General features: G+C 41.3%; 20 protein-coding genes and 1 long non-coding RNA gene across 28 annotated transcripts; 20 read left to right on the top strand and 1 right to left on the bottom strand.

Annotated features, from left to right (window-relative positions):
* Positions 1–4,998: 4,998 nt before the first annotated feature.
* Positions 4,999–5,595, top strand: LOC122207085 (keratin-associated protein 4-11-like). Of its 2 annotated transcripts, XM_042916847.1 has the most exons (2): positions 4,999–5,117; positions 5,208–5,595. In XM_042916847.1, the coding sequence occupies exons 1-2, from the start codon at positions 4,999–5,001 to the stop codon at positions 5,593–5,595; spliced, it is 507 nt and encodes a 168-aa protein (XP_042772781.1). The 2 variants fall into 2 exon arrangements, with proteins under 2 accessions (XP_042772781.1, XP_042772779.1); XM_042916845.1 differs by having other exon boundaries at positions 4,999–5,595.
* A 5,773-nt stretch (positions 5,596–11,368) lies between these two features.
* Positions 11,369–11,920, top strand: LOC122207088 (keratin-associated protein 4-12-like). Of its 3 annotated transcripts, none has more exons than XM_042916853.1 (2): positions 11,369–11,487; positions 11,578–11,920. In XM_042916853.1, the coding sequence occupies exons 1-2, from the start codon at positions 11,369–11,371 to the stop codon at positions 11,918–11,920; spliced, it is 462 nt and encodes a 153-aa protein (XP_042772787.1). The 3 variants fall into 3 exon arrangements, with proteins under 3 accessions (XP_042772787.1, XP_042772786.1, XP_042772785.1); XM_042916852.1 differs by having other exon boundaries at positions 11,369–11,537; positions 11,613–11,920; XM_042916851.1 differs by having other exon boundaries at positions 11,369–11,920.
* Positions 11,921–19,417: 7,497 nt separating this feature from the next.
* Positions 19,418–19,948, top strand: LOC122207089 (keratin-associated protein 4-11-like). Its single transcript, XM_042916854.1, has one exon. It carries the CDS (start codon positions 19,418–19,420, stop codon positions 19,937–19,939), a length of 522 nt encoding a protein of 173 aa, XP_042772788.1. The 3' UTR covers positions 19,940–19,948.
* An 8,519-nt stretch (positions 19,949–28,467) lies between these two features.
* Positions 28,468–28,926, top strand: LOC122207096 (keratin-associated protein 2-3). Its single transcript, XM_042916862.1, has one exon. The coding sequence runs from the start codon at positions 28,540–28,542 to the stop codon at positions 28,924–28,926; it is 387 nt and encodes a 128-aa protein (XP_042772796.1). The 5' UTR covers positions 28,468–28,539.
* A 4,712-nt stretch (positions 28,927–33,638) lies between these two features.
* Positions 33,639–34,025, top strand: LOC122207097 (keratin-associated protein 2-3). Its single transcript, XM_042916864.1, has one exon. It carries the CDS (start codon positions 33,639–33,641, stop codon positions 34,023–34,025), a length of 387 nt encoding a protein of 128 aa, XP_042772798.1.
* A 4,457-nt stretch (positions 34,026–38,482) lies between these two features.
* Positions 38,483–38,944, top strand: LOC122207095 (keratin-associated protein 2-3-like). The gene has a single exon (XM_042916861.1). The coding sequence runs from the start codon at positions 38,555–38,557 to the stop codon at positions 38,942–38,944; it is 390 nt and encodes a 129-aa protein (XP_042772795.1). The 5' UTR covers positions 38,483–38,554.
* A 4,818-nt stretch (positions 38,945–43,762) lies between these two features.
* On the top strand, positions 43,763–48,559 carry LOC122207074 (keratin-associated protein 1-3-like). Of its 2 annotated transcripts, XM_042916827.1 has the most exons (3): positions 43,763–43,891; positions 43,976–44,061; positions 47,933–48,559. In XM_042916827.1, exons 1-3 carry the CDS (start codon positions 43,763–43,765, stop codon positions 48,489–48,491), a joined length of 774 nt encoding a protein of 257 aa, XP_042772761.1. In that variant the 3' UTR covers positions 48,492–48,559. The 2 variants fall into 2 exon arrangements, with proteins under 2 accessions (XP_042772761.1, XP_042772762.1); XM_042916828.1 differs by lacking the exons at positions 43,763–43,891; positions 43,976–44,061 and having other exon boundaries at positions 47,883–48,019; positions 48,086–48,559.
* A 5,327-nt stretch (positions 48,560–53,886) lies between these two features.
* Positions 53,887–54,345, top strand: LOC122207092 (keratin-associated protein 9-3-like). Its single transcript, XM_042916858.1, has one exon. It carries the CDS (start codon positions 53,887–53,889, stop codon positions 54,343–54,345), a length of 459 nt encoding a protein of 152 aa, XP_042772792.1.
* Positions 54,346–61,146: 6,801 nt separating this feature from the next.
* On the top strand, positions 61,147–61,665 carry LOC122205868 (keratin-associated protein 1-3-like). The gene has a single exon (XM_042914482.1). It carries the CDS (start codon positions 61,147–61,149, stop codon positions 61,663–61,665), a length of 519 nt encoding a protein of 172 aa, XP_042770416.1.
* Positions 61,666–64,082: 2,417 nt separating this feature from the next.
* Positions 64,083–64,571, top strand: LOC122207091 (keratin-associated protein 1-3-like). The gene has a single exon (XM_042916857.1). The coding sequence runs from the start codon at positions 64,083–64,085 to the stop codon at positions 64,569–64,571; it is 489 nt and encodes a 162-aa protein (XP_042772791.1).
* Positions 64,572–82,901: 18,330 nt separating this feature from the next.
* On the top strand, positions 82,902–83,295 carry LOC122207100 (keratin-associated protein 3-1). The gene has a single exon (XM_042916867.1). The coding sequence runs from the start codon at positions 82,950–82,952 to the stop codon at positions 83,241–83,243; it is 294 nt and encodes a 97-aa protein (XP_042772801.1). The 5' UTR covers positions 82,902–82,949; the 3' UTR covers positions 83,244–83,295.
* A 10,535-nt stretch (positions 83,296–93,830) lies between these two features.
* LOC122207099 (keratin-associated protein 3-3) lies at positions 93,831–94,198 on the top strand. Its single transcript, XM_042916866.1, has one exon. It carries the CDS (start codon positions 93,902–93,904, stop codon positions 94,196–94,198), a length of 297 nt encoding a protein of 98 aa, XP_042772800.1. The 5' UTR covers positions 93,831–93,901.
* A 10,712-nt stretch (positions 94,199–104,910) lies between these two features.
* On the top strand, positions 104,911–105,401 carry LOC122207098 (keratin-associated protein 3-3). The gene has a single exon (XM_042916865.1). The coding sequence runs from the start codon at positions 105,052–105,054 to the stop codon at positions 105,346–105,348; it is 297 nt and encodes a 98-aa protein (XP_042772799.1). The 5' UTR covers positions 104,911–105,051; the 3' UTR covers positions 105,349–105,401.
* A 10,542-nt stretch (positions 105,402–115,943) lies between these two features.
* Positions 115,944–265,832, bottom strand: LOC122205813. 4 transcript variants are annotated; one of them, XR_006196275.1, is made up of 8 exons: positions 265,746–265,832; positions 253,659–253,721; positions 247,572–247,610; positions 202,893–203,096; positions 198,152–198,283; positions 119,138–119,401; positions 118,056–118,299; positions 115,944–116,989 (listed from the first exon to the last, which is right to left on the bottom strand). It is a non-coding gene; the product is annotated as an uncharacterized LOC122205813 (long non-coding RNA). The 4 variants fall into 4 exon arrangements; XR_006196274.1 differs by lacking the exon at positions 115,944–116,989 and having other exon boundaries at positions 117,480–118,299; XR_006196276.1 differs by lacking the exons at positions 115,944–116,989; positions 198,152–198,283 and having other exon boundaries at positions 117,480–118,299.
* Positions 116,663–121,776, top strand: KRT40 (keratin 40). The gene is made up of 7 exons (XM_042914390.1): positions 116,663–117,109; positions 117,817–117,899; positions 118,164–118,320; positions 119,172–119,333; positions 119,413–119,538; positions 120,885–121,105; positions 121,630–121,776. The coding sequence occupies exons 1-7, from the start codon at positions 116,663–116,665 to the stop codon at positions 121,727–121,729; spliced, it is 1,296 nt and encodes a 431-aa protein (XP_042770324.1). The 3' UTR covers positions 121,730–121,776.
* On the top strand, positions 131,101–138,068 carry KRT39 (keratin 39). The gene is made up of 7 exons (XM_042914387.1): positions 131,101–131,523; positions 132,721–132,803; positions 133,491–133,647; positions 134,312–134,473; positions 134,585–134,710; positions 136,246–136,466; positions 137,816–138,068. The coding sequence occupies exons 1-7, from the start codon at positions 131,101–131,103 to the stop codon at positions 138,066–138,068; spliced, it is 1,425 nt and encodes a 474-aa protein (XP_042770321.1).
* On the top strand, positions 156,515–173,461 carry KRT23 (keratin 23). Its single transcript, XM_042914388.1, has 8 exons — positions 156,515–156,987; positions 163,726–163,808; positions 164,935–165,091; positions 166,152–166,313; positions 166,401–166,523; positions 169,472–169,692; positions 171,120–171,151; positions 172,558–173,461. Exons 1-8 carry the CDS (start codon positions 156,592–156,594, stop codon positions 172,644–172,646), a joined length of 1,263 nt encoding a protein of 420 aa, XP_042770322.1. The 5' UTR covers positions 156,515–156,591; the 3' UTR covers positions 172,647–173,461.
* On the top strand, positions 208,302–215,255 carry KRT20 (keratin 20). The gene is made up of 8 exons (XM_042914391.1): positions 208,302–208,706; positions 210,311–210,393; positions 211,679–211,835; positions 212,114–212,275; positions 212,411–212,536; positions 213,458–213,673; positions 214,476–214,521; positions 215,048–215,255. Exons 1-8 carry the CDS (start codon positions 208,302–208,304, stop codon positions 215,143–215,145), a joined length of 1,293 nt encoding a protein of 430 aa, XP_042770325.1. The 3' UTR covers positions 215,146–215,255.
* Positions 221,868–227,213, top strand: KRT12 (keratin 12). Its single transcript, XM_042914386.1, has 8 exons — positions 221,868–222,500; positions 222,885–222,967; positions 223,945–224,101; positions 224,984–225,145; positions 225,244–225,369; positions 225,511–225,731; positions 226,380–226,450; positions 226,996–227,213. Exons 1-8 carry the CDS (start codon positions 221,868–221,870, stop codon positions 227,085–227,087), a joined length of 1,545 nt encoding a protein of 514 aa, XP_042770320.1. The 3' UTR covers positions 227,088–227,213.
* On the top strand, positions 262,360–266,837 carry KRT10 (keratin 10). Its single transcript, XM_042914385.1, has 8 exons — positions 262,360–262,956; positions 263,785–263,867; positions 264,242–264,398; positions 264,499–264,660; positions 264,752–264,877; positions 265,225–265,442; positions 265,794–266,131; positions 266,465–266,837. The coding sequence occupies exons 1-8, from the start codon at positions 262,360–262,362 to the stop codon at positions 266,569–266,571; spliced, it is 1,788 nt and encodes a 595-aa protein (XP_042770319.1). The 3' UTR covers positions 266,572–266,837.
* An 8,765-nt stretch (positions 266,838–275,602) lies between these two features.
* On the top strand, positions 275,603–284,443 carry KRT28 (keratin 28). Its single transcript, XM_042915850.1, has 8 exons — positions 275,603–276,052; positions 276,953–277,035; positions 278,141–278,297; positions 279,061–279,222; positions 279,309–279,434; positions 282,392–282,609; positions 283,531–283,586; positions 284,113–284,443. Exons 1-8 carry the CDS (start codon positions 275,603–275,605, stop codon positions 284,253–284,255), a joined length of 1,395 nt encoding a protein of 464 aa, XP_042771784.1. The 3' UTR covers positions 284,256–284,443.
* The last annotated feature ends 3,392 nt before the right edge of the window (positions 284,444–287,835 follow it).

Raw genomic sequence — 287,835 nt, 5'->3', positions numbered from 1 at the left:
ACTTCTAGTATGTTCCATTACTGATTGTGCAAATTTTGGGTGCTCTGCCTAACTCAAGTACTTTCTCCTCCCTCTTTCCCTCCTCTTCCTTCCTTCCTCCTTTCCACTCTAAGCATAAAAACTCTCTTTTAGAAAATGAAGTATACCTTCTAAATCCAGATTTCTAGAAAATTATGAAGTCCATGGCAACTTTTCCATAAAAAATTTAAAATTTTTCATTAATAGTTGCTCACATTTAATATTTCTAGACTGAAACTCTGTATTTTCTTCAGTCTCATGAAAATTCTCATGTTATTGAAGTTTCTCATCTCCTTGATGATTTTTTTTTTCACTTTGGGCTTTTATCACCTTACCTGGTTTTACTTAAGAGAATATGCAGAGGCTATTTTCCCCAGCACCCAGACTCAGGTAAGAATCATCCTCCTTAGCTGAGATAATGTGTCACAATATACACAAAAATGTCTGTTTATGCCAATATAAGGGTCCATAACTTTTGGTTCGCAATCTGGGGTATAGTAAAAATATTTTAAATTCAAATTTTACATACACCAGTTTTATCTAGTAGCTGTGTTATATTTCCCAAAGCCTTAACAAGTATAATTAAGGGTTAATTATAATTTCTAAAATTAAAAAAAAAAGTTATAAGGTATAAGAGACAAACCAGATAGGAGTTGATATAAAATGGGGTTCACCCCAACACACATTGGGTATTTTGTTCTTAGTATATTACAGAAATGTCCTATAGATACTTTCAGCTTCACTTTTTCAACTTACTTTGAAATGTTACTATAGAATACAGCCCTGTCTGTTCACACAGTGAGTTAACCAATCTTTTATCCTCCTATATATTCCTCTTTGATAACTACTAATTATAGGATTCAGGCTCTGGTTTCAACATTACACTTTATTAGCTAGAGCTAAATCAAAGAATGTTTTATACTGCTTTTTTCAGTATTAAAGTATATGAGACTTATAATTTCCCATTTTTATAACAAGAACTGGGTCACAGCAGAAACAAGACAGCATTCTAAATCTGTGTAATAAAAAGAGTATTTACAAAAGTGTGGATAGAGTTCAGGGGAAGCAACAAGGAAAAGTTCAGTACCCAGGGCTCATAATAGCAAGGAGCAGGTGCCCTATGTCTTAAGAATATGTATGTGAGAATTTGGGTGAAGGAGTCAAAGGGCAGCATGCCAAACTTCTTAGGATTACTCATACAGGCACTCAGTGGACAGTGATTTCCATCAGGGAGAGTTACAATGCTCCTAGAGAACCAAAAGTGATACCAGAGATATTGTGGTAGAAAAACTCAAGATAGAAACAGTTGTGAATGGGAAAGTGTTACTGAGTGGTTATTCTGTGGTCCCACTGACTTTACCTGAACACAGAGTTGGGATGATCTTAAGTGAATGGAGCACGGACTAAGTCTGCCCTCCATCCAGTTTTATTTGGCCACGTTAAATACGTACCACTGGAATTGCTCAAGCCCTCCTAGGTAGCAAATCCTAAGCAATATAGAATTCCAGAAGAGCAACAAGAAATGACTGTTCTGATGAAGGAAACAGCTGAAGCAAGAGGGTTTGTTTGTTTGCTTGTGAGAGAGCTCACAAGCAGGGGAGGGACAGAGAGAGAGAGAGAGGGAGACAGAGGATCTGAAGCTGCAGCGACAGCAGAGAGCCCAATGCAGGGCTCAAATTCAGTAACCCTAAGATCATGACCTGAGCTGAAGTCAGACGCTCAACCAACTGAGCCACCCAGGCACCCCGAGCGAGAGTTTTAATTCTCACAAACACTGTTAACAGACCTGTCTGGCCAGTGTATGGGAAGACAGCTCCTGGAGGTTAACAGCAGACTCTTGGTGATTACACAGCATCTTCCTCTGATTGCTTCAGTTGTAACTAATATAAACAAACTTTACAGGAGGCAAAACAAGCCTATCAAGACTGGTAATACCATCCCAGACTTGGCTAATGCATTCTTTTCCACATCAGTTTCAAGGTTCTGCCAGGTGCAATTTACATTCTCATGGCAAGGCATCAAGTACGTATTTACTGTTTTGCTACACAAATGTTTGAGTTCACTAGCATATTGCCATAATCTAATGATGTTGGCTTGGACTTGATAACTATTAAGATCAAGTTAATACTTTGCATTGATAACTGTGGCATTCATGCATGAAAAAATCATCAGTGAGTTTGAAAAAGCAAGTCTAGGAATAGACCCAAATATGTAAGGAAATTTAGTATATGAAAAGTTGCCATTTTAAATCAGTAGGGGAAAAAATTATTACTTAGTAAGTGTGGCAGGTTATGGTCATATCAGATTATCAGATTTTAAAACATTTAAACCTCACATTTTATAGCTGCATAAATTTCTGATAAGAGTAAATATTTGAAAATAAAACATGAAACTCTGGACAAAAGAAATTATGAGATAATGTCTACACAATCAGAAAGGACTTTCAAAGTATGACACCAACCCAGAAGTCATAAAAGATTAATAAATTTGACTATATCAGAAGTAAATGTCTGTATGGCAAAAACCACATAAGCAAAGTCAAAGAAAAAAGACAAACTAGGAAAAATATTTGAAATTCACATCACATACAAAGGCTAATTTTTATAATATACAAAGAGTTCCTGTAAAAATCAATGTATAAAGGCTACACCCAGTAGAAGAACATGAATTACAGACAATATAGAAAATTTCTATAATTTTTTCTATATAATTTCTATAATTTTACCTTACAGAAAAGGCAATACCAATAGCCTTAAACATCTGAAGAGCTGCTCAATCTCACTTACAATAAGAAAAGTGCAAATTAAAATCACATATAGAGGGGCGCCTGGGTGGCTCAGTCGGTTAAGCGGCCGACTTCGGCTCAGGTCATGATCTCACGGTCCGTGAGTTCAAGCCCCGCGTCGGGCTCTGTGCTGACAGCTCAGAGCCCGGAGCCTGTTTCGGATTCTGTGTCTCCCTCTCTCTGACCCTCCCCCGTTCATGCTCTGTCTCTCTCTGTCTCAAAAATAAATAAACGTTAAAAAAAAAAATCACATATAGAGGGGGCCGGGTGGAGGATGGGCTGAATAAGTGATGGGTATTAAGGAGGGCACTTGTTGCGATGAGCACTGGGCATCATATGTAAGTGATGAATCACTAAATTCTACTCCTGAAACCAATATTACATTATATGTTAACTAACTAGAATTTAAATAAAAATTTGAAAAAGAAAAAAAAATCACCTACGTATCTCATATTGACCAAGATTGATGACAGATAAGATAGATAGGTAGGTAGGTAGATAGATAGATAGATAGATAGATAGATAGATAGATAGGTGTCTACATGCATAACTACACATCTCTGTACATGTATCTATGTACTTGTAGGTCCTGTGTATCACTGCATTAATAAAAATAGGGAAAGCCAAACATTCACACATTGCTGGTAGATGGGTACACTGGTATAATCCCTAAGGAAGTTGAAGTTGTCATTATCTAACAAACATTATAAACAAATGTATACTCTGATCCAGCTATTTTATTTCCAGAAGAGTTTATTCTATAGAAAACACTCACACATGTGAAATCATGTATGATCAGGCTTATTCGTTGCAGCATTGTAAGTAATCTCAAAAGACTAAAAGCAAAGTAAATATCCAACAGTGGGAGACTGACTCAATACATTACAGTACCTTCATAATCAGAATACGATGCTACTGTAAAAGAAAAAGAATGGCAAGCAGTGTATACGTTATCTGAATTCTTCATGTGAAAACCGCCAAGCAGGATGACCACGACTGATAGGCTACCATTTGTATAAATGAAAGAAATGGGTAAGTCTTCTTATTTGTTTCTTATGTGTTAAGCAATAAAAAAAGCTGGAAACTCTGGCTGCCTTCAAGGAGGGAACCTGTGAACTGTGAAGAAAGGTGGGAGGAATACATGTGGGAAAAAAAAAGAGATACTCGAAATGTGTAAATGAAATTTTAAAATACAAAAGATGCAAAATATAAAAACCTTTCTGCAGAGACTATTTTGTTTTTTCTTTTATTTTTAACTCTCCACTTCTTCCCTATCCAACAATGCTAAGCAACATTTCAACTTCTCCTGCACTCCTTCCAAAGATTGTTTCCTTTTCACGTCTTACCAATGTTGGTCTTGCCACAGCTCATATGGGGAGAGGGGTGGATATAGAGCGGCAACCCATGGCTCGGCTGGATGGGCATGACCAGAGGACTCATTCACCCAGTGGGAAGACTTGGGGAAAAGGTTTCGAGCCCCTTGGGGAAAATGGTGGGCTATGCTGTCAACAGATCAAAAACTATCAGCCCAGAGGACATTTCTGATCAACTCTGATCAACCCCACATGACTCTTTGCTATTTAAAAACCTGGAGTTGCTGCTAACTGTTTCACAGAACATCAGAGTGATGAGAACACAGCCTGGAATCCTGTAGGAATTTCGTTAACCCGATGACCACCCACAATAAACACGACAAATCAAAAGTTTCCTCATTTCTTACACTCAAAGAGAAGCTCACTTCCCTTCTTTGCTACCAGCATTCCATCTACTGAAACATTAATTTTCCACTAGAGATCATACTCCTTCAGAAGCTCTCCCACAATCATGTCAAGGTGAGTAACAGAGAAGTAACAGAGAACATAGGGACCCACCTGTGTCACATGATACCCAGAGATTAAAGTCTTGTGACACTGCAAACAAAGGAAGAAATAAGAAGTGATTCACATGAGAACTCAGGAACTTGAGAAAAGGGAAAGAACTATTTTCTCCATATTGGGAGTTTTTCCTAGAAAAATATAATGATCTAATTTACTAATTGCATTTGCAGTCATATAAACAATAAGAAGGAAATAGTCTTTTCCTAACCACAGAAGTACCTCAGGGGGGTATAAAAGGGGCCATGTGGCAAGGAGACTCCCAAACTCGAGATCCTCACTCTCTTGGAAACCCACCCAGAACCTCCACCCTCTGACACCATGGTCAACTCCTGTTGTGGCTCCGTCTGCTCTGACCAGGGCTGTGGCTCCAGCTGCTGCCAGCCTTGCTGCCGCCCCACCTGCTGCCAGACCACCTGCTGCAGGACCACCTGCTGCCGGCCCACTTGCTGTGTGTCCAGCTGCTGCCGCCCCTCCTGCTGTGGCTCCAGCTGCTGTGGCTCTAATTGCTGTGGCTCCAGCTGCTGCAGGCCCAGCTGCTGCATCTCTAGCTGCTGCCGCCCCACCTGCTGCCAGACCACCTGCTGCAGAACCACCTGCTGCCGCCCCAGCTGCTGTGTGTCCAGCTGCTGCCGCCCCAGCTGCTGTGGCTCCAGCTGCTGCGGCTCCAGCTGCTGTGGCTCCAGCTGCTGCCGCCCCTCCTGCTGCATTTCTAGCTGCTGCCGCCCCTCTTGCTGTGGTTCCAACTGCTGTGGCTCCAGCTGCTGTGGCTCCAGCTGCTGCCGCCCCTCCTGCTGCCCCTCCTGCTGCCTGCGCCCAGTCTGTGGCCGGGTCTCCTGCCACACCACTTGCTATCGCCCCACCTGTGTCATCTCCACCTGCCCCCGCCCCATGTGCTGTGCCTCCTCTTGCTGCTGAGCCCCCTTCTCTGTGACCACCATCTCTGCCTACCTCTGCCCCACAGATGTAGCCCCTCCTTTTCTGCTGCTAGGACACATGAAGTAGAAATGATGTTGCTCAACTGAATTGGGCCTTGATTCTACTGAAGAACCACGTCATGCTGTTGAAGAAGATGGATATGGCCCAGAGCACTTAAGCAATAACAGATTTTATCCTTCAGTTTGACAGTTGGTGACATTCTCATAACTTCCCTTTTCTGGGCCTTCTCTGTAACCTTATATATTTCTGTACCAAAATAAAGTTATACTTCCCTGCATTAACAATTCAGTGTGATTGATGCTCCTTTCAGATTTTGTCTTCAGCTCGTAGGCAAGTGTATTTGACCTACACCTACCTGCAGGATACACAACATGGTCCTGACACCTCTCAGTAAAAGTCAGGTTCCATTATTCACTCCCTGATTCTTTCTTACATGCTTCCTTATTTCCTAAGCAAATCACCTAACTATGAACCTGTCCTAGGAAAATAACAACATGAAAACCAGAAATTTGGAGGACTGTTAAGTACGTAAAAGTGAAAAGAACACAATACACGTTTCATGAATCACACCAGTCACTGTAGCTGTGCAACATGTTGTTTGGCACAGTATGCAAGTTTGTATGCAGACTTGCACTCGATGACACTGGTGTCATCCATGCAGCTAATCAAATGCACACTGACTTTGACTCGATTTGCAACAGGACCTCAGCCATTTCTCATTTTTCTATTGATAGACAAATTTCAGATCCTCATGCATTCAAAGGACAGGCAGGTAACTTAGATGAGTAAAGCACGCCCTTGATAAGATGATGTGTTTGGTGAAAACTGCGGCAAATTACAGACTGTATGACCACATAAGAAGGTATTCCTGAGTTCCTGTCAGTTGCTTCCATGGAGAAACAGGGGCCCAGTGCTTTCACTGAAAAGTGGGTCTGCTTTCCCTGACCCTTCCAAATGCCAATTTCTTCATTCACTCATCCAAATAGTATTTATCAAGCATTTATTACATGGGAGGCACTGCTAAAGATACTAGAGGGGCGCCTGGGTGGCTCAGTCGGTTAAGTGTCCAATTTCAGCTCAGGTCATGATCTCATGGTTTGTGAGTTCAAGTCCTCCATCAGGCTCTCTGTTGTCAGTGCAGAGCCTGCTTCAGAAACTCTGTCACCCCCTCTCTCTGCTCCTCCATCTTTCTCTCAAAAATAAAATATTTTTTTTAAAAAAAAGATACTAGAGTAATGTCAGAGACCAACACACAGAAAGCTCTCTATAGTAATGGAGCAGATATTCTAATAAAGTTGATGTATTTACTTTTAAATGTTTTTCTATACATTGCCCACTCAGGTTTCTACACAGTATCTTTTCTCTGTACTTTTATTTTTACAAATAAGACTGGGCTTCAAAGCCCCTCTTTAGATGAAAATATTTGTAATACAAATGGGAACATGATTCCCAAAAGGACAGTTTTACTAATGATGTACCCCACCCTTCAAACCTAGAGCCACACTAAAGCCGCCCAGTTAGGAGAGGAAGATAGAGGGACAGGTTCACGGATGAGGAACAGAATGGAGCTGATCATCAGTTACTCACTTGGGGTGGGAACTGATAGGAGGTTGGGCTCCCATACTACAACAACTCCTGAAACTAGTAAGTAAATTTGACGAGGACATAAGATTTCTATCAGTATAAATTAACTTTATTTTAGGGGTGCCTGGGTGGCTCAGTTGGTTAAGTGTCCAACTCTTGATTTTGGTTCAGGTCATGATCTCACAGTTTGTGATACTGAGCGCCACATCAGGCTCTGTGATAACAGCATAGGGCCTGCTTGTGATTCCCTCTCCTCTCCCTCTCTTTCTGCCTCTCCCCCACTTGCACACACACTCTCTCTCTTGCAAAAGTAAATAAACATTAAAAAATAATTTTATTTTGGGGTGCCTGCATGGCTCAGTCGGTTAAGCATCCGATTTTGGCTCAGCTCATGATCTCACAGTTCGTGAGTTGTTCAAGCCCCGCATCGGGCTCTGTGCTGACAGCTTGGAGCTTGGAGCCTGCTTTGGATTCTGTGTCTCCCTCTCTCTCTCTCTGCCCCTCCCCCACTCACACTCTGTCTCTCTCTCTCTCTCTCAAAAACTAAACATTAAAAAAAGATAGTAATTTTATTTCTTATTAATTGTATTTTATATACTATCAATTATTATGGAATTAAAATTAAATAAGAACAATTCAGTTTTCAAAAGTATCAACAACATAAGATGCTGAGACAAAAAAGTAACAAAAATATGGAAGAGTTCTGGAAGGAGTTTCCTCCTTCCAATCCAGGGACGTGACATATATCTCCATTTACCTAGACCTTCTCTAATTTCTCTTTGTAAAGTTACTCAGCTGTGGGAAGAGCTCTTCCATGTTTTTGTTACCAAAGACAGAGAACAAACAGGGTTGTCCGAGAGGAGGTGGGTTGGGGGATGGGCTAAATGGGTCATGGGCATCTGTTGGGAGGGCACTTGTTGTGATGAGCACTGGATGTTACACGTAAGTGATGAATCACTGGGTTCTCCTCCTGAAACCAATACTACACTGTATGTTATCAAACTTGAATTTAAATAAATAAATAATTGAATGAAATGAATTTTTTATTTATAAAAAATAAAGACAGCATCATTGAAATTAACAAGTCAATGGATGAATTAAATATATATTAAGCACAGCTGAAAAGGGGAAAAAATGTTGATTCTCCTGCAGTCGATCCAAAATTTCAATGCAATACCAATCAAAATTTCAGGAGACTTTTTAATAGATGCTTAGAAGCTGATTTTTAAAATTTATGTGGCAACATACAGAACCTAGAATTTCTAAAGCAATTTTGAAAAATGAAGATATAAAAGCTGCAATTTTAATACCAAACAAATTAGATTTATACCAAAAAGCATTAGAGGAGACAAAGTGGGATAACTTTACTATGGTAAAGGCTACAACGAAAATATAACTACAAAGCTAAATTTCAGAAACAGAAGGCAATGCCAGAGTAAAAAAGACACAGTCCAATCATCAAAGACTAACACACTGTGTACTTAAAGAGAGAACATGTGAAGAAAAATCAATCACAATGTGAAAATAACTATAGGTAATTAATAAGATAGATCTTACAGATATGCATCAAATTCACAACCCCCAAGATAAAAAAGACACTTCCTGTTTTCAAGTGCACAGTATTATTTTAATAGTGAAAGCCTGAAAACAACCCACATGCCCATCAATAAGGGACTGGCTAAATAAATCTTATTATGGCAACAGAATGGGATACTTTGTGGCTGAAAATGAAATGAAGACCATCAGAACGTACCTACTACTCTGAAATAATCTGAGATAAATTGTTAAGTGAAGCAAAAGCAAGCTGGAGCTAAGCCTATCAGTGTACAACCGTTTAAGAAACAAAGGAGATTCGGGGCGCCTGGGTGGCTCAGTTGGTTAAGCGTCCAACTTCGGCTCAGGTCATGATCTCACGGTTCGTGGGTTTGAGCCCTGCATCAGGCTCTGTGCTGACAGCTCAGAGCCTGGAGCCTGCTTCAGATTCTGTGTCTCCCTCTCTCTCTGCCCCCTTCCCCGTTCATGCTCTGTCTCCCTCTGTCTCAAAAATAACATTAAAAAAAGAAACAAAGGAGATACAACTATGCAAATGAAAACACACTTGCATTTAAAATAGCAATGAGAGGGAAAACCTTAGATTATAAAAATGATTCTCTAAGGGCGGGGGGGAGGAATAGAAATAAATAGCAGGACTTCCTTAAACATGCCTCACTTTGTAGAATTTATTTTGGTACCATAAATACTTTACAGAATTGCAAAACATTTCAATTTAAAAAGTGATTCCTAGAGATTTTTTTTTAAGCCACTGATGATGTGCTCTGCTCCATGCATGATGAAAAGAAACCTACGGTTCAAGTGTCCACCTCAGGTGTTTACCATCCAGCTGGAGACAGCTGGAGACTTACACATGTGCGAAGTTTGAGGGTTCCACAATGTGATAGCAAGCATAAAGGAGGAGCAGATGAAGTTTTAAAAAAATAAATGTCAAAGAAAACATAAGAGAGGAGGAGCCATCTGGGCTGGAACTTAGAGAACAAGAAATTGCTGAGTTGATAGGGGAGAATGAACTTCTAAGGAGGTGTAACAGCACAATCAAAGGTATGGAATTAGTACTGTTTACACTGTAACTTAATAACCTTAACACAAGTCTATGTGAACTCTTAGAGAATGATGAGTGCCTCGTGGGTTCTTGGAGAAGAAAAATCAACATAATAATTACAAAGCATTCAGCAGACCATCTGGCACACAGCAAACACTCACAAATAGTATCTCCCTGTAGTATCTCATTTTTCACTGTAAGTACGTGAATCCTAAATACATAATGATTGTTTTGGACACTAATTTCTTTGATGCTTTGAGTATTTGCATAAATCTTGCCTTTCAATATAGCGTATTTAAATGCCTGCAGGACAAACAAGCCTTATCTGTTTATATCCTCTTTAAGCAGAAAGACTTGAATTTGAATGTAATTCAATGAATGTAATGTAATGGGTTCTGCATTACATTGGAGTTTTTATTGAAAGAGCACAAGAAAAAGATGCTTTAAATAAAAACTCCAATGTAATGCAGAATCCATTGCATATGTTGGCCAATCAAAAGATAGCTCAAACCCCCTCACTTTTAGCATATGTGGAGAAGATTCCTGAAGGAAGAAGTTCATTTCTGAAAATGGTTCTTTCATCAAAAAGGAATGGGTGAAAGCTTAGTCTTGAGGTAGAATCATCACATGAGAATGGAATGTCTTTAGTGACACCCGGACTCTCCAATCAACCAGGAAACACAGTCCAGCCCTCCCCATCCATTGTACATAAGCATCTTCAGTGATGAGTCTTTCCTCCTATTTCCTTATCAATACTCCACCTGACAATGGCATGCATTTTCCCACTTTGACTGAAGAGAGAGAGAGAGAGAGAAAGACAGGACAGACAGAGAGACAGACTTGGCATTGTGATAGCCATCCTCAAAATAAGACATGGGAAAAAAAGAATTAAATCCATGAGCACATTTTGAAGATAGCTATCACAACGTCAAGTCTCTCCCCTCCCCACCCCGTCTTTTTTTTTTCTTTTTGTCAAAGTGGAAAAAATGCATGCCACTGTCAGGTGGAGTACTGGTAAGGAAATAGGAGGAAAAACTCATCATTGGGTGAAACAGGCCATGGCAATTAAGAGTGCACTTGTGATGAGTGCTGGGTGATGTACAGAACTGCTAAATCACTATATTGTACAACTGAAACTAATATGTTAACTATACTGGAATTAAAATAATAAAACAAAATATGACTGTGGAGTCACACATGAAAACAGGACACGGAAAAACTTAGTAACAGAATATCATATGAAAGTTCCAACTTCGAAGACACATTAGGAAAAAAAATGCAAAAGTGGTTTCATGTGGCTTAACAAGATTCAATGAATCACAACACTGCAGAAAAAGAGAAATGATGCTTTTCTTAGATATCAGCATATTTAACCTGATAAACATAATTATTAACTTAGTAATACTAATTGATTTCCTGGTAGGAAAAACAAGAGTGTTGCTCATGGTAATGTCAGCTACTCAGCAGGGTATAAAAGGGGACAGAGGTAAGGAGACATTCAAACTCAAGAAACCACCCTTGTGGAAACCCACTCATACCTACTAGTGAAACCCCAATCCTTCCTCTGACACCATGGTCAGCTCCTGTTGTGGCTCCGTCTGCTCTGACCAGGGCTGTGGCTCCAGCTGCTGCCAGCCTTGCTGCCGCCCCACCTGCTGCCAGACCACCTGCTGCAGGACCACCTGCTGCCGGCCCACTTGCTGTGTGTCCAGCTGCTGCCGCCCCTCCTGCTGTGGCTCCAGCTGCTGTGGCTCTAATTGCTGTGGCTCCAGCTGCTGCAGGCCCAGCTGCTGCATCTCTAGCTGCTGCCGCCCCTCCTGCTGCCAGACCACCTGCTGCCGCCCCAGCTGCTGTGGCTCCAGCTGCTGCGGCTCCAGCTGCTGTGGCTCCAGCTGCTGCCGCCCCTCCTGCTGCATTTCTAGCTGCTGCCGCCCCTCTTGCTGTGGTTCCAACTGCTGTGGCTCCAGCTGCTGTGGCTCCAGCTGCTGCCGCCCCTCCTGCTGCCCCTCCTGCTGCCTGCGCCCAGTCTGTGGCCGGGTCTCCTGCCACACCACTTGCTATCGCCCCACCTGTGTCATCTCCACCTGCCCCCGCCCCATGTGCTGTGCCTCCTCTTGCTGCTGAGCCCCCTTCTCTGTGACCACCATCTCCGCCTACCTCTGCCCCACAGATGTAGCCCCTCCTTTTCTGCTGACCATCAGAACACATGGGATGGGGCTGATGTTGCTCAACCGAGTTGGGTCTCATTATTCCAATGAGCCTACCACCATCCCACTGACTCTGTGAGCATATTCTAACCTCAGTCCAAATTCCGCTTCTGGATCTCCCCCTTTCATCCAAGTGTGAATTTTCTTATAACACACCAATTGTTGTAGTGACCACTTCTCCCTAAAATATCCTTAACTTTTGGGCACCAGCTCATCAAGCTCAGGGAGCTGAAGTCTGATTTCAGTATTTCTACATTATAGATTTTTATTGTCCAAAGGATTTAATTGTCCAAAGGATTCTCTTTTATAATTCTTATTCCCCCAATTTTCCTATGTTATAACTCTATGCCAAAATAAATCACCTCTTTCCTATATGAAAAATCAGTGTGATGGTACTCTTCTTTAAGATTTTCTATGCTCTCTGGACAACCATACGGTACATACACATGTAAGACATACAACATGGCTTTGTCAGTCTTACAATCTTACAAAGTCACAGCTTCAGTTTCACTGACAAATCTCTTCAGTTCTTAGATAAGACATATTCTTGGGAATTCTTGGATAAACATCAGAGAAAAACCTTTTTGGAAAACCTGTAGGCAATTAATGCTCCCTGGAACATCTTTTCCATATTATATATCTCTGAAAGCAGTTAATAGTAATTATAAGGAGAGTGAAGTTGAACGTAGCTGGGAGCAACTGACGATTTGGGAAAACATAATGAAAGGCTGAGGGTGATAAATCAGAGATTAAAGGACAGATGTAAAAGCCAGAAGTTTCATTGGCAGCATAGAGACTGACTCTCATCTCCTGCAGTTAGAGGGCAGATAAAGCTGAGGACCAAGGCTAGGACATCACCATAGGAAAAGCAGAGCTCCAGAGGTGGTTGTTCACTCAGTCTAGGCAGTACTGCTATGGCAGGGTCAGGGCCCTAATTGGGAGAGATGGGGACCCTGATATATGAGATGGGGACATCTGGATTGATGCATTTGAAGATCTTGAGTCCCCAAATTTCCCTGAACACTCTCGGCTTGGAGAGGTGATCCAATTTCCTTGTTGACATTTAGTGCCACCTCCATCTTGAAGATGATGCAGAAATTTCAGTCTTGGAAGACAGCACAAGCTCCTCTCACTACCTTCTCCCACCTCATTTTGTCACAGACCAATAACTACAGTTAAGTTACACAACACACCCAGACAATGGCCAAACCTGTTAATGGGAGACTTATATCCCAAAAGATCTGTAGGACCCAAAAACTGCTTCACAGATCGTGGTGTGCTTTTCAATCGGGAGGCACATATTGTCCAGTTGTCTCCTTTTTTTTTTTTTTTTTTGATATAAGCAGCTACTGATGATCATTGCCTAGGACCATTATTCATTAGGCATAGCAAAATCATGATACTGCAATTCTATTATTCCTCTGCCTGCCATTTATTAGCTGGGATAATTCCATAAAAATAAACTTCCCTCGTCAACATTTGGTAGTCCTAAGGAATAGTCTGGACAGGAGAGGCAAAATAAATGCTTGATTCTTTCCCTTTATTTCCCAGTTTCCATCCTCCAAGAGTGACCAAAGAGTTTTTTTTTATTGTTTTTTAAAATTTGCATTAACATGAACTCATGGATTTCAATAGACTTGATGGTGAATCAATCCATTCCGGTTTATATCCCTCTATTGATGCTCAAATAAACAACTTCGAGTTGGCCTCCAAGTCCTTTTGACATGAATCTAGTAGTCTTTGAAAATTCCTTGCTTTTTCATATAACAGGATATTGCAGACTTGTTTATGTATTTCCTTCCCCCAACTTCTAATCAGTCATTTCTCCAAGGATCTTCAGTTCCTTTTAGGTAGAAACAGTATTTGAGACCATAAATTGAAATATGTGATGTTCATTACTACTAAATCCCTAGAAAATATATATTTAAATGATACCCAGGTCTTTAGTTTCTACTGAGAACTACAGAGCTTTTACTTAAACTCATATATCTTACTTATAAATCTCATTTCTTCTATGCAAAAGTATCAGTTCTTAGTGACACCAATGTATTTACTCATTTTCTTTATTCTATGTTTGTCCAACAGTCTCAGAATAACATTACCAACACTATAGTTACTGAAATCAAACTTAAGACTTTTTCTGTTGTTTTATTTATTTTTGATCTTGGAATAATTGCTTTTTATGCCTGCATATACAGTTAGGGTCCTTTGCTATTGCCATGTTTTAATAATTTTGAGATTTAAAATTTTTAATTTTGTTTTAAAATTGTGTAAAATATTGACATGAGTCCAAAGTCAAACCTATAGAAAGAGTATATTCCAAAAATTTAGCTTCAATCCTCTGTTCTCCCACTTTATCTCCTCTACCTTCTCTGAGTCCACCTTAAAAAAAATTATGGTTGAGGGGTGCCTGGGTGGCTTAGTCAGTTAAGCGTCTGACTCTTGATCTTGGCTCAGGTCATGATCTCACAGTTTGTAAGTTTGAGCCCCACATCAGGCTCTGTGCTGCCAGTGCAGAGCCTGCTTGGGATTTTCTCTCTCTCCCTCTCTCTCTGTTCCTCCCCTGCTTCTGCTCTCCACCCCAACCCCTCTCTCTCAAAAAATAAACTTAAATTATGGTTGATACTTCCATTATTTTTTCTTTTCTTCTCAGCTTTATTAAGGTCCAACTGACATATTAAAATCGCATTTACTTTAAGTGTACAATTTGATGTTTTGATATATATTGCTGTAATCAACACCACCATCAAGATAATGAATATCTATCACCCTCTCTGCAATTCCTTCCCATACTCCACCCCTAGACAACTACAGATCCAATGTCACTACAAGTTTGTTTCCATTTTCTAGAGTTTCGTGGAATCCTACCATTGTGTACTCTATCTTGCCTGGCTTCTCACACAGCATAATTATATTGAAATTCATTTTGTTATGTGTATCACTAGTTCATTTCTTTTTATGACTGAGAGGTCTTTCCTTGTATGGAGACACCACATTTGTTTATCCATTCACCTGTGGACGGACAGTTGGGTTGTTCCCAGATTTTTTTTATCTTAAAAAATAAAGTCTCCATGAACATTTGTGAACAAACCTTTTAATGGACATATCATTTTAACTTTATTTTTTTAATTTTAATTCCAGTGCAGTTAATATGCAGTGTTATATTAGTTTCAAGTATACAATACAGTGATTCAACAGTTTCCACCAAGATAAGTATACTCTTAATCCCTGCACTATTTCACCCATCCCCACCCACCTCCCTTCTGTTCCCTATAATGAAGAGTCTGTTTTTTGGTTTGTCTCTTTTTATTTTCCCTTTGTTCATATGATTTTACTTCTCTCGGGTAAGTACTTTGAGGTGGAACAGCAAGGTCATATAGTAGGTGTATCTTTAACTCTTTGAAAAACTGTCAAACTGTTTTACAAAGTGACTGTGCCATTTTATATCCCTTCCTTGTGTGAGAATTCCAATGGCTTCATGCTATCACCAACAACTTGGTAAGGTCAGTCTTGTTAATGTCAACCATTCTAGAGTGTGTATGGTATTCTCACTGTAGTTTTAATGTGAACCTTCTTAATGATTACTCCTTTCATGGGTTAACTTTCCATCTACATATTTTCTTTGGTGAATGCCTATTCAAATATTTTGCCCATTTTTTTGTTGGGTTATCTTATCATTGAGTAGTAAGAGTTCTTTATATGTTCTATATACAAATCCTTTGTGGGATATATGCTTTGTTAAGTATTTTCTCCAGTGTGTGGCTTACCTTTTAATTTCCTAAATAGTATTTTTTTAAGTTTTTATTTTCATTCCAATTAGTTAACATACAGTGTTGTATTAATTTCAGGTGCACAATATACAATTCAGCAATTCCATACATCACCCTGTGCTCATCACAAGTGCACTCCTTATTTTGCCTATCTTCCCACCCCCCATCCCCTCTAGTAACTATCAGTTTATTCTCTATAGTTAAGAGTCTGTTTCTAGACTTGTCTCTTTTTTTTCCTTCTGCTTATTTGTTTTGTTTCTTAAGTTCCACATATGAGTGAAATCATATGGTATTTGTCTTTCTCTGACTGATTTATTTAGCTTAGCATAATACTCTCTACCTCCATCCTTGTCCTTGCAAATGGCAAGATTTCATCCCTTTTTATGGCTGAATAATATTCCATTATATATACATACCACATTAATATTAAAAAATGTAATATAAGCAAATACATTTTATTTTTTTAATTTTTTAATGTTTATTTATTGTTGAGAGATAGAGCACAAGCAGGGGAGGGGCAGAGAAAGGGAGACACAGAATCTGAAGCAGACTCTAGGCTCTGAACTGTCAGCACAGAGCCCAATGCGGGGCCTGAAACCCACAAACCACGAAATCATGACCTGAACCAAAGTCAGATGCTTAACTGACTGAGCCACCCAGCAGCCCCAGCAAATACATGTTCTATATGTGTTCTCTTATTTTTTTAGACACATTGTAGTGTCTACAGACACTGTAGACCCTTTTCTCCGTCTACTTTGTCATCTCAACAATATATCCTGCAGATTACTTCACAGTAGCATAGAGATATCCCTTATTCCTTTATACAGCTGAACAGTGCTCCATTATGGGGATACACCATAGCTTAATCACACTACCTACTGAAGGACACCCAGGTTGTGTCTAGTTCTTATTGTTGTTGTTTTGTTTTTACAAATAGCACTGCTATGAATAATCTTGCCTAACATCTTTTCATAGTTTTGCCAGAGTATGTTTTGAATAATTTATACAATTAGGATAACTGAGTCAAAGAATAATGCCACTAATTATCGCCAAATCTTACTAAAAAACGTATGAGCATGGCAATTTCCACATAATCTCTAGATACTTGAGAGTGTTGTCAATGTTTGAATTTTTGACACTCTCACAGGTGAGAAGTGGCATCCTGTATAACTTCATTTGTATTCTTAAGCATGAGACTGGACATCTTTTTATGATAAAGAAAGATCTTCATCTTATTTTTCCATCAGGTTTTTGCCTTTTCTCTAATCGAATTTTACAAGTACTTCATATAGTAAGGTCACTTACTCTGGTATAAATTACAAGTATTTTTTTCTCATTCAGTCATTTGTGTTTTGACTTTGTTTCTGGTAAGATTTTAAAATACATTTTCTTGTTTTTACAAATGATTATCTTTCCACTATTAGAACTTAATTATAAAATGTGTATACAACTGAAAAAATATTAAATTATGAGTCCTCTTTAACAATGAAGTCTCCTGTTACCTCTATGGCTCATTTTTGTTTTTGTTTGACTTACATATATAACACCCAGTGCTCATCCTAACAAGTGCCCTCCTCTATTGCCCATTTTGTAAGTGCTCCTGGTTGACTCTCTTTGAAATGCTATTGCATCACCATCTTGTTTACTGCTCCCACTGCCACCAACCTAGACAGGCATTCATCTCTCATCCCTATTGTGCAACCACCACTTGAACTTTCTTCCTGCTTCCCATCACTCTACCCACTCACTGCCAAATAATATTTTTAAAGCCTAGATATTTGCTCACACCTTTCTCCCAATAGTGTGATGATACAATATCTACTTACTTTGTAGAAATTCAGGAATATCTTTACATTCTCCTCATTGTAGCAGTATTCTTTTTCTTTACCTTCCTATACATACCATCCAAACAGTCATTTAGTCCATCAGTCAAAAATAAACCCCTGTTCAATCAGATCCCCACCGTCTGAATGCTCTTTTTTCTTTTCTCTATCCATCTAGATTATCTATAGCATGACAAAGGGTGAGTAAATGCCCTATGTTTTCAATTAACCCCACATTCACGCAACTAACATTCAGTGAGAGCAATTGCTAGGCACCATGTTTATGTATGTGAATAAGACATTCTCTGACATCATGGGGTATATAGAAGGATTGGGGGAAAAGAGATATAAACCAATTATGACAGAGTGTGATACCCTAGATCACAAGTATATTGGAGCAAAAGGGAATGAATGATTAGTTTTGAATGTGGTAGATGTCAAGAAAGATATTAGAGATGAGCTGGCATCTGGACTAGACATTTATGTATGAGCAAAAGTTTGCTTAAATGACAAGGGAGAAAGCACATTTACACAAATGAAACAGTATGAGAAATGACATGGGATTATTATTCCTCATACCTCTTTGTACATGCTAGAAGAGAACCATATTCCCTACTGACTGTATGATATCACTCTATCTAAACCTCAATTACTTCATGTCTAAAGAATTAAGAAAAATTGTGTTCACCTAGAGTCCTTGTGAAGTATAAACGAGAACAATTACACAAGACTCAGAAAATTCCTGACACATAGTAGGCACTCAAAAATAGTAACCATTAGTATTATCTCACATTTCATACGTGTACAAATTTAAATACATAATTTTTATTTATCATACAATGTTCTACATGCTTGCCAAACCCCTACATAATGTGTCTTGTCTGTCTCATTCAAGTGCCGATAGGACACAGATTAAAGCTTAACCCCTGAGATCTCATTTGTATCAAGAAAAACACCTCAAACATATTTCTGAGATAAAAAATCTCAGAATACAAGAAAATATTCAATTATACGTATTCTGTTGAGTATGCTTAGCCATCAAAATAAGAGGAAAAATACACCCTTATGATACCCTGTCTCTGAAGAACATGTCAATAATAATTTAATAATTTTTAAAAGGACCCGTTCATGCCAATGGATTTTTTACTATTTGTAAGTAGTGAAACACTGCATTAGAACTTTCAATTGAATAGATTCACTAAGATAAAAGAGATAGAAACGTTGTTAGGATCGTTTATACCTCAATGACTATCCATAAAATCCAAACGAATCAGTATTCCCCGCTGCACACTAGGGACTGTCTCCCCTCCTGGATGCCTCTTTCATGTTATTTTCCTACCAGCATTTCATATGACTTGTTGTTAACCTCTTTGACAGCAGATTTAGTCACCATAATATCCATTCTCAACATATCATCCTGGAGTTAAATACATAAATGAAGAATTAACACTTGTGACAATCAATGAAACAATGTCATGGGATAGGTCTGCTTTGGAAGACACATCAGACAAGGGAAGACATATGGGAGCTGATTCACTTGATTTTAACCAAATCAGATAGCTCACAATACAACAGGAGAAGGAAGTGGAGCCCTTTTCTATATATAGGAATATTCACCAGATAAATATAATTATCTAATTTACTAAAACTAACTGATTTTCTATTAGGATAAACAACAAGAAGAGTCCTGCACATGGTCATAGTAACCCTCAGCAGGGTATAAAAGGGGACAGAGGTAAGGAGACATTCAAACTCAAGAAACCACCCTTGTGGAAACCCACTCATACCTACTAGTGAAACCCCAATCCTTCCTCTGACACCATGGTCAGCTCCTGTTGTGGCTCCGTCTGCTCTGACCAGGGCTGTGGCTCCAGCTGCTGCCAGCCTTGCTGCCGCCCCACCTGCTGCCAGACCACCTGCTGCAGGACCACCTGCTGCCGGCCCACCTGCTGTGTGTCCAGCTGCTGCCGCCCCTCCTGCTGTGGCTCCAGCTGCTGTGGCTCCAGCTGCTGCCGCCCCTCCTGCTGCATTTCTAGCTGCTGCCGTCCCTCTTGCTGCCGCCCCAGCTGCTGTGGCTCCAGCTGCTGTGGCTCCAGCTGCTGTGGCTCCAGCTGCTGCCGCCCCTCCTGCTGCATTTCTAGCTGCTGCCGCCCCTCTTGCTGTGGTTCCAACTGCTGTGGCTCCAGCTGCTGTGGCTCCAGCTGCTGCCGCCCCTCCTGCTGCCCCTCCTGCTGCCTGCGCCCAGTCTGTGGCCGGGTCTCCTGCCACACCACTTGCTATCGCCCCACCTGTGTCATCTCCACCTGCCCCCGCCCCATGTGCTGTGCCTCCTCTTGCTGCTGAGCCCCCTGCCCTGTGACCACTATCTCCATTCACTTCTGCCCCCTCAGATATAGACTGTTTGGTGCTGTTGGACACATGGAATCTGACTGACATCATTCAACAGGTTGAGCCTCACCATTCTAATGAACCTACCAACCTGCCACTGGCTCTGCGAGCACATTCTGGTTCATGTTAAGCTCCTTCCATGACTATCTTTTCCTTTCAATATTGGCATCAAATATGGATATTAATATGTGATCCATCAGCTAAAAAAAAATCCCACTCCTCTAAATTTCTCATTCTTCCTTATCATTTTAGGGCTCTAGATTACCCTTCCTAACAAAGTGAATATTATCTGCAACCTTTGTGCAGTACTGATTTGACACCCTCTGACCTGGGGTTCAGTTATACCCTCAGACCTCGGGATCCAGTTATAGATTTTCTCACAGAGTAAATTTTTTTTTTATGTTTCGTTGCTTCTCTTCCTAATAAACTTTTCTACACATAAAAATTTTTTGGCATTGTTCCTTATTGTTTTCGTGATCATTTTACTTAGTATTAGGTAACTATATTTTACATGATGATACAGGAAGAACACTCATGTTGAAATCACTTTGAGAATAAGTGCTATATATACGAAATATAGATCATTTAAAATATTAGAACAAAAGTGGCACATGTGTACATGTATATGCACATGTATACATCTTAATATCCTAAATTAGGGCAGATTTCATTCATGTCTTTAGCTCTTATTTTTTAAATTTTAATTTGTTTTTTTATTGAGATATAATTGACATATAACATCATATTAGTTTCAGGTGTACACAATAATTCAATATTTGTGTACTATAAGAAATGATTGCCACAGTAAGTCTAGCTACAATCTGTCACTGTATAAAGGTACAAAATTTTTCTTCTTGTAACAAAAAATTTTAAGATTTACTCTCTTAGCAACTTTAAGGTGTGTGATACATTATTGACTATAGTCACCATCCTATACATTATATCCCCATGACATTTATTTTATAACTAGAAGTTTATACCTCTCGACCACTTTCACCCAGTTCACCCATCCCCTAACCCCACTCACCTCTGGCAACCACCAATCTGTTCTCTGTATCTATGAGTTTTGTTTTGTTCATTTGTTTTTCATTTGTTTATATTCTACATATAAGTGAAATCATTCAGTATCTGTTTTTGACTCATTTCACATAGCATAATACCCTCAAGACCCATCCATGTGGTTGCAAATGGCAAGATTTCATTCTTTTTTATGGCTGGGTAAAATTGTATTTATATATACATTTATATATACATTGTATATATACACCACATCTTCTTTACCCATTCATCCACTGATGGACACTTAGGTTGTTTCTGTATCTTGACTATTGTTTTTTTTTTTAATTTTTTTAATGTTTATTTATTTTTGACAGAGAGAGACAAAGCATGAGTGGGGAAGGGGCAGAAAGAGAGGGAGACACAGAATCTGAAGCAGGCTCCAGGCTCTGAGTTGTCAGCCCAGACCCCAACGCAGGGCTCGAACTCACAGACCGCAAGATCATGACCTGAGCCAAAGTCAGACACTCAACCGACTGAGTCACCCAGGCACTCCTGTATCTTGGCTATTGTAAATAATGCTGCAATGAACATAGAATTGAATATATCTTTTTCAATTAATGTCTTCATTTTCTTTGGATAAATACCCAGAAGTTGAATTGCTGGATCATATGGCAGTTGTATTTTTAATTTGTTGAGAAACCTCCATACTGTTTTCCAGAGAGACTGCACCAATTTACACGCCCACCAACAATGCACAGGGTTCCCTTTCTTGAAGCTGTGCTTTGGAATCACACATTGAGATTCTCACCTTCTATTACATCTCCATCCTACAACCCGCATCAATCAGTAAACCCAATGTGGAAAGAATGACAAATTTAAACATTAATAACATTTTTAAATGAAAAGCTTAATAAAATTACATCAACACAATATGAAATGTTTAATAAAATTAATTATATAAACACAACAAAGACAAAAAAAACTAATGAAATAGAAAAAGTCTGGTAAAACTGATCAAAGACCAAGAGAGAGAGAAAAAGGAGAATGTCTGAAAGACTGGCAGATAACATTATACTTGAAAAGGAGAATAATCAGCTTCCAAGAGAGTAGAAACTTTTAAAAACAATTAGAACATTATGTATAAGTTTAGGGGTCCCTGGGTGGCTCAGTCAGTTAAGCGTCCGACTTCAGCTCAGGTCATGATCTCACAGATCGTGAGTTCAAGCCCCGCATTGGGCTCTGTGCTTACAGCTCCGAGCCTGGAGCCTGCTTTCGATTCTGTCTCCCTCTTCCTGCCCCTCCCCCCGCTCATGCCCTATCTCTCTCTCTCTCTCTCTCTCTCTCTCTCTCTCTCTCAAAAATAATAAACACTAATAATTTTTTTTTAAAAAGAACATTATGCATAAGTTTATACCAATATGTTTGAAAATTATGATTGAATTGACTATGTCTAGAAAAATAGATATTAATTCCAGAAGATATACAAAATATAAATAAGCCAATAACCATTAAAGAAACTATACCTATGATCCAAAATCTATCCTCTACATATATTGATATTATAAATGCCAGACCCACGTTGGTTTACAAGTAAGTTTACTAAACCTTAAAGTTCTCTCCCATTCAAACTGGGAAAAAGAACAGAAGAAAAGGTCTACAGCCATACCACCTTAAATGTGCCCAAACTCATCTCATCTCAGAAGCTAAGCAGAGTCAGTCCTCATTGGTACTTGGATGGGAGAACAGAAGAAAGGAAAATGTTCCCAATTCATTTTAAGTATAACAGTAATATCAGACACAGACAAGAACAAAGTGATAAAGGAAAAATTACAGGCCTATGTTATTGAAGATCATAGATGCAAAAAGCCAGTAAATATTAGTAAGTGAAATTTAGCAATATATATAAAAGGAAAAACACATCACAACTAACTAGTTTGTCCTAGACATTCAAGAATGTTTCAAAATTAGAAAGTATTTAAATAAGCTTGTTGATACTAGTACATTAAAGGTAAAAAAAACAAAAAACAAAAAACAAAAACAAACAAAAAAAACCTTCAGGATTGTATCAATAGCTGTGGGAAAATAATTCAGTAATATATAACAACTATATTAGTCAGGGTTCTCCAGAGAAACAGAACCAGTGGGAGACTGATGTAGATATAGACACATGTTTATATACATAAATACGCACATGCACACACAAACATAAGAGAGAGAGAGGAGGGGGAGAGGAGGGATCATAGAATCTGAGATTATATAGAATTGCAGATTACAGAATCTGAGAAGTCCTAAAATCTGCAATTGACAAGCTGGAGACCCAGAAGTGCTGATAATGTAAATTCCAGTTCAAAAGCCAACAGACTCAAGACCCAAGAAGAGCCAATGTTTCAGTTCAACTCTGAAGTCAGGAAGACTGATGTCAAGGGAGTCAGAAGGAGGAGTTCTCTTTTAATCAAAGTTGAAGGGGAAGTCAGCCTTTTTTTTCTATTCAGATCTGTGAGGTCCACCCACACAGGAGAGGGTCATCTGCTTTATTCAGTCTACTAATTCAAAGGTTAATCTTACCCAGAAACAGTTTCACAGACACACCCAGAATGTTTGTCCAAATGTCTGAGCATACTATGGCCCAGTCAAGTTGACACATAAAATTGACCATCACAACAGCCATTTACTATTTAAAACACTCTAAGCAAAACAGGGCTAAAAGAGGACATTTTTATCCTGATGAATGCTATTTATCAAAACTTCATAGCAAAACATAATAGTTAACAAATTTTAGAAGTATTCCTAATAGAGTTTAAATAAGACGAGGATAACTGATACCACTCCTATCATTCATTGTTGTATTTGAGATCCTACTCAATTCAATCTGATTAAGAGAAAAAGCATTACAGAAAAAAAAACAAAAACAAAATTGTTGATACCTGTAGACAATACTGTTGTTAACATAGGAAATCCAAGAAAACCTACAAACTTGTGCTAAAAAGAGAGTTTAGAGAAGTCACTATATAGAGTATTGACAAACAAAAAACTCAATAACATTTTTATAACCTGCAAAGAGTCAATTAGTAATTCTAATTTAATAGAAATGAAGATTCCATTCACAAGAGCTACAAATATTATAAACTGTTTCAAAATAGGTCTAATAAAACAATGCAATACTTATGAAGAAAAGTTCAAAATATTCTTTGGAAATCTGTATATAAATAAAGAGTTAATGTCCGGTTTATTATTGGGAAGCGTTTTTTTCTTCAAGTTTTTATTTCAATTCCAATTATTTAACATACAGTGTAATATTAGTTTCAGGAGTAGAATTTAGTGATTAATCACTTCCATACATCACCCAGTGCTCATCACAAGTGCACTGCTTAATACCCATCACCCGTTTAACCCATCCTCTTCCCGCTTCCCTTCCAGCAACCCTCAGTTTGTCTTCTATAGTTGAGTCTGTTTTCTGGTTTGCCTCTCTTTTTCTTTCCTCCCTATGTTCATCTGTTTTGTTTCTTAAATTCTACATATGAGTGAAATCATACTGTTTTTGTCTTTCTCTGATTGACTTATTTCACTTAGCATAATACTCTCTAGCTCCATCCACATCATTGCAAATGGCAAGATTTCATTCTTTTTATGACTTAATAATATTCCATTGTATATACACACTACATCTTCTTTATCCATTGCTCTATCAGTGGATACTTGGGCTGCTTCTACATCTTGGCTATTGTAAATAATGCTGCTATAAACGTAGGGGTGCATGTACCCCTTTGAATTAGTGTTTTTGTAGTGCGATTGATGGATCATAGGGTAGTTCTATTTTTAACTTTTTGAGGAACCTCTACACTGTTTTCCACAGTGGCTGCACCAGTTTGCATTCCCACTAATAGTACATGAGGGTTCCTTTTTCTCCACATCCTCACCAATGCCATTTGTTTCTTGTGTTGTTGATTTCAGCCATTCCAGCAGGTGTGAGGTGATATCTCATTATAGTTTTGATTTGCATTTCCCTGATAGTAAGTGATGAACATTTTTTCATGTCTGTTGGCCATCTGTATGTCTTCTTTGGAGAAATGTCTGTTCATGCCTTCTGCCCATTTTTTAATTGGGTTATTTGCTTTTTGTGTGTTGAGTTTTATAAGGTATTTATATATTTTGGACACTAACCCTTTATCAGATATGTCACTTGCAAATATCTTCTCCCATTCTGTAGGTTGCCTTTTAGTTTTGTTGATTGTTTCCTTTGCTATGCAGAAGGTTTTTATTTTGATGTAGTCTCAATTGTTTGTTTTTCTTGTCTCAGGAAAATTTCTAGAAAGAAGTTGCTATGGCCGATGTCAAAGAAGTTACTGCCTGTGTTCTCTTCTATGATTTTTGATTCCAGGTCTCACTTTTAGGTCTTTAATCCATTCTGAATTTATTTTCATGTGTGGTGTAAGAAAAAAGTTCAGTTTCATTCTTTTCCATGTTGCTGTCCAGTTTTCCCAATACTGTTTGTTGAACAGACTGTCTTTTCCCCATTGGATATTCTTTCCTGCATTGTTGAAGATTAATTGACCATATCATTGTGGGTTTATTTCTGGATTTTCTATTCTGTTCTATTGACCTATGTGTCGATTTTTGTGCCAATACCATACCATTTTGATTATTACAGCTTTGCAATATAACTTGAAGTCCAGAATTGTGATGTCTCCAGCTTTGCTTTGCTTTTTCAAGATTGCTTTGGCTATTTGGGGTCTTTTGTGGTTACATACAAATTTTAAGATTGTTTGTTCTAGTTCTGTGAAAAATGCTGTTGGTATTTTGATAGGGATTGCATTAAATATGTAGATAAGGAGGTCTCTTTTTAAATCAATGAAATTTCCTGGTTGACCAGGAAGGGAAGAAGGAAGGGAAGTAAATTTACTCAAATGAATGGAAATGCAGTAACCATATCTAATTTGGCTTTCTACAATCTTTGTCCAAGCTTCACAACAAAGATTATTAAAATAATTTATTTACTACTCTGGAAGATTAGATCATTCTTCATTAATATTTACTCTCTTCCCCTTCCCACCCCTCTGGGAGAAGTATCCTCTCCCACTCTCGCACCCTGTGACTTGGAATTCACCATGTAACTTGCTTTGGCCAATGGGATGTTAGAGGACATGATCCAAGCAAAGACTTTAAATATGCCTGCATGACTGGATTGCTCCCTTGTGCTTCTGCCATTAGAAATAGGGTTGCCAATTAAAATACAAGACATCTGGGGCTCCTGGGTGGCTCAGTCGGTTAAGCGTCCGACTTCGGCTCAGGTCATGATCTCACGGTCTGTGAGGTTGAGCCCCACGTCAGGCTCTGTGCTGACAGCTCAGAGCCTGGAGCCTGTTTCAGATTCTGTGTCTCCCTCTCTCTCTGCCCCTCCCCTGTTCACACTCTGTCTCTCTCTGTCTCGAAAATAAATAAACGTTAAAAAAAAATTTTTTTTAATAAATAAATAAAATACAAGACACCTCATTAAATCAGAATTTCAGTTAAATAACAGTAAATTTTTAATGTAAGAATGCCCCATGCATACTCAGACATGCTTATACTAAAGATATATTTATTTATCTGAAATCCGATTTTAACCAGGCACCTGTATTTTTATTTGCTAAATCTGGCAACTCTAATTCAGAAGGAAGTCCCAAACCTACTCGCTGCCGGAGCCAAGACCAGCCGTAATCCACCAAAACCCAACTGACCTGCAGACATGTGACCAAGAAATAAATATTTGTTATTGTATGTTCTGAGAGCTTGTGGTCGCTTGTTATGCATCATAGCTGACTAATTCAACCATGATGGCAATGGGAAACTAGCTTGCATGGAATTCTAGCCACATTATCTCAATTACCTAATCTGCACACTAAAAATCAACTATTGTAAAAGGAGCCAAGAGGGAATCTTGGGATGAAGAGATATAGAGAATGAATTTCATCTAATTCAGCATTGATGATATCTTCCATGATATCACTGAAGCAAAAATAAAACTAATTCTCCCATGAAAACAACAAAAAGCCTCCCCCTTTAAACTCAAGATAGTAATTTTAGGACATTTGATTGGTGGTTTGCAAGTTCTTGGCCCTTTCTTTCATTTAGTGCTCAAAGAAAGTAAGTGGGGTTGACTGGACAGAATTCTTTTTCCCCCTCAAATCCAAAGGAAAAGTACAGTTCTACTCCATTAAGTAAGAATAAATTTATGGAATTCATCACAAAGGCTAAGGTATGGGGTGAAGTACAAATGAAAAACAATAAAAGGAATTAGGCAAGCACGTTATCTCACAGTGCCACAATGTATTACCAAAGGAAACTAGACTATACTTAGAACATCCTGGGAACAGGCAACCCTCACACTCCTTTCCACCAATAAGCCAAGCTCTGTTGATCAGTCCTCAGAGGAACCTCTGCACTGGTACAAAGATCTTACCCAGCATGCAAGTCCCAAGCCCCTTTCGAAGTATCTGTCATTGGGACAAGACATTTCCCTAATTCTCTTCCAGTATCACTTTTAACAATGCTTACTCACTTTAAAGACTTTTGATAAAAATGGGGTAGGGGGAATGCTTGAGATGTTCTCTCTCCTGTCTGAAGTCTATGGTCTACTGAACCTGATAAACATAATACTCATGGTAGAGGCTGCTTACTGAGGAATGAGGAGACCTAGACCCCATTGTGACTGCGTGAATCCACATGACCTCTCCTGTAAGATGAGGGGATAGGGCTATATATCCTCTATAGTCCCTTCCCAGAATCTACACATGCAATGATTAATTCTGAATAAATTACTACGAAGATAAAAATTGCAGTGGATCCTTGATGAAAATTTTACAGTCACAGTAGAAGTTGAGTTTGGTTTGGAAGGAAGATGAAGGCATTCCAAGAGAATAGGGAAACAACAACCAGGGCAGGACAGCCCAGATCCTACTGGGAAAGAGCAACCAAACCACGGGTCCAGGGTGCCATGTGGTTCCCCCCTCATCTGAAAACTACAAACCTGCCTCTCCCAGAGTTGTGGTGAGTCCACAGCTCACATGAATGGCCTACACAAGAGTGCTGCTATTAACCTGTTACGGTCAGGGGCATGAGTGAAAATAAGACAGGTCATGTTTGGGTGGTAATTGAGTCCTTGAAGTCCAGGAATAAAATGCTGACTTCAAGGCCAAAGGGCAGAGTAATTAGATACTAATCTCGTTTAGAAAACACATTCTTTTCTCTCTTATGAGTTAGGAATGTTTCAAAAGGAAATTCATCAGAATTGAATCCAATGTCTAGATTTGGTGAGAATAAACACTATGAGAAAACAAAGGAATGTTTGTGGTTGTGTACATGAATGTGTATACGGTGAAGTGTTAACAAACATGGTTTACTCAACGCTAAATCCTCACTTAATTGTCCAGAAGATTAACAAGAAATGACCTGTGTCATGGGGGTCATCAGCACCCGCTCAGGGTATATAAAGGCCCCAGAGCAGGAGGGAGGCATTCACACCTGACAACACCCGAATCCTCTCACCCCTCCGACCCAAACCAGCCCCAGACACCACCATGTCCGGCTCCTGCTGCGGCTCCACCTGCTCCTCCCTGGGCTGCGGGGGAGGCTGCTGCCAGCCCTGCTGCTGCCGCGACCCCTGCTGCTGCCGCCCCGTGAGCTGCCAGACCACCGTGTGCCGCCCCGTGACCTGCACCTGCCGCTGCACGCGCCCCATCTGCGAGCCCTGCCGCCGCCCCGTCTGCTGTGACCCCTGCTCCCTGCAGGAGGGCTGCTGCCGCCCCATCAGCTGCTGCCCCACGTCCTGCACGGCCGTGGTCTGCCGCCCCTGCTGCTGGGCCTCCACCTGCTGCCAGCCCATCTCTGTGCAGGCGCCCTGCTGCCGCCCCCCCTGCTGCCAGCCTGCCCCCTGCCGCACCACCTGCAGGACCTCCTGCTGCTAAGACCCCTACCATCCCTAAATAGCAACACACTGGAGCCTAAGCACCTATTCTGCATTTTAAGAAAGTGGAAAGAAAAGGAGATATTTTTTATAAGGTGACAATAGCCATTTTTACATCCTACCAGTTGGATACACAAGCAGATGTCCATCACCACCCTCAGCCAAATACCCAGGTGTCTCCATCAGCAGAAGACACCATGGATGGTAGATCTCTCTTAAAAGTCCTTGGAGTGGACTTTGCAAACCCATCCTGAACTCTGAAGGCTGCCCAAACCCTCCTCCTCATCCTTTGTAATGTGCTGCTCACTTATTTTCAATAAACTAATTTTTCCCATAAACCTCCCTGCTACCTGATTCATTCAGTAGTGCCTGTTTATTAGTGTACATAGCTGAGCAGACAAGGAATAGGAAGAAGGAAGGAAGGAGGACAAGGAAGAAGGAAGACAAGATGGAGAAGGTGAGGAAGACAGAAGAGAAAAGGGAGAGGTGCTAGGAATGGAGTTTTGGAAGGTGCTGCAGGATGGCCAGGCTACTCCTCAGACTGCTTATGTGGGTAGGAAATCTGTGCACACAAGGTTCTCCAGGGCCTGTCCTTTGCCCAGATGTCCATGTTCATGTCTTGACACCCCCCCACTAAGTTTCATTTCAAGTAGCACTGAACTCACAGTAACTGGCACATGCCAAGCAGTTCCCTATGTCTTTGCTTTTGTCATATTCTTGCATTTATCTGGAATATTTTTTTCATCTACTCCTACCCTCCACATTCTTCATCCACCAAACACTCAGTCATTTCCAAGATTCAGCTCAGTCTTCTCTAACAGTTCTGTCCTAACCCCTCTACCACATAAACACACCTGCACATATTCATGCACTCACAGGCATGCATGTCCGCATACACGTACGTACACACACACACACACACACACACACACACACACACACACACACAGGCTAGGTCAGGTGCCCCTAACATGTTCCAATAGCATCCGATATTCATCTCCCTCCCCACAAGGCATTGTATTGAGATGATCTATTTTTCTGCCTCCAACAAAGGGGACACAATTTATAATGGCTTCAGTACTGAGCTCAATGTTTAGAATATGGTTGGTACTTGATTTCTATTGAATCAAACAAAATTAGAAGGCAATTGTCTTTATGACAAGAACTCTAAAAGGTAGATATTTTACTTAAGGCAGAATCCTCAGCATCAGTATAACTTAACTTCTCTGACCTTCAGGTTTCTTCATCTGCCAAATGGGAAAGTTAATTCTCACCAATGTTGGTTGCTAGGAAAGTTAAATGACCTTATGTATGTAAAGTGACTGGCACACAGTATTTACCAAGCACCATTCACTGACAGTCCTTGTTACACATTGGAACATTACTGTATCAAACAGGCTCAAAAGATGTGCTATTTATGACATATTATGTCACTGAAAGTGGGAGAGGATTGAGGGGAAGGCTTCTTGTTTTTTCAAGATAGTCCACATCCATTGGCAGAAACAGATTTCCTAACATAACAAAGCACACTCCTAAGGTTTAGTAAGTATAACAAAGAAGGAAGAAAAAATCCATCAGCAGATTGAAGCTGTCTCCGAATGAAAGGGCTAATGCATAGGAGAGAGCCCTAGCTTACAGCATTTATGAATAAGGGCTTGGCATCAGGAGCAATGGAGCTAATACATGTATCTGATGGACTTTTCATTCCACCCTGAACCACCCAAAGAAGGCAAACAACTTAAGCTGTAAGATTACTTGGGTTAGTCTTCCCTGGCTTTAGGAAGATGGTATTTATTAGGCAGAAAAGATATGTATTTGTTAAATTCCAGAAAAAAAATTCCACCCGTTCCCTGATCATCTAGAATTTTTCCATCTAAAACATTCTCTCTTTTCAATGAATGATATCCATTTCTGTTGTCTTCCCCACTGTACAGGTTTTATGATAAACCTAGCCTATGAAGAACATCATGGACAGAAGACTCAGCCCCTTTTACAGCTGAGGAGACTGGCCCTGGCAGAGGACAAGTATTAGCTCTAAGCCCTCTTAGATCGGAATCCCTCTTTGTCTTCCCATCCTCCCCCTGCCCTCTCTCCCTCACTCTTTCCTATCCTCGTGTCTCTTACGATTGGAGGATATTTCAAAGGTCATTTTGCAGAACAGGGAACAGATATTCTGTTCTCAGAATTTTAAAATCTTCCTAACATCCAGTGGCCCCCAAACTAGCTCCTAACAACACAACCCATGAAACTATGAAGAAGAGGGTGTGTGGTTCACCATCAGAAAAGTCATCAGCATTGCATACTGTCAGTCCAACCACAAAATCCCACAAATTATCACCATTGTGATTAACATTTACTTACTCCCACCCTGGTGGTTATGCTCTCGAAGAACATCTGGAATTCAAATAACGGGACTAAAAAAGCCCATGTGACAAAGACTAGGGACAATCTGTTGTCCAAAAAGCTTAGGCCTATTAATGTGCAAAGGAGACCACACAGCATAGGACCAGAGGCATCCCATAAAACAGAGGAAAAGCTATTTTTATAGGATTTTGAAGAATGGTAGAGTTTAAGTAAAAACACAAGAATTCACATGAGGACTGGGCTGTCACAAGGACTTAAGTCCTCTTTCTTTGAAAACTACATAGTTAAGATAAATGAGGAATGTTGTTTCTGAAAACCTCTGATCTGAAACTCTGCCTCTGGGCTGGATATTGAAGCTGCTTCTCTGTGTTAAGGTGACTAAGATCTTGTCCAGGAAATAGTGGGATCTTCACTTCTTACTGATGTGGCTTCAAATAGCAAAGTTTCTGACAGTCTATGATTTCAGGACACAGAATTTCTTAGTATTCTTTCCTTTTTGTTAGTTAAGAAATGCAGTGAGTTTACAGACATATTTCTATTCCTGACAATTTAGTCACTGTATATATTCTAAGCCAAATAACAATACACTAAACCATAAATCAAGCAAGTTCCCATTATATTTCACTAGATGGGATAGAAGTTTTGATAACTACTACTACCTGTTCACTGGTTTGAAGTAAGAGTTGGGAAAGACTATGTCACTCATCAGTGTTTACACTCAAAGGAAGACCACAGTACTATCTATGCTTTGCTACTCTCTTATCTGTGTATCTTTAGAGAAATCATTTCACAAACCTGGCCTTCCAAAAACTTTGAAGGACCATGATGGGTCACAAACTCAAAGGCCTTCAAGGACCACAGCTAGGCAGACCAAGGAGTGTATTAAAAAATGATTATATCAGGGCACCTGTGGTTCAGTCAGTTGGGCATCCGACTTCAGCTCAGGTTCATGATCTCATGGTTCATGGATTTGAGCCCCACATCAGACTGTGGGCTGACAGCTCAGAGCTTGGAGCCTGCTTCAGATTCTGTGTCTCCCTCTCTCTGCCCCTCTCCCACTTGTGCTCTGTCTCTCTCTCAAAAAATGAATAAACATTTTTTAAAAATGTTTAAATAAACCACACTTTGGAGAACTTGGTCTGAGAGTCATCAGCAACCCTTGGATAGTGTCATCCTTTAACTACCTTCCAACTATAAATTATTTTCTATACCCCCATTTTTCTTAGCTGTGGCTGAAAAAGACAAGGTTATTTTATCAGCTACCAGTACATTTAATTCCCCTGTTTTTTTCTGAAGCCAATTTCACACTTCATAAGCAAACAAATCCTCGGCCAACAGACCAAAGTATCTACTACGAAAAGATAACTGGTTCCTTTATAAATATTTTCAACGTGTTTTGAAGAACTCAATACAAGTGCTTATGGTAACACCTAGAAAGAAAGAGCGATCCCAATTTCAATTTTATTTCTAAGACCATACTCAGGGAGGGGCATTCAAAATGCATAATATGAATAAAATCCTCACTTAATTTGAACTTTTTGTCCTATGAAAAGTCTTCTCCTTTGATTGCTTTATCTGCCTTTGTCTTACCCTCCTAAAATTTGTAATTACTGTGTGATAAGAATCTACTTGGAACTTAATCTTCTTCTTCCCTTTCCCTCTCCACTCATAAATAGTACTGTTTACATAGTAAGAGTCTTTAAAAGTGACTGATTTATAAGCCAAGTGAGTTACTAAACAATATCACGGCAGTGGCTCTGGTGATTATTTTCTTACAAGCGAAGTGAAGCACCGTGTTGTTTTCCAGAAGCACTGGACCATTCTTCCCATAGCACAATGAGTACACATCTCCTTTCATGAGTCATTTGGTGTTTTAGAAATTCTTGCTTCATCTCAAGGTCAATCAGAAACCAGGCCTGTGACCTCAGGAACACTACAGTCTTGCACTGAGTCATGGGTGGTGAACAAGACAAACAAGAGGAAAGTGTGATGGTGTCAACACTGGATTCTTCACACTTTCAACTTGTCACGTGGCATGGTCTGGAAGGTTTGGTTATTCCATGGGTAATTTTTTGGATGATATAATTCATCAAGTATTCATTTCAAGGAAGAAAGCAGACAGGTGGAAAGGAAAGCATCCTTCCATGATGGGAACTGCTGCCTCAGCAACTGAATCCACCAATCTAGAGATCAATGGGCAGCCACAACTCCAGGAAACGACCTGTGTCATGGAGGTCATCAGGACCCGCTCAGGGTATATAAAGGCCCCAGAGCAGGAGGGAGGCATTCACACCTGACAACACCCGAATCCTCTCACCCCCCCGACCCAAACCAGCCCCAGACACCACCATGTCCGGCTCCTGCTGCGGCTCCACCTGCTCCTCCCTGGGCTGCGGGGGAGGCTGCTGCCAGCCCTGCTGCTGCCGCGACCCCTGCTGCTGCCGCCCCGTGAGCTGCCAGACCACCGTGTGCCGCCCCGTGACCTGCACCTGCCGCTGCACGCGCCCCATCTGCGAGCCCTGCCGCCGCCCCGTCTGCTGTGACCCCTGCTCCCTGCAGGAGGGCTGCTGCCGCCCCATCAGCTGCTGCCCCACGTCCTGCACGGCCGTGGTCTGCCGCCCCTGCTGCTGGGCCTCCACCTGCTGCCAGCCCATCTCTGTGCAGGCGCCCTGCTGCCGCCCCCCCTGCTGCCAGCCTGCCCCCTGCCGCACCACCTGCAGGACCTCCTGCTGCTGAACCACCCATTGAGAAGCATTCCCAGGTGTTCAGAAACATGTGAACACTCTTTCCCACCCCAAGGGATCAGATGAGATACGTCCCTTGCAAACTACCTGCTCTTCAACAACTAACAACAGTAGCTGTCTATCCTTTTTCCCACATAATTACCCAGTTAATCCTGGCCCTCTTTGACAATCTTTAGAAACATCCCAGCTTTCCTCATTTGAATTCCTGGCCTGAAAGAAAATGAGTGAACAAAGATCAAAGTTCTTCTTGAATGAAGCTCTATTCCACTGACTCATCATCACATCTCTACTATTTCAAGATGGGATAATTTTCCAGGATATCATTACATTTGTGCTAGGGTTTCACATGGTAAAATAATAAAAATTTTATCTCTGGGAAGCAAACGTGTTTCTCTTTATTGTTTATTAATCTTCCAAAGCTTTTTTTAGCTTAAGGTATGGTATGCAGAATCAGAAGACCCAAAGGAAGAAGGATTTTTTCAAGGGCCTTTTTTTTTTTTTTTTTTTTTTTTTAGCTTTAGGAACAATTCAGGTGCAAGGTCTATAATTTTAATAGTAGTTCAAATAATACAGAATATCTCATGGGAGGCACCTTCATATCTGAAGTCACAGGTTTTGTGGTGATGCTGAGGAAATAAGACTACAGCGGTTTCTCTGATCATGAACTTGACCCATGAATCATCCCCATACATGTGATAAGGGGGAGGAAGCCTAAGTCAGAGCTATGTTTATACCCTGATTTAGGAAACTGTACCATGATTAATACTAGTTGGTACCTGGGAATGCTGAACCACTGAAGGCCTAGGCTGGAAGAACCACTCTCCCATCTTTCCCAAGGCTCCCCTCCAGCACCACTATGGTCAATTCTTTTTTTAAACGTTTACTTATTTATTTCAAGAAAGAGCTTGATGTGGGGCCTGATCTCACAAACCATGAGATCATGACCTGAGCCAAAATCAAGAGTCAGACACTTAACTGACTGAGCCACCCAGGTACCCCTGGCCAATTCTGATTATAATAAGGTCACTGCTGCTGGGAAGAGAAGGAGATATGTAGCTTAGCTGGAACAATTCTAAATTAGAACTCCAAATCACTTTACCATTAAAACAATGCCAATGTAGGGGCGCCTGGGTGGCTCAGTCGGTTAAGCGTCCGACTTCAGCTCAGGTCACGATCTCGCGGTCCGCGAGTTCGAGCCCCGCGTCGGGCTCTGGGCTGATGGCTCAGAGCCTGGAGCCTGCTTCCGATTCTGTGCCTCCCTCTCTCTCTGCCCCTGCCCCTGCCCCGTTCATGCTCTGTCTCTCTCTGTCTCAAAAATAAATAAACGTTAAAAAAAAAAAAAAAAATTAAAAAAAAAAAAAAAAAAAAAAACAAACAATGCCAATGTAGTTGAAAGATTAAACATTAATCCACACTGGATATGCTTTTGTTGTTGTTAAACACTTAGGCTGGTCGGTAAACCAACCACTAGTGTTTTTCTGAGAAATATACATTGAGTTCCCAGCATATAATCTAAAAGGGTTTTTGGAATGTGTTGCTTGTCTGCTTGGGCATATTTACCTGCCCAGAGAGAGGAGGCAAGCCAGGTAAGCTTTGTGAAGGCCTGGAACTTGACTGACTTTGTCCACCACTGGATTCCCACTGACCTGCCCCATATTTGGCATGCAGGATTTTAATCAAAATTTGCTGAATGACTGAATAAGTTCTACAGGGTTAGAGGAGAGAAAAACATCTTCATCCCTCATTGATTCTCTCCTCATGCTGGACTCGTGCATTCTTACAATAAAATAAATAAGCTTTCTCATGAAGGAAAGTACTTTTCTTGAAATACAGTAAAAATTTCTCAACAAGAGTCCCATTGTGTTCAAAACATCTGCATACACAATGGTTTTCACTTTAGTAAGGGTTTGATGGTTTACTGGTAGATGGGCTCACAAATCCAATTTATTTCTACATGTTCTTGAACACCATTTTTAAAAGTCTCTAACTACATTGTTTTCCTCCTCTCAGAATTTTCCTGGTTAGCCTTCTAGAAAATTCCTATTCTTATAATATATTCTCAGATGTGGAATGCTTTGTGTACTCCCAAGCTCCTCATTATTATGAGATTGTGTTTGTTTCCCCAGTAACTCCATGCCATGGTTAGCCACAGTGGCTGGTGAAGATCTGGGTAAGCCAGCAAGGGACTATGCAAGTAGAATGATCAAGAAGGAGGCTTGCACTACAGTCTTCAATCACAGATCTAGAACAGACTTAGTTGTAAAGCAAAAGGTCAGAACCAAGGAAATCCAAAGGCAGAGTCTATAAAATGGCCGTGTGACATGATTTTCCTACAGTCCTGAGAGTCACAACAACTGAGAATCACAACTGGCTCTGTAAGCAGGAATATGCTCAAGTGTAGTACATGGGGAAACAATGGAGCAAGACACTGGGATAAGACAACGTGGGCCTGGAGGTCACTTTGGCTGGGATCACTACCTGGGGGCTCTGTTATGCTGGCCGACCACAACCTTCATCCAGATGGTAGGGTAGGGACCAAGGGCAGGCTGCCCCCAAATGGGCCACTTTGGTGTAAACATTATTTTGAGTTAAATCCAATCAAAACCCAACAGATTCAAGAAACATTCTTTACCTCTCCCTCAACTACCTGTCTCTACCAAGAAGAAAGCTATTAACAAAGATTCCTCTTTATCTAAAAAACTTATCTGCATAATAGGGCAACCTTTGCTTTCTAAACATCTCCTCCCACCTTCCTGCTAATGGTCTTTCTCCCCTTTGTATCCTCAGACCCTCACCCCTCTCCTTAGCTCATATAAGTATCATGTTGCCTCACTATCTTTGAAATTTCCATAGCTATATGGATTCCCCATAAGTATTCTACTGAATTTTATTTTCTCCTGTTAATCTGTCTCCTGTCATTTTTTTTTCTTAGTCCAGGTAGAAGGACCTTAAAGGGTAGAGTAAATTCTTCTTTCTCAACAGTGGCTTTGTTCATAGTGCTCCATAACCACTCAATTATGTCCAACTTTGATGTTATCTCCTTATGGTATGTTTTGGAATTTTTAGAAGGCTCTTTGGGAGATAATTCTTTGAATTCCTGAGGATATTGGGAAGACACAGAGTCTTTTCAGATAACTCTAAAAATCAGCCATTTCACAAATACCATTTATTTTAAAAATAAATTCACTGTTAAAATTCCTAAATAAAACAGACATTCCTTAATGACAGGGAATATGGTAACCACAGTTCCATTCTTCAGCTCCTTGGGCTTACTAATAATGTTCCCACAGGTTGTTTTTGCAGTCAGTATTGGCTCCAACAGTAGTAGGTGTATGACCTTAGGCAAGTCACTTCTCTGATCCGTTATGTGTAAAATGAGGAATTCAACAATACCTATCTCATAGGATTATTGTGAAGAGTAAGTTAGTACATTTATTTCTTTTAGCAAAGTACTTAGATACTAGAACTCAATGATAGTGGTCATCATGAAGATTAAAAATGAAATTCATCATGGTTTAGAAAGCTTAACTCACAGTAACAGAGAGCAGAACAGTAGTTACCAGAGGCTGGTTTTATATTCTACATTTTGTACATAAGGAACCAGGTAAGTGACTTGCCTAAAGTCATATGCCTAATACTGTTGGAGCCAATACTAATGGGGTATGTGAGGGCAGAAGGAGATAATTAAGAAAAAAAAAAAAGAAAAGAAATTACAGTGGTGGTTGCCAGGGACTGAAAAGAAGGGTTCATGGGGAGTTGTGGTTTAATGGGCACAGAATTCAGTTTTGCAAGATGAAAAGAGTTCTAGAGATAGATGGTGCTGATGGTTCACAACAATATGAATGGACTTAATACCCTGACTGTACACTTAAAAATGATAAGATAGTAAATTTTACATTATATGTATTTTACCAAAATTTTAAAAATTGGAATAACAACCCACTGATAAGATGATAAGATGCATTCCTGTAGCTACAAAAAGTACACAGCAAAACTCTTCTTTTATTCACAGACCATGCCTTTGCAAATAGTCTCACACTACTTTTCTGAACTTGTTTTGTCCAGGAAGCTTAGTGGTAGAAATGGACACTCACAACTTGGGGAATTCACTTCCACTATCAGTAAGTGAACCTAAGGGCATGACAGCTATTCTGTGCTATCGAAACATCAATTGGCAAAACATCACTGAATTCTGAAGATAATTGGAAACTCTGAAGTTAGGGTCATTAAGTTCATATTTGAACCATAAATAGCAAAATATAATGGGTTTCCCTCAAATAAGGAAAGCAAATGGTCTTTCTTGAGTCCCTGAGCACCTAAAAAAAAATGTCTAGGGAGCTTACTAACTTACCAGTGCCATTTCAGAAAGAATAAACACAAATAAGGCAATCACCTGTGTCGTGGAGGTCATCAGGACCCGCTCAGGGTATATAAAGGCCCCAGAGCAGGAGGGAGGCATTCACACCTGACAACACCCGAATCCTCTCACCCCTCCGACCCAAACCAGCCCCAGACACCACCATGTCCGGCTCCTGCTGCGGCTCCACCTGCTCCTCCCTGGGCTGCGGGGGAGGCTGCTGCCAGCCCTGCTGCTGCCGCGACCCCTGCTGCTGCCGCCCCGTGAGCTGCCAGACCACCGTGTGCCGCCCCGTGACCTGCACCTGCCGCTGCACGCGCCCCATCTGCGAGCCCTGCCGCCGCCCCGTCTGCTGTGACCCCTGCTCCCTGCAGGAGGGCTGCTGCCGCCCCATCAGCTGCTGCCCCACGTCCTGCACGGCCGTGGTCTGCCGCCCCTGCTGCTGGGCCTCCACCTGCTGCCAGCCCATCTCTGTGCAGGCGCCCTGCTGCCGCCCCCCCTGCTGCCAGCCTGCCCCCTGCCGCACCACCTGCAGGACCTCTTGCTGCTACTAAGTGCATCATCACTAAGGGTCCCCAGTAGATGGTGTGGGGTCCATTCTGCTCTTAACTTCAAGACAGAACAACATGCCTTTTCCTGAGAAGCCCATTTCTCATCTCTTCAGTCTGGCTCAGAGTAGGCCTTGGAGCCCCCTTTTCAGACTGACTACCGAGGAAGAGTACCTTGCCCTCTCAGGACCCCAGTCTAACTCCTCAATTATGTCTTCTGTTTTCTAATAAACTTAGTATTTCCAGCATAGAAATCATGGTCTTTGTGATACTTCCTCCCAGTAGGTTCTCTCTGTTTTGTCCAGAGATATTCAAAGCAAGATGCAGAATGATCCTCTCAAATTGTTCTCTGAAATAACCTAACTCTGGGTAGTTTCCTTATTATCCTTGTAAGTGGCATTTATAAGGCATAGTTGCCAAGTGAGAAAAGTGGACATGGCTGTATCTTCATCACATGTGCTCACAATTCCAGACATGCCAAACATCTGAGAGATGTCCTTTAACAACACCCAGTGAGGAGGCTGCATCTGAGCTGACACACACATCCCTGGTCCAAGGGTTCATTCACTGACCTGACACCTGTTCTAAGCACAATTTAGGAAACTCAGTATGTTAGACGTGGAAATAACCTTAGGCAACATCTGGCCAAACCCATGTTTTTAAAGCTGAAGAGCAATGAGTAATGGACGATTAAATTAAGTTTCTTCCTAATATAGTTATAATCGCTGATGTTTAGAAAAGACCTAGGAGAATGCGAACCCCCTGACATTAAGCCCTTAAGTCAAACACTTCATCTTAATATGGTAGGAGACATGTTCTTCTGCCCAGAAGAACTCAGGTCTTCTCTGGCCAAGAGTAACTGCAGCTTCAGATAATGTGCTCCTTTCTATGCATTAAACATCTGGCAGTTATTTTGAATGTTATTTGCGGTGTCAACTCTTGTGGGTATTTAATCCACACTGGCTCTCAAGAGCTGATTACCTTTGTACTCAGCAACTGGGCAGTAATGGCATTTTCCAAGAAAATTAATCAATCACTGCCAATCTTCACATGTTTGTTGAACATCTATGACTAAGACACTGAGTGGAGACCATCCTGAGGAAACATGAAAGAATAAAAGAATAAAATATGCTTCAAAGAGGTTATAATCCATTTAGGGAGATAAGGTATAAATAAGAAAAAAAAAGTCAAACAGTACATAATATAAGCAACATAAATATAGAAGAAATGCCATAAGTAGTTAAAAGTAGTTTAAGATTATAAACTTACTAGGAAACATGCTGTAATCGTCTTGTCCCATATTTAAGTTAAAATTAAGCAAGTTGTAAAATATTAAACTATTTTGTGAGAAAAAATGTATTCTGCATGTCTATGTGTGCTTATGCCTAAAAAGTATTTAAAACATTATGTGGGAGTGCCTGGATGGCTCAGTTGGTTAAGTGACTGACGCTTGATTTTGGCTCAGGTTATGATCTCATGGCTCATGAGATCAAGCCCCGTGTCAGACTCTGCGCTGATAACACAGACCCTGCTTGGGATTCTCTCTCTCTCTGCCCCTCCCCCATTCATGTGTGCTTTTGCTCGCGCGCTCTCTCTCTCTCTCAAAATAAATAAACATTAAAAAAAAGAAATGTTTAGAGAAATTAGTCTTGTTAACTAAGTTGAGGTTTTATGTATCTCTCAAAGAGGCCCCCTTTGCACAAAATGTTATCATCATGAATACCCCAACAACATGAAAAGTTGACTGAGACAGTATGCCTTGAAAAGAGCTAAGCATAAGCAACGAAAGTAAAAATCAGCAAGTGGGACTACATTGAACTAACAAGCTTCTGCAGAGCAAAAGAAACAATGAACAAAATGAAAAGGCAAATGGGAGAAAGCATTTGCAAACCAAGTATATATCCAATAAGGGGTTAATATCCAGAATATGCAAGGAACTCCTATAACCCAATAATAAAAACAAAAACAGAAAGCAAAACAAACAAACAAAAACCAATTTGATTGAAAAATAGGCAGAAGACCTGAACAGACATTTTCCCAGAGAAAACATACAGATGGCCAACAGAGTGCTTGACATCAGTAATCATCAGGGAAATGCAAATCAAAACCACAATGAGGTATCACCTCAACCTGTTAGAATGGCTAATATCAAAAAGATAAGAGAGAACAAATACTGGTGAGGGAGAAAAGCGAACCCTGGTGCACTGTTGGTGAGAATATAGTTTGGCACAGCTACAGTGGAAAAGGGTACAGAGATTCCTCAAAGAATTAGAAATAGAACTGCCATATGACCCAGCAATCCCACTTCAGGGTATACATCCGAAGGACATAAATTCATGATCTCAAAGAGATATCTGCACTCCCATGTTCACTAAAGCATTAGTTCACAATAACCAGGGTATTAAAACAACCTAAATGTCCAATGACACATGAATGGATAAAAAAAAATGTGATTATATGTGTATACACACAGAGCATACATATATATGAATGATATAGATGATGCATGTGTGTATTCCAAGAGAAGTCTTGCAATAGTTGTGTTTTGCATATATTTATATAAATATATATGTAAATATATAAATATATAAGTATATAAATATATATGTAAATATATAAATATATATGTAGATATATATAAATATATATGTAAATATGTATATAAGTATATATAAATATATATAAATATATATATAAATATATATATAGTGAAGTATTACTCAACCATAAAAAAAGAATAAAACCTTGCCAATTCCAACAACACGGATGGACCTTGAGGAACTATACTGAGTGCAGTAAATCATAAAAACACAAATACTGCATGATGTCACTTATATTTGGAGTCAAAAATATTGAACTCATACAGAGTAGAAAAGTGGTTGTCAGGGGCTGAGAGGTAGGAGAAATGGGAAGATTTTGGTCAAAGGATATAAATCGTCCGTTATAAGATGAATAATTTCCAGGGATCTAATGTACAGCACGGAGACTACAGTTAATAATATATTGTATATTTGAAAGCTGCTAGGAGATGGGGCGCCTGGGTGGCTCAGTCGGTTAAGCGTCCGACTTCGGCTCAGGTCATGATCTCACGGTCTGTGAGTTCAAGCCCTGCGTTGGGCTCTGTGCTGGCAGCTCGGAGCTCGGAGCCTGGAGCCTGCTTCGGATTCTGTGTCTCCTGCTCTCTCTGACCCTCCCCCGTTCATTCTCTGTCTCTCTCTGTCTCAAAAAAAATAAACATTTAAAAAAAAATTTTTTTTTAATAAAAAAAAAAAAAGAAAAGCTGCTACGAGAGTAGGGCTCTAATGTTCTCACCATGAAAACAATAATAAGATGATAATTATGCAAGGTGGGAGAAGGATGTGTAGTCTTAACAGCAGCAAGCACTGTGCAATATATACATGCATCACGTCATCACAATGCACACTTGAAGCTTACGCTATGTTGTACGTCACTTTTATCTCAATGAAGCTGGGAAAAAGAACAATAAAAGGGCAGAATACACAAGTTTTTATCTAGGCTCTGGTTACTACTTTGAAAAAAATCATGTGTCCATGGACCAGAGAAAGAACGTGAAACATGAGAGAGTCGCATGTCCTCATGATGAGACTGTGCTTCATTTCTCCCTCCTCTGTTTCCCCGATTATGACTATATGTTCAGTCGGTTTACATTCCTTTTAAGGTTTTGAAATTATGTTCAAAATTCCACTTGGGGAGCTTTAGCTCCTGGGGCCTGAGGCACATTCTTCTGAACGATGGGAATGATCCTAAGTGACCCAAAACCCTATCTGGTGCATAGCAACAGGAGAAAAGCTGTAAAATAATGAGACTGTTCCCCCCATGCAATTCCCCAAACGCTTCTGGTAACCCTTCCCTAAGAAGCATGTCCCTCACATTTCCAGCAGTGCTGCCACCGAACAGCTGGGCAGCCTCCCACATACCTCCTCTGATCAATGTGTTGTGTATGTCTGCAATGCTGGTTGAAAACTTCCATCTTGTCACTTCTTAGTCACAGTACCCATGTCAAGGTATGTTAAGAAAAAACTTCCCATTATATGATTCCTTAGCTTACACACAAGAAAGGCAAATATAGAAAATGTCATGTGTCAGAGATGAAAAATCAATATGCTATGAGCAGAAGGCCCATAGCTGCTCAAAGCTGAGCTGAAGAAAAAAATGGAAGGCAGCCTTGGGTGTTTTATTCCAATACTTACTTGGTTTACAAAAATAACCTTTTATCTTTCCCATACAAATATCAGAGCTACAGTCTTATTCAAAGTACATGCATTCCATTGTATCAAGTGATATGTAAATAAAGTCCCAAGGAGTCCACATGTGAAGACATGTCTAACACCCGTCTGATTAACATGTAGGTTTCTCAGGGCATCTCCTAGGGGTCAAGGACAGGATCCACTCAGTGCTCTAGAAACCGCTGTATGTTTAATTTCTTTCATTTCTTTTAAAACTTGCGGTTCCTTTAGGACCATTTTGCCCAGGATTCATCAGGTGCTATCTACCCAAAATAAGCATCAAGAGTTGCTATCACCTCAAATGACTGAGTGCTTAGATTTTGATGATGAACAGCATGAATATATCCATATTTAGGAATGCAACAGAGTTCTTTAATGAGATCATGAGTATGTCACAAGCAATGCAATCATTAGTCAAAACAAAACTGTACTCAATTGGCCAAAAGATAAATGGGGGTGGGGGTCATCAGGACCCGGCCAGGGTATATAAAGGCCCCAGAGCAGGAGGGAGGCATTCACACCTGACAACACCCGAATCCTCTCACCCCCCCGACCCAAACCAGCCCCAGACACCACCATGTCCGGCTCCTGCTGCGGCTCCACCTGCTCCTCCCTGGGCTGCGGGGGAGGCTGCTGCCAGCCCTGCTGCTGCCGCGACCCCTGCTGCTGCCGCCCCGTGAGCTGCCAGACCACCGTGTGCCGCCCCGTGACCTGCACCTGCCGCTGCACGCGCCCCATCTGCGAGCCCTGCCGCCGCCCCGTCTGCTGTGACCCCTGCTCCCTGCAGGAGGGCTGCTGCCGCCCCATCAGCTGCTGCCCCACGTCCTGCACGGCCGTGGTCTGCCGCCCCTGCTGCTGGGCCTCCACCTGCTGCCAGCCCATCTCTGTGCAGGCGCCCTGCTGCCGCCCCCCCTGCTGCCAGCCTGCCCCCTGCCGCACCACCTGCAGGACCTCCTGCTGCTACTAAGTGCACGGTCTAGAACAAGCAATCAACCTTCTGAGTCATACTCCTTTCTCTACCTAAGAAACCTCCTGCCCTAAACCATCAAGACCCCAAGTCAACCAGGGTTTGAATGGAGATCCAGGCTTACCTATTAAGACTTGGGGTGTTCTCAAGTCTTTGTAACAGTATCAACTCCCTTCTTCCCACCTTAGATCTTAGGTCTTGTGGCATGTTTGTTTTCTAATAAACTTCTCTTCTTTGGCCTAGCAAACCCATATTTGGTTTTTCTTATTTATTCTAACGTTTTTCACTAATTTTAAATATAACGAAATGTACTGACTGCCTACCATCTGCAAGTCACAGACTGTATGGTATACAATAGAAATTAAAGTGAGTTAAAAATATTCCCTCTTCAAGAAACTTCTAGGGAGATAAATGAAATTCACGATAATGCACCTAAAAATTAGAAAATGAAAAAAGAAGTACAACATACTTCGGTGTGTCAAAATATCACTACTGACTGGGGAGAACAAGAAAGACCGAAAAGGAAGCTAGCATTTTACAGAAGTTAAGATTTCAGCATGCAGATCTAAAGGAAGATGTCATTTTCACTGGTAACAGTATGCACTAAGGTATAGAAAGAGGGCTTGTTCAGAGGATACTTTGGCTGGGAACACAGGATACATGTAGAATAACAGGGGAAGATAAATTTGGGGAGTGTGTGTGCTTTGAATAGTAACCAAAGTAGTATGCCCTTAATGCAGTAAATACTAAGGAGTTGTTGAAACCCTTGGGGCAACTGAATGACATGACAGGCATTGGGCATCAGGATGATTCCTATGGTAGTTGTTTATCAAAAAGGAAGGCCAAAGGCTAGACAATATAATGGCTATAAGAAACAAGTCAAGAGGCCACTGAACTGGTCCAAGTGATAGTACGAGCTGAACTAGGATGATAGCCACGGAATAAAGAAGACATAAAGAGTATGTCAGACATAGAAACCCAGAAGGCATATTACCTAATATGAATGTGGGAAACAAAAAACAATTAAGAATCAAATGTGTTATTGCAGCTCTAGGGAAAACTCCTCTGATCAGAAGACACTTAAAAGAATCTTAACATATTTATACTTATTTACTGTGTGTTTAAAGTTACTACTCCAGAGCATTTCTGCCTGTAGCTACTATTTCTATTCTTGGACTATTATAAAACATTTTTTGAAAAAGGAAACAAAGAGGGTTTTTTTTAAATGTTTATTTACTTATTTTGAGAGAGAGAGAGCACAGGCAAGGGGCAGAGATAGAAAGAGGGACAGAGAGAATCCCAAGTAGGATCCATGCTGTCAGCACAGAGCCCAATGTGGGGCTCAATTCCACAACCCTGAGAACATGACCCAACCTGAAATCGAGAGTCAAAAACTTAACCAATTGAGCCATCCAGGCACCCTGAGACAAAGAGTTTTAAGAATTAACTGCTCCTGGAAAATAGCATTGTATAAAATAAAGTAAAACAGCTATAACTGATGTAGGAAGGAGAGACAGGAGTTTTATACCCTGCTCTGCTGGCTGTGTACTGTCTGACTAAAGCAAGTCATTAAAATTTCCAAAAGGCAGCCACTCCTAGACTCAGTAGTATTCTAACATCAGCAAATGCTGAAAGGAAATAAAAACCAGTCTGGGGGCACCTGGGTGGCTCAGTTGGTTAAGCGTCCCACTCTCGATTTCAGCTCAGGTCATGATCTCACAGTTCATGAGATCAAGCCCCTCATTGGGCTCTGCACTCACAATGCAGAGCCTGCTGGGGATTCTCTTTCTCTTTCCCTCTGCCCCTCACCTGCTTGTGCTCATAGGCCTCTCCCTCTCTTTCTCTCTCAGAATAAACACTTTCAAAAAAGCAGTCTGTATTACAACATCAGTGTTCCAATTTAAAACTATGAGGATGGATGGTAATATATTTGACTCTTTTCCTTGATTCAGCCCCCCTATCAGTATTATAATGATTCATAAACTAGAGCAAGATATGAAGCAGACAGACTGAATCTGGCTTTCTGCACAACCCTTTAGTGCTCTGGGTAAAATATGATGACTTAATAAACATTTGCTATTTATAAAAACAATGATGTCAGTACCTATACAATTAAATGTTTGGACAGATGATTTACTAAGTTTTTGATCTCTGACATTTGAGGATTCCTTCAACCATTTTTCAACTTCATACCTACAGTCATGGTTATCACATGACATGAACATCTTTCTTGACACTGGCATGAATCACATTCTAAGGTAATTCTCTCGCTGTACAAACCAATACCTCCATCTCATAAAAAGCTAACTATGTGAGTGTTAGTTTTTATTCAAGATGTGATGTTTTTATTCAAGATTGGAAGGAAGGGACAAACCTACCACAAATAACAATAATAGGCTCTTTGGCCACCACTTTTTTTTTCATTCCCCCCATATAACCCTAAACAGCAAATGGAAAATGATATTCTTTATTTTGGCAACCACCAAAATTATTTCAAATTTGTTTTGCTGAAATTTATACCCAGTTCTCTGGCTGTGTACTGTGCAAATGGAGAAAGTCACTAACTTCTCCAAAATATAGCCATTCCTAGACTCAACAGTATTCTAACATCAACTCATGCTGAGGGGAAATTAAAAGTGGTCCATACCACACCATCAACCCATTTACACTTATACCTCAAGTGTAAAGTACACTTAATCTCTTTTCACTTATACCTATTGAATGATATTTGACCATCCATTTCCTACCCTGCCTTATAAACACTGTGATCCAGAAGAAGCATTTCTTAACTTCTACTTTTTCTCTTAGTGATTCCCCTTCATAAATTGGATTGTCATGCTCTTTGGTCTAACAGCCTTTCATAGGACACAGGGTGTAGTTACATGAAATGACATAAACTGAAAACAAATCCCACCTTTGAGAAATAAATACAGTCTAGATAATCCACAGACCAGTGATTTTTATCTTTCATAGAAAAATATAAATTACACTTAAAATTTTGTGGGATATTTTCCTAATGGCTGATTATCAATTTTAGCCCTTCTTTTAAATTCAGGCTAATAAAATATCCACAGTAAGATGCAATGGAACAGTTTTTGTTCTATGTATCCTCCTGAGTGGTGTTTTCTCAAGTATGAATGTGTGGAGTTCAGGAGAGATCACTGAAATTGGAGACCATTTTCTGGAAACTAAATGCGTTTCTATTAATGTGAAGTTTATCAGAGTTTCTATCTGCCTGATTATAGAGACTATAATCTTATTAATCATATATAATGGAAAATAGTCTTACATAAATAGCAGTCAATTGTTAACATTTTTTTCTGGAGACTTGAATTTTGGTAAATATGAGCCCCAAATTGTGTCATCTTATCAGTGAGAGTCACTTGGTCAGGTGATGTGACCATAAATGCAGAATGGAAGCTGAGACTTGAGGAAAAATTACAGCATTGCGTGGAAATGAAACAACAACATTTCTACCAAGGATGGACACGTTTAGTGAGTATTAGTTTAGCAATAAAGGAAAAACTAATTTGGGGATGTAGTTAAAATAACAGTATTTGAACAATCAAAGGGCTCTGGAAAAGCTTGTTTAAGGAGTAACAGGATAAAAATGCTGTCCATCACAAAACAGGAACTGGCCAAGGCCTATAAAAGGCCCAACGTGGAAGTGACCAGCAAAACACAAAAAACTTCTCTTAGCAACCCAACTCTCAGCCCCACTCCAGACACCATGGCCTGCTGCTCCACTAGCTTCTGTGGATTTCCCACCTGCTCCACCAGCGGGAACTGTGACTCCAGCTGCTGCCAGCCCAACTGCTGCCAGAACAGCTGCTGCCAGCCCAGCTGCTGCCAGACCAGCTGCTGCCAGCCCAGCTGCTGCCAGACCAGCTGCTGCCAGAACAGCTGCTGCCAGCCCAGCTGCTGCCAGAACAGCTGCTGCCAGCCCAGCTGCTGCCAGAACAGCTGCTGCCAGCCCAGCTGCTGCCAGCCCAGCTGCTGCCAGACCAGCTGCTGCCAGCCCAGCTGCTGCCAGAACAGCTGCTGCGGGACCGGCTGTGGCACTGGTGGCGGCCAGGAGGGTGGCTGCGGAGCCGTGAGCTGCCGCGTCAGGTGGTGCCGCCCTGACTGCCGCGTGGAGGACACCTGCCTGCCCCCCTGCTGTGTGGTGAGCTGCATACCCCCCACCTGCTGCCAGCTGCACCACGCCCAGGCCTCCTGCTGCCGCCCGTCCTACTGTGGACAGTCCTGCTGCCGCCCTGCCTGCTGCTGCTACTGCTGTCAGCCCAGCTGCTGCCAGCCCACCTGCTGTGAGCCCACCTCCTGCCAGTCAACCTGTTGAAAATCTCTTTCTAAAGGAATCCTAAGAAACTGGCACTTCAAAATGAGGCAATGTAGAGTCCCGATAAACTTCTGAGCTCCAATACCCATAACACAGCTTGCAAATGGCTACAAAATTTCCTAAGATGTAAATTAATTTATAATCGAAAACCAAAAATATTTCATAAACCTGGACATGAACAGAAGTCCTACAAGGTTAATAGGAATGTATAAAACTTTTACTATAAATACCACCTGAAATAGTTCAACAGCTCATTGGATTTGGGATTTAATAAAATTTTTATTCTTCAATGACAAAGTCATTGTTGGAGCTTTCTTTTCTTTGGAATTTGTTATTGATATTGGGGTATTTGGATTTTTCAAAATCTCAGTAACTGTGGTATGGCACTATGGTGTTTCTTTATTTTTCCCTTTTTTAAAGGTCTTTAAAAAATGGTTTTCCTTTGTTTTACCATTAAATGGTCCAATATTCTACAGCCAAAATCTATGGTAAAAGAAAATATCAGTATTAAGGAACTATTCTCCAAGGTCCTCACATGTGCAAATTGACAGGCTAGGTGTTCCAGAAGATCAATTTTACAAAAAGGAATTTTTATGTTATTTAGCTTCTTGAGATATTACCAAATTTATTCATTTCCTTCATATACAATTCTGTGTACAAGTCTTTCAACTCTCTGGGATATAAAAGGATAATACATAATTGGAAAGACAGGAAGCATAAGATTTCAAAGTACTAGCATAAGATATAAAGACATCTCAAGTTCTAATCTCCACTTTGTAACTAAGAACCCAAGCATTCTTATTTTTTTTAAGTTTATTTATTTATTTTGAGAGGGAGAGAGAGCGGGGGAGAGAGGAGAAAGAGAGAAAATCCCAAGCAGGCTCTATACTGTCAGTGCAGAACCCCATGTGGAGTTCAAACCCAGACACTATGAGAGCATGACATGAGCTGAAACCAAGAGTTGCAGGCTTAACCAACTGAGCCACTTAGGAGCCCCGGACCCATGGATTCTGGAGCAAGGCCCTTTCACCCGCCTGGGCACCAGGTTAGAAAAACTGGAAAACAAAAGAATTGACATTCATTGCTTACAGCATCCCTGCCAGGCACAGGATGGATTATTTCCTAAACAGGTGATGCACTGACAGTCTCTTCAGACGCCCAATGAGGAAAAATTATTCAATGGTCAAGTAATGTTGCATGCATTTGCACCATGTTGAAGGTTTATAAAACACATCAGAATATTAAAGAAAGCTCTATAACTATTACTCCCAAACTGATTTAGTTGGGGAATACTCCATTCATTACCAACTAGCATCCTGTAACACTAGTGTTCCTCAAAATATACTTTGGAAAATGATGAAAGGGAATTTCAACTGGTGCTTCTACAACATCTATACAATTCGTTCATGTACCGTGAACTAGAAAATAAATGTTCATCACAAGAATGGATTTAAACGAGCACGAGACTGGCATACACTGTGCCCATTCTTATTCTAATCTCCAGAGAAAGTTCTAGAATGAAGCAAGGATCAAATAAAAAAATACATAATAAGAACTTCCATTTTGATGGATAAAATCTTTGATTATAAAATCAAAGTGGTAAATCACTGGCTGGAGATAAAGGGGGAATGGGAAGTAATTACTAAAGATTATCAGGTGGTATTCTGGGTGATGAAAAAGGTTTTAAACTAGACAGAGGAATGGTAGCTGCATAACAAGGTGGATGCACTAAAGGCCACTCAACTGTACATTTTAAAATGGTTTAGTGTATGTTATGTGAATTTCACCTCGATTTAAAAAGTAAGTAAGTCAGGGGCACCTGGGTGGCTCAGTTGGCTCAGCATCCAACTTCGGCTCAGGTCATGATCTCATGGTTTGTGAGTTTGAGTCCCACGTTGGGCTCTCTGCTTCAGCATCCTCATGCCTGATTCAGATCCTCTGTCTCCCTCTCTCTCTGCCCCTCCCCTCCTCAAATATAAATAAACACTTAAAAAAAAGAAAAAGAAGTAAGTCAAAGGGATGGGGTCTTCACTAGCACAACCTTACCAGAATTAGAAAAAGGCATCACCTTTAGGTAGAAACAGTTTGAAGAATACACAGCTTACTGAGCCTACATCATCTTTATATGAAAAAGATTCTCCTTCTTCTGAGTGGACAGAGTCTCCCCCATCAGGGCACAACCCACACATTCATACACAATGTGTCTAAAACATGTTTAACACTCGATGTCCCTCAAATACCACTCTCTTGTCTTTCAATGGGTTAGGATGTACTTTTACTTAGAATGGCTTTATCTCAAAGCACCAAAAGAGCCAGGTTGGCATTCAGAAGAGAAAAAGATCTTATTACTTGATTTAGAGTAAAAAGTTGGGGATGTTCAACTGGTTCCTATATCAACCATGTCTTATCACTCAGGAATCTATGGCAGATGCAACTGAACTAGAGAACTAGTAAAATGGAGCTTAAGGAATTGAAAGAACCCCCAAACTTACAATAAGAAACCTAGTGGGGCACCTGGGTGGCTCAGTCGGTTAAGCGTCCGACTTCAGCTCAGGTCACAATCTCACGGTCCGTGAGTTCGAGCCCCACATCGGGCTCTGGGCTGATGGCTCAGAGCCTGGAGCCTGCTTCCGATTCTGTGTCTCCCTCTCTCTCTGCTCCTCCCCCATTCATGCTCTGTCTCTCTCTGTCTCAAAAAATAAATAAACGTCAAAAAAAAAATTTTTAAAAAGAAACCTAGAACCATGACACCCTAAAGAAAAATAACTCAATATATTAATATCTATAAACAGAAGGCAGACATTCAATAAGAGACAAACACATCCTTTCTTCTTATGATACTATTGGATCTGGACCCCATCGCTTAAATGAAGTAATGAAAACCAAAGAGAATAAGCCTTGTAATAAAATCATTTTAAATGTAAAGTTACTGGCATTCTTTTCTCCAAGAAGACAATAGATAGTGATTTCCAGCATTTAAACGGTCATAAAATCTACACAGGGAAATATCACAAATTGATTATAACTTGTTACTCTATTTGTATGAAAACCAATCAAGAAGAAATGGAGTAAATAATTTTATTTTCTTGATTTATTTAGGAGAGATAAGGGAATGTTCAGATTAGTCTGCGGCAAAAGAGGAAAATTCTCAAATTTTAAGTGTCATACTTTATGTCATGGTTAATTTTATGTATCAACTTGACTGGGCTAAGGGATCCCCAAACAGCTAGTAAAACATTATTCCTGGGTGTGTCTGTGAGGGTGTTCATGGAAGGAATTAGCATATGAGTCTGTAGAATGAGTAAATTAGATTGCCTTCACCAATGTGGATGGACATCATCGAAATCATTGAGACCCCAAATAGAACAGAAAGGGAGAGGAAGGGCGAATTGTTCTATGGCTTAAGTTGGGACAGCCATCTTCTCCTGCCCTCATACTTCAGTGCTCCTGGTGAGGGCCTCCACATTTGTGTGAGCCAATCCCTCACAATAAATCTCTTTCTATGGATATATATATATATATATATATATATATATATATATATATCCTACTGGTTCTGTTTCTCTGGAGAACTCTGCCTAAAAACACTTATTATTAGCAATTCTCTGAGGGCAGCTAAAGACCAGAAAAATGAAAATTGAGTTAAATTTTGCACCAAGGGAGATGGTGAAAACAGTGCCACAGCAGAAAAGCATAGAAATGGAGACCCAACAGATAACACTACCTATCCCTGGTGCCCTAGTCAGTAGGTATTTCAACACCTCAAATATCTGAATTTTTTGCAAGGGGAGATAAATGCTTTTAGTATCAAAGATACTGAATTTAGATATGAATTAAATAGCTCCTGAGATTATAATAGGGACAAATCTACATACTCCAAACATCCACAGTGGGAAAATTAGCTAATCGAAGAATCCATGATGTAGACTTGCTTAAGGAGAGGAAGCAAAAAAATCACATACCTTTGAATTCAAATTTGATGTGGGATTTGTAAATGCCTTCATTCTGATTTGGGAAGAATTATGGTCTAAACTCAAAACTGTCATTCCTGAAGAAGCAGAAACTAACACCTGGTATTCTGGTTCAAACTATGTAAGTGGCATTTTAACATCCATTTGCCTGTAACAGAGTCCATACTCAATGAAGGCCAGGTCACCTTTCATTGTACCTGTACAAAACCTTCATCTTCAACCTCATCTGCTGCCTCATTCAAACTATTTTATAGTTTGCTAATATCTACAGTAAACTGCATGCTGATCTAATGTACTATGGTATGTCACATGTTCCAGTGTTAATATACTGAGTGTGATTTTTATGCAGTTAAGGACACTTAGATCTATAGGACATCCTAATATCAAAGACTGAATGAAGTCACAAGTCAAGGAGGTCAACCATTTTAGCACACAAAATTTTCTTGAAGCTTGTTATGTAGTCAAAAAAATTTTTTTCAGAGAAGTTTCTAATAGTGTTATTATTCACCCTAAGCTCTGCATTTCTTCCCTTGAGTTGAAAAACAGTTAAGAGTGGGCAAATTTTTACATCTTTCCTTTACCCTTTGAGTTTCTCTGGAACAATTGCTGACATGGAAAACAGGGTATTGACTGTAGTGGTTGAAGAGTTTAGTTTGGAGTCAGATGGCATAGGTTCGAATTTCAGATTCACCACTTGTTGGTGTGAACCTGAGCAACAGATATAAATCTGCTTGAGGCTCAATTTCCTGACATAGACGATGGGAGATGTATAGGCGGAGTCCATAGGATTGCAGTAAAAATTAAATGAAATGATACGTGCAAAGTAGTCAGAACCACTTGGGCACATACGTGCTCCAGAATCTGTGATCAGTAACAATTCACCCACACTTCTCAGCCCCCCAAAAAGCACCCCTTTCTGGCCAGCTGGATCACTTTGCTTCACAGTCAAATTGAAGATGAGAAAGATAAAGGGGCAGCAGTTGACCCTGGAGACATGTTGCTGGGAATTAAACTGTCATGTGAGACCCAAGAGCTCCATTATCAGGGTCACCAATGAGTAATACTGACACTCTGTAAAGGTGAGGCATCAATTATTCTTAGGGCAATGAGCAAATTTTAACAAATATGGGGGATTATGGGTTATGTACCCAATGAACGCCAATGACTACCTGACTGTGGTAAAGAATCCTAACTGAAGACCAATAAAATGAACTTTTAAAGGCTTTCAGAGGTTGAACAAATAACTTGGGAATAGGGCAATTATTATTCAGAGACAGATTATTTATATACAAACAAGGAAGGCATTTTGAGAATTATGTAAATAATAGCTGGCCAAGGCCTATAAAAGGCCCAACGTGGAAGTGACCAGCAAAACACAAAAAACTTCTCTTAGCAACCCAACTCTCAGCCCAGCTCCTGACACCATGGCCTGCTGCTCCACTAGCTTCTGTGGATTTCCCACCTGCTCCACCAGCGGGAACTGTGGCTCCAGCTGCTGCCAGCCCAACTGCTGCCAGCCCAGCTGCTGCCAGCCCAGCTGCTGCCAGCCCAGCTGCTGCCAGACCAGCTGCTGCCAGCCCAGCTGCTGCCAGAACAGCTGCTGCGGGACCGGCTGTGGCACTGGTGGCGGCCAGGAGGGTGGCTGCGGAGCCGTGAGCTGCCGCGTCAGGTGGTGCCGCCCTGACTGCCGCGTGGAGGACACCTGCCTGCCCCCCTGCTGTGTGGTGAGCTGCATACCCCCCACCTGCTGCCAGCTGCACCACGCCCAGGCCTCCTGCTGCCGCCCGTCCTACTGTGGACAGTCCTGCTGCCGCCCTGCCTGCTGCTGCTACTGCTGTCAGCCCAGCTGCTGCCAGCCCACCTGCTGTGAGCCCACCTGTTAAAAGCAAGGTTGCTGATTTTCAACTTGAAGTTTCAACTTCCAAATCAATTCATGAGCTAATTATTTCCTCCACCACGCCTGGACCACTAACAAATTCCTGAACTGTTATTTGTTTTTTGTGGTGGGGGCTATTTAGGCCTCACAGATCTATCTGATTCCATTCAATTCTGGAAAGACTTTGATCTCTCCCAGTGAGGCCGCCAAAATACAAATTTGACTCAAGAAATGGGACAACCAATTTGCTTTCAGGACACATTTGAATCTACTCTCTGTGATTCTGCCACCAATGCTACGGAAGAACCATCTGTCCTCAGATATGTTCACCTCCTATACTCCACCATCCTGCAAACTGCACTTTTTATGAAAGGGGAATAATATACCAAGGTCTATTAAACTATATCTATTTGGTGCAGCAAATATCTCTTTTTTTCTTTATTGAGTTTATTCATGATATGTATTTCATAGAAAGTCACAAAAGATTTTAATCTGTTTTTGATATCCCACACTGCTTTTCTTATACCATGCTAGGAAATTTGATTACATCTACTAAAGGTTAATGCCATAAAAAGTACAGCAAAGGCAGTCATACAGGGCCTCAGAAGTGGCACAAGCTCTATTTCCATATCCTGACCTCACAAAGAGCTTTCACAACCAGAAAAGTATAGCAGTCAGGAACTCTGAATCCAAAGCCAGATATGATGTTTTTTTTTTTTTTCAAGTCTCTTAGAGGAATGCTCTTTCAGGCAATCTTCAAACCATGGTAACATATGCTAATATATTACACTCTTCCATTCACATGTAGTCTTGCCTAATAAAGCAAGAGAACCACACATTGGGAAAGCCTCTCTGAGGAAATTCGCTTTTGGTCAGATGGATAACTTTACTCTAATTTTCATCTGTTTCTAAACTGAAAGTGAGGATAATAACATATCTACTTTGGTTTAAAATTTTCACTTAGAAATACATTTATTATGCATACACATGCACTCATACATAATACACAATGGATGTATATATGTAACATACAGTGAATTTATACATATTTAAACACAAGCATCAGGAAATGTTTTATAAATCTTGGTAGTTTTTGGACAAGGCTCAGGATTAATTTGTGGTTTCTTGGACTTAGAACTGGAGGGAGCTGAAGATACTCCTTTTTATTAAAAATATTACTTGGGTTAAAATTATAATACTTTATTCATGCAAGGGTTAAAGAAAATCAAGAAATTAGAAAGCATGAATAAAGGATAACATGTAAGCAAGGAACCAATTTCCCTGATATATCTTCTAGAGACCTGATCCAACCCAGAAGACACCCTTGAATAGAATAGAAATGGCAACATGTTTTGTCCTCTTGCTCCTTCGATTTTAACTTCTGACCACTTTCAGGTATCACTACCTAAGAGCTCCTGCTGAGAAAAAAAGTATAAAATAAATGACATGTGACTTGGGTAAGATGCAAATTTGGCTGTTTATCAGTACCATACACAACCAATCATTCCTTCCTTCCTTTATTCGACAGCATTTCCTGAGTGCCTACGTTGAAGATGGTGCAGAAAGCACTACATAGGATTCCAAGGTGAATTAGACATGGTAGATCATACCCTTAGGGAATGAATGAGCCGGGAAAGCAATTCCACAATTTAAGCCCTGGAGGTGTCTGAAAGATCACCTCATTTTACAGATGAATAAACCAATGTTCAGAGAGAGTAAGTCACTTTTTTGAAGTTGCAGAATCACATAATGGCAGAACCAGTTTGAGAAGCTTATTTAGTTTAATTAGCTTAATTTAGTTCTCAGTTAAGGGCTCAGATTGCTGTATCATGTGACCCACCCATAATCACCAAAAGCTGGATTCCTTTAAATTCTCTTTAGCTTGAAATTCTATCATTTTTTTTAATTCAAAAGCACAAACTAAAAACAACTGAGGATATATCAATAGGGTATGATTGAATAAAGTGTGGTATGATCACACTCTGGAAAATTGCATAGCTATTTAAAAGAATGACTAATAGGTATGGGATAGGGCAAAAAATTAAATGACTTAGATAAAATGAATAAATTCCTAAAATCACATAACCTATCCAAACCAAATCATGAAGAAATAGAAAATCTGAACAGATCTATAACCAGCAAGGAGACTGAATTAGTAATAAAAAACCTCCCAACAAATAAAATCCCAGTACCAGACGCTTCACTGGTGAATTCTACCAAACATTTAAAGAAAAGTTAAAAACAATCATCCTCCAACTCTTCCAACAAATTAAAGGGAAAGGAATACTTCCAAACTTACTCTGTGAGTCTAGCATTACTCTGATACCAAAGCCAAAGACACTACAAGAAGAGAAAACTAGAGACCAATATCTGTGATGAATATTGATGCAAGATTCCTCAAATAGTATCAAACAGAATACAACAGCACATTAAAAGGATTATACACCGTGACCTAGTGGGATTTTATCCTAGAATGCAAGGATGGTTCAACATGCAAAAATCATTGAATGTAATACACTGCATAACAGAATAAAGAAGGGAAAACACATGGTTAATAGATGGAGAAAAAGAATTTGATGAAATTCAACACTCTTTCAACAAAAACAAAAATACTCAACAAACTAGGAATAAAAGGACACTATGTCAGCCTAATAAAAGCCATATATGAAAGCCCACGCTAACATAATACTCAGTGATAAAAGACTGAAAGCTTTTCTTCTAAGATCAGGAAAAAGAGAAGGGTGCCCACTTTTACCCATTCTATTTATCATAGTACTAAAAGTCCTAGCTAGAGAAATTAGACAAGAAAAAGAAATAAAAGGCATCCAAATAAAAAAGAAAAAAATAAAATTGTCTCTACTTGCAGATGACATGATATGATATATAGAAAATCCTAAAGACTCCACCTTACCCCCAAAAATACAATAAGAAAAAAACAGAACCAGTCAACAAAACCAGTACAGTTGGAGGTTGCAGGACACAAAATCAATACACCAAACCAGTTGCATTTCTACACACTAACAACAATCTACCACAAAGAGAAATTAAGAAAACAATCCCATTTACAGTAGCATCAAAAAGAATAAAATAGTTAGGAATAAATTTAACCAAGGAGATGAAAGATCTGTGTACCAAACACTAGAAGTCACTGATGAAAGAGTTAAAGAAGACACAAGTAAGTGGAAGGGTATTACATGCTCATGAATGAGGAGAATTAATACTGTTAAAATGCCCATACTACTCAAAGCAATCTACAGATTCAATGCAATCCTTATCAAGATTATTTTTCACAGAAAGAGGAAAAAAAAGGGGCGCCTGGGTGGCGCAGTCGGTTAAGCGTCCGACTTCAGCCAGGTCACGATCTCGCGGTCCGTGAGTTCGAGCCCCGCGTCAGGCTCTGGGCTGATGGCTCGGAGCCTGGAGCCTGTTTCCGATTCTGTGTCTCCCTCTCTCTCTGCCCCTCCCCCGTTCATGCTCTGTCTCTCTCTGTCCCAAAAATAAATAAAAAACGTTGAAAAAAAAAAAATTAAAAAAAAAAAAAAAAAAAAAAAAAAAGAAAGAGGAAAAAAAAAACTCCTAAAATTTGTGTGGAACCACAAAAGACTCAGAATAGCCAAATCAGGGGCGCCTGGGTGGCGCAGTCGATTAAGCGTCCGACTTCAGCCAGGTCGCGATCTCGCGGTCCATGAGTTCGAGCCCCGCGTCGGGCTCTGGGCTGATGGCTCAGAGCCTGGAGCCTGCTTCTGATTCTGTGCCTCCCTCTCTCTCTGACCCTCCCCCGTTCATGCTCTGTCTCTCTCTGTCCCAAAAATAAATAAAAAACGTTGAAAAAAAATTAAAAAAAAAAAAAAAAAAAAAAAAAAAAAAGAATAGCCAAATCAATCTTGAGAAAAAGGAACAAAGCTAGAGACAACACATTTCCTGATTTCAAACTATATTACAAAGCTATAGTAATCAAAACAGTATGGTACTGGCATAAAGGCAGTCATATGGACAAATGGAATATAAGAGACAGCCCAGAGAGAAACCTTTACAAATATGGTCAAATAATTTTCAATAAGGGTGTCAAGACCATTACATGGGAAGGGCAGTCTTTTCAAAACATGGTGCTTGGAAAATTGGGTATCCACATGCAAAAGAATGAAGGTAGATCCTTACATTATACCATATACAAAAATTAACTGAAGATGGATAAAAAAAAAAAAACAACCTAAAGTTAAGAACTAAAACTATAAAACTCTTAGAAGAAAACACAGGAGGAAAGCTTCATGACATTGAATTTGTCAGTGATTTCTTGGATATGACACAAAAAGCATACAAAAGTAAAAAAGTGGATAAACTGAACTACATCAAAATTAAAAACTTCTGTGCATTAAAGGATCAATGAACAAAATGAAAATTCAATCTATAGAAGGGGAGAAACATTTGCAAATCATATATCTAATAAGAAGCAAATTATCTAGACTATACGAAGAACTTCTACAACTCAAAAACAATTATAAATTGGGCAAGTACATGAATGGACATTTCTTCAAAGAAGATATACAAACGGGGGCACCTGGATGGCTCGGTGGGTTAAGCATCTGACTCCTGATTTTGGCTCAGGTCATGATCTCATGGTTTGTGAGTTTGAGCCCCGAGTCAGATTCTGCACTTACAGTGTGGAGCCTGCTTGGGATTCTCTCTCTCTCTCTCTCTCTCTCTCTCTCTCTCTCTCCCTCTCTCTCTCTCTCTATACCCCTCCCCCAATCACATACACACACACACACACACACTCTCTCTCTCTCTCTCAAAATAAATAACTAAACTTTAAAGAAAAAAAATTAAGTTAATCTTTAAAAAAAAAGATATACAAATGTCCAACAAGCATATGAAAGATGTTCCATCTCACTAATCATTACAAAAATACAAATCAAAACCACAAGGACATACCATGTCATACCCACTAGAATGTCTACTCTCAAAAAACCCAAAAAGTGTTGGCAAGGATGTGGAGAAATTGGAACCCTTGTGCACTGTTGGTAGAAATGTAAACTGGTGCAGCCACTATGGGAAACGGTATGGCAGGTACTCAAAAACCTAAAAATAGAACTACCATGTGATCCAGCAATTCCACTTCTAGGTATCTACCCAAAAGAAGTGAGAGTAGTATCTTGAAAAGATATTTCTACATCCGTGTTCATGGCAACATTAATCACAATAGCCAAAAGGTTGGAAGCAACCCAAGTGTTCACTGATGGACAAATACATAAACAAACTGTGGTGTGTACATACAACAGAATATTATTCAGCCTTAAAAAGGAAAAACATTCTGATACATTGATAGCATGGATGAATCTTGAAGACATTACGCTAAGTGAAATAAACCATGAATTAAAAAGACATAATGTATGATTCCACTTATATGAGGCATCTAGGTTGGTCAAATTCATCAATACAAAAAGTGGAAAGGTGGTTACAAAGGCTTAGGGAGGAGAGAATGGAAAAGTTGCTCTTTAATGGATATAGAGCTTCAGTTTTACAAGATAAGAATTCTGGAGATTGATTACACACCAGTGTGAATGCTCTTCACACTAGTGAACTGTGCACTTGAAAATGATTAAGATGGTAAATTTTATGTGTATTTTATTACAATTAAAAATTTTTAAAAATAAGTATGTATAGATTCCAACTTTTACTTTTTATTTATATTTTACTTTTACTTATGTATATGCTGGTTTATGTCTGCAAAAGCAGGAAGAAAGGTGTCAAAGAATATATACCAAATTGTTAATATTGATTATTTCTGAAGTGCTAGTTTTGGAGGGGATGGGTGTTTGGGGGAAAACAGGAAAATTATTAAATTTGTTTATATGTCTGTGTACTGTTTGACTTGTTAAAAGGTGTATTCATTACTAGCATATATTTTTCATTTAGTAGAGTCATAAAAACCATCTACCGGCAAAAGTCTTAACAGTTTCAGCTGTGGGGGCACCTGGGTGGCTCAGTCAGTTAGGTGTCCAACTTTGGCTCAGGTCATGATCTCACAGTCCGTGAGTTTGAGCCTCATGTTGGGCTCTGTGTTGACAGCTCAGAGCCTGGAGTCTGCTTCAGATTCTGTGTCTCCCTCTCTCTCTGCCACTCCCCTGCTCATGCTCTGTCTCTCTCTCAAAAATAAATAAAGATTAAAAAAAATTTAAAAAAAAACCAGTTTCAGTTGGGAATATGTACATGGTTGGTGGAAGGCAAAAATATTGGTTAGAGCTCTCAGTATCCTATAACTTGTACAAACAGATCCTAGAAAGGCATAGTTCTTTTGGATGTTGATTAATGTTTTGATGACTCTAATGTTAGTCATTCGAAATCTAAACAAATTTTCTTTTATGAAGTCCTGATCCTTAATTTAGTGACCACTTAGGAAGAAAATGCTCAGTTTAGATAAACTGTCTAAAGGTTAACAAAGGGCAGGTATGACGAAGCAAGCCAGGAGTGGCCCACGTCTAGTCTGTCATATGATTTGCATAAAGAGGTGTTGCTCTGATTGGCTTCCATAAAAAGCATTCACTTGATCCAGAGGGCAAAGAAGAAACAAAATAGGACTTAATTGAATAATCACCAAGCAGGCTATTGAAATGCTATTTATAACTTTCTAAACAACTCAGGTATCAGCCAATCAGAGACTGACTTTGCAAAGGGTATCAAGGAACGATGCGGAATGCTAGGACAATATGCAGCTCTAGGACAGATATAAAAGGCCAGAAGTAGAAGGTGCAGTCAAAACTCAAAAACTTCTCTTAGCAACCCAACTCTCAGCCCAGCTCCTGACACCATGGCCTGCTGCTCCACTAGCTTCTGTGGATTTCCCACCTGCTCCACCAGCGGGAACTGTGGCTCCAGCTGCTGCCAGCCCAACTGCTGCCAGCCCAGCTGCTGCCAGACCAGCTGCTGCCAGAACAGCTGCTGCCAGCCCAGCTGCTGCCAGAACAGCTGCTGCCAGCCCAGCTGCTGCCAGCCCAGCTGCTGCCAGCCCAGCTGCTGCCAGAACAGCTGCTGCGGGACCGGCTGTGGCACTGGTGGCGGCCAGGAGGGTGGCTGCGGAGCCGTGAGCTGCCGCGTCAGGTGGTGCCGCCCTGACTGCCGCGTGGAGGACACCTGCCTGCCCCCCTGCTGTGTGGTGAGCTGCATACCCCCCACCTGCTGCCAGCTGCACCACGCCCAGGCCTCCTGCTGCCGCCCGTCCTACTGTGGACAGTCCTGCTGCCGCCCTGCCTGCTGCTGCTACTGTTGCCAGCCCAGCTGCTGCCAGCCCACCTGCTGTGAGCCCACCTCCTGCCAGTCCACCTGTTAAAAGCAGGGTTGCTGATTAAGAATGAAAGGGGAAACTAAGCAAACCGCTCTGATCTCAGAAGAAGTGTTCAATTTTACTCCCATGCTAAGTACCATGATGTTTCTAAGCCGCTCAGAAATGAGTTTAGTCAGGACCCTCTTGGATGTGCTGAATTAGCACACTGAAAACATGTATCAATCAGAGTATCTAGATATCCTGCCTTGCTTGAGAAGGCTCCAGGGTCACTTCATTTCGGTGACATCTCTGGTCTCCTCCCTATCTCTTGATCCCCACATGTTTTAGACTGGCTTTCTCCTTGAATATCCCCTGTTAATTTCAAATAAAATGTTTAAATGTGTAAAGCAAACTGGGTTATTTTCTTTCTTCTACCTCTAAGCTTGTCCATCTTTAGCTGGAATTCAAGGAGAGTGGATTTGCATTTTTATAATAATCCTAAAGCATACACATGAGGTCTAAACCAGACAGGCTGAATACTAATTACACTATGCTTGAATCCATCAGTTAACAAAATGCTCCATGCATTAAATAATCTTTACAGTTATTCAAATAGTTAAATGCTCTAACCTGTAATAATTAGGTCTAAACCAGTAAAGCAACTTTTGGCTAAAATTTTCAGGTTGATCAAATCTATGGGATTTCTACCTACATGTAGCTCTACCATTTTAATCCCCCTCCAGTTTATATACTAGATGTTCTCCTTCATGTGTACCTAATATCTAGAGATTATATTACTTATTAAATAGATTGTAAAATATCTACCAGATACTATCTATTAAATACTGTTTTCCAAGAGCATTTAGGCTTAATTCCTATGTCTTAGGCTATTATATTCTTCCCCCTGGTCTCCAAATTGCCCTCCAAGTTTCAACTCCCAACACTTTACTGGAAGTACATACAAAGTGTATCTCTGACCTAAACAAGGATAGAACAAACAGCCTGGGAGATACCCCGTGAGTTCTACCAACATCGTTTGTCAGACACATGTATTAGAAATCTCAAACAACTATTTAGGTTGTACTTTGCAACCCAATTTGAAAGATGTTCTCTTGGAAACTTAAGACAAATCTAGAGCAAAAAAAAAAAAAAAAAAAACCTTTTAATTTTTTAACTCCTTATTAAGTATTTCAGTGCAATACAAAATACAATAGGACAAAATATAGGATACTTTAAGAAAAATATTTTCCAAGTTTTTTATAAGCTGCCAGCACTTACCTCTATCATTTAATTGGTAGCAATGATAGATCAAACACAAGATTATGCGTTTCAAGGAAGAATGTCCTTCAAAATGTCACAACTCCCAGATGTTTTTCCCTGAGACTTGGTTCAACTATGAAACACAGAAAAATATTTCAGCACTTCCTAATGTCTTTTGACAATAATAAGGACTCCTCCACGAGAGGCACTACAGCTTGAAAGTTCTATTAAATCATTTACAAGTGGTACATGCATCCATGAATCATGTCTTTTACTCCACCCATTCAAAATCAGACTTAGTAAGCATTTATTAAAGTCCTACCTGATGCTTAGTACTCTGCTATCTTTATATATACTACGTCACTTGTTCACAAGAAAAGATTTCTGGCCTAGAATATGAATAATAGTTACACATTTCAAATTGATTGAAATCAAAGGAACTATAGTAGTCATTGACTTTATGTTGGAGTAAATTAGTTTGAAGTTTTTTTAATGTTTATTTATTTGAGAGAGAGAGAGAGAGACAGAGAGAGAGAGCATGCACACACAAAAGCAAGAAGGGGCAGAGAGAGGGAGAGAGAGAGAATCCCAAGTAGGCTTCACACTGTCAGCGCAGAGCCCCAACATGGGGTTTGATTTCACGAATCGTGAGATCATGACCTGAATTGAAATCAAGAGTCGGATGCTTAACCAACTGAGCCACCCAGGTACCCCAGTAGGAAGCTTTGAATTATACACAAAGAGTACTCTTTTCAGTTCAGTGGATGTTCTGATATCCTAAATGCAAAAGAATTCAGTCTATATAGTCAGAAGAAAAAAATAATAGTTTAAACTAAGAGCACAATTATCTTAGAGATATGGACAAAACGTCACATGGAATAACCACCTCTACAAAATGAGGGCGTTGGCAAGGGCTAAAATGGAAGGACTCTTTGAACATGGAAAACCACAAATGTATTCCAAAGATTTGCAAAGGACCAACACAAGCAGTCCAAATGAAACTACAAAACAAACCAATTTCTAAACTGCTGCTCATAATAGGTCATAAGTATTTCAATGTAAGCCAATCAGAGGTCCAATGAGGAACAAATTTAAAACAAAAACAAGGAAGACATGTTAAAATTTTTATAAATAGAAGCTGGCTCATATATAAAAGGCCTGACATAGACCTTACCACCAAAACACCTCTAAGCAACCCAACTCTCAGCCCAGCTCCTGACACCATGGCCTGCTGCTCCACTAGCTTCTGTGGATTTCCCACCTGCTCCACCAGCGGGAACTGTGGCTCCAGCTGCTGCCAGCCCAACTGCTGCCAGAACAGCTGCTGCCAGCCCAGCTGCTGCCAGACTAGCTGCTGCCAGCCCAGCTGCTGCCAGCCCAGCTGCTGCCAGCCCAGCTGCTGCCAGCCCAGCTGCTGCCAGCCCAGCTGCTGCGGGACCGGCTGTGGCACTGGTGGCGGCCAGGAGGGTGGCTGCGGAGCCGTGAGCTGCCGCGTCAGGTGGTGCCGCCCTGACTGCCGCGTGGAGGACACCTGCCTGCCCCCCTGCTGTGTGGTGAGCTGCATACCCCCCACCTGCTGCCAGCTGCACCACGCCCAGGCCTCCTGCTGCCGCCCGTCCTACTGTGGACAGTCCTGCTGCCGCCCTGCCTGCTGCTGCTACTGCTGTCAGCCCAGCTGCTGCCAGCCCACCTGCTGTGAGCCCACCTGTTAAAAAGCCAGGTTGTTGATTTCCAGTTGCCCAGGACACAGTATCTCTGAACAGTGTATCTCGTCAACCACCCCTGGACCACCACAAGTTCTATGACTTCCATTTGGGTTTTTGTAATGGGGGCTGCCAAGTATATGGGCTCTACCTGATATCACTCTGCAATGAATACATTGATACTCCACTGAATACATTGATTCCCCACTACGGACACAGAAATGCTGCAAACATACCAGCTGATTATCAAAATGCTTTGGATATACTATTTCTGATTTTTCTTCAGGGTCTAAAATAACTGACATATTGTGGAATTAATCCTTTAGAACTACCCAGAAGTCTAATTCTTCCCTGCCTTATAATCTACTTTTTGCTACATTTAATAACATTTTTTCTAACATCAAAGACACCAGGGTACAGCCACGTGACTTTCCTCAGATGTCGCCAGAGAGAATGGAAGCCCTTCACCCAACATTCAGCTTCTAAGAAGTAGGCTAGACTTTTTCATATTTCAACATCTGATTTCATCCCTATTTTAGAGGGGGGGGGGATCATAAGGATCTTGCCTGTTGGCTATTTCATTTACATCTGTCATATAGTGTTTTCTGTCATTTCTTAATAAATATTATAACTGGGCAAACAAACCATAGTCTGTGTTTCTACTTGTAAATAAAATGTGATAATGTGTTAATGCCTCCTTCAAAGAAGTACATTTGTTTCTTTTTAAAAGAAACTGAAGTCATATAAAGTGTATGGAGGAACTATGGAGATCAGGAAGATAAAGACTTAATTCTTATCCCTGAGGACTTTACTATCCAGAAATAAAAAGTATATGTGTGAAAATAGCTACAAACAATATAACAAATAAACTGCATTCTCTTAGTAGTTGGTAGAAAAAAAAAAAAAAATCTCCCTGTCTTAGGGGGATGCTTTTGTGGCCAATAAGCCTTGGTAGTCCAACTTACAGTGGGTGCTGAGAAACAAGGATGTGAAATAATTACAAACGAGACAGAGAGAAGAATTCTTTTTTTATTCCAGAAAGGGAGTGAGGAGATGAAAGAACAGAGGAGAGACCCAGTAAGGAAGTCATGAGTATTACTCCATGTTTCATCCCCATTAAGTTACTAAACTCATACAATCCCTGTTACAGTAGGTCAACTTTCCTGTGAACACCAAGGAAAGAGCTGAGTTTTATGTCTGGGTTGACTCAAAGGAGTTGGAGACAACCCAGAACTCAGAGCAGGGGGACCTACAAGTAAGTAATACTCAGGAACTCTCAGAAATTTTGGAGAGGCTTTAGATGGCCACTGCTGTGGAAAGTAGTATCTTAGTTATGTAGACTACAAAGAAGAAGACAAAAGAGCCAGAAACAGGATTTCAAAAAGGAAAAGATCATTTGGGACCAGCAGGGACCATGTTGGGGGCAGCATCTGGGAAAGTTTCACAAGGGAGGTAATCTTTGAGGCCTTAAAGGTCATTCTAAATGGAAGGAAAAGAGTAAAAAAGGGTCCAATGTGCACGCCTATTAGAGTGGCTAAATCCAAAGCAATGACAATACCAAATGCTGGGAAATGTTAATGGAGCAACAAGAATTGTCACTGCTGGTGGGAAAGCTAAATGGTAGGGCCACTTTGAAAGACAGCTGGGCTATTTCTTACCAAGCTAAACATAGGCTTACCGTACAATTCACCAATCGTGTTCCCATGTATTTATCCAAAGATGAAAACTTATGTCCACACAAAAACCTGCACATCAATGTTTACAGCAGTTTTATTCCTAACTGCCAAAAACTGGAAGCAGCAAAGATATCCTTCAATAGGGGAATGGAAAAACAAACTATATTATATCTATACAATGGAATACTATCCTGTGATAAAAATAAATGATTTATCAAACCACAAAAAGACATGGAAGAATCTTAAATGCATATTACTAAATGAAAGAAGCCAATTTGAAAAGGCTACGTACTATATTATCCCAATTACATAACGTTCTAAAAAAGGCAAAACCATAGAGACATTACAATATTGCCAAAGTGTCTGACCTACTATGCCCCACAGATGCCTGTAGTGTGACACTAAAATAATAAGCTTATGAATTAAAAAAAATAAAAGTTATAGAGAGACACAAGACCAGCCTGTGAAATATAAGTAGAAGCCAGTTAAGGACTTTTGAGAAAGCTTTCTTTTATTGATAAAAGGGACACACACTGCTGGTGCTTCTACTTCCTCCTCACTGTGACTGTTCTTTTCACTTTAAATACAGACAGGATTCCTAGAGCTACAGAATCCCAAGAGAACTCAAGCAACACTGGTCCTGACACGGCCGAGTCTCTGAACCATTGCTAGCAGCTGTCTACCTATGAGAAGAATAAGTCCTTTGATCAAGCCATTATTTGTTGGCTTTTGCAAAACTGGAAACCGAGAATATTCCTAACCACTACACTATGCAATAGACTGCAGTGAGGTCTCAAAAATGGAAAACTTTCTATATATGACACCTAAGAGGATTGGAGATGTAGAAGCAGTTCAGTGACAGGAAAAGCACATGGACTGCAAATTCTAGAGCAAAAGTGGGGAGCATTTTTAATTGAGGTTCACTGACCATAACTATGAGTAGATGAATAACAAAAAGTAAAGAACAAAATCAGGCTGGCGGGAGTGTGGGGGGGGTGGTGGTGATTAATTACGGTAATAAATGATGGAGAAAAGAATGAAAAGGAAAGGAAAAGTACAAAATAGAAGAGAAAAGACAGAAGACACAATGAAACACAATGAAAAAGACTAGGGACAAGAGGCAGGAAAGAAAAGGGGGAAGAATGATGGGTAAGACACATAAAAGAGACGAGAACCAGTATGACCTCGTTTAGTACCACACACTGTGTCGCATGCTAATTATACTCCATGCATGCTTTATTTTTCATTTAACACTTACATTAATCCTTGAAATGGATATTGTTATCCTGGCTTATAGATGAGGAAAATAAGTCTAAATGAAGCTAAATGAAGGAATCTTAGGCTGTGCTCCACGCCCAGCACAGAGCCTGATGTGATCTCACAAACCAAGGAATCCTGACCAGAAGTAGCTTGCTTAAGTCACATATTCTTTTTTTTTTTTTTTAAGTTTAATCATTTATTTTGAGAGAGAGAGAAAGAGCGTTAGCATGAGTGGGGCAGAAAGAGAGGGAGAGGGAGAATCCCAAGCAGGCTCTGCACATTCAGCACAGAGCCTGATGCAGGGCTCCATCCCACAAACTGCAAGATCATGACCTGAACCAAAATCAAGAGCCAGACGCTTAACCAACTGAGCCACCCAAGTGTCCCTTAAGTCACATATTCTTGTAAGTAAACAAAAACAAAACAAAACAAACAAACAAACAAAATAAAACCCTGAAATCTGAACCCATCTGAGTCCAAAACTCATAGAGAATGAAATTAGTGAACTAGACATGAAGGAGGTGCAACAAGTTTCTGCAAGTTTAAAAATGGCTACTTTGGAAGCTGTGGAAGTCAGATTAAGTTCCTCTTTGTGTCAGGTGTTAGGTTACTGTCTTTCAGTCCACCTGGATAGTCCAGGACATTCTCCATATTTTAGAGTCAACTCATTAGTAACCGTAATTTATCTGCAAAGTCCCTTTGGTCCCCAAACATAATATATTCATGGACATGACGCCAGGGCTCAGAGGTCATGGGTCCCCAAATTCTGCCTACCACATGGATTATCAGACACTGTGTTGACACTAATTCCTGAAGACCCAAGATGTCACTCCAGTACACCAATGAAAGTGGTGGCTTATGGTGGCCCAGTCACAGCTGGCATTTTATCACACATTTGAATCACAGTGGACCCAGTAGATCCAGAGATCAATTCCCCAACTGGAATAATCTGTTTGACAACTGGCATAACCCCCACATTCACACTCTGGCTTAAGGAATAAAACTCCCATGGTAGGAAGAGCCAAGTAGAAGCCACTGGAAATTCCCCTCATTACAAGGGAAAAAAGATACTATATCCCTAGTGAATTGTGAAAATGAGTGCCATTTTCAAAGACTTGCACACAGCCTGGTGGTGATACCTAGCATCTCCCCACTTACTTCTTTGTTCTGCAGAAAAAGCAGAAAAATCTTAAGAGTATAACCAAGTAGGGGCGCCTGGGTGGCTCGGTCGGTTGAGCGTCCGACTTCGGCTCAGGTCATGATCTCACGGTCCGTGAGTTTGAGCCCCGCGTCGGGCTCTGTGCTGACCGCTCAGAGCCTGGAGCCTGTTTCCGATTCTGTGTCTCCCTCTCTCTGACCCTCCCCCGTTCATGCTCTGTCTCTCTCTGTCTCAAAAATAAATAAACGTTAAAAAAAAATTAAAAAAAAAAAAAAAAAAAGAGTATAACAAAGTAATTATCTACTATTATTTTGAAATAATTTTGGTAAATGGTCCCAATTGGAGCTGATGTTCCAGATGGAGCATATAGAGTATCTTTTTTCTTTTTTAAGAGAGAGAGAGAGAGAGAGAGAGAGAGAGAGAAAGAGAGAGAGCCCAAGCAAGCAAGGCAAGGACAAAGGGAGAAAGAATCTTAGGCTGGCTCCACGCCCAGCACAGAGCCTGATATGATCTCACAAACCAAGGAATCCTGACCACAGCTGAAATCAAGAGGCATGCTTAACAGACTGAGCCACCCAAGCTTCAAGGGATGGAGTGTCTTTAATGGAACAAAACAACATAGCCCCTGGCAACTGGAAGTATGCAGCTTTTGATATGAAAATACCTTTTTCTCCATATCAGTTTGCAAGGACAATCAGAAGTAGTTTGCTTTTAACTGGTATGACTAACAGTAACTTTACAAGTATTGCCTCTGGGCTGTGTCAACTCTCCTGCTTTCTGTCATAATACACTCAGAAGACATCTTAATCATCTTGACGTTCCACACATCATCATATCAATCCACTACACTGCTAATTGTTTCTGATGAATAGGAAGTAGCAAGTACTTTAGATGTCTTAGTAAACATATGTGAACCTCAGGGTAGGAGGTAAACCCCACAAAAATGAAGGAGGTCATCACCTCAGTGAAATTTCTTGGAGTCAAATTGTCTAGAACATGTTGAGATCTCCTTTCTAAGGCAAAAGAAAAATTGCTGTCCTTTAAACTATCTTCAGCTAGGAAAAGCACAACAGTTGGTGGGCTCCTTGAGGTTTTGAAGTCATCTATACTATATTTGTGTGCTACTATAACCCATCTACTGACAAACTGAAAAAGACAAGACCACTATGGATTCAAGACTTCTCAGACATGAAGATTTAAATCACCCCCACAAAGTAAAAAACCCCATCTGAGGTCCTGATTGAGCATAAAGAAAACATGAAATGGGTAGTGGAGGAAGTGAGTCATCAATATCAACTACAGCCTTGTAATCAATTGGAATAATTACAGAAATTGTGTATTTTCTTCCTTATTTATTTTCCTTCTCCTTTCTCCTTCCCTGGTTTAATGCCATATGCTGTACCCAGACTAAATAAACTTAAAATGAACCCAATTTCATTTAATATCCCATCAGTTCTGTGAAATAGTTATCTTAGTTTCGTGGAATGAGTAAATTAAATCTAAAAGAGGCTTTTTGGGGGGTGACAGTTCGTTTCATGGGGTCTGGAGCTAAAGGCCAAGAAAGAATTCTTGAAGATATCTTTGGTACAAAAAGGTGATTTTATTGAAGCATGGCAACAGGACCTGTGAGCAGGAAGAACTGCCCCAGAACCAAGAGAAGAGATTGTTTATATACTATGGGGTTAGGGGAGGTAAAGTCCAGGGGAAGTTTCTAGTGAGATTTTCATATGCTAAAGAAGACTCCCAGGATAGTGGAGGCCTAGCTATTGTCAAGCTAAGGTTGTTTTTCCCCTAGCAAAGCATTAGCATTAAGACAGTAGGGAGTTAGGGAGAAACGTTTTACTGTGCCAGCCTCAAGTATTTGTCAATGGGCTGCAGATTATAAGGAAATTGAGTTCTATCTGCCATTTCCTTCTGCCTTTGTTCCCACATCACAGTGGAGGGGTGATGGAGACTTAAGTCCTGCAAGACTATGATCTCTTATCAGTTAACCACCATTTGTTTTTCCCCTTTCCTTTGTTCTTGGGCAGCCAGGAATGCTGGAGGAATACCACACATATCCCATCTGTGGGGGGGGGGGGGGGGGGGGGCGGGGAACAGCGGTGTTTGTGGCCTGTCAGCTTGCCTTACACTCCCTCATCAAAACGAACAGGAATCAGGATCTCAAAGAGATACGGGCACTCCCGTGTTCACTACAGCATTATCCACAATAGTCAAGACATGGAAGCAAAACAAGGGTCCAACGATGGGTGATGGATAAAGAAAATGTGGTATTTACATACAATGAAATATTATTCAGCTTTAAGAAAGAAGGAATTCATGCTATTTACAACAATATAGATAAACCTGGAGGACATTATGCTAAAATAAATAGGCCATACACAGAACAAATCCTACATGACACCACTTATATGAGGAATCTAAAATAGTCAACTGATAGAAGCAGAGAGTAGAATGGTGGTTACCTGAGGCTGGGGGTGGGGGGGGGGGGGAAGGGATATAAGGACGTGATGGCCAAAGGGTACAAAGCTTCAATTATGCAAGATGAATAAGTCTTAGAGATATACTGTGTACCATGGTGTCTATAGTTAATACTGCATTGTATACTTAAAAATTTGCTAGAAAAATATGTATCAAGTGTTCCTATCACCAAAAAAAAAAAAAAAAAAAGGAGGAAACTTTTGGAGTTTATGGCATTGATTGTGGCAACTGTTTCATGCGTATATATACTTATCTCCAAACTCATCAAGTTATTTATATTAAATATGAACAGACTTTTGTATGTCAATCCTATCTCAATAGTTTTGTTTTGTTTGTTTTTTTTACAAATAAAGAAAGTTAACTTGCTTATAGTCACAGCTCATAAGAGTGACTCCAAAACTCATGAAGAGACAATGATATTAAGGAACTGGAAAGGATGTGGGGAGGAGCTGGTTTAAAGATGCCTGTTTGGGAAGCCGTGGGCTTTCAGAGTAAGCTCCTCTGGGCCAGGTTGTTAAGTTACTGTCCCAACTTCACGCCCTCCCTCCTGTGGCCAGCTTTGGGACCCTCTGCAAACCACTCTGTCTAGCTTTGCCACTAGGGGGTGACAAAGGAAAACTGCAAAGCTGAAGAGGAAGGAGGCACTGGCTCCTTCCTTCCATTTTGCTTCCTTCCACTTAATTGGGACTTCCTGTATGCCAGCACTTCCCAGGATCCTCTCCCAGTTAACACCTGCTCACTCCAGCAGCTGCAGATCCTTTCCAGAGACGCACCTAACTTCAGTGTGCAGCTTTCTCAACATGTGTAGAACCTGCTTTATTGCACACCCCACTCAGAGTCACCAGCCAGACAGTTTTCCTGCAACATCTGAGTTTGGGCTCTATAGGACAAACCCCTTCTCTAAATTTCTAAATGTTAATTCCCTCCCTCTTCCTTTGAAAGAAACTATCTTTCCCAGGGTTTTCTGCAGTTCCTACATATGTAGTATCTCAGTATCCCTTTTTACCCTGTTAGTTACCTATCAACTGAGTTTAAAATTCTCCATACAACATTCACTTGATTCACATAATGGGTATGGTTCTTCAAGGGCCTCTTACTGCTGTACTCTTATTGCCTTTAAAAATTCAGATTATTTACTGAACCATTTGTTCAGATTTCCACTTACCTTGGTTAATCATAGGAGCTGACTATAGGAAAAATTTAGTCTCTGAGCTTAGGAGGTGGCAGCCAGAGAATTACAACATTATAGGCCTGACAGAATCTGACTGAGGAACTAGAAAGATTACTCAGCACCGTTTAGGTCTGTAGTTAAGAAATCTGTATCATTTCTATTAAAAAGCTTCCATGCAAAGTGGGCTGTGCCTTGGGTACCTGACAGCAGATGGCCCTTTGTTAATTACTACTGACTTATTCCTAAAGCCATAACTCTGACTTGAGAAACCTGCTTTCCATCATGACTATTCTATTAAACGTTAATAGGCAAATTTAGTTTTAAAAGCCCAAGGATACAAAAGGATTTTGAGAAACTTCAAGGCAGAGAATGTTGAATCATCATTTCAATCGAAGCATGAAAGCCTTAGGTGAGACTGTGGATTTGAGAGTTAAGTAAAATTGTTCTTGTGAGGTTCAGAGAGACTAATCCAAAGCACCAAATATTTGTTCACATTGGGGCTATCCATTTCTAAGCACATTCCTTTTTCCTCTTCTTGATTCCTGCATTACAAATACATGACAGAGAAACAACTGATATACTGCATGACCCCAAAATAAAAAATTCTGGCTTTTACTAGGCTAATATTAAAAAATGTCAAGACTTTTGGTCTCTCAAAATTTCAATATGGTATGTATCTTAGGTGGAAGAGACAAACTAAATCTTTTCCCGAAAAGATGGGAGGAATCTTGATCTAAATGGAGGCAGAATTAAATAATATCAATATGATAGTATAAGATAGTATTCTTTGTTCAAATGAAGAGACCTGTAGACCTGGACAAAAAAGATCCTAGTAGATTTATAATATTGCAGGATGACTAAGTGAAGGAACTCGGGATTTTTTGAGCCACTGAGGTCATGAACCATGAGAGTTTGACAAGTCAAAATGACAGAGGTGTATCTAGAGTAATAGCCAAGAAGATCATGAAGCAGGAGGATTTCATGGTTCTCCCCCAGGAGGTGTGGTGGGGAGAATATAATGAATCCTAAAAATAGAATTCAGGAAACTCTGAGGTTATTATTTTGAAACTTCACCCCAACACCTACTGTTTTATTGAACAGACGAGACAAAAATGAGAGAGAAACACACAAAGGTTAGGCATAGAAATTAGTGTGGACCACGGACTGAGGCTGGAAGTAACACTTAACACTAAGCCAAAAAAGTATCTGGTTTCATTGCATTTGAGTATAGAACGTACAATTCAATCGCTCTAAAGATATTCTGAACTATAGGAAGAGACAGAGAGTAGGATGAGAAAAGGAATCAGAAGACCTAAGATGAAAACCCCAAATCTACCCACTTTTATCTTATCTTTCAAATGGGGGTTCTAATATCTCAGTGTCCCTGTATCAAGTATGTTTGTCAACAGCAATATACCTGGCATGTAAAAAAATAATAATAAACAATTTTTTTCTCTTTCTCCTCTGCATTCAATTGTACATCTTTAGAAACACAAAACCCTGTTGACTATTAAGAGGCTAATAATACCCAGATGCACAAGAATGGGAAATAAAGCTGAGAAAACTAGGAAGAGGGATGTCCAGGGTGATATTTGACTCCATTTGGGTAATTGGTCCTTTTTTATCCAACTCATCTGCACTCTAAAAAATCAGAATGCTCTTAATGTTTATGGGAATTTTTCCCCCACATGTGATGATCCTCCTTTCCTTTCTGTTCTTTTCTTTCTTCACATACTTTTTCCCTACTGATCAAGAAGCCAAATTCCCAGTGAGGAATGCTGACCAACTATGATCAATAAGCTGTCCTAGTACATCTTGATTCTCCAGCTAAAATTTCAAGCTGAATTTCAACATGAATTTCACATAAGCCATAGATATTAATAAGAAATGCAGAATGGAGAAATCCACATTGAAAGTGACAGAGATTGGTTTCAGTTCTCCTCTAAGTAATAAATCTTACTGAGGGTTTGTGGTGACTACCTCCACAAAATTGCAACATGGAAGAAGGTACTAGAGAAACAGACACTGCTTCCCAATAGCCTCACAGGGTTCTGGCAAAGCAAGGCTGAAAGCCACCAGTCCTTACTTTGTAAAGGTGGAGCCCCTATTGGTTGCAAAGGTATAGTGAAGCCTATGAACAGGCAGAAGACTTTTCAGACATCAAGAGCTATATGGAAAGCTATACTCCTGGATTTACCCCTAGTTCACTGCATTGCTAGATAAAAAGAACACCTATAAATGATGGAAAAGGAACTCCACCTTCCCTTAGCTTACTTAATAATAACTACCATTTACTTAGAACCATGTATTGAGCACTCGCTATGTTCCAGACACTGTGTTAAACATTTTTAACGTGTTAATTTATTCCTTAAACATTCTATCAATGTGGTATTTTACAGATGAGGGGATTAATGAAGTAATTTCTCTGCTTTAGAAAAACATACTGGTGGCTCTCAATGGTCTACCTACTCAAGTTCAAACTCCTCAGCCTGGGAGTTAAGACTCTCTGTCTAGCTTTTATCTCACATGTGTCTCTAGACACAGTACACTATTCACTGCTTCATAATGACAATTAGTTCTTTTCCACGTCTGTGCATTTATTGCAACTATTCACTAGGGCTGGAACGACTTTCCTACTCTGCCTTGTGTTCAAGTCCTGTGTACCCAACAAACCCCAGTAGAATCTAAAATACGTGAGGTGCACCTGGGTGGCTCAGTCAGTTGAGCGTCCAACTTTGGCTCAGGTCATGATCTCACAGCTCATGAGTTCGGGCCCTGCGTCGGACTCTGTGCTGACAGCTCAGACCCTAGAGCCTGCTTCGGATTCTGTGTCTCCCTCTCTCTCAAAAATAAATAAACATGAAAAAAAATTTTTTTAATTTAAAATACTTGAAAGTACACCTGTGTCCTGCCCATCCTTGAGTCCCCCAAATCTTCTAGCACAGTGCCAGGCAAACTGGAGGAGCTCAACAAAGATTGGCTGAAATAAACTAAATTGCATTATTTTCTCTTGAAAAACATAAAAATCAATAATGGAGAGATTGTGGATAAGTATACAGTGATTAAGAACACAGGCTCTGGAGCCAGACAGCCTTGCTTCAGATCCCAACTCCATTACTAACCCGCTGCTGACCTTGGGCAACTTGTTTATCCTCTCTATGCCTCAGTTTCCCTTATCTGTAAAACAAAGGATAACTTCAATACCAACCACATAGGGCTATTGTGAGAATTAAATGACATAGGGGCATCTGGGTGGCTCAGTCAGTTAAGCATCTGACTCTGAACCTCGGGTCAGGTCATGATCTCACAGTTCCTGGGATTGAACCCCGTGTCAGGCTCTGCACTGACAGCACAGAACCTGCTTGGGATCCTCTCTCTCCCTCTCTCTTCCCCTCCCCTGCTCAAACTCTCTGTTTCTGTCTCTCTGTCTCTCTCTCTCTCTCTCAAAATAAATAGATAAACATTAAAAAAAAAGAATTAAATAACATAGTGTACATAAAGCATAGAACCGTATCTGTTATACAGCAAATGCTATATAAGGGTTTGCTGCTATTATAAAATCAGCTGTATATTTAGTAAGTGAACAACTCAAAATATATTTTAAAGTCATCGTGTCAGTTAATATTTAAATACATAAACATTTATTTACCTTGATTTTAAAAAATGTCAACTACCTATAGGAACTCTCTAGAAATCCAGTAGCTATTTAATTCAATCCAGCAATCATATCTGTCTAACCAATGGACAAAAACATCTGATTCAAATTATAATTGTAAGATATAACTATTGTTAACAAGTAATTCCACAGAAGAAAACCCTAAGCTTACTGTAGAATAATTGTGGTTAACTATCTCAGGATTAGATTTCACACAGTAAACAGCTGTAAATTTTATTTTCCCAGTGCCTGGCATGTATTAGGCATCCAAATTTTACTGGACATCTATTTACCAACTGGGTTAGTTTTAGTGAACACATATATTTTATATCTTCCTTAACTGTGTGCAATTTCCTGTTACTATCCACACATTCTATAGCTCACAATAACACATGAGAATTAACCCCCCAAGAGAAACAGCCAACACTGCCAGCCCGCAGATGGGCTTGCGCATGCTGTGTTGCAGTATTGTGAGGCCTGCTCTGGCATGTTGCATTGGGATCAGACATGTCTGCATGAGACAGAGCGGAAGGGCTCATCCCCTTGAAGCCAGTATCAGCCGTATTTAAGTCACAAAACATTACTTCCATTTGAAAGAAACCCAATGTGAGAGTAATTTTCAGCACAGGCTAATAAAGCTGGCAAACGTCTGTCTTGGCTATACCCACACACTGGAAGATAACTGGGAAAGGCCCCCAAAGGCCACCGTTTAACCCAAACCCAGAATCCTTTGCCTGCTTGCTCAGCAAAGAGTAAAGGGTTAATGTCAATGGCAGTCCTGATGCCAGCCATTTTTTCTTCCAATCGATACCATAAAGGAGTTCCCCAGAAATTTAAAAGATCATGCAATTCAGAAAACAAAGACCAAATGTTTTTACTTACAGGCATTTTTATTAGGATGACAAACTGAAAAGCCTCCTATAGCCTGCTTTTGTGAAGGGTTGAAGCACTCCATCAGGCTTAAAGACAACCGAGTTGCTTGCGGCGAAGTGTGAAGCCTCCCGACACTGATGTTCCTGCTGACTAGGGAGGTGCCGTCATGGGAGGGTTTTCCCAACAGCACCCTAGAAATCCAGGCTGCTGGTAAGGCACACAGAGGTTCACAGCAAACTGTGATTAACACACATAAAAGCGAGCTTTCATCTCAGGCCAGGAACTTGGCAGTAAGCACATTCTGCGTCTACGTGTTGGAGCCTCCCTGTCTTCAGCCCTGCTTTCTCTCATGGGCTTTAGGCCGCTCACCCTGCAGGTCTCACGGTGACCTCATCATCCACTGCTTCCCACCATCCCAGATGGCAGCTATATGGCTCGGGTCTCCTCTCACCTCTGAGTAAATCTGAGACCTCAACGTGGTCCCTGACCTCTCTCTTCAGGCATCGTCTTGATCAGCATGACCTATCATCTCTCCTTTCAAAAATGTGTCCCAGACACTTCCACCTCTTTCCGGTTCATCAACCACTGGCCTCACTTTTCATCCTCTCGCCTGGACCACTGATTGCTCTGCCTGTTTCCACTTTGGCCTGGTTCCATTTCACTTTCCAGAGAACATAACACAGGTTATCCTCCCCCAACCCGCCACCACTGCAAAGCATCCAGTGCCTTCTCACTGCCTTTAGAATACAACCTAAATTCTGTTGAACAACCTACAAAGTCCTACTTGGTCCAGCACCTGACTACCTCTGCGACCTCATCTCCTTTCACGCTCCTCTTTCACCACACTCCAGCCACCTGGCAAGGGCTGTCGCCGACTGCCCTGACCAATGGAGGTGCACTCCCTGCTTCACCTCCCAACCACTCTCTATCACTTCACCCTGTTTTATTTTCTTCTGGCACTTGTCACTGCCACTCCTTTATCTTTTCAGTGTCTGTCCTCTCCTACTAGCACGCACACCTTGACAACAAGGACCTCATCTGACCTGTTAACTTCTATACGCAGAGCAACTAGCATGGTGCCGGGCATTCTGATGGACAAATTAACCAATTTTAAAAAATGAATGAACACAATTTACAGTTATGTAAAATTTAGTTCCAGAAAAATGTTGATTTTTATTAGTAGGTATGAGGAATAGCTGTTAGGCAAGCTGTCATTCACTAGCTGTATGACTTTAAATCATTATTTAATATCCTTACTCTCAGGGAACCTGGGTGGCTCAGTCATTTGGGCATCCAACTTCGGCTCAGGTCATGGTCTCACCGCTCTTGAGTTCAAGCCCTGCGCCGGGTTCTGTGCTGACAGCTCAGAGCCTGGAACCTGCTTTGGATTCTGTCTCCCTCTTTCTCTGCCCCTCTCCTGCTCATGCTCTATTTCTCTCAAAAGTAAATAAACATTAAAAAATATTTTAAAAAATATATCCTTTGGACTTCAAGCTGTATTACAAAGCTGTAATCATCAAGACAGTATGGTACTGGCACAAGAACAGACACGCAGATCAATGGAACAGAACAGAGAACCCAGAAATGGACCCACAAACATATGGCCAACTAATCTTTGACAAAGCAAAAAAGAATATTCAATGGAATAAAGACAATCTCTTCAGCAAGTGGTGCCGGGAAAACTGGACAGCGACATGCAGAAAAATGAACCTGGACCACTTTTCTACACCATACACAAAAATAAACCCAAAATGGATGAAAGACCTAAATGTAAGACAGGAAGCCATAAAAATCCTCAAGGAGAAAGCAGGCAAAAACGCCTTTGACCTTGGCCACAGCAACTTCTTACTCAACATGTCTTTGGAAGCAAGGGAAACAAAAGCAAAAATGAACTACTGGGATCTCATCGAAATAAACTTCTGCACAACGAAGGAAACAACCAGCAAAACTAAAAGGCAACCGACGGAATGGGAGAAGATATTTGCAAACGACAAATCAGATAAAGGGTTAGTATCCAAAATCTATAAAGAACTTATCAAACTCAACACCCATAAAACAAATAATCCAGTGAAGAAATGGGCAAAAGACATGAGTAGACACTCATCCAAAGACATCCAGATGGCCAACCGACACATGAAAAAATGCTCAACATCACTCATCATCTGGAAAATACAAATCAAAACCACCATGAGATACCACCTCACACCTATCAGAATGGCTAACACTAACAACTCGGGCAACAACAGATGTTGGTGAGGATGTGGAGAAAGAGGATCTCTTTTGCACTGCTGGTGGGAATGCAAACTGGTGCAGCCACTCTGGAAAACAGTATAGAGGTTCCTCAACAAATTAAAAATAGAACTATCCTATGACCCAGCAACTGCACTACTAGGTATTTATCCAAAGGATACAGGTATGCTGTTTCGAAGGGGCACATGCACCCCAATGTTTATAGCAGCACTATCAACAATAGCCAAAGTATGGAAAGAGCCCAAATGTCCATCAACAGATGAATGGATAAATAAGATGTGGTGTGTGTGTGTGTGTGTGTGTGTGTATATATATACATATGTGTTTATATATATGTATATATATGCACATATATGTGTATGCATATATATGTATATTTATATAATGGAGTATTACTCAGAAATCAAAAAGAATGAAATCTTGCCATTCACAACTATGTGGATGGAACTAGAGGATATTATGCTAAGCGAAAGAGAAAGACAAATATCGTATGACTTCACTCATCTGAGGACTTTAAGATACAAAACAGATGAACATAAGGGAAGGGAAGCAAAACTAATATAAAAACAGGGAGGGGGACAAAACATAAGGGACTCTTAAATAAGGAGAACAAACAGAGGGTTACTGGAGGGGTTGTGGGAGGGGCCATGGGCTAAATGGGTAAGAGGCATTAAGGAATCTACTCCTGAAATCATTGTTGCACTATATGCTAACTAACTTGGATATAAAATTAAAAAATAAATTAAATTTTAAAATATATGTATATATACATAAAAACAATATCCTTACTCTCAGTTTTGTTATCTGGGACCTGGGCATAGTGACAGTCCTGATCTTATAGGGTTGTAAGAAATAAGGAAGAAGATGTGCATAAAATACCCAGCGCTGTGCCTGGCACATGGTATATATTTAATAAATGCTACCTATTAGCAAAGGATAAGATAATATTCCGGACACCTTAACAACAAGACTATTAGAGGGGTGCCCTGGGTGGCTCAGTTGGTTAAGCATCCAACTCTTGATTTCAGCTCAGGTCAGGATCTCACGGTTTCTAAGTTCAAGTCCCACATCTGGCTCTGTGCTAACAGCACGGACCATGCTTGGGATTCCTTCTCCCACCTTCTCTCTCTGTTCCTCCCCTACTTGTGTGCTTTCTTTCTCTTTCTCTCTCTCTCTCAAAAAAGTAAATAAATAAACTTTAAAAAAAAAAAACAAGAATATTAGCTTTATTGTGGAAACTGGTATGCCACCAGTGGTTCCCAGGAAATTGAATGATGTGATGAGAAATCCCAGATATATCGCCTCTTCTCTATGATACCCTCTAAAACAGAAATCACACCCTCCTCAGCACCCCCACAGAACACCCAAATAGTTTCCCACCCACTGTCCCTGCCTTCAAATTATCTCCTTTCTACTGCTAGCATTTCAGTTAAGAAAATAGGTTCTAACATCAGCTCCCTTTTAATGGTCTCAAGACCTTCAATAATCTGATCCCATCCTCCCCACCAATCTCACACCAAGTCGTCTTAAGGGTTGTCTTCAACAACACCCTCCCTAGGAAGAAGGAATATGGTATAGTGGCTAAGAACACAGAATCTGGAGCCAGAATGCTTGGCTTTGCGAACCAGCTCCATTACTTACTCACTAGTTACTTAGCCTGTCTATGCCTCAGCCTCCTCATCTGTAAAATGGCAGGGATAGCAACCCTGCATACATCACAAGCTTGTGGTGAGAATTGTATAACACATATAAAGCACCCAGCACAAGGCCTAATACTTAGTAAGTGGTGATGCTGCTGAGCCTCCACTCAAAAACTAGTCCTCTTTCTAAATACAAATCCAATCATTTCACGTATCTGTTCCAAAACCTTTAATTAGTGTCCATTGCCAAGAAGATGAAGTTCAAAATCCTGAGTGTGGCATACTAAGTACAGTGCAAATTCTTCCTATTGTGGCTCTAACCCACCTGTTCCAACTTGTCTCCCACTCTTTTCCTCCACAGCCTCCAGTAAGAGGGTCTGGAGTCTGGGCTTTGTGATTCTCCCAATCGACACTTTTGCCATCCCATGAATGCATGGGATTCCATCCCATGAAATTTTATTTCCTTGCTTTGCTTGCTGAAATTCCCTTCATGTTCCTTTCTACCTGCTAAGCTCCTAATCATGTTTCGCTACCCATGCAATTGTTCCCTTTTCGTGAAGTACTTTCTGAATCTTCCAGATAAACCTACTTCTAAACTCCTACATCTCACCTAGAAAACCTGAATGTAAAACCCTGTGCTGTCTTTTGCCAGTTGACTTCGTGTCTCTTCTCTACAACCTCCTCAAGGGCAGGCACCTATTTACTTCTTTTTTGCATAATGTCTGACTTGCAGTAGGGATATAACCAATGAGAGTTTGACTGAACTAACAGAGATCTATGGAAGTAATGTGGACAACAGGCAAAATTCTAGCAGAGGGATCCCAAAGCACAAAATCATTCTAGTAGTGAGAAGGTGGCTAAAATGAAAGCAGTTTTAATGTTAAGCATCTTTTGAATCCATCAGCTTGTTGATTTTGGCTCCTGACTCCTTGATGTTGTATAATTTTCTACTTATTTTTTAGAGCCTGAGACATTTTATATGAAGATGGGTCAAGAAAATACATACATTCTTTAAGACTGTCAAAGTAAAGTATTTCCAAATGTTTACTAGTTTAATATTTTCCTACTCTAAAGCAATGCTAAAGCATCAGAGTAAGTTTTATGCCTTTATTTATTTAAATAATTCCATCATTAGGAGTTTAGTAGTTTAAACATAACTCAGAAATCTCCCCTAGTATGCTCCATAGAACGCTAATCTACAAAGCTAACCTGTGGAAACTAACAAACAAAATGACTCTACAGTCAAGTAAGTTTGGAGAAAAATACATGTTATATCTCTTTATTGGAAAGTCACAGAGCACTTCAGCATATTAAAGGTTCTGAAAGGTCCACCAACGAAGAATTCTATTTCCCAAATGTGTTTACCAGAGAACCTTTTAATGTTCCTTGGAATAGGTGTTCATGGAACTCATTCTGGGAAATACTGCACTGTTTGGTCTCTAAATGGCCCCATACAACTGTTCTTTAGGTCATGAGTAATCTTAATTCATAACATTGTTGGATGGAGTTTTAAAGGACATTTGTCACTATCACTGTGCAGGTCCTGACTCCCATTCGCCTGCCCCTAACAAGTTATCGTTCATTGCACACATGGAGGGAACAGAAAGCAAATGATTTTTACAGCTAAGAAAGTGTTTCATTACACACAATCAGAATCTCCTCTATAGATCCCATCCGTTCATCCTAATTCAGCTTCTTGGAGCCACAAAGAATAAATCTAAAATTTTTAGCACTTTTTCAGCCAGAAGACCTAAATTATCACATAGAATTTTTGGTTGCTAGTAGAATAGCAATCAAAATGCCTAGTTATCTCTTCATCTGAAAAGTAGACAAAAAAATGTGGGGATGATTTGCAGATACCTGGCATACCAGGCCGTCACTAATGACGGGTAATGATTAGAAGATAATGACTCGGCACCTTTGAAGACTGAAATGAAATGTCCTTAAGGTGACAAAGAGCCAACGTGAAGAGTCCTAATTTGACAACAAAACAATCTAATCCCCTTTTATGAGGTAAAGAGTGTGTCTTTGGTAATAAACACATAAGTAATTAGATGGTTTTAATGGAGATAGCTATAAACTGAAACATGGGGAAAAAAACTCCTGGTAATAGGCTGACGCCCTGGCGAGGTGGATATATAAGAGCCAGGGCAGAAGAGAGAAGCATCGAGACACCAACAGACTTCTCTTCTCAACCCAACAAAAACCCAACTCCTAACACCATGGCTTGCTGTGTCCCCTGCTGCTGCAGCGTCCCCACCGGCCCCGCCACCACCATCTGCTCCTCTGACAAATGCTGCCGGTGCGGAGTCTGCCTGCCCAGCACCTGCCCCCATGACATCAGCCTCCTTCAGCCCATCTGCTGTGACACCTGCCCCCCACCCTGTTGTGAGCCCGACACCTACGTGCCAACTTGCTGGCTGCTCAATTCTTGCCACCCAACTCCCGGAATGAGTGGGATCAACCTGACAACCTACGTTCAGCCTGGCTGTCAGAATCCCTGTGAGCCCTGCTAAGCTGCCGCGTCTCTGCACAGGTTCAGTGATGTGCTCGTCACCTGGTCTTCAACACCCGCTACCACCTACATCAGGCTCAATCAATCCCAAGTCCCTGGGCCATGTTTTCATGAATGTGCCCAACTTCTTAATCCTCTCCTCCTTTGAGTGAAGTTGGAGACCTTCTCCCTGTCTTTTAGGCTATTTCACTGCTCTTTGAGAAATAACCATTTTGACTATTCCTTAATAAACTTTATTCTGGCTTAGCAAATATGGCCTTGTGATGATTTACTCTCATGTTTCCTCTTAGGGGAAGTGGAATGCCTAGCTGAACCTGAACAGCAGATCAACATATCCACGATTTACACCAGCAGAAGGAGAGCACGTGTGGTAGAATCACTGAATAATTAGATACTGGCTCTTTGTGACACGCTGAAAAGTAAAAAATTCACTAGGTCATTTTACTCAATAGGTGTTTTTTGAAGACAAGCCACTCACTATACCAAGCCCTACACTGGAAACTGAAGATTAATGTAATATTTTTTAAATGTTTTATTTTAATTTCCATTGCCCCTGAAATTGATTTTTCTTTCTTCCTTAACTGACTAAACAAATTGGTCACTTTGCTGTCATGTAGAAATAATTCTGACTCCTTAACTCATCACTGGTGAAATTCTAAGCTCAACATGCAATGCAATCTGGGGAGGAATATATATTCATTTTGATATATGCTGTCTTCTAGAAAAATCAATTCTGAAAAAATACTAGAATTTATTGGTTATTGCTTGCTCCCTCAAGTGAGAATTGGTTTACATTAGTCAGAATTATCTTTAGAAGTTTATTAGCCTAAGTGACATATTATATCATGGCATTGAAATAAACTGAAAATATCAGGCTGAAGTGCAGTATTCTCCATCCACCAGAAATAGGCACACAATTCTGTTCCTCTTAGAACAAAACTTATATGATGACCATATCATGTATTAATTCATCTCCCTGTTGTCCTGGAAAAATCCAAGCACGTAAGGTTTTTACAGAAAGTACCCAAAGTGCAATCTCGTATATATTCTTGGACTTGCCTTGGGCCTTTGAGCCATTTACTTCCCTCTCTGCCTCAGTTTCCTTGTTGTCACAGCAGAAATAATACTCTTGTCCCTGTTTATGTCTCAGGATTGTTGTGAGAGTCAAATGACCTAACATGTCAACAGCTGCACTCTGGATGGTGAGAGATGCTCACCATTACTGCCACATGATGGTTTCCAGCTTTCTCACCAAAAGACATCCTTTTATTTCTTGAAAAACATTACTTTTCCCATGTAACTTTTTAACATAATAATTCATGTTTGTTCATAAATACATTTATACGCATCAGAGAGAATTTTAGGTTTAAAATAACCAAGTTACCTCTTTTTTAGTCAAAATCAAAGCTTAAGGTTTTTATACACGATTGTAAGGGATAAATATTTAGACTTAATTTTTAATACTGGAAATAACTGTGAGTGTCCTAGTACTACCACTGCGGATCTTCAGGCATTCAAAGACCCTTGGCACTAGTTAAAAAGCCCCAGATATAACCCAGGAGATGTGTGGCTCTGCACTTGAGCTGCCTCTGTGGCCCAGAGCCAGTCACTTGAGCTCTGTGGGTCTCAGGTCTTAAATCAGTAAAATGGGCTGGCTGACCAGACACACTCTAAAGACACTTCCAGCTTGTCTATGGTTCTAGGTTATCCAGAAGCGAGTAACAAGTACTCCATGCCACTAACCAACCCCATCCCACCTTACCACTTTTGCTGTTTTTACTCCTAAGAACTAACATTTGGTGAATATCTACTGGCCATTCTAATATGTGCTTCAAGCACACTATTTCATTCATTTCTAAGAAAAAACACTGACAGGTAGCTACCTTCATTGTCTCCACTTTACAGGAGAGAAAACAAACCGCGGAAGGGACTTACAAAAGTTGCACAAATAGTAAGTGACAGAGGGAGGGATTAAACCTGAAACTGCCCGAATCTAAAAGTCGCTTCTCTTCCCGCTACACCAAAGCACACACCTCCTTTGCAGACAGCAGTATGTCCAAGAGAAATATGATTGCATGTGGCTCCCTTTATCAGAAGAAAGTATATGCCTCTTAACAGTACACTGTCTACTATCTCTCTAAACTGTGTATTTGGTTGTGTGTAGTAACTCAGCTTTCTCTGGGGTGATTATAGTTGAAGACAAAATGAGTGTCTACAGTAAGTCTAGAAAAAACTGTTTATGTTTCTGAAGTGAAAACAAATCATCTTTTTTTAAGCCATACTTTAAATACTGATTAGCAACCTCAGCAGGTGGGGGGAAGGAGTATTGACTGGGTCATTAACCTTGCATTGAAATGCAGAACGTTTGGCAACATAACACATTTTCAGGTTTCAGTAACCTAGTTCATGGTGAAAACCTACCTGTAAAGTTAATAATTGTTCATCCTTGATAATAGAACCGAAAACCAAGTCATTTCATTTTTCTTTCAAATTGTTGCTGGCCTACAGGCCTTCCTTCCCATCCTCACTGACAGTAGCCTAATTTAGACACTGATCACCAGACCCCTGATCACAGCCTCCTAGTTAATCTTGGCTCAATAATCCTGTGCCTCTCCCTTCATCCAAACTATCCCTGTCAGACCAGGCTTCTATCTCTCTATAAATATTGGTTAAATTGAATTGCTCAAAACTCTGGGAAACTCAAGTTGTTTTTTGGTTGTTGTTGTTTTTTACTGAATCAAGGCTAAACTCTTCAGTGTGGCTGTCGAGACCCTCAATAACCTAATATAGTCTTTTCTACCAAATCTTACCTGCTACTAATCTTGGGACAATGTGAGGCCTCCACTCTCATCAGAGCAATGCCCCCTCTATGACAGTCAAGACAGGAGTCTCTGTAACCAGACTGTCTTGCTTTAAATCGTACCTCTATCACTTACTAGTTAAGTGTCCTTGGTCATGTCATCTAACTTCTCCCTGCCTCAGGCTCCTCAACCATCAAATAAGATTAAAACTAGCTCTGGGCCCCTGGGTGGCTCAGTTTGTTAGGCATCTGACTTCAGCTCAGGTCATGATCTGACAGTTTGCTGACAGCTCAGAGCCTGGAGCTTGCTTCGGATTCTGTGTCTCCCTCTTTCTCTGCCTCTCCCCCACTTGTGCTCTCTCTCTCTCAAAAATACATAAGATGTTGGGGCGCCTGGGTGGCTCAATCGGTTAAGCGTCTGACTTCAGCTCAGGTCACGATCTCGTGGTCCGTGAGTTCGAGCCCCGCATTGGGCTCTGGGCTGATGGCTCAGAGCCTGGAGCCTGCTTCTAATTCTGTGTCTTCCTCTCTCTCTGCCCCTCCCCTGTTCATGCTCTGTCTCTCTCTGTCTCAAAAATAAATAAATGTTGAAAAAAAATTAAAAAAAATAATTTAAAAAAATAAAAAATAAAAAAATACATAAGATGTAAAAAAAAAAAAATTCTTTTACTTAAAAAAAATAAAAAGATTAAAATTACCTCTTACCCTACCTAAGCAGTACAGTTCAGGTTGTGAAAAACTACAAAAGGCTGAGAGAAAACTGTCACCGGCCAGAGGGAACTAAGGGGGTGTGAAGACTAAATGTAATGTGGGATCTCAGACTGGATCCTGGAACAGAAAAAGGACGTTAGTGGAAAAAACACTAGTGATATCTGAATAATGTCTGAAATTTAATTAACAGCAAGTTACCAATGTTGGCTTCCTAGTTGTGACAAATGCACAATGATGTTGTAAAGATACTACCATTCAGGGAAATTGAGTGAGGGGTAGATAGGAATGCTGTACAGTCTTTGCAAACTTTCTGTGGATCTAAACTTATTCAAAAATAAAAAGCTAATTTCTAAAAAGTATGTACCAGAAACAGATCCATAAATACAGAGAAGTGGTGATTTCCAGAGCGGAGGGGGTGGGGGGTAGACAAAAGGGGTGAAGGGGGTGGGAGGTACAGGCTTCCGGTTCACATGGGGATGGGAGGTACAGCACAGGGAATATAGTCAATGGTGTTGTAATAGCGTTGTACGGTGACAAGTGGGGACTACACTGTGGTGAGCACAGCCTTAAGTACAGATTTGTCAAATCACTATGTTGTATGCCTGAAAACTAATGTAACACTATGTGTTACCTGTATTTTAATTTAAAAACAAGTTTTAAAAAAGTATACATCTCCTAAAACTGTAGGGAAGATTAAATTAATTAAAACACGTGCAGCCCTTAGAACAGTGTGTACCTACTGTCAACCTCTAGGAACATCTTTTTATACTCTGTGATACTGGGGTGAGGACTCTTACATCCCTCACCTGATTTTCTAGTAGATTCCACCAATAGAGGGCGCTGGAAGGAGCCTACAAGGCCTGAGGAAGAGAGGGTCTTGTGGCCCCAGCAACAGTCCTTTGTCGGCAGCTACAGTGGATTCTAGTCTCCAGCTTCTTTCCAGGCTCCAAAAACAGCATCATGGCACCTCCTCAGGAACACCAGCACCAGCGGGTGACTCCGGCCCCCCACCCACGAAGGCCCCCTGGGACCCCTCCTCTGAGCACCGGCTGGGCAACCCCTGGGGTCTGCACCCAGCTCTGCAGGCCCACTCTCCCACGCACCTGAGTCGTCACCCCCAACCTCTTCTCTCTGTTCCCAGGCCTAAAGGCTGGTAGCCTGTTTCTTGTGTTTGTTACCTCAGTTTTCCTTTTTGGCTTTTTCAGTCCTCCGATACCTATTTAACCAAGCCCCCGCCCTCAAATGCTCTCTGTTGAAACACTTTTTGTGAGGTTTTCTTGTTTGCTTGTTTTCCTGACAAAACTTGACACAGAAGCATTTTTATAAATGCTAGCTGTCATTGTTTTCCAACCTTTCTTCCTCAAACATTTCATTCTATGTGTTCCAGTCCCGAGACTCTCTTCCATGATCCAGGCCCCAGGGTTAGGCACTGCAGAAACCAAGAAAAATAAGACATTGCCTCTGCTTTGAAGGAGAGTACATTCTAGTTAAGAACCAACATGTGTACAAAAACTGCAGCCAAGTTTTATGGGTAGTGAAGGGGTGCAATCAAAGCACAAGAGGCGTGGCCAACCCTACCCGGGGCAGGGACAGAGCACAGGGCCAGAACAGTGCTACAGAAGTCACTGTTTTCCTTGCGCAAAGGCACTTACCTCTTTTCTAAGCTTTGTCTGGTCAAAACAATTTACTCCAAACCCTCCAGGCAGGCGTCTCTGATCACTAAGCCTCTACGCTGTATTTCCTCTTGTGGGCGTTCTAACAGCACCCAAGGGAGAAACTTCACTGATGAGAGAACTCTACCACGCCACACACAAGGCTGAATGATTTGCATAAGCAATTCTCATTTAATTTTTATTCAGTGCTTGCAATAAGACTACAGCAGGTGAATATTTCTGTGGTTGAAAACCGAAATTTGTGGTCGAAAACCAAAGCTCAAATCACTTGATCTAGGTCTCACAACATGTACCTTATAAGGGATTCAAACCTAACTCCAGAACTCCTCCCATTACTAGTCTTGTAATTTAATTGTACATCATTTAAATCATACGCAAAGGGATTTCTAACCTTTTCCATTAGACCAAGCACTCCTGGAGGACAGGCACCATGCCTTCTCTTTTTCTATCTCTACCACACTCTTTTTTTTTAATGTTTATTTATTTATTGAGAGAGAGAGAGCGAGGGAGGGGCAGAGAGACAGAGAGGGAGACACAGAATCCGAAGGAGGCTCTGGGCTCTGAGCTGTCAGCCCAGAGCCCGACGCGGGGCTTGAACCCACAGATTGTGATATCATGACCTGAGCTGAAGTCAGACACTCAACCAACTAAGCCACCCAGGCTCGACACTCTTCAGACTCTACCACACTCTTCAGACTATATTAGAGACTGAATAAATATTTGGCTTATAATGAATGGATTTGCTGACCAGTATCCTTTACTGTAGTTATGTACTAGCTTTGGCCATGACATGTTAACACTATCACTGAATTAAAGTGGAAGGAATTTTAAAAATGGTAAAAGGTGACTACTGAAAAATGAAATAGGCAGGTCAGCAGTTTGGTCATTCTGAAAAGAAAGAACTTTTCATGCTGTTTTGCAAAGAGATGCAAGCTCATTTTTCAGACCATACATAGTCTTATGAACCTATGTTTTAACATGTTCAGGCTTCTGGTTAAAAAAGCCAATGTCCTCTGTAAAACTGAGAGCTTATTTAAATGTTTATACATAATTGCATACATAGACAATGCAGCAGATCGGTACAGAAAACATCTAGCAGCCTCTGAACTTCCCAGTCAAGATCATGTTTTCTATCTTCGGTATTCATTTACATCTTCACATCCTCGAAAAGATAGCAAGGTGACTCTGGTAGGGAAAAAGTCCCACCACAGGTTTTGACTTCACAAATACATCCAGATCACACATTTTGAGAAGGATCATTTCTTACTTCTCAGAGAAATCACTCTTGATTCTTTACACTCAGCAGTGATCATTTGTAAGGACAAATTCTGGTCGGTAAAAAAGAGGAAATGCAGAAGAGACCCTGAAGTATTTACCAGTGATGGAGTTAAGTGGAGAGCCTATGCTGGTACCACTTTGAAACTGCAACAGAAAGCACGTTTGAATGTCGCAACACAACCAAATAAAACTGAAGGAGAGCTCCTCTCGCATCTGGTAAATAAGTCAGTGAGTTATTTGTATGGGCTTATACAAACAACAACAGGGAAACATTCTGGTGGACAGAAGCCGTGTTCCCTGAGGCTTCTGGTGGATATAAAAGACTCAGAGAAGACAGCTTTGTACAAGATCTTCCTTTGCACCAAAATGTCTGGCTGTGAGTCTTGTCTCCAAGGCTGCCGCAGCAGCGTCCCCACCAGCCCCGCCACCACCACCTGCTCCTCTGACAAATGCTGCGGAGTCGGCCTGCCCAGCACCTGCCCACACGCCATCAGCCTCCTTCAGCCCACCTGCTGTGACACCTGCCCCCCACCCTGCTGTGTGCCTGACTCCTACGTGCCATCATGTTGGCTGCTCAGCAGGGGCCACCCTGCTCCAAACCTGAGTGGGATCTCTGTCACAACCTGTGTCCAGCCCTGTGAGTGTGGAGCACCGCGCTGCTAGCCAAAGAGATTTCCAAGAGCCTGGCCACGTCACCCTGATGGACCATCACAGTCCTTAAGAGACGCTCAGCAAATGGTCTTTAATTAGAAGCTCTGGAAGAGGGTGGCTCTTGGTTGAGCTTCCAACTTCAGCTCAGGTCATGATCTCACAGTTCGTGAGTTCAAGCCCCACATCAGGCTCTGTGTTGACAGCTCGGAGCCTGGAGCCTGCTTCAGATTCTGTATCTCCCTCTCTTGCTGCTCCTCCCCCATTCACGCTGTCTCTCTCTGTCTCTCAAAAATAAATAAACATTAAAAAAAAAAAAAGAAGCAGCTCTGGAAGAAAATGTTCTGAGCCTGTGCCTTCAGCTTAGCAGAATCGTTCAATGTTCTGAATGATGGTTTCCAGTGAGAAGTTGAGTAAATGCTGTCATGGACCTCCTCACTTTAAAAATAAACAAACACCACTGTGCCCCAAACCATGTGCTGTCTCAGTGATATAATTGCCAAACAACTCTTGACACGTGTGCACATGATAAACCTATAAATATGTCCAGCAGAATTATACTAACTGATGACATCAACATAAATCTCATAGGCAAAAGAAGGCCTCACAAGGATATGTAAACACCTGACAAAAATTGCCTAAATAGTAAAATATATTAAGCTCTAAGCTTAAAGTCATTTTCAATTCCAAGGTCAGCACCTACTTTTAATTTTAATGTTTTCCCTGCCTCTTTAAGTAACTACCTCACACACCTTCTTTTGAAGATTCTGAGAGGCACACCCAGGTGGCTCAGTCGGTTAAGCATCTGACTTTTGATTTCAACTCAGGTCATGATCCCAGGGTTGTGGGATTGAGCCCTTCATCGGGCCCCATGCTCAGCATGGAGCTTGCTTAAGATTCTCTCTCTCTTGGGGCACCTGAGTGGCTCAGTTGGTTAAGCGTCAACTTCAGCTCAGGTCACGTTCTCATGGTTCGTGAGTTCCAGCCCTGCATCGGACTCTGTGCAGAGCCTGGAGCCTGCTTCAGGTTCTGTGTCTCCCCCTCTCTCTGCCCTCCCCCATTCACTTTCTGTCTCCCTCTCAAAATAAATAAACATTAAAAATTTAAAAAAAAAACCTCTCTCTCTGTCCCTCTGACCCTACCCCCAACGTGCACGTGCGTGAGCATTTTTTCTCTCTCTCTCTCTAAAAATAAAAATAAAAATTTTTTAAAAATAAAGATTCTGAGAAACATCAACATACTCACTGAAGAGACCCCAAAGACTGAGCTGAGCCACATTTTTTTCATTACTCGTTTAGGTGAAGCTCTGAATGTAAAACTGTTTCGACATCTGTAAAGCACTTCACAGATGAAATCGCTCTGCTTATGTCAATTGTTATTATAAGAGGTAATTCTAAAAATAAATACATAGGTTTTTTTTTTCCTTCTAATCTGTAATTTAACCCAATTCCATACACATTTATCAAGCGCCTACTGTGTTCCAGGCACTCACCTAGGTGTTTGACAGAGACTAAGAAGATGAAGACACAATCCCCACTTTTTCAGAGTTTGCACACTGGAGTGAGGAAGACAAATAATGATGAACCATAATACATAACAGACTGAAATGAGGTCTAAATGAAGAGATAGGAGACACACTTTGTGAAAGCAAAGGATGAAAACATCTAGAAGAACCACCTAAAGGTTCACGCGAAGGAGATACTGGAGTTGATGCTTGAGGAATGAGCAGGATTTGAGAAGTACAGAATCGGGGAAGGACACTGCAAGGAACAGTGTGGCCACACCCAGAGAGATGTAAAGTGCCTTGGAGGCGCTAACCTTCATTTTCACTTGATATGCTTTGTGATACATACCCATATTTAAGCAAAACCAAGCCAACTTCACTAACAGGTTCTTCTTCTCATAAAATGCATGAGGCTTATTTACCAATGACATTGAGTATTTCCCACTGATTTGCTTCAGCCAGGTTTCTTCTCTACTAAACAGGCCAAGTTGGTTTTCAGTCATGTCCCTTCAGAAACACCCCAGGAAAGAATCTGTCCTTCGTGTTTACTCAACAACAATTTGCCATCCAACGAATTACATAATTTAGATTCTACTGGCTGAATAGTTTTGTGCTGATCAAGGGGAAGGAAGTATGTGAAGATGCTGGAATCAGGATATTACACACTAGAGATAATTATTCAGTCCAACTTCCTCACCTGCCATCCTACAGTACAGCAGATCAAGGCCAACCGAGGTGAAGAATGTTGTATAAGGCATCCCTCAAAGGAATTTACAACCTAATTGAAGACCCAAGATATGAAAACAAATAATCATGCAGAGTAGGGAATAAATCAGTGAAAATAAGGACTCCTATAGTTCTAAACCACATCAGATCAGATACCCTCCCAGAACCCACTGTTGTTTTATAAATCTTATGACTTCTCCTTTTTGTTCTTGGTTCAACTTATTTTAAATGAAGCATTAGTTTGAAAATGAATGAAGATGAGGTGATTTCTTTTAATGGTACATTTAACAAAACTCAGCAGCTGAGGGGCGCCTGGGTGGCTCAGCTGGTTAAAAGGCTGACTTTGGCTCAGGTCATGATCTCAGGGTTCCTGAGTTTGAGCCCTGCATCAGACTCTGTGCTGACAGCTCAGAGCCTGGAGCCTGCTTCAGATGGGGTGTCTCCCTCTCTCTCTTCCCCTCCCCCACTCACATTCTGTCTGTCTGTCTGTCTCTCTCTCTCTCTAAAAAATAAATAAACATTAACAACTTTTTTAAAAAAAGCCAGCAGCTGGGTGGATCTTTCTTCCCAGTGAATTTACATTTTAACTCACTACAAGATTGGCATAGCTTTGAGAATAAAAACTGTTTTTTAAAAAAAACATAGAATAATACAACCTTTTAAGACTCATTATAGATTAAAAATAATGAAAAGGGGTTTCATCGTATTCCATTTTGGCTGTCACCCTGCTTGCTCAATAGAACCTGAATTCTATCCTCAATAAACAAGGTAACTATGTCTGAGATTCATATCGTCATATGCAACATTCATCTATAAGTGTCATGTCCTTGTTGACTTCACTGAGAAAATGGTCCAATTAACCATTTGAGTTGTATGTTCTGGTATTAGTAATTAAAAATTGTATGTTATGCATATTATTTTAAATTAAGGGGGAGAAAAACAAGGAAAAGAATACAGCCTCTGAAACTATAGCTGAATTCAGTCACTCAGACTGATTATCCATATTTCATGTAAGGTTTGGCATTCCAAGACCCTGTGAAGATAAAATGCAATCATCTTATGACAAAAGTGACAAGTCAATGAGTCAAAAACATGATGTATCTTAGTAAGGGCACGACTCTTAATGGACAAGTAAATACCAAACTGATTAGAGAATCTTAGTGAAGAGGGGTGGGATAAACAAAAACGACAGGAAGCCTTCTGGTTGGACCAACACCCACTGAGGACCATATATAAGAGCCCCAAAGCAAGAGGAGACATTTGTATCTCAGAAACCTCATCTTTCCAAGAAACCAAAAGCAAACCAGATTCCCAGCGCCATGGCTTGCTGTGTCCCCTGCTGCTGCAGCGTCCCCACCGGCCCCGCCACCACCATCTGCTCCTCTGACAGATGCTGCCGGTGCGGAGTCTGCCTGCCCAGCACCTGCCCACACACGACTTGGTTACTGGAGCCAACCTGCTGTGACAACTGCCCCCCACCCTGCCACATTCCCCAGCCCTGTGTGCCCACCTGCTTCCTGCTCAACTCCTGCCAGCCCACCCCGTGCCTGGAGACCATCAACCTCACAACCTATACCCAGCCCAGCTGTGAGCCCTGCATCTCAAGCTGCTGCTGAGCGATGGCTGCTTTGCTCTGTGCCTGACAATGAAGAACCCAGAAGCTGTCTACTCAATATTCATTTGCCTCAGTAGTTGATCATGATGTTGAGGCAGACCAGATGGCCCAGACATGGAAAACCTACCTTTGATTTTAATGGAAAGAAAATCAAGAAATTCTTTATGGTTATTTGCCTGAATAACCATTTGGTTCATTTGGGCAGGTGAACATCATCTATTATTGAAATTCTATTGAAATCTGTAAGAACCCAGACTATATTTTCTTGGTCATGTTGCTTCTTGGATCCCATTTCTTATAGTGGATATTTTCAGAGTAAAAAAAAAAATTCTTGATGGGCTTTCCAATAAACTTTATTTCTCTGGCAAGATATGTTGCTTGTTTATGTTAGAGTTTTTGGTATATTTCCTTAATTTAAAAAAAAAGAGGTAAAGATAAGATGATTATTTTATTTAACAAAAAAAAAACCAGAACAATCTTCTAAAAGAATGACTGGAACTAGCTAGCTTCTAGGCTGCTAACTTCAAACTGGTTAGCTTTTCCATTCTCCTCTTTTCCTCAGACAAATGCAATTTGAAGTGAGCCAACATTTACTTAACCTACATTTTGCTGAGGAAATCACATTATTAACTCACACAATCCTTAAAACATCGCTAATAGATGAGAAAAATGAAGCTGTAAGAGTTACTCAACATTCTCAAAGTTACTTAGTAAGAAAGCCAGAATTCAGCTCCTCGTATGTCTGATTTTAAAGCCCTATTCTTTCTGCCATATCACAGAGCCTCCAACTCTAAGGACCAGAAGCTGAACTGACAGTTATGGCCTCAACTTACAACATGCAAGAGAAATATAAAATGTAAGAATCTTTAGCAAAATCATCACATCCAATTTTACCAGAAAAGGATCTAGTGGCTCACAGATTAAAAGTGGCAGGTATTCAGTTCTAAGACCGAGTCACTTAGTAGGCCTATCAATTTCAACTTCATTTCCCTTAGAGAAAACTTAAGTGGTCAACTCCAGTAGCAGGGCACTAGGAATATATTTCTACTGGCCACCATCAACAGAATGCCAAAACTCTTTAGGAAATGGGCTGAGAACTGGAGCTAAAAACTTGATTAAACATGATTTAATCTATGACTTAACTATACTTCTTTTTACCAGCCTACTTCATTTTATCTTAAGCAGATTATCCTTTGCCCTGCCTTAGAAAGATAACACACATAGAATACATATACAACACATATTACGATGTATGTATGTATGATGCATGTATAATGTATATAAGTATCATTAATATATAAAGGCACAAGTCAAAATCTGAAAAGTACTGATCTAAAACTAAAAGAATATTTGTGAAAAAGAAAAAGGCAGGGAAGGGAAGCAGCAAGTGCCTATAAATATACAAGTTTCTAGGGGCACTGGGTGGCTCAGTCAGTTGAGCATCCAACTTCAGCTCAGGTCATGATCTCACAGTTTGTGGGTTTGAGCCCTGCATCCGGGTCCAGGCTGACAGTGTGGAGCCTGCTTGGGATTCTCTCTCTCCCTCTTCCTCTGCTCCTCCCCTGCTCATGCTCTCTCTCTCAAAAAATAAACAAACATTTAAAAAAACATTTTTAAATAAATAAACATGTTTCTAAATACCCTTAGTGTGTGTGTCAGTCCCTCAAGAATGAGATTGCTCACAGGATCTTATAGGCTCATCAGTGGTTTAAATGAACAGAATTTAGCAGCCATGGGGTACATGGGGCACAACCTAGAATACTGCCAACAAGTGATTTCGTTCATTCACTCATTCATTTGGCCAATATTTCATGAGTGCTTCCCTTGTGCCAGGCATCATACCCATGCTAAGGATGTAAAGATAAAAGAAATGTTATTACCTTGAGTGCTCTCAAGTTTCTCTCAGATCTGGTGAGGGAAACAGACAAGTTACTGTAATCACAATACATGTGGCCTACATATGGCGGATGGGTATATTTATGATGCCATGTGGTTCCTGCTGTGACTGAGATGTGAGCAGCACAGCATGCAAGCACACAGAAAGAGTAACTAAAACCCAGATTTGGTGATTCAGCGTCAGGGTGAGGGATAGTTATGGAAAGCCACCAAGCTATCCAGGCTAAGTGTTAAAAGATGACCAGGCAGGAGAGGTGGGGAGTGGCTGCTGCAGACAGAACAGCACCTTACTAACTCATCATGAATTGAAAGCACTGAAGATGGGGAGAAGAGGAGGAGAGGATGAGGAGAGAAGAAATACAAAGACTTCTGAGGTTGGGGCTCCTTAAGCAAAGGGTTTCAAGCCTGAAACCTCCAAGCAAAAAGTTCTGAAGCAAGAAACTAACAATCATATTTTGTTTCTTTTTATTATCAACCTTTAGTTTATGTCTTCACTATCACAGACAGCCCTGTAGGGGTCAAGGGCAAGCCACCCCAAAATGTGCCACTGAAAGGGCGGGCCTACGCCGGCCGACTCCATCTTGTTCTGTGTCCTTCACCTTGACCACACCTCCTCCCCTTGAGTAACCCCCCCCCACCTGCCTAACAGGACTCGGACCCTTCCCCAGGACCCTTCCCCAGCCAATCGGCTGAGGCCATAGCCATTACCTCACCAACTGCCCCTAGGCCCCAATAAAACCTTTGTCCTTTTGAAATTCGCTCTTTCCCTGGTATCTCACCGCTGCGTCGGTGCAGGTAGGGGATTGACCTCGAGCTAGCTCGAATAAAGTCTCTTTGCCTTTGCATCGGACTCGGCTCCCTAGTGGTCTTTGGGGATCACGAATTCTGGGCATAACATTTGGGGGCTCGTCCGGGATCCCCAAGACCCCTGAGGGACCCCCGACCCGGAGAGCCTGACTGGCCACGGTTAGTGTCTGTCCGTTTGTTCTGTCTTTTCTGTGTGAGCTCATTTCTGGAATTCTGGTAGTGCCCGACGTGGTCTAAGTGGACGCACTGGAGGACCACGGGCCGGGAGTTTCGGAAGACGTTCCGATTCTCCCTTCTAGAGGGACGTGGAATCCCCTCAAAGGTCTGAGACGAGGCGGGTTGCTCCCACTGGTCGGCGTGAGGCCGTCGTCTTTGGAGGGACGTGGAATCCCCTCATCGGTTTTGGAGGGACGTGGAATCCCCTCAAATGTCTAAGCTAGCTCTCAGTTTTGCTTCCATGGAGTTGGAAGACTTTCTAGGGGCCCTCTGTTTGTCTGTTTTTGTGTTTCTCTGTTTTGTTCTGTGGACTTACTGGACGGACGTTATGGGACAGACTCAGACTACTCCTCTAAGTATTATGATTGATCACTTTAAGGATGTGAGGGGAAGAGCTAACAACCTCAGTGTGGAAGTCCGAAAGGGTCGGTTGCAGTTTTTTTGTTCTAGCGAGTGGCCAACTTTCAATGTCGGATGGCCACCAGAGGGGACCTTCGACCTCCCTACCATCCACCGAGTCAGGAGTATCATCTCTCAGCCTAAGACGGGCCATCTTGATCAGCTCCCTTACATTATCACTTGGCAGGACCTTGTAGAAGACCCACCCTCTTGGCTTAAGCCCTTCCTAACCCTGCTCCCTCCGGAGCCAAAACCCATTCTTGCTTTGCAGGAGACAGAGAAGAGGAAAAGTCTTACCCAGCCTTCAGCACCCCTCTACCCTGTCCTACAGGGGGGTACTGAAGAAGAATTAATTTTTCCTCCCCCGTATAACCCCTCTAGGATGCCAGAAGAACACCATCCTCCCACTCCGGGGGAGGCAGACACTGTTCCGAGAGCGGGAGGCAGAAACGCTCCAGGGGCAAGCCCGCCCTTTACCAGACAAAGGGCTCAGAGGGAGCAATCCGCCTCCGCCACTGACTCCACTATTCTGCCCCTGCGAGCCACCGGACCCCCAGACGCAGAGGGGAATCAGCCCCATCACTATTGGCCTTTTGCCACTAGTGACCTCTACAATTGGAAAGCTCAGAATCCTAAGTTTTCCGAGAAACCGGCAGGGCTTATTGATTTATTAGACTCTGTTCTTTTTACCCATCAGCCCACATGGGATGATTGCCAGCAGCTTTTGCAGGTCCTGTTCACTACTGAAGAAAGAGAAAGAATCCTCAGTGGGGCCCGAAAACTAGTTCCGGGCGCAGACGGGAATCCCACCACCAACCAGGCTCAGATAGAGGCCTCCTTCCCCTTAACTCGGCCCCAGTGGGATTTCAACACGGCAGAAGGTAAGGAGAGGCTCCGGATCTACCGCCAGACTCTAATGGGGGGTCTCCGAATGGCTGCTAGAAAGCCAACCAATTTGGCCAAGGTAGGAAATGTACAACAGGGAAAAGATGAATCTCCGGCTGCCTTTTTAGAACGGACCATGGAGGCATTCCGTACCTATAGCCCCATGGATCCAGAGGCTCCGGAAAGCAAGGCAGCTGTTATCATGGCCTTTGTAAACCAATCGGCCATAGACATTAAGAGAAAATTACAAAAAATAGATAGACTAGGAGAAAAAAGTCTGCAGGACTTACTGGTGGTAGCCGAAAAGGTATATAATAACTGGAGCCTCCTGAGGACAAGCAGGCTCGCGCTATGGCGGCTGCCAGCAGTAAGCAGACTCGAGACCTTGCCAGAATACTACTAGCTACCACTGCTGACTTCCCCGAGGAACGAGACCGCCGTCTCCGGCAGCTGGCAGACGACGCAAGAAAAGGTAAAGGAACCACCAAGGGGGGGAAGCAGAGGCTGCAGAAGGATCAGTGTGCATACTGCAAGGAGATAGGGCATTGGGCCCGAGATTGTCCAAAAAGGGCCGGCGGGAAGGGAAGCAAGACTGATCGAGTAAAAGTCCTAGAGCTAGATGAACTAAGTGATTAGGGGAGTCGGGGTTCGGACCCTCTCCCCGAACCCAGGGTAACTCTTAAAGTGGAGGGGACCCCTGTTGACTTCCTTGTCGACACCGGAGCACAACATTCGGTCCTCTGTACCCCACAAGGAAAACTAGCCAACAAGAAGTCCTGGGTACAAGGGGCAACTGGTATAAGCCAGTATTCATGGACTACCCGAAGAACAGTAGATTTGGGAATGGGCCGGGTATCCCACTCCTTTATGGTAATACCAGAATGCCCCTACCCGCTGTTAGGACAGGACTTACTGACCAAGATTGGAGCTCAGATAACTTTCAGACAAGGGGGGCCTCAGGTCACCGATGGCAAGGGCCACCCCATCCAGGTCCTGACCATGAAACTGGAGGATGAATACCTCCTCCACCAGGAGGCGCTCCCGAGAGAGGATAATATAGACAGATGGCTACAAGAATTCCCCTCAGTTTGGGCAGAGACAGGGGGGATGGGACTAGCCGCTCATAGGACCCCAGTCCTGGTAGAGCTCAAGCCAGGAGAGAGTCCGGTAAGGATCAAACAATACCCCATGTCTCAGGAGGCCCGGAAGGGGATCCAGCCACACATCCGGAGACTACGAAGCCTAGGGGTACTAGTTCCTTGCCAGTCTGCCTGGAACATCCCCTTACTGCCGGTCAAAAAGCCTCACACAAATGACTACCGACCGGTACAAGACCTCCGGGAAGTAAATAAGAGGGTCGCGGACATACACCCAACTGTTCCCAACCCATATACTCTCTTGAGCTCCTTGGCGCCCTCCAGGGTCTGGTATACTGTACTAGATTTAAAGGACGCCTTCTTCAGTCTGCCGTTGGCACCCCAGAGCCAACCCTTGTTCGCCTTTGAGTGGCATGATCCGGAGGAGGGCTACAGTGGGCAACTCACCTGGACACGGCTACAGGGATTCAAAAATTCACCCACCATCTTCAACGAGGCACTACACGAGGACCTGGTATTTACAGACACCTTCTCTGGCTGGGTGGAGGCATACCCAACCAAGCATGAAACGGCTCAGACGGTGGCTAAGAAGCTACTAGAAGACATCTTACCCAGGTATGGTTTTCCTGCCATGGTAGGATCAGACAATGGACCAGCTTTTATCTCGCAGGTAACACAGGCAGTAGCCAAGGCGGTGGGGGCAAACTGGAAATTACATTGTGCTTATAGGCCCCAGAGCTCAGGACAGGTAAAAAGAATGAATAGAACCCTAAAAGAGACCCTTACCAAATTAACCATGGAGACTGGCGGGGACTGGGTGACTCTCCTACCGTACGCCCTTTACCGGGTTAGAAACACTCCTTACACTCTGGGTTTTACTCCCTACGAGATCATGTTTGGCAGGCCACCCCCTGTTATTCCCAGCCTTCGAGCTGAACTTCTTGCAGAGTTTAAAGATCAAGAACTTTTTCTTTCCTTGAGAGGGCTCCAGAGGGCGCACGAGGACATTTGGCCGCGCCTCTGTGCCATCTACGAGGCTGGCCCGACCCCGACACCTCATCAGTACAGGCCGGGAGACTGGGTCTACGTCAAGAGGCACCACCGAGAGACTCTCGAGCCGCGCTGGAAGGGACCCTACATCGTGGTGTTGACAACCCCCACCGCTCCCAAGGTAGACGGCATCGCGACCTGGGTCCATCACACCCACGCTCAGCCAGCAGACCCCTCCTCGATCCGGAAGGACGTTGTCACGCGATGGGCCATCAGTCGGGACCAACACAACCCACTCAAGCTCAAGCTATAGCGCATTCGACCTACCTAATATTGGTAACTCTGTTAACTCTGCTTGTCATTGCTCATGCTGCCGGGAGTCCCCACGCCCCCCAAAACATCACCTGGCAGATCACAGACACCAGCTCGGGGACAATACTTAATCAGACGTCCCAGAGCCACCCCAGGGACACTTGGTTCCCAGAACTTTGCGTAAACCTCCAAACTCTGTTCCCCTTGTCACCATAAATGCAGCCGGTCCCATGATTGGGTCCCTAAGCTACATGACAAGGGGGGAATGAAAGGGCAGGCCTATGCCAGCTGACTCCATCTTGTTCTGTGTCCTTCACCTTGACCACACCTCCTCCCCTTGAGTAACCCCCCCCCACCTGCCTAACAGGACTCGGACCCTTCCCCAGGACCCTTCCCCAGCCAATCGGCTGAGGCCATAGCCATTACCTCACCAACTGCCCCTAGGCCCCAATAAAACCTTTGTCCTTTTGAAATTCACTCTCTTTCCCTGGTATCTCACCGCTGCGTCAGTGCAGGTAGGGGATTGAGCTCGAGCTAGCTCGAATAAAGTCTCTTTGCCTTTGCATCGGACTCGGCTCCCTAGTGGTCTTTGGGGATCACGAATTCTGGGCATAACACCACCTTGGCATACTGATTATTGTAACTAAAAATTACTTAAGAAACAGCCTATGCAAGCACATTCAGACCCTCCTCTGTCCATGAGAAAGCAGGGAATAAATTTCTCATGGGAAAGGTACCCTCCCTGCACAATGAGGTAAAGAGACATCCTTATTATCACCAGAGAGGAAATTTAGAGCTGAGAAGGCTGTATAAAGAAACCTTGCTACCTTTTACTAATTTACTACCACAGCCCTAAGTCTGTTTACAATTCCTTACTATTTGAAGCTCCCAAAGTTAAGTTTTCTTTGACCTATCAATTCCTCATATATTGTCTCTTTGTCTAAAAAGTATAAAAACTGCTTGCCTTGTCATTTCTTTAGGTCTCAATTCCATTATTGGGCTTCTGTGTGCACATAATAAACTTTGGTGTTTTTTCCTGTTAATCTGTCTCATGTAACTCTAATTCTTCGGTCAGTTGAAGGACCGTCAAGGGTAGAAAAATTTTTCCTTCCCCACACCCCCTATGATTATAGACGGTATAATTAAAACTGGGCAAGTGTGTGTGTGTGTGTATGTGTGTAGACTTTCAGCAATTTGAAAATCTATCTAATCAAGAATAACCATGTTTTTCCTGCATTCGCTCAAAGGAAAAGGGTACCCTTTATTTCTAAAAATAGAATGTTTAGTATCTCTGACACATACTAAACTTAAACCACAAAAAAGGTAGCTCAATCTCAATTAAGTCCTATATTTAGTCTTTTAACAAGTCAGTCACCAGACCGTCTAAGGCAAATTAGCTCACCTCTCTAGGATTCACAGTCATAATTTACAAATAAAGGATAGTTATTCCCAGGTCACTTAGACCATTGGCAAAGAAAAGAAATTTTATTAAAGTACTATACGTCTTTTCAATAAAAGAGATGAGTTTATCATAAACTTTTTATTTTATAAGTTTCTAATCTATAACTTTAAATCTTATTTATAATTATGGAAACGTAACATTCTACACAGAACAGTACCAATTTCTTTATCATCATAAGCTTGACTTAAAGTAGTATTGCATTCTAAGTAAGACAACACTCTTCTTTTTGCCATGAACTTCTGTGAGAAACTGCAAACCTCTCTGCAATGTTTTTCTTAAAACGTCAAAATAATTTCCTTTTGCTTATAATTTTTATGATTTTAGAGCCCTTCCTATCATAACATACAATAACAGTAGCTTATAATAATATATTCACAATAAGCCTTCCATCAGACTCCTAGTTCCATGAGACCAAGAATGATGTCTATTTTGTTCACTCTCTTATATCCAACATTTACCACAGTGTTTGGCACATGGGAACTGCTGGATATATGTTTATTAAATTATTTTTAAAATACTGAAAATATAAGGGTGCCGGGGTGGCTCAGTTGGTTAAGGACCCAATTCTTGGTTTCGCTCAGGTCATGACCTCATGGCTTGTGAGATCAAGCCCCACATCGGGCTCTGCACTGACAGTGTGGAGCCTGCTTGGGATTCTCTCTCTCCCTCTGTCTCTGCCCCTCCCTAGCACACATGCTCTAAATAAATAAATAAATAAATAAATAAACTTTAAAAAAAAGTTTTAAAACAAAATTTTAAAAATACTGAAAATATAAATCAGTCCTCAGTAAAAGAGTGAGAAATCTGGCAGGTATTCACTCAAAGATAAATCTGGGTGAAGTCCAGGGATACCAAAAGAGATTGCAAATCCTTTCTTCCAAGCAGAGCCATAGAGAACTTTGTTAAAATTTGAAGTTTATTAATTTCTATCCCAGCTGTTTTCTCTAACTGTAGGTGTGAACCTTCAGATAAATGTTTGCTACTTCCTGTAAGGTTGCTCTTTTACTTTTCTGCAGCTATTTTTTTTCTTCTTTAGACTGCTTCTTTCCCCTATTCCTTACCTTGAGTTTGTCTGATCTGCAACTTACTTGGATAATGATGATAATAATTTATCTCTGTATAGCACTTTATGATTGTCTATGGACAAAAATCTTCTGAATGGAAGAATATAGATATTATGATCCTTACTTTGAAGAGGAGAAAGACAAGGTTTTAAAAAAATGAATGATCTGGCATAACAAGGAAGGCAATGAGAAGGACTGGATCCAGTAAAGAGCTATTCTGACTCCTAATGTGGTCCACAGTTGTTAACTATTGCCACAATTATCATCTTGAAAATAACCCAAATGATTAATAATGTAAAAATTTTAAGTAACTTTGAAGTATAATTATATAATGAATGCTAGGAAATATTAAAAATAACATTATCGGGCACCTGGCTGGCTCAGTCGGTTAAGCATCCAACTTCAGCTCAAGTCACGATCTCACAGTTTATGAGTTCGAGCCCCGCATTGGGCTCTGTGCTGACAGTTCAGAGCCTGGAGCCTGCTTCAGATTCTGTGTCCCTCTCTCGCTCTGCCCCTCCCTCGCTCATGCTCTGTCTCTCTCTCTCTCTCTCTCTCTTTAAGAATAAACATTAAAAAAAATTTGAAATAACATTATCAAATATATTTAAGAATACAAGATAATGAAAATATGTATGTTTAAGAAAAAAGGCAAGTTATAGAACCATAGGTAAAATGATTCCAGTACTAAAGTGATAAATGTACTAAAAAAAATGACTAGGGGCGCCTGGGTGGCTCAGTCAGTTAAGCGTCCGACTTCAGCTCAGGTCATGATCTCACAGTCCGTGAGTTTGAGCCCCACGTCCAGCTCTGTGCTGACAGCTCAGAGCCTGGAGCCTGCTTCAGATTCTGTGTCTCCCTCTCTCTCTGCCCCTCCCCTGCTCATGCTCTGTCTCTCTCTGTCTCAAAAACAAATAAAAACATTTAAAAAAATGACTAGAGGGATATACACAAGTATGAATACAGAATTTCTCTTGATGATAAGATTATGAGTGACTTTTCTTTATACTTTACTATTCTGTCCAAATTTTTAAATAAATATAAAATATGTATAGTCAAAAATGAAATAATAGGTGTTTTTTAAAAGTCTGCCCATATTTCTCAATAGCATATTTCTTCATATTAATGTAAGTTTGATCTTCAAAAGTCCCAAAACTTAACTAACACAATGTTATGTGCTAGTTACATCTCAACAAAAAATTATGTAATTTTTTTAAAAGTCCCAAAGCAAAAAAAAAAAAAAAGTTACTAAACTTAAGTTCAACTTTTTAAAACATCATCAGAACAACTGATACAGATAAAGGTAAAGAGAATGAACACTAGACTAGCACCAGAGATAAGACCTACATACTACAGGTGTAGTATCACGCAATATTTCCCAGCAAGGCCGGTGTCAGAATTATAATAGCAGAAGTTTTTGGTGACACGTCATAAAGCTTGTGTTCCAGTCACAAATAGCAAGAGTAATCAGTGCCGATTTAGCAAGGAACTCAAATAAATGTTAATTAGGAGAATACAGACTCTTTACAAGCATCTAAATGTCAAACCAATCAAAGGATAATGGGTACACTAATATAAACAAGAACCAGGAAAGAAGCCTTCTGGTTGGACCAACACCCACTGGGAAGGGTATATAAGGGCCTCAAAGAAAGGAGAGACAGTCACAACTCAGAAGTTTCATCTATAGTTACAACCAAATCAATTAAAAACACAGATTCCCAGCGCCATGGCTTGCTGTGTCCCCTGCTGCTGCAGCGTCCCCACCGGCCCCGCCACCACCATCTGCTCCTCTGACAGATGCTGCCGGTGCGGAGTCTGCCTGCCCAGCACCTGCCCACACACGACTTGGTTACTGGAGCCAACCTGCTGTGACAACTGCCCCCCACCCTGCCACATTCCCCAGCCCTGTGTGCCCACCTGCTTCCTGCTCAACTCCTGCCAGCCCACCCCGTGCCTGGAGACCATCAACCTCACAACCTATACCCAGCCCAGCTGTGAGCCCTGCATCTCAAGCTGCTGCTGAGCGATGGCTGCTTTGCTCCATGCCTGATGCTGAAAGAGTCAACCCAGAAGCTTTCGTGTTCACCTGTCTCGTTACCTGCAACTAACTGACTCTGCTTTCCAAGTTGGAACAAGGATGATGTTATCACTGACAACTCTCCCTCAAAAAGAAATCAAGAGACTTTTGATGGCCATATGGTAGATATCAGTGACCCAGGGCAATGTGAACAGGTGGATGCTACAGGTTTCCCAAAGTTTTTCATCTCCTCCATACTAAAGTTTCTCTTTCTTTGGGTGCTTCGGGAATTCTGTTTCCAGTGCTGGGTGGTATCTTTCTCGAAACGGAGGAGCTTCTTCATGATCACACTAATAAATTTTACATCTCTGGCATAGCACAAATGTCTACAATTACTTTTGTTTATTCTTATTAATTCATTAATGTACTTCTTAACTCCAAAAGTCAGCATTTTAAGAAAAACTAAGAACAATCTGCAAAATTAAACATGGTGACAGTACAAATATTTCTTGCTTTCATTGTTCTTGTTGTTTTAAAAAAACTAAATGGCCTCACATACGCAATGGTCCCCCATATCAGCACACTTGCAAATAGACTTTCCCTGACTTGTCCTCCCCAAAAATGGTTTAAGGTATATTGGGAAATACTGAACATGATATGAAGATATAACATATCAACTCCAGGGGACCTGATCTGTTTATGTTAAAAAAAATTAGTAACCTCATAATGTCATTATTCATTCAGTAAACATCTTTAAATACCTAATGATGTGCCTTGGATTTTATTGTCCCTGCTCAAAATGAGCAGACTGCCTAGTAGGTCAAGCACATGCAAACACAATACCCATTCATTCCTTCATGCAATTAACAATTATTAATTGAAGCAAGGCACTGTATTGTAATAAAAATATTAAGTGCTCTATTAGTAGTGTTAGTAAAGTGCTGTGATACCATAAAATTGAGAACAATTAAGAAATTAAGATTGCTGCCATGGTCACAAACAGGAAAAAGACATAGTCAAAGACAAACTGAAGCGGGTGGTCAAAGGGATATGGAAGACAAGAGGCTGTCAGAGAGATTAGGCAGTGGCATTATGTCACGATCTGAGCATGGGAACAGAGAAGGAAGAGAGAATTTGAAAAGGAAATACTATATTCTGCTCTAGATATGTCAAGTTTGAGTCCCAGGTGGCATATCTAACTAGAGTTTAGATGGCTGGAATTTGTACAACAGTGTTCTAGAGAGGAAGAATATATATAAGGGAAGGTGCAGAAGTCTATGTAAAAGTTATCAAGTACTTGCAGAGAGCTTGGTTGAATGCATACAGGATGAAATTTCATGAGGCTAACAGAGTGGCTGCTGGGGGATAAAAAGCTGAATGGAGATACCAAAATTCAGTCAATTCTAACAGACACTGAAATTCCAGTACACCTAGAGATGACAAAGCTCTCCGAGTACCTCTGGCACTCAACTGATGTTCCAGAAGGACACACCAAAAGAGTAAAAAGTACAACCTTGAGTAAAGAACACACCAAATCATACTTTCTCTCAAAAAGTCTAAAACCAAGGCTTAGAGGATTAAGAGGATCTTCCAGTGATTTAACTTCCTGTCAGAACAAAACTCAACACTCAGCACTCTACAACATATCAAGACTTCCTAAAATACATCATCCAGAATGAACAACATACAATTAAAAATTGTCAGACACGTGAAGAAACAGGAAAACGTCATCCATAATAAAGAGAAAAAGCAGCCAATAAAAACAGGTCCATAGATAACACAGATGTTAGAATCCGCAGACAAAAATTTTATAACAGTTATTATAAGTATTTTCATGGACATAGGGAAAGATGAACACAATGTGAAAGGAAAAAAGTGAAGAAGATGGGGCGCCCGGGTGGCTCAGTCGGTTAGTCATGTGACTTCAGTTCAGGTCATGATCTCAAAATTTGTGAGTTCGAGCCCCACATCAGGCTCTGTGCTGACAGCTCAGAGCCTGCAGCCTGTTTCAGATTCTGTGTCTTCCTCTCTCTCTGCTCATCCTGCACTTGCTCTCTCTCTCTCGCTCTCTCTCTCAAAAATAAACAAACATTAAAAAAACTTTTAAGTGAACAAGATGAAGAAACTCAACAGAAAAGCAAATTTTTAATTTTTATTTAATAATAACAAACTAAATTTTAATTTTAATGATTTAAATTACAGAGATGCAAATAAAAATTCTAGAACTACAGAGTACCATCTGAAATAAAGAATTCAATAGATGGGCTTAATATCAGATTGGAAACTGCCAACTAGAAGTGAGGTCAGTGCATTAAGATAACTTAAAATAATGTTAAAATAGATCAAAATTATCAACACTAAAACAGAGAAAAAAAGGGATTGAAAAAAAAAATGAACAGAACCTGAGCAGCCTCCTGTTGGACAGTACCAAGTGACCCAACAATTATGAAACAGAAGTTCCACAGTGATAGGAAACTGAGGTAGAAAACTGGGATAGACAAAGGCTGAAAACTGTCTGAATTTAGTGATATATTTTATTAACCTACAAATCCCAAGCAGGTAACACAACCTACATACATACATACATACATACATACACACACACACACACACACACACACACCACCTAGATATATCATAATCAAACTGATGTAATAAAAAAGATTAATAGGGCAGCACCTGGGTGGCTCAGTCGGATAAGCCTCCAACTCTTGATCTCAGCTCAGGTCATGATCTCCTGGTTTGTGGGATGGAGCCCTGCCGTCAGGCTCTGTGCTCACAGCCCAGGCTCACAGGCTGTGAGCACAGAGCCTGCTTGGGATTCTCTCTCTTTCTCTCTCTCTCTCTCTCTCTCGACAAATAAATTAACTTAAAAAAAAATCAAATAGAATATCTTAAAAGAAATGAGAGTAAATACACATTCAACAGAGGACGGCAAAGAGAAAAAGACTGTCAGACTTCTATTCAGATAAAATGGACGTCAGAGGACAATCAAATCTCATTTTCAACGTCCTGGAAATTAAAAAAAAAAAAAAAAAGTAACCCAGAGTTCTATAGTTTGCAAAAACCACCTTCAAAATTGAAGGAAAATGAAAACACTTTTGGATAAACAACGTTGATTAAAAAGTGTCATACGAAAGTTCACTTTCAAGCTTTGGTTCAAGATGGTGGCTGAGGGGCGCCTGGGTGGCTCAGTCAGTTAAGCGACAGAGTCTGGATTTCCGCTCAGGTCGTGACCTCACAGTCCTGGTATGGAGCCCCACGTCAGGCTCTGTGCAGGGCATTGAGCCTGCCCGGGGTTCTCCCTCTCTCTCCCCCCTGCCCCTCCCTTGCTCCTGCATGGTCTTGCTCGCTCTCTCTCAATAAAAACAAACAAACAAAACAAAACACAACAAAGAAACAAACAAACAAAAAAACCCAGATGGTGACTGGGCAGCTCCCGAACTCCCCTCCACCCACAGAAAACCGGCCTACAGCGACATTCAGAATAACTTCTTACAAAAACCTGAAGGTGAGACACAAGGCCACCGAGGCAGGTAGGAGAGGCGGGGACACAACCTTGCCATCAACGCCAGCCTGGGAGCCACCGGCAACCAGGCGGGAACTCAAAACCCGGAGCCTCTGCCTCAGTAGTGGCGCGCTCCACCCCCACCTCACGCATCCCAGTGTTCCGACACGCGCTTGAACGACGAAGCCTGCAAAACACCGAATCTCGAAAACCAACGGCGCTGACACAGTGCTCAAACTTCAAACGAAGGGGGCTCACCTTCTTACAGTGAAGCGTGGGCGGCGGAGGGGCAGGCACGAGGACCTGCCACACACACCCAACACCCTTGCGGGGCGGCACCGAGCCGAAGCTGCTGGCGCCATCTTGGCGCTCTCCTCCGCGCATGCTCCAGAGCAGGAGCATCTCCCCAAAGGGAGCCTTTACACTGACCTGGTGCCTGGGTTTTTGCAGCCGCTGCCCTCTAGAGGACGCCTTTTGATCGCCTGGTTCTGGAGGCCAGGGGAATTTGTGTTCCTGGTCCCGTGGGAGTGTAATAATCCGTGTCACCCAGGAAGGAGCTCAGACCTCTGTCTGGCACCCCGATTTTTGTGACTGCTACCAGAGGACACCTGGTGTAGCCAGTGCGGCTAACGCTCATGTGTCCCACGGGGCTGTAAACAAAGCAGAAAGAGTTCATACCCAGGAGCTTGGTCTTTCTGTGAAGAGGCCTAATAGCTGATCATCATGGCTGTGCCTGAGGCTTCTAATGAAATGCACACCTGTGATCCTGTCTAGACGCCTCAGAGGGTGGGCACTGTCTTCACCCTCACCCTCTGCTGCACTTCAGAGCACCAATGTCTCCTGAAAGGGAACACGTCTGGAGCCCTGGTTTTTGCCTGGTGCCTTCCTGTTTCTGTAGCTGCTGTCCAAGGGACATCCTTTGATTGCCCGGCTGTGGGGGAGGTGTTGGGTTCCTGCATCCCACATGACTGTGGCAGCTGGGGAGATGTTGCTTAGCAGGTTGCCACCCCAAGGGCACTGCGTAGACAATGCACACCCCCAAGTCTTTCTGTGAAGAGGAGGCTGCTTGCTTATCCTGGAGCGTCAGCCTGAGGGCAAGGCTCCAGGCTGGTCACACATTTAGTGCTGAGCAGCTCTCAAGGAATATAGCCTATGAACACCATCTTGGTGTTTCCCTCTGTCTTGCTTTGGCTTAGTGGTATGACCCAGAAAAGGGTTTATACACTCATCTGTAGCCCCTATTTTTGTGACCGCTACCCAGAGGAAACATCCAGATCACCTGGCTTTGGTGGGCAGAGGGGCTTATGCTTACAGTCCCATAGGACTGTATTTATTTGCATACTTTAAAGAGCTAATGCCTAAGAGTCTGGTTCCAGTCAGCCTGAATCTAGATGCTAAGGCCCTCCCCTTTGGGGCACTGACAGGTCTTGGCACATCCTCAACTGCTGGGAGCTATTAAAAATATAATAGGCTACTTGGACAAGCACAGAGGTTGGAGACACAATCGAGAGCCCGGGCAGGGCTGAACAACAGGGTCCAGCTCCTACATGAGGCCACTCCTTCAAGACTGGGAGAAGTGATTCTTTCGTCTACTGTATAGAAACCAACACAGAGAGTTGAGCAAGATGAAGAAACAGAGGAATACCTTCCAAATGAAAGAATAAGATAAAACAAAGTGGATTAAAGACTGGAACATAAGATCTGAAACCACAAAACTCCTAGAAGAAGACATAGGCAGTAAGCTCCTGGATATAGGTCTTGACTATGATTTCTTTTAAATCTGATCCCCACAGCAAAAGGAACAAAAGCAAACAAGTGGGACCACATCAAACCAAAAAGCTTCTGCACAGCAAAGGAAATCAGCAACAAAATGAAAGGGCAATCTACTGAATGGGAGACAATATTTACAAATCATATATCTGATAAGGGCAAATGTCCAAAATGTATAAAGAATTCATACAGCTCAATGGCAAAGACACAATCCAATTTAAAAAAAAAACGGGCAGAATATCTGAATAGATATTTTTCCAAAGAAGACATACAAAAGGACAATAGGTACATGAAAAGATGTTTACATCATTAATCATCTGGGAGATGCAAATCAATACCACAATGAGATGCCATCTCACATCAATCAAAATGGCAGGTATCAAAAAGATAAGAAATAACAAGTGGTGGTAAGATGTGGAGAAAAGGGAACCCTCATGCACTTTTGATGAGAATGTAAAATGGTGTAAATTGGAAAACACTGTGGAAGTTCCCCCCAAAAAATTAAAAATAGAACTATCAGCAATTCCACTTCTGTGTATTTGTCTGAAGAAAATGAAAACATCAACTCAAAAAGATATATGCACTCCCATGTTAATTGCAGCGTTATTTACAATAGCCAAGAAATAGAAACAACCTATATATATGGCATATTATTCAGCCATAAGAAAAGAATGAAATCTTCCCATTGTAGTAACATGGATGAACTTCGAGGACATTACGCTAAGTAAAAAAAAATCAGATGGAGAAAGACAAATACCATATGATCTGTCATATGTGGAATCAAAAACAAATAAATAAATAAAACCAAGTTCATAGTTATGGAGAACAGATTCGTTCCCAAAGGTAGGGAGGTGGGAAGTAGAAAAAAATGGGTGAACTGTTTTGTTTTGGTTCTTTAGTTTAAATAAATTGAACTTTAAAAATAAATAAATCGGGGTGCCTGGTGTCTCAGTCAGTTAAGCGTCTGACTCTTGATTTCGGCTCCGGTTGTGATCTCACAGTTGTGAGATCAAGCCCTGTGTTGGATTCCACACTGAGCATGGAGCCTGCTTGGGATTCTCTCTCTCTCTCTCTCTCTCTCTCTCTCTCTCTCTCTCTCTCCCTCTCTCCCCCCTCCCTTTCCCCTGCTGTGTTCTCTCTCTAAAATAAAAAAATTAAATTAAATTAAATTAAATAATAAACCACTTTATAATATAAACAAAAATACTAAGTAAATACATTTTGAAGCTCTACTTCTATTCCATGACACAATGATTCTCCTAAATATTTACCCAAAAGAAATGAAATATATATCCACAAAAATATATATACAAGAATATCTATGGGAGTTTTATTCATGACAGCCCCAAGTAAGAAATACTCCAAATTTTTGTCCAAAGGAGAAAGGACACATTGCAGCATATTCATACAATGAAATACTCCTCAGCAACTTTAAAAAAATAAAATACTGTACTTCTGGTACACGTGACAACAGGGATGAAATAAAAACTATGATGTTGAGCCAAAGAAACCAGATACAAAAAGAATGCACCCTGTGATTTTACTTATGAAACCCACGAATAGTGAATACCAATCTCTGGTAAAAGGAATCAGAGCGTTGTTTCCCTTTGGGAGGTGGGCACTGAGTGAAAAATGACACACGGAAACATTCTGGTATCCTGGAAATGTCAGATATCTTGACTGGGGTGAGGGTTACATAGGTACATGTGTTTGCCAAAACTGCATTTCAATATATATAAATTTCATCTCAACTGAAAAAAATTTGGAGGAACAAAAAGAATAGGTACTTAACAATTATGGAGTTATTGGGGACCAAGATGGATCAGCTGGAGACCTTACACTGCCATTAAATTTTACTACTTTTATAAAGTGAAAGATATGCAGGTTGTTTATGCCTTGACAATTCCATGTAGAAGTGACACGTTACAGGAGTGCCTGGGTGGCTCAGTCGGTTGGGTGTCCGACTTCGGCTCAGGTCATGATCTCACAGTCGGTGAGTTCGAGCCCCGCGTTAGGCTCTGTGCTGACAGCTCAGAGCCTGGAGCCTGCTTCGGATTCTGTGTCTCCCTCTTTCTGCCCCTCCCCTGCTCATGCTCTGTCTCTCTTTGTCTCAAAAATAGATAAAAACATTAAAAAAAAAAAAAAAAAAAAGAAGTGACGGGTTACTATTTTTCCCTACAGCAAGGACTAAGACTCAAAGGAGTTACAGGTCTAGATGAAGACAATACAGCTAGTTAGTAACAACACTGGAACTGGAATAAAATGTAACCATTATGACCACCAGGACATTGCTCTTTGTCCTCTGCTAACCTTCCTTGCCCTTTAGCTTTCAATTCTTTTGTAAGCAATTATGTGTCAAAACAGAAACCTCTACTGAGCCAAAGGCTTATATTTTTAGCAAACATTTACTGAAGGCCTATTATATTATGTCCCAAGTGCTGAGGATAAGAAGAAGACAAATAAGATATACCTATCTTAAAAGAGACATTTTCTGGGGTGCCTGGATGGCTCAGTCAGTTGAGCATCTGACTTCGGCTCAGGTCATGATCTCACGGTGTTCTGTGGGTTCAAGCCCCAGGTTGGGCTTTGTGCTGACAGCTTCGGATTCTCCGTCTCCCTCTCTCTCTATTCCTCCCCCACTAGTGCTTGCTCTCTCTCTCTCTCTCTCTCCCTCTCTCTCTCTCTCTCTCTACAAAATAAAATAAACATTAAAAAATATATATTCAAAAAAGAGACATTTTCCAAAAAGGGAAAAAAGACCAAGAAACATAAAGATACTGAAACCTTTAAAAGGGATGTAACACATGTGACAGTGGAGGTATGTGCAAATGCTGTGGGAAAAGCCCCATCTCAACATGAGGCAGTTGAGTGGCACTTCATCTGTCTTAACATGTGGGTTTGTGGGGGGCGGGGTACAGAAGAACAGTAGACCAAGGAAACACCACCTACAAAGCTTGAAGGAAGGTTGCAGTTTGGGGTTTGTGAGACAAATTATCAGGAAATTAGCCTAGAAGGGCAAATTGGCACCAGAGTGAAAGGGGTCGTATTTGTCAAGGCAGGAAGTTTGGATTTCAGAGGTGGAGACCGACAAAAAAATAGATCTGTATTTTACATCAGCAAGTGTGGCAGCAGTTAAGTGGATGTTCTGAGGTAAGGTCATATTACAAGAAGAAACAATGATGCCATTGTATCATGACCTTTAATGGCATCTGTTTATTTTTCTCTATTCCCAATGTTCCCTTCTTTTGAGGATGATATGCCATAAAAATGAATTCTGGGCAATTTCAATATTCTAAGATGGGAACTAAGGCTATTGATTGTCATACAACAGTATCTAATTAATCAAGCCCCAAATAAATAGTCCTGCATGTTTGTGCTCTCTCTCTCTCTCTCTGTCTCTCTCTCTCTCTGTCTCTCTCTCTCTTTCTCTGTCTCTGTCTCTCTCTCTCTCTCTCTATATATATATATATCCCATAACCAGATATCAACATTTTACAAATAGAAACTAGGTCAATATAAACTTATTTTTACTTGCAGTTACTTTATTTTTTCAAGTTTATTTGAGAGAGAGAGAGACAGAGAGAGAGAGAGAGAGAGAGAGAGAGAGCATGAGCAGGGGAGGGGCAGAGAAAGACGCAGAGAGTGAGAATCCCAAGCAGGTTCTGTGTGGTCAGCACAGAGCCCGATGTGGGGCTCAAACTCATGAACCGTGAAATCATGACCTGAGCTGAAATCAAGAGTTGGACACTTAACCAGCTGAGCCACCCAGGGCACCCCCCTGCAGTTACTTTAAAAGAAAGGCACATTGCTGCATTTTAATTAACTGAAACCAATGACAGACAACCAAGACATGGGTTCTCTTCAAAGACATTTTTCCTTTGACTCATTAGGTTACTGTGGAAATCAGAATTTTCCTTCAGAGATCTGTATTTTTCAAATATGTTTTTGAATCCCTGCTCATGTCCTCTGCAGAACAGCATCATCATGCCATCAGCACTCTAAGAACGTTTAGCATTAAGTGTTGAAATGTAAAGAGAATCCCTAAAATCAAACCCAACTCTGCTCAATGAATAATAAACCCTAACAGTCCATGACCATATCACCTTGAAGGTGTCCCATCTTATCTGATCTCAGAAGCTAAGCAAGGTCGTGACTGGTTAGTACTTCGATGGGAGAATAATATATCCTAAGACACTATTTAAATCCATCTATTTAAGATCTCTTGGTTTGTTTTTGGTTTTGGTCTTTCCATTATCAGCTACCTAGTGTTCACAGTTAGAAAAAAAAATTAAGTTTATTTTGGATCATGAAAATTTTCACTTTGTCAGGATAGTGGGGTTTTTTCCTATAAAAATCTTAACGATTCTGGAGGCAATTTGCTCTGCACACCTTTGAAAATGAAATAAATGCCACAATTACGCCAAGCAAAGTGAAGATTATGCTCCGTAACGGAGATGAAATTCAAGACAGAATCCAAAAAATCTCAAACCCCTATCCATTCGGTATTGCAGCAGGGGTTTCACCCAATGGAACCACTGATCTGGAACTCACATTATAAAATTTTATTCCTCAGTTCCAGTATTTTAAATTTTTATGAAATTGTGACCTTAAAAAATAAGTAAACAAGGGGCGCCTGGGTGGCTCAGTTGGCTAAGTGACTGACTTTGGCTCATGTCATGATCTCGAGACTCATGAGTTGGAGCCCTGTGTTGGGTTCTGTGCTGACAGCTCAGAGCCTGGAACCTGCTTCAGATTCTGTGTCTCCCTCGCTCTCTCTGCCCCTCCCCCACTCATACTCTGTCTCTGTCTCTCAGAAATAAATAAAAGTTAAAAACTAAAAAAAAAAAAAAAAAGGAAATAAGAGAAAACAGATTCCATCTCAGAAGTAAACCTTCTGTAGCTCCCTTGCCCCTATTCTGAAGTGTAACCAATGAGGGTTTAGTTTCCTAAGAGATTAAAAGATTGTAACTTAGAGATTTTATTTCACTCTTATTATAGATACAGGTAAAAAAAAAGTATATCTCTCATCTAAAAATGAGTCATAGGAGGGACACCTGGGTGGCTCAGTCAGTTGGGCGTCCGACTTCGGCTCAGGTTATGATCTCGAGACTCGTGAGTTTGAGCCCCACATCGGGCTCTGTTGACAGCTCAGAGCCTAGAGTCTGCTTCCAATTCTGTGTCTCCTTCCCTCTCCCCCTCCCCCACTCACATTCTGTCTCTCTCTCTCAAAAATAAATATTTAAAAATTTTTTTAAATAAATAAAAATTAGGCATAGGAAATGTGGAGAAAGCAAGGAAATTTCCAGAAATCATAGATCACAACTCCAGATCTTCATAACCAATTTGTCTTTTGGCCTGGAGGGCACAGATCGTACCCATCTGTTACATAAAGTGACTTTTCAATGTGTACACAGGTAGACATGGTTCACACACACACACACACACACACACACTTTAAACCCAGTACACACCTCACCCCTCCACCATCTGAGCACAGCAAGGCCATAAAAAGCGTTGAAAAGACTGCTAACTACAGGGAACATTTTTATGATGGTGGCACAAACAAATAAATGGCATTTAATGAGATGTAATATGAATTTTAAGAGGATACATAAACAATTTCCAGTGCCCAGGATCAAAATGTGTGGGAATATTGTTTTCGTTATTTGTAATGAGTTGTACCTATAATTACCGAGGGGCCACATTTTCTCCATCTTTCCAAAGTCTGCCAAATGGACAGCGCTTCCTAAGAAGATTTTATTCTGGACCAAGCATTTTATCCTATTGGCATATGGAAACAGTGTCCTTTTTTAGTAACCTGAAGTTATGCCTCTTTTATGAAGCATAAAACTCTTCCTCAGCAAACAAACAACCCTGATGAGTGTTCATATGACAACTGCCACCAACAGTGATAAAGAAAACATCCGGTCTGTTCCATAAATACCCATTTGGGGGACTGTATAAAAGTCTCAGGAGGGAAGGAGACCTCGGCAGCCAGTCAGCCGGAGTTTTGCAACTAGTCTCGGTTCTTCGCTCGATAGGATGACTTCGGACTGCTCCCCTACGTGCTGCTCCTCTGAATCCTGTGCCACAGCTTCCGACTGTGTGTTCGCTTCACCCTGTTCCATGGAAACCACTCACCTCCCCAGCGCCCAAGCCACCTCCAGAGGTCAGACCCCTAGCTTCCTTTCTGGGTCTCGCTTGGCAACCGGCTGTGTCACACCGTGCTACTTGGCTGGGAATGGTCACATTCCGTGCTTGGTAGGGAGCGGTGCTTGGTGTGAGGATGGGATGTTCAACAGCAACGAGAAGGAGACGATGCAGTTCCTGAACGACAGACTCGCCAACTACCTGGAGAAGGTGCGAGGCCTGGAGGAGATGAACGCGGAGCTGGAGTGCAGGATCCGAGAACAGTGTGAAGGGGAGGTCCCCCTGGTGTGCCCCGATTACCAGTCTTACTTCGACACCATTGAAGATCTCCAGCAAAAGGTCTGGTGTCTCATTGCCCTAATGTTCCACCCTTCCAATCTGGGATTCGCTCCATCTTTATACTAAAAGAGGCTGTTCTATGGAAGTCCCCCCAGGGAAAGGGGACTTTTCAGGAGGTAATGTGACCCAGAGGAAAGGGTGGTGGGCCGAAATCAGGAAACGTCAGCATTAGCCCTGGGGATGCCAGTAATCCCTGACGGCCATAATAAGCTCTCTCATGTCCAGACTTTTACCTTCATCGTCCAGAGAGTAAGGAAAAACTGTGTTACACCCAAAGTTAATTCTGTATGCAACACTGGATGTTTATATTTATATTTTAACATAGATATTGAAATGTCATCATTTTAATCACATAATTTCACCCTAGGAATCATTTTCTTACAGATGAATTTTTATTTTCATGGAGTGGGGATAGAGTCATAATACAAACCACTTATGGAGAAAAATCAGAGTTCAACTGTCAAGGAATATTGCAAAATGTCTTAGGCCATTGAAAAACTAACCTTTTTTATCTATTTCTTTTATAAATTGGTCCTGCTTGTCTCTTCATGAAGTGACATGGCTAATAAGAGAAGTAGGCTGAAAGCTATTTTATACTTTCTTATAAAGACTTTTAAAAGATAAATAATGGCATAGTTGTTAAATGAATAGATATTTAGGTTTCTTTCAAAGGGCCATCTATTACATATAACGACCTTCCTTCCCAGATCTTGTGCACAAAGGCAGAGAATTCTAGACTTGCTGTTCAGCTTGACAACTGCAAACTGGCTGCCGATGACTTTAGGTCAAAGTAAGTTGAATGAACTTGAGAGTAACTTATGACTGCCTCTCTCTCACTCTCTCTCTCGCTCTCTCTGTCTCTCACACACACACATGTGCGTGTGCACACACCACAAATATTCTCTCTATAAGCTTTTTTAAAGCTAAGAATGCTCACAAAACTCACATTTATTATTTGGGATGTGGCTTCCTTGAGTCCTCTTGTCACCCCCCAGCATCCCCAGCACTGTCTCCAGCCAAGTAAGCATTGGCTGTATCTCTTTTGCCGTGAAAGGTACGAGTCTGAACTGTCTCTTCGCCAGCTGCTGGAGACGGACATTGGTGGCCTGCGTGGGATCCTGGGTGAGTTGACTCTGTGCAAAGCTGATCTGGAGGCCCACGTGGAGTCTCTGAAGGACGATCTCCTTTGCCTTAAGAAAAACCACGAAGAGGTGAGGAAAGTGGCAAAAATGCTGAACAAATGTAGAAGGGACAAAGTCAGACTGATACAGTCCGTGCTGTGTACCTAAATCGAACTTGGGCAGATACCGCTCATGCTGGAACAAAAGTACTCAGGGCACTAATGCTGTTGGGCCTGATCATGGCAGCATGTCATGTCTCTGGATGTACATGTGAAATGGCCCTGGCCAGTGCCACATGGATGAACCAAACTGGCCACCTGTCATTGCTGTCTGGAGGGGGTAACTCCCACAAACAGCCTTCCTTGGAGGATTTATGGCTCACCTAACTCTAACCTATAAGGTTTGAAAATCTGGATTATCGATAAACACAGGGTGTGAAGGCCATTTCAAAAAGGGGATAACATCTTATGCAATATTTGGGCCAAATTTTTAAAATATTCTGTACCTATAAACTTTTTAAAATCATAAAATATGAAGTATCTGATTATCTCACATCAATGAGGCTAAAAGGTGAAAAGCTGAAAGATGTAATATAGTATATTTCCCCTTTGAGCATTGGTTGATGATAATAATAGCATTTATTGAGACCTTCCTATGTGCCAAGGGCTTTCATAAGTGCTTTCTATAAACATTAACTTGTATCTCTCACAATAAGTCTCTGGGAAAGGTAAAATTATTATACCCATTTGCAGATGCAGACACTGAGCTACGAAAAGAGATTGCAACCCAAGCAACTGAATCTAAATCCCTCTAGATTTTTTACACTTTTACTCACTTATCCCCCAAAACAGAAATACGACGCCCTTGGGATGTCAAAGTGAATCCCCCTCCCCCCCCCCCCACCCACCCTGTCACACTCTTGACTCCATTCCCCCATTCAGGAGGTCAACTTGCTTCGCGGACAGCTGGGTGACCGACTCAGCGTGGAGCTGGACACTGCCCCCACCGTCGACCTCAACAGGGTCCTGGATGAGATGCGCTGTCAGTATGAAACGGTGCTCGCCAACAACCGCAGAGACGTGGAAGAATGGTTCGCTGTTCAGGTCAGTTCCTGGAGCAGGAAGGTGACAGGCTTCCAGATGTCTGTCTTACTTGGGTCCTCTGATCACACCTGTGTTTCAGACAGAGGAGCTGAATCAGCAGCAGCTGTGCAGCACGGAGCAGCTGCAGGACTGCCAGACAGAGATCCTGGAACTGAAACGCACAGCCAACGCTCTGGAAATTGAGCTCCAAGCACAGCAAAGCCTGGTATGCCACTCACATACTGAGGAGTCAGGCCCCGAGATGCCATCCCCTCTTCCAAACCCTGAGGAGAGAGCCCCACAGTTCATGTGGCAGAAAGTCTCCATTTCCAACGTGCAAGGAGTATATTTCCTTGCCTTTCCTAAATACCGCTGTTTACCGAGCTAGAGGCAGAAGCGATAGGTCAACAGCTTGTACTGTCCCAACGGGATGCCCTGACCGTCCCTTCTGGGCTTGAGTGTGATCCTGCAGCACCTTCCAGAGACAGGGAGAGAGGGGAAGAGCAGGAGCAGAATGAGAACAGAACCTCTGAGCCAAAGGCACTCGAGCATTCCAGTGGGTTTTGAAGCTCTTTTTTTTTTTAATCTTTTTTTAATGTTTATTTATTTCTGAGACAGAGAGAGACAGAGAACGAGTGGGGGAGGGGCAGAGAGAGAGGGAGACACAGAATCGGAAGCAGGCTCCAGGCTCTGAGCTGTCAGCACAGAGCCCGATGTGGGGCTCGAATTCACAAACCGTGAGATTGTGACCTGAGCCGAAGTCGGTCACTCAACCGACTGAGCCACCCAGGCGCCCCTGAAGCTCTTTTGATTCGGGCCAGGTTTCCAAGCTCACCATCATAGAAAACAATGGTATTCAAACTCTGCATTCTACCACTATCCTAAACTTTCCCAGGATCCACATCTCAACTGGACCCTTCACTGAACCCCTCCCCCCGACCCCCACCAAGCAACGAGGATACCGTGCACTGAAGATAACACTAGCCAGTTCCAGTCAAACACCCCTGTCCATGCCACGTTAGGCCCTATGGAGACTAGGTGAATGACAGCTGTGCATTCATCTTGCGAGAGCCTTACTTTATGGGATAAATCCCTTTACTAAGCCCGTTATACAGATGAGGAAGACTGAGATTCAGATTAAGTTGCAGGGATCATGCGGTTTTTAAGAGGCAAAAGTGGAAGCTGGATCCAGCTGGTTCAACCCCAGAGCCTCTTAACTCTCACTGTATGGCTCCTCCTGCCTCAAGTCGATACCCAACTTCAGTATACTGAAGGTTGCAGCGGGCTTGGTGGTGTTAGTAATAACTCTTACCTAGCTTTTAAAGTTGTTTTTTTTTTTCAGGAACTCTTCAAAATCCTTTACACATATCACTCATTTAATCCTCACAACCCTCCTAGGAGATAGGTACTTTGCATTGCCCACTTGTTATAGAATAAAACTAAGGCTCAGAGAAGCTAAGTAATTTTCAGAATGTCACTAGGCTACACTAGGGTAGAGCAAGGCTTTGGAAACAGGCACTCTGATCCCAGGGATTATGTTATACAGCCCTCCTGAGGACACTTCTTCTGCAGACAGAATCTCTGGAATGCACTGTGGCGGAGACTGAGGACCAGTACAGCGCGCAGCTGGCCCAGATGCAGTGCCTGATCGATAACGTGGAGAACCAGCTGGCGGAGATCCGGGCTGACCTGGAGCGGCAGAACCAGGAGTACGAGGTGTTGCTGGACACAAAGGCCCGGCTGGAGGGCGAGATCGACACGTACCGGGGTCTCCTTGAGAGTGAGGACAGCAGGCAAGTTCCACACGTGTATTCTCAAAATCCCCCAAGTCACAAAGAGGCTCTTGTAGGAGAATCCTGTTTCCCCAAGATCTGTCCAAGGTCAAACCTCTCTAATGTGTTAAAGGATCTCCTTATAAGAGTAAAAAACAAACAAACAAAAAAAAAAAAAACAAAAAAACAACCATGACTGAGGCTAATCACACGATATTAGAAGTGTTCACAAAGTATTCTAAGTTCTAAAGCAGAATTAAGTATCACACATAAAATTCCATGCTGGAGATCTCCCTTGGCTCCTGCCTCCCACCAAATGCATAAGAGGACATTTGCAAAGTGAAGTAAATACATATGGTTGTATTGAGCTGGCACCGCTGCAATGGGCATGAAGCGACAATGCTGGGTCCAGGCATAAAATAGGCTTAAGTCAAATGTTATTCTGCAAAGAGCGTTCAAAGAGTGGCAGATTTGGGCACGATCTTTTCTGAGTTGAAATGTTATCCGGCTTTCCCCTGTTGAACTTAGTTCAAATTTCTCCACAGGCTTCCCTGTCACCCATGTTCTACCACAAGCACGTCAGACAACACTTGTGAGCCATACTCCACGTATGTGATATGCACGCTCGAAAACTGCTGTGTGTGAATGCTAAACCCCCAGCGCGGCGGATGGAGGCTTCAAAGCCAGCAGTGTCCTGGAAAGGAGATGGGGGCTTCAGTCAGAGACATCCAAACTTGAAAGTCAAGAAGGGTTTTCCATCCTGGGGAGCCTGGGTGGCTCAGTCGGTTGAGTGTCCCACTCTTGGTTTTGGCTCAGGTCATGATCCCAGGGTCGTGGGATTGAGCCCAAGTCAATCTCTCTGCACTGAGCGTGGAGCCTGCTTGAGATTCTCTCTCTCTCCCTCTGCCCCTCTTCCCCTCTTGCTAATACTCTCTCTCTCTCTCTCTCTCTCTCTCAAATAAAATTTTAAAAAAGGGTTTCTATCCTGAACTTGTCCTCTAAACATCCTCAGTACATTTCTGCTTTATCATTTCCTCTCCTGCCAGCTTATTTGTGATATTCTAGGAGTCTATAAAGCTTTCTTGCTAATCTCCAAATAAAATGTGTTTCATTTTTTTTAGCATGGTAAATATAAACTTTGTGGCTTATTACTGCACATGTAATAACCATGTGATGCCAAGGTAATTGCCTAAACCCATGCCGACAGTTTGATTTTGCACAAACCAAAGCTGAAAATAGTTTTTTAACTCCTCAAATACAAACAGATTAACTAATCAATGCAAAATGTCATATATCTTGGAAGACAGTTGGAAATTTAGGAATAAATTTTATTTTATTTGTAATTACAAAAGTTGAAGATTCCATTTTTTTTTTTCAATTTGGCACACAAAAGGGGAAAAAAATCAGTTATAATTCCACACCCGAAATATCCATTCTCAGTATTTTGGGAACTTACAGTTTTCTTTCTTACAATAGGTTTTTCCATATAGTGGTAATCATATTTACATATGCACATAGTTGAGTAACGTATTTTTTTACTATGTCATGTAAGCATTTTCAATCCTAATAAACATATAAGATTGTCTTGTGACCATTATGTTAGCAGCTGCATAAAATACCATAAGGTACATAGGTCTGTTATTGAACACTGGGGTATAAGAATAATTATTCACAGGGGTGCCTGGGTGGCTCAGTCGGTGGAGCGTCCGACTTCGGCTCAGGTCATGATCTCACTGTTCATGAGTTCGAGCCCCGCGTCAGGCTCTGTGCTGACAGCTCAGATCCTGGAGCCTGCTTCGGATTCTGTGTCTCCCTTTCTTTCTGCTCCTCCCCTTCTTGCACTCTGTCTCTCTCTCTCTCAAAAATAAATAAACATTAAAATTAAAAAAAAAAAAGAAGAATTATTCACATACATTTAAAAAGCAAAACAGAGGGGCGCCCGGATGGCTCAGTACAGCTCAGAGCCTAGAGCCTGCTTCAGATTCTGTGTCTCCTTCTCTTCCTGCCCCTACCCCACTTGCGCGTGCTCTCTCTCTCTCTCTCTCTCTCTCTCTCTCAAAGATAAATAAACATTAAAAAAATTTTTTTAGTAAATAAATAAAAAAGCAAAACAGAGAACTCCACTTCCAGAAGATGAAATAGATGTACATTTCCTTGTTCCTCTTCCTAAGTTTGGCTAAAAACCCTAGAAATTACACATAAAACAAATACAGCATGAAGGAGATCTTTATGGTGCATATCTTGAGTTGTGTATCATGAATGCTGAGGTAGTTACATGAATCTACATATGTGAAAGAAATATACACATCATATACACACACATACATTGTGTATATATATATATACATATACATATATCATACACACACACATACATTGTGTATATGTATATGTATATGTATATATATATACACATTGTATCCATGTCATATATATATATATATATATATATATATATATATATATATATACATACACACACATTGTATCCATGTCAACTTCTTGACTTTACAATTGCTGAGAAAGATATAACCACTATAACCACAGGAGAAAGCTAGATACATGGGACCTCTCTGCACCATCTTTGCAACTTCCTATGGGTCTGTAATTGTTTCAAAATGCAAATGTTCTTTTAAAAAACACATAGTAGCTTTTAACCCAGAAGTTTCCACCGTATCAATCTCTGCCATCCACCCAACCTCAGACTTTCCCACGGTTTCTTCTCTGCCTTGGTCAAGATTATGGCAAAGCAAATATTCAGCATCTGTAATAATTCCCAATGAGCTATATCCAATTTTCTCTCAGAAAAATGCACGTGACTACCTTCTCTCGATCTATAACATTTTGTATGGATTCACTAATCTATTTTTATTTTCTGAGTTAAAAATATTTCCAGTTTGGCTTAATGCAAAATCAAAGTGGAACTGAAGTAGGAAAATATCCTTAAGATAGAATAACCGCTTTGGGGACTCTCATGTTACTTTTAGCCTTTCATAACTGTTTTTAGTTTTGGCATAGTATTGCACTAAATATTATGTTAAAGACATAGGCTAATTCTAGATCTGACCTCTTCTTGGGTTAGCCTGCCTGTTCTAAATGGTGTTAGGGTGGGAGGACTCCAGCTTCTTTTTTTTTTTTTTTTTTTTTTTTTTTACCATAGTACACTTTCACTGGCCAAATGGTCTTTCCTTTCTACTTCCCAACAATGATAAAAACTTCTAAAATCCTAGGGGCATTAAATTATGTCTACTTTGCAGTAGTGTAATAGATTTATATTTGCATGGCAAAAAATATATGTTTAAATCTGGTTATTGGAAAAGTATAGACCAAAATTATCATTGATACAAATCTGGATCACTGTGCGCTCTATAGTTAACCAAACACCCCACAACAAAGTAATTGCTAATGATGATGATAAATAGACACATTAAGAGTGAATTATGCACAAAGAGCAAAGATTTCCATCACTGAAAACTGTGACATCCCAAAACAGCCCTCAGAAGCCTTCCTCTAGGGGCACCTCAGTGGCTCAGTCTGTTAAGCATCTGACTCCTGGTTTCAGTTCAGGTCATAACATAATCTCATGGTTTCATGAGTTTGAGCCCGGAGGCAGGCTCTGCGCTGACAGCGCAGAGCCTGCTTGGGATTCTCGGTCTCCCTCCCTCCCTGCCCCTCCCCCACTCATGCTGTCTCTGTGTCTCTCAGGATAAATGAACTTAAAAAAAAGCCTTCCTCCAAACTGTAGGAATTCCATCTTTTTCCATGTGGGCATATGCAGTAGGCATTCCCCTGGGTTGTCAAACACTGAAAAATGGCCACTGTACTTTTGGATAAAACAGTAAGGCCTTTCTCGGTAAAATCTAGTAGAATCCTAATTTTAGTTAATAATGCAACATCTTCATAGCTTTAATAATGCACTAAATAAGATGCCTGTATTTTTAGCACCTAGTGTTGCATAAAAAGTAAAATCTAAAATATAACGTATCATGGGGTGCCTGGGTGGCTCAGTCGGTTAAGCGTCTGACTTCAGCTCAGGTTATGATCTCGTTTGTGAGCTTGAGCCCCGAATCGTGCTCTGTGCTGACAGCTCAGAGCCTGGAGTCTGTTTCAAATTCTGTGTCTCCCTCTCTCTCTGCCCCTCCCCCATTCATGTACTGTCTTTCTCTCTCTCTCAAAAATAAACATTAAAAAATATTTTTTAAATAATAAAAATATAAAATAAAATATAATGCATCAGTCATCTGTAAGAACCAGCACAAAACTTTGCATTCTAGGTTCTGAGTACAGCCCACCATGAGGACACTCAGGCAAAACAATGGCCTCAAAATTTGCCTGCTCTAAATGCAAGAAGCATTCATGACTTGAGGACACAGGCTCCTCATTGTATCTATTTAGTATTTACAATTCATGGGTTCCTTGCTGGCCCCACAGAGGCCATATTCCCTCCCTATATCTCAGCTACTTATCTCAGGCTGGACCTAAAGCCCACCCTTCCTCTCCCCTGCACTGCCCCTTTCCCAGAAGGCTCCAGCCAGGACAATGCTGTGAAGGGAACTCCTCTCTATCACTCTCAGACTTGCTCTTCCAGCATCTGGAACATGCTGCCTCCCCGGTCTCTTGAACTAAAGATTAAAGCCCTGGTTACACCTTTCCTAACTGCAAGGGGACAGGAAAGAGTAAGCTTCCCATGTGCCCCCAAGGAGAGGAGAATCAAATATGGGTGAGCCCTGGATTCTCTCCCAGAGCAGCCTTGAAACACCTAGATGGAGAAAAATGGAGGGAACCTCAACAATAAATACGCCCTGGAGAAACAAAGCAAGGAGAGCTTGGAGCATGGCAAGGAATACAGTTTGGTTAGAGTGTATGCAGGGGGTACGGGAGTCATGGGATGTGAAGTACAGTCAGCTGGATCAAGACTATGGTAAGTCTTGATTGCCTGGCAATGAAGAATTTGTACTTTGCTCTTAGGAAGCGCTGGGTATTTCTGCACCGGAAAATGGTGTTATGTTAAGGCAGACAAAGAGGGTCTTCAAGATAGGCTACGTCATATCATGCTTATAGGTTAGCCAGATTTCGCAAAGTCAACAAATGAGCTGGTGGTAGCAAAATGATGGTAACAGATAGATACCCACTGCTGTCTCAAAAAAATGGGTAATGAAGGAAAGACACTGCCTTCAAAGCCAAAGTGGCTACATAGCTAGGAGTTAGACAATATTAAGATCTGTAACAAACATGCTTACAGGGAAAGGTAAATTGGTCAAGTAGTAAAGAAGATGTGCAAGATGCAAGAAAAGGGTACATAATTGATGAAATGTGGTCCTGAAGGAAACAAAGAGAAATCAGCTCCAGAGCACAAATAAAGCAGTCAGCCATGTAACGAAGGAAAATCACTGCTTGAGATACACAAGAAGAGAAGTGATAAGATGGAGAAAAGAGTACAAAAACAAAGATATAACAAAAATAGTTGTCTAACTCTTTTTTTAAAAAAAATTAATGTTTATTTATCTATCTTGAGAGAGAGAGAGAGAGAGCATGTGCGAACAGGGGAGGGGCAAAGAGAGAGGGAGGGAGAGAAAGAATCCCAAACAAGCTCTGGGCTGCCCGTGAAGAGCCCGACTGGGGGCTCGAACTCACAAACGGTGAGATTATGACCTGAGCCGAAATCAAGAGTCAACGCTTAGCCGACTGAGCCACCCAGGTGCCCCATGTCAAACTCTTCTTCTGATTCTGAAAGTGATACAGCCAATTTGTGGGATGTGTACAAACACATAAAGAAGAAAATAACTCTCATCAATAATTATAAAATGCAAAGAAGTCCACTCTTAACATTTAGATATCTTTCCTTCCAGTCCTTTTTACATGTTTTTTAAAATTATTACTATTTCAAATGCTGCTATTTTGTGAAGCAAAATTTGTCCATTTTTTTGTGGTTTCTTTATTTTGAGTCACCGTTATAAAGGCCCTCCTCCACTCTTCATTTGTAAAAGAATTCTCTTATGCTTTCTCTTAGCACATTTATGACTTCCATTTTTCACAAGTGAAATTACAAATGACCCATTTGTAATTCAAGTACATGAATAAAGTAGAAAGCATTCATAGAGCTACACAGCTCTATCAAATCTTAACTTTCTATGTTAACCACACTTCACTGGGATTTCATTTTCATACAAGAAAACGTATCAATGGTGGAAAGCATGTAGTTCCATGAAACTTGAAAACCATACACAGTCATGTAATCATCCAGATCGAGACATAGACTAGAACATCGAGATGTGAAATATCGACCTTGAGAGTTCCTTCATGCTCCTTCCCAGTCAGCTCACCTCCCTCATGAGGAGACAACCACTATTCTGATACCTGACACTGTAGAAGAGTTTGGCCTGTTCTTAAAGTTAATATAAATGTAATCATACTGTTTGTGCCCTTTTGTGCCTAAATTCTTCAGGTTGATACATATATTTTTAATGTTTATTATTTTTGAGAGAGAGAGAGCGCAGAAGAGAGAGAGAGAGAGAGAGAGAGAGAGAGAGAGAGAGAACGAGTGGGGGAGGGGCAGAGAGAGAGGGAGACACAGAATCTGAAGCACGCTCCCTGCTGACAGCTCAGAGCCTGACACGGGGCTCAAACCCATGAACCACGAGATCATGACCTGAGCTGAAGTCAGACACTTAACCAACTGAGCCACCCAGACGACCCAGGTTGACATGTTTTTGAAGTTCATCCATGTCATTGTGAATACCAATAGTTCATTCTTTTTGTTGTCAAGTTACTAACCTATTCTATGAATATACCACAGTCTGTTGATCCATTGTGTTGTTTGTGAACATTTGGCTTGTTTCCATTTTGGTGCCATTAAGAATAAAACTGCTAGAAGCATTTTTATGCAAGTCTTTTTGTGTACATATGCACTCATTTCTCTCGGGCATAGAACTAGTCATGATACTGCTGTGTCAAAAGGAAGGTCCTTTATATCCCAAGTGGATATTTTCACCCAGCCAGTGGCTTGCCCTTTCTCTTTCTTAGTGGTATATTTTGGTCAGTAAAAGACTTTAACTATGATGAAGTCAAATTCATTGTTTTATGTTTAGTGCTCTCCACGTGCTAGAAGTCTTTGTCTGAACAAGGTTATGAAGATCTTCTTCCATGTTGCCTTCTAAAAGTTCCATACCTGTAACCTTCACATTTAATTATTTAATCCATCTTGAATTAATTTTTATATAGAGTGTGAGGTAAAGCTCAAGATGTATCGATCTCTGCTGTATGCAATTATCTAATTGATCGGCAACATTTATTGAAAAGGCTATCCTTTTCTCATGGACTTACTTCGGAAACATTGTCAAAAATCAAGTGACCATATGTATGTGAGACTATTTCTAGAATCTTTATTCTATTTCACTGATCCACTTGCCAACCCTTATGCCAATATCACACTGTCTGATTACAGTAGCAGTATAGTAACTTGTATGAATTTATACTCACACCAGCAATAAATGAGAGGCTGTATACAGTACATTTGTTACCAAACTGTGATTTTTTCTTTCAGTATGATAGGGAGAAAGATAAAATAAAATCTCAGTGTAGTTTAAATTTACATTTCTTCTTTATGAGTGACATTGAGCATTTTTTCTAAGGTTCTTTGTAAATTAAGTGCCTGTTGTATTTTCTTTCTGGTCACTGTCTATGGCGTTATTGCAAATATACCTTCCCAGTTTGTCATCTGTCTTCCAATTTTATAGGTTGTGTTTTGTACCAATGTAAAAGTTATCTGATGTTGTCAGATTTATAAGTTTTTATGGTTTCTTTATTTCGGTCATTATTAGAAAGGCCTTCTGTCTTCAACTTTATAAAAAGAATTCTCATATTTTTAGCACAATTATGATTTCATTTTTCACATTTGAATCTTTGATCAATTTGCAATATGTCTTACTAGGAAGGATGAGTCATTATCCCAACATTTCCTGCCCTGCCTTCTACCTCAAGTGATACAGAATTGTCCCCAAACTACATATGATAGTCTATCTTTCCCCCACTAGTTTTAAATGTCACATTTATCATACACTAAATTCCAGTCTGTTTGGAAGTCTATTTTAGACCTCTTATTCTATTCTATTGATCTGTCTGACTATTCATGCATCAATACTATAGTATTTTGATTAGTGAGTCTTTAAAATAGGAAGAACTAGTCTCTCTGGGGCTTCCTCTTATAGAAGTTTCCTGGCTATTCAAATTTGATTAACTTTTCTCATAAAACTTCAGAATTATCTTGCCTGGTTAAAAAAAATCACATTTTTGAGATTGGGAGGATCTCAATAAGTTTAGTGGGATCTAAGTTAAATTAATGTGGAGATAATTGACATTTTTATAGTGATGGATATAGTATTTCAGTCCAAGAACATGATTTTTCTTTCCATTTATTCTAGTTTTCTGTCCTTCAATGTATTTTAATATTTTATTCATGTAGTCTACCTTTCTAACTAAATTTATTCCTGTGAGTTTTATATTTGGTGGCACTATTGTAAATTAATGTTTTTTCCTTACCTTATGTGATATGCAGAATAATGCGGCCCCAAAGATGTTCATATCCTAACCCTCAACTCTTGAATATGTTAGGCTACATGACAAAGGGGAAGTAAGGCCACTAAGCAGCTGACCTTAAAATAGGAAGATTATCCTAGATGATATGAGTGGGCCCAATATAATCACAAGGGCCTTAAGGGTGGAAGAGGGAAGCAGAAGAGTCAGTGTCAGAGTGACGCCGCATGAGAAAGACTCCCCACTGCTGGCTTTGAAGACAGAAAGAGACCAGGAGCTAAGGAGCCTGTGCAGCCTCTAGAAGCTAGAAAAGGCAAGATAATTGTTCCCTCCTAGAGCCTCCATAAAGGAACAGGAACAAATAAGTTTCTTTCTTTTTTTAAATTTTTATTTGAGAGAGAGAGAGAGCATGAGCAGGAGAGAGGGGAAAGAGGAGGACAGAGAGAGAGAGAGAGAGGGAGAGAGAGAGAGAGGGAGAGAGAAAGAAAATCCTAACCCTGATGCAGGGCTCAATCCCACGACTCTGGGATCATCACCTGAGCCTAAATCAAGAGAGTTGGACGCTCAACCAAATGAGCCACCTAGGCACCCCAAAAATAACTTTCTTAAGAAAACACTGAGAAAGTATTCCTGAGAATGAAAAACACACACCTTTCAACAGATCATGTTTAAACAGCAAATATAAACCAACCCCAAGACAAATTGTTAGCTAATGTAATTCCACAAGCAAACACTGAGCACAAAAAAATGTCATAAAACGTGGGTTTTGGAAAACCAAAAGGTAACCAGCTTCTTTTTCAGGAAATTTATTGTTAGCAATCCAACCCTACCTGGCAAGCTGAAACAGGAATCTAGCAATCATCTTTAAAAAGGGTCTTATTTAAAACTCACATTTTAACCCATACTCACAACGTCTGAACAATGAAAATGGAAAATCAGTTGGGCAGAACAAAATAAAATACTGATTTCTGAGTTCACCAATAATTATTAGATATTAATAGTTTCCCTTTTCTAGAGAAGAAAGGAAAAGAAGGATGAACTCATTCCTGATCAAGCTTTAGGCCAGGTGGAGAGGTCAACAAGGATTTAATGAACTTCATATACTCACACTTGCTTAATAATGGATGCTGGTAGAACTGTGATGGCATTTCCTTTTGAAGATTTCATGTGAAGCTCTGTATCCAATGACAGGTAGTGGTTGTGATGGGTAATAACTTAGTAACAGCCTAAATGCACATTTTTATGAGACAAGTAACTCTTCTCAGGCAAGTAAAAAGCAGACTAATGAGATGTTCCTATGGGATTTGATATAAACAGTAGAAAGGAAAACATCCTTCCAGCCATGACCCCACCTACAGCAAAGGCTATATAAGCACTTCAAAGAGGAAATAGTCAAGGAGCTTGGAATTCAGACTTAGTCGAGGTTGCTTGAGCTTTCGATCTGGACCACAGATTTTGAAATAAACCAAAACTGGGTACACACCATGGATACCAAAGGCTGTACAACAACTATTTCTTCTTCCACGCCACACCAAAGATGCTCTAGGATTACAAATTTTAGGACCATCTTTCCCAACACCAGCTGCCAATATGGTGGTCTCAAAGCCAACAGCTGCCACCCTACTCCTTGCTTTTATCTCACACCCATCTGCTTGATTAACAACTTCGGTGCCTGTTCCCCTCTGGATGACTGCGACTGGTGTGGTGAAGGTATCAACAGTAAAGAGAAAGAGACCATGCAAATTTTGAACGAGCGCCTTGCTAACTACCTGGAGAAGGTGCGGATCTTGGAACAAGAGAACACTGAACTGGAGTGCAAAATCCAGAAGGAGTGTAACAAAGAGCTTTGTGTCGTATGTCCTGACTACAGGTCCTACTACGCTACCATTGAGGAGCTCCAGCAGAAGGTAAGATTCTTAGGAATGTGTATAATCAAGTTGTGTAATGACACTCTCCAAGCAATAGCCATGTGCTAAACCTTAATATTTGTAGTTCATTTTATGTTGGAAAAAAAAATATTTTGTAGAATAAGAAAATCTCTTGAATGAAATTGTCATCTGGAGGCAATATTCAGAGTTGTATACTTACTCATCTTCCAGAGATAGGTTCTGCTGTTATAACCAGATAGCTTCGGTCCCAAATGTGTTAACAACCTATTGCTGCCATTTCTTTCCTTTCTTTCTTTCTTTCTTTCTTTCTTTCTTTCTTTCTTTCTTTCTTTCTTTCTTTTCTTTCTTTCTCTTTCTTTCTCTTTTTCTTTGTCTTTTTTAACTTTTTAATGTTTATTTATTTCTGAGAGAGAGATAGACAGAGTGTAAGCAGGGGAGGGGCAGAGAGAGAGAGGGAGACACAGAATCCGAAGCAGGCTCCAGGCTCTGAGCTGTCAGCACAGAACCCAACGTGGGGCTCAAACCCATGAACCGCGAGATCATCACCTGAGCCGAAGTCGGATGCTTAACCGACTGAGCCACCCAGGCGCCCCAATTGCTGCCATTTCTTTAACAAAAATTAGAAACAAAAACAGGGACCTGAGAAAAAGTATTTTGTTTTAAGAAGTGCCTAAACAGTTTACTTTTTATCCAGTGTGCTACCATTACCACTCTTTTCCCCTCTTGTGCTCATTTCATCACCTCCAAATTGTTTCCACGGTTTCTTGCAACATCAAACCTGTTTCCTGATTAGAGTGATGTACTGCAGCTACACATGCCAGATTTACTCCACTTTATTTGTTCAAAAAGTGTTTACTGAGCACCCCCAACAAACACCAGACATTGCTCTGGGCTCTGGGAAAATAACAGTGAGCTAAAAAGTCCTTGCCTGCATGGTGGCTACATTCCAGAGGACGCAAATTGAGGATGGATTTTATATTTTGGCAGGAAAACATATGCAAGGTTTTTATTGGAGTAGTTTCTGCTGATTTTTTAGGAAAATAACAAAAAAAATCTGACCTTCCAAAGCCCCCCACCCAAAGCTTCCTAAGCATAGCAATGGAAAGCCTAACGGCCCCCACCCCCACCCCCTTAATCGCCACACACACAAGCCCTTGGTTTTTAAAGAAGATCCTGGTGTTTGTCTCATTTGTGTGTACAATTTCTTAATTCTAGATCTTGTGTACCAAGGCTGAGAATTCCAGACTGGTCTCACAAATTGACAACACCAAACTGGCTGCTGATGACTTGAGAGCCAAGTAAGCCCATCCAGCACTGTCATTCACGACAGAATTTACCCTGCATCTGATGCGACACACTCCCAAGAAGCGTATCCCCAAATCTGCTAACCTTCCTGCCCCATACCATGTCAGCACCAGCCCAGAAAAGACCTTCATATCCAGTAAATGACAAAGATTAATAACCACTCACATGTATACACTACCTGTAGTTTATGAACCCATCTGACTACCTGCACAGTAATTCAGGAAAACAGGTAGGGCTGCTAATATGCAATCACCTTGTTTAAAGGTGATTGATTGATTTCCATAGGAAATCAATTCCCAGAAAACTGTGGTTGCATGGGGCTCTGTTATACCCAAAGACATACACCTAGGGCAAGACACAGCTAAAATGTTGGACGCAAGTTTTCTAATTCGTAATCCATTGCACTCTCCAATTCTCCTGCATTGCCTCCAGGGGCAGGAGGAGGAAAAATTCCCTCATCTCAAAGAACAGCAATGTGGCCTCACGCTGGCAAAGCGATTAAGGGAACAGTGGTTAAGCCGTGATGTTTATCAAATGGTCTCACCTCTAAAGAGAATCAAGCCCACAACAGAAATATAATAAATGAGAGGCCCAAAGGAAAATGTGGAAGGGACTTCTGCTTGGCTCGATTTACACCATCTGCATTTTAATGCCTTTCTTTTTGTGTCTCATTTTTGCAGGTACGAAGCTGAGGTGTCCCTACGCCAGGGAGTGGAGGCAGATGCCAACGGCCTACAGCGGATCCTGAATGCCCTGAGCCTCGCCAAGGCTGACCTGGAGGCACGAGTCCAGTCTCTGAAGGAAGAGCTCCTCAGCCTTAAAAACAACCATGAAGAGGTAAGAGAAAAACCAAGAGAGTCATTACAAGCTAAGCCTCTAAAAATAGCATCCATTCCTTTGAGTTGAACTTGACAAAAGGTGTCCCCAAAGAGTAGATACTATTCTGTTTTTCAGCCCAAGAATATCTACTGCCACTACCATTGGTCCAATGGGTTTCCAATCCACTGCCTAGAACACAATCTGAAGCCTCCACTCCCCCCTCCAGATCTTCCAGACAAGGGAGCAACCCAATTTAGGGGGGAAAACCCCCCGCAGGTTTCCCATCTTTTTGTAGGCATCCCTGCACTGATTTCTGCCTCTATTGCTGTAAGTCCCTATTGGCAAAAGCCCATATTGGCATCATAGAGACTCTGGTCTCTTATTATAAACTCCACCTCCATGCTGCTTCACCATTACCCATCCTGGGAAATGATCTAAATTCCTTAAGACTCTGATCTTGCTAATTAATTCCTTCTAATGTTCCACATACTTGAACACAGAGTCACATTTGAAATAGTCTTAGGTTATTTTATAGCCTCTCAATAGTACCTATAAATCATCTATTCCTTTATTGTGAGCTACATTCAGATACCATTAAGCTAAATTATTGCTGTTAGACAAACAAGAACACAAGGGTGTCACATGGTCACCAAGTGACTTCACATTCTTTTTCTTTCCATAGGACATCAATTCCTTACAGAGCCAGCTTGGGGACAGACTCAACATTGAAGTGACCGCTGCCCCTTCTGTCGATCTAAACCGGGTTCTACAAGAAATGAGATGTCAGTATGAGTCCATCATGGAGACAAACCGCAGAGAAGTGGAACAGTGGTTCAACACACAGGTGAGGAGGGTAGAAAAGTCAAAACCGAATAGCTGACCCTGCATTTCCAGGCACCCTTCCATCAAAGTCATGTTTCCTTCATAATATGCATGGTCTTTGACTGTGTTTCAGATGGAGGGGCTGAACCAGCAGGTGGTGACCAGCTCTCAACAGCAGCAGTTCTGCCTGAAGGACATCACTGAGCTGAGACGCACCATGAATGCTCTAGAGATTGAACTGCAGGCCCAGCACCGAATGGTACCCAGGAAACTGACCAAGCCTAACACAGCAGTGATGGCAATCGCCCCTGACACCTGCATGTTGCAATGTTTCCCAAATTGTGTCCCTCAGAACAAAGGTTCCTCTGTTTGTTAAAGAGTCTATGGCCAAGAAAGGGCTTGTGGTCAGATAAGCCTGGGAAATGCTGGAGTAAACAAAGGTTAAACAGGGTAACTTCCTGCAGACCTTTAATAAGCTAATATACACTATGGATCTCCAAGGAGATACATGGCATTCAGCATTCCAAAACTTAATTGACTGTGGACCCCCTTTTTTAAGAGCATCTCATGGCAATAAGGATCCATGGAGTACACTTTGGGAAACACTACAAGAGCATTGTATTACATGCAAAACATTTTTCTAAACTATCAAATTTATAAAATAGTCTTATAAGGGAGGTGGCATAATTATTAAGCCAATTTTATAGATAAGGCTCAGGGAGATAAACTGATTTTCCCATGCCAAATCCAAGGTGAGTGCCACCTTGCCTATTTTAGGAATGGAGACACTGAGATCCTGAGGCATTAAGTAACTTGTTAAAAGTCACAAAAGAGATGAGCCTGAGCCAGAATTCAGTTCCAGAGCTGGAACCACTTCTGCTTCCATTGTACTGCCTCTGTGAAGTAGGGAATTATTTAAATGCTCTGATGTGAAGGGTATTTGGAAGACCTTGCCCCAAAGCTAGATTTGTCACCAGCTAGTCATGTGACCATGGGCAATTCACTTAACCTCTTGAACCTGTTTTCTCATCTCTGAAAACTGGGAAAACCATGTAAATAACAGGTTATTCTAACCTAAAATTGCATTATCCATGGACTTACAGGATGATGGATCAGGAAAGAATTGTAATCACCAAAGTTTCAACTCTCATGTTTTACATATAAAGGAAGGGATCCAGTGAGGGAATTGTTTTGTGGGTTTTTTTTTAATGTTAATTTTGAGAGAGAGCACAAGCAAGAGAGGGGCAAAGAGAGAGGGAGAAAGTGAATCCCATGCAGGCTCCACGCTCAGCGTGGGACATGATGCCGGGCTCCATCCCAGGGCCATGAGATCATGACCTGAGCTGAAATCAAGAAGCAGGCACTTAATCAATTGAGCCACCCAGGTGCCCTGCAAGTGAAGGAATTGTTCATGGCTTAATGCTGCTAACTTCTTCTTTAAGGTAAAAATATTCTCAGAATGAAGTGCCACGGTAACAGGTTTTTAAAGCTGGACGTTTTTGTTTGTTGGTTTGTCTCATAGGTAGGAGAGTGTCGTATGATAGGTGATTAAGAAAAAGAAAGAGAAGTGAGTACTTTAAGGAAAGCAAAAATCAATAAAGAGGATAAAAGGAAGCAAGCTTTAGCAGAGTAGATCATTTTGATTTGGGATTTCTTTGGTTAAGAAGTAATAAGAGGGCTTGGAGATTCATTAGTACCTGTCACAAAAAAAATTTTTTTTAAATGATACAGTTCACAAGAGACCAGGCTCCAATGAATCATCATTACAAATCTTAATTTCTTCCTCCATGGTAGAGAGATTCCCAGGAATGCATCCTGGCGGAGACAGAGGCCCGCTACACGGCCTTACTGGCCCAGATCCAGTGTCTGATTGATAATATGGAGGCTCAGCTGGCAGAGATCAGGTGCGCCCTAGAAAGACAGAACCAAGAATATGAGATTCTGCTGGATGTCAAGTCCCAGCTGGAGTGTGAGATTGCCACATACCGCAGCCTTCTGGAGAGTTCGGATGTCGAGTAAGTAAAATAAAAACAACTATGAGAAAATATGCTGACACACATGTGTGTACTGCCTCTAGGCAATAGGGGGCATGTGCTTTGATCTTCTTGCCAGTGGTGGGAACTTTAGGTACATGATCTCAAGCTGTGCTGTTTGGAGACCTACAATTGTAACCTAGTCCAAATTTGTGGTCTTAGCTGAGCGGAGTCATTTTGAAGAGCCAGCGCACCAGGTTAATTCCTTGTATGTTGGGTTTTAAAAAGTACAAGGGAAAACAATGGTTTCCCCAAACATTCAAACATTCCTGGTGACTTACAGATTTTCCCCCACTAGATGAACTTTCATGAAATTGAGTAGGGCGACCCTGCTCCTTTTGGAGGAACATTCTGTTCAGGCTGAAATGCCCATCTCCAGCCTCTTGTCCTTGATGCCAAGAGCAGCATGTAGATGTGTGTATTTCAGCATCTTTTTTTTTTTTTAATGGAAATTGTAATGTTTTTCAATGATAAGCTAACCAACCCATAAGGGATGGGCCTAGAGCACAAGCTCTTTGAAGCAACTCAGTCCACACTAATGCCCCAGATGCAGACTTAGTTAGAACCGTTACGGAGACTTCCTTCCCCCAAATAATCAGTGGACGCTGCTCACAGAGTTCTTATAACTGGCATGTCCACATGACACTAGCACAATGTTAACAAAAGCTAGTCCCTCTGAGGAGCTCCGACGTACCAAAGTGCCTGGAATCATCCAAAAGAGATGATGCTTCTTAAAAAGAGTTCTGTTAACTGGTCCCCATTCCAATTGTGTAAAATTTCATTTAAATACACCCAGAAGGCACCTAGAAGCTGCCCAATAAAGCATGAAAGACTCTTCCATAGATGGGTTTCAGGCCATCTGATAAGAAAAACACCTGATTAACTTTCTTTCTTCAGATAATAAGCCTCTCAACCTGTCCCTTATCACTGTTATCCTGTCAATCCTGTAAGCGCAGCTCCCATTATACCCGTTCTGGATGAAAAACTAAAGCTCAGGAGGGTTCCTTGACTTATCTTAGGTCACCAGCTGGTAAATGACAAGCTAGATTGCACCCGGGTCTTGAACCCCTGGAGTGGTGTTCTTCCACAGTGCTGTGGTATTGTCCACAATGGCAGCTTACAGAATCTAACGCTTCTAAGCCTAAGATGCTGCTTTACCATGCATCTGGTCTGATTCTTTTTCTTCCACCAATGATAGAACAAAACGAACAAATAAGCATTTGGAAATACTTGTTTTGAGTGACACCATGTTGAAACATTACCCACCGCTGTTGTTCTCCACAACCATCCTTACCTTCCCTCAATCACAGGCAAAATTCTGTTTCTTCTAGGCTTCCCTGTAACCCGTGTGTCACCACATGTGAGCCTTCCAGTAAGGCCAGCGCCATGGAATGCACAGCCCCGGCTTACAATACATCATCCTCAGCCTCCCTCGGATCACATGAGCTCTGCTGTACCTGCAGAGTACTGCCCCAAATACTGGTTAAAATCTGCACCATCACGCAGGAGATTAGGGATGGCAAAGTCATTTCTTCTCACGAGCACGTGCAGCCTTGCTTCATCCCCAGAATTGCCAAAGCCTAACAACCCAAGGTGATGAAAATGACCCTCATTCATGAAAGAGAGGCCAATACTTGCTCCTACCAAAAAGGCTTAAAAAGTCCCCAGTCCCTTAAGGTACTTAGTTTCTTAATAACAAACACAGTGGGCCCGCCTTGCTAGACAGAGTATCTTTTATTCTGACCCTTTCCTAAGCCTCTGCAATGTCAATGCCTGTCTCTCAGAGAAACGGGTAATGTGCATCCAAAGCAATGTCAACATGATAATCTGTGTCATTTCTTTGGAAGCACATTACCCATTTCTCTGAGAGACAGGCATTGGTTTATAAGTGCCCAGGAAGGTGCCCTACATTACTTGACTCCACAGGTGATGGGCAGATTTCTCTTTTGTTTACTCAGGTCTTGTTTACTTACATTCCTCATTAGAGCCAGTCAGACAAGTTCTAGGATTGTTTCGGCCATGAAGGTGAAAAGCTGTGAACTTCCCTTCTAAAATCCTTCCTTGGCCAAAGAAAGAACCCTTATATGGGAACAGCCTGAATGGGGGAAAGATCTTTAGTGTTCAGTTTCCTTGAATAGATAGATAGTCGTGAGTCCAAATCCTGTTGAACTCTGCTGTTATCCCTGCTCGCATACTTCAGTTCCACAAGGTGTTTTTGAAGATGTCTGTGTTCTCCAAAACTTTGTAACCATTAGGCTTCTCCAAATATTTTCATCAAGATTCAGGAAGGGTTGTGGAGAGTGAATCTAGAGCATTTTGAAGGAATAACGTGGATCCTTTCATTAAATGTTTGCTATTTCTCTTTCCATTCTTTAGGGAATGGGAGTTGGTTCCGACTGTTTAACAAGGGACAGGGAGCTGGAACTCTCCCATCATAACCCTGTTCTTGCCTCTCCCTGTGACTGGTGCTCATGAAAAAATAGCTTAGATTCCTCCTGCAATCCATCCATCAAAGAGAAGTGGACTTAATACCACCAACTTTGCACAATAACTTTGATTATTGAATGATTGCTGCTTGCAAGGACAACACAGTGAGAAGATACCATTTATGTACCCGCCATTACCAAAACTTATCACAGGAGGTCCCAGAGGGTTTCAGTCCATCCCTACAAAAATTATTCGATGTTTCCAGAAGATTTAGTAAATAACGACAAACCAAATACAGAATGTGGAGTCAAAAGACCTGACATCCTAAACTTGCCACTTAAGACCCAGGGCAAAGCATCTAACCTCTTTCAAATTTAATTTCCTTATTTGTTAAAGGAGGACCATGGCTACTTGACAGGTTTGTAGCGTAGATCAAAGGAAATTGTTTATGGCATGCTACTTGGTACACTGAAGAGCACTAAGCAAATGTTATTTTTATATAAGCTTTGCTTTGAACTACAGCCCTAGACTTAATTGTGTCATTATCGCACGTCAAAATTCTTTCCCTGTCAATTTAGTGATCCAGTCATGATTTTGTAATTTTAATAGTGCTCAGCTTTCAGGGATTAAAAAAAAAAAAAAAAAAAAAAAAAAAGAACAGAACAAAGTCTTCCTGTGATCAAGCCTGCAATTCTACGGCATAAATCATTTTTGAAGTCTTAGGGTTTGTATCAGATATCACTTGATGGCTGGCGCCCACGACAAAGACAAAAGTATTGTTTAACTCTGGGCTCAGCAGTCACTTCCTCCAGACAAGTAGCAACTTACACTAAGCGAGTGGAATGCAGAACTCCCAGTGATCTCTTTCCCATCAATAACTTCCCTCTCATCTGAACGCCCAGATTACCCCTGGTAGCACTTCACTGCATTCCATCTCAGACTGCAGGAGGGAAATGTGGGACGAGCATGGGGCTTGGACTCCGAAGACCTAGGAGAGAGTCTCACCCCAGTCTATGTGTATGACCTTGAGTAAAAGGGCCAGAACAACTTGGGCCCTGCAGTGCTAGAAGGACTAAGTGGAATAATAATGGTGAAGGGGTCCTATAAGCTGTACAAGGCCATGCAGAAGGGAGGTTTTGTCCCCCAATTGAAAACCAGGCATTTGTCATTTCCTTCCAAAATACCTTCTTCCTTTGTGTCTGGTTCAGTGATGGTCCCCAGTGGACCCCATAGGTACATGCGACACTAACTGGGAAGTCAGTTGGTGAGAAGTCAGAGTTGCTCAATCTGCTCTGAGTTTTGATTCCAACAGGATGCAGGGTTTAGGAACCTTGCTGGACTCAGGCTAACCTTGAGCTGATATAGCAATGCCCTTCTCAATCTATCCTAAAAATAGGATCTCTTCCTCCTACTCAGAGCAAAGTATCCCATGTACCACACTCCCAATGTTAGAAACTAGGCTGAATTAGAGATATGTGAAACTCAGAACTCTGAGGTGGATCCCAGTCCTGTAAGGCAATTATAATGCCAGTTTCCTTTTTCTAGAAGTCTTATAAAGTCCTGGTAAGACACAGTCTTACAAAGGATAGACTCCAAAGGGCAAAATGGCTTTTTGTTTGCTAGAGCCTGTGTTGGAAAGGGAAAGAGTATCAAAACCCATTTGGTGATCCATAATCTTATTTCTAAACATGGGAGGTGTAGGGAGATTGGAGCCTGCTTCGGATTCTGTGTCTCCCTCTCTCTCTCTGCCCCTCCCCTGCTCGTGCTCTGTCTCTCTGTCTCTCTCAAAAATAAAGCATTAAAAAAAATTTTTTTTAACGAACGTTCTGATAATACAAAGCATTTTAAAAGCAAATGCCACCTCCAAACAGGAGGGAGGAAGAGATTAAAATTCAGGAGAAATGGGAAGTGTCCCAGAAGAGAAGGGAAGAGCACCCATCCGTACTAGGAAGAATTTCTACGCTGAGGCGACCGGCGTCCATGACATAATGCCATGGTTAGAATCAGTGCGAGCAAGCCTGGAATGCACTGTTTCAACACTGTAATCAAATGCCTTTATAGGAAATGAATCCTCTGGCTGGTTGGCTAGCTTGAAGGATCTGGTGTGTTCATGAATGATTCACAAGCTTCGTGGGAACAACCCACGCACCCAGTTCAAATGGGAACAACCAACCCTATTTGGCAACATTGAAAATGTTTATGTAGTCAAATGATCATTTCAGGTTGAGCATTATATTTGGAGGGTTTTCTTAGATGATGCTTTTAAGCCCCAGGCCACCCCTTATATACACATAAGAAAATATGTAATATGCCGATGTTTCTAAATATTCCAGTTAAGGTGTCACCAGCAGCAAAGTTTCTGAACATGCTTTCCTGCTGCTCCCACCCCTCCCCATGGCTCACCTCCACTGTCTCCCCTCCCCTTTTCCCTCCCTCCCTCTCTCTCCTCCCTCTCTATCTGGAACAACATAAGAATCAAGATGGACATACTGGTATACCTGAAGAAAATACCTGAGATTAAAGTTTATCTTACTATTTCTAAATTTTTTTTAGTATTTATTTACTTTTGGCAGAGAGAGAGAGAGAGAGCGCGCGAGAGCGAGCATGAGTGGGGGAGGGGCAGAGAGACAGGGAGACACAGAATCTGAAGCAGGCTCCAGGCTCCGAGCTGTCAGCACAAAGCCCAGCGCGGGGCTTGAACTCACAGACAGCGAGATCATGACTGGAACCAAAGCTGGACACTCAACCAACTGAGCCACCCAGGTGCCCCTTATCTTACTATTTCTTAGAAAGAAGGCAGGTTTGTGGCTCCCTTCTTTGTGTCCTTCTATAAAGAGAAAAAAAATCAAAAAGGCCTTTGTTTCTAAGCCAGGGGCAAAACCCTCTGCTTTATAGCTCATTGTGGTGGCCCAGTGGGTCCAGCAGGTACTTAAGATTTATTCTGGAGAGAACTGGACCTACCTACTTGATATCTGTGGCCCTGAGACGAGCAACATAACTCTACTAAACCAGAAGACCTACAGAGACCACACTTCGGGCTGAATTTCTCCAAATCCACATTGTTGGTTATAAAGAGCTGCCTATCTCCAACTTGTATGATAGAAAGGTCTCTCTGCACATGTTTGTCAGCTCATGTACCGCTGACCCATCAGATGAAAATAACTGTGCCCTCCTCCATTGCTGCCACCATCCAAAAGACCACCTTCCCTGATCCCTGGCATAGTTTTGTGGGTGCAGAGAGAAGTCTCACAGTAGAAGGCACATAAAAATTATAGCCCATTTAAGAGAACTCTGTAACTTGAGGGAGAAAAGGAGACCGGGGTAAAAATTCAGAACAAGTGATCCCTACTAAGCCATTAGAAAAAGCTGAAAGAGAACACTGCCATTTCAGGTCCAGAAGCAGAATCACATGTTGATTTAGAACAGATGCCTGACCCCAGACCAGTTGGGTCTGATTCTCAGCCCTGCCACCTACTGTGAGACCTTGGGCAAGTTACTTAACCTATGTATCTCCACTTCCTCATCTTTAAACTGGGGCTATTAATAGCGTCTACCTCCTAGGGTTGAGATGACCGCATTAATGAATGCATGCAAAGCTCTTAAGCATGCCTGGCACCCAATAACGTGGGGAGTATGATTTCACCATCCTGCTTTAAGACACCTACATTCAACTGGCAAAACCACCACACTCGGGCTAATGAAATATTTCACTGGAGCTGACAGTGACATTGTCAAGCAAAGCCATCCTGACAACTTAAAGAAAGCACCAGATTAAGGATGGAATCTTTCTTTTTTTATTTTACTATTTACTTAAAAAAATTTTTTTTAACGTTTATTTAATTTTGAAAGAGAGAGAGAGAGAGGGAGACACAGAACCTGAAGCAGGCTTCAGGCTCTGAGCTGTCAGCACAGAGCCCAACGCGGAGCTCGAACCCACGAAATGCAAGATCATGACCTGAGTCTATCTATTTTTTAAGTAAAAATTGGAGGGGTGCCTGCATGGCTCAGTCGGTTAAGCATCCGACTTTGGCTCAGGTAATGATCTCACAGTCAGTGGGTTCAAGCCCCAAGTCGGGCTCTGTGCTGACAGCTCAGAGCCTAGAACCTGCTTTGGATTCTCTGTCTCCCTCTCTCTCCCTCCCTCACTCATGCTCTCTCTCTCTCAAAAATAAATAAACATTTAAAAAAATTTTAAGTAAAAATTGTATCTACTGAAAACATTTTGATATACATCTACATAGTGAAATGATTACCACATGCGGGTCCAACTCTTCTATTTTCTGGAATGTTCTGGTACTCAGTTGGAAAGGATCTCCCCATACTATATCAACCTTCTCACTCTGTGGCAGCCAACAGGAAGAAGGTGGCCCAGGAGGCGGAGGGAGAACAGCCTTATAAGCAGAATCACTTTTGTGGAGATCAGAAATGACAGGGGAGACCACACAGGACTGGGGTCCTTCTCTGAGAACAGATCCTGTTGCCCTTATCTCTGTTTGTCCCGATGTTCCCTGGGTTCAGTAATGGACTCAACAGAGAAAGCAGCAGGGGGGCTCCAACAAAACCTGTCACAGTTAACCAAGAACAACCAACACATAAAGTGCTGAGATACGTGCAGAATTCATAACATGTCCTACAGTCAACAAGGAGAAAGAGTAAGGCTTCTTTCAGCCAACTAAACATCAGTTGAATATTATGCCCGACGTTGTGCTAAGTGCTTCACCTGAGTTACCTCACTCAGTCCTCACAACAACCTCACGATGCTATTATTATCCACACTTCACAAAATCGGGGCTTACAGAAGTTAACCAACTTGCTCAGCACTATGCTGATGTTATGCTCAGCATAACGGTCAAGTTAAAATCGGAACAAATTCATGTCTTCCACACTCCAAATACCCTGGTTTTAAATCATTCAAATTTGACAATATATCCGTAGCCCAATCAAAGACACAAATAGTTAAAGAAATATTTGTCATGGAGTTCTGAAGAAGGCGAGTCCTAAAAGCAACTTGACAGAGTTTGCATCTAGCCCAATCCAGGAAGGAGTAAGGCTGCACTCGACCACATTAGTGCAATGGACAGTCGGGGCACGTTCCTCAGGCCTTAAGATCCCACATTTCTCTTCTGGCCCCATTTTTTACCAACCAAATTCCATATCACAGCCTGGTTTCTCTAATACCCAGACACCACACAGAAGGTGCTCCAGTTTGCAGATGGGAATTTCATGCTTGCAGAACAGACCATCTCTTGATGTTAAATTAAAAAGTTTGCATTCTGGCTCATTCATCTGGCACCTAGGAATTAGGTTACTGTGAGTCGGCTCCTGAGAATCTCTTTGGTTCTGGTGCACTAACAAAATGATGCTTCTGAACTTACCAGCCTAAGAAGAGTCTAAGACAAAGGGAGTGTCACCCCATGAAGCTCTGCCTCAGAGACCAGGCAGCCTGACCGGATGGCATTCCCGTCTCATCTCATTCTACACACAGTGGTTAGGTGGTTGAGTTCATGGGAAGTTTCCTGTTTGAGGTCTGGCATGGAATGGCTCAGCTCTACCGGACATAAAACCAAGAGGTCTTGATTTAGAGAAGCATCAGGAAACTGTAGATCTCATTTCTAACCCTGTTCCTAGTCAGGGTGAGCTCAAGGTTGAAATGATGGCTGCCAGCTATTCATATTTCCCACAGATGAGCCGTAGCTTCAACATCAATCATGGGTTGCAGAAGCCACAGGGGACTTTCTGTTTGTGACCCTAAGATTAACAGGATATAGGGTGACAGGATAGGATATCAAAAGTCCCCCCCTGAGTCCCTTTTAACACAGGCTACAAATTGTTGGGGGGGGGGGGGTAGTAATCAGAAGTGAAATCAAATGTACTAGGTTTAGATGAGGTTTAGATCTAGGTTTAGTAAAAGGAGAAGATGCTATGTTTGGCAAATTCGGGGGAGGCACCGGGAGACACAGACAAAATAAGAAGGGAAGAAAGAGGTAAATATGCATGCTTGTGTGGCCGCAGAGGGAGATGAGCCAAGAAGAGGTCATTCGCAGCGCCCCCAAACAGAACAGAATGTTCAGTGGGAGTGGGTCACAGGCATCGTGTCCAGCGCCCCAGCTACAGCACCACCCCCTCGTATTAATGACACGAAGCCAACACAGTAAACAGCGATTAGTGATACACAAACCTGTGGTTCAGGTACTCTATCCGAGAGAAGGTCCACACAGGAGTTCAGGGGCTATGGCCGGAGGAGGGGATCGGAGGGGAGACAGCCTTGGGTTGCAAATGAAGAACAGATATTCACATCCATCCCAATTCTGGTACCCATGTATGCCCTGGCTCTTCAAGAGAAGCCCTGATTTTTTGTAGTTTTATGCTTTTCAATAAAAATCATTTGTGAAGTGTTTCAGCAGAGATGTGGTTTCAATTCTTTTAATTTTGTGAGATGTATAATAGAAATCAACTTGCAAAGTAAAAATCCGCCTGTAAGTTGGATAATGCAGAGTTCGTGAAATAGAGTCACCACAACCATCTTGGCTATTGTGCCAATAAGTACAAATCCATATGATACATGGGAAAATATATGTTTTATAAATGACATGTTAAATGTTCTACTCACCTTCAATTTAATCTTTGGCAAAAATCCGTCACTAGAGTTCCTATTTGTATTTCTCTCTCTCTTTCTCTTTCTCTCTCTCTCTTTCTCTCTCTCTCTCTCTCTCTCTCGCTCACACACACACACACACTTGCTATATTAATCTGCTATTCCCACTGTAACAAATGAGCACAAATTGGCTCAAAACAACACAAATTTATTACCTTATTTCAGAAGTCTGACACGGCCCCACTGAGCTAAAACAAGCTGTTGGCAGAACCCTGTTCTTCACTGAAGGTCCTAGAGGACAACCTGTTTCCTTGTCTCTTCCAGCCTCCCACATTCCTTGGCGTGTGTCTCCCTCCTGCCTTCGAAGCCAGCAACTTCATCGCTCAGGCTCTGCCTTTACCACATTCCTTCCCCAATGCTGACTCTCTTCTACCTCCCTCTTCCACCTGTAAAGACACAGCCCCACCTGAATATTTCAAGATAATCTCCCCACTTTAAGGCCAGCTTATTAGCAACCTTAACTCTGTCTACAACGTTAACTCCCCTTTGCCATGTAGCATAACAGAGTCATAGGGTTCTAGGTATTAGGAGACGAACATACTGGGGGTGGGGGGGAGGGTGTTATTCTGCCTGCCACACTCTCCTACATCTAAACCAAAGGGAAAGCAGAGAGAGAGAGGTCTCATATATTACCTCCATAAAACACCAACACCCAGAGTAGAACTTGATGCATACGGTAACAACGTCCTGAGTGTTTAAATCCATGAACGAATCAAGTTTCCGTGTTGTGCTTCAAGCCTCAGGCAACACAAGTGATGTTAAGATAGTATATATTCAGGATTCTAGCTTAACTAATGGTTTGAAGATGTAAACATGCTCCATAGCCTTCCGGGGGTCACCTTTTTATAGCAACAATAACAACAATTAACATTTGCTGAGTACTTCTCAATGTGCCAGACAAAGTGTTCATGTTCTCTGTGTGCATTTCCTGCACACCCACTCATTTTTGAGGAACCTCAGGCAAGAGACATTCATAACTTACCAGAGTCGCATGGATAGTTAGCGTCAGAGCCAGGATTCAAACCCAGAACTGTGTGACTTCAGACCCTGCACTTTTAACCATCATGCAACACTGCCTCTTCTTTTTTTATCCAACATATATTTTGCAAGAATTTATTTCCTAATTGACTGTTATGATTTCAGTATGAAAGAAAAAGGACAACTAGCTGGAATGATACTGTCCCTCCTGGCCAATCTGGCCACTCTCCCCGACCTCTCCTCTCACTCTGGGAGACAGTGGAGTGAACAAAGGGGGAAAGAGAAAGGGTCATGGTCCAGGTGGGGAATGAGGAAGGCAGAGATGGAAGGAAAGAATGGGAGTGAGATCTAGCAAAAGGTGTTTGGGGATGTTTTTCACTTGCTCAAAGGAAATAGGACAAATTCAAGCCTTCTTAGGGAAGAACTAGAAGATGGGTTCACTGTGCTTCATGCTACTTTAAACCCCAGTTATTATAACACAATATAATATACAGAATCCTCTGGTAACTTCCTCAGAGTGGAAATAGCATATATCCTAAAATATAAATATCTGTAAACAGATAACATAGTAGGAGTAAGAATAAAATATACCAAACAAAGAAATTGGGATATAATATATTGAAAAGTGAGAACTTATTTTTTTAATATTTTTTTAATGTTTACTCATTTTTGAGAGAGAGAGAGAGAGAGAGAGAGAGTGCAAGCAGGGCAGGAGCAGAGAGAGAGGCAGACACAGAATCTGAAGCAGGCTCCAGGCTCTGAGCTGTGAGCACAGAGCCTGATGCAGGGCTTGAACCCACTAACCATGAGATCATGACCTGAGCCGAAGTCAGACATCTAACCAACTGAGCCACCCAGGTGCCCTGAAAAGGAAGAATTTAAGACACCAAGGATACTAAAATAAATTTACAAGTTTAAAGCAATCTATTAAAAATATATATATAACTTCCCAGCAAACTATAGCCAAAGCCAGAGCATAGAATGATATCAGCTTATTTTACTTGACCAAAATAGACTATTCTAATACATACACACACACACACACACACACACACACACACACACACACACACATACTTTAGTAATAGCACCACTGAGCACATTTTATGTGCAATGCATGAATTATCTAATTTAATTCCCACAATAACCCCTTATCCATCAAGGTGAGTATTAATCTCAGTTCACATTTGAGGAAATTGAGGCCTGAGGGGTTGGGCAGCAGATGGCAGAATCAAAATCTGAACTTAAAGCTAGTAACTAGAACATTCATCAGCATGAATGTAGACTGACCTTTACATGGACTGTGCCTATAAAACGTCAACTCTTGCAATTAACGTTTATTTCTGAGTTCATCAGGGGACAGAGGTATGCCTATTAGGCTAGGCTTTTTTATGTAGCCCTTGTGACCTCCTGACAACTTCATTGGTCTCCTCTGTCTCAAGACCTGTGGGATCGTGGCTGAAGGGCAGACAAGTAGTGTTTACAATCATCACTTCTCTCTACCCTCAACTATGCACTGAAGTTTACAGATTACACAGGTCATATACATATATTACATGACAATTACATAGCTCATCTATGGAGGCTGCACACAGATAGCATAGTATGTGTGTGTACATAGCATGCAGATTACATCGTTTCTGTATGTGCATTGCATATAAATTACATAGTTCATGTATGTATGTTACATAGAGATTATACAGCTTATGTATGTACATTAATTCATTCACTCCCAGCAACAGCCCTATTAATTACAGGAGGATTGTTAGTCCCATTTTAATGATAAGAAAATTGAGACCAAGAGGTTAAGATTGCCCAGTGTGTTTAACCCCCAAGCCAAAGCCCCTTCCACTAATCCAAACTGTAACGAAGACATAAGAAAGATACAGCATTGGGGCGCCTGGGTGGCTCAGTTGGTTAAGCAACCAACTTCGCTTCAGGTCATGATCTCACGGTTCATGGGTTCAAGTCTCGTGTCAGGCTCTGTTCTGACAGCTCAGAGCCTGAAGCCTGCTTCAGATTCTGTGTCTCCCCCTCTCTCTGCTCCTCCCTGGCTCACATTCTATCTCTCTCTCAAAAAATAAGCAAACATTAAAAACTTTAAAAAGATAAAGAAAGAAAGAAGGAAAGAAAGAAAGAAAGAAAGAAAGAAAAAGAAAAAGGGAAAGAAAGATACAGAATCATCAGGATAATTTTTAAACGGGGCAGGGAATTCTCTGAAACAAGAAGCATAGAAAAAGCAATCATTCCTAACCAAAAGAAAGGAGAGAGTGGGGGAAGAATAAATCCAGTTTTCCCAAACCAAAGACAAGCAGGAAAATAGGTAAGGAGAACGTCACCCACAAACATAAAAAGGAGCAACCTAGAAATAAATCTGCAAAGATACTGTAAACACAGAGGAAGTCACAGTAAATACAAGCATGAAATTTGAAGCCAGTGGTTAAGAAGGGGATGGGCTCCAGGGGCCTGGTGCCACCAACACTGGACAACCTCGGGCAAGTCTATCTCCTTTTATTGTGTAAATTCTTTCATCTGTAAGGGAGAGTCCACCCAAGTAGTTACTTGTCCATAAAACAGGTTAAGAGCCTTGAAAAAAGAATCCTTTTAGCCAACTATACAATTAGTCTAATTCCTGTCTAAAAGCAGACCGATTAGAATGTGTATCAAACATGTACTAAGACAGCATACTCAACACTGTGTTTATGATATAAGCCTGTAGAAAAGATCAATGTAGCACATATATACTATGGATGCCATGACAATAAATAATAAGTTGAATTTTATTACATCTTCTTTTTCTTTGTTTTAATGTTTTTGTTTGTTTGTTTGTTTTGAGAGAGAGTGCAAGTGCAGAAGGGGCAGAGAGAGGGAGACAAGATCTGAAGCAGGCTCCATGCTGACAGCAGAGAGCCCGATGTGAGGCTCAAACTCACTAACTGTGAGATCCTGACCTGAGCCAAAATCAGATGCTTAACCAACTGAACCACCCAGGTGCCCCGACGTCTTTGTCATGGCAGAAAATCTAATTAACGCTATACTACTCTTCAAATATCCTTGCATATTTCACCAAATCATTCTCCTACAAAAAATAATAAGTGAACCACCATCATCACTCTTCTGGGTAGGTGCAGGAGCCTCCCAGCTGCCCCCCACACGCTTACTTGTGCTCTCATGCATTTTCTGCAAGGCAGCCAGGGTTATCTTCTCAAAGCACAAATGTAATCATGGCACGGCATTCCCCTGTTTAAAATCTTTCTGTAGAAAATTCTGACATTTGGGGCACCTGGGTGGCTCAGTCGGTTGAGCATCCGACTTCAGCTCAGGTCATGATCTTGCGGTCCATGAGTTCGAGCCCTGTGTCGGGCTCTGTGCTGACGGCTCGGAGCCTGGAGCCTGCTTCAGATTCTGTGTCTCCCTCTCTCTCTGCCCCTCCCCACTCATGCTCTATCTCTCTCTGTCTCAAAAATAAATAAACATTAAAATTTTTTTAATTCTCTCAATAAAATTAAAAAAAAAAGAAAACTCTGATGTTTAAGATCAAAATACTCAGGAAGTCCGGGACTTCCTGTGTGTATCCCCAGCTTTATCCCATCATCCTCTGTTGCTCTCTCTGTCCCATCACTTAGAGTAGGTATTCAATAAATATTTGTTGAAGGAATGGATGAATGAATGGATAAATGAATAAAAAAATGAATACATTAGGAATTTTTTTAATGTTTATTTTTAAGGGGGGGTGCAGAGAGAGAGGAAGACACAGAATCTGAAGCAGGTTCCCGGCTCTGAGCTGTCAGCACAGAGCCCGACTCAGGGCTTGAACTCATGAACCGAGAGATAGTGACCTGAGCCAAAGTCGGCCACTTAACCGACTGAGCCACCCAGGTGCCCCCCAGTATTTTTTTAATAGGAAGCAACATTTTGGCGAGCCAAACAAATAAGTGGTTGGATTTCAGGCACCAACAACTATCAAGTGGAAAAGAATTCTGGAGGGCAAGGACCTTCCCACAGCCCTCCATACACTGACCCGGCCACAACACGAACCACCCTGGACTCAAGGTAAAAGCTACCAGGACAGACTTCAGCAAACTGCGTGAGATGATGTCTCAGCAAACCAACACTGCACTTGCTCGAAATGTCTCCTTAAATGGCAGAAGAAAGGAACGTCCCAAGAGCACTGAAGCTAATGTTCAGGTTAATTCAAGGATTATCAGTGACAACAACCTTTGTATAAGGGATTTGTTGACCTATCAAGTTGGGCAGATTAAGATGATAAAAAGGAGAAAAAAGAAGAGATGAAACCATTTCAGTCTTGCACTAGTGCTCCCCACCCACTACGGGATCTGTTTGTCTTCTGGAGCCTCAAATGAACAAAAATCACCTCAACAGAGCTGGTGGCGTGCCAGAGGTAGTGTAAAAGGACTTGGGGATCTTTCTAAAGCCAGGCTTACACCGGATTGCCCTGGCACTCCTCTCAAAGAAGCTATCTGGCTGGAACATCTCTTCCCTTCTCAGAAAGATTTGGTGGCAGCTGTTAAAGGAAACTGGGAACAGGGAGGGGATGGGCCTCCTTTTTTGAAGGTGACGGTGATGATACATGAGACTCACCTCCCAGTATCATGGGATAGGCCGACCCATTCTCCCCAAGCTCCACAATGAGGTACTCAGTGACAAATGTGTCACTCAAATGAGGATGACTTCATTGCTATCAGGTGAAAAGATCCTGACAACCAGGTACATGTGGGTTTCTCTGGTGGTGATAATGCTAACCTACCACGGCTCCCTGAGATCTGGCAACTTTGAGTTCAACGTATAAATGGGTAAATAAAGATCAGTAACTGCTCCTAAGCACCCCAAAACAGATCCTCACATAATAGGCTGTGTCACTGGCAGAGTACTGGCTTTGCAAAAAACAAAACAAAACCAAACCCCAAACCCCCGATCCATGAAAGATGTTTGAAGGCAGGAACTGTGTCTTATCAGTCTAGTCCAGAGCACTTCTAAAGTAAACTCTCCGTAAAATAAATAATTAAGTGAATTAAATTAGAGGAATTTAACCCTAATTATTTGTGGCTATGGACTTTAACCAGCAGTGGAATCAGAGGCAAAATGCATAGTTTTAAGGGTAGAAGAAAAAAGGAACAGAAACATTTTAACCATACCTCGCTATTTGTAAATGAACACGTGCATCTATCAACATCCCACAACTGCAAAAAATTCAGTGAATCTGAAGCATCATCTTTATGGTTTTAAAAAATAATAATAAAGTAGGACACCTGGGTGGCTCAGTCGGTTGAGCATCCTACTTCAGGTCATGATCTCATGGTTCATAGGTTTGAGCCCTGCATCAGGCACAGAGCCTGCTTTGGACCCTCTGTCCATGTCTCTCTCTGTCCCTCCCCTGCTCTCATGTGCTCGCTCTCTCTCTCAAAAATAAACATTAAAAAATAAAAAATAATAATAAAGTAGAGAGAATCAGGAGCTCTGCAACAATATCATGGAATCCTTCTGTTAGTCCTAGCCCTGCCATTAACTGGCCATGGGCCCTTGCCCAAAGTACCTACCTTCTTTAGTTTCCTGTCTATAAAGTGATGGGTATGACAGAGGCGATACACGTGGTTCATTTCGAAGTCCACTGTTGCATTGCTATTACACGTGAAAATCCTACACATCTTACTGGTAACTAAAGGCCAAGGAAAGAATGAGCCTTTAGAGCTTTACACCACTGGATTCTGACTTTTTCTATTCATATGCTCCTTTGACAAGCTAATGAAAGCTTAACTTCCTCTCAGAATAGTGAACATACGAATATGCAAAGACAATTCTGCACCGTTTCAGAGATTTTACTAACTTCCTGAAGCCTGTCCACTGAGTTCCACGTGAAAAACTCTCAGTCTGAAAGGAGGCACGGTCTCATTTTTTCTCTTGGGGAAATACTCACCTGGAATACAGAAGCTGCACGACCTTAAGCATCGATGGTCAAGCAAGGCCAAAGATATTTTGTTACAGCATGAACAAGAGGAGAACACAACACTCCCTAGGAAGTATTCTTGCCAAAAATGTCAGACAGGAATCTCATGAAGCCTTCAGATCCAACTACTATCTTACAAGGAATATAGGGGTCAGGGAAACATGTTAAAAAATACCATGGGGAGGCAATCAGTAAAATCTGATTTTACTGGGAAAACTCTACAGGATTTGTCTTTCCTTGGCGGCCATTCTTTCTGACGCCATGACCTGGGACCTCTTGTTCCCTCTCAACCATGAGAGTCCCTTAAGGATCGATTCCATGGGAGAGCTCATGTTTTCTAACCACACCTGGCCACCATCACCTTCCTTTCTCTTCTCATTTGTATCTCACGTAGTCTATTCCACCCAATCCACTATTGCTCTATCTTCTTCCCAAGACCAAGGTTAACAAACTCTTATGGAGGGCCTGCCACAGCCTTCTGGAAACTGGAAACAGTATTCACGACTTAAAGGTGAGTTAGCCAGAGCCTGGGCCTTTAAGCGTCCTTACAATTATGTGCTGGGGTAACTAGGCAGTCGCTTAATGTGCAGTATATGCATTCCCCACTCTTGCTCTCTCTCTCAAAAAAAATATTTTTTTTAAAAAAGAAGGCAATTAGCCTTTATCCCTTGAGTTCTTTAAAAAAAATAGCTTAAAAATAAGTGCAGCAATTTGCAGTTGACATACCTAAAATCAGAAAGCTGCAAAAAAAAAAAAAAAAAAAAAAAAAAAAAAAATCTATTCTTGCCCTTCTTTCCAGCTCTGTGATTCCACAAATTTACAGGTCATTTTACTCTCCTTAAAAATTGTAAAATTAAAAGAATATGATGAAAGTCTAAAAATCCGATAGAAAACATGTAACTAAAGTGAATCCATTTCAGCTTCTTATTTGTTAACTAAATTTTTTAAAGTAAACTCTTCTAAAATAGAATAAATTGTATGGGCTCATTTTCCTAAAGTTATTCTTGCCATCCATAGGTCTACCAATATACACAGATAGAGAGTATCTGAAATAATATTCACCAATTTACCAATGGCTGACTGTGTGGTAGAATTAGGCAGTTTCTAAAAATATTTTTTCTTATACTTTCTTGTATTACTTCAAAATTTTTTATACTAAGCATGTATCATTTTTACCAAACAGGCAACCAACCAATAATTTTTAAAAATCCACCATTTCTTTTAAAATCCAATGGAGCACCACAGATTGGAAGTTATAAGGAAAATCTTCACACGATGGTTCTAGAAGAGATGACTTCTCTCCAGTCTTCTCAAATGGCACCACCAATTTTTCCCTACCCTGGTCCTGCTACAACACCAGAAGTATTTTGCTCGAGGTTAACTCCCATAAATCCCAACTCCCACACACTGGTGTAAAATGACGCATGGGCGAAATCCACGGGGCTAAGAGGTCACTGCCACTTCAGACATGCCTACAAAGTACGGAAAAAGGATCATTCCCATCACCAACCACTGAGAGGGAGTTTCAGGAGGCGGTGCGCAGCCTGGCTCTTGCACAACCTACAGATGGATGTTCTCCTCTGTGAGGCTGGGTCCATGTGAACACAATCCAGAGGTGACCTGAACCTTGAGTCAAAACAGATGATCAGGCATCACCCAGGTCCATCAGAACACTGCTCACCACCACACATTCAAACAAGTTCCTCATTTGCTCTATTTTTATCTCATCTCCCTTTTGTCTCTTTCTTGTGTTCAGACGTTAGTGACCATAGAACACTTTAAAAGAGCACTCTCTCTAAGCACCCCCAAAGCTTTCTTTTAGTCTTTTTTTTTTGTTTTACTGTTTATTTATTGTGAGAGACAGGGAGAGACAGAGACAGAGTGTGAGCAGGGGAGGGGCAGAGAGAGAGAGAAGGAGATACAGAATCAGAAGCAGGCTCCAGGCTCTAAGCTGTCAGCACAGAGCCTGACTCAGGGCTCAGATCCATGAACCGTGAGATCATGACCTGAACCGAAGTCAGATGCTTAACCCCTGAGCCACCCAGGTGCCACTTTCCTTTAGTCTTGGAAATTCCAGAGGAATTTTGCAAGGTTTTGTTGCCAGAGTGGACAAGCAGAGCTAGTGTACTTTAGGTAATTTTATTAGTATTTAGGAATGAGGTTGCCTTTACGACTCTCACCCCTGGGAGAGGCTTCTTCCTACTATCTGGTTTTACAACTCACACTCCCAAAAGGGGCAGGAGGTGATGACATCAGAAGACCAGAATTAAAATCCTAACTCTAAAAAGTTCATCACTGAGCTAACACACATTTATGAAATGCCTAGAAGCCAGACTCCGGTGCTTGAAAGATGGAAGACATAATCCCAGCTTTCGAGAAGCCTGCAGTCCCAGAGGAGTGCAGAGTTACGTGATGAGTGAAGAACGGGGTGGAGTCAGGGAGGTGGCTGGGCCCGAGCAGGGGCTCCCGGCTTCCACAGTGGGGCGGGGATCCTAAACTCTCTGCCCCTCTGGAAGATCTTAAGAACAGAAGAGGTGGTTTCTTCATGGGTGGGGCACCCAACCCGTGCAGGAAAATTCAGAAAACAATTGTGGAAAAAGATAACCCTCGAACTACGTCTGGAAGTCAGGGGAGCTGTTACAGGCAGTAAGGCAGTGAGTATCCAAGCACAGACCAAGGCAGTGACACCCACAAATTCATGTGCACGTGCAATACATTGCACATGCAAATCAGCTCTCAATCACTGACCTCCATGAGCCCCTGATTCTTTATCTGTAAAATGGGGACAATAACCCTTGTGTGGCTACATCAAGAGCTGTTGCTCGCGTTAAATAAACACCACCAAAGCGCTGTGTAAACTGGGAAGTCCCATTATCACCATGATGATGGGACTCTGTCAAGATTCAACTCAAGGATGACACTGCTATGTGGTGGAAAGAATCCCACCCTGGCTTTGCCACTAACCCACGATCTATCCTCTGCCACACCCCGGCCTCAGTTTTCTTCATCTGCAAGTCAGTGGTTTGGATGGAGCTACACTAAAGTCCCTTCCAATGTTGCCATTTTATTTCAAAGTCCCTTTTAAATTGCTAGCAATTAGCACATGGCTCCCCGCCCCCAGACTATCTCTTTATTCATTCTTAACCTTTACCTTGGCAGACGAAGCATAAGATTCATCAAGCACATTAGACAACCCCTGGCATATTTCCTGTTTTCCTCCATCCCCCCTGCAGGTCACGGACACACGGAAACCAGGCTTTTCAGGGCTCAGCTGGGACACGGCTGCTGGCCAGTTAACAAAGGCTGCATTTCTCCCAGGGGCCAAGGAAGTCCGGTGTAGGCCCGGTTGTTTGGATTTGAGGTGTGCTGGGGATGAAAGGCACCCTGGGAGCGGAAGGCTCGGTCATTCATTCATTAATTATAATTGACGGTTTGTTCTTAAGAATGATCCTTTGAAATTACTTTCCATCAAACAGTGACTGCCACAAAGGCATCAGATATTCAGAACATTCTCCATTTCCTCAGCATGAGTATTTTCATTCTAGGACCTGAGATTCTGATCTGGCTCTTCCCTTGGGAGTCTCTCCCACCCTCGCTTTAGAGGTGGGGTTTGTTTACTTGGGGCTGGCGGAGAGGGCATGTGTGTCAGTGTGATTAATGTCTCCTTTTTAAAAGGAAATCTATACTACACCAAATAACCTTTTTGTAGACTTCAGTCTGACCGTTTTCAGATAAGTGGACAATAGAAAAATTCCACGGAAAGGTTAGAAAAACACCTGAGACTAGTACCCACCTAATGTTGTGGGCCACACCTCTGGGTTACAACTGGAAGGGAGAAGCAAACTGGTATATTGATGTGGCTCTAAACAACAACAATGTGTGTGAAGGCCCAGGGGCATTTCGGGATTGACCAAGAGGAAACACATGTTGCACAATGATACGATCTTGTTGGTACAGTTGTCAGAGAAGGGAACTCCCACAGCAAAGGGCATAAAACCATCCGGAGCAGTCTGGGGCGGCTCAGTTCTGCAGCGCCAGGGAGCGGAGCAGAGCCCGGCCCTGCACCAAACACAGATGGGACCATGATCTCCAGCCACAACTTTAGCCAGACCCTCTCAGGCTCCTTCCATGGCACAGGAGGCAGCTGGGGCCAGCTGGGGAGCTTCCCTCGGGCTCCCAGTGTCCACGGGGGTGCCGGGGGCGTCCGCGTCTCCCTTTCCTTCAGCTCGCCAAGCTGCCTGCCTCCTGGAGGGTCTTGGGGATCCAGAAGAGGCAATTCCCTCCCAGGCAGGAATGGGAAGGAGATGATGCAGAACCTCAATGACCGCCTGGCCTCCTACCTGGAGAAGGTACGTGCCCTGGAGGAGGCCAACGAGCAGCTCGAGAGTCGCATCCTGAAATGGCATGAGCAGAGAGATCCTGGCAGTAAGCAAAATTACTCCCAGTATGAGGAAAACATCAGCCACCTGCAGGAGCAGGTAAGATCCTGGGTGACCCTGGAACTCGAGAGGGGCTGCGTTTCCAGAGAGCCGTGGGAGGAGAAATAGGTACAAAAGACAATTTCCAGGAATATGGCAAAACAGCTTAAAGTCATTGTGAACAAAGGTATTTGAGGATATTTTCTTGCTATCCCTTTTGGACCCGGGAAACTCTGTTCTGTATATTTCATCTTCTATACACAAATTATGCAGAGAATCCAAAAAAATGCCAAAAGGCAACCAGCTACTGTCCAGTATCAGTTATGATCCAGCAATGTTATAGTAATGATAAGGGCTGGTATTCAACCTTCACGCTCAGTGCACAAGGCACAGGACAGCATTTACTTTCTCACTACAACAGTTCTGTTCCACCACAAAAGTCCTGGTGACAGAGTGATGACCCACAGAAAGAAAAGCTGAGTTACGTTATTTTGGAGATCACACCTAAAAGCCGTCACTCCACTAGCCGGTACATTATTCTGACATCCCTGGATATTTCCTCTTGTGAGCTGCTAAAAGCTCTGAGTCCTTATTGCTTACAGTTCTGAAAAGGGCATATTGCTTGAAAAATAAGAATAATTAATTTACCCAATTAATTTATTTTTATTATATTCATAATAAAAATATGTCTATTGGAAAGGAAAAAAAAAAGAATAAAATGAGCATAATTTTTGGAATCTTACAGTAGGATGGGTAATGGAGACTTCTTTAAAAAAAAATTCAATCAGACATTTAAAAAGCTAGGCTTGGGGCACCTGGGTGGCTCAGTCGGTTGGGCATCTGACTTCGGCTCAGGTCATGATCTCGTGGTCCGTGAGTTCGAGCCCCGCGTCGGGCTCTGTGCTGACAGCTCAGAGCCTGGAGCCTGTTTCAGATTCTGTGTCTCCCTCTCTCTGACCCTCCCCCGTTCATGCTCTGTCTCTCTCTCTCTCAAAAATAAATAAATGTTAAAAAAAAATTTTTTTTTTTAAATAAAAAGCTAGGCTTATACCTTCTGGGATGTCTCATAACATTGGTTAGAAGTAGAGGGAATCCAGTTACCTCATAAGATTTTAAGTGTTTTTTTTTTTTTTTTTTTTTTTTTTTTTTTTTTTTTGAGAGAGAGACAGAAAGAGCACAAGTGTGGGAGGGGCAGAGAGAGGGGGAGAGAGGGAGAATCCCAAGCAGGCTCCGCACTGCCAGCACAGAGCCTGACATAGGGCTCAAACCCACAAAACCGTGAGATCATGACCTGAACTGAAACCAACAGTCAGACATTTAACCGATTGAGCCACCCAGGTATCCCATAAGATAATTTTTTAAAGCTATATAACTTCCCTCTTATGTAAAGCAGTCCCAGAAAATTCCCCAAAAGATCATAATTTAGCACATCCTAGAAAGGGCATCAAGGTTTCCAATATTATTCAGTGCTATTTTTCAACCTTTGGTCATCCTTACTTGAATGTAAGAAAGACCAATCAAGATAATATAAATCTGTCCTCATAATGAACCCTAATTATTGAATAATCAACCTAATAACTGACTGTGTAATTACCTTAACTATATAGTACATGGTTGTCTTTAGAAAAAAAACAAGGTGACTCAACAAACCTCATCATATATTTTTTTTAACTAATAAAAGCTGCTTTGGTTTTAGAATGGAGAATATAGAAGATTTTTGCAAATGGACAGTTGAGAACATAACTCCCAAAAGAAATGTGAGGTCAGACCTAGTCAAATAATTCACTGATTGTAGAGAGGAGGAGGGAACAGGAAAGAGGGAGGAAAACACGTATTGAGTGCTTATTATTTGCCAGCCGCCGTGTTGGATATTTTCATACACGTATCAGCACTATCTGAGAGCTCTCTGCCCTGATGGAAACATTCGATAGTACCTGATTCAATTCTTACAATGACGCTGTAAAAAGACTGAGGCTCAGAGTAGTGAAGCAGATACGAAAAGCCACCAGCGAGAGGCAGAGGTCGAATTCTAACCCAGATCTGTTTCTAATGGCCTCACAGTTTCCATACAGCATGGTGCTCACCTTGCCTATGTAATACAAAAATGGTACTGCTTGTTAATAAAGATAATGCATTACAATGGCATTGTTAATCATACAACACATTTCATAAACATTATCTCATTTTGTGAAGCAGGCATTTTCACCCCCAATTTATAGATGAGGAGACTGAGACTGCGTGGTTGCCCAAATTCTTTGGAACAGGATTGAGAAAAGGAGCAGGTGGCTTGCCCACTCTCCGGGTGGCCCAGGATCCTGGGTTCTGGGTTACAAATTAAATTCAGGTTTGAATTCCACTCTTTTCTGGATTTCTTACTTCAGTTGTTTTTTTTTCATGTTTGAAGAAAACAACTCTTTGACGTTGAGGTTGTTCTATCTGTCCCAATCTCCCCTGATTGCAGGCGAGAAAAGAGAGACCCAAAGATACAACAACCCACAACAACCAGGGGCTGACCCCTTCCCAGGCCTTGATGAAATAGATATGGTACTCTTCCCGTCCCCACCTCAGGGGTCTTAAATGTTACTCAAAAAGTCTTTCAGAGGTGCCTGGGTGGCTCAGTCGGTTAAGCATCTGACTTCAGCTCAGGTCATGACCTTACCACTCGTGAGTTCAATCCCTGTGTCAGGCTCTGTGCTGACAGCTCAGAGCCTGGAGCCTGCTTCAGGTTCTGTGCCTCTCTCCCTCTCTGCCCCTCCCCCACTTGTGCTCTGTCTCTCTCTCTCTCAAACATAAACACTAAAAACAATTTTTTAAAAAAGTATTTTAAAAATGAACTCAAAAATTAATCCAACCCTCTTGAAACACCGAGTCAGATATAGCCATAAGGATATGTGTATTTTAGAAAGGCTCTCAATAGTACTCTATTTGGTACTGTGGTTTACAATCAAAAATTCTATTTTCCTCTTCCTGGGATGAGATTACACACCCTGGAGCAGCAATGCTGTATTAATACACCGACTAGATCCTCTTAAAAGAATGAACTCAGAGCCTTGGGGGAGGATCCAGGTGATTAACTACAACACACAATGCAAAACCTACGCTTCACATATTATTTCTCAATCTGTCCTCATCATCCATTCATCACTGTGAAGGATGTCTCAGAAAGAGTGGCTGTATCATAAAATTGCATCAAGTAAGCCTGAACTGGGGAAGTGTTTTTGATATTTAAATGTGCTCTATGGAAGGAAAAATAAGATAAAAACGGAGAGGGAGGCAAACCATAAGAGACTCTTAAATACAGAGAACAAACTGAGGGTTGCTGGACGGCTGTTGGGTGAGGGGTGAGGGGTGGGCTCAATGGGGGATGGGCATTGAGGAGAGCACTTGCTGAGATGAGCACTGGGTTTCATATGTAAGCGATGAATCACTGGGTTCAACTCCTGAAACCAATACTACACTGTATGTTAACTAACTTGAATTTAAATAAATACATTTAAACAAACAAACAAACAAATAAATAAACAAGCAAGCTCTAGATCAAGTGCACTTCAGAAGTTACCATTCATGTACTCTGAGAAGGATGCTGGCTGGGGGAATCAGACTCTTGATGTGGGGGTTGCAACAGATAAAGCATCAGTTTAACCCAGAAAAGCCAAATAAGCCCCCAGACAGCATTTTGGATTTTCTGATTCCATGGCGGGGAATAGTGTTTGGTTTCTCTGGATGTCTCTGATGATCCTGTCACCTCAGTAACCAGGGTCCCCAGGCCCTTGTGGATGGAGCCTCTTCTCATTTCCTATGAGCTTAGATAGCATAGCACAAGGAGTAAAGAGCCTGGAAGGAAAAGCATTGATTGGTATGAGAGTCCCTAAGCAGCACTTACAGAGGGGAGACCAGGAAATATCTACAGAATCCTTTTTTGGAGCAAAGGAAGTAGTCAGAGTACCACTTGGAATCCACTGGAAGAAAGAAGTTGGGCAGGAGCCTGGCTATCTCCCGCCACAAACAACAGAACTTTGGGGATGCATCTCAAAACATACAGAACCTGGCCTTTATCCAGCACAGACATTGGCTCGAGTTACGAAAGTGCCAACTTTTTTCTTTCTTTCTTTCCTCTTTAACTATATTCCTTATGCTGTACTTTTCATCCCCATGACTTATTTATTTTACAACTGGAAGTTTGTATCTCTTAATCCCATTTGCCTACTTCACCCACTCCCCTCCGCCCCTCCTCTGGAAACCACCAGTTGGTTCCCTGCATTTACGAGTCCATTTCTGTTTGTTTTCTTTATTCTTTATTTCTTATCGCTTCTCGGCCTTTTGGCTAAGATCAAGTGTATTCTTTATTTCTTTATTTATTGTCTTTTAGATTCCCTATGTAAGTGAAATCATACGGTATTTGACTTCTTCCTTATTTCTATGGTATTTTTCTGTCTGACTTATTTCACCTAGCATATATCCTCTAGGTCCACCCATGTCATCACAGAGGATATCATTCTTTTTATTGTTTAGTAGCATTCCATTGTATATATCTAGCACATCTTCTGTATCCATTCATCTATTGATGGACACTTACGTTGGTTCTCGGCTATTATAAATAATGCTGCAATGAACACAGAGGTGCATACATCTTTTCAAGTTAGTGTTTTTTTTGTTTTATTTTTTTCAGGTAAATATCCAGAAGTGGAATTACTGGGTCATACGGCATTTCTATTTCTAATTTTTGAGGAACCTCCATACTGTTTTCCACTGTGTCTGTACTAATTTACATTCCCACTCACAGTGCACGAAGGTTCCCTTTTCCCCACATCTGCTCCAACACTTATTATATCTTGTCTTTCTGATGCTAGCCAATTCTGACTGGTGTGAGGTATTATCTTATTGTGGTTTTGATTTGCGTTTCCCTGATGATGAGTGATGTAGAGCATTTTTTCGTGTGTCTATTGGCCATCTGGATGTCTTCTCAAAAGCTCTTTCATAAAAAAAAAAATTAAACACTTTAAATTTTTCTAAATTAATTTAGTTTCAACTAATTTTTCAGTGTCTACAGTATGCCCAGAATATGCTAAGTACGTCATGACATTTTATTTAATCGCTTCCAATCTAATCCTCATAACTCTTTGATAAAGTGGCTACTATGATTATTATTGCCATTTTATGGATGAAGAAACTGATACTTGGCAAGCTCACTCAGCTAGCAGGTGATAGGGTGGGACCCCAGACCCTGCTTTTTGAGTTCCAGACTCAGGAGTGTTATCACCACCTCTGAATCTTGCTATTGTGCATTCATGATGCCAAATTCCAAGCAACCAGTGGAGCTTTGAATAGGATCAGATTTTGAAAAGGTGTCTTTGTATTGAGGTATGACTTTATCCTAAGGAAATCTTTTCTAAATAAAGGAATTATCTGTTTAAATACGATGGGAATGTCACAGAATTTTCTGTCTCCAACTACATCACAGAAGTTTAGAGCTAGGACCTCTAAGGTCAACTCGTTCTAGTGCAAACTCCTTATTTAACAGACAATGAAATTGAAACCCAAGGGACAGTGTGACTGGCCTGAGTTCATGCCAATGGTGAGTAATAGGAAGTTAAAAGAAAACCGCCAGTTCCTAGTTCAGCACAATACTTGGTACAAAAGTAGTATTATACTTTTGACATTGAGACATCGTCTCCTCAATTTTCCTAAAGATGGTGACATACATCAAATGTGCAATACTCCCCTAGTCACCACTACCTAGAAGAGTTTACAAATCATACACGTACACACAACTGCTCGGGTAGGAACTTTCAACAGCAGTTTTTATTTAATGTTAAAAAGTGTATGAACATCTAGTGAAAGTCTTAAATAGAGGCCTTAACACAGCTGAAGTTTATTAAGCTGCTAAAAAGTTATTTCACTCAATATTTTAATAGATACAATTGGGGCATTCTCATCATAGAAGAGCTTACAAACACGTACGCATACCTAAAAGTTATGGGCATGGCTATCACCACTTTGGACAAAAAATAATTGTGGCATGTGATGACTATTACAAAATTCATTTAAAATTAGTTTGACAAACATATACCAGTGATAATTTTGGTACTTCGCTCAGTGATCTGAAACATGAATGCTACCACGAGGAAGAATTATGTTCATCTAAAATAACTAATGCACTTTAAGGGAGCCAACCTAATATTCACAATAAGGCAGGATTGGAACTTAAACCTCTTTTAACATCTTCAGATGTGGATGAGCTGAAACAAAACACCAAAGGTATGTTTGCAGCACTAGCAAGTTAGAAGGCACTTTGAAGTGACTCTTCTTCCCTTTCCAATGTCATTTTTCCAACAGCGGCCTCAATTTTGGCCTCTCAAACTCAGTGTAAAAAAAGACAGCGAAGGGGCTGCGGGCCATATTCTTACTTTAAAATCATTCTGATGTTTTGTACCTCATAAGTGTTCAGTATTTATTGATTTAGTTATTTGTTGTTCCAATGCCAGAAAAAGAAATCATCTATGCTAACAAATCATATACCCAGAAAGTACAGGGTGGAAACGCACCTCTCCCATGGGAGGTATCTGATTTAAAAGCCTCTTTTTTTTTTTAATTTATTTTGAGAGAGAGAGAGAGAGACAGAGTGAGCAGGGGAGGGGCAGAGAGAGAGGGAGAGAGAATCCCAAGCAGGCTCTGTGTGAGACTCAAACTCATGAACTGTGAAATCATGACCGGAGCTGAAATCAAGAGCCAGATGCTTAACCAACCGAGCCACCCAGGAGCCCCTGACTTAAAAGACTCTTGATGCATGTTTTCCAGATCATGGATGGCAAGCAGACCAACGCTCAGATCACTCTTCTCATTGACAATGCCAGGATGGCAGTGGATGACTTCGGCCTCAAGTAAGTTCCTTCTTCACTGTATTGTGGGGAATTGTCATTTGCTGTTTTTGTTTTGTTTTGTTTTGTTTTGTTTTGGGGGTTCATCTTGTTTTTGTTTTCTAAAGGAATTAACTTATCTCGCCATTAGCCACGTGTAATATCTTTAAAAGAGAATTAAAAAGGCATAATAACAAATACTTGAATGGACCCTACTTTAAACAAACTAGATATAAAATACACTTTTGAGCATGGGGAAATTTGAATATGAACCAAGAATCAGATGATGTTAAAGAGCTATTATTAGCTCTGCAGGTGTGATAATGTTATGCTTATTTAGAAAACTTTTGTTTTCATTTTTTTCTCTTATTTTAATTCCAGTATAGTTAACATACAGCTTTACATTAGTTTTGGGTGTACAATGTAGTGATTCAATACTTCCATACATCACCCAGTGCTCATCACAACAGGTGTCTTCCTTAATCCCCATCACCTATTTCCCCCATCCCCCACCCCAATCCCCTCTGGTGACCATCAACGTGTTCTCCATAGTTAAGAGTCTGCTCATCACTTAGATAACATTTAGCTTCATTCTTAATGAAAATTCTTGTTTTAAAAAGATGTATTCCTGAGACACCTGTGGGCTCAGTCAGTTAAGCATCTGACTTTGACTTAGGTCATGATCTCATGGTTCATGTGTTCGAGCCCCATGTTGGGCTCTGTGCTGACAGCTCAGAGCCTGGAGCCTGCTTCGGGTTCTGTGTCTACCTCTCTCTCTGTTCCTCCCCGACTCGTGCTCTCTCTCTCTCTCAGAAATAAACATTAAAAAAATTTTTTAAAATGTATTCCTAAGTATTTAGAGGTGAAATGTCATAATGCCTATAGTTTAGGTTAAAATACAAAATAGAGTATAGACGAAGCAAATTGTTAAGAGTTACTAAATCTAATTGATGGGTATATGGCTGTTTATTATTTCATCTTCTCTAATTAAAAAACAAATAAACAAACAAACATTGAGTCACCATCACAGAAAAACCTGCATGAAACAGACATATGAGGGATAAGAGATTCACCTCTAAATGAAGGTGAATCCTTACAAAGCCGCGGCCTTCCAACGACAGGTGTATTCTTCTCTTCCTTCCAACCAAAGGTACGAAAATGAACACTCCTTCAAGAAAGATTTGGAAATTGAAGTTGAAGGTCTCCGAAAGACCTTGGATGATCTGACCATTGTCACAACAGATCTGGAACAGGAGGTTGAGGGGATGAGGAAAGAGCTCATTCTCATGAAGAAGCGCCATGAGCAGGTAGGACTCCCTAGGAGCCCCTGGTAACCAGCACAGCTCTTAATCTGCACGTTCAGATGACTTAATAGCCACAGAAAAACCTACCATCTGAATGCTAGTCCTAGAATAGAAACATCTAATTTTTCCAGCTTCAAGGTTGTCTATGCAGTGTCAGATCCAATAGCCAAAATAAAATCACAACTGATGATAAATCAGCCAATAATTTTGCTAATATACAATGATTATCCAGACTTGTTTGTTAGTATGATACCGTAAGAATAAATGCGTGAGGTTGAACTTCCTTCATTGACCCAACGTACAGCAAATTGGGGGACAGTAGAATGAAGAGAATCTGCCACTGACCAAGGTAAATAAAACTAGTGACAAAAACGAAGAATCTTAATTTCCAGAACCATGTAACTAACTTTGAAGAGGTTACATTCCATCTAAAGCCCCTGAGACTCTGATGCAATATGAGGAAAGCAATCCCCGTTTTAGGCAAACAAAATTGCTTATGAACATCAAAGGGCCTCAATTATGAAGAGCTGGTGAGACAATGACTTAATTAAACGTTTCCTACGGTTTCTTGGTTTTCATGATATCCTATGGGTGTCAACCCTATGGAATCATAATACGTGGCCAAGACGTTAAAAGTCTTTATACCTTTTGGCTTTGGGTTGCTAAACTGCTTCCCCAAAGCAGTAGTCTACAAACTGAAATGTTCAACTGTTGAATTGTGCCATCATTTCACCTACGAATGTGTGCTGAAGAGTATTTTATGTGCTACAGAAGCAGAATTCTTTGCGAAACATTTTCAACCAGGGATTAAGTCAGTAATCACAGAGGCCATTTGATTACCTATCTAGTGTTATTTTTTATTTTATGGAGTTATAATAGAAAAAAGAATATATGTTTTGTCATCAACAAATAATACCTAAGAAGCCAAACCAAACCAATAAAAGAATAACAACCACATAAGCTGAATTTTTAAAAGATCTGTTAACTGCTGCCAATCAACACACTTCTGGCCTTCTGATTCTCACAGCCGATTCATTTTTTTTTTTTTTCTGTTATTAAACAGGAAATGATAGAACGTCATGTGCCAAATGACTTCAAGGTCAATGTGAAGGTGGATGCAACTCCAGGAGAGGATCTAATTAAGATCCTGGAGGATATGAGACAGGAATATGAGTTTATAATAAAGAAGAAGCATCAAGAGTTGGACACTTGGTATAAAGAGCAGGTAAAGAAAAGGGGCTCAGACTTCCCAAAGGTTCCATTTCCATGTGGTCCCAATGCCAATGCCTCTGCCCTTTGCTTGGTCTCGCAGTCAGCAGCCATGGCGCAAGAAGTGGCCAGTCCAGCAGCTGTGCCAAGTAGCCAAAGTGACATCCATGAGCTGAAGCGCACTTTCCAGGCCCTGGAGATTGACCTGCAGGCGCAGTGCCACAGGGTGAGTCTGAGGAAAATCCTGGGTCAGGTCCCGCCTCTTCGACAGAACCTCTCGTGACCTCTCTCCTGGGCTCATCTCCCCAACTCCCTTGGGACATCTCTCACTTCCCACTTTCCATCCAAATTGCTCATGATGAGCATGATAATGAGAGCTATCATTTACCGCCGTGTCCACAATGTGCCACATGGTACGTCAGGGGGTTCATTATGTTAACTGTCATCAAACCTCACATTAACCTTTCCAGGCAGGTCTTTGTGTTCTCATTTTAGAGATGAGAAAACAAAAGTTCCAAACAGTTAAGTAAATTGGCCAAGGTCACATAGATAGTAAGTGGCCAGTGGTGAAGCCACCTGGTATTTGGGGGCAGGTGCGGGAGTCTAGGAGGCCCTCATAATCTCTACCAGCGCTCTCCCCGCTCGGCAACCAGGCCGCCCCCTGAAACCCCAGTAAAAAGAAATCCTGGTGCCAAAATGAATTGGTGGCAAATCCAGGCCTGGCTCACTCCGAAGTACCACTCTGTTCATTATGTATATGTCTTATCACCCAGTGAACTATAAATTCTTATATATAAATCATTTCTAGAATTTTCATGGTTTTTAGTAAAATGCTTTGTATGAAGCGTCACAAGCACTCAAGATTCATTAAATAAAATCTATCATTTGATTACCTTTGTAGCCTATCCAAATCTTCTGATCATTCATCAATATCATTTCCAAGGGCTACTCTGCCCTTGGTCTTAAGGAGAAATCACTGGTTTATTCTGTTGCAGATGCACATGGTAAATTACTGTTATGTTTTAGGAATAAGTGACGGTAAACAGACATTTAAAATGTACACTGTCAAGGTGATAATAATGAGCAAAGAAATAATTACAGTGTTTTATAGTTTTCAAAACATTTAGACATGCAGTATTTCACAACAACCCTGTGAGGTCAGCAAAACATTTATATCCATTTTCATTCATTCTACCATCTGCTACTGTTCTGAGTGCTGAGGATTCTACAATAAGGGAGTTGACACTCTAGTGGGGATGACAGTCAATAAAGGCACAGATCATCAAAATATGTAGTATGTGAGATGGCAAAAAGTGCTGCCAATAAATAAAGCATGGCAGGGCGAGGTCAGGCATTCTGGAGTGCGGGACTGCCATTTTAAACAAGGTGCTCAGGAAAGGTTTCACTGTTAAGGCGACAGTTGAAGTGGTAAGAAGGCGCATCATGTGGCAATAGAGAGGGGGCTCCAGGGGGAGAGAACAGTAACTGCGAAAGCCATGATGTACAGGTGCGTGGGTCGGGTTGGAGGATCAGTAGGGAAGCCAATGTGGCTGTAGTAAATGAACAAAGGGAAGAAAAAAGGAGAAAAGAGGAGGGAAGGGAAGGGGAGGCCACTGGGGTAACAGTGGAGTCAGACTGCGCAGCCTTCACCCTCAGAGGGAGGTCAAGAGGAATTTAGAACAGCAGATATGGACAATTCTTCAAGGAGCTTTGCTATAGGTGAAGGGGAGCAGAGAAATCGGATGACAGCTGAAGGCAGATAAGGAGTCAAGAGAACAATTTTAAGATGGGAGAAATTACTCTATTTGACAGATGGGAAGAAGCCGGTAGAGAGGAAAATACAGGTGATGCAAGACAGCGGGCAACGGCTGAAATGACTGGAGAACAGACAGCTCGTGCCAGGTACCAGGAGGGGAGTGAGAACCTGGTACCAGGGGGGCACTGAGAACCTGGAAGCAGATACACGTGGGTGGAAATAATGGTGGGAGCCTGTGGGAATCCTCTCCTGACGGCTTTCATTTCCGTAACAACATAGGAAGTGAGGCCCTGGGCTGAGAGACAGGAGAGGGAAGGCAGCAGCCCTTTGGGAGAACAGGAGAGGGAGAGGAGCAGAGCAGGCGGCATGAAGGGGCCCCCTGAAAGTTAGCAGCTGTGATAAAGTGAGAGCATCCAGCAGAGTCAGGGATTTCTCCTGAAGATTAAAGTTCTGCGCTCCAGAAAAGCAGGTGGTAAATCCAAACAGAGCAGGGATTTAAGTCAGTTCTCTGTATCCTAGAGCAGAAACTTCAATGTGCAGCTTTTAAAATTTCCTCAAAAATGACAACCTGTTACCATTGTCATCATCAATAAGCATGGCTTGGGACTATGGTTGCCAGACTGACCAAAATTAAAATACAGGACATCCCATTAAATTTGAATTTAGGGGGCACCTGGGTGGCTCAGTCGGTTGGTTGAGTGTCCAGCTTTAGCTCAGGTCATGATCTCGCAGTTCATGAGTTCAAGCTCCACACGCGGCTCACTGCTGTCAGCCTGTCAGCGCAGAGCCCTCTTCGGATCCTCTGTCCCCCTCTCTCTGCCCCTCCCTGACTTGCACTCTCCCAAAAATAAAAACAAAAAATTTGAATTTTGGATACGCAGCACAGTTTTGGTTTTTTTTAGTGTAAGTATATCCCATGCAATATTGAGGCAATTTTTAGGATATACATGTACTAAAAAATTACTCGTCGCTCGTCTGAGATTCAAATATAACGAGGTGCCCCCTATTTTATCTGGCACCCCTACTTGAAACCCTTCTCTGAAGACACAAAGAGACAGGGGTCCCAGTTGCTATTTCCCCAGGAGGTTTATATTAGGCCAGAGATAAAATGGGCATATGCTCAATCGCGAAAGAGCAGCACATACAGTAAACGCTACAGGAATGCGGCAAAGTTGCCAAGAGCTCCCTGACACAAAGAAATGCCCATAAAATGGGCTTCAGAAGTCCTGACTCTAGTCCACTCCTCACTGCCCAAGCCCCAACCCTGGAGTCAGCCAGCTGCCCACCTTTGCACCCCCGGCAGCCACCAAGACACCTAGCAGAGTGGTCGGTGTGTTGTAACTACTCAACCAGCACACATTGTTCAATCTATCAAGCCATCGGTCAGTTAGTACAAGAAACCTCGTTTCCTCTTTCAGAAATCTGCTCTAGAGAACATGCTGTCAGAGACCCAGTCCCAGTACTCCTGCCAGCTCCGGGACATGCAATACGTCATCTCCCACTATGAGGATGAACTGACACAGCTACGCCATGACCTGGAGCGGCAGAACAATGAATACAAGGTCCTCCTGGGCATCAAGACCCACCTGGAGAAGGAAATCGCCACCTACCACCAGCTCCTGGAGGGAGAGAGCGAGGGGTAAGGCAAAGGCCGGCTGGGGAGGAGGACGAAAAGGGCACTGAGTTTCTGTGTATGCATTCATATACCTCATACCTGTTATGCCTGTTAGCGAGCATCACTCCAGAGAAAGAAAGGTTTGTGATGAATTTCTTCTGGATATTTAACATCAGGTTGTATTTAAGTAGCATATGTCAATCAATCAGCTATTACTCCCAAGACACTAAGATTTAAGGTCCATCGTTAAAATTAATATATTAAGATCTCTAGAAAGAAACTAAGGGGGCAAACTGGGCGGCTCAGTAAGCTAAGCATCTGACTCATGATTTTGGCTCAGATCATGATCTCATGGTTCATGAGATCGAGCCTCTCGTGGGGCTCTGTGCTGACTGCAGAGTCCGCTTGAGATTCTCTCTTCCTCTCTCTCTGTCCCTCCCTCTCTCTGTCTCTCTCGCTCTTACTCTCTCTCAAAATAAATAAACTTAGAAAGAAAAAAAAGAAACAACTAGGAAGGCTTGACTATAGTGTTTCCCACTGGAAATGTATACAATTTTGGTTCTGGAAAAAAAAAAAAAAAAGGAAGGTTGGTGGAATATTTTAACCTGACAGCAGGAAAAGATTCATAAGAGATTGAGAAGTCTAGATTCTTCAATCCAGTATTTCCAACCAATTTAGGAAATGACAATAATTGTTCAGAAAAAAAAGGGCACATATATTCTATGACCCAAGAGAAAGGATGAGAAATTTTTTTAATGTTTATTTATTAATTTTGAGAGAGAGAGAGAGAGCACGAATAGGGGAGGGACAGAGAGAGAGAGGGAGAGAGAGAATCCCAAGCAGATTCTACAATGTCAGCACAGAGTCCAACACAGGGCTTGAACTCATGAACTGTGAGATCATGACCTGAGCCGAAATCAAGAGTTGGACACTTAACTAACTGAGCCACCCAGGAGTCCCAGAAAATTTTTTAAATACATAAATAGGGGGGCCCAGCTGGCTCTGTCGGTAAAGCATGTGGCTCTTGATCTCGGGGTCATAAGTTCGAGCCCCACTCTGGGTACAGAGATTGCTTAAGTAAACTCCAAAAAATAAAATAAATAAAAATACATAGACCAAATCTTGAACAGTCTGAAAAACAGTTCTAAGCTTCAAACCCAGACCCTGGAAAGGATCTCAGTCGAGGCAAATCCTGCAGCCAACTGAAACGATGGAGGTGGTTTGATAGACTTGTCTTGACCCTAGGGTCCATGTGAGGCCATACTCACTTTCTTCTGGATCCAGGAAGGTTTGCCCATGAACTCATGACCTTGAGACTACAGAGCTTGGACAATTATCCTCATTAAAGAGCTATGAATTTATAGGCAGGCAAAGGAAGTTAGTTCACCTTGAGGAGTTTTTATGATTGTTGCTAACGCTAAAATGAGCCGTAACTCTTATCATTTTTATAGGACGATGGAAGAATCAAAGTCAAGTGTGAAAGGTAAAAAAAAAGTCTTTTCATCATTTGAATTTTCTTTTTAAAAATTAATCAGCACGTTTATTAATTCCCTAGTAATCATAATCTTTACTGTACTCCCAAATATCTTGTGTTCAATTTTTATTTTACTCCCAAATGTCCAGGAATTTTTGAATGAACTTAAAGTAGATAACAGGAAAACAGGGAACTGTCAGTATTGTCTTCAATAATATATACGCAAGGTCTCTGCCAGCAATAAAGCAGATAGCAATGATCATTCACATTATTACATCTCTGTTAAGTTATGGAGTCTGTTTACTAAACTCCTAGGAAATTAAGAGAAAATGATTTCACATAATTTCCCAAACTATATTCTGTTGAACACTAGTGTTCCGTGAAACTTGTTGCATATTATGAAAGATGTGTTCCATGGACAGAAATGGTTGGGAATACCGTATACCACTATCCTCTTAATGAACAGCCATGCATTTCAGTAAGTTAAACATGGAACAGATACTGCTGTGGGGAAGAAAACAGGAAAGAGAAAGAAACAACAAAAGTTTTACTTGGCTTAACTCGGTGTTGCCAAATATCTTTGACCTGGGAACCCTATTTTCTCAGATTGCCTGTAACATCTCACAGAAAAGTTCTAAGAAGCCCCCATCTGGGACGAGCAGCACTTTTCTGATCAGTTTGTGGTAAAAGTGTTCTAAGGTATTAGAGATTCAGAGAGTCAGGGTTCTGGGCACCATCATGGGCAGCTTGTGTAACTGCTACCTCTTTGCAAGACATTGACAGATGGTCCTTCAGCCTCTCCTTATCATGTCCAGGGACAGGGAACTCATTACTTGATGGAGTGGCACAATCTACTGTTGGAGAGGTTTGATTTTTAACAAAGGTCTCCCCACGTCTCTATTAATTTCAAGTCTTCCCTTTGGTCTAGAATCAGTTTCCTGCCGTGTCAACAAAGCACATATTCAAATAAATCATAACTTTGAAAACAGTGGGCATGATAAACAGCCCTGGCTTCTCATCCACCCCTCATGCTTTCTAGATCTTTAAATGAGGTGCTCAGAATGGCATTTAATGCGCTGTTAGCTCATAGAATCTGTGGTACAAGTGGAACAAAAGCAGGAAGACCTCCTCCAGGATGTGTAGTCAGGGACTAGATTCTGTATCAGTCATGCCTAGGATGAAGGTCTTGGCCCCTAGAAGATGACACTATTCACACACCCTTGTTTCCTGGAGGGTGAAATGAAAAACTTTCCTTGGTGAGATCTCTTCCCCCTAGCAGAACCTGCCATATTGCTCAGGGATTATGTTGGAAGGGATGGAGAAGTTTCAGGTACTAAGAGCAGGGAAATAAAAATAAGTATTTCAGATGGTGGCAGGAGCATGATAGTGACCTCTTCATTGCCTTTTCCCTTCAGCATCTGCAGCTCCAAAGATCAAGGCCATCACACAGGAGAGCATCAACGGAAGAATAATTCTTTCTCAAGTGAATGAGATCCAAAAGTAGGCATAAAGCCAAAAAACGTTTCTGCCTATTGTAAGGGCTACTTTTCCCCAATAGAAATCTTTGCCCAGACATGATGGGTGAGTCCTAAGAGGTATCCTTGGAGTTTTCAATCTCAGAAACTTTTTCCCCCCTCTGGAACAATGTCACCAGACATTCCATAACAATATACTGCTGCACTTAATATACTGCTGCACTTTCTGAATCACAGTATGAGTTCATGAGCATAAAGCTCTACTTTACTACTACAGTCTTCAGATTGCCATCACTGTGTATCTGTTTTGTAGCCAATAAAACTTTACACCTGGTGCATCATGTCTTTGTTTATGTCACATCATATTTATGTCATTGTTATATCAATGTCTCATCCTAACAAGGGATTCTCTGGGCATTGTCCATGAAAGAAAGGGAGCTTAATGCTTTGAACATGTCTGCAGCAGCCAAACACTGGGCAGAATTGTTACCTTGCAGATATGCAACCAAGGGAAAGATGTGGCTCATGAGGCTCTCCACACCTCTGCCAGCAGAAGGGGGAAAACAGAGAAAGGGAGGCCTAAGAAAGCCTCGCTGAGAATGTAAGATGACCAAACAGTATTCTGTCTCACATACAGGCATACCTACATAACCTTAAGGGCCTAAAAGAAAGTTAAAGCTAGAAAAGGGAAGTCAGGGGCACCTGGGTGGCTCAGTCCATTAAGCATCTGCCTTCTGCCCAGGTCACGATCTCATTGGTTCATGCGTTCAACCCCTGGTAGAGCTCTCTGCTGTCCACACAGAGCCCGCTTCAGATCCTCTGTCCCCTTCTCTCTCTGCTCTTCCCCCACTGTTTCTCTCTCTCTCAAAAATAAATAAATAAAAACTTTAAAAAATATATTTAATTTTTTTTTAATGTTTATTTATTTTTGAGACAGAGAGAGGCACCACATAAACAGGGAGGGTCAGAGAGAGAGGGAGACACAGAATCCGAAACAGGCTCCAGGCTCTGAGCTGTCAGCACAGAGCCTGACGCGGGGCTCGAACTCACGGATCACGAGATCATGACCTGAGCTGAAGTCGGACGCTTAACCAACTGAGCCACCCAGGCGCCCCTAAAAAATATATTTAAAAAAAAGAAAAGGGAATTCAGAAAAAAAAATCCTCATTACAAACAGCCACTAAGACCCTAAAAGGGGCAATGACTTGTCTAAGATCTGAAATACAAATGTTAGGGTCCAGACTATTATGTTGAGGTGGAGTATGGGCTGATGCACAAAGACTATGCCCCTCTGTCCTCTCAAAAAGATGCTTTTTTTTCTCAAATTGTAGCAGTGTGAGCCATTGTTCCAAGACTGGTACAGAGGAGCAGTGCTGGAGAAAAGGAAGGCAGAAATCCATATATCTGCTAAGGTGTTACCGGAATGCTGTCCATGGAATTAACAATTCCAGGATATTCACAATTTAAGGGATCACAAGCACAGGCTAGTCAAACTCTCCCCTTTAACAGACAAATAAACTGAGACCCAGAACAACAAAGGCATTTTACTCAAACACTCACTGGATTGTTGCTGGTCTAAATCTAGCTCTCTCGACTGTTAACCAAAGTTAACACTTGTTAAACTAAAAGTGGTATGAAGTAGTTCCACTGTCATCTACCACATTGGCAATGCCCCATATGTTTTTTTCTCTGTTTTAATACTTTCTTGGAAAGGATTGCTTTTGATGTTTCCTGAACGAGGCATCTGTTAAAACTGAACTGGTCTTCCCTTTAAGCAATAATTGGTGTTTCTTATTCTTAATGTCCAAATAATGGAAAACCGACCCCTAACAATCTGAAATTAGATAAGAGGAACCTGGGATGATCACATTATTACAAAAATGTTTATTGTTAATTCTCTGAAGTAAAAATATAAATTTATCTTTACTATGTGATTACATCAAAGAATCTCAAAAATAACCGGCACACTAAGACTGTCAATGAGTTTTCTTTGCATAGTATTTGTCTGTGGAGACATTCGATGTTTGGGGGACAAGAATGGACTCATATTAGACTTTATTACTTCTCTTTTTAGATTTCATTTTACTATGAAATAGGGTACTATTCATATGTTAATAGGGTACTAGACTGTCAAGACAGACCTAAAAATGATTTTTTTTCCATTTTAGCACCAAAACACTCTGCAATTTTAGACATTATTATCTCTTTCTCAAAGTATGCATTATATATATATATATATATATATATGCATACGTATATATATATATATATATATGCATTAAGTATATATTTTTTCTCAAGGTGAAGTTTGAGTACTGTTAGCAAAATCTCTTGAAGAATATTAAAAAAATATGACAAGCTGAAGGGAAAGTTACAACACGAGGCTCAGAAAATAATCACTAATCTTCCATTTACTCTCCTAATTTATATATGATTTGGTAACAGGAAATCAAGACATATGAATAATTTTTCATTCAAGAGGTTAAAATATCCTTAAAGTCTTATTAATTTTTACTGTATCAATTAAGGTGACAAATTTATCCCAGTTTGCCCAGGAAACCCCTCAATTGGGGGTGGCTGGGTACCCTACTAATAAAGAAATCATTGCTCTTGCCTTAGTCCATTCAAGTAGCTATAAGTATACACAGACTGGATGGCTTACAAACAACAGAAATTTATTTCTCACAGTTCTGATGACTTGGGAGTTCAAAATCAAGGTACCAGCAGGGTTGTGTCCTGGTGAAGACCCTCTTCCTGGTTCATAGCTTGTGTCCTCAAATGGTAGAAGAGGCCAGGGAGTTCTGTAGGGTATCTTTTGTAAGAAGCTTAAAGCCATTCATGAGAGTTCCACCCTCATGACTTAGGCAACTCCCAAATGCCTCACCTCCTAAAACCCTCATCTGTGGGGGTTAGGACTTCAACATTTGAATTTTTTTTAGGCCATACCATCTCTATTTCACTAACTAGAGACAAACAGAGAAATTAAACCATTTGCCTGAATAAAGAGACAATTGCATGCTAGACAACATAGAATAACCTCTTCCCCACATCTAAATCAGCCCCAAAATATTTCAAAGTACCATTACAAATTGATTAGTGCCTGCATGTTTGGTGAGTAACTAACCACAGAAGTTTTCATTTGGATTTGGTTTTGGCCAACACACACCCAATGCACATAAAGGAGTTGATAATAAGTTATATTGTTTTTGTTACAGGAACACTTTGAGTAAATAGCAACTATTCCATTACCCAAGACCCAATTAAACAAACAGTTGACTAACCCAGAGAGATACAAAATATTACTTTGGAATTTAATATTTATGGCAACATATTTCCCAAGAGTGCCATAACATGGTTGAGTGGATAGATCCATTTAATATGTGTCCATCCAATCAAATACATGCCTTTACTGTGTGTTTTTCAATTAATGCTTTCATACACCCACCTGTTAATAATGTGTGAAACTGAGAACTAAACTTCATAAAAATTCATTATTGAGGAATGTAGCAATTGTATGTTGGGGGAGAGGTCATAAGCCTGAGCAGGGGGCAAGGACTTGAATTACTGTAGGAAAACACGGTAAGAGAAAGAGATCCAAGAAAGTTTCTTGAGGGCCAAGGTTCTGAAACTTGGCTGCATTTCAGGATCTCCTGGGGAGATTTAAAAATGCTAATGCCAAGGCCACATCATGGATCAATTAAAACATGGTTTTTAAAGGTTGGGACCCAGGCACCCATATATTTGAAAGATCCCCATGTAATTACAACATTCAGCCAAGTTTGAGAACCTGCTGCTTTGGGAGATTCAGGTGAGTACTTCTGTATTTGTTTGTATGTTCCCCATATGCTAATTGTGTCATACTCTCCTAAGAATTAATGACAACTACTAGAAAACTAAGAGCCTCTTCCATGTCATTCCCAAATGCTTGTGAATAGAGTTTCATTTTACCAGATTGGAGGATTTCCTTCCAGGAAACACACACACACACACACACACACACACACACACAAACTCTGGAAACTTACTTCCACCTAATCTTAGTAAAATCCCTTTCAGTTGCTTAATCAAATATTTTACCAAAGTGTTAGGCTCCTGTAATGAGCTTCTATGATGAAAATTGGCTGTGTTATTTTAGCCTCTTTCTTCCCTTTACCTTTTACCTTTTTTCATAGCAAAGCAAAATAGTAACACATGCAGATAAGAGATTTGTGGGGAAAATATCTCTAAGCCAAGTGACGAAAAAACTTAATTTCAGGATCACCTAAGTAAATCTTTCCTTAAGGAAACATCAGATTGTTTTAGTATTTCCCAAAAGCACATTTTACATTACTCTAATAGTGAATCAGGCATCACACAGAGTTTAAATAAAAAAATAGCAGCATTAGAAGAAAGCAGCAATCAATTGATTGAACCTTCTTGTTAAAGAGCTGAGGAAGCCAAAGTCTAGAAAAATTAACCTAGCCCTCCTGGGACTCAGATCTCATTGCTACCTATATGTAGCATCCCTGACATATGGAAATTTCAGAATTGAAAAAAAGCATCACACAATTTTTTAAACACATAGCAAATTAAAAATAAGAATTCTAGAGGAGCCTGGGTGGCTCTGTCAGTTAAGCGTCCAACTTCAGCTCTAGTCATGATCTCACGCTTTGTGGGTTTGAGCCCCACGCTGGTCTCTGTGCTGATAGCTCAGAGCTGGAAGCTGCTTCAGAGTCTGTGTCTCCCTCTCTCTCTATTCCTCCTCCACTCACACTCTGTCTCTGTCTCTGTCTCTCTCTCTCTCAAAAAATAAGTAAATTTTTTTTAATTAAAATAATAATAATAATGATATTAATTCTAAATGTGTGAACTATTAAAAAGCCAAAATAATTAAGGTATGAGCTTTTAAGATGGGACCAATTTGTAAAAATGCCAATAATCACAAGAAAAAAGTAAGCCTGAGATAGGAACTAAAGGTTGGATATTTTTATATTCTTTACAAATGGTCTTAACTAAATTATTTAATGCAGACTTTATGTAGCATGAAGATTTTTTTTAATGTTTACCTTGTATCAAATAATTTGGCATACCATTTCTTTGGGATAAAAATAACATAATTCCAAAAATACATCTTATGGACATTAAGCAATAGTGATTTAGTCATTCACAGTAGAAAATGGATACTAAATAATAGTATTATTTTCTGAGTAGCTAGTAGATACCGATGGCCCAATGAACCCACATCACCAGGACTCAGGCCTTTCCATAGTCTTTCCCACATCTACTTTGAACTTGACAATGTGACTTGATCTGTCCAATGAAACATCAGCAAGCATGACACAAGCAGGCATTTAATGAATGCTTACACATTGGAGCTTATGTCTTCTTAGAATGTTCCCTATAGGAAGCCGGCTACCATATAAGAAGCTCATTTACCCTGAGACTACCACGCTGTGGGGAAGTCTAAGCTAGCCTCACAGAGAGACCACATGAAGAAAAACTGAGGAACCCAGACAAGAGCCATAACTAAAGTCCTAGATGTGTGACTCTGCTCCAGCCATTCCAGCTAGTTCCCGGCCATTCCAGATAGTTCCTGCCCATTCAAGCCAACTAGCCTGAGGCCCCAGACATTATGGAGCCGAGATAAGCCATCCCCAATATTCTGAATCTGAAATTCTGACCTATACAATTATGAACAAATAAAATGGTTGTTGTTTTAAACCAGTAAGTTCCAGTAAGTTCTGGAGTACTTTTTCATGTGACAATGGACAATGAAACAGAGTATTTAAAATAAGAGTCTATTATCTGCAGGGCACTTGGGTGGCTCAGTTGGTTAAGTATCTTACTCTCCTTGATTTCAGCTCAGGTCATGACCTCACAGTTCGTGAGACTGAGTCACGCATTGGGCTCTGTGCTGACAGTGTGGAACCTGCTTGGGATTCTCTCTCTCTCCCTCTCTCTCTCTGTCCCTGCCCCCCCTCCACACACACACACGCACATGTTGCTCAGTGACAATAGCTGATATAAGTTTAGTCCATTAGCCTCCCACCAAACCTTTCAACCAGGATTTTAGCCATTTTAACACTGAAATGGATCTCTATGGCAGTACTGGTCCAGTAACCATAGATGAAGCACCAAAGCATCCAAGAGAAAAGCCAAGGTCCTCACTCTTCTAAGGCAGCAAAAAATAAAGCCATTGCCCATGTATGTAGGTTCATAGCTCTCTGCCTCTTCATAAATGGGGACCAAGCAGTGTAACTCCAACTCAAAAAGGAGGGACGTCCCCTGCTCTTCATGAGAGCATGCTGGGATACCCAGGTAAATTCTCCTCCTTCTTATCTTTAAGTTTTGATTCCTTTTGACTCTGTCTTTAAGTTCCTCATTCCAGGGACATTAACAACTTCTCTATAAATATGCTCACAGTAAGTATCACACAGATCAAGAGTTTCACTGAAAAGCGATCTGTGTTCCATGTAGGTGAGCAATATTCTCCTTCATCTAGAAATTATAAGGCCTTTTACAGACTAAGATGGGCATGATTATTAGGTAGCTCTTAGTTCTAACGTTTAAGTTTTTAAGTCATTAAGACCCTTAAATAACTGTCCATTCATTCTAGGCATGTTTCTTCACAATGCTATGCTCATTTCAATATATAATTCTATATTATTTGGGGTGTTTATATATACCCTCTAAAGTGTTTTGTTGGCTTTTTGTGTATCATAACAATGTTGGTTTCTCTAACTTACTACATGACTGAGCTCATTCCCATGTGGGTGACTCATTCCCCATCTCATTTATTCTATTACAACATCTATACGTCACCTGCTTTCTGAAGAGGATTAGAGAGTTTCTAAAATATATTTGCAGTGAGGTCATGCAAAAAGGAAAGATGACAGTGTCTCTGACATACTCCATGATCTGACCTGAACAGACTTAGGAGTTTTACTGAAGAACTGTGTGTGTGTGTGTTTGTGGTGTGCATTTACAGGGACTGCCCTATGCACCAAAACTTCTCTTTGAAATTTAAAATAGAAGCCATCTAATAAAATTATGAGTCACCGAATAAAAACAATATGTCAGTTTATACCAATTTTTAAGTCTGCATACACAACATAAACTCACGCATGTGACATACTTACACACATATACTAGAGGAAATTTTAACAGTAACAACTATTCTTGACTGACCTTTGCATTCACAATTTCATTTGTCACAACCCTGCAAGGCATTATTATCCTCATTTTGGACTGATGAAATTGGGGCTCAAATGGATTAACTGAACTGTGGTCATAGAGCTAAAAATGGTGGAACCAGAATTTGTACCCAGTGTACTTACTCTTTTTATTGTACCACACAAAGTCAAAACATGGTCACCAAAGAGTTATAAAAAAACCTAAACACAGGCAACACATTTTGATGAACTCTTGCTGATGGTTTTTATCTGAGATGAGACTCCGGGGATGAGAAATCTGAAAATGTACATTGTACTAGAATAATACAAAGGAGTCAGAAATACACACTCAGGTCTAGGGAGGGACAGACTTTTATGACTAAAAGCTACCTTCCCACTACCCAGACCTCAAAGCGTTCAACCCTCTGTGCACAGAGGTCAACACCAGGGGAGAGCTTAGCAAGTTCCAAAACTAGAGGACCTCAGCCCTTAGTCTGTCCAGTTAGATCTTACATTCACTCCTAGTTTCTATCAAAGTTATCTCTCCCACACACTAAGAGAACAAGAAAGAGGACAAAGATAGTAATGATGGATGAACCATATGTTCCAGAATCATCAACTGGAAAAATTTTATCTACAGTGTTATCACAAAAACATCTTTGTTTATTTGTTTGTTTGTTTGTTTCCCACATTCTAGGAAGCAGCAGTTTGGGGTCAACCTCTAATCCTAAGACTTATATGTATATCGGTGCTTTTCAAATCTTAATGTCTATATATATACTTATATGTATGTATGACATGTTATATAAAAAATATAATAAATGTAAAATACATAAACCTGGCAATCTTGTTAAAATTGCAGATTCTGGGTTTCTAGTACATCTAGGTTGGGGGTCCAAGATTCTGCATTTCTAACAAGCTCCCAGATGATGCTGAGGCTGCTGATCCATGGGCCACACTTTGAGTAGAAAGATGAGTTCAACCCATCAGCCATTTTGATAAATCCCCTAGACTGAATGCCTTATCCACAAGCCAATCTCAATAGATTTAACATAGACTGAACTGGATGAAAAATACAGTAGGAAAGGTGGTATCATTAGAATCTGATTAGCATTGTCTTGCTCAAAGCAAGTGAAGCTGGCAAGAGTACTCACTGATTAAGTACAGTCTTGAAAGAAAGTGTTTTTTGGTTCTGGTCAAGAGTGGAAAACGGAATGAAGTCAGGAAACCAAGGAGATCAATCACTTTGTCCCCAATTATTCCTGGCCTCATTGCATTAGCGCATGACTTGAAAAGTTCACCACTAACCAGACTCACTGGAGAGGATGAAAATGCCTGTCAGAGGTTGTCTATCGTGCTACTAACACAGCACTAAAAAGTATGCTACTATTTACGAATGAGTATTCACTTACAAAATTCTTCCTCAATTTTCCCCAAGGACCATTTCTTTACTGAGTGGACCAAATAACGGCTGAAGTTCTCAGAAAAACAGTAATAACTCTGTGAAATTATGTCTCATTCCACACCAGCTTGAACTGGTTACTTTCATCTTGGGTATTGATTTTATCACTCTTTGTTTTCAAGAAATTCACATGAGTTGGAATTAAGAACCAATCGGGAAGTATTTATGAAGCTTCCAACACATGTCTACACCGAAGCCAGCCACTGTTAGGAAGACAAAACAAGGAAGTTCATGAAGTCAGAGCTTCTGAGAAGGAAATGAAAATACACAAAACTGTCCCTTTGCCCAACTGTACTTCCTGTCACCCATAATCATAGTAGGCAGCCATAATAATTACACCTTTGCTGGTGTAATGATAAGGAAATTGATTTGAGCTGAGAGACAAAAAGAAAGCACATCTCTCCAGTAAAGCTCTTCCCACCCTCTTGAATTTTCTCCCACACTCAACAAAAACTTCATAAAGTCATCCATGACCCTTCTGCTCGTCTCCACCAAGTCAACTCCTATGACTGGTCTCACACCCTTCTCAAGTATCGAGGCATTGCCACACGGCCTTCTCCTAGTGAGGCCCAGCTTGTTTTTCCAGAGGGCAGCAGTCATTACCTGAATGGCAGGTTTGCAATGCAAACTGCCTTAATGTAGGGCTTTGTAGCCATCACGTCTGGGTTGTCATTAGTGTCCTCTGAAAACAACAATCAGCTGGCAGACCAAAAAAGGGCATTCAAGAAAACTCATTAATTCAAGTGTTTGGGGAAGCTACAGAAAATCTAAATTTATTTATCTTTTAGTTATTCAAAGAAAGTTCTAACATACACACAAGGGTAATAGTCACCTAAAAGTTTAGGAACTATACTTGCTACAATGCTGAATTGGGACAGGCTACACATCTGTGGGCTGGCAGCTCTGGGAAGGAGGTAGCACCTTTGATCATTCCTGCATGGGATGATATAATCATTCATCAGGGGGCTGAGCCGTGTTGTAGGGACATGGGTAATTCCATTTCTCACTGTCCCTTCCTCTTTCCTCTACAATGTTAGGTGGTTGGAAAGTTCTAGAAGAAGTCTGTTTACAGGAGTCTTCCTCCTCTGCCCCCACCTTTAGCATGGATGCACCTAAGGCTAAAAAGACAAGAGAGGAGATGTTCCTGGGCCAGCCAGAGGTCAGAGTGACCAGGACTGAGTTTTGTGTCAGACCACACGAGGGCTGCCTTCGAATAGCAGATGTCCAGAGTCTGCTCCCTGTTCCCTCACAGGAAGCAGAACGTAGAAATAAGCCCCTAGTGACAAGCACAGGCCTGCTAACCATTTTTACAGCAGGCAAAGGGTTAAAACCACAGCCTCCAGAAAGGTGCCTGCAGGAAAGTGGCAGAAGGAAGCTGGGAGCCTGCACCTCTAGGCAAACTGGACACCCATCTGGGGTCCAGACATGGGGCAGGCTGGGTGGGAGGGACCCACAGACACCTGAGGTGGGGGAATCACGGAGGGTGGGGTCAGAGGCTGAGTTCAAGGCTTTGATACCCAAATACATTCTGCCAGTTTCTTCCTGGTAGTGCTTAGAATTAGATCCTCCCCACCTCACCCACCAGGAACACATAAGGGGGAGAATTCAGAGCCCACTCCCATAACCCTCTAGAAATAAAACTTTCTAAGTGGCTCTGCTATGCTCACAGGATCCAAAGGATCTCGAGAAGGCACTCCTGTGCATAGCAGGGGAGGCTTGGGGGCCTCTCAGAGATTCACTTCCTGCCTCCCAGCTTTGTTTCTGGGGCCTCCAAGCAACTTCAACATCTTGACGTAAAAGCTTCTCCTGCACTTGGAGCATTCTAGCTTGCTCTGCAGGGGCCCCAGCTGAAGGTTTCTTTGCTGAAAGGGAGAGGGGTATGTAGCCACACCCCCATCAGAAGCAAGGAGGGGAAGGGGGACTTTAAGAGGAGGTGAAGAGGGACTGAAACTGTGGCAGCGATCCTGTTACCTCAGTTTCCCCCAAACCCACTCAAACTTGAAAGAGACAGAACCCATGCACCAAGTACAAAGATGGGTTTGCGATCAGGCACACAAAAGTCCTAGTTCCTTCCCCTACAATGATCCCTTCTCTGAATGCTGGCTCCCTCCACGAGACAACTTGACAGAGTTTACTTCCACCTTGGCATCTGTGTCCTCAAGGCATCCAAGTATCTTGTGTATCTTTCAACAGATCAAAAGGCAGAAAGAAAAATGTTCTTGGATCAGCTCCTAGAAAAATCTGAAACCAGATTTTCCTGGGATACGTCAGGCCAGTCAGCACCTGTTATTTTATACTGTGGCACCTTTCCTTTAAAATATGGATTAAACGATGTGGCGAATGAAAAGATGAAAAATTCACAAATCCAGCAGCTCTAGTTTCCAAATTGCTGCGTTATCTCCTTTTAAACTTCTGTGGACTTTCATCACCCTCTCTGCTCTTTGGGGCGCTGCCTTTCTTACAGGGAAAACAGAAAAACCTGAGCTTTGCAAGCGGGGCACAGGGACACCGGTCAGGAATGCTGTAAGGAGGACCAGGCATCAATCTCCATAGGAGTGGAACCAGACGGTGGGCATTCAGATTTGATGATTCTCGTGTTAATTAGAAAAGATTCTACACTTCTAAAGAACATAAAGTAACAGATCTATGGAAGATATTAACTGGTGTTTTAGATGTCTACAGGTTGGCCGAATTATAAACAAAGTTTCGTTAGGACACAGAGACACCCACTTGTTTACACATTGTCTGTGGCGGCTTTGGGCTATGGCAGCGGAGCCGAATAGTTACAACTGAGTTTCTCTGGCCCATAAAGCTTAAGATATGGACCATCTGGCCTTTGCAGAAAAAAATCTCCCAACCTTGTCTACAGACATTAGGAGGAAATGAGTTGAAATTACAGCAGAAACAGGCCCAACTATAACATCATCTCTGCCAGGTGAAGGGGGAACCTTTCTGACAGTTGAGATGGCTCTTGACCCCTTGCCAAGTACTAAACATGAACACGGCTAATTTAAAGAACACCTGGACAATTTAGGGCCGGTGTAATAACTTGAAAGATTGAAAAGTATCTGCTCTTCCCCCAGGTAATTCATACTCAGGGCAAAAAAATTTTAATAAAAAAAAAGGATATTTTAACTTTTAAAGTTGTAGAGTTTCCCAAATGTTTTCCAGGATGACTGGTCAACTGTGCTCACCAATAAATTATGCTGTTCTTTGCAAAATGCCTTATTTGCACAGAGTGGGAAGGGAGATAATGGTGACTCATAAGTTTGGGTTTCCCCCTGGAGTCTTGGAAAGGGTAACCTTTATTAGATATGAAGGGCAGGAGTGCCCCCTGCTGACCAGGGAGGCAACTTAGGCCTGAACTCGATATTCTTTTTTCTGATCAGGGCTCTCAGGTTGGACAAGAATCAATTTCCACATAGCCCCATGAGGGAATAAAGGAATACCAAACATTCGCAACTCATGCCCAAGGCATGGTAGCAACTTTAAATCTCAGTAGTTTGCATAACATGTGTGGTAGCAAAAACAACCATCAGAATGGAATCACCAGATTTCCACTTCTCTTCCTTAAGTCTCCTTCTCCACTAAATATAAAAATAAAAATACAGCCTTCGACAACAGCCCATTGAATACAAACTCCTTTAACAACAAAGAAGTTAACCCCTTACTTGAAATCAAGTACCGGCTGAGGGTTTTGTTCCAAATAGGTCAAACTATATGAAATTGCCAATATTCCACTTGTTTGACTCACAAAAACAGCAACTTCACATGGTTCAGGTTGAATGTAACGACTCCATCAACAATTGACAAAGATACATAGGAGAGTCTGAATGTGTAAGCTAGGGGGCAGGCTTCCCTTACTCACCTACGGATACAGTGGTTGGAGGCTGGGGATACAGGACGTAGACCTTCTGGCCTCACGATTCTCCCCCAGGGAAGCCTCTGAATTCATCTAACCAATGAAAACAGAGGCTAGGATTTTAAAGTACCTTTCTTGTCACTTAGGCAACTCTGCTCCACATGATGGATAAGTATTTTTAAAATTAGTTCTCTCTTTTTAACACAAGTGTCCTAATAAAAGAGCTTCAGGGAAGAGGAGGATTTTTTTTTAGTGTTTATTTATTTTTGAGAGAAAGAGAGAGACAGAGTGCAAGCGAGGGAGGGGCAGAGTGAGAGGGAGACACAGAATCCAAAACAGGCTCCAGGGTCCAAGCTGTCAGCACAGAGCCTGACACGGGGTTGGAACTTGCGAACCGCGAGATCATGACCTGAGCCTAAGTCGGATGCTTAACCGACTGAGCCACCCAGCTGCCCTGGAAGAAGAGGATTTTAAAATCCTGATCTCACCATTGCCTCACTCTGAGGTTCTACAAGAACAGGGGACGTAAAAGCCCCACTGACCATGACCGTGGGACTGCAGTAGTGATTCTGCCATGCAGCCCAGGCGCAGTGGAGGACTGGGGCCAGGACAGATGCAGACAATGCCAAAGACCAAGGGTTACGAGGGCAGGGACTTCTGATTTGAAAAGGAGAATCTGGGAGGGAACATTTACAAGGTCTGAATACCAAGCAAATTAGAACATGGACTCATTCATGCATCTGAATTTTGCAGTAAAATCCATATGGATCTGGATTTCTAAACCACAGTGACCTAGATAATAATCACTCCTCTAGGCCCATTTTTCAGGGCCCACTGTTAGCTGCAAGAGCCACAAAAAGCTGCAAAAGCCACAACCATAAGAGTTGTGGGAAGAGTCTGAAGTAAAATAAAAGAAAGGAGTACGACAGCAACTCAGTCACACAATACTCTTAAAAGAACTTGGTAGAACTTTGTGTGTGCGTATACATATATATATTTTAATGTTTTCTTTATTTATTTTTAGTTCAAAAATTGTTAATGTTTATTTATTTTTGAAGGAGAGAGAGACAGAACGTGAGCAGGGAAGGGGCAGAGAGAGAGAGGGAGACACAGAATCCAAAGCAGGCTCTGGGCTCTGAGCTGTCAGCACAGAGCGGGACATGGGGCTCGAACCCATGAGCCGTGAGATCATGACCTGAGCTGAAGTCAGCCACTTAACTGACTGAGCCAAGCCAACCAGGGGCCCCTTATTTATTTATTTTTGAGAGAGAGAATAGGGGAGGCGCAGAGAGAGAGAGGGAAACAGCTCTGCGCTGACAGAAGCAAGCCCATTGTGAGGCTCGAACTCATGAACAGTGAGATCATGACCTGAGCTGAAGTTGGATGCTTAACTGACTGAGCCACCAAACTTGGTAGGACTTTGAAGGCAAGTTCCAAGTAGACTTATTTGAAGGATCAAGTCGGGAGAAACAGGAGTTGCCCATACCCTGACCTAGCCCAATACTTTGATACATTCCTTAAAATGTCCATGATTTAAGGCAGTGGTCCCTAGGTTAAAAACACAATTCTTGAATTCGAAAACACAGTGGCCAAATGCCATCCTCCAGGACAGAAACACTGAACACAGTAAAAGCCTGAATGATATCCTTAGACTATAATATCAAGCCCCAGGAGATTTCCAATGTGACGCTCACTGACAGGAACCACTAAGTTGAAGGACCTCTCGAGTTGAATTATAATTCCATATAAGCTTGGGAATTTTTAAGTACAAAAGAAAAAAGAAAATCCCACAGCTACACAAGTCATTATAAGAGCAAAGCACAAAGCCTATCATCCAGCAGAGGGAGCAAGAGGTAAACAAATACTTTTAAAGTCAGACCATGGAATTTAATTAAGACCTTGGATTGTGATGCCTCCCACTTTGGTCTTTTTCAAAATTACTTTGGCTATTCGGGGTCTTTTGTGGTTCCATACAAATTTTAGGATTGCTTGTTCTAGCTTCGAGAAGAATGCTGGTGCAATTTTGATTGGGATTCCATTGAATGTGTACACAGCTTTGGGTAGTATTGACATTTTAACAATATTTATTCCTCCAATCCATGAGCACAGAATGTTTTTCCATTTCTTTATATCTTCTTCAATTTCCTTCATAAGCTTTCTATAGTTTTCAGCATACAGATCTTTTACATCTTTGGTTAGGTTTATTCCTAGGTTTTTTATGATTCTTGGTGCAACTGTGAATGGGATCAGTTTCTTTATTTGTCTTTCTGCTGCTTCATTATTAGTGTATAAGAATGCAACTGATTTCTGTACATTGATTTTGTATCTTGCGACATTGCTGAATTCATGTATCAGTTCTAGTAGATTTTTGGTGGAGTCTATCGGGTTTTCCATGTATAATATCATGTCATCTGCAAAAAGTGAAGGCTTGACTTCATCTTTGCCAATTTCGATGCCTTTGATTTCCTGTTGTTGTCTGATTGCTGATTCTAGAACTTCCAACACTGTTAAACAACAGCAGTGAGAGTAGACATCCCTGTTGTGTTCCTGATCTCAGGGGGAAAGCTCTCAGTTTTTCCCCATTGAGGATGATATTAGTTATGGGCTTTTCATAAATGGCTTTTATGATGTTTAAGTATGTTCTTTCTATCCTGACTTTCTTGAGGGTTTTTATTAAGAAAGGATGCTGAATTTTGTCAAATGCTTTTTCTTCATCGATTGACAGGATCATATGGTTATTTTCTTTTCTTTTATTAATGTGATGTATCACATTGATTGATTTGCAAATGTTGAACCAGCCCTGCAGCCCAGGAATGAATCCCACTTGATCATTGTGAATAATTCTTTTTATATGCTGTTGAATTCGATTTGCTAGTATCTTATTGAGAATTTTTGCATCCATATTCATTAGGGATATTGGCCTGTAGTTCTCTTTTTTTTTTTTTTTTAATATTGAAGAAGAAGACCAAAGTGGGAAGCATCATAATCTAAGACTTTAGCCTCTACTACAAAGCTGTAATCATCAAGACAGCACGGTATTGGCACAAAAACAGACACATAGACCAATGGAATAGAATAGAGACTCCAGAACTAGACCCACAAAAGTATGGCCAACTAATCTTTGACAAAGCAGGAAAGAATATCCAACGGAAAAAAGACAGTCTCTTTAACAAATGGTGTTGGGAGAACTGGACAGCAACATGGAGAAGAATGAAACTAGACCACTTTCTTACACCACTCACAAAAATAAATTCAAAATGGATAAAGGACCAGAATGTGAGACAGGAAACCATCAAAACCCTAGAGGAGAAAGTAGGAAAACACCTCTCTGACCTCAGCCGCAGAAATTTCTTATTTGACACATCTCCAAAGGCAAGGGAATTAAAAGCAAAAACGAACTATGAGGACCTCATGAAGATAAAAACCTGCACTGCAAAGGAAACAATCAACAAAACTAAAAGGCAACCAATGGAATGGGAAAAGATATTTGCGAATGACATATCGGATAAAGAGCTAGTATCCAAAATCTATAAAGAGCTCACCAAACTCCACACCCGAAAAGCAAATAATCCAGTGAAGAAATGGGCAGAAAACATGAATAGACACTTCTCTAAAGAAGACATCCTGATGGCCAACAGGCACATGAAAAGATGCTCAACGTCGCTCTTCATCAGGGAAATACAAATCAAAACCACACTCAGATATCACCTCACGCCAGTCAGAGTGGCCAAAATGAACAAATCAGGAGACTATAGATGCTGGAGAGGATGTGGAGAAACGGGAACCCTCTTGCACTGTTGGTGGGAATGTAAACTGGTGCAGCCACTCTGGAAATCAGTGTGGAGGTTCCTCAAAAAATTAAAAATAGATCTACCTTATGACCCAGCAATAGCACTGCTAGGAATTTACCCAAGGGATACAGGAGTGCTGATGCATAGGGGCACTTGTACCCCAATGTTTACAGCAGCACTTTCAACAATAGCCAAATTATGGAAAGAGCCTAAATGTCCATCAACTGATGAAAGGATAAAGAAATTGTGGTTTATATATACAATGGAATACTACGTGGCAATGAGAAAGAATGAAATCTGGCCTTTTGTAGCAATGTGGATAGAACTGGAGAATGTTATGCTAAGTGAAATAAGTCATACAGAGAAAGACAGATACCATATGTGTTCACTCTTATGTGGATCCTGAGAAACTTACCAGAAGACCATGGCGGAGGGGAAGGAAAAAAAAAAAAAAAAAGGTTAGAGAGGGAGGGAGCCAAACCATAAAAAACTCTTAAAAACTGAGAACAGGGGCACCTGGGTGGCTCCGTCGGTTGAGCGTCCGACTTCAGTTCAGGTCATGATCTCACGGTCTGTGAGTTCGAGCCCTGCGTCGGGCTCTGTGCTGACAGCTCGGAGCCTGGAGCCTGTTTCGGATTCTGTGTCTCCCCCTCTCTCTGCCCCTCTCCCACTCGTGCTCTGTCTCTCTCTGTCTTAAAAATAAATAAAAACATTAAAAAAATTTTTAAAAACTGAGAACAATCTGAGGGTTGATGGGGGATGGGAGGGAGGGGAAGGTGGGTGATGGGTATTGAGGAGGGCACCTGTTGGGATGAGAACTGGGTGTTGTATGGAAACCAATTTGCCTATAAATTTCATATTAAAAAAAAAAAGACCTTAGAGCCTAGGGGCGCATGAGTGGCTCAGTCGGTTGGGTGGCTGAGTTTGGCTCAGGTCGTGATCTCACGGTTTGTGGGTTTGAGCTCCCCATCAGGCTCTGTGCTGACAGCTCAGAGCCCAGAGCCTGCTTCAGATTCTTCGTCTCCCTCTCTCTCTGCCCCTCCCCCACTCACATTCTGTGTCTCTATCTCAAGAATAAATAAACATTAAAAATATTAAAAAAAAAAAAAAAGACTTTGGAGCCTAAATGATTCATTTTATCTTCAATGATAGTATTTCCAGAAAAGTAAAGAAACTTGGTCACAGCAACAGAGAATGAAATCCTGTGTGTCTCTTCATTTCAGGTGATATGTTCTCTCCCATGACAAAGCTAACATGAAATGATTCTCTTCTATGTTCATTTACCTACAGAAACATGCAATCAAAATTCCTTATTTGAATAAGGAACATAGTAAAATACTTAATTGGTTGTAGACACCAGAAACACAAGAAGGATTTTTTTTTAATGTTTGTTTATTTTTGAGAGAGAGTCAGAGCAAGAGTGGGGTAGGGGCAGAGAGAGAGGGAGTCACAGAATCCGAAGCAGGCTCCAGGCTCTGACCTGTCAGCACAGAGCCGGACATGGGGCTCGAACCCACAAACTGTGAGATCATGACCTGAGCCGAAGTCAGATGCCTAACAGACTAAGCCACCCAGGTGCCCCTGAACACAAGAAGGATTTTAAAGAAAAGTACAACACAAAGAAATGTCTTCCTCTTTAAAACAGATTGGACTCCTCATACCAATTCACTCATTCGCTCACTTATTAATTATCAACTCTGTATTTATTCCGTTAGACACTGTATCCAGACCTCACCTAACATCTCTGCATAGCCCTGTGTTGATGTTTGGGATATTTTGGCCCCTTCTTCAGAGAGCCCATTTCATGGGATACAGTGCTGGGTATTATTGTGCTGTGTCCTTCTGTGGCTGTCAGTGTCACATCTGCGGCCATTGGCATACACTTGGACATTTGTACTCACGGTGGGGAAGACGGACAGAACATTTCTGGAGGAATGTTCCAAAGTCCCTGCACTTTATACACTTAGCCATTCAACACACGTTTGTTGGCAAACGTCCAGTCCTCATAATTCAAGGTTCAGAAATTTGATTTTATCAGTTCACTCAAGGTTGATAAGGGGCTAAGGGAATGGAGTCATATAAACCCCATTAACAAGAGAACGCCTATTCTTTTCCAATAAAAGTGGTGTCGGTGTTTTACCACTACCCAGTGCGCCTTGTCTCATGATCAAGGTGCCCACAAACTAAATTAGGTATCTGAAAAGTGTTTGGTGATCATGGAATAAAGGCAAAGGCTGTGAACAGGCTAGAAAGGCATTTTTCTAAGGAACATGAGAGCTCCTTCAGCACCAAATAACAATCTGCTGTGACGAGAAGACCATCCCTGCCAGATGGTGTCTGCTGTACAATGTTGTGCCCAAGAGCCACTTTCGCCAGGTGCTCCCACGTTCACCTGCAAGCCCTAATCTAGCCTCTTTGCCTGGACTGTGAATCCTCGAGGGGAGAACACGCTTACTCACATTTGCACCTGGATGACACTAGGCTCCCAGAATCTCTAATGATCAGATGGGGGAAGGAAGGATGGATGGGTGGGGTCGGTGCATGAATGAAAGGCAACTCCAGTTACCCAGTCCCTGCCTGCGTTACCAGAGTCCTAAGCTGCTAGCCCCTTAGGGAGGCGATAGGGGGCTCCCTCTGAATCATCACTATCATCACTAGTTTGTTCTTTAGCTTTCATTTCTTTGCATTCAAATGTGTGGGGCGTGTGTGTGTGTGTGTGTGTGTGTGTGTGTGTGTTATAACTGATACTACTTTCCTTCTCAAATGATTGTAAAGAAAAAGATTGTCTATTCTGTTAATTTAAAATCAGTATTTACAAAGTGTGGTCTCTAGGTCTCTTTTTAAAGACACAGGGGAGTACTCCAAGAACAAAGTTCAGTGGCTGCCCTTATTACAGAGAGGTAAAGCCAGAGTCTTTGCAGGACAACGCGGTCCGCACACCATAGCCATTTTCCTCTGGTCTCCCTCCTTTCCCGCCAGTCTCCCTTCCAGACCTCAGCACCAGCTTAGGTTGTGAAGGGGCCACTGCCCCACCCACATTGGGAGGTCTCTGACCCAGACTTCTACACAGCTCTTCCCTCTCGCCAAACTTCCCATTTTCTTTTTTTTTAAGTTTTTTTTTTTTTAATGTTTATTTTTGAGAGAGAGAGACAGAGTGCGAGTGGGGAAGGAGGAGCAGAGAGAGAAAGAGACACAGAATCTGAAGCAGGCTCCAGGCTCTCAGCTGTCAGCACAGAGCCCTATGAGGGGCTTAAACTCATGGACTGTGAGATCATGACCTGAGCCGAAGTCAGACACTTAACTGACTGAGCCACCCAGGCGTCCCCAAACTTCCCATTTTCATTCAAGTACCACTCATGGTGAGGCCAGTCCTAACTACTCCATACACAAGTGCACCCTCTCCAGAACAACCCCAGGCCCCCAAAGCACAGGTCATCCTCTTGCAGACTTCTCCTGGTAGTCCCTGCCTCCGATTCCAAATTCCACAAGATGCCCCCAAAGAGGGCCTGGCACACACTTCTAATATGGCTATAAACATTTGTGAATGGATGAATCAATGCCTGGAACATCACATATTCTACAAGACTCAGGCTAAATAATAACAGGTCCTCGTCCTCCTCAATCTTCCCCTTTAAGATCCTGTAGCGATTTCTTCGGGTATTAACCTGCATATTGCTAAAGAACATGCTTCTACGGCTATTTCTTAATTATTCAACTTAAGACGTTAAAAACCTAAATTGCTGGTGTGGAAGATGACAAGACAGGATTCTGATACCACTCCACACCCCAGTTCCCATTTCTCCACCTTTCTGGTAGAATTACGTAACATTAGCTTTTATCATTTTTGTCCGAAGTCCTCTAGATACAATATGCAACTGAATGCATCAACACAACTGATTGATATAATACAATCTCTCTAGATACAATTCTAGCTAGAATGAAGCTCCGGCAACAGAAATTTTTGTCTGTTTTGCTCACTGAAGCATCCCTATGGCCTAGAGCAATGTCGCACATAGCAGGTGGGCACTGAAGAAGCATTTGCAGAACACTCAGATTTATGGTATGTGACATAAGTCATTCATTATTGCACGTGCAGGGTGCATGGGCCATCCCCCACGTCCCTCCACCTGGTGGCCTGGCTGGTTGAACGCTGCACTGGCATGAGACCACCTGCAGGGAAGTTTCAATGACTCTCTCTCATCCAGTTTCAGTTGGGAATCCCTACCCGACATCCCCCAAACTCTTCTTGAAACTTACAGTGATTTATAATTACTGATCTACTAATCAGCTTCCCCAATGAGACTGCAGCCTCCTTGGCATCATGGAGGTCCTTGGTCATCTCTGGACCCCACGGTCTGTCACAGCATCAGATCCACCATAATAGATTCTCCAGAAGTTCTGAATGAAGAACACAAGGCCCTGCCTGCCACTCTGAGGCAAGAGAGAAAGAACTTCTTCTTGTTCTGGGTGAGCCCTTATGATGAGGCCCTCTCACTATTTACAGAAATAAAATGGAGATCGACTGTTTTTCCTTTCGCTCTTCGCACCCCTGGGCTCATTAATCCCAGGTCATTTCATTCACTTTATTTTTTTCAATGATTTAGTTTCTTTCTAGCCACTTTCCTTGTTCAAATCTCCCTCGAAAATAAAAATAAATTTCAACTAACCATTAAATCAGTCTCGGAGCCTGATGGTTTCTTCCCAAGTTAGAATTGCTCTGTTGCCTTGCGAAACTGTCCGATTTTACACTGGACTCCACTTGACAAAAACAAAGCATTCAAAACTAAAATGTACAATCAGTTGAAAGGTCTCTCTACGTCACTACCGTTACTTTCTAGCAGTGGTTCTCAAACTTTGCGCGTCAGAATCACCTGGAGGATTTAAGACCCAGATCGCTGGGCTCCCACCTCCAGGGTCTTTGATTCAGAGGATCAGGAAGGTCCTGAGGATATGTATTTGCAACAAGTGCCCAGGTGATGCTGATGCCGGCCACCTGGGGACCACTCTTTGAGAGCTCTTGCTTCCCCATAATTCTCTGGGAGGTCTCTTTCTTGCTACCCCACCCCTCAACCAAGATAACCAGATGTTGGGTACATGATTACAGCACTCCTTAACCTTACCAATGCACATAAGTCCCCTGAGGATCTTTTGAAAATGCAGATTATTCAGCCAGCCTGAGGTGGGGCCCAAGATCTGCATGTCTAACCAGCCCCAGGTGAGGCCAACATTGTGGATCCAGGGACCAAACTTTGAGTTTAAGGCATTACAAATTGTACCAAGCAGGTTAGTATTAAAACTCAAGGGCTTTTGCAGGTCTCCAAGCACTTGATTTCAGGTCTGAGCCCTAAAACTACCAATATGCTTTTACACTTTGTTTATTACACTTCATTATTAAAATCCTGACAAAATAGAAGCAAGTGAACATTTAACTTTCTCCCATATAAAACCTCAACATGGATGGGTCCAGCTGACTCACTGGCATTGCCCAGATGTATCTGAACATGGTTCCAACAGTGTGGGTAGATTATAGTAAACCTGGTGGAGACGGTGGGGAGGGTGGGACTGCTTACACACGTTGATTTAGGAACTGCCCCTTTGTCGTGTGGTGAATGGTGTATTTGTTATACAATTCTAGCATTTAGCCTTCACAGAAAACTGGTTTTAAAACACCATTGTCTAATGCGTCATTGAGCCCAACTCCCCCCAAGGCCAGGATTATCTCTTTTTAATTTCTCAGGCTATAAAGAGATCGTAGCAATGGGGAAGTGAAAGACAGCATTAGCTCCTCCCAAACCCTACCTAATCCATTTACTCTCTTACAGTTGCAGGTGAATGTTAAGAACACACTTAGAGGAGCACAGAACGAGGTACAAAATCTGCAGGGCCCAGTGCAAAATGAAAATTTGGGACCTCTTGTTCAAAATTATTAAGAATTTCCACACTGCAGAGCATCAAAGCAAAGGCCAGGACCTTCTAAGGTCATGTGCCAGTGAAGTCAACCCCAGGGGGAAGGACTCTGACATAATGAAAAACCCATGAGTTAGGAAACTAACCAGACCCTCTCACTCTCTCTCCTCCTCTTTTTCCCTCTCAAAACATATGTCCAAAAAGAATAGCTATGATGACAATGGTAGTGTCATTGTTGAATGAAAAGTTGTCCCTGTCTCATCTTTGGCTCTACCCTTCCTTCATTTTTCACTAAAATAACTCAACCATCTGATTTACAAAAACCTAATGAGATGCCACTAATTCCAACAAGGGCTAAAATGAACCCTACCTTTGGTCTGGTTATGATAAGATGGTTTACCTAAACTATGATAAGGAAATGTACAGCACAGTTATGATTAGAGGTGAGGGTGTGTGTGATCTCAAATAACCAGCTTTTCAAATCACCAGGCAGTGCATCTCAAGCTTTGGTGATTCACCAAGGATCTTGTGAAAATGAAGGGAGGTGAGTACGGGACCCAGGTGAGCAAGGGACCCCAAGAGTAGGGGACACCTATACTATGAGACTGAGGACCACACTTTGAGTAGCTAAGTCTAGAACTGTCAGTAAGGCAGCCATTAACCTCATGGACCTACTGAGTGCTTGTCCAAATGGAGATGTGCTGTGAGTTTAAGTGAATACCACATTTCAAAGACAGTTAAAAAAAAAAAAAAAGGCAAAGTATCTCATTAATAATTTTATAGATTATGTGTTTTGGATATATTGGCTTGAACAAAATATCTTATTAAAATTAATCCCATCTTTTTTTTTTACCTTTTTATTTTTTTAATTTTTTTTTTAACGTTTATTTATTTTTGAGACAGAGAAAGACAGAGCATGAACAGGGGAGGGTCAGAGAGAGAGGGAGACACAGAATCTGAAACAGGCTCCAGGCTCTGAGCAGTCAGCACAGAGCCCGACGCGGGGCTCGAACTCACAGACCACGAGATCGTGACCTGAGCCGAAGTCGGACGCTTAACTGACTGAGCCACCCAGGCGCCCCTTTTTTACCTTTTTAAATGCAGCTCCTAGAAAACTTTAACTTAGATGTACCATTGCTGTTGAATAGCACTGTTTGAGAAATGCCACTGGAGCTTTCCCTTATCCATCCTCTCCATCTGATTATAAACTCCCTGGGGTGGGAACATGAGACCAGCCCTGGACACCATCCAAGGAGGGAACAACTTGATAGCTGAGTTCATCCCTCAACTTCTCACCACACTAAGTTTGCTGCTCTGGCTCCTTCCACTCCAACATACGCATTTGTGCACATGCACACGCATGCACGTGCACACACACACACACACACACACACACCAGAGTGGAGCAGACTTGAGGACAGGACCTTGTCTTCTGCATCTTTCTATCCTCAGTGCCCAGCACATGAATATCTGATGTGTTGATGCTCTATGTAAATCATTCGTTGCTCCTCCCCCTTATAATACTTACGGGTCACTCACTGTATATATATATATATATATATATATATATATATATATATATATATATATATATATATACATCTCAGACTTATTACATGCTTTCTCAATTACATTTTCATCCAGAAGGTTGTCCTTCAGCTTATCTGGTACTAGCCACACAGGCTCAATCAGTATCAGTGACAATGCCACTAGCCCTACTGCGCACTGAGTGGTAAATGTTGGTGGCTCTTTCCTTATCTCCATCACCAACTTCACAATCGCTACAGCTCTACTAGGCTCACTGTTGCTACTAGTAGCTACAGCTCACTGAGTGCTTTTGCTACGTGGCAGGTGTTGTGACAGGCACTCCAAAACATCATCTCATTTAATCCCCACAACAGCGCCATGCTAGGCGCCATTAACGATCCTTTACTTTCCATATGAGGAAAGTGAGGCTCAGAGAGGTTAAGAACCTTACCCATGTTCACACAGCAAGTAAGCGGCAGAGACGGGATTCTAATCCAGATCTCCAAACACTGTGCTTTCAACCCTTGGTATCTATAATACCAGCAGCAGGTTCTGGATCGCAGAGCAGTAAAAAGGCAAAAGTGATGTTGGATGGTTTTGAATAGTTGCTTTTTAATAGCCACACCGAGACAAAGATGTTCTTTAATTCTTTTTCTGAGTCTGTTTTTCAAACGTATAACTTTCTCAGGGCGCCTGGGTGGCTCAGTCAGTTAAGTGTCTGACTCTTGGTTTTGGCTCAGGTCATGATCTCATGGCTCATGAGTTTGAGCCCCATGTTGGGTTCTGCTGATGGTGTAGAGCCTGCTTGGCATTCTCTCCCTCTCCTACTCTCCCTGCACCTCTCCCCACAACTTGTGCTCTCTCAAATAAATAAATAAACTTTTAATAAATAAATAAATGTATATGTTTCTCAATACTTAAGAAAATACAAAGTTGTCATCAACCTTTTATTCTTCCAGTTCAGGGAATACGTAAATCTGACATTTCCTTTATAGCGGAACGTTGCGAACACATGTGTGTTCACATTTACGAACTGTATACAGTATGTGTGTCCACACATACACTGCATTTCAAGTTTCAATATGGAGCATATCAGAGTAACACTGGGCAAATAGGCTTACAAGGAAAAAAATGGAAGACCAACTCAAAACCAATTACCAATGAATTGTTTTATGATGAAGGCACAAGTTTTAGGATGATCTTTGAAAGATGGATTTAGAATTTCTCAGTTTCAGGTTTGCAACCATTTTTTTTTCCCCTAATGACTTTATTCTTTCCTCATCAAAACAGCTGGTTCATCCTAAAAAGTAGAGTTTATGATGGCAATTTTACCTTTGGGATTAACACCCGTATGTATTAATCATAGCACAATTGTAAAATACCAAAGCTTTGAAATAATATACAAAGTGCTTGCTGAATCCACTTTGACAGAACTGTAAAAAGGACAAAGTCCTTAAAAGATTTCTTACAGTTCTCCCAAAAGATTTCATTCAAGTTCCCACATTAAGAATGTGGGAGGGGTGCCTGGGTGGCTTAGTTGGTCAAGCATCTGACTTCAGCTCACGTCATAATCTCATGGTTCATGAGTTTGAGCCCGGCATCGGGCTCTGTGCTGACAGCTCAGAGCCTGGAGCCTGCTTCCGATTCTGTGTCTCCCCCTCTCTCTGTTCCATCCCCGCTCACCCTCTGTCTCTCTCTCGTCAAAAATAAATAAAGATTAAAAATAAAAATAAAAGAATGTGGGAGATAATTCCTGGAATACTAAAATGCAAAACGAAGGAGACAAAATGATTGTAATCATTGTGACAAAGCAAATCAAGAACAGTGGCTTTACCATAAGAGCGTGACAGGCCAGAATAATTGGTTTCCATTTTCATCTGTGACTAATTGATCATCGCTTCTAGGGCCAATTTTGCTGTCTGGTGTCTCCATTTTGCCAATGATACGGCCCTATGTTGGTATGAATCTGGCAGGGTAGGAGGGGGGATGAATTCGAGGTTAAAAACCTGACCTCTGGCCGAATGTCATACTTATTACGTTCAATAAACATAACTGGTGACTGAACACACACAGCACAGTAAATACTGTGCTTTTAAAAAGCCACCAGGTAAATCTTTAATAAAGCCTCAAATGACTTAGGAACAAAATGAGTCCTGCAGCAGGGAACAAAATGAATTATTGGTATAGATCAAATTGCCCAGAAACCTCATGTGTCAACATTAATGTCAGTTCTTCAGAACCAATATATTGCGCCTTAATTACGCCAGGCTTCCAAGCCCTGTGGTCCTCCTGACAGCTCATTTCACAGAGATGCATTTATTTTGAAAAAGTGTGTGTAGCTACCAGCCTGTCCACTCTATCAACATGAGACTTGGCCATAAAATCCTGCTATATTTTGCCCAGGGCAGCAATTATTAAGTACCCCTCAACATATGTGTCAAACACAGGAGAAATTGCTCCAGGCTTTTCCTGGTTTTCCATTGCTTAAAAAAAGTAGAAAACACCAAAACAGGAGGCCTTTGCGGAACATGAGGCATCAAAAATGTTAGTAGCGTGGTGAGAGCTGAAGAGTAGCAACTCGTTCTTGGAGAAAATATGAATAAACCAAGTCTCTGCTGACACCTAGGACGTCCCCAGAAAGGTGTAAAGCCTCTGGTTACATGGCTAGAAACACAGCGCAGGGACACAGCGCAAAACTGCACAAAGGCTCCGCTCTCTGCACTGGTTATTGGCACTAGTGAATCTTGTTGTAACGATAGGGGTTCTCTGCTTTCACTTTTCTAAGTTGGGTTAAATGGGGCTCCTCACAGTGGGGTTCTTTCCTCCTAACCCTCTGATGCCCAAGCAGGATTACCTAAGGATTTATTACCTTATCATATGCTAGCATCCCAACTCAACAAATAATACATAACCTGGACCCCAGAGCCTGAAGGCTGACTGAACTCACCCGTTCTTTATCTGCGGGGCCCGTCTGGGTCTCAGTGTTCTATTCTCATATCCCACCCTTGCTCATCTTTCTTATCCACCCACATTAAAAATTAAAATAAAGGTTAAAATTAAAATCCATGTCAGTATGTCCTCTGCTAGAGGCACTCCTTGAGAGCAGTGTCTAACTAATTGATTGTTGCTTCTAGAGCCAATTTCGCTGTCTGGTATTTCCACTTTAACAGTGTTAAGGCCCTGTCTGTGTCTGTGTGGTGGGGGGCGGGGCAGGGCAGGAGGAAGGATCTGAATTAGAAATTAAAAACCTGACTTCTAGTCAAATGTTGTATTTACTACACTCAATGAACATAACTGGAGACTGGACACACCATTCATTTATTCAACAAAGAATAAATGATGTGATTTATTTTACCTGGTTATTTTTCTTTTTTTCTTTTTTTTTCTTTTTCTAATGTTTATTTTTGAGAGAGAAAGAGAGAGAGAGAGAGAGAGTCGGGGAGGGGCAGAGAGACAGGGAGACACAGAATCAGAAGCAGGCTGCAGGTTCTGAGCTGTCAGCACAGAGCCCGATGTGGGGTTTGAACCCACAAACCATGAGATCATGTCCTGAGCTGAAGTTGGACGCTTAACAGACTAACCCACCCAGGTGCCCCTATTTTTCATTTTTTAAAAGCTAGCTGTCAAAATTTTGATTCAGGCTTTGCCAACTGCCTCGTTCACAAAATGTTGATCTTTATAGGCATTTTCCTAAAATCTGTTTACAACTCCTCCTTCTGAAATTAGATGTTGAAAAGCTTACTGTCTCTCAGTTTCCCTCTCTTGCTCTCATGCACTCTCTTTCTCTCTCTCTCTCCCTCCTTTGTTTCTCAAGTTCTGTCCTATTCCCTACAAGAGATTTTCAATATCAGCATCGAGAACTTCTCTTTTAATCACTCATCTGCTTTGTACAGGTTTTCTAACTTAAATGTGCACACATTAAAAAGTAATGACACACCCAACGGAGCTGAAATGTGAACACATATGCTGTTTGTGTTCCGAAAGGCTAATTAATAATACATCTCTTCATCTGCTTATATCTGTATATACCGTGCCTTGTTTGAGGAACATCCTGGGGCCAGTGATCACTGCCACATCTCACAGCATCTATTTCAACGTTGTGCTAGTAGGAGCAAATGAAGGAAGATATAGGAAGAGTAGGTCTTTAGCTCCAGGGTGGAAACTCGTTATGTGTGGGGCATATAACTTATATTAGACTTTTAAACAGTAATCTAATCAGTGAGAGTTTCATTTCTTTATCAGGGTGCTGTTTGCAAGACAGCTTTCCTGGGTCAGGCAAACTTGCTGAAAACCAAGATAGAGAGCAAACATTATGTGGATTAAGTTGACCAACTTTCTATATTTGCACTGTTGCCATAAGCAAGTCAATAAATCTATTAACACCCCAGCTGTCCTGTTCATCAAGTGAGAAGAAACATGGCCTAGATGATTTTCAAGGTCTCCTCCAGATACAAGAGGCTATGGTTTTTTGTATTGAAAATTAAGCACCACAAAAAACAACACACAGTGAGTAACTGCCACTTGCTTACTTGTTTTCAAAAATACTAAGTCTGGATTGTTCAAATAACATGAAAGGACACCATTAAACTGAACCACGGATCACTTCTTTCCTTAAAATATAGTCTACTCGGCAATCAAAAAGAATGAAATCTTGCCATTTGCACCAATGTGGATGGAACTAGAATGTATTATGCTAAGCGAAATAAGTCAGAGAAAGACAAATATCACATGATTTAACTCGTATGTGGAATTTAAGAAACACAACACATGAACATAGGAGAAAGGAAGGAAAAATAAGATAAAAACAGAGAGGGAGGCAACCCATAAGAGACTCTTAAATACAGAGAACAAACTGGGGGTTGCTGGAGGGGAGGTGGGTGGGGATGAGTTAAATGGGTGATGGGTATTAAGGAGGGCACGTTTCAGGATGAGCACTGGGTGTCATATGTAAGAGATGAATCACTGGGTTCCACTACTGAAACCAATACTACACTGTATGTTAACTAACTTGAATAAATGACTGAATGAATGAATAAATAAATGAATAAAAAAATAAAGTAACGATATATGTATATATATATGTTGGTTATACACACACACACACACACACACACACACAGACACATAACCAATGCTAATTGGTTATTACCATTTAGCTGCTAGGTCTAGGCCAGACTTTTTGGATCCTTCACAAATTGTACTTAAGCACCATAACTACTACATTTTTAGTTTATTGCAATGAATGAAATGTTCAGTTGTGTGGCAATGCAGAGTAGTCTAGAAAAGGAAAAAACCTTAATGCAGTGACAAGGCCCATGCAAGGCGAGGCTCCTCCCTGTCACCTGTGGTCTCTCTGTGCAGAGGTTTGACTCTGGGGTTCTGAAAAGACCAAGTGGACTAGAATTATGGTGGTAATTTTTATATGAGGGATAATGTGCCAACCAACAAGGTGGAGCAAACCTCGCCTGTTACTTCATTATACACCTCCAGCTCAGTTCCTGCCAGATCAGAATATTCTACAGCCACCTTCATAGAGGCCTTCTCCATGCGCATCTAATAGCACAGACACTAAAACTCGGCATGTCTACAAATGAACACATCACATACTCCTTTGCAACAACCCCTCCCCAGATCCTCTCCCAGCCCTGTCCCAGGGCCTCCCTTAGTAAACTATCATTACCCAGTCACCCAAGTCAGAACCCTGGGAGTTATCCTTATCTCCTTCTGCTCCTCACGTCCAAACCCATTCATTCAACAAAGGAATCAGGACCAGAGTGTGCACAGGTGTACCCCAGAGAGACATGCACGGAAGAAATGAACAGGATGGCCAACTGTCCCAGTTTGCCTGGAACTTTCCTGATTTTAACATTCAAAGTCTGACATCCCAGAAAACCTCCCAGTCTTAGGCAAACCAAGATAGCTGGGCATCTTGGAAAGGAAAGAGTTTGGGAGTACAAAGATTCTTCCTGGAAGAAATGACATCCATACAGAGGTGTGGCATGGAGGAGTACCAGTGGCTTGTGTTCCTGAAGAGTAGAGCTGGTGGCACAGGGCTGGTAGGAAGGGGACTCTGGAAAGGCAGGCAGGGGTTAGATCTTAAAGAGCTATGTATTGAGCTTGACCACAAAAGTGCCAGGAATTTTTCAAAGAAGTGAAATTTTGCATTTGCGTTGGTAGGCAGGTGTTTTGAGACGGACCTCGACATTTATGAACCTTTGATGGCTAGAAGCAGGAACTGTTACTTTTAAATTGTCAGTAAGTTAACTGTCATTTTTAAAAAAGTTTTTAGAGAGAGCATGAATGGGGAGGAGAGGGGCAAAGGAAGAGAGAGAAAATCTTAAGCAGGCTCCACACTCAGTGCAGAGCCCGACGTGGGGCTCAGTCACACAACCCTGGGATCATGACTTGAGCTGGAATCAAGAATCAGACAATCAACTGACTGAGCCACACAGGCACCCCTCCTACCTGTCATTCTAAGAATAGAAACTATATTGCCTTGGGGATAAATTATTCTGTTTTGGGAGGAATTTGGTTGGGCTCTCTCTTAGTCAAGCTAATATAAAAGAAGTACCTACCAGCCGCCGTCCTTGGTATAACATCAAACTTTGGTGAAATAATCCAGACACAGGGCCAATTGCAGGAAGAGGGCCATTCGGCCTATGGCTTCCCATTCAGAGACTTTGGAGGTTAAATTCAAATGGTTTCAGTGATCACTTCCAGGATTGAAAGAAGACATTCACCTTGTCAGTCAAAAGTGTCCCAGCACCAGATCACAGAGCCTACAAAGCATGAAATAAGTAAGCGTTTTTTATAAATCTTGTATTGATACAAACATATTACAATATCTTTGTGTTGAAAATGGTACTGTGTAGGCAATAAAAATACTTTAACCGTGGTAATTTTGACTACCTCATTCTGGATTGTTTTCATTTGTTCAATATATCAGGAGACTCAAAAAAAATAGAGATGGTCCAGATGTCCCTTAAACTCTAAGAGGATTTGCAAAGGGAGTGTGTATACAGCTTCAGGAGGATTCTGTGACTGTTGTGTGCAATCTGCCAACTATCTATATGTATATCCCTTAATCATATAATATTTAGTTTTGCCTATTTTTGTAATTTATATAAATTGAATTTACTGGGATATATTATTTTGTATCATTTCTCTCACTACACATGCTTTTGGATTCATCCATGTCAAGAATGTAGTTTATCCATTTCATTTCTTTAGAGAGGGAGAGAGTCGTGAGCAAGGGAGAGAGAGAGAGAGAGAGAGAGAGAGAGAGAGAATCTTAAGTGGACTCCACACAGAGTTCAATGTGGGGCTCAATTCCACAACCCTGGAATCATTACCTGAACCAAAATCAAGAGTCGGACGCTCAACTCACTGAGCCACCCAGGCACCCCTAGTTTATCCATTTTGAACTGTTGCATCATATTCCATTGTATGAATATCTGTCAACGTATTTATTCATTCTGTTGAACACTTGCGTTGTTTTGAGTGTGTGTGTGTGTTAGTATTATGAACAATACTTCTGTGAATATTCTTGTACTTGACTTCAGATAAATATGTGTAAGGGTTTCTCTAGAATACGTACCTAGGAATGGAGTTACTGGATGATAGGTATGTGCATGCTCATGGTTCTGAGATAATATATAACTTTGTTTTCCAAAGTAATTGTACTTATTTACACACCTACTATTAGTGGGTAAGAATTCCCCTTGTCCATCCTTCTAATTTATTCCAGTTGGCAGGTGTGAAATGGGCCGATCAGCTTTCCTCTTCTGTGCATCCATTCATGTTTTTGCCGACTTTCTCACTCGGTTGTTTTTGCTTTCTTATTTATTTGTAGGTATTCTTAACATATTCTGGAAACTAATTCCCTGTCACTTACATATATTATAAATATCCCCTCCCTGTTTGGGGCTTTTTGCATTATAATTATGGTATCCTTTAATGAACAAAAATTGTTAATATCACAGTTTGCACTTTTTGTGTCTTGTTTAAGAAATATTCCTTTACCCTAATTCCTAGAGATCGTATTCTATATTTTCATCTGAACATTTTATAGCTTTTACCTTTCACTTTACATCTTTAACGAACCTGGAATTTACTTTTGTATATTACATGCATAGCTTGCCTGAAACAATTATAATTTCTTTTTTTAATATGGAGATATTCTATTCCTTTCCATATCATTTCACTTGTAACTATTTCATTAAGTACACCAGTTTTTATTTTTTATTTATTTTTTTTAACGTTTATTAATTTTTGAGACAGAGAGAGACAGAGCACGAACAGGGGAGGGGCAGAGAGAGAGGGAGACACAGAATCGGAAGCAGGCTCCAGGCTCTGAGCCATCAGCCCAGAGCCGGACACGGGGCTCGAACTCACGGACCGCGAGATCGTGACCTGAGCTGAAGTCGGACGCTTAACCGACTGAGCCACCCAGGTGCCCCAAGTACACCAGTTTTTAAACACAGAGGCCATCATTTTTTTCTGAATTAACTTTGTATGGTGTCTAGAACCACACTGCCTACAAACATCCACAGTTCCTATATGCCATCCTCCACAACCAATGACAGCAATATATCCTAAGATATCTGGGCAAGAGAACGCCCACACCGCCCAACCCCCACCCCAGATTCTATATGTCTCGCATTGGGGCTGCAATACCTTGTCCATGTTGGGGGGGAAAAGTTGAAAATCCTCTGAAAACTGCAGTGCTTGTAATAACTCTCGAAATTACTGGGCATACTTAGTATTAATCATTAACATCCTCATCAGAGTCTGTCTCAGAGGTCAAAATGCACCACTGATTAGCTATAAGTTGGGATCTAATAAATATTTATTTATAGATGCTGTCATCCAACAGCTTGGAATAGCGGTGGCTCTAAATTCTAAATGACTTGTTAATGAATAAGAGTCTATAAGGTCCATATCTAGTCCTCAGATATAATTCAGAAAAATTAATTGCTATGAAACACCAGCCTGGTTTCATGTGATCACATTAGAAGTTATAATAATCTACCAAAGCATAAAACTCAATGTGATAGAGGAGCTGAGAAATTCTCCTGCCCTGACACAAACATGTGGGAGTCTTCACAATAGGAATTTTTCTAGATTGGATGGCTAAACCCATAACTATAGACTTGTTGAATCATAATGTACACCTGAAACTAATATAACACCGTATGTTAATTATACTTCAATTAAAATAATAACAGCCCTACAGTACCATATTTTAGTTTAAATTTGAAATCTCAAAAAACCTACAAATACTAGCCAAAACTGGTGGAATAACATAGTCATTTCTCAAAAAATTAAAAAATGATGTTAATGATTTTAATGAGATTTTAACTCTTTCACTTAAACATAATTGGGTGCAGCCGCAAGAAATAATTGTGCCAAAGAAGAAAACAAAAATTATCATGTTTAAATAACTGCACTGATATCCCAACTCTTACAAAGCTAACTCTTGATTTAAATAACGCTTCTACATGCCTTGACCATATGTGTTATTGTATTAAACTCTTAGCTGAAACTAACACACTGCAAAACTTGTGTAATTTAAACAGTAAAATTTTCCAGTGACTTTGCTCAATCTCCTTCTCCCCCGTTAAGCAACAACAAAAGACACATTACACATTACTTTTGTGAATATATACACATAAAAGAACACAGTTCATGTGTTCATAAAAAGTTCTTGGGGCACCTGGGTGGCTCAGTGGGTTAAGCACCAACTTCAGCTCAGGTCATGATCTCATGATCTGTGAGTTCAAGCCCCGCATGAGGCTCTGTGCTGACAGCTCAGAGCCTGGAGCTTGCTTTGGATTCCGTGTCTCCCTCTCTCTCTGCCCCTACCCCACTCATGCTCGCTCGCTCGCTCTCTCTCTCAAAAATAAGTAAACATTAAAAAAAAATTTTTTTTAAGTTTTTCACTAAAGATTTTAGCTGTGACAGCTAGTTACAAAGTAATTTAAGTTTTGTAACAAAAAGCTAGGTCTGCTTAGTACATGTTCAGTTACTGGTGGTGAACACTCAGTGAGTATTGGCTGATGCATATATGAATGGATGAAAATATAAGTAAGAGATATCCACATATATATCATATATATCATAAAGAGTATGAAGTAGGTTTAACTCTCTACACACCCTGTCTACACCCCTGTCTACACCCCTGTCTACACACCTGTCTATACATATAATGGCTCCACTTAAGCTATCAGTCTGTGGACCTGTGAGAAGGTCAGGCTTCCGTGAAAACTTGAGCCACCCAAATCCATTAGAGATTCTAGGAGGGAGCAGCTGCAATGAACATGTAGTTTCAGAACGGATGGAGCAAGCAATCTGTCTCATAGGGACTGCTGAGCTGACCTTGTAACAGGGGAGAGAGACTCCTCCATGTACCAGGTCAAGTGCAAAGCACTATGCTTTTTATTCTGTTTTCAGGGAACAAGACCCAAAGCCAGGCATTGATGGAAACTTTTAACGACTTACCTAGTCTTAGAACATTAGAATTAGGAAAAGGAAAAACTCAAAATCATCTATCCACCACTCACCTAAATTCATTTAATTCACTTCCCCAAGCTACATCTCCAAATGTATAAACGTTTCATTCCTGTTTTAAACACTTGAGGTTTTGTGTTTGTACAAAACATTTTAATAATTTTACAAAATATAACCTCTACATAGGGATAAACCTAAAAGCCAAAAAAAGCATCAAATGGAGATTCTGAAAGTGATTATCAATATCTATAAACCACTGTTCTTATGCAAATCAAAGCCGCAATGAGCTATCACCTCAACCTGTGAGAATTGTCATCGTCAAAAACGCTGGTGAGGACGTGGAGAAAAGGGAACCCTGTGCACCGTTGGTGGTAATGTAAAGTGGTGCAGCCACTATGGAAATTAATATGGAGGTTCTTCAAAAATTAAATATAGAATTACCATATGATCCAACAATCCCAGTTCTGGGTATATATCCAAAGGAAATAAAAATCACTATCTCAAAGGCATCTGATCTCCTATGTTCATTGCAGCATTATTCACAACAGCCAAGATATAGAAACAGCTTAAAAAGATTCACAAAAAGATGAATGGCTAAAGAAGATCACACACACACACACACACACACACACACACACACTGAAATATTATTCAGTCACGAAAAAGAAGGGAACCCTGCAACAACATAGATGGACCCTGGGGGCATTATGTTAAGTGAAATAAGCCAGACAGAGAGGACAAATATTATATGTGGAATCTTAAGGACAGAAAAAAAAGGCGAGCTCATAGAAACAGGGGCTGCCAGGTCCTGGGGGGTTGGGAAAATAGGGAGAGGTAAAAGAATACAAACTTTCAGCTTTTAGATGAATAAAGTCTGAGGATCTAATGCAAAATATGGTGACCGTAGTTGATAACACTGTACTGTATACTTGGAATTTATGAAAAAGAAGAACTTAAATGCTCTCACCAAAAAGAAAATGATAAATTAAAAAAGATTTTAAAACATTGTTCTTTTAAACCATTGTTCTTTTAAACCAGTGTAGCTTACTATTATGTACCTATGTCTGTTTCTTTAGGTATCTAAATTATTCACAGGGTTTGCAAATATTCTTTATGTGTGTATTACGATTAAAAAAAAAAATCTGCCAAGGCAGGTGCAAGGGCTAAAAGAATACATCTTCTGGTTTCCTTTTGTTGTCTCTGTTTAAAAAAAAGGAATCGCCTCTGAGAAAAGCCTCTAAGGAATGCCTCTAGGCGTAGTTTCTGGAATGAAATGGAACAGACTGCCGTACAAAGAGAAAAAGAAAACACACAGCAAGGCAAGGTGGACAGCGGTGTGAGTCCTGCGGTGAGGTGTCAGCAGAGGAGGTGTTCCTTTCCTACAAACTGTATAAAAGGTCAGCTCATCCACCACCCAGAGGCAGAATCTGCTCCAGCCATCCTGAAGCTTCAGGTGCTCCCTCCTACCATCTCCAATGGAATTCACCGGCAGAAGCTTCCACAGAAACCTGAGTTCCTCCTTGCAAGGTCCTGCACTCAGCATGAGAGGTTCCATGTATGGGAAGGGAGGCATGCAGCACTTTGGGGCGGCACCCAGCGTCTATGGGGGGGCTGGAGGCCAGGGCATCCGCATCTCGACCTCCAGACCCATGGTGGGCTATGGGAGTGATCTCACCAGAGGAGACGTGTTTGCTGGCAATGATAAGATGACCATGCAGAACCTAAACGACCGCCTAGCAAGCTACCTGGAGAAAGTACACTCCCTGGAGCAGTCCAACTCCAAACTCGAACTGCTGATCAAGCAGTGGTATGAAACAAACACACCCGGCATCAGGGACGACAGTGCATATTACCAACAAATAAAAGAGCTGCAAAACCAGGTAAGGGATGATGCCTTTGTTTTCCACTCTACTGCTGAGCTGCACGGTATTCCAAGGGGGCATCTATGTTAGGTGGGTGCAAATAGATGTCAGAAAGCAAATTAGGCTGAAATGCTATATCTATAAAAATGGTGAATTCCATAATCTACCCTTAGTGGTTGAATAGCTGACTACATAACTGGATGACTGTAAATCATACTTTGTTAACTTTTTACAATATAGTTACATGGAAAATATGAAAATGTTACCCTCCAGTCTTGTAATCTGTATTTTTGTCACAGTTTACCAGGACACAGCTAAGTGGATAGTAAAAAGTTTTTCTAAGAAGAGCTAAAATTTTTATGTGATGATAAATCTTTTTTTTCACCCAGTTCCCATTAACTTGTGAATTCCCAGTCAATGCAGAGATGCTCCTCCTTTAATTTATGTAAATTTGTAATATTAGTATTAAGACACCATATGAAAAATTTCAATGATGAAGTGACCCAGGGTGGAAATAAGGGGAAGGGATGTAGGTATTCGTGAGGTCCAGATTTTTCAATGCCCTGTTTAATAATCCCATCATCAGTTCAGAAGCCGCTTCTACAGCAATAAGATGTTCTATTGCCCCCAACTCAAATTTGTTGCAATTATATCACAGCCTACTCCCACATTATCGGAGAAAGGTGGAGTTCTATTTATCAACTGTGTAATAAAGGGAGTGAACTTTGCTCCAAAGTGAAGGGCACTTATGACACGAGCACTTGCTCTGCTTTCAAATTCGTATCTAATCGAGGAAAGAATCCCTTTCACTTTCATTCCTATTTTAACATTCATATTCCTTTATAGCAAAGGCCACCTCCTTGGTGGCCTCAGTATACACAGAAAGGCAGCTGGATCTGCTGAAAGACACAGACCATTGTAACATCTTCTACAAGCAGCCTGGATCCATATATATCTTAGGGAACGCACCCATTCGGGAACCCCTTTTTTAAGATCGAGGGCTTATCCATCCTGACAGCTTCAGTGCCCAACACAACTCTCACATAGCAAAGTGTCCATTCATTCAGCCAATAGTTGGTAGATACTAAGTGCTGGACACTATGCTGAGCATTGGGGAATATGGACACATAATGTGATTTGGAGGAACAGACACAAAGACTTAATCCACACAGAGGGATAGATGCTAGCAAGGAGGGCCCTATAGGGCAGTGAGAACACAGGCAATTCATCCAGTTCTGCCTTGAAGAAATCTCTGAGACTTCCTTGAGGCAACGATGTAGAAGGTGAGACATGGAGGAGAAGTTGTTCACCAAGTGAGAAAGGCTAACAGGAATATTCTCAGCAGGAACAACATCAAGGGGAAGGCACTCGATAAAGTTTGATGGTTCGAGTTGAATGAAATTCTTCCTTTTGTAAAACCATAAGAAAGCTCACCTAACCCTGGGACCAGAGTTGTATTTTATGACTCGATTATGTTAAATGCCCATATCATTGCCCTTCCTATTTTCATGGTTGAAAGGAACATCATCTTTGATAGAATAGTGGTTGTATCTGAAGATAAACTCAATCATTTGAAACTTTTTTCCAGTTGAAAATGTCATTCTTTCTCATGTATTTTCCAGATTAAAAGTGTACAACTGCAAAATTTTCACTGTGTCCTGAAAATTGATAATGCCAAACTAGCTGCTGAGGACCTCAGGCTGAAGTAGGTTCTAGCACCATGGTAAAACTTCCTGGAAAAGGATTCCTTTTAGCTGTGCCTCATGACATTCAGCTTTCCACATTCTTGTTGGTAAAGGAGCTACCTTAAGTAATGTCAGGATCTGGGAGTTTGAAGGGTGGTAGAAGTTATCTGGTCCAGCCCAGCACTCAGGGCTAGACTTCCCTCTCCCACATTCTTAATATTTTTCACTGGTTAGCTCTAGTCGCTAGAACATTCTTTTTTAGTAACCCTTCATCTACCTTTTCACCCACTGAGCCTAACTGTGCCCTTTGGAGTGACACCAAAGCAATTTAAAACTCCCCTTCTGCATAGGTGCCCTTCTCTTATCTGAAGCAAGACATTTGTCTATGCTCAGTGATTCCCCAAGTGAGTCATCCATGCTTCTTGGAGTGCCTGCAAATGTACAGCCCAAGTTCCAGGGATGACCTTTGATGCTTCTGAGTCTGCTGGTGTTTTACAATAGGGTCTGACCAACCAAATAAGTAGGACTATGATTAAAGCAGCTCAGATCGTGTTCACTCTCTTGCAGCCATATCACACTACATGTGATCAGAACTATTCCTCATAAATGGCTCCTATACTAGGGCTTTCTCATCCTGAATGTGTACAATGCATTGGTACTAAAAACTCCTTTGTGGCTTAAAAGGGTAGCATTTTAATGCTACAAAGGATCCAAAAGGAAGAAATGGGAAAGCAAATCCGAAGACTAAAGCAGTAAACGTTTGTTCATTCCAATTATACCAAGTCAATATCTGGGTGTTCCACTGCATTATCATTTTTTTTAAGTTTTGCTACTTCAATAAAAATGGAGTAGGTAAGATTTTGGAAGAGAATCATGAACTTTTAAGATAACTCACTTTGGATGCATCTGCTTACAAAGTAATAAAAATAATAAATTGATCATGTGCATTCATTAAGTACATCTAACCATTATTTAATATCAATAATGAGAATCTTTTGCTGACACATTAATTAAAGCAAATATTTTTTTTATTTCCTTAAAAATATATTCGAGAATTTAGGAACTTTTAAGAGTTATTTTGGATTGCTTTTTTTACCAATCACTCCAAATTACAGAGATTATATTATGGAGCAAATTATCTGATTCCTGGGTTCCCATGAACATTTTTGATATGTATAAAGGATACAATGTATTGAAATTGATCTCCTCACATACCACGTAAAAATATCTCATTATATTAGGACTATCTGTTCTATAATGGCTTCTGGAGGACTCAATTATCCCTGCATACCAATTAATTCACAGGTATGAGGCTGAGAGGGAGATGCGCCTGACAGTGGAGAGTGATATCCAAGGCCTGAATAAGGTCTCGGCTGATCTATCCCTAAGTAGAACAGACTTGGAGATTCAAGTTAAAGAACTGACTAAAGACCTGGATCTCCTCAAAAAAGAACATCAGGAGGTGAGGCCATGCTCAGAAGCAGTGTTGGGAATGATAGAAATGGCTCTAATAACGATAATAAGGAGGGGGGGAGTTGGTAAGAAGATGACAACAATAAGGGTATGAGCTGTCAGGGTTCAATGACTTAGAGCAGTACCCGCACTACAATAAGCCCTACCTAAATTATTTTCTTTCTTTTTTACTCATTCCCCATAAAAGAACCCATAAGACTTACTCTTTCTGCCCAGCCTCATCTGAGAACGTGCCTCAGACTATAATTAGGATTTTCACTCTTGTAGGAAGTAGACAGCCTACGCAGACATTTGGGCAATACTGTATGTGTAGAAGTGGATGCTGCTCCAGGCCTGGAGCTTGGCACCATCATGAATGAATTGAGGCAGAAGTACGAAACAATAGTCCAGGAGAACCTTCAGAAGGCCAAGGAACAGTTTGAGACACAGGTAATAGCATAATTCCAAAGGGTAAGTAAGCAACTATGTAGAAGCTTTCCTTCAAAAAAAAGATAACTCATGTTCTTTCTTTTCTCTCTCTCCTTACTCACTTTTTTTTTTTTTTTTTCATTTTTGGAACTTTAGACTCAACTTCTGCAGCAACAAGTCACAGGGAGCACTCAAGAGATAAAAGACAATGAGGCTCAAGTAAAGGAGCTGAGACATACCTACCGGAACCTAGAGATCGAACTCCAGTCCCACCTCAGTATGGTAAAGCACATCTAACTTCACACTCTCAATGTAGTGTATGCTTACTAAGTGCCTGTGTGAGGAACTCTGGGGATGCAGAAAACTCTAGGAAATAACCCCTCACCCTTGCAGGGCTGGCAGGGAAACAGGCCAAACCACCGATTATAATTAAAACACAGAAAGAAATCAAGGACAAGGGCAATGTACTGCAAGGATGCAGAGGTGCAAGTAGACCTGGAAGAAGACCTGGAGGTCTACCTGAGTAGACATCACAGAGAAAGTGGCCTTTAAACTAGATCTTAAAATGTGAGATGAATGTGTAGTTGAACAATAGGGGTAAAGACATTTCAGGCTAAGCAAATCAGTCAGCTCCTGTCATGGTGTCTTACAATAACAACACTACCCCATCATGGGTTGGCTGCAGCTCTGCTCCATGGCATTTCCACTGTGGGGGTAAGGCTAAAGGAGGAGACCCTAGCCAGGGCATGCCAGTGTTGTTGCAGAAAGAAAAAAGCAATGGCCAGACCATGTGATAGCTCCTAAAGCTTCTCAGAAAAGGCATTTGTCAGCTTCACCTGCATTGCATTAGCCAAAGAAAGTCGCACGACCAAGCCTCCTGTCAACAGGGATGAGGAAACCTAATCCTCCACTTGGAGGGGCACCACAATCACAGGGAGAGGAGGCAAACGTTGAGAACAATAATACAACATACCACAGTAAGACAACAGTGAGTGCAAGGCTAAAAACGAACAGAAGACTCCAGGAACTGGGGATCCTAGCAGCTGGCTGAGGTCGCCTAGATGGAAAGAGGGGGAAACAAAGCTAGAAATAAGAGTCATGCCCACAATGACTAGCAGTGGAAGTTCTCCTCAAATTAAATTAAAATTGAGCCACCTCTTAAGTTTTCAACTAAGAAACATCCACTTTTTCTTGTGCTCATAGAAAGAATCTTTGGAGCGTACATTAGAGGAGACCAGAGCTCGTTATGGTAGCCAATTGGCCACCATCCAGGCACTGCTGAACTCCATAGAAGCCCAAATGACACAGATTTGGAGTGATACAGAACGCCAGAACAAGGAGTACAATATCCTCCTTGACATAAAGACCCGGCTTGAGCAGGAAATTGCTACTTACCGCCGCCTTCTGGAAGGAGAAGATGTCACGTAAGGCTCTTAGAATCAAGGGATATGTGCCAGTGTCTACATGCTGTGCTATTTTAATGTCTACATATTACACTGTCACTCATTCCCCAGCACCAATGCAATCCCTAGCACAAAAGCAATTACACATGCGCCACCAACAACAAAACAAAAATATACCAAAAGTACACCCATCCTCCAAATACCAAGTATGTGTAGGACCGACTTAGAAGATGGTTCTACAGTAGATGATACAGATTATGCTTTGCTAATTTTTATGATTAATACATAATTGAATAAATTTTAACACAACAATAACTTTTAAAAATCCTCATTGAGAGGTCATGAAATGAACAACAGAGTTTGAGACCAGTTTGAGAATCATCAGTATTGCCATAGCAACTGTCTTCAACTACCACACCCAAGAAACTCAGTAAGAGAACACAAGATTTAAACTTCCACTGTAATTTTGTTATTTTTATTACAAAAACTTCTAGCACAGGGTAAACAGGTCAGTTTTGGAGCTATCTATCTATCTATCTGTATATATAGAGAGAGATAGAGATAGATAGATATCTGTATATATATATATATATATATAGAGAGAGATATAGAGATATCTGTATAGATAAATAGATAGAGAGAGAGAGAGAGAGAAAGAGAGAGAGAGAGATGGTAAAGGGGGGAATGCAAACACAGCATTAAAACACACATCACGCAGACTTTATTTTGAAACAAAAAAGGCAGGACAGTGCTTCATTTTCAAAATGGTGATAACACCTTTTCCTGTCTCTTTTTCTTTTCTTAAAAAATACAGACAGACAAACACAACTATAGAGCATCTGCCGAGCACCCTGGAGGAGAAAGGTAAGTGTTCTAATTTCACACATTTCCTGTAAGACTGAATTCTCACTCAGCAGCTTACCACTTATTAAATGCCACTGGTGAAAAGTAAAGAGAGATCGGTTTTCAAGTCAGCAGATATTACCCTAGGGATTCTAAAAATCAGGCACGTCATATAAAGAAACCCCCAACATGGGAAGTTTGTCATACTCCCACAACAGGGTAGTTTTCTCGGCCCAAGCTATTACCGTTCTGAGACATCCTGGGATCATGAAAGGGAAAAAAAAATAAGATGAAAAAGTACATTTGGCTTAATTCGATATTGTATCTTTCTCTTTGGGGTGGGGAGAGAAGAAAATTTGTGAATTTGGAGACAGTGACATTTTCAGCATTTATTTATAAATTTGACAAGATTATTTAAGAAAAAGAATGGGTTTCTTTTCTTTTTAGGAAAAAATACATGTAAAACCATGATGGTTTAGAACTGAATATTATAAGTCAGCAGAGGCATGTTCCTGAATTAACATTTTATACTTAAATCTAAATTCAGATGTGAAGAGAAAAAGGAAGATTAAGACGATTGTGGAAGAAGTGGTGGACGGCAAGGTTGTGTCGTGTGAAACCAAAGAGATGGAAGAAGATGTGTAAACAGTTGCCGGGAGATGCTGCTGAGGGTTTTAAAGACATGTAGACATAATTTTTGCTCCCTACAAGAAAGTGGCCATCAGAAAGCGCTATTAAAAATTTGTAGTGATCAGAAGCGGGGGAAAGCCCATTTATCAGTCTCTATAACTGAATATAGATGTTTTATTCAGAGGAGTTGCAAAGTGCCTACAAAAATAAAACCCAGTGAGCACTAGGACATTTAAAACCTCATTACCACCATCTTTACCATGAAACACATTGGGTATAAGCTATAGACCACCTAATATCAATTTGTTAACGTTCCTGAAAATTATAGCACATTTGAATTATACTAAACTTTGCAGAGCAGAGGAGTCCCTGCAAATTGCAAATAAACCACTCTCTAATCTTTCCTGTTTCCGAATTACAAAATCTCCTTTCGGGGGCCTCTGGATTCTTAATTGAGCCAATTTCTTGGTTAATTTCATTGGATTTTTGATATTGGTATAATCCTGCTAGCTTTGAGTTACATCTGCTTTCTTTTCCATTGTCTTCATTGCCTTTTAAAATTCACCTCAGCTCAGGGCACCTGGGTGGCACAAGTCAGTTAAGTGTCCGAATTCAGCTCAGGTCATCATCTCACGGTTCATGAGTTTGAGCCCCAAATGGGGCTCTCTGCTGTCAGCACAGAGCCCATTTCAGATCCTCTGTCTCCCTCTCTCTCTGCCCCTCCCCACTGCTTCTCTCTCTCTCTCTCTCTCTCTCTCTCTCTCTCTCACTCTCACACACACACACAAAATAAATACATAAACTTAAAAAAAAAAAAACAACTCAACTCAGCTCTTCGAATAATTTGAGAGTCAGACTCCGATTTCAAATGCTGAGCAGAATAAGAATGAAGCACATCAGGCTTGAAATGGGAATAGATTAGGGGCACAGGTCAATATCAGACTCTTGATTTCAGCTAATGTCACGATCCCAGGGTCCTAGGATCAAGCCCTCAAGCCCTGGGTTGGGCTCTGTGCTGAACCTAGAGCCTGCTTAAGATTCTCTTGTTCTAGGGGCGCCTGGATGGCTCAGTCGGTTGGGCGTCCGACTTCGGCTCAGGTCATGATCTCACACTCCATGAGTTCAAGCCCCGCATCAGGCTCTGTAATGATAGCTTGGAGCCTGGAGCCTGCTTCGGATTCTGTGTCTCCCTCTCTCTCTGCTCCTCCCCTGCTCATGCTCTGTCTCTGTCTCAAAAATAAATAAAAACTTAAAAAAAAAAATTCTCCCTTCTCTTTCTCTCTCCCTCTGCCCATCTCCTCCACTCATGCTTTCTGTTTCTAAAATAAAAAACAAACAAAAAAAAAGGGGCGCCTGGGTGGCGCAGTCGGTTAAGCGTCCGACTTCAGCCAGGTCACGATCTCGCGGTCCGTGAGTTCGAGCCCCGCGTCAGGCTCTGGGCTGATGGCTCGGAGCCTGGAGCCTGTTTCCGATTCTGTGTCTCCCTCTCTCTCTGCCCCTCCCCCGTTCATGCTCTGTCTCTCTCTGTCCCAAAAATAAATAAAAAACGTTGAAAAAAAAAATTTAAAAAAATAAAAAAATAAAAAAAAAGAAATGGGAGTAGATTAAACACAAAATTAGTGAAAACCTTCTCAAGGCAGAATGCTTCTCCTTATGATAAAACTGCATAAATCATCAGGTGTTCTCTTTCTTTATGGGGTGAATGTATGTTATGAAATATTTCTATTTTTTTTAAATAATAGCCTTAATGAGATAAAATTCATACACATAAAATTCATCCTCATAAAGTACACAATTCAGTGGTCTTCAGGATGTTCACAGGATTGTGCAACCATCATTACTGTCTAGTTTTAGGACATTTTCATCATTCAGAAGAGAAACCCCAGAAGTGCCTGGTGGCACAGTTCATTAAGCATCAGACTCTGCATTTTGGCTAAGGTCATGATCTTAGGGTCATGGGATCAAGCCCCTCAGCACAGAGCCTGCTTTGGATTCTCTCTCTCCCTCTCTCTCTACCTCTCTCTGTGTGTATCTCTCAAAATAAACATTAAACAAAAGAAAAGAAACCCCAGTAGGAGTCACCCCCCACTTCTCTTCCCCCCAGTTCTGGCAACCAAATCCACTTCTATGGATTTGCTTACTCTGGACATTTCAAATAAATGGAATCAAATAATTTGTTCTTTTGTACAGAAATGTTTGTAGCAGCATTATCCATAAGCCCAAAGTAGAAACAACTCAAATGTCCATCAACTGATCGATGGATAAACAAAATGCAGTAGGTCCTACAACAGAATATTATTTGGCAACTTATACACAGTGCAAAGAGATGAACCTTGAAAACACTATGCTGAGGGAAGTCAGACCCAAAAAGATACATACTGTATTCTCACCCATTTTGCATTTCAGGAAGCAGTAACTGCCTTGCAAATGTTTACAGGAAAAATCATTTTGCCCTCTCTCGTCATATTCTAGTAAATGAACAGCTTGGATTTAAATTTTGATACATAAGTTTGTAAGTAAACAGGATTTTGAGTGTGATGATATTGAAAATAATAATGTGATTTGCTTACAGATAATAGTATCTACCATTTATTGAGCACTTACTATGAGCTAAGCGGTGTGCATGGCATTTTATATGCATTTCTCATTTAATCCTCACACTGACACCATGAAGTAGAAGTTATTAAGTTGAATCATATGGTCTTGCCAATACGTGATCATTTTTTACCTTTAAAAAATAGCAATTTCATATGGGTTGGCCTTATTCTATTATCCCCATTTTATGAATGAGGATTATATATGAAGATATGAAATCAGTCTCCCAAAGTTACAGTTACCAAGTCATGGAGCAAGACTGAACCTCAGGACTGTTTGTCTGAAGTCATGATACCCTTCTAAGCAATTAATTACACAACAGTGAATTCTTTTTCTCCTACCAAAACACATTCCAAAATAGTCTGTAACTTTGACATGCAAATACTGAAACTGAGTCTGATTAGTAAAAACCCTACAGGAGGTGGGGATTGAAATTCACTAGGCATAGCCATCATCAATATGACAATTATTGCCCACGGCCCTAGGCAATAATGATACTTTGTTCAAAAGTTAGGATTACTATTAACTGAATTTCCTATCATAAAAATGAAAACTAATCCTTGCCTTTGGGTCAATCTCTAGTTTCTTCCAAACAATCTTTCGAAGAAAGCAGTGAAACACTACATACATGTGGAACCAGATGGCTCTACCTCTGGTTCTTCCAGTAGTTACTGTGTGAAGGTGAAGTGTTAATCTCCGTATCTACACTTCTTATACCAGCTAGGACACGGAACAGCATGACCCTATTTCTGACAGGCATACAGATCCAGAGAAGACCTGTAGTCCCTAAATATGGGTCTCTTTATCACGCATTGGAATTTCATGACTTCATACGAAACCATCAGTGCCGAAGTGGTCCCATCACACTGCGAGAGAAACCCCAGAGGGGAAGCTAGGATGGACTTGGGGGATTACACCTACTAAGAGCCTTATAACATCTAGAAAGAATGACATCGAATGACATAAAATCAAAACATGACCAGTGGACACCCTGTGCTCTCACCCTTACTGACTTGGGGACAGTCTCAAATAACAATTCCAACTTAAAGTATTAGCTAGTGCTTTTTATTTTTTAATTTCCCTTCAAACATTTGTTTTCTCTCCCCTAGACTCACTTCTAAGATTCGCTTCCCAGAAAAGGCAAGTATAGATACTTGAGCACAATTATTTTAAATTTACATATAGGCATTAGAGGTGGAAAGTATACATGTCAGGACAAAACCGGCTCCAAGTTCAAGAATTCAAGTTAATCATATTCCCATATCACGTGATGATATCACTAAGTTACAAGTCTGCATCTGGCACATTCCCTCCAGTCTGTAAGCAAGTAATAGCCTGTTTTCATTTCTATGGCAATCACAATGGACTCACCCTTGGTGGGGCAGGTTGGGGGGGGGGAGCAGCTTATAAGCAAAAATTAATGACCATAACATCAAGCTCCTGTGCAGGAAGTGCAAGTTGAACTAGTACTTTATATGATCTCTGACAACGCAGTTACATGTCAAAAGAATAACTAAAACTACATTTGCCCACGCGTTTGCAGGATTTCATGTCTCGTGTCATTCTTTCGGTCTCAGCCTGTACAATGAGAAATGAAATTCAAGGAGAAAGCTTTTTTGAAAAGAAAAGAGTGAAAGCTCCTGGTTGATGTGCAGGGCAGAAACCCAGTCTCATGGCTGGCGGCTCTGAGTGACCCTCTGTCTTTTCTGTTTTCACCATAAGAAGCAGGGTTATGTTGTCTATAAAACGCACTGCAACCTGAATCCTGTCTTTGCCACCTCCTGGCTCTGTGGCCTTGAATAAGTCACTTGACGTCGTGACCCTCAGATTGCTCCCTTGTAAAATGGGACAAAAGTATCCAACTGAAGAGGTTGCCACAAACGTTAAAAATAACGTCTGCAGTTTACCTGGCCCACTGTCTAGAATGTAGTAAGCCCACTATCACTATCAACGATTCAAACAAAGACAATCTCATTCAAAGTGCTTGTAATACAGATTAAAGGAACCTTTGGTAACAATCTCCATAGGAGGCTGAGGCCCCTGGTTATTTCCACTTAACACGTTTCCATTTTCTCAAGAAATGAAACCAACGGATTATGGCCTCTCTCATCAAGCAGAGTCTGCATTTGATCACTGCATCTTTTCTATATTTATTGTAAGAATATGTAGTTTCTGCAAATGTCTTGCTTAAAACCCCTTTATTTGGAAATCCCACCGGCTTGCTCTTTGTGATGTGTATAGGAGGGGGGGAAATACATCTCTTCACATGTGTCCCTTCCATCGTAAGGTAAAAGGAAGTTGTAACTGGATTTCACCCTGGGTTCATCATTCCTGTCCCTGGGAAAGCGAAAAGAAGGGTCACACAGTCCTTCCATTTGCCAGAATTGACAGTGAGTATTCCCCACAGAGGTCTGACATGGGCTTCAGGGGTAAACCCTCTGCATTTGCCCCCGTATCACCAATGGGCACTGTTGGCTCCAGCTCAAGAGCTCAGTGGGTTAAGCGGCCGTCCTCTGCTCAGGTCATGATCTCGCATTTTGTGGGTTCGAGCCCCACATTGGGCTCTGTGCTGGCAGCTCAGAGTCTGGAGCCTGCTTCGGATTCTGTGTCTCCCTCTCTCTCTGCCTGCCCCTCCCCTGCTCATGCTCTGTCTCTCTCTCTCAAAAATAAACATTAAAAATTAAAAAAAAAAAAAAAGACTATTCATAGACTTAAAGAGCCTCACTTCGGGGTGCCTGGGTGGCTCAGGCTGTTGAGCGTCCGACTTCGGCTCAGGTCCGGCTTCGATCTCACGGTCTGTGGGTTCGAGCCCCGCGTCGGGCTCTGTGCTGACAGCTCAGAGCCTGAAGCCTGCTTCCGATACTGTGTCTCCCTCTCTCTCTGCCCCTCCCCCACTCTCACTTTGTCTCACTCTGTCTCTCAAAAATAAATAAATGTAAAAAAAAAAAAAAAAAAAAAAGAGCCTCACTTCCCAGGAAGTTAGAGTCAATATTTTCTGGATATTTGGAGGGGCAGGGGGCAGGGATTGAGGGTGCGAGCACTGATATAATTTTAATACACAAAAAATCAGTTGTATTTTGATACATTAGCAATGCTGGGGGTAGAGCAGTGAACAATCAGACAGTGAAATCAGGCTCCTGATTTCATAGAGTTTACTAACAAGGTAATTCTTATGTAAAGGGAAAGCTGTTGAGAATATTCTAATATTCTACTCAAAACATAGTATTTTTCAATGTTCAAAAGGTCCCCTTTATGAATCAGAAAAAAAGAAACCATGCGACATCCTAATTCTAATCTGATGATTTAAAATCCTTGAGAAGTCAAGGGCACCTGGCTCAGTTGGTTAAGTGTCCAGCTTCAGCTCGGGTCATGATCTCACTGTTCATGAGTTCAAGTCCCACATGGGGCTCTGTGCTGACAGCTGAGAGCCTGGAGCCTGCTTCAGATTCTGCATCTCCCTCTCTCTCTCCCTCTCTCTGCTCCTTGCTCTCTCTCTCTCAGAAATTAAACATTAAAAAAATTAAGAAAAAAATCCTTGAGAATTCAAATTCCTGTATGAATCTGGAAAATGCATTTATTCCCCCACCTCTCACCAGTGCGTTTCACGACTGCTTCTGAATCTATATTCCACTAGGAGATAGACTAGATCATGACTGCATGGTTTACATTTAGTTTTCCAAAGGAAACAAGTCAGAAATATGAGTGAAGAACTTTAAGAAGCTCAAGGCTGAGGACGATGTACGATTAGTTTATCCATTTGACAATCCCTCATTGCCTTCCCACTGTGCCTAAGACACCGGGCAGTGCTGAGAATACAAGCAATAGAATATGTTGGAAGAGGAAAATTCCTTCTGACAACCTATCTCTACTCCACCCAGATTTCTTTTTTGTATAACAAATATATAATGGGCACAATTATTCAATTAGTTCTATACCGATAAGTTTTCAGTATGCATAAATCATGCATTTGTTGAGCTGGTCAAAAAAGGGGGAAGCACGATATTTTGAATGAGGAGAGTGAACTTTTCAACTGTAACACCCATTTCATGACCTATAAAAGGCCAACCTTTCTGCCTTGCTGACACTGCTTTCTCTCAGGTTGTAGCCCCCTTCTCCGGGCTGCGGATCTCTCCAGCAGCACCATGTCCCTCTCAGTGCGCACCTCTGGGCTCTCCCGGCGGCCATCTTCCCAGAGTGGGACATCGGGCAGAGCCAGGGGCACGTCCGCTTCCATCGTTGGAAGTGGCTATGGGGGGAGCACCTTTGGCTTTGGAGACAGCTATGGGGGAGGCTTTTCTTCTGCTTCCATGTTTGGTTCTAGTTCTGGCTTTGGTGGTGGCTCTGGAATTTCCTTTGCAGGAGGACTGGGCAGTGCTTATGGGGGAGCCCTGGGTGGTGGTTCTGGAGCCCTGGGAGGTGGCTTTGGAAGCCTAGGAAGTGGCTTTGGAAGCCTAGGAAGTGGCTTTGGAGGCCTGGGAGGTGGCTTTGGAGGCCTGGGAATTGGATTTGGAGGAAGCCCCGGAGGTGGCCCTGGAGGCATTCTCTCTGGCAATGATGGAGGCCTTCTTTCTGGATCAGAAAAGGAAACCATGCAAAATCTTAATGACAGATTGGCCTCCTACCTGGATAAGGTTCGAGCTCTAGAAGAGGCTAATACTGAGCTAGAAAACAAAATTCGAGAATGGTATGAAACACGAGGATCTGGGACTGGAGACCCCGGGTCGCAGAGTGATTACAGTAAATATTATCCATTGATCGAAGACCTCAGGAATAAGGTAACAATATGGTTTTTGAAGGGGCTTTGGGAATTCCTTTTGATGTTTCTTTTTTACTATTACAATATTTTACAGTGATAAGACATGTAAAACTTAAGGTTTTTCAATTTGACTGTATTAGGAGCAATTTCTCAACTCAGGATATTTAGTTTCATTTTATCATTTATTATAAAGTGATTGTACTTCTGCTACCTTTTCTGCAAAAACATGTTTCTTGATTTTTAAATAAAATGTTATAAATGTTTTCTTTTAAAAAGTTAAATTGCCTTAAACTCGTAATGAAATCGCAGGTTAACATCACCTAAAAATTTTCTGTCAAAAATATACCTGCATAATACTAGTATTTTCCGTCCTCATTTTGTGTGTCTCCCCCTCTTTGGCCAGATCATTTCCGCCACCATTGGAAATGCCCAGCTCATCCTGCAGATTGACAACGCGAGACTGGCTGCCGAAGACTTCAGAATGAAGTGAGTAGAACAAATGAAAGACTGATGAGAATTGACAGGTCTCATTATTTCTTCTTAGTCCCTATTTTCCTGCCTTCATTGATGGCAAACATTCTACCCCTCTGCAGTTCACGTGCTCTGCGCATTTGTTGTTTTGGTAAATGCACATTGGGCATTCTAGGAAGTAATCAGATTCGGACACAATTCACCTCACACATCCTTAATTATAAGGTGCTTTAGCCTAGGGCTATGATCACCATGCTGGTAATTTGCTGTTGGCTCATAACACGGATATGATATTACCACCGATGTCCCAAACCTCGATCTCCCATGCATCAAAATGAATTCATAATGTTTTTGCCCAGAAGTTAAGTGAAATTGTCTTTTTCCGGATGACACATACCACTAAAATATTAACCACACACCTATTTTGATATTCCCTCCTCCTTTCACGTACTCCACCCTCCCAGACCTGAGGAAGAAACACTAATGCTCATCCTGCTCCATAAAATCCCCACACAGGATGTGGCAGTGCTGATGATCCTGAACCTCTGAAGTCTTGGTAAAAGCTATTAAGGAAGTAGCAGTGTTTTAATTAAATCATGAATAAAAGTTAAGCAAAAAGACTATTATTTTATTTTCAACTGCTTTTAGGATGCCATCAGAAACCCCACCTGGAGAGGGGCCACTACTGTCTATAGCCGGGGTGGCCAGCCAAAGGGGAAACTGTTTCCTGGGACACAGTGCTACTGAGGGTCATTGCTGGCAGAAAAGTCTCACCTCATAATTTTTTCACTTCTCTCCAACTGAGCAGTAAATTACCATGAAAAAAAGGAAGGGAAAATCTTAAAAAGGAAAAAGAGCATCATACGTCATACGTCACGATGCTGCCACTTTTAAATAATCACAAGGGGCACAAGACAGCCCTGAAATGATGGCAGGGGCCTTAGTCAAATGGGTGTGTGGACTCCAGGAACTGTTTTGCACTTGGTTTTCAGGTATGAGAACGAGCTGGCCCTGCGGGTGAGTGTGGAGGCCGACACCAACGGCCTGCGCAGGGTGCTGGACGAGCTGACCCTGGCCAGGGCCGACCTGGAGATGCAGATCGAGAACCTCAAGGAGGAGCTGGCCTACCTGAAGAAGAATCATGAAGAGGTCAGCTGAAAAGGCAGCTTTCTAAGCTGCTTTTTTTCTCCCGAATTCACAAATTACAATTTCAAATTTACAAACCTACAGTTAGACCCAATATGGATGCTATATCATGTCCCTGTTAAATTGGCCCTTTGCTTTGAATTTCTGGATGTGTGTTATGTATGGTGGTGGGATTGGTGGTGGTTTCAGTGAAGGTTTAACGGATTAGAGGTGTTTTCTGATGTTGTCATTTGCATCACTAGGTAAGAACAATCAGAATGTTAACTGTCCTGATTTAGTGATTTTTAAAAAAAAAATATAGTACTTTTCAAGTTCAAAAACAAAAGTCTACAAACAATACATAATATTTTATATGTTAGAGAAACAGGTTATGCCCAGTGTAAAACTCCCATGGGACTCTGGTGTGCCACTATATCAAAAGCTGGTGTACAAAACAGACATTAATCATGACCCTGGCAATGGGTTTCTAAATAACTTTCTACTGGAAATCAATGACTGCGGTACAGTGCGCAACCCTTGTACTCTCTGCAGCCCCCCGTCTGGCAGCTGTGGTTGGAACCCCACTATACCTTTCCCACCAGGCCCTCCCTTCTTCTTGGTAAAGGCCCGGGAACCCCAAGAGGCAGGGCCAACTCATCCATTTTCTATGGTAGGCACAGCCCCTAGGGCCTATGGTAAGTTTAGGGACCCAAGAAAATGTCTTAAATTCTTTTAAAATAGAAGAAAAATACGAATTTTTAGGTTAAAAAAAGTTTAATTTTTGTATTATGTCAGTACAGCAACACGGTTATGAAATAAAACGTTTAGTGTCTTTTGTGTTGGAAGAGACCCACGAAAGTCACAACGGGCCTCTGTGCCCCTCTTTTTCTCACTCTCTGTGCCCAGGAGCTCCAAACCTTCCTGGCAGGCGGCCCGGGGCAGGTCAGCGTGGAAATGGACGCTGCTCCGGGGCTGGACCTCACCAGGCTCCTCAACGACATGAGGGCGCAGTACGAGGCCATCGCTGAGCAGAATCGTAAGGACGCGGAGGCCTGGTTCGTTGAAAAGGTACCACGAACAGAAACAAAAGGCTTTGACCCACTTGCAGGAAAGAGGCGCGGGAACAGCGCCCGCTCGCGTCCCTTCACCCCTGTTTGCCTCGGCAGAGCGGGGAGCTAAGGAAGGAGATCAGCATCAACACGGAGCAGCTTCAGTCCAGCAAGAGCGAGGTCACCGACCTGAGGCGCGCAGTTCAAAACCTGGAGATCGAGCTCCAGTCCCAGCTGGCCACGGTAGGGCGCGCCCGCGCAGTATCTTTTCATGACTTCCAAAGAAAACGTGCCATCCACACTAGGAAGGCCACCGGCGGGCCGCCTTCCTCATTTCAGTCCCCTCCACCGTTCTGTCTGTGCCATTTCCCTCCCACCGTGCAGAAGAAATCCCTGGAGGACTCGCTGGCGGAAGTGGAGGGCGACTACTGTGGCCAGCTGTCGCAGGTGCAGCAGCTCATCGGCAGCCTGGAGGAGCAGCTGCTCCAGGTGCGCGCCGACGCCGAGCGCCAGAACGCCGACCACCAGCGGCTGCTGAACGCCAAGGCCCGCCTGGAGCTGGAGATCGAGACCTACCGCCGCCTGCTGGACGGCGAGGCCCAAGGGTGAATAGACAGGTTGAAATGGGTTGGAAATGAGTTTAGTGGCTGACCAACAGCGGCCACCTGCTGCGCTCTGGGCAACAGAAGGCAGGGTTCTCTGGTTGATGGAAATTTACCACATCTCCTAATGACATGCCTTGGATTTGGTAAATGTCCTACACTTTGCAAAGTGCTGTCACCCGCTATCTTGAATTTTATAAAATGCTGGGATGAATAATGGCACCACAGACAAGAGGCATACTGCAAAGGAGCACTAGAAAAGTCACCCATTAGAGACCTGGTATCAATGCCCCAATGCTAAGAATGACACATCAAATAACAGCCACCTGAGTCACCTCACAACCAACTGCAGCGAACTTTCCAAAAGGGAGCAGCAGCCTGGAATAGTGGGAAGAGCCCGGGGCTGTAAATCAGGAAATCTGACTTCTGAGAGCAGCCAGTTTGCTTCACTTTGAGAGCCCATTTTAGGCACGGTTTGAAAATAAAGGTCCACGCACTAAGTGATTCCTCTCAGGGTGCAACATTCAATCACTGCAAGAAATTTAGAAAACTAGTTTTATGCACATTTTTAGCTTAAACAGCAAACTCTTTATTTCTTCTCCTCCTCCCAGAAAGCATCATGTGATACCATCTCCCTTGTTTTCTTTACAGCGACGGTTTTGATGAAAGTTTATATGTGACAGACTCCAAATCTCAAACACAGTCGATCGATTCCTCTAAAGGTATGCAGATTCCCTAAGAATCACTTAGAGTAAGTCAGAATCACACTTATTAATGACTAAAACTATAAGATCTCATTAAATATTGCAGTTAATAATATTAATAATTATTATTAATTAATATTAACATTAATTATTATTAATAATTAATAATATTAATAATTTAAAGTATATTTGCATTTCTGAGCCAAGGAAAAATATTTATGCATTCCTGCAGAAAAATACACAGTCTGTACTATATAAAACTTTTGGCAAGCCCAGGAAGGGAAAAATCTACTCTACAAAGAGGTATTATGAGCATCATAACCACTTTTTAAATGTTTAAAAAGAAAAGTATTTTCATTTGTGCATAAGACAATACAGAATACATTTCATTTTCACTGAATAACATGCATTGTTTTAGAATGCAAAAGTCACTTTCACAAGTTTAAATTTAATGGATTGTATCTGCCACTATCTCACTTAAAGCTTAAGTCAAACAACAATCAATTTTGGATGAATATGTGAAACACTAACTTTCTCCCCCTTCATTCTATTTTTATCTTTAGATCCAACCAAATCCCGGAAAATCAAGACAATTGTGCAGGAAGTGGTGAATGGTGAAGTGGTCTCATCTCAAGTTCAGGAAGAACTAATATAAAATTTCATAAGATCTTCCCCAAGATTGATTCCTTAGGAACAGTAAATTTACAAGCAGAAATTATCCCTTTCAGAGTAAGATATTATATTAGTTCAATTCTACTTTTGTCTGTTCCATTTTTCTTGGATTCCCTATTCACTATGAGTCCTTTTTGCTCTTCAATTACAAATCACTATGGCCACGTTGGTCTTTATAACAAACCAAAATTGCCTTACATCTTTCTGGACCTGCAGTAGTCTTTTCATAAACTTTCTTCTGGTGACCAGGAACATGTTTTAATCACAGGATTCTGATCAAGTAGTATGGTTTTAATAAATAAAAGATGAATGGTAATAATGTGAAATGTGTACCTTCTCTATTCCAACAATAATGTCAAGAGCATAGAGAGAGGTTTGTAAAATACTAACAGTAAAGTAGATAAACACTGAGATGAAGATGGCAAGGTTGGAGATTAAGTTAAGAAGATTCTTTTAGAGAGGTGCCTGGGTGGCTCAGTCAGTTAAGCATCTGACCTCAGCTCAGATCATGAGCTCACAGTTGGTGGGTTCGAGCCCCATATCGGGCTCTGTGCTGACAGTACAGAGCCTGCTTGGGATTCTCCCTCTGCCTCTCTCGGCCCCTCCCCTACTTGTGCCCTCACTCTAAATACATACATACATACATACATACATACATACAGATTCTTGGTGCAGCGCCAGCCTGGGATTCTCACTTTCTGCCCCTGCCCCATTCACATGCACCCACATGCGTGTTCTCTTTCTCTCAAAATAAATGCACTTTTAAAAAACAATTCTTTTAGAAGTTCTGTCTTTTTATCACTTCTCGGCCTTTTGGCTAAGATCAAGTGTAGAAGTTCTGTCCTTTTTACATCAGCCAATCAAGGTTACAGCAAAATTACATTACCCATGATGGGGGAGAACAGTTGTCCTATTCTTTTTCTAGGACCTTCTTTCATTCAGTCAAGAAACACTTATGGAACCCTTACAGTGTACAAGACTGGAGACTCAAAGGTGAATATGGTAAGATCTTTGCCTGGATGAGCTCACAATCGAGGGCAGAGATACACCTCTACCAGAAATGGTGATACAGAGAGATAAGGCAGATAGAAGTTCAAAGGACACATGGACGAAGAAGTGAACAGTTTGTCAGGGGGCAACTAATTGCTTCATACAGAAATCAACCAGGCAGAGAAGGGGAAAAGGAAACAGAGGAAACACATGTGAAAGAACACGAGGGTGTAAACAAACATTGCTTTGACGTCCCTTCTCCTATCTGGCGCCATTGAGGCCGAGGGTGGGGTTTTCATTGGGGTGGATCAGACCCATGAGTCAATAACAGGTGTCATGTTCTGGGTTGTGGCAGCAGGTGGCCAAAGTTTAAGCCTGAGTAGATGGGGGTTCAATCTGGGTTGCCAAATTCGAAACCCTAAAAGGGAAATAAGAGCAGGACTTAATGATTAAGAGCCTGGGCTCTGAAGCCAGACTGGGTTCAAATCCCGGCTCTGCCACTTCATAGTAAGTAACCTAATCCCTGTGTGCCTTAGTTTCCCCATCCATCATTGAAGTGGGTGGGTTTTGTGGAGATGAAATGAGGTAACATACATAAAACACTAGAAGCAGTCCCTGGCACCTAACAAGTACTCAATACATGCACTCTATTATTATTTAGTGTATGGAAACCATATGGGGCACAGCAACCAGGGGAACTGATGAACAAGGAGTGTCATGGGGAGAAGGGAGAGGCAGGAGTCACGCAAGCCTGGAGGAATTCTAGCCCTGAGTGCAAAAACCCACGGAAGGTTATTATGCCATTATAGCTGACCTGCTTCAGCATGCAGCTTTCTGAAGTCACACTCCTTTTAATATTTGCTAGTGGTTTCCAGTGCTCCATTTATCTCCATATTATGCATAGCAATTCCACTCTCGGCCTAGCCCTCACCCACCACAACACATCCTGGGAGAACTTTACCTTTTAGACCCAAAGAAATGATCAAAGTCTTTTCCTGAACAAGGTCCACAGCCTCCAAGTAATAGATGATATCCCTTTTCTGGTACACAACAGTGGCTGCAAATAGTACTACTCTTTCAAATAACATGTTTTCCTTATAACTACATCTGCACTGTGTGAGACTCAAAGGAGAAAGGAGTTTTGCACAAGGATAAACCCAGTGGGCTGTTCCTAGTTACCATCTTAGTTTTTCGGCACTCCTTTCCTTTCAAAGCATTTTCTCCTCTGGGCTCCCATGGACAATACCTCACTTGCCATTTTTTTCTCAGATTCTTCTTTGTGACCTCTGAATGCTGGCCACGTCTTTCTGTCCTCTCTCTCTACACTCATTCCCTGGGTGATCTTAACTAATCCTGTGGCTTTAAAATAGCTATCTATAGACTTACTGTGGTGGTCATTTCACAATATACACAAATATTGAATCATTATGTTGTGTATTTGAAATGAGTAAATACTGTGTGTCAATTACACCTCATTAAAAGAATAAAGTAATCTTCAATGCATTGATTGCTTCTTGCAGTAGCCTCCAAGATGGCCCCAATGATTCCCACCTCCTGGTACTCCTGTTCCTGTGTACAGTCCCCCCCAACAATGAAGATCGTGTGTGATTTCCAAGGCTAGGCCACAAAAAGCATTTCAATTCTGGCTGGGTCTCTTGGATTATTCACTCTGGGGGAAGTCAGCTGGACTTAAAGTTATATTGGGGGGGGGGGGGGGAGCTACTGAAAAAAAAAAATCAGTGATATCACAAAATTGCCCACATAAGCGCCAATGGCTAGGATCTCATGGAATAGTCATCAAGTCCAAAATAGCAGTCCTATTCTGGTAATATTTCAGAATATTCTACAGTCTTCAGTTGGCAAAGGGTGCATTAGGTTTATTATTTAAGTTCACTCTGCCCCATTCTCACTGCTAAGAAGTGCAATTAGCACAGCATCCTTATCACAAGATTCCAGCCCTCATTCACAAGACCACAAGCCCTAATTCAACACAGATGTAAAAGGTCCTTTTGGACTCAGCAATTAATGAACTGCAGAAGTGAGAGGTCTGTCTTTAAGGAAAATAAAGGGAAAATAGCTTACAAGACAAAACCCAAGTACAAGATCAGACAACAAAAGAAAGCATATTGTTCATGATCATTTTAAAATCTAAAACTTCGCCAATTAAAATGTTTACTTTTTATATCCTTTTGTTGTATGTATAGGCTACAGAAAGATCTGGAAAGTATTGTATATACTAATGTATATATTAGTATATTGTATGTATATATGCATATTGTTACAGTGGTTATCTTCTAGAAATTACCAAGGACTCAGAAGACAATTATATTTTTTCTTATGTACATTTCTTAAAATGCTTAACAAAGAGCATGTATAACTCTGATAATTAGGGAAAACAATAACTTTTAGTTATCCAGAACAAATAGGTTTGCAAGTAGGTCACAGTAGAAGGGAACCATCTAGAAAACAACCCTGGGTTGCCAAAGTAGTCAATTCTTTTAGGCTTTGTAAGAGTGCCACCTACTGGAATCTCATGAACTGAACTTTTAAAAAACTAACACTGCTTTTCAAGCCACTTGAGGGATGTTTGATACTAGAAAGTTTACTTTTCAAAAAAGAGAGAGGGGCACACGGGTGGTGCAGTTGGTTAAGCACCCAACTCTTGATCTCAGCTCAGGTCATGGTCTCACAGTTCGTGAGTTCAAGTCCTGCATCAGGCTCTGCAGTGAGGTTGCAGAGCCTGCTTGGGGTTCTGTCTCTACTTCTCTCTGACCCTCCCCCACTGTGCTCTCTCTCTCTCTCCGTCTCAAAATAAATAAACTTAAAAACATTTTTTTAGTAAATAAATAAAACATAAAAAAGAGATAAAGAAAAGAAAAAAAAGGCAAACTATCAACTTAATAAATGAAAACATTCTTATTTAAATAGCAAATGGCATTAATTTCCAGAAAGTCCACCAGTAAGGAGGCAAGTTGTCTTAAGGCATAAAGAAGAAAGCTAGTAATTATTCAGAGTTTAGACAACTAGAGAGACAATCTGAACTACTCAAGCTTTTAAAAACATACTCAAACATCAACTGAAAATTTATTCACATAGCTGAGAAAGTGACTTTTTATAGGCTAGTGAATGTTTAAGTTTTGGGACTAGATCTAAGATTTAAATAACATTTAACATTAGTATCATAAACTCAAAATCAAACTGAAAAATATTAATGTCCTAACTGACTCTTCATCCTGTGCTGCTTCCCTGGCTGAACCTGGCTAGTCAGATTATGTACATTTTAGTTGTCAGCTTGGAACGCGCGTCCCAAAGTTATATATATACAAGAAGTTTCTGCTGAGAAAAATATATCCATTTTGGAATATTTCATTTATTTGTCAATACCATGGGATTTTTTTTTAAAAAAGTCATTAGAGCTGCAGTTTCATATTTCAAATGAACAGAGCTGCAAATACAACTTTTTTTTTAACCGGTTGAAGTATAATTTTTCATTTTTTAAACAATGATCAACTGGTACATTTATGTATGTGAGACACCACATATTCATTTATTTGTGTATACATTCATTCATCCAGTATTTATTCAGCACCAACTATATGTAAGTCTATACATATTCTACTGAAAATAACCAGCTATGGGGGCACCTGGGTGGCCTAGTCAGCTAAGCATCGATTCTTGATTTCAGCTCAAGCCATGATCTCACAGTTCACGAGATCAAGCACCACGTCAGTCTCCACCTAAAAGGGCAGAGACTGCTTGGGATTCTCTCCCTCCCTCACTCTCTGCCCCTCCCCCACTTATGTGTATGCACATAATTAATTAATTAATTAATTAATTAAAAAAAAAGAAACAGCTTTTATGGATGTAAATACATGAAGATAAATACATGATAGTTTCATACATTATTCTCCTTTGTTGCATTGGTGCAAATAGAATAAGACAAGTTGTTGTCATTTTTCATTGGCAAGTGTCCTTTCTCCAGACACAGTAAATTTGATTATTTAACAAAAGTGTGAGGAGGCTTCATCAATTCCTTTTGGAAGATATGTTACGTCTTCATTCATTTTTAGGAGTTTTTGAAGTTTTTAAGAGGGGCAACTCATACTGTTCAAAAGGTATTTTCAGGGCATTTTTTTAAGACTGTATTTTTAAGTAATCTTTACACCCAACATGAAGCTCTAAGTCACAACCTCGAGATCAAGATTTGCACAGTCCACTGACTGAGCCAGCCAGGCACCACAGCATATTTTTTTAAATTAGGATACTTTTAAATATTTAATTACATTTTACATTACATTTTCGTTATATAAAAGTACCTCCAAGGTACTTCAAGATGTTTTCACTGGGCACCCATTTTATACAACTTCATGTGCTGATTCTGGAAGGACAGGGTAAGTTTACTGTTAAACTTCCCTATCTTATCTAATAAGTAACTGAGTAGGCTGATAAATAATAAGGTAAATTTTCATCATGGTTTTTTAAAAAACAAACAAACATATACAATCAGCATCCAATCAAGAGATAATCCTGGAACCAAGACTACAGAATTAGATCCAGACTAACAGAGGATTCATTATCAGTAGTGCTACAGATAAAGCAGAACAATGAAGTCTAGTTTCCCCGGTCTCACTGGTCAGAGGCTGGGGGTGAGGAAAAGTCATCCGAGGAGGGCGAGGAGGAAGGTGGGAGAAGCTGGTTCAGTTCCCCAGAGGAGTCTTCAGTGGTAGACCGCCTTCCCCTATGGGACTCAGGAAGGTGTTTTGACAGCTTGTAGGGCTGGAAGGAGCAAGAACTGAGTGCTAACCAGTGGGAAGATGAGAACTGCTCTAGGGGAAGGAAGGTCTCAGCAGGGAGGGGAGCCCGATGAACATTTTAGTCATCATTATCATCATCATCTGTCACCTCTGGGGTACACAGTGAAAAGATGCATGACAGAGGAAATCATCGCTGATGAGATAAAGGACAATATAATACTGTAATTCCCCAGACACAAAGCTCAAGGGACAGATTACACAATTCTTTCCCGATTTGTCCAGATGGAGGTTGTTTGGCTGCATTTTACAAAGGTCTGGCATCCGGGAAACCTAGTCACATAAAACTAAGTTCCAAAAACACATGATATGCACCATAAAACACTTGCTATATAAACATATGTCCAAACGTTTTATATCGTCACTTCTCTGTTCAGAATACGTGTGGGTCATTTATGTTTGGTTGAGACAAAAGAATCACTAAATAAGGGTCATTTTAATGAATTTATACATTTGCATCAAAATGTACTTTGCCTAAACAAGCCAAGAGAAGTTATCCCATCAGTGTTGGTGTAAAACCCCTTCTGTTGTAACTTCTTAACTAGGTTGAGCTCCGTGTCTCCTGAGTCCACCGGTTTATTTATTCATTAAACAAATATTCTGAGCACATCCTAGCTGTATCAGACATTTTACTCCTAAATATCTATGATCTAGTTTCTTTCCTGCATCCCCACCACCACCACCCCGTCCAGGCCACTGCCCATTGCCCCCTCGCCTAAAAACCATACAGCTTCCACTTGCTTCCACCTCCTTCCACTGTTCACCCCGCCACAGCTAGGGAGGGACTGTTTTGAAAACACAAACCTCACCCTATCACCCTGTTGCTTAACACCCCTTAGGCTTCCTATAGTCCTTGGAATAAAGACCAAAATCCAGCAAGGTCTGGCCTGGCCCCCTTTCTCTTCTCTCAAATTGTGTGCCTCCCCCTGCCTTTCCTTTATACTTCACCTCCCTTACTGGCCTAGTTTAGCTTTTCTACACCCTGCTCCTTCCCACAGGCTCTCCCTCTTTGCCTAGAATGTGCTTCCTCTCCATTTCAGCCTGGCTAACTCCTACTCACCTGTCAGGTTTGAATTCAGAGGTCACCCCTGAAAAATCTTGATTAGTCTCTCCCCTCCCCCTCCCCCCACCAATCACATCAGGTTCTCCCATTACATACTCTCATAGTATACTGTAGTCTTCTTATGTATTAATTTCGACAACTACTGAATTAATGCCTGCTTCTCCCACTATAAAGTCTCTAAGGTCTCTATTGTTTTGCCTTCCACTATAGCCCTGGTGTCCAGCCCACTACATAAAACAGCCCACTGCATAGGAGAAAAATCAGTATTTGCTGAATCTGTGTGAATGGAATTGTGTACAGTGCCAAACTACTCAATTAAAGCTGAAACAACATTATTGTCATATCCCCAGGGCTTAGCATAGGGCTACCACATAAGAGGTACTCAATAAACATTTGTTGCATGAATACTGAAAAGGGTTGATATATTTCTTCTATTACTTTATTGAAACATTCAACATATTTTACTCTATTTATTAACTCTAAAATTCTCCAGCACTTATCTTTGGAAAGGCGGACTAAACAAACCCAAATTTATCAATGTACAGCAGCTAAGCAGAGTCCATCACATAGGAGGCATTAAAAGGATGCTCTGCAGGATTATTTACAATAGCCAGGATACAGAAGCAATCCAGTGTCCATCAACAGATGAATGCACAAAGATGTGGTGTGTGTGTGTGTGTGTGTGTGTGTGTGTGTGTGTGTGTGATGGAATATTAGTCAGCCATAAAAAAGAATCTTGCAATCTGCAACATCCCCTCTAGGATGGACCTAGAGGGTAGAGGGCATAAATGCTAAATGAAATAGGTCTGCCAGAGAAAAACAAATACTGTATGATTTCACCCATATTTGGAATTTAAGAAACAAACAAGCAAACAAAGAAAAAAGAGACAAACAAAAAAATAGACTCAAATACAGAGAATAATCTAGTGGTTCCCAGAGGGATGAGATGGATAGGATAATGGGTGAAATAGATAAAGAGGATTATCTTGATGAGCACTGAGAAATGTACAGAATTGTTGAATCATTATATTGTATACCTGAAACTAAGAGAACACTGTATATTAATTATACATACATACATACATAATAGGATGCTTTGAATAGATTTAACTTAAATCTATTCATTTTGGTTGCTTTATTTTTTTTTAAATGTGTAAGTCACATGGAAATAAATGAATTTCACTTACTCCTTAAATCTTACTTAAATAATTATGATATCAGGGACTAAAACACCATTAAGATGTTGTTTGCATTTTATTGAGAATTTTGTTGAATTAAATTAATATTTCCAGAGAACCTTTAAGATACTTGACACTTTGTGGGAACGTAACTTTTTTATCTAAAATGCACAAATTCTCACTTGGTAATTTCACAAGGCCTATTTATATCAATCATATTGCTCAACAGACAGTATCTGATGACTCAGTAGAAAGTGATCTTCAGTTTCAATAAAGCAGTCCTTTAATTAATGATGCTTTTTTTTTTTTTTAAGGAAATTAACCTGAGGACTTTTTCCCATATATCTAAAGAGTCCCAGGAGTTGTTTTCACAAAATAGAGTACCTCGGTTTCTATGAAGTCTTTAAAAGTTGAAACAAAACAAAACAAAACTGTGTCCATTAAAATTCACTTACAGAAGTAGCCTCAGACTTCTTATTCATCAGTAGAGTGTGCTTTATAAACAGGCAATCAATTCACTACAGATACAAAACTGAGTTAACTTAAAGCAACTAATGGAAGATAGATTAGCTTTCCATGAAAAAACTGAGACTAAAACCTTAATACTCCCGGCAGTCTAGACCAAAACAGAATGTGTTCCTCCTTCATTAATCAAGGTGCTTTATCTAAAGTAGATTTTTTCCCTCAATCAAATATTTACTGGGCATTACAGAAGTAGCTGTGAGCAAACATAGACATATATGCAAATAACATTACCTTGAGGTATAAAGACACCTGCCTAGACCAGAAAGAAAATGCAGATGAGGTGCTACAGAAGTTTGGCGGAGGAAGAGAATACATTGGGCTGGAGCACGAGGACCAGGGCCACTCTTACGGCACAAAAAGCATTTGGGCAGAGACTTGATGGACATACAAAATCTCAATGTTGGGGCGCCTGGGTGGCTCAGTCGGTTAAGCGTCCGACTTCGGCTCAGGTCATGATCTCACGGTCTGTGAGTTCGAGCCCCGCATCAGGCTCTGTGCTGACAGCTCAGAGCCTGGAGCCTGTTTCAGATTCTGTGTCTCCCTCTCTCTCTGCCCCTCCCCTGTTCACGCTCTGTCTCTCTCTGTCTCAAAAATAAATAAACGTTAAAAAAATTTTTTTTTTTAAAAAAGAGAAAAAAAATAAAATCTCAATGTATGGTGTTAAATGGAAGTGGGTAGGCAGAACAGAACCAAAGAACATGGGATGCTTTCTTGGAATGCTTTCCCACAAGATTAAGTGACCTTCTTCTGAGAACCCTATATTCTTTGACCGTGGTGGTCTGAGCTTTGTTTATAGAAGATGAGTTTGCGTGTCTGATTCCTGTTCAAAGGCAGGGCCGTGTATTATTGGCCATCCAGAAATACATTCCCAGCACTTAATATAGCATCTCACAGAATGTAGGTATACCAAATACATGTTGGTTGAAGTGATGTTTAGAAACATCGCATTCAGGGGGCGCCTGGGTGGCTCAGTTGGTTAAGTGTCCAACTCTTGGTTTTGGCTCAGGTTATGATCTCATGGTTTGTGAGTTTGAGCCCCACATCAGGCTCTGCACTGACAGCATGGAGCCTGCTTAGGATTCTCTCTTTCTCCCTCTCTCACTGCCCTCCCCCACTCGTGCTCTCTCTCAAAATAAATAAACTTTAAAAAGGAAAATAAAATAAGAGAAAATAAAATAAAATAAAATGAAACATCACATTCAGTTTATACATTGTCAAGATGATTGAAAAATTCAGGGGAAAAGACTGGCTGAAATCCAATGAAAACTATTAGTCAAGCCCATCATTTGGCACAGTTTAAAATAAAACATATGTTGACTGAATTTTTCATTTTGGCATCAATTATGCTGTCACACAAGTATGGCTCTAGTTTATGAGTCACTCAAAATTATTTAAGCTGGGAATAATAATACAGTGTATTTTAATCACTATATTACAGAAGTGAGGCCATAGGAAAACAAAGTCAACAATACTGCAAAGTGCCCACTGATCAATTTTTGTTAGGAAGAATGTCCCAGTCAGGAGTGCTATAACAGCAACACCTAACAATTGAACAACCCAGAAGAAAAAATATGAATTGTCAGGGAAATTCTGCTTCGAGTGAAATAAAAATCCAATGCGTATTATTAGGTTTTGCAATAGCTCATGTTGTAATACTGAATTGTGATTTTAACTGAAGGAGGAAGATAATTATAGCTTAGGAGCCAACTAGCTAATCAACACCATAATCAGAAATGTCTAAAGTGACAAACCTTGGCCCCACACCAAGAGGGTGAACCCAAAATGTAAGTGAAACAAGTTTCCATTACAAATATGTTGTACAAATATGTACAAATATGCTCAATACCTGAGCCATCTTGAAACCCAGGTGGGGGACAGGGGGAGGTGAGGGTGTTATATTACTAATGACTAATTACTAAATTTAAATAATTTCTATATTTAATAGGAAAACAAGAAATTCTGTGCTGGATTCTATCTCTGGAAGCACTATTATGCTGGAGACTGATGCAATGGAATAAAACACAGTTAGCATGCATTCCTTAAAAAAATAATCCTTTAACTAACACTAGACACCAAAAAAACCAGAAGAAGTTTGATCAGTCCTACAGATTTAGAAGTGATTCAAGTAATGGCAACCTAGATGATAATGGAAATGAAAACCATGTCCTTCAAGGAGCAATTGAATGAACGGTGACGACTCAGCTTAGAAAATAAAAGATTTAGGAGGGTAGAGTAACACTCTTCAAATATCCAAGAGACTCCAAAGGTAAGCTCTATGTTGGCAGAGGGCAAGCTATATTCTCTGTGGCAGACTTCAGCTCAACATAATGAGAGAGTTTTTAGTAGTTAGGGCAGCTCAGAAATGGAATGCCCGGTGAGATAATGAGCTACACTTCACTAGAAACATTTGAGTACAGATGGGAGATCTTTGATTAAGGGAGTTCTGCTTGGTGTTGAGTATCATTAACAAGAGAAGCAAGAAGGAAACTAATATTTTTGAGTACCTTCCATTTGCAAGACACTTTGCACATGTCATCTACACTGGCAGTCTCAAACTTGCAAATTGTATGTTACTTCTCAGATGAGGACGCTAAGGCCCAGAGATGTTAAGTAACTCATCACACACCCAGTAAGAGGCAAAGTGAGGACTTGAACTCTGGGGAAAAACATCTAAGGTCCCTCACAAATTCTGTCCTGGTTGACACCTTGATGGTGAATGTGACAGTGGTCTAGATAATTCCATTCTGATAATTCCTGTCCATCTATCTAGTCTGGTATTATTTCCATCAGAGTATCTAGAGACTTCTGGTCAGACAACATATTAGCTTTCCCCCATGACGTCAAACTCAAAAACTAAGCCACCTCTTAGATCCTTTCCAGGTGAATTCTGGAATTTGATGACCAGAATGCTGAAGAGCTCATCTAAACTATAAAGGGCAGAGAGTTTTAGCTCACATGGATCCAATCTAGGTGACTGATTGTGGCTTCTTGGATTAAGGTCATTAATAAGAGTTCCAAAGCCAGTGCAGGTTCAGCAGGAAGGAGTGTTGTTTTCGATTAGTAATGTCTGCCATGGCTATAGGACAGAAGAGCGGCAGCAAGAATATTTTGTGTCTATCATCTCTAATCTACACATTTCCTAAGCCTTTTTCTATTTTTCATCATAAATTCTTGAGTGGATACAAGCTCCATGTTATTTTACCAACTGTTGAAAGTAATGTTTCCTGCTATTATTCCTAAAACCACTAGTGGAGGGTTCAGGAATACATAATGAGGCAGACAGAGGCCACCCGCAAGACTGATTATCAAAGAGCTTCCTTAAAAATATAAATTAGAACTACGGAAAGCTTACCGTCGTCCAGAATCTGTTCCTTTCAGCCTTTCATGTCCAGAAACTGGACTTCACCAGTATAGTCAGAGGTAACGTGGAATTTCATGAAGACTTACAACAACTGAATTCGCACAATACTAATGTACAGATTAGAATGCCAGACAATTAGGCAACAATAAGCAACATGTCTTTCCAGGTGTTCAAGGCCTCTTTCAGAACACTCACTTTCCTGCTATAGGTATACTTGACAGGGTGAAACAGGAATTAGGAAATTGCTGCGTAAGCTCAGAACTCAAGAAGTTACTAGAAGACTTGAGGGACATTTCCTCTGGATCTCACTGAGGCCAGGTAAGATATCTCTGCTACTCATTAGGCAACTCCCCTATAGTGGCTGTATTGACTGTGTGCCCAAATTCAGCACTGCTCTCCCTAAGATGAGGCCAAAAGAACCTTCTTTGAATCCCCCTTTTATATTTCCTGCTGACCACACTCCTTACCCAGTTGTTGGCCCTGGGAAATATATATTTTGGTTTTATTAGTTCAGTTAGGAAGGCAACTATATTTCCTTTTCTCCCAAGTTCATGGGGATACTTCACTGTCACATCCATATTTACAGCTGTGACTACCTCTTTCAAGTATCAAAGGGCAACCCCTTGGTTCACTGTACATAAGAATGAAGCCTTATCATTTTAAAAGCACAAAGGAGAATGATACCTTCCAGGCTCCGTGCACATTGGCCACAGTGACTCTTCTAAAACATAGAATTTTTTCAGTCATGTTTTTAATGATACCACAGATCTGTTCTTTAAAAGTTCTTGGTGATGAGGTTTAAATTAATCATCCAACAGGTCATTTCCTATACCAATGAGGCTGCCCTGTGTCTTGGATCACTATTTCTTTTTCAAATTTTTTTAATGTTTATTTTTGAGAGAGAGAGACAGAGCGTGAGCAGGGAAAGGGGAAAGGACAGAGAGCGAGGGAGACACAGAATCCGAAGCAGGCTCCAGGCTCTGACCTGTCAGCACAGAGCCCAACGTGGGGCTCAAACTCACAAACCGTGAGATCATGAACTGAGCTAAAGTTGGACACAACCGACTGAGCCACCCAGGCACCCCCTTCTTGGATCACTATTCTTTCTTTCTTTCTTTCATTAAGTGTTTTATTTTAATTCCAGTAGAGTTAACATACAATGTTCTATGAGTTTCAGGTGTACAATACAGTGATTCAACAGGATCGCTATTATTTCCTTTTTTAAAAAAGTTTATTTTGAGAGAGAGAGAGCACACGTGAGAGAGAGCACACAGGGAGGGGCAGAGAGAGAGAGGGACAGAGAGAGGATCCCAAGCAGGCTCCGCACTGATATCAAAGAGCCTGACACGAGGCTTGCCCTCATGAACCATGAGATCATGACCTGAGCTGAAATCAAGAGTCAAATCAGACGCTTAACCAACTGAGCCACCCAGGTGCCCTGGATCACTATCATTTCTGACTACTCATTCCTTCCAGATACCTAAGTGCTACTTCACTTCTTGGTTCCCTGAGCGTTCTCCTTTTCTTGCTTTCCAAGAAGCCCTAAAGAGCTACAAAATTCTACTTGCTCCTGTTTTCAAGTGCATTCCACACCCAATAATCTTCAGTCCACCCTCGCTTCCTCCCTCACCATTCTTTTGTCTTCTATGCCCACTCGGGATGCTGCAGCAATACAAGACACAGATGGCTTTGTTCCATCTCTACCTTTTCTTCCCTAATGATGGGCAGTCTGGCTCTGGGCCCTGAATTGTCCAGGAAATCCTTGCTTTCAGATCTCTAAGGATCTTGTGGCAATATCATGGACATTGTTCTAGCCCTCATTTTCCCTGGAGATTTTCAAACTCAAGACATGGAAAAACCTTTGGGAGGTTCTAGAAACTCCACCAGGTGAATCATTTGTGCTTCAATCCATGCTGTGATTTCCTAGGGTTTCCTCACCATTCAGCCTTAACCTTCTGCTCTTCTCTCCCTTAAAAAACTCAGTTGTTCTCATGGCTTCAACTATCACCCCAATATGGATGCTACCTGGCTTTGTGCACTCTCCTCAATTCTTCTATTAATTTCTGTTTTAAAGGAAATTAACATTTTCCTTTAATTTCAGCACACGGTCATGTTATATAATCAACAAACTATAGGGGCGCCTGGGTGGCTCAGTCGGTTAAGCGGCTGACTTCGGCTCAGGTCATGATCCCGCGGTCCGTGAGTTCGAGCCCCGCGTCGGGCTCTGTGCTGATAGCTCAGAGCCTGGAGCCTGTTTCGGATTCTGTGTCTCCCCCTCTCTGACCCTCCCCTGTTCATGCTCTATCTCTGTCTCAAAAATAAACAAACAAACAAACAAACTATAAAGACTGAGAATATGTATGTATTTTAGTTAGGAACTTTGAGAGAACTCACTTCCCAGTACTTATATGGTCTTTTCAGAATCCCAAACAGCCAAATTGAAAAGTGACTTTGCAGTCCTAATCCTACTTGACATCTCTGAACTACTGAAATCCTCTATGTTGTTGACCACTCCACCTTCTTGAAATTCTCCTCTCCCTTGGCTTTCTTGAAACTTCTGTGTTCTAGTTCTCTCCTTTTTGAGTGTTACCTTTCAACCTCTTCTGTTTCTCCTTAAATATTACAGTTTCTCGGGGCGCCTGGGTGGCGCAGTCGGTTAAGCATCCGACTTCAGCCAGGTCACGATCTCGCGGTCCGTGAGTTCGAGCCCCGCGTCAGGCTCTGGGCTGATGGCTCAGAGCCTGGAGCCTGTTTCCGATTCTGTGTCTCCCTCTCTCTCTGCCCCTCCCCCGTTCATGCTCTGTCTCTCTCGTCCCAAAAATAAATAAAAAACGTTGAAAAAAAAAATTTAAAAAAAATATTACAGTTTCTCAAAGCTTTATCCTTGGTCCTCATCTCTACGGATTCTATGAAATCTCATCCAGTTTCATGACTGCTCTTTTGCCAATAACTTCCAAACCTAGCCACAGTTTCTGAATCCCAGACCCACACTGCAACTGCCCTTGAAGCATCTGTACCTGGATGATGACAGGCGCTTCACCCCTAATCTTCCCCATCCTGAGCTCATTATCTTTCCCACAAGACCTGCTCCTCCTTTGCATTCCCACATCAGCTAATGGCACGTCTCAAAGTCCAAAACTGGAAACCTTCTGCCATTTGACACTCCCTCCTTCTCCTTCCTCACCCCAAAACTAGCAATAATCAAATGCAACCATTTCTATCTTCTATCTTCCCATTCTTTCCACCCCACTGCTACTTTCTTGAAGCTCTCAATGTCTCTTCCCCTCCCCCCAGACTCTTGCAAATCCTCCTATCTCCTCTCCCTGCCTCCGGTTTCCCTGTGATCCATCTAGTACACGGGCAACAATGTTATCATTCTTAAAATTAGGATCATGTTCGTCCCCTGCATAGCAACCTTTGTTGGTCCACCCCCTGACTATGGGACCAAGTCCAAATTCCTTAGCATGGTATTAAAGGCCCTTCCCCAACTGATTTCCAATCTTATCTCTTGGAAATCACTCATACAAACTTTATGCCCCAGCCAAACCAAACGTTTCAGTTCTTCAAATAGGTCATGCATATTTACACCTCCTGTGTACCCACTCGTCCCTCCACCTTGAAATTCTCCCCCCACTCATTTTTTTACAAGTGGCATCTCCCTCTATCCTCAGGGGACTGGCTTCTCTTTCTTGGTGCTTCATATGCTGTACATAAATCTGTATTATTAAAATCATCCTATTTTGTAATTATTTGTGTCTTATCCCCTGCCCTCTGCCTCCCAAGATATGGTTTCTTTGAGAGCAAGGACCACATCTTACTTACCTTTGCATTTCAGAACCCCATACTTCTGGTATATAGTATATATTCAGTGAATAACTTGCACAAAAATGGGGAAGTCAGAGCCAAAGTGCCTGACCCTTCCCCACAGAAGGTGAAGGGAAAGGCCTAGAGGCAAAAAACAAAACAAACCAAAACAAAACCTCTTTACCTTCTTTTCTGCTTCAGCTGGTCTAACGGTCAGTTGTACTAACTGAAAGAATACAAAAAAGTCCTTTCTGCAGAATTTTTGTCACTACAAAGCCTGAAATTCCACTTAGGTAAAAGGTACATTTTTTTAATGTAAATAGTTTTGGTGAACGCCTCTCCACTCCTACCCACCTTTGTCAGTAAGTCACACCTTAGATGAATGAGACTAACCAGATGGTTATCCGACTGGTACCTATTCCCACAGCAGGGTTGAAAGCCTCGAAGCAAAGGAGGCCAAAACAGGGGAACGGAGCACGTCAAGGGAGGGCGAAGGAAGCTGGGGTGTGGCTCTACCATGCTAGGGAGCGCGGACACACAGCAGCTGGAGGGGGACGGCTGCCGGGAGGAAGTGGGCAGCAAAACCAAGATCCAAATTCAGTGATGGGAACTTTGGTAGGGACTTGTTCTTCTGGTCCTCCCCAGAGATGGGGGAAACACCCTCTCTCACATTCAGCAAAAGCAGCCCCACCTCTGAGGCAGGCTTGGCTTTTCAGGAGAAGAACTCACCTTCCATTGTTACTTCACTCCTGCTAACCCTTGTAACTCACCGAAGTATTGTTCCCACCTACTGTCCCCATTATCCTGCCTTTCATCTAGCGAGGAGGCGAGGAAGACAGGGGTGAGCCGGTTTCTGCAGTCCCAAAACATCTTCTATTATCCGAGAACTTCTCTTTCTTCCTACCTTGCTTGGGGCATCAAGCAGGGTTTCTAAGAGGAAGACTGGAAGAAAGAAGCCAGAGTGCTTCCACAGAACAAACGTAATGTGTATCCAGGAATGTTTTCAGTCCTGTGAAACCTGGATCAACAGACCTTAAAGAAACTAAAAGCCAAGAGCTGTCTGTGAGGATGCCCCACTCATACTGAATGTGACTTTTGTGGGGGCCTCCGTAAACTAGCCCTCCAAAGCACCCCGGTTCCTATCTTCCAAGCTCTGTTCCCTGCTTTCCTTCGATTCTACAGTAATTTTTTTTTTATTTGTCTTGTGAGAGAAAGAGAGAAAGAGAGAGAGAGAGAGAGAGAGAGAGAGAAACAGTGAGCAGGGGAGGGGCAGAGAGAGAATCCCAAGCAGGCTCTGCTCCACGTCAGCAGAGAGCCTAACGCAGGGCTTGAACTCACAAACTGTGAGATTAGAACCTGAGCTGAAATCAAGAGTCAGAGGCTTAACTGACTGAGCCACCCAGGCACCCCGGTTTACTTTGATTCTAGAAGCCCTTGACACTCTTGCATTGAATTCCCCCGCTTAATGTGACCAGTCTGTTTCTGATCGCCATGCCTGCCTACACTGTGAGCCCCACCTGGATCCTCCTGCACAGATGCTAACTCCATCCCCCACTCCCCACACTGTGTGCATACATCTCCCACTCCATACCAGTAAGCTCTGCTCTCCACCTAGCATTATGCTAAGTGTCAAGAAAGAAACATGAATAATGTATGGTCTCTACCTTCAAAGAGCCTATACCTTGATAAGCATGTATTTCATGGTATTGCAATTATTCACTTTCCCATTAATCTCCTGGAGGGTAAGGACTTTATATAAGCCTTACCAATCAGTAGAATCTGAGCAGGAAAGAGCTGGAACACGCAAATTGGGAAAAACTGAGGAGAAGCTAATACAAGGACTACTTGCAGAAGTGTGGACACAGCGTACAGAAACCAGTAGCTATGGTTACTCCCATACCCAAAGAGACAAAGGAAAGTGACTCAGAAAGAGAAAGTCCTATAAAGAGGGTCCCCTTGAAAGGAGTTGTGGCTTTTTATGAAAGGCCACACCCAACCAGTAGAGGCCAGGGAAATAAATACCTCAAACTCATTCTCCTCCCTCTCTTCCCCCCATTTACTGATTGGGTCCCCACTATGCCAACTAATGAAAGCCAGGGGGCAGCAATCCTTCTGGAGCAGGAGAGCAGGAGGAGAAAGATGGCAAGTGGATCTGGAGGGGCAAATGGCTTTGTAGGGTCGGCACTCGGTACATGTTTGCTAAATTCGATTATCACTACCACATATACACAGACAATTTCTAGGTTCACTTTTCCCATTTTATTAGTTCTCAAGTAGCTACAGTAGTGTTTCAGTTGACAGTTTTCCTGATATGTTCAAGTGTTAACTCTCCCTCTCCGCTACGGAAATATATATACTAACATTAAAGAGACAATTATCCTTAAAAAAAAAAAAAAAAAAAAAAAAAGGCAATTGTCTTCAATCTAACTTCCCAATAATCAGTTCCACTCTGGACACCCTGATGAAGGCTGAGATTCTTCTGTCTTTCTGTGCATTTCCACCCCCTCCATTTAGTGCACGTAAGTGTAACAAAATCATGGGCCCTCGGGGTCTGAGACGCTGACACAGAGAAGGCCGAACAATCCCCATGCACTCTGGGGATGGAGTGCAATGAGGTGGAGATCATGGCACAAGGGAGTGGGGGTGGCACAGGGCTGCCACGTGCAGACATTTGGGATGCTGAGGACGGACAAGAAGATACGAAAAGAAGTGCCAGCAAGAAAGTCTGAAGGAGAGGGGACTTCCAGAAATTCAGAGCAGACTATGGGAGCAGAACTCTGAGAAATGGGCATGGAAGCAGGGAGAGTTCTGTGCATAGAGTAAGAACTAAGAAAGTTTGTGCCTTCTCTTCAGGCTACCCCTCCCCCCCCACTCCACACACATACATTCTGACAGATTAAATCACATGTTTGCTTCAAGGCTGCCCTTTTAAGTGTGAAACTGCTTTCAACAGATTTCTGCCCAAAATAACCTCTCTTCTCCTTACCAAGAACTGCAATTCCTATCACGGGAAACAATCTCTCCCTTCACAATTGAAGAACAAGTTCAGAATGCATATGCTAGAGCACCTGGAACAGCACGGTAAATAGGGCGCTCTATTTCTCTTTTTGTAAATGAACACTATCGTATCTCTTCCTTGGAAAAGGGAGTTAAAAGATGAGAAAGCCCATGGCTTCCGATGAAGGGCAGAGAGATTTCAACCCAGAGAAGGGTGAAGAAGGAAGAGAGTATAGACACCAATGACGAACACCAACAACCCCACAGTTGGGTGCAAAGGCACCCATGAGCAGTCCGAGATGTGTGTGGATATCCAAAATCAATGCATGCTCAGAAGCTGGACTTAGGAGGAACTCAGATCCAGAGGCATGCATGGTATCTGTCAAAAACCTAAGGCCCATAACTGTCCCATGAGCATCCCTGGCACATACTTGAGCATTCAGTAAGTATGGCTTAAGTGAATGTGTGACAGAAGTACGGTTATGAGTTTTAAAGACCACTCTGGACTAAAGTGAGGGAGCAGGGGGAAGAAGAGGGTAAGGGAGAGAACGAGCATTTATTGAGTGACTACTGTGTACCAGGCACTAATACTTGTTTCTCATTTGCTTTCCCAACATCTTCTGGAAGGTGTACAGATGAGGAAACTGAGACTCAAAGAAGATAAGTAACTTTTATCCAGGCTGGAAAACAGTGAACCAGGACTCTAACACCCATCTGTCTGACTCCAAAGCATATACACTACTCCACACAGACTCCCTGGAAAGAGACTGGTAGTTGGATTGCAAAGCTACACCAAAAAGAGAGACACCTGAGCTAGGCTCAAGAGCATGGGAATGATAGAAAATATAGGGTCAGAGGGAAACAAAGATTTTTCTGCGAGATGCATGCCTGCAGAGTTTCAATAAAAAATGACCATTCATCATGGTTCAAAACGCAGGGTCATGAAATGATCTGTTTTTCCCACCCTCACATAGTTTCCTGTCATATGTAGCCAACTCCCTGGGAGGCACCACTTGCACCTATATGGCCCATCAATCTCTAAATTAAGGAGTAGAGGGGCGCCTGGGTGGCTGTTGGTTAGCAAGCGTCCAACTTCGGCTCAGGTCATGATCTCACGGTTCAGGAGTTCGAGCCCTGTGTCGGGCTCTGTGCTGACAGCTCAGAGCCTGGAGCCTGCTTCAGATTCTGCGTCTCCCTCTCTCTCTGCCCCTCCCCCACTCACACCCTGTCTCTGTCTCTCAAAAATAAGTAAATAAACATTAAAAAAAACCTTTAACTAAGGGGTAGAGAGATTAAGCTGACCGCCCAAAAAACTATATATTTTTTAAAAACTGCTCATAAAAGATGATGTAATGTGATAGTGTTACATAACATAAACCTCTACGATGGTCTCCACAATGCACTGACTGAGGCTATACTTTGACCTCAGACTTCTGTTACATTTGCACACAATGGCTTATTCCTCTGGGCTCTGACAGCATAGCCACAGTGACTATGGGTCTGTTAAGGCCTCAGGGGAAGCTATGGCATTGTAGGGGGCTCACAGAGTTAGGGGGCCTTCTGGTGTACTTTCTGGTGTTGGGGTTGGGAGGCTGGGTGCTGGAACAGGGTAGAGTAGCATGAGTGCCGGACCCAATGGGAGCCATGTAAAATGCTGGTAGCTCTGATGATGGTGGCCTTCTTTCAAGTAACACAAGGGAAAACGTGTGGAATTTAAACCACGGGCATGATCTCCTACCTTGACAAGGTGCATCACCTGGAAAACACCAATGCTGACCTTGAATTAAAAATAAAAACATAGTATGAGAATTTTGGAAAAAAGAACATTGATGGTCAACCTCAAGACTATAGCAAATACTACACCACCATTGAGGACCTTAAAACTCAGATAAGTTGTCTTACGTATAAATAACTTTTCTTTCCTGGATAACATACATTATATCACATAAATTAATGCATTTAATTTAAACATAAAAATATCTGGGGGCACCTGGGTGGCTCAGTCAGTTAAGCGTCAGCCTTCAGCTCAGGTCACGATCCCACGGTTCACCAGTTCGAGCCCAACATCAGGCTCTGTGCTGACAGCTCAGATTCAGTCTCCCTCTCTATCTGCCCCTCCCCTACTTGTACTCTGTCTATCTCTGTCTCAAAAATAAACATTTAAAAAATTAAATAAATAAACATAAAAATATCTAATGTGCATAAAAATTAATATAAAATTTCCTGATGACACTCATTTGAAAGAGCATTTGACTTATTTTTATTTCAGAAGTTGTAAAAGAAAATATATTTAGCTGAAAAGTTCTATAACAATTCTAGAAAGGTTTGAACTTACTGTTTATATACTTTAGACAAATATAGTTATGATGGCATACACTTATAATTATTGAAACCTATGATGCATATAATCTTGACCTAACACTCTATATATTTTGTTGAATGATATGGTTCCTCTTCCTCTCTCAAAGGTCAACCCAATATTATTTTGGAAAAAGTCAACACTCTGCTTCAGATCAACAGTTCCAGGCTTACCATGGATGACATCAAGCTCAAGTTAAGCCAAAAAACACATAAAGGACTGATTGTTAAGAAAATATTTTTGCCCATTCACATTAATTACATTTAACAAGCAATTACCACAAAATTTACAATATAATTCTTTCATATTATTACATAGCCCAATATAATGACCTCTTTTAAAACACTTAGATTACAATAAATAACAGTAATAGGCTACCTATCTGAAAACTCCCAGCTCTTGGAAATCTAACAGATGGCATAGGACTCTCAAATCATGGGTCAGAGACTCATTTTTACAAAAGTGCAGAAGGTCTCCAGTACTGCATTTGAAAGTGAGAATTTGGTTCCCTTCTTGGTCAAAGAGCAGAAGGTAGATTTTCAATCTTTTAAGACTTCAGGAACACCGGACCTACCATTTCCTGAACACCAAGGATGCGGTAGGCCCTGTGCTAAGCACTTTTGCACACATCAGTTCACTTAATCCTCACACTATTCCTATTTTAACAATGAGGAAACTAAGGTGTAGAGAAAATATTTGCCCAAGGTGACAGCTAAAAGTGGTGAACGTGCAATGGGAACCCTGGTCTTTACTCCAGAGTTGTGCTCTTTACCCTCCACTATGTGGAATGTTCTAGTACCACTAGATGAGGAGAATTCCATTACTAAGTTGTATTTGTTCTTCTAATTGTGCTTTGTCCACATACCACAATGGAGTTTCCCATTACCAGAGAGTCGAGGTGGATAGCATCAGCCTGAGAAGTTTTGGATGGGTTGTCCCCAAACAAGACTGATCTAGCGTTGAAAATGGAAACCTGATGGAGGAGCTGACTCACCTCCAAAAGAATCATGGAGGAGGCAAGGGTGGGGGGTCAGAGAGAGACTCATGAAGAATTAGGAATTGCATGAAATGTTAATCAAAAGCTTCAATATGTCAGCACTTGAAGATATGGTAGTGGTGGGTGTCATTAGAAGATTCCATTTCATAAAACACAGGTAAAATAACACAGACTGTAAAGTCAAGGTGTCTATAAGATTCTTCACACCTTGTTCCCTCTGCCTAGCCCTCTGATTTCAGGAAGGCCAACAGGGGCCTGGGTCACGAGAGGGGTCCTCACTAAATATGATGCTTTCTAAGATCAGCATCATAAAGCATTGTGCTAGAAAGCACACTCAACTGGAAGCAAATAAGAAAAATAAGAGTCAGCAATGCTAGGTGGTAGGAATATGGAATTTCTTACATTATTATTTGTAACTTTCTGATCTTAATTCTCAGTGTTTTTTCAATATTCTGTAAATGTCTCAAAATTTTAAGGAAGACCACTGGCCTAAGAGTTAAAAGTCTTGGATTCAGGTTTGTGCTTTGTTTATTCATCATGACTTTGATGAGTTGTTACTCTCTGAGTCTCAATTTTTTGCTAGTTAAAAAATAACAACAGGGGCGCCTAGGTGGCTCAGTTGGTTAAGCATCATGATCTCGGCTCTGGTCATGATCTCACGGTTTGAGAGTTTGAGCCCCGCATCGGGCTCTGTGCAAACAGCTCAGAGTCTGGAGCCTGCTTCAGATTCTGTGTCTCCCCCTCTCTCTGCCCCTCCCATGCTCATGCTCTGTCTCTCTCTGTCTCTCAATAATAAATAAACATTAAAAAAAATTTTTTTAAATAAAATAACAACTCCCCTCTCTCCACCTCCCAGCAAAACTTTCCTCTCAGGGTGACAGTAAAGATCAAATGAATCACTTATATTAAGATACTTTGTAAAATATAAAAATATTATTATCTTAGAAAAATATTATCTTACATTGGTCCTGAATATTTGTGTAATCGGGTTGCCAAACAAAATAAATGGACACTCCATTAAATTAATTAAATCTCCATCAAATAAACAGTGAATAATATTTTATTATAAATACATCCCAAATACTGCAATGGGACATACTTACTCTAAAAAAGTATTCATTGTTTATCTGAAATTTACATTTACTTGGGCATTCTGTATTTTTATTTACTAAATCTGGTAACACTGGTAACTTTGTAATCTCATGGAAATTTTTTTAAACCTTAACAATGATTTCTAAAATCTACATTTCCAGTTTTATCTTTTTAATCTATTTGCATGATCATATCCCCGATGCAAAAACCAAGTAACCTGTGACATTTCAAATTATTTGATTTTGGATCAGTAAATGAAGGGAGACGTGTTAAGGTACCTCGTGTTGAAGTGTATGTCCCAGGAGTGGACCTGACTGCCCTACAGGGCCAGGTGAGGAGGCAGTAAAAGGTGTTCACAGAACAAAGCCAAGAAAGGCTGAGGCCTGGTTTATGAAAAGGTAAGTCTATCGCCACCAAAAAAATCATGGAATACCTAGCTGGTACAAAGTATTCGTACTTTTATTCCACTCTAAGGCTTCAGAGCAAAGAACTGAATGGGCACGCATTGGCTTCTGCTGACAAGTACCAACAGGAATAAGCCGGCTGAGCCACATCAAACTCTCCACACGCTGGAATTAAAGCTTCAGGCCCAACCAGCTCTATGAAGAATGTTGCAACGTGTTGTTCTCAGAGTCCAAATTGTTATCCACATATGACAGTTACAAGACTGGTCACAGATTTCTCAAACTATTTTATGTCTCTAAGGAATCATCTCTTCATTGTAAAAACTAAAAGCGACTCTGTTTAAGGTTAAACAATAAAGGAACAGGGAGAGGAAGACACAGTGCCAAGAACGGTTTCTTTAAAATTACAAACTATGTTCTGTTTTTCTCCACTGCAATTTTTAATAAATCATCTTTCACTCTTATTTTCTATCCCTTCAGGAACAATCCTTTGGATTCAGTTTGACAGAAACTGAAAGTAACCAACTACTACGGTCAACTTTCACAAATTCAAGAAATGATGAGCAATCTGGAATTTCAAGTTCAACAAATCAGGACTCAAGTGGAGAGCCAGGATGTTGACTAGGAACAACTCCTGGGCTGAGATTCGACCAGTGAATGAAACTGAAAAGTACCATAAACTAATGAATGGCAAGTCTGGGTAAGAGATTAATTAATCCACTAAAACCCTAGCCCTCTATTAAACACTCAGTTCTTTTTTATATGTATATTAAATATAATTTATTGTCAAATTGGTTTCCATACAACACCCAGTGCTCATCCCAACAGATGCCCTCTTCAATGCCCATCAACCATTTTCCCCTCTCTCCCACCCCCCATCAACCTTCAGTTTGTTCTCAGTACTTAAGAGTCTTTATGGATTAAACACTCAGTTCTTAAACTGACAGTGTGTATGGGGTGGCCTGGGTGGTTCAGTCGGTTGGGCATCTGACTCTTGATTTCAGCTCAGGTCATGATCTCATGGTTTGTGGGTTCAAGCCCCTCATCAGGCTCCGCACTGACAGCATGGAGCCTGCTTGGAATTCTCTCTCTTCCTCTCTCTCTGTCCCTCCCCTGTTTTCTCTCTCTCTCTCTCTCTCTCTCTCTCTGTCTCTCAAAACAAATAAACATTTTTAAGTTTTAAGTAAGATAGCATGTATGTACTCAAGCCTAAAATATCAGGCCAAATAGCACTTGTCATAAAATAATTTACCATTGTGACTGACCCACTCCTACCCACTCAAATCCATTACCCTCAAAACATATCCATATTGCAAAGTGTTTGCAGAACATCTGTGAAAAGAACATATTGAATCATCTAAACAAAAAGGAATATTCTTCAAATCTGCTTCCTTTTAAAATTCCATTTAGCTCATTTGTTAGTAGGAAATGTAAGCCTATCCTAAAACAGACTAGCTATAACAAAATGGTTCCCTACTCACCACTGTCATCTACATTTCTGGGACAGTCTTTGAAACCACAAAGCAGCATTTAATTAAACATCTGACAGTGAAAGGTGGTGGTTAAGAGTGTCAAAGGTGGTGGAGCTAGAGAAGACAGAGCTGGTTTCAATTCTGGCTCAGACACCAGTGTATTAGCTGTACCACCCTATGCCCGACACACAAGCATTGTAAGCTTCAGTTTCCTCCTCCATTTCTTTAAAAAGGGTTTAAGAATAGTATCTGCCATACAGGGTTGTTCCATGAAAAATGTGCATAAAGCCCTTAACAGCGTCTGGCACAGAGTAAATGTTAAATAAATGTTAATGATGAAAGTTCTTGCTATTCATAATATTCTTATGCTTAGAGCAACTTGATGGCTGTCAGTGTGACTGTTACAACAGTTATCCCATTGTACTAGATCTTATTTATTTATTTATTTATTTATTTATTTGGGTGAGAGTGCATACCTGCAAGTGGGGGGAGGGACAAAGAGAGAGGGACAGAATCCCAAGCAGACTCTGTGCTCTCAGCAGGGGGCCCAAGGCAGGGCTGATCTCACAACCCATGAGAAATCAAGAGTCAGTTCCCTAACCCACTGAGCCACCCAGGAGCCCCAGATCACTTTTAGATTGCAGCATTTATATTCCAAATGTCAAAAAAAAAAAAAAAAAAAAAAAAAAGGAAAGAAAACACAACATCTTACGTTGTATCTTTTCTATATCTAAATTTTAGGACTAGAGAACTCATTTATATCTAAGCTTAAGGACTAGACAAGTCTAACCTTCACTCCACATTTTAACCAAAATGATCAACACAGGAAATATTAGTAAGACACCAAAAATTCTGGTAGCTTTTGGGTTATGAAAGTTGGAAAATCCCAAAGCAACAGAACCCTTCCAAGTCACAGTTTACTATCAAATTAATTCAGATAATACACCATTTGTTCAAGATTCAGAATAAAAACCTTACAAAAAGCAGTTAATCTCCATAAAGGGTTTAGCTCTGTCTAGAAAAGCCAGCATAATAAAAGGATTAGTGTGGCAATTATGCATGGTGGCTAATTGCTCCGATTTGTTATTTTAACGACTGGTCTGGAGCTGAGGACCATCACGCCCAAGACTTAGGGACCTCCAGAAACCCAAGCAGGAAGGACCCTCAGAAAGTCAGGACACAGTCTAGCCTGGGTACAGATAAAACCTACAAGTCTGACCCCTCCAGGAGAATTCATGTCCCAGTCTGTTTTTCATCACAAATGAAATGATTTTTAAAAAGGCTTACCTGATCTGAGGAAGAAAACAGAACCCCTCATGTTCTTGTTCATTTTCTAAGTCACGTGACTGCAAAATACAATTCTGGATCACTTCCAGAGACTTTTAGCTCACTCACCGTGTTAAAAGTTCTCAAGCTAGATCTGTACCCAAATCCCAGCTGAGTCCTTCTATTGAACAATTTTGAGCAAGCTACTTAATTTTTCAGTTAAAATAAAAGCTACCTTGTACAATTGCTGTCAGGATTTGATGAGACAAAAATTCAGGTCAAGTGTTTGGCACGGGCCCTGGAACACAGAATAAGTCTCAATAAGCTCTAATTATCTGAGGACTGACTTTGCAAAGGTTACTTTCATATTTATTTAATAAATTTAATCCAAGAAATTTGTGTTCTTTGGGCATTATCTCACATCAACCTTGTAGAGGGAGGCCACAGAATGGTTACAGTAAATTTTCTCCATTGCAATTATGTGTTTCATTTTAATAATTGTTTCAATCTATTCCTTACCATTCCCACCACACACACACACACACACACACACACACACACACACACACAGGTGATCTGAACACCGAGCTATTGTCAACTTGTTATAAAACTGACAAGCTGATTCTTTAAAGTATTTTAAAAATCTCTAAGCAATAAAATTAAGAGATTAACTCGTAAGATTTTTTTCTTAATTTAAGCACATTATATATATTCATTTAAAATTACTAGAGTGGGGGATTGCCGCTTTTATTATATTCTTTAACCTCTATATGTACCATTTGGAAATCAAAATTTTGTCTACTCTTTTTAGATCTGCCCAGATTCCCTAAGTAAAAATTAACAAGATTTCATAAATTACTTTCTCCCATTACCACACATCTTTGAGAGATCGATTTTGATTAACAACCACAATTGGACCTAAAGGAATTTTCTTGGATTTAGGAATAAGGGCAAAAAACAGCCACTATTTTTGACAATGTTGTTTTAATATCTTAAGAGTGTAGTTTGTAGAGCTTGGCTGGTTGGCTGGTACTTTCACTTTTACTACTTTTTATGAAAACTCAAAGGGATATTATCGTTCTGTTTTCTGCTCTACATCAGTAAATTCTCCTCCTAATGCAGGTGATTCATAGTTTCACACCTCCTAATGCAGGTAATTGTTTTCATAGAATGAAGTCAACTCAATCAATCGAAAGGAAGAAACCTATGACATGCTAACGAAACATAAAGGCCAAGTCACATAACATTTAATCCTTAAGTTACACCAAACTCATGTGCTTTCTAACTAGAAAACCAACTAAAATAGCCAACTATCCTAATAAACAGATTGAAGTGTTAGAAGTACAGATATATTTTGGGAGTTTGCCAGTATCAAGATCATCACAACAGATCCAAGACCAAAAAGGGGACCTTTAATGAAGCGGAAAAAGTGAGGGCCAAAATGTTTTTTTTTAAATATATAAAGCATATATATAAAGTCCAAGGTATATATCTTTATATATTTTAGATACCTTAAAACTCCTATGCAGAATATTAGATTTCTTATCATTCTTATGCAACATTCTCACATCTAAAAGTATTATAAGTTACTTTAAAGTGAAATTAGTTGTCTTCAACTGGCCTTTATTTAAATTTTGAACTTGCACCACTGCCAAAAACACTTTAGAGAACAAAATAAAGGCAAGAAAAGAAAGTAGGAAAAGGCACTGAGGTGATACGAAAACATTCAGAGAACAGTAAGTATCTGTCAGGTACAGACTGGGTATACAGCACCCTCCCTTCTCTAAAGGGACTTAAAGGCCTCATCTCACTGGGAACAATGATAGCACAGCGTATTATAAAACACTAGATTACCCACACAGGAACTAAAAGAGACAGACAGACGTGACTTACATTAATGGTGAGAAACCTCATGAAGGAGAGGACATTTAAGCCAGAGCTTCGAGTTGAGGTAGCATGATTTGAGTAACTAGCAAAGTGAAAGAAGGACATTTCAAAACAAGAGCAACAAAGGCCTTAAATTCAGGGATAAAGCATAATGTCTTGGCCAGGATTAAAAAAAAAAAAAAAAGGCTTGCTGATCATTAAAGAATTTTTCACGGAAATGCTAACACATTTTTTCATTGGATTGTGATTATACATATTGTAATATTTATGAGTACATGCATCCCCCGCTTTTTGGAAGTTCACCTTGATGCCATTTTGCTTTTACAAAAGACTTACATTGGTACCTGTTCTCATTAACTGGAAAAAATCCAAAGAGATTTTCACTTTTGTGAAAAATAGGCAAAAAGCGAAAATAGCACCAAGCGTTTCTTGCAGTGAGCCATTATAGAGGTAGCAAGAATGGCCCCACCAAGCTCCTCCCCTGAGAACTACATTCAGCATCTCAGCGTCTATCAGCCATAGCTTTCCACTGTGTCTGTGAGCGTGTGGGCTTTATCTCCATGTATTCTGTGCATCAGTTAGCAAGATGTGTCCCAGGGTATCAGAAAAGCCTAAAAGAAGTTATTTTGAGGACTTGGGGATGCTCAAAATTTTCCATATAAATTAATGATAACTGCTTCTTTGCTTTACAGGAACACTCTACTTCCAAACAGCAGGGGAAACCTACAGTATTACCCATATTTTATAGGGTAGTAAAATGAGACACAGAGAGGCTGAGTGTCTTGCCCAAGGCCACATAATTACTTCATGAGGAGAATGCAGCTCTCCTTCCACTCCAACATCCTTATGCACCGCAGGGAGCATGAAGATGAACAGACAGAGTCAGGCAAAGCTGTTGAGAAGACTTAATCCATCCACAAGAGAAATCCATAATAGGTGCTTGAGTACACTGATGAAGTCATGACAATACTTTGTCAAGAACATTAATCCTGCAGCAGTGAACAGGAAAGATCTTAAGTGACATAGCACTGAGCCAAGAAAATGTCTTCAGAAGCTGGTGATATAACATTGGTGACAGAAGTGCTGAAAGCCTGGATTAGGGCAGTTGCAGTGGGACCAGACAGAAAGAAAGAAAAACATCAGCTAAGATTTAAAAAAAAAAAAAAAAAAGTGACAAAATTGGGGATTTGGTGGATATAGGAGATAAAGAAAAGAATGAAGTTAAAAATGAAAGCACAGGGGCACCTGGGTGGCTTAGTCAGTTAAGCACCCAGGTTTGTGAGTTTGGGCCCCTCATCGGGCTCCCCGCTGACAGTGCAGAGCCTGCTTGGGATCCTCTCTACCTCTTTCCCTGCCCCTCCACCACATGCACACACACACTCTCTCTCTCTCTCTCAAAATAAATAAACTTCAAAAAAAAACCCACACATCATTTAGAGAAAAACAGATGGCAAACTTTATCACAAAGTTATCAGTAAAGCACATCTTTCCTTTGCCTACCCTCCTCCCCTGCCATTTTCTCCTCCTCACCAGCCATTTTCCATCCTCTAACCTTATCCTTTCACTCATATTTTTCCGGCCAACTGTGGGTTAGACAGTGGCTTAGGCTCTAAGATACTGATCACAGTAATAGTAACACCAATAAACGTGTCTTAAGCACTTGTTCCATGTATGTCAGGCACTGTTCTAAATGCTTAATATTTAACTAACTCATTCAACTACCGCTGCAACACTGCAGAGTAAGCAAAATTATCATTCCTTTTTGAGAAATGAGGAAACCGTGGGGCATCTTGGTGGCTCAGTCAGTTAAGCGTCCGACTTTGGCTCGGGTCATGATCTCACAGTTTGTGAGTTAGAGCCCTGTGTTGGCTCTGTGCTGACAGCCCAGAGCCTGGAGACTGCTTCTGACACCTGCTTCCAATTCTGTGTCTCCCTCTCTCTCTGCCCCACCCCCGCTGACACTCCGTCTCTCCTTCAAAAATAAATAAACATTTTTTTTCAATTAAGAAATGAGGAAACCAAGACAACACACAGTGAGTGGTGGGGTGTGGGCTGTAACCCTGGCAGTCTGGCTCCAGAGCCCACTCACCACTCACTTAACCATCTGCTGTATTAACTGAAAAGCCTTCATGTAATTTCCACATTTTTGTGGCTTCTATCACAGTGCAATCCCAGAAGTTTCAGAAAAATTGCATGATATGGGAGTGTCTGCAGATTTTAAAGCACTGAATTTTAGATGTTTTGCAATGAGAAGTCATGGGCCTTATGAATATCTTCGCTAATTACTAATTATTGCCTAAATACTCAGTCGTCTGGGAGGAGGGTACCAAATCCACTACACAGTTGTACAATTTTCTATTTGGCTTTGACTCTGTGGGTGGTAATCATAAAGGCACATTCAGCAGTTTGCACACAGTCACAGACCAGTCAAGCAAAATATGTCTAACTTTCAAACTTTCTGTGATAAACAATGGAAAACTCTAAACATTTAGCTCATCAATCCTGCCATCTTGAGACATAATCTGCACTACCAGAGTCCTCTTTCTGTAACTACTTAAATTACTCATTGTATCTCAATTAATCAGAGAAAGAAACTTGCAAATAGAATTTTCAAACAGAAACTTCAAAAGAGAATTTTACTTGAAGAAAAACAAGGAATAGGAAAGGTCCAAAAATCCCAACAGTGCGACAAGTCAAGTTGATAACAAAGCTGAATCAACATGTTTCAAGAGCCCCAGCCAAACTAAACTCATGAGAATAGTGTATACCCGCCTTAACCATGACTGCAAATCCAGAAGCAATTAAAGAGGAAATTAATACACTGGACTACATGAAAACAAAATACAGTAAGCAAAGTGGCCAAATCTAATATTGGGTATATATTGTAGATTACCCTACTACAATTCCACTAAACCTCTCTTGTGGAAGGACGCCAGTGGTTCCTAACTGCCAAATCAAGTTTCTCTTCAATCTCCTTTCTCCTTGGTCTCTCTTTCTGGTGACCAGCCTACTTATCTGGGTTCCCTCCTCCCTTGGCTTCCAAGTTCCTTCTTCCTCTTTCCCAAATCATAAGTGCCCTCCTTCTCAGTATTATTCTCTAGTCTCTAGCTCTTCTTCCCAGCCCCTAAAGTGGCCATCCCTCAAAGTTCAGGCTTAGACCTTCACTCATTTCTTTCTCAATTCCTTCCCTTAGGGATCTTACCTATCTTGAATGTATCTGCTGCTCTAATCTCCCTCCTGAACTGTAGTCCTAGGAGTCTAAGTGCTAAGACATTTTTACGTGAATATCCTGGTACTACTTCAAATTCCTATCTTAAAACAAACTTCTCAAAACTTCATTTTTCTTTCATTGTGCCCTCATGCACATCACACGCACACACACGCGCACGCGCGCGCACACACACACACACACACACACACACACACACACACACCAGACTGTTAGAACCCCTCCCTGCACTACCTCAACACCCTGGTCATGCCTCAAGTGTAGCCCAGAGTACCCTATATTAGAATCTCCAACTTGTGGGTATGTTTGCTTGTCTCTCCAAGTACAGTGCAAATTCCCTAAGTGGCAGATTTGTCTTAGTCACCTATGTATCCCCAGGGAATATTGCAGGTACCAAATAAAATCTGTTAAGAGAAATTAATAAATATAGATGATCTGATCTAGCCAAACTGGCCCATTAAGAGTCTCCACCTGTTTGGCATTTTCATAGTCCCCACTTCCCAGAAAGGTCCTCTCTCTGCTGCTGCATGCATGGAAGAACCCTACCCATCCTTTGCAAGACTCAGCTTAAATTCCACTGGCACATGAAACTTTGTCAGATGACCCTATTCCAACAAGACTCCTTGCTCATCAGCCTTACAGCGACAGTCTTTCACGACAGATCCTGTCATGAAAACAGGATCATCTTTGAAGCTGATTCAAAACCAGGCTCTAGCATAAACTACCTATGCTACTCTGGGCAATTCCTAAAGCTTTCTAAAGCTTCACTTTTTTTTTTTTTTCCAGCTATAAAATGAGGTATGTAATACCAGAGAGAAATTGGGGAGGATTACAGGAGACTAAACCATCTAGAACATAGTAGATGTTTAGAAATGTTAACTCCTTTTCCCCACCCCACCTCCTTTTCACTTCATTTACCATTCATATGGTGCTTAGGTTGATAATGTTTGTTTTGTCTCCTCAATTAGATTGTAAGGATTAGTAAAATCGTTAAGGGCAAGAGCTGAATCTCACTCATCTATCTTCTAAATACCTATCAACGCCCCACAGAGACACAATAAAAATAGAAAACAACGAAATTACAGTTACAGTGGATTATGGCAATCAAGTGTATACGGTGCCAAGATTAGAAATGACAGTCTGTAAATTTTCATCCCATTTAGCTATAGAATTATTACATGGCACCTCTGTAACGTCACTCATGCCAAAGGCGGATTTCAACAAATGACAGTGCAAATAAAAACAAATCAATTTCTACAATATACAGGTTAATAATCAGCCTTCGAGAATAGATTTAGTTAAAGGTGGTTTAAATATTATAGTTGGTATTAGAAGAGTCTCTATACATGTATTTGTCCCCGTGTACTTTTACGCACAGGTTTCCTTTCACATATTCTTTAATATGATTGTAACAGATTTCTTCATACCACTTGTACCGGTTAAATAACTGAAAATAGATTTAAATTTTATATTTCTCCACCAGGGTGAAAAAAAATAGTAAAAGCTAATACTGAAGCAAAACTGGTAAGATCAAGATCCAAAATTCATAATAATGGCAGGTAAAATCTACCAGAATCTCTCTTTAATTAAAATGGTTTCTTTCCAAATCGCTTTCATTAATATCAAGGCTTCAACATCTGCTCTGAACTTACTGGAATGGTTTTTTGTTTTCTCTATCCTGATTTTTACAGCCTTCCTCTACCGCCTGCTATCTTCCTCAAGGATCAATTCCCATGGTTGGGTTTCATTATTTCTTTTAGCTACTGCCCCACTTACATGTGCTAACAAGTTGGCGGAACCACAACGTGCTGGGTAATAACCGTAACCCCTGACAATCAGCTCTACACTAACACTCCCAGCCACATTCCCCTTCCCTGAAGAAACAAACTTTTTCTACAGTTTTCATAGGCTGTGCAGCTGTACATCTAATAGGAAAAAGCAATTCGTAAAACAAGAGCATGTGCCAAATACCCTATCATCTCAACATTTTCATGCTTCCAAGGACTTTTTGTTTTGTTTTGTTTTTTTCCCACGTGGAGAAGTTTATGGTGAGAAAGAGAGGCATTCGATTCTATCAGACCAACCACAGTAGAGAGTACATAGACACAATGGTAGCGTAGGAAAGAGCCAAACGTCAGGCATCAAAACACTAAGTTTCTAATCTCAGTTCTACCACCTATTTCATTTCGTTAGGTGAAATCATAACCTCTCTCAGCTTCAACTTCCTCTTTCATACACTAGAGATAACCACCATCCCTATTTCAGCAGCTTGTTTCACAGATTATAAAATCACAGGATCACAAATGGCACTGTTTAATTATAAAATATGTGTGTGTGTGTGTGTGTGTGTGTAATACACATGAATATATTTTTGAACAACAGCATTGTCATAGCCTATGGGTAGATGAAAAATAATTTTATACCATGTATTAAAGTCCCAATTAAATACTTCACTAGACAAACTGTTACACCAAATTCTATACACAGTGTATCCAAGGAAAAAAAAAATTTTTTTTGAGAAACAGAATCTAGCTTGGAAACATATGTTCACAGTCCAGATCATAATTTTTGGAGCAAATAACATTCTCTAATCTGGATTTATATTCCTGTAAGCAAATTTTTAATCACAATTACAACATAACTAAGCTCTCCCTTTGGCAAGGATCAATCAAATTTAGAGTAAAGAAAGTAATGGAGGTTAGTTTGTCATATATTGTGCTAAGAATTTCTGCATTATGGTCTTCAAATCAGCCTTCACTATGATGAATTTAAAAATCAATAAAATCCAGAATCACTTCATGATTTTTTTTTTTTTTTTTTTTTTTTTAGGTTAAAAAGAAAGGGTGCCTGGGTGGCTCAGTTAAGCGTCCAGCTCATGGTTTCAGCTCAGGTCATGATCTTGCAGTTTGTGGTATTGAGCCCTGTGTTGGGCTCCGTGCTGACAGCATGGAGCCTGCTTGGGATTCTCTCTCTCTCTCTCTCTCTCTCTCTCTCTCTCTCTCTCTCTCTCAGCCCCTCCCCCGCTCACACATTCATATGAGCTTTCTCACTCTCAAAATAAACTTAAAAATATATATAAGGTTAAAAAGAATAGCACCATTAAATTGGCAGATTCCTAAGTCATTACTCACTTCCAACTCTCTAAGCAAAGTACCACTATGCTTTCATTCTCCAAATAAAAGATTCCCTACAAACACTACACACACACACACACACACACACACACACACACCAATTTGGTTTTTTTATGGCTTTAATTTTTCATATGTGGCATCTTTTGAACACTAATTAAACTGTTTAGCATATTTTTTTCTTTTCTTTTTGGTTTGCTTACAATTTTCTACAGGATCCCCATTAGAGCATGACTTTGTTAGTTTTTTTTTCCAATTAATTAAAACTATTTAAAACATGGATTTGAAAAATCTTCAACAATAATTTTGTAGCTAAAATTCTTTTTCCAAACTTTGCAAACATTCTGTGTAACTAAATTAGTACTGAGAAAAAACTGGATTTAAGTTGCTCAATATTCTTCAAAAGGTAAAAAAGCATAATGAAACATAAGCTCATCTGAACTACACCCATTTTCAATTTCAACACAGCAAAACTCCTGTTTGTTCTTAGGGCAAATTCAAAACCATACATATTGGAATTGGTTATTACCAACGATAATTTATGCAATCATAAGTAAAGATGCTAAATTGGCAAAAAGAAAACCATGCAAGTAAGCAAACTCTAACACATGTGGGACACACCCTCTCGGTGTATAAAGGCTTGTCACTGTCCTTGGTAGCAAGCACTCCCTGAGCTAAACAGCATCACCATGTCTGTTCGATACAGCTCAAGCAAGCAGTACTCTTCCTCCCGCAGTGGGGGGGGAGGAGGAGGAGGAGGAGGGTCATCCTTCAGAATTTCAAGCAGCAAAGGCTCCATTGGTGGAGGATTTAGCTCAGGGGGGTTCAGTGGTGGTTCTTTTAGTCGTGGGAGCTCTGGTGGAGGCTGCTTTGGGGGCTCATCAGGTGGCTATGGAGGATTAGGAGGAGGCTTTGGCGGAGGAGGCTTTGGTGGAGGAGGCTTTGGTGGAGGCTATGGAAGCAGCAGCTTTGGTGGGGGCTATGGAGGAGGCAGCTTTGGAGGGGGCAGCTTTGGTGGTGGCGGCTTCAGTGGAGGCAGCTTTGGAGGCTTTGGGGGTGGATTTGGAGGAGATGGTGGCCTTCTCTCTGGAAATGAAAAAGTAACCATGCAGAATCTGAATGACCGCCTGGCTTCCTACTTGGACAAAGTGCGGGCTCTGGAAGAATCAAACTATGAGCTAGAAGGCAAAATCAAGGAGTGGTATGAAAAGCATGGCGGCTTAGGCCAGAGAGAACCTCGTGACTACAGCAAATACTACCAAACCATCGATGATCTTAAAAATCAGGTAAGGTGCATCTTAAAAATCCAACTTTAAGCCTATTTTTTATCCATGTAACTCAGATATGTGACTCTTACATTAACTACAATGTAGCTATTCACTGTTTGCCTAGGTTACTTTCTCACTTCCAAAAATAATCCAGTCTCCTCAAAGGTAAATATTTGTGAGGATATGGTCATTGAAATCTTCAATGTGTGTTGTATACCTTATCAGATGACGGATTACTGAGAATTTTTTTATGTTTTAATGAGTGTATGAGTTCATAGTTAAAATACTAGGTCATTTACAAATATCGGAACTGAAAGAATTATTAAATCAATCAGAACAAGACAGTATTCAGATTGATAATAAAAAAAATCCATTACCAACATTATAAGTAACATGAATTCTCCAGTATGAAAATGGGATATTGTTTGCCTCTGGGAGATTTGTGAATTGTACCTACTGTGTGTCAGCCCAGAGTGTATTCATTTAGAATGTATATTTAAAACAAGTTAAACCAAAAGGTATGAGTCAGTCAAAAGTTCACTGAAATACATGGAAATCACACAGTATAAAATGGGACGGGGGAGAGGGGAGCTGTGCAAGAACACAGCTATATAACTGCAGTTAGTTTTCAGAAAAAGATGATACAGAAGTAGATATGTATAGAAACTTTAAGAGAACAAATGACTCAAATTTAAGTATATGAGTAGCCCTGCAATATTTTATATTTAAGATAAAAAAAATCCCCCCAGGATTTTGTAAGAGAACATAAAAATGCAGCTCATCTATCTATGCCACCTGGTTTTATAGTGGCGTATCTGTATCTGATTTCTTTGCCTCTCCCTCCAGATCCTCAATCTGACAACCGATAATGCCAATATCCTGCTTCAGATCGACAATGCCAGGCTGGCAGCTGATGACTTCAGATTAAAGTAAGCTAAGTAAACATGGTACAACACAGTCACAACAAATACAGGAGTTGTTTTTAGCAGTGACTTTGGACACCTACAATAGCATTTACATTTTCTTGAATTCATTCAACGTTAAACAGTATTGGAGCTGTCCGAAAATTTTTCAATTTCAATATTACCTTCTTGGCAATATTAAAAGAAGAAAATGCATTTTAAAGTAAACTGCTAAGCTTCTTTGCATTAACCCACTAATATCCCTCTATCCCCATATGAATTAGTACACAATAAATGTTGCCATATGAAGCCAACTCTGTATTCGCTTCTAAAACAGTCTCAGCCCAGGAACATCTCCCATATGTAAATTACATCCAGTATTTGTACCATGCTTGTTTCAGGTATGAGAACGAGGTCACCCTGCGCCAGAGCGTGGAGGCTGATATCAATGGCCTGCGCAGGGTGCTGGATGAACTGACCCTGACCAAGGCTGACTTGGAGATGCAGATCGAGAGCCTGACTGAAGAGCTGGCCTACCTGAAGAAGAATCATGAAGAGGTGATGCAAAAAGTTATACGTCCCGCAGCCAAAAATAAAAGGGGGGGGGGGGGTCATGTGGTCACGATACAATCATTAAATTTTTCTGTTCCTCTAACAGGAAATGAAAGACCTTCAAAATGTGTCCACTGGTGATGTAAATGTAGAAATGAATGCTGCCCCAGGTGTCGATCTGACTGAACTTCTGAATAACATGAGAAACCAGTATGAACAACTTGCTGAACAAAACCGCAAAGACGCTGAAGCCTGGTTCAACGAAAAGGTTAATTCGTCTTCCTTCATAGTGGGGCCAACGGACGTTTGGTTATCATTTCAGAATTTTCTCATCTTTTCCCCTGTTGTTAATACTCTAGAGCAAAGAACTCACTACGGAAATCAATAGTAACATCGAACAAATGTCCAGCCACAAATCGGAGATTACTGAATTGAGACGCACGGTTCAAGGTCTGGAAATCGAACTACAGTCCCAACTAGCCCTGGTATGTTTGTAATTCTCTCTTGAAATAACTTCAACTTTAACACACAAAGTTTCACACTCACATAAGAATATGCACCACAAGAAAAAAAGAAAGAGTACGAAAGTAGAAATAAAATTGGAGCTCTTTGTTAATGGGAGAAAAGTCTTAGGGGCCCTGCTCTAAACGTGAAGTTAAAATGTTGCCATTAAACATAAAACACAAATTCTATTCATTTCCTTTATTCTTCTATTTGATGTCTTATTATTAAAGATTAAATATTAATTATCATTAAATAATTATTAAATAATCTTCACTGTACTCTATTAAACAAAGAAGTCTCTAAGCCACCGTACATTCTCTCTTTCCAGAAACAATCCCTGGAAGCCTCCTTGGCAGAAACAGAAGGTCGCTACTGTATGCAGCTCTCCCAGATTCAGGCCCAGATCTCCTCTCTGGAGGAACAACTGCAACAGATTCGAGCTGAAACCGAGTGCCAGAATGCTGAGTACCAACAACTCCTGGATATTAAGATCCGACTGGAGAATGAAATTCAAACCTACCGCAGCCTACTAGAAGGAGAAGGAAGGTAAATTATAAAAATCTTAGAATTATCCCAGTTGGTCTTATTCAGTGTTCTAAATCGCCGGGCTTTTCCAAAACCCAAAGTGCCGGAGGATGGGCGAAAGGGAGAAGGGGGAAGGCAGAGTACAGAGAAAGGCGTATGCAACCACAGCCTGAGTTTCCCATGGATTTGATTCTGAAAGTTGTGTGCATATAAAACTGTTCGTTAGTGGGTCTGAGAATCCATATTCGACAGGTATTTTTTTTTCCCCTCTCGAAACACGTTTTGCTTATTTTTAAAGTAACGATAACCTAGAAGGCGACCCACCATTTTTCAAAGTTAGAGTTAACCGAACATAACCCTCACTCCCGGTAGTTCCGGCGGCGGCGGCGGCTACGGCGGCGGGCGCGGCGGCGGAAGTTCCGGCGGTGGCTACGGCGGAAGTTCCGGCGGCGGCGGCGGCTACGGCGGCGGCTACGGCGGCGGAAGTTCCAGCGGTGGCGGCCACGGCGGTAGCGGCCACGGGGGTAGCTCCGGCGGCAGTCACGGGGGTGGTTACGGCGGCGGCAGCTCCGGCGGCGGCGGTGGCCACGGCGGCAGTTCCAGCGGCGGCGGCTACGGTGGAGGCAGCTCCGGCGGTCACAAGTCCTCGTCTTCTGGGTCCGTCGGGGAGCCCTCTTCCAAGGGACCAAGGTCAGCAGAAACTAGCTGGGGTAATCAGAATTAGTTTTAAATTTCCGTGATGATTTTGTTGCTTTTTAAAGCTTTCTAAAAAATTAAAATCTTAGAGATTTCCGCTTGGATTTTTTTTTTTTTTTTTTTTTTTAGCAAACTATACTCTTGACATCCATCTTGAACGAAAAATAACCTGGTGCAAGATGCTGTAGCTTAAATACTATTCGGATCTAAAAAACAAACAAAAAAATAGGATTTTCTTTCTTTTTTTAATTAAGTGTACTTTTCTTTTAGAAATTTTGATTAATTAGTAAGAAGCCCCACAAATTATTTAGTCTAAATTGTTTTTTTCCCCTGTGATTCATGTACAGATACTAACAAAACCAGAGTAATCAAGACAATTATTGAAGAGGTGGCACCTGATGGTAGAGTCCTTTCATCAATGGTTGAATCAGAAACCAAGAAACACTACTATTAAGCCGCATCAAGAGGAAAGAGTCTCCCTTCACACAGACCATTATGTACAGGTGCATGAAAAACAAAAGCGCCAAGAAAACACTTCAGTCTTAATGGTCTATGGAAATAGGTTCACTCCTTGAAAATAAGGTGTCTAAAAGGTGTTTTGTGGTTTCTGTATTTCTTTTCACTTTACCAGAAAGTGTTCTTTAATGGAAAAAAAAAAAAACAACTTTCTATTCTCATTCACTAATGAATTTCAATAAACTTTCTTACTGATGCAAGCTATCCAATTTGGTCAGAATTGTCCTTATTTAAATTAAGTGATTTTTTTTTTAACCTTAAAGATTAGTGAACTATAGCATTTGAAGGTTCATTTGTCCAGAAATTCTAAAGACAGAATTATTATCATTATGATTTCCCTGAGTAAATTTTTTAATCTTGTGGGTGTTAGATCAATGTCCATAATCTCACTAAGTCAGAAATCTGATACCCAATCTTACCCTTTCTTAAAGATATACCATAGGTGGGAAACTCCCAGTGCTCTGGCTTTGAATTATTTCAGTCCTGAAAATTCTAAAATATCTCCAGTAAGTCTCCATGGATAAAGTTATTGGAAATTTCACATTTTCTGATTACTTGGCTTCGCACATTTACCTTCCCTCATTTTCTTCCCATTCATTTCTGCCCAGTTGCTATATATACACCTTAAGAGATATCATCTACCACTCACCAGGCCAGTAATATATCACCCTAACAAAATTATTTGGTGTCTGTCAGATGAACAGGAGAAGACATGATAATGCCAATTTTACCAAAGGAACAACTTTAGGTCCCTGCCTTCACCAAACACATCTCGTGATAAGTACTAAAGACCTGGTGTAGGGTCAACCCAGTCATATTCTTCAGCCATTAAGAACCCAGCTGACAGTACTCTGCTAGCATATGGAGTAGATGGATTTACTAAGGGCTATATTTATTCTTTGTCCCTAAGACTACCTTGTGTTCCCTGGTGGGTTCCTAGATACCCGGGTCTACCAAATAGCAGCCTGTCTCTGTATCCTTACTGATTTGAGCTTGTTTTCCCCAAGACCAGAGCCCTGGTCCCCAGGTCATTTACTTGGGTCTCCTGCTGGATAAATCCTATCCTCTGTACTCAAACTGATGACAAGCCCTGTTTCAAAATGGATGGACTTCCCTATAGTCAAGGCTCCATGACCTACCTACCACCAAATATTATCATACTTCAGAAGCTCCCCACTTAAGTTGGCATTACTTTTTTATCTGGGTACAGCGTCCCTTCTTGGGAGCCTGTCTCCTAAGTTTCTGTTGAAGTCCCAACATGCTACACTGTAAAGCCCTAAAACTGAGATATTGATGGGTAAGGACCCTGAGCTGCCACTGTGTCTATACTGAATGCTGTTCAGAAACACTGCCTTTTAAAATATCTAACAAAGTCGTGGCACCTGGGTGGCTCAGTTGGTTAAGTGTCCTACTCTTGGTTTTGGCTCAGGTCATGAACTCAGGGTTCTTGAGTTCGAGCCCTGCATCAGGCTCCACCCACAGGCTGCTTGGGATTCTTTCTGCCCTTCCCCTGCTCACTCTGCCTCTCAAATAAATAAACTTAAATTTAAAAAATAAATATCTAACAGTTAACCCAGAGCCTAGGACTTAGAGTATTGTTAATAATCTGAGATGGCCATTCTCCTAATTCTGAAGAAATAAGTGTTCTCCTATTCAGTGACACAAATATAAACATGATACTATGAGATAGTTGTGTTTGTTATTAACCTTTGTCTCTTCTACCCAGTCCTACCACCACTACCTGCCTAACCCCCACCCCAAGCAGAGATCTCAGCTGATCAGAGTTCTTCATCTGGTTGGGTAACCCTTCATTCCTGAAAGGTCTAAATCATGGTAGTCCCTGTCTTCTTACCTGTTTAGTCTTCCAGTACCTTCTTAAACAATTATTTATATTACATTTTCTCTGATGAAGTAACTACTTTATCTCTGGCAAAGAACCACTTTCTTTGTGGATGTGAACTGTGGTATTCATTTCACTGTATAGTTAAGTCATTATGTACACCTTAAACAGTACTGTGTGTCAATTATATCAATAAAACTGGAAAAAAATTAAAATAGAACTTTCTCAACGGAACTCAGACTAGTTTAATAAAGACAGTCTTTACAAGTTTGATTTTAGCAAGGACATTGATATTTATAGTTAAAAAAAATTATTGCTAACTGTACAGATCACTACTCTTACATGGATTTATGATGCAGCTATTAAAAAAATCCTGTACACATTCTTACAAATTCTAAAGTTGTGACAGTGTCCTGCTATTTAAGCAGGGCAGTGTCCAGTAAGACTAGCAGAGCCAACTCTGGCATTCATGTGGAATCATACTAAACAGCAAAAGCTGGCTTCTTTTCCAGAAGGTTTGCATCATGCCTCTTAAAGCTTTGCACCATGACCTTGATGTCTATGATGGCTCGGTTTTGCTAGGGCATGGAGAAGTAACTTAGTTATGGTCAGGTTTATAGGGGAAATAGCTTGTGTAAGGTTAACTAAATAAGGTCCACCCAGTATCCCATCTACATGGCATCTGGAGAGTGAGAATTAGGGAAAGAGGTCATTTGTGGGTTTAAGCATGCATTCCAAAGTCAATGGTTCCTGGATTTCATATCCTGTCAGTGGCATTTACAAATCACGTTAAGTTTTGGACAAGTTACTTCAACCCTTCTGAATTTCAGTTTTCTTATCTGTCCAATACAATTGTCCCTATAATAGGGACAATAACTACTTCATATGAGATTGTGGGGATAAAATGGGTTAATGCCTATAAAGCCCTTAAAAAACGACCACCATGGAATAGACATTGAAAAAACAGTATTCTATTTTGCATAGCAAACCATCAACAAAATGAAAAAGCAGCCTACTGAGTGGGAGAAGATATTTTCAAATGATATATCTAATAAGGGGTGAATGTCCAAAATATATAAAGAACTTACACAATTCAAAACACACACAATCCAGTTAAAAGTGGGAGAAGATATGAACAAACATTTCTCCAAGGAAGATTATACAAATGGCCAACCGACACATGAAAAGATGCTCAACATCACTAATTGTCAGGGAACTACAAGTCAAAACCGTAGTGAGATATCACCTTATACCTGTCAGGATGGCTAAAATGAAGAAGAAAGGAAATAGCAAGTGTTGGCAAGGATGTGGCAAAAAAGAACCTTTGTGCACTGTTCACGGAATGAAATTGGTGCAGTCACTGGGGAAAACAGTAACAAAAACTAAAAAATAGGAATATTATATGATCCAGTAATTCCACTACTGGGTATTTACCCAAAGAAAATGAAAGCACTAATTGGACAAGATACAGGCACCCCTACATTTATTATGTTTATTGCAGCATCATTGACAATAGCCCGGATACAGAAGCAATCTAAGTGTCCATCGATAGAAAAATGGATAAAGAAGATGTGATATATATCACATATACGTATGTATATACATATATGTATGTACATATACATGTGTGTATATATATGTATATGTGATATATATCACATATATATTTAAATAAATATAAAATAAATATTTATAAATAAATTATAAATACATTTATAAGTAAATTTGAATAGAACTTTATATATAAATATTTACATATAAATATATAAATAAATATATATCACATTCCATTATATATAATGGAATATTACTCAGCCATAAAAAAGGATGAGATATCTTGCTATTTGCAACAGCACTGATGGACCTAGAGGATATTATGCTAAGTGAAATAAGCTAGACAGAAATACCACATGATTTCACTTACATGTGGAATCCAAAAAGCAAAACAAATGAACAAACAAAAATAGAAACAGACCCACAAATACAGAGAACAAACCGATCGTTGCCAGAGGGGAGGGTAGTGGTGAGATGTGTAAACTGAATGAAGGGGAATAGGAGATACAGGCTTCCAGTTGTGGAATGAATAAATCAGAGGGATGAAAGATATAGCATAGGGAATATAGTCAGTGGTATTGTAACGGCTGGCATGGTGACAGATGGGAGCTACTACACTTGTGGTGAGCACAGCATAAGTACTGAGTGGTCAAATTGCTATGTTGTACATTTTGAAAAATATTTTCAAAATATTACCAAAACAACTGAAAAAGACACTACTGAAATTTGGTAACTGCTGTAAATTTTTAATCCTGTTTCTTCAATATATCTGCTTTTATCCTTTGTTTATATAAAGAGTATATAAACGTGTTTATAATGCATGCTTCTAGTATGTATTAGATAAGTCCAAATAAATGAGGATTTTATTAAGCAAAAAACAAAACAGCATTCTGTTCATCCTCAGAGAAATATGCTTATTGGCTAAATAGTTTCTCCAAAAATGGGCATGAGCATCACAATAAATTGTTACTAGAGTAGGCCATCATTAATGTGGTCTGCCACGGGGTAGAGATCAAGGTCAGGTTGCTGCTGTAGGGCTGCAAAACAAAAATCCAGACAGTAGGAACAGTGGTAAGAGTGTGTCACAAAGGATTAGGACTAATCTAGTCCTGTGAACCTGAGGTCCAATAAAACAGAGCAAGAGGTTTGTGAAGGTAAGTAGGAAGGACCAGATGATTGTCCCAAAGGTTTGAGATAGCTGACCATCCCGAAAAGCTGCAGCCGTGGTCATCCTGATCATGATGCAAATGACCCATGCTGTGTCTTTGAATGACAAAGAGAAACGAGTTATCACAACAAAAATAAGTCCAGCCTGGAAACCAGGTATCAAGGATATTTCTTACAGATACTTTTTGAACCAGGTTGTCCCACAGAAAGCCATGCCAAAGGAGGAAGAACTCTTTGAGTTGTCACATTGATTTTCAGTGTCTCTAAATAAAAACACAAACATCATCTCACAACCCCAATGCTGCATAAGAGATCTTTGCAGCCTAGCAGCAGTTAGAAAGGGAATAATTGTGAATTAGTACAAATATTGGGCATTACCTGGGGGAAGAATTGAATAGTGTTCTGAAAATAGCTTTGTCCTTCAGGATCTTAGCCAAGAAAAAATCACATACCAGGTTTCTGATTAACCTTTCCTACTCAGAATATGTTATCTCAGGAGAAATGCTTGAAAAGCATGAATATACAGGTTCACAGGCTAGCAGAGCCAGGACAAAGCTAATGACCTTTTTGGAAGAGGAACTCTCATTAAAGTTTTGATCTATAGAGCCTCTGTAAGGTTTCCTAAAGTAAGAAATTTGAGGGGAAGACTAGAAAACAAAATGGCACCAGGGGCGCCTGGCTGGCTCAGTTGGTAGAGCATGCACCTCTTGATCTCAGGGTCATGAGTCCAAGTCCCACGTTGGGTGTAGAGATTACTTAAATACATAAACAAATAAATCTTTAGAAAACCAAAGGGCACCAAAATGCATCTCTGTAGATTGAAAGCAGTTGTAAAGACAAAAGCAAATGGGGTATGCCCAGTAAACACATAAAAAGATGCCCAACATCACTAATCATTAGAAAAATGCAAATCAAAACTACCATGAGATACCATTTCATACCCATTAGGAAAGCTACCATCAAGAAAAGGGAGGGGGGCACCTGGGTGGCTCAGTCAGTTAAGCATCTGACTCTTGATCTCAGCGACATGAGTTAAAGCCCCGCACTGGGCTTGGAGCCTACTTAAAAAATAAAATAGAAAATAGCAAGTGTTGGCAAGGTTGTGGAGAAACTGGAACCTTTGTGTCCTCCTGATGGAAATGAAAAATGGGACAAGGGCTGCAGAAACCAGAATGATGACTCCTCAAAACATTAAAAACAAAAGTACCGTATGATCCAGCAATTTCACTTCTGGGTCTAAAGTCAAAAGAATTGCTATTAAGGTCTTGAAGAGATATTTGTGTGTGCCATGTTCACAGCAGCATTCTTCACAATAAAGCTTGGGAGGCACTTATTGTCTTCCTTCTGGATGCCCTGCTACCGATATAGTGCCCTGTACATTGTAGGTGCTCATTAAATCCTTCTTGAATGAACAACAACATAACTGAATGAATGACATCCGGTAGGCAGCATGACTACAGTCAGAAGTTTCATTTTACTATTAACTAGAAATTCTTGAAACAATTTTGTAAGAAATCAGCTTATGTTTTCCATTTAAAGAGAGATCTGGGCATCGTCTGAGTTACTTTTTCGTCTGACTTTAGGACAACTATTTAATGAAAGGACCACCACACTGAATCACAAGACCCATTCTGACCTGACTCACCATGTTTCATGCTGTGTATCCTTGAACAGTCTCTGTCCTCAGTTTCCTCATCTTTAAACCAGAGGAAGGAGACCACTTTTCTTAATTCCCAGATTCATTATAAGGATCAAATGAGATCATGTACAAGAAATCCCTCTGGAAGCTGTAAAGCACCATATAAATGTAAGGAAATCTTGTCTTTATACTCATCGTTCTCTGGAACTTTGAGAAGATAAACGTTGAGGTTGCTTCATACCAGGGGTCTAATAGTTTCCAGCTGCAGGCATGTGAGACCCACGCTGAAGTGGGGCTTCTGCTCCGAACTACATCCATTTGCAGGTGAGCGCTGCCCCCTGGTGGAAATAGAAGGGCAGGGACAATTGCGGTGAACAATTTGGGATCGCCAAGGAAACGGGTTATTTCCACTTAAGCTTAAAAAAGTTTTTTTTCTAACGTTTATTTTTGAGAGAGAGAAAGAGAGAGAGATGAACAGAGCATGAGCGGGAGAGGGACAGAGAGAGAGGGAGACACAGAATCTGAAGCAGATTCCAGGCTCTGAGCCGGATGCGGGGCTCCAACACGCAAACCGTGAGATTACGACCTGAGCCGAAGTCAGACGCTTAACCGACTGAGCCACCCAGGCACCCTTCAACTTAAGCTTTTTTTAAAAAATAGCTTCTTTCCTTCTTTTGTCACAAAAAGTCCTTTGGAATTTTTTTTACATATGCAGGATACATACACATTACACCAATAATTTGTCTAATTATTATTTACAGTTAATAATTAGGCACTGAAGAGATTTTCAATTCTTCATGTTTTGATATTCTAATTCTTTAATATTTTAATTCCAATAATTCAATAACTCAAAAGAATAATTTGACAATACAACATGATAAGACTATCGATGGCAATATGTAAAATAGGTATTTGCGTGGGCATAGATAATTTAGAGAAACTATTTGTATCTAAAATACACTTATGATGGGGCACCTGGGTACCTCAGTCAGCTACGCATTTGACTCTTGAGTTCAGCTCAGGTCACATGATCTCACAGTTAGTGAGATAGAGCCCCATGCCCGGCTCTGCACTGACACTGGGGAGCCTGCTTGGGATTCTCTCTCTCCCTCTCTCTCTCTGCCCCTTCACTTCTCATGTATGCATGTTCTCTCTCTCTCTCTCTCTCACTAAATAAACAAATAAATATTTTAAAAATAAATCAATCAATAAGGGGCACCTGGGTGGCTCAATTGGTTAGGCATCCAGCTTCGGCTCAGGTCATGATCTTGCAGTTCATGAGTTCAAGCCCAGCATCAGGCCTTGCTGCTGTCAGTGCAGAGCCTGCTTTGGATCCTCTGTCCCCCCCTCTCTCTCTCTGCCCCTCCCCGGCTCGTGCACATGCACTCTCTCCCCTCCTCTCTCTCTCAAAAATGAACATTAAGCAAATTAAAATAAATAGGTAAAATAAAATACGCTCATGGTGCCAGAATCTCAAGGCTATCCAGAACATGCACCAAGCCTTCACCTGGCATGTGCCTGGTGACTCTGAACAAATTGTTTAACATTTGTGGGTCTCAGTGGCCTCATCTGGCAAAGGGGCTGAATTAGGTAATATCTAAGGCCTTTTGCGGCTCTAAACAAATCCCACAACTTTGTCCAGAAAATACATTTAAATGCCATGCCAATGGCAGCCACTGTGCCAGATGACCAGGCTTCAGACCGCTTATGCCAACACAGTTCCAGAAGACAGAACTGTCCTGGGGCAAAACAATTCTATACCTGTCTTCACCACAGAACCTGGAACCAGTCCAGCCCAACCAAATCCCTTCTACCCCTCCTTTTCCTATCCTCTCCACCTTCTTCACCCCCAGCTTCCTGGCCACCGCCTCAAGAGGAGGCTTCTCAGGTCACTTCTTGCTCATCTCTCCTGCCCTCTCAGCTGGACCTGCTCACACTCCCCCCACACACCCCCAGTCATTCCAAACTCTTTGACGCAGAAGGTTAAACACAATCCAGCTTCTGCCTGATCCTGACCATACATTTCTTAAAGACTGTGCCCATACACCTCTGCATTTACTTCCCATTATGTCTTCATTTCTATATTCAGCTTTGAACACCAGATATAGTAGCTATTTATGCATTAAATAAAGGAATCAGTCAATATTTATGTTATTGTTCAAGGTAATAAATAGGTGTTATAATCATGGTAAGACCAGAGAAGTTACAAGGATCATATTATTTTTAATAACAATTTTTTTTTTTTGCTATGGGGGGATGAAATATGTGTTCCTTTACTTAATATATACCTCTTTATATACCTTTGAATACCTCTTTATATACCTGCCTGGTAATTAAGACCCTACTGTAGCTGATGGTACCCTATCACAATCTTACTTAACTTTTAAAACTTTATGATATCTGGTGCCAGATAATGACGGTATATTCCTAGGGCCTAGATGAAAGTAAAGGATTACTCACCCAAAATTAGAAGTTAAAATAATGAACTTAATATAGAACTAACCCTGTTATATTTAAGATAAAAAATACCCCAAAGCAACAGCCAGGGATGTTAGACATCAATTTACAAAAAAAAAAAATTACCTAATTATACATAATTTCATGCTAATCTGAATGATGCCATTTCTCTTCTGGCATGCATAACTCAAATAGAAACACCCCAACAATTGTGTATAAAAGCCCAAAGACACCATCAGCACATGATATTCTGTTCTCCTTTGAAATTACTCCTATCTTCTTCCAGACAGGGTGAACGTTTCTCATCCTATCATGTCTCTCCGATTTTCTAGTGGGTCTAGGCATATTTGCTTATGGTCTGGAGCTGGGTCTGTCAGACCATCCAGTGGAGGCTTAGGCTTTGCAGGCAGCAATGCATGTGGCAGCTCTGTGGCTGGAAGTGGATTTTCCTGTGCCTTGGGAGGGGGCCTGGGCAATGTTCCTGGGGGGAACCATGCTGGTGGCGTCCTTGGAAACGCTGCTTGTGCTGGCTTTGCTGGAAGTGAAGGGGGACTTCTGTCCGGGAATGAGAAGGTGACCATGCAGAATCTTAACGACCGCTTGGCATCCTACCTGGGAAACGTGCGAGCTCTGGAGGAGGCAAATGCCGAACTAGAGAGAAAAATCAAGGGCTGGTATGATAAATACGGGCCTGGATCTTGCCGTGGACTTGATCATGACTATAGCAGATACTACCAGATAATTGAAGAACTTAAGAATAAGGTGAGAAATTACAAATTTGGAAATACTCAAAGTATTTAAAACTAAGAATTACCTACCCAAAGACATAAAACTAGAACAGGAAATGCCTCATAACTGTTATCTGTCATTTATATCATATTTATTATTTCTTTTGATAAAACATTCTTCCTATTAGTCAAAAATACGCACTTTGAATCATGGTTTCCAAGTAACTTAAATGTTACAAGGTTTGTTGGGGGGGTGCTTGGGTGGCTCAGTCTGTTAAGTGTCTGACTCTTGATTTCAGCTCAGGTCATGATCTCACAATTTGTGAGTTTGAGCCCCACATCAGACTCAGTGCTGACAATGTGGAGCCTGCCTGGGATTCTCTTTCTCTCTCTCTGCCCCTCTCCTGCTCACATTCCCTCTCTCTCTCAAAATAAATAAATAAACTTTTTAAAAAATGTATTTAAAAAAGTGTTACTAGTGGGGCGCCTGGGTGACTCAGTCCGTTAAGTGTCCGACTTCAGCTCAGGTCATGATCTCCAGGTCCGTGAGTTTCAGCCCCGTGTTGGGCTCTGTGCTGACAGCTCAGAGCCTGGAGACTGCTTCGGATTCTGTGTCTCCCTCTCTCTGCCTCTCCCCCACTCATGCCTCTGTCTCTCTCCCTCTTTCTCTCAGAAGTAAATAAATGTTAAAAAAAATTTTTTTAATGTTGCCAGTTTTGAAATATATTCATTGATAAGTGTCACATTCTAAAGGTTATATGAGTATAGGAGAAGAAATAACCATATTTGTAATTTTTTAATGAAAATTTTAAGTATTTTGGCTGTTACTTAAGGAAATAGGATTTTTATGCAAAGTTAATTGTGTCAAATTTTTTATTTGCTGAGAAATTGTAAGAGCTGGCGTATTTGTCCTGTCCTCCCTTTTGGCTTCTAGGTTATCTCTTCCACTATTGCTAACGCTAACGTAATTCTGCATATTGACAATGCCAGACTGGCTGCGGATGACTTCCGGCTAAAGTAAGTGATGGAAAACAATCACTCTCGAGAAAATGTTTCCTGTCTATTTAATATGCTAAATAAAATTTCAATTTTATCCCAAGGAGTATACACTCTGAAAGATGATAGTAAGTAATGCATGTTATAATACTACAATACCATATGGCTTAAAGCACATTATAATATTGCAATCAGCTATGCTCAAAATTTATACATATTTATTACATTCTTGAGGCAAAACATCACTGTATTTCTATGCCTGCCTGGAATAGAGCCAAGCACAAAGTAGATGTTCATAAAATATGCATCAAGTAAGGAAAACGAATAACTAAGATAAAATTCTAAAATGGCAAAAAAAATTTTTTTAATTAAATTAAAAATAAATAAATAAAATGGCATATTTGGGGGCACCTGAGTTGTCAGTTAAGTGTCCGACTTCAGCTCAGATCATGATCTTGCTGTTCATGAATTCCAGCCCCACGTTGGGCTCTGTGCTGATAGCTCAGAGCTTGGAGCCTACTTTGGATTCTGGGTCTCCCTTTCTCTCTTCCCCTCCACTCTCACGCTCTGCCTCTCTCTCTCTCTCTCTCTCTCTCTGTGTCAAAAATAAATAAACATAAAAAAAATTAATAAAAATAATAAAATGGCGGGCGCCTGGGTGGCTCAGTCGGTTGAGCCTCCCACTTCAGCTCAGGTCATGATCTCACGGTTCGTGAGTTCAAGCCCCGCGTCAGGCTCTGTGCTGACAGCTCAGAGCCTGGAGCCTGTTTCAGATTCTGTGTCTCCCTCTCTCTCTGTCCCCACCCCCCCCCCCCTCACGATCTGTCTCCCTCTGTCTCAAAAATAAAAAAAAAAAATTTAAAAATTTTTAAAAATAAAAATAATACAATGGCAAATTTTTATTTTATTGGGATCCGCTATCAGAATTTGTGTCACTAAATAAATGCCGATTATCCTACACAGAACTGGATAAGAGAGGAGTGAAAGAAGGCTTTCCATGTATACTTTTATAATATTTTGAGTCCCAATTCAATTTCCGGTGTTCAGCTTAAAGCAATTGAGGTTCTATTTTCCTGCCTCTTGAGAGAGTCTAACTTGTGTTGAAATTCATTTAATGCCCCCCAAGGTATGAAAATGAGCTCGCCCTTCACCAAAACACAGAGGCTGACATCAACGGGCTGCGGAGAGTCCTAGACGAACTGACGCTCTGCAGGACCGACCAGGAGCTGCAGTACGAATCCCTGAGCGAAGAGTTGAGGTACCTCAAGAAGAACCACGAAGAGGTAGGAGAAGCTTTACTTCTAGTCAAACCGCCATTCTGTACATTTTAAATACTTTGGGGGGTGGCATTGCATTACAACAGTATTCCGTACTCATTACAATAATTCAAACAATGCCAAGGCATTTATGAAGAATTTTCTTTCTCCCACCCTCTGCCCTTCTGATCTCGTCTCCGAGGTAATAAATATTAAGCATTTGATCTGTACCCTTCCATTTTTTAGGCTGATATAATATTCTATCCTTCTGAAAATGGCGCATTGCTTTTGCACTAATACACCCCTTTTTGTTTGCACTACATTTATTTCTTTCATTCATAAAAACTTATCTTGAGGTTAACCTCACTAAAGACCTCTCTGACTTGGAAAAGATGTCACTGTTTTCTCCACTTAGTGAGCCTGGCTTTAATGTTGAACATAAACACAATAATAAACCCATTATTTGACACCTTACACCAGGCAGCTTCATACGCTTTTTTTTTTATGGTTATCTCCCCAAAATAGTCTCCAAAACAATGGATGAAAGGTTTTCAGAAAACACCCTATGACAGAAACGCCTAAAACACCACCAAATCTAGCTGTCCCAAAGGGGAGAATGGGGGAGGGGGGCGAGGGGGGAAGGAAAGGAAACATGAAAAGAGAAACGGGGAGAGGGAAGAGTCACGGGGTGGAGGGCTGGGAAGTCAGGCCACAGCCTAGAGCGCGGAGAAGCAGTCACACGCGCCCGGCACATGAACTGCCCCAGGGTCACGTTATCGTCTCCCTGCAGGAAATGCAGGCCCTGCAGTGCGCGGCGGGCGGGAACGTGAACGTGGAGATGAACGCGGCGCCCGGCGTGGACCTCACGGTCCTGCTGAACAACATGCGGGCCGAGTACGAAGACCTGGCCGAGCAGAACCGCAGGGACGCGGAGGCCTGGTTCAACGAGAAGGTGAGGCCGCCCCCACCCCCACCCCCACGCCCCAGCCCTGCCCGGTGGGCGCAGGCCCGCTCACCCCTCTGCACCCCGCCTTCCAGAGCGCCACCCTGCAGCAGCAGATCTCCGACCACGCGGGCGCGGCCACTTCGGCCAGGAGCGAGCTGACCGACATGAAGCGCAGCCTGCAGACCCTGGAGATCGAGCTGCAGTCGCTCCTGGCAATGGTAGGCGAGGGCGCGGGTCGGCCTGCAGGTCGCGACTCTAACCGAAGCCCTCCCTCCCTGTTAGAGCTTTGCTTTACCTACAAATACTTAGAGCGGACGAGAACAGGGAAGACAGACACTGAGACCCCCAGAAAGAGACAGAGCGTTTCTTCCTCCCCGAGATCACTGAGGGTTTCCTTCCCGGCCGGCGCTCAGCGCCCGGTTCGTGAAAATAGCCCACATTTCCCGCGGCCCCGTCCTCAAGCCCCGCAGAGCCAGCGGCAGCAGTATTGCCCCACCTGAAAACTAAGTGTCAGGCCAATGTCAGGGGGCCACACAAGGCCGACCTAGCGTCACCGGCATCTCCTGGTACTGAGGGAGCCAGTGAAAGCCGCGTGGTGCTGTTCACCCCGCAGAGGAAAAGGTACACATCTGAATCCCGATGAGCCCCATCAGCCTCTTCCTCCCCACCCACCTCACAGAGCTGGGCTTTCAGCCACCCTGGCACCTCCTGCCAGTTAGTTCCCAGGTTACCATGGAGACGAGCCAGGGCTAAAACGGGCTTCCCTTCTGGGGTGTGAGCTGGCAGCACCCGAAAAGCTTGATTTTGAGAATTACCACATACATGTGGCCCAAGCGCCCCTGTCCTCATCAGGGGTTCACGCTCCCTGAGGACACTAGGCTGTAACCCAAAGGAAAGAACCACTGTTAATACGAATGGGGCAGTGAGCAGAGAAGGTAAAGATGACTCAAAACTATAGGAAGACTATTCTTTTATTTTTTTTTTATGGTTATTTATTTTTGAGAGAGAGAGTGGTAAGCAGGGGGAGGGACAGAGAAAGAGAGGGACAGAGAATCCAAAGCGGGCTCTGTGCTGGCAGCAGAGAGCCCAATGCAGGGCTCAAACTCACAAACCATAAGATCGTGATCTGAGCCGAAGTCAGACACTTAACCGACTGAGCCATCTAGGTGCCCCTAGGAAGGCTGTTTTGACTTAGCCACCCTAGAAAGGTGCCGTGCTCTCTTACTATATGCTGTTTAGATTGGAGACTAACTTAACCAGGGTGCCCCTCTTCTCCTGACCCTGGTCACCACTGCTGGCTGGTTCCCGACACTCTCCCTGCCTCTCCTGGAGCCCTCTTCTCTTCCCTATTCCCTTCTTTCCTGCCACTGGAACCCTGTATCCCCATTCTTGGCAACATGTTCTTGCTGCTGTATCCCTGGGCACAATCTTCCCTCTCGTTTCTGAGCTATGTTGAAAGAAATAAAGTCCTGAGTTCCCAGGTCAAAATGGAAGCATTTTCACGTAGGAGATGATGTTAGAAAGTAGTTAATTCTGTGAAGCCAGTAGTGACACGGTTTGGGTTCAGGAGATAATCCAAAAAAAAAAAAAAAAAAAAAAAGCCCATGCTAACAGACAACATAACTGAATTATAGAATAATAGTGGCATAGAACATAACTTCAATACTTGAGATTCTTTTGTCATAAGATGAATTCTAAGCATGGTCTATAGTACACAAATCACATGTAAGTTGGGAGTCATCTAAATACAAACTTTTCATACGCTTCCTGTAGTATGCATACAGGCAAGTTCATCCGTTCCTCCTTCGTCATCTACAAGCTAACCTTTACAGTGGAAGGCTGTAAAGATAGGGATGCTGTCCCCTCTGACTAAGAAGAGAATTAGCACCCTTGAAAAGGAATACCACCTGAGGACACATCCTCAGGGAAATTAAAGTTTCGAACAACAGAGCACACACCTCGCTGACGTCTTGCCTCTCGGTGCCTCCTCCTCCCCAATACCATCCTGTTCACCCTCCACTCCTTTGCCCCGGAGAGCCCAGCACCACCCAGGTAATGCCCCAGTTGGCCTATTCATTAAGTCAGTGGTTCTTAGCCCCATCAAACACCATCCGTGTCTGCCTGTGATGACGAGTATTTCATAACTCCCTCTTTACCTTAGAATGAATAGATGATATATTTAGCAATACAAAAACATTTTTAAACTACCATAATGCCATGACAGCAAAAAAAAAAGGAAAAATAAAAGTATTTTTAATTAAATATATATATAATATGTAAATACTTGGGCCCAACTATCCCAGAACATGTAATGAAAGAGACAGAGGCTTGCACCTTCCCTTGATAACTACATTTTGTTTTAAACAATGTAAGATCAGGAGAAGAAAAGGAAAATGAAAGAGTGGAAATGGGGGTGGACACTCAGATAATAACTAATATCAGGAGAAGTAATGACCACCCAGATGTCCTTACCTATGATAAGGGAAAGAGGAAAATTACTTTAATTGAAGTAGAAATTGTGTGACCAGACAAATGACAGGGTATTCAAGTGGAAAGGAGGAGGTATAATGTTCATAAGAGTAATGTGGAAATAATGACCTGTACTGGGTTATGAAATATATCCCTTGTGTTGAAAGCCCACCCCTGTTAAGGCATTCGTTCAATCTCAAGTGCTTCATAAAAGGCCTTTGAATAACAACAGCAAATCCGGGACAGAGAAGAAAAAGAAACAGCAGCACACAAGGCCTTGGGGCAGCGGTAGAGTAGCTCTCCGGAGACAGTAGCAGAATAAGATTGAAAAACAAATACCAACCCCAAAATAAATAAGTGATTTCAAAATATAAAATTTCCAATATGATTTCTTTTTGTGCTATCTCCCCAAAAAAGTATTAATATATAGGTTGGTCGTGATAGCAAATATTGCCTAAATAGCACAAAAGTCCACAGGAACAGTCCAAAGTCTCGTGGGACAGGGCCATTTATATCAGGTCATCCAGCATGCCCGGGCCCCCACCCTGTAAATGCCCGTGACTTCCCCTGCCTCTGTGCCTCCTGTCTGGTTGTGACGAGCCCCAAGATTTCCAAACCTCACTCTGTGCTGCCGTGTGCTGAGAAGCTCTGATCTGCATAGTCCTCAAAGTGGCTTCATCCTTGCTCTGACATCTTCTGCCCTCAGAAACAGTCCCTGGAGTGCTCCCTGACCGAGACCGAAGGGAACTACTGCACGCAGCTCGCCCAGATCCAGGCTCAGATAGGGGCCCTGGAAGAACAGCTGCACCAGGTCCGAACCGAGACGGAGGGCCAGAAACTGGAGTACGAGCAGCTGCTCGACATCAAGGTCCACCTAGAAAAGGAAATTGAGACCTACTGCCGCCTGATAGATGGAGACGGGAAGTAAGTAACACCATTTGAAAATCCAGTTTTTACTTATTTTTAATTTTTTTTGACTTATTTATTTTGAGAGAGAGTGCAAGAGAGAGCACGCATGCACATGAGTGGGGGGGGGGCAGAGAGAGAGGGAGAGAGAGAGAATCCCAAGCAGCCTCTGCACTGACAGTGCAGAGCCTGATAGGAGGCTTGAACTCACGAACCCCGAGATCATGATCTGAGCCGAAATCAAGAGTCGGACACTTAAACCAACTGAGCCACCCAGGCGCCCCTGGTTTTTACCTATTTTAAACCACAACCATGGACTGGCCATCCATGTTTCATGCCTCCAAGTCATTCCTTCTTCATTCCCACTGCAGAGAAGTGTGCCCACCTCTTGCCTCTGCGGTTATCTCTTCCACATTCTGTAAGGCACAGCCCATTCCTTATTTGCCTTGGAGGACCCCAGTCAGCCCTTCAGAAAACCCCATTTGGTATCCATGTTAATCATTATAGGTTTCAAGATGACTCCCCCCCACCAGGCTTTACCCATCTTTCACTCCGTTCCTAATATCACTGCTGCCCTGAAATAAACTACTCTATACAAACCCCAGGGATCTACATGTTTTTAAAAAGTACATATTTGTATTTGTGCATATAGAATATATTATGTATATATATGAATATATATATTCTTGGGTTTTGAATTCTTGAGTTTAAAAAAATCAAATGGAAACAAACTTATTTTATATCCTTTCCTTAGAAGACAACTATTTCCACTTCCTCTACACAAAAATTTTAATATTTTCCTTTATGGGAAATTAACATCTATTTTTGGCATACAGAGTTCACCTGAGTTCATGTTCACCACTTGACTCAATGAATATCTCTTAAATGATAACCAGAAATATTAAAGAATAAACTGGGGTGTTTTTGTTTTGTTTGTAGCTCATGCTCCAAATCAAAGCGCTTTGGATCAGGAGGCTCAGGGAGTTCACCCAAAGGTAATTAAATCTAATTCTTTTTCTACTGCAGCAAGTACTTTTGAGTTAATGGCAATCATCTACCATGGCAACAGTCTACATTTAAGTACTTTTAACTAAAGTGCTCTGAACTTGAAATATTATTTTTAAGTGGATGAAATTACCCCAAACTATTACTATAAATCTTTTTTTAATGTTTTATTTATTTATGTATTTATTTTAGAGAACAAGCAGGGGAGGGACAGAGAGAGAAGGAGATACAGAATCCAAAGCAGGCTCTAGGCTCTGAGCTGTGTGCTCAGAGACTGACCCGGGGCTTGAACTCATGAAACGTGAGATCATGACCTGAGCCAAAGTCAGATGTTTAACAGACTGAGCCACCCAGGCGCATCCCCACCCCCCCGCCCACGCAAACTATTATTGTAAATCTACACATGCTCTCTCACCAAAAATGTACATAGTATATTATATTACAACCACCACTGGAATTCTTCATCATGTAATCTTTTAGCTGGAATATGTGTATTCACAGGTGTTTTATTTCTAGAGTTATCCAAAACCACATTGGTAAAGACAGTGGTTGAAGAGATAGATCAACGTGGTAAAGTTCTTTCATCGAGAGTCCACTCCATTGAAGAAAAGACATCTAAAATGACCAGTAACAAAACAGAACAAAGGGTTCCTTTCTAGCCACCATTGAGAAAAGAACAATTTGGGAGAGGATTCTTCACAACTGCATTATTCTAAATATCAAGAAAATTATTATTTTCTACCTTTAATGATAAATCACTTAGCAAAAATAACCTGGTTTCTTAGTTCACTTTTACAGGGTGTTGGGTGTTTGTTTTCAAATAAATAAAAAAGTGATTGTGCACTCATTTCCATTCACTCATGACTAATAAATAATTGTTCAAGATTTATGTTTTTTCTACATGCATAGGGATATATTTATGGAATCTGTTTTCATTGACTTTCACTCTAGTTTTAAATTATAGTCAATACCACATGGCATTATTAACATTCACTAGGTGTAATCTTTTTTTTTTTAATTTTTTTTTAATTTTTTTTTTTTTTTTTTTTTTTTTTTTTTTTTTTATTTTTGGGACAGAGAGAGACAGAGCATGAACGGGGGAGGGGCAGAGAGAGAGGGAGACACAGAATCAGAAACAGGCTCCAGGCTCCGAGCCGTCAGCCCAGAGCCTGACGCGGGGCTCGAACTCACAGACCGCGAGATCGTGACCTGGCTGAAGTCGGACGCTTAACCGACTGCGCCACCCAGGCGCCCCTAATGTTTATTTTTGAGACAGAGAGAGACAGAGCATGAACGGGGGAGGGGCAGAGAGAGGGGGAGACACAGAATCGGAAGCAGGCTCCAGGCTCCGAGCCATCAGCCCAGAGCCCGATGCGCGGCTCAAACTCATGGACCACGAGATCGTGACCTGAGTCAAAGTCGGACGTTTAACCGACTGAGCCACCCAGGCGCCCCTAGGTGTAATCTTTAAGTATCTCACCATTTTTACATGGGCAAATAATCTGGAAAAAAAATTAGAAATTCTCCTGTGATTGAAAAATCCCATCACTAGATGGCGCATTCCTGGTATTCTACTGGCAAACCTATCAAACTCTGGAGATCTGGATACTTCCCAGGGTACTGTTCCCCATACAATCAGAATTATATCTGGAAAGATCCACAGCAATGAACCTTGTGTGAATAGCTTTTTTTCTAAAGCAAACTTTTTCTGTCAAGCCCCAGATAGCAAACAGTTCAGGCTTTGCAGGCATAAGGTCTCTATTTCAACTATTTGGCTAAGCCATTGTAGCAGAAAAAGGCCACAGACAATAGATAAATGAATGAGCATCACTGTGTCCCAAAAAACTTTATTTATGGACACGAAAACCCAAATCGCAAATAAGTTTGACGTATTATGAAATACTACTCTTCTTTTGATTTTTTTTCAACAATTTAAAAATAGGAAAACATTCTTAGCTCGTGAGCTATACAAAACCAGGAGGCAGACCAGATTCAACACACCAAGACCTGGTCTAGAATTTAAAATCTCATGAGGTTGATGAACATTGATGAGGGAGCATAAGGCAGGCTGAGGGCAAAGTATAAACTACCACACCCCCCACCCCCAGCTGGGATATGTGTGACATTCCTCAGGTACTTCTGGGTGCCTGAGAACAAAGGAAAGGACAGAAAACAAATGGCTAAACTGGTAGAGTCTCCATCAGTTTACAAATATCTTAGTAAATTATAACAAAAAGGTAATCTTATCAATAGCCTAATCTCCAGGAACTTTCTACTGTCTTAATGATAATGCTTTGCTAGAGGGAAAAACAATCTTAGCCTGACAATAGCTAGGCCTCCAGGACTCTGTGAGTCTTCTTTAGCATATGGAAATCCCTTTAAGAAACTTGACTTTATGTCCCCCAGCTCCATAGTATATATAACCAGTCACTCTTCACAACCCCAGTGCAGCTCTTTCTGTCCACAGGTCCTGTCCCCGTGCTTTAATAAAATCACCTTTTTTGCACCTAAGATGTCTTCAAGAATTCTTTCTTGGCCATCAGCTCTGAATTCCACCATCACTGCAAAACCCCATCATTCATTACAGTTACTGTGTCTTTCTATGTTTCTGGATCAAAATGTATGGTAAGCAGTCTTAATAGATGTTACATTCCCTAAAAGGAGAGTGGCTCTCCTATTTCTGTAATATGTGGTCTGATTCTGATGAGAAGTTCCAGTGAAGGCAGGAATTCTCCCCAACAACACAGCAGTCACGTGGGAGTTCAAATACTCTTCCAAATATACAGCATACAGGGCCAGATGCATAATTTGCAGGTGTAAGTACAGGATGAAAATGTGGAGTCTTCTTGTTCAAAAATCAGGGGGGAAAAGTGTCATTCAAGGCACTAAAATATAAAGTTGTTTTCCTTTCTTCTGCAGTCATACACTCTACTTGTCATGTTTTTCTTATTTGTTGTTTAATGTCATTCGCAGTAAATAAAAATTAAAATTTTAAGTTATTGGCATAAATTTTGCCATTCATTTTTGTGTTGGGAAATACCCATTTTAAACTCGAATATAAGAACATTTAACTTGTGTACAGAATCTCCAAAATAACACAATTTATATTTCATAGCTGATACATGTGAAAGAAAGGAAAAAATTCTTCCTTGACTTTTCAAGGTCTTCCAACTAGACTAAGAATTAATTTACGTGAGTCAGATTAACAGGAGAAAAAAACCCAACAAAGTCTTACTACATGCTCACGGAGACCCAACAATGAAAGTGAGACCCAAAGAAATGACCAAGGCAGGCAGTTTTTATGCTTCTTAGACAAAGAGAAAATAAATCTGTGAGCAGTAGACAGGACAAAGGAAACTTAACTTTGGGAGCTTCAATTAGTAAGGAATTCTAAGCAGAATTAGGGCTAAGGTAGTAAATCAGTAAAAAGTAACAAGAGTTGTTTACACGACTTTCTTGGCTCTAAATTTCCCATCTCTGGTAATAAGGATGTCTCTTTACCTCTTGGTACAGAGAGGGTATGTTTCACATAGGAGATTTATTTCCTGCTTTCAGAGGGACAGAGAGGAGGGTTCGAATGTCCTTCTTGTACAGGCTTTCTTAAGTAGCTTTTATTTAAAATAGTCAGTATGCCAAAGTAGCATATTTTGGGGCAGGCTGCCTTTTGTTAGCCCCTACAAATATGTGTGTATTTTGTTCTTACCAAAACAGTGGAAACACTGCACCAAACCAACTCAGCTCGTTTTCTTTCACTTCTTTAAACAGTAAAACCTTGGATTGTGAGTAACTTGTTCTGCGAGTGTTCCGCAAGACAAGGCAACATGTCTAATAAATTTTAACTTGATAAGCTGAGCGATGTCTTGCAACATGAGTCCTGTGTGACGCCAAATGTCACATGATCACAACCGAGCCAATGGTTCTTGAAATCCCCTCAGATATACAAGTGCTTTGGATTACAAGTGCGTCTCCAGAACAAATTATGCTCGCAAACCAAGTTTTTACTGTATGCTCACATCCTACGAATGCATGCCATTGGCATACTGATGATTAACAAAGAGACAGGAAAAGAAGCAGGGAGTTGCCCTATCTTTCCATAGCATTGTTTTCAGCATACAGGGATATAACAATATGCGATAAGTTTCCTTGGAAGTTCATGTTTCTTAGAACACCGCTGCCTTCTTTCTGCATCTGAAACAAATTCTACTTGAAGGAAAGCCTGGCCTCTCGGGGTTGTCAGAA

The sequence above is a fragment of the Panthera leo genome, chromosome E1 (genome assembly GCF_018350215.1).
Source record: "Panthera leo isolate Ple1 chromosome E1, P.leo_Ple1_pat1.1, whole genome shotgun sequence".
In the NCBI taxonomy this organism is placed as follows: Eukaryota; Metazoa; Chordata; class Mammalia; order Carnivora; family Felidae; genus Panthera; species Panthera leo.
This window is presented reverse-complemented; position numbering and strand designations above follow the sequence as displayed.

What these genes read in the sequence shown, in the direction of transcription:
- LOC122207097 (XM_042916864.1), top strand. Translation starts at nt 33,639, where the DNA reads ATGTCCGGCTCCTGCTGCGGCTCCACCTGCTCCTCCCTGGGCTGCGGG.
- LOC122207096 (XM_042916862.1), top strand. Translation starts at nt 28,540, where the DNA reads ATGTCCGGCTCCTGCTGCGGCTCCACCTGCTCCTCCCTGGGCTGCGGG.
- LOC122207088 (XM_042916851.1), top strand. Translation starts at nt 11,369, where the DNA reads ATGGTCAGCTCCTGTTGTGGCTCCGTCTGCTCTGACCAGGGCTGTGGC.
- LOC122207092 (XM_042916858.1), top strand. Translation starts at nt 53,887, where the DNA reads ATGGCCTGCTGCTCCACTAGCTTCTGTGGATTTCCCACCTGCTCCACC.
- LOC122207100 (XM_042916867.1), top strand. Translation starts at nt 82,950, where the DNA reads ATGGCTTGCTGTGTCCCCTGCTGCTGCAGCGTCCCCACCGGCCCCGCC.
- KRT10 (XM_042914385.1), top strand. Translation starts at nt 262,360, where the DNA reads ATGTCTGTTCGATACAGCTCAAGCAAGCAGTACTCTTCCTCCCGCAGT. An exon ending in GCTGATGACTTCAGATTAAA is followed by an intron (nt 263,868 to 264,241) that starts GTAAGCTAAGTA and finishes TGCTTGTTTCAG; the next exon opens with GTATGAGAACGAGGTCACCC. An exon ending in TGAAGAAGAATCATGAAGAG is followed by an intron (nt 264,399 to 264,498) that starts GTGATGCAAAAA and finishes TTCCTCTAACAG; the next exon opens with GAAATGAAAGACCTTCAAAA.
- LOC122207099 (XM_042916866.1), top strand. Translation starts at nt 93,902, where the DNA reads ATGGCTTGCTGTGTCCCCTGCTGCTGCAGCGTCCCCACCGGCCCCGCC.
- LOC122207098 (XM_042916865.1), top strand. Translation starts at nt 105,052, where the DNA reads ATGGCTTGCTGTGTCCCCTGCTGCTGCAGCGTCCCCACCGGCCCCGCC.
- KRT12 (XM_042914386.1), top strand. Translation starts at nt 221,868, where the DNA reads ATGTCCCTCTCAGTGCGCACCTCTGGGCTCTCCCGGCGGCCATCTTCC. An exon ending in TCGAAGACCTCAGGAATAAG is followed by an intron (nt 222,501 to 222,884) that starts GTAACAATATGG and finishes CTCTTTGGCCAG; the next exon opens with ATCATTTCCGCCACCATTGG. An exon ending in TCCAGTCCCAGCTGGCCACG is followed by an intron (nt 225,370 to 225,510) that starts GTAGGGCGCGCC and finishes CCCACCGTGCAG; the next exon opens with AAGAAATCCCTGGAGGACTC.
- LOC122207089 (XM_042916854.1), top strand. Translation starts at nt 19,418, where the DNA reads ATGGTCAGCTCCTGTTGTGGCTCCGTCTGCTCTGACCAGGGCTGTGGC.
- LOC122207095 (XM_042916861.1), top strand. Translation starts at nt 38,555, where the DNA reads ATGTCCGGCTCCTGCTGCGGCTCCACCTGCTCCTCCCTGGGCTGCGGG.
- KRT23 (XM_042914388.1), top strand. Translation starts at nt 156,592, where the DNA reads ATGATCTCCAGCCACAACTTTAGCCAGACCCTCTCAGGCTCCTTCCAT. An exon ending in TGCAGGCGCAGTGCCACAGG is followed by an intron (nt 166,524 to 169,471) that starts GTGAGTCTGAGG and finishes TTCCTCTTTCAG; the next exon opens with AAATCTGCTCTAGAGAACAT. An exon ending in ATCAAAGTCAAGTGTGAAAG is followed by an intron (nt 171,152 to 172,557) that starts GTAAAAAAAAAG and finishes TTTTCCCTTCAG; the next exon opens with CATCTGCAGCTCCAAAGATC.
- KRT40 (XM_042914390.1), top strand. Translation starts at nt 116,663, where the DNA reads ATGACTTCGGACTGCTCCCCTACGTGCTGCTCCTCTGAATCCTGTGCC. An exon ending in GCCGATGACTTTAGGTCAAA is followed by an intron (nt 117,900 to 118,163) that starts GTAAGTTGAATG and finishes TTGCCGTGAAAG; the next exon opens with GTACGAGTCTGAACTGTCTC. An exon ending in CTTGAGAGTGAGGACAGCAG is followed by an intron (nt 121,106 to 121,629) that starts GCAAGTTCCACA and finishes ATTTCTCCACAG; the next exon opens with GCTTCCCTGTCACCCATGTT.
- LOC122207074 (XM_042916827.1), top strand. Translation starts at nt 43,763, where the DNA reads ATGTCCGGCTCCTGCTGCGGCTCCACCTGCTCCTCCCTGGGCTGCGGG. An exon ending in AGACCACCGTGTGCCGCCCC is followed by an intron (nt 43,892 to 43,975) that starts GTGACCTGCACC and finishes TCCCTGCAGGAG; the next exon opens with GGCTGCTGCCGCCCCATCAG. An exon ending in TGGGCCTCCACCTGCTGCCA is followed by an intron (nt 44,062 to 47,932) that starts GCCCATCTCTGT and finishes CTGCTCCACCAG; the next exon opens with CGGGAACTGTGACTCCAGCT.
- KRT28 (XM_042915850.1), top strand. Translation starts at nt 275,603, where the DNA reads ATGTCTCTCCGATTTTCTAGTGGGTCTAGGCATATTTGCTTATGGTCT. An exon ending in TTGAAGAACTTAAGAATAAG is followed by an intron (nt 276,053 to 276,952) that starts GTGAGAAATTAC and finishes TTTGGCTTCTAG; the next exon opens with GTTATCTCTTCCACTATTGC. An exon ending in AGGCCTGGTTCAACGAGAAG is followed by an intron (nt 279,223 to 279,308) that starts GTGAGGCCGCCC and finishes CCCGCCTTCCAG; the next exon opens with AGCGCCACCCTGCAGCAGCA.
- LOC122207091 (XM_042916857.1), top strand. Translation starts at nt 64,083, where the DNA reads ATGGCCTGCTGCTCCACTAGCTTCTGTGGATTTCCCACCTGCTCCACC.
- LOC122207085 (XM_042916845.1), top strand. Translation starts at nt 4,999, where the DNA reads ATGGTCAACTCCTGTTGTGGCTCCGTCTGCTCTGACCAGGGCTGTGGC.
- KRT20 (XM_042914391.1), top strand. Translation starts at nt 208,302, where the DNA reads ATGGAATTCACCGGCAGAAGCTTCCACAGAAACCTGAGTTCCTCCTTG. An exon ending in TCAAAAAAGAACATCAGGAG is followed by an intron (nt 211,836 to 212,113) that starts GTGAGGCCATGC and finishes TCACTCTTGTAG; the next exon opens with GAAGTAGACAGCCTACGCAG. An exon ending in GCCTTCTGGAAGGAGAAGAT is followed by an intron (nt 213,674 to 214,475) that starts GTCACGTAAGGC and finishes AAATACAGACAG; the next exon opens with ACAAACACAACTATAGAGCA.
- LOC122205868 (XM_042914482.1), top strand. Translation starts at nt 61,147, where the DNA reads ATGGCCTGCTGCTCCACTAGCTTCTGTGGATTTCCCACCTGCTCCACC.
- KRT39 (XM_042914387.1), top strand. Translation starts at nt 131,101, where the DNA reads ATGGATACCAAAGGCTGTACAACAACTATTTCTTCTTCCACGCCACAC. An exon ending in TTGAGGAGCTCCAGCAGAAG is followed by an intron (nt 131,524 to 132,720) that starts GTAAGATTCTTA and finishes TCTTAATTCTAG; the next exon opens with ATCTTGTGTACCAAGGCTGA. An exon ending in AACAGTGGTTCAACACACAG is followed by an intron (nt 134,474 to 134,584) that starts GTGAGGAGGGTA and finishes ACTGTGTTTCAG; the next exon opens with ATGGAGGGGCTGAACCAGCA.